General features: G+C 38.4%; 2 protein-coding genes across 4 annotated transcripts; one reads left to right on the top strand and one right to left on the bottom strand.

The window, feature by feature from the left end:
* Positions 1-70141: 70141 nt before the first annotated feature.
* On the top strand, positions 70142-261192 carry ralgapa2 (Ral GTPase activating protein catalytic subunit alpha 2). Of its 3 annotated transcripts, XM_084096035.1 has the most exons (41): positions 70142-70363; positions 103154-103264; positions 105257-105306; positions 131100-131157; positions 132277-132320; positions 132419-132599; positions 144199-144314; positions 144423-144561; positions 148777-148979; positions 150977-151207; positions 152598-152771; positions 152862-152996; positions 153992-154140; positions 154235-154346; positions 158335-158572; positions 160569-160742; positions 169569-169679; positions 171341-171429; positions 171511-171601; positions 173139-173327; positions 177783-177902; positions 181102-181295; positions 181372-181470; positions 183776-183931; positions 189890-190018; positions 190126-190254; positions 193828-193886; positions 194463-194571; positions 201741-201851; positions 201939-202007; positions 202217-202354; positions 206062-206245; positions 208989-209787; positions 211846-211917; positions 214448-214571; positions 214662-214817; positions 220820-220978; positions 222183-222310; positions 251987-252111; positions 258566-258602; positions 260861-261192. In XM_084096035.1, exons 1-40 carry the CDS (start codon positions 70258-70260, stop codon positions 258568-258570), a joined length of 5766 nt encoding a protein of 1921 aa, XP_083952161.1. In that variant the 5' UTR covers positions 70142-70257; the 3' UTR covers positions 258571-258602; positions 260861-261192. The 3 variants fall into 3 exon arrangements, with proteins under 3 accessions (XP_083952161.1, XP_083952159.1, XP_083952160.1); XM_084096033.1 differs by lacking the exon at positions 258566-258602 and having other exon boundaries at positions 260861-261157; XM_084096034.1 differs by lacking the exons at positions 177783-177902; positions 258566-258602 and having other exon boundaries at positions 260861-261157.
* Positions 261193-265254: 4062 nt separating this feature from the next.
* Positions 265255-268071, bottom strand: insm1b (insulinoma-associated 1b). Its single transcript, XM_084096920.1, has one exon. The coding sequence runs from the start codon at positions 267310-267312 to the stop codon at positions 265966-265968; it is 1347 nt and encodes a 448-aa protein (XP_083953046.1). The 5' UTR covers positions 267313-268071; the 3' UTR covers positions 265255-265965.
* Between the last annotated feature and the right edge of the window lie 20287 nt (positions 268072-288358).

Raw genomic sequence — 288358 nt, 5'->3', positions numbered from 1 at the left:
CAATACACAATGCAAATGAAAAGCAGCACAAGTAGCCACTCAGTATGCATATTTTCTGTCAAGTACACTCTCTGACCTGCTGCAGTGTGCTTGCCAGCAAACTCGGCACTCTGGAAAATAACAGCTGATATATTGTAACACCGCTCCGACTTGCTTCTTTTCCGCTATATCTATGGTACAATAAACCAGCTTCGAGCAATGAATGTATTGAACAGATGCTGGCACAGATTCATTCAGTGATTGTATGTAGAGATAATGTTTGCTTCCTTCCGCTGCAAACATAGCTGTAATGAACGGCTCCAAGCGTGAGGCACTTGTTTTGTGTCAGGGATGTACAAGGATACAACGGTGCAAAAGGAGGCAATTATGTCTGGGGCATGTGTTGGGTGAGCCCACGCCTCTCTCCTCTGCTTTGTGTCCATTGTGTGTGGAATTACCAGTGGACGTAAACACGAGGGGAAGAACACTCACAGTGGAGCACAAGATACAGAGTGACTATAGTGCAAACAGATAAGTGTTCAACGCATAAGTCTAACCAACAGGTCAGAGTCAATATTACCTGTCAGTTCTGAAGATTCTCAGTTTGCATCCAAAATAGATGGCACTTTATTAAGCATGTTTTCCATCGGCCTAAAGTGTTGTTGCCAAAATGAAGCCATCTCTCGACATTTCTTTATTTTTTTTACTCTGACAAAGAGCACACTTTTTTTTTTTTTTGCAATGAATTTTTAGAGAGTGTCAAGAATTTAAAAGTAGAACGATCTGTATAGCTTTACATTATTTCACATTTGTAAATAGGAAATTAACTTTAAATGGTAACAAAGAAAACAGACAGAAAATGTTCTCTGCTTTTTAATTTGTCTTTTTCTATAAAGATCAAATGTTCTACATTTTTCTATTTCTATTGTTGTAGGTGCTTGTTAGGTGTGTTAGTCTCGTCTATCATTTTTCTTTGTGGTTTTATTTTGTATCTTTTCTTTTCCTCCTGGTTCTTGTCACACATGCCAGCAGAGAAAGCATTTGAATGGATTTTCAGTGATGGTGTGAACTCATTATTGAAAAGGTCAGGTCTATACACAGATGTATAGCACTGTGTTTAGTATCCCAGGCTTCTACTGGAAGCCTCTGGGGAAACACAAAGCACAACTAAACATACAGCAGCCTTAAAGGAGCTGTCAATCATCCAAACTCTCCATCCCAAATCTCTTTTGTAATTGGAAGAAATAGTGTTGCAGAACTTGGCAAAAGAGGATCATTGAATGTGATTGTTTGCATAATGATAACCTTGGCATAAATGGGGCATTGGTCCTGATATTTGTGGAAACATTTTGGTAGTTTTTCTTAACACAAATATGAGAGCTATTCAAGGTTCAGTTTGTTGTTAATAAGCTAATGAAGGTGAAGTTTTGTGCTGGTAGGGTCATAGTGTAGTGGTTAGCTGACACTGATCTGTGGTGCTATTTCGGTGGCTGGAGTTCAGATCCCATTTCCCTATTTTTTTCTCCCAGAACATGTTCTGTTGATTTGCTATGTGTAAAAAAGGATAATAAAAAAGAGGCAAACACCCAAAAATCGAGTGAGTATCGAGTATCAAAAAATGAGTGTTATCCAGGTGTCTCCAAGATATGTTTGTCTTAATGTATAGGTGTTGTTGAGAAATCTGTAGAATGTATTGCTCAGCTGTCCTTGAATAGTCTACATGAGATCAATTAAACGGAGAACTATGAGCCTCACGCATGCAGTTCACCCTTGTAGAAGTATGTTAACCCAGCAGTCCCAGCATAGAGCTGCTTTTCTTCTGTCGTTGCATTGTCCATTCACACCCCCTTGGCTCTTAAAGAGTCATATCCTGCCCTGTTTGGCTAAAGAAGACTTTCTGTCTGTATGGACCCTGTAACCCCTCCTCCTTGTCCGTCACAATGGGAGACTTTAAGCTTCAACACTGGTGATGGGGCAACAAGACGGACCACCAGCACACTTGGCCGCAGCATGTCCCATAATCGGAGAGAAAAACAAAAGCACATTGAGGCCTCCCAGCCTCCCCGTTCTTTTGTGAGACGACCCTTAGGTACTAACGCTCACAAGGCACCACAGTACCACTTCCTGTGCCTCGACCGGCAAGAAATTTATCACCCGATCCATCAATAACACATCCGTTAAAGCTGGAGATGGATGTCCTAATGAGATGACTTTGTATTTGGTGGTCCTCTTTTTTTGTCTGTTTCTTATACAATGGATTCCTGTTATTTTTCTTTTGTCCTTGTGTCTGCCTCTCTAATATATGAGAATTTGTGGGGGAGCTTCACTGTCCCTTTGGCAGATATTAGAAGAGCTCTGTCTTCACCCTGCCTGCTGCAGCTTCACCCTTTGTTGGGTAGCTCTAATAGGATTAAAACGGGTTTCCAGGTCTATCAGGGAAAGCTCCACACCAGCCATAAATGGACGCATCTCTTGGGGGATGTGTCATTGTTGTGTTTCGTCCAGCCATAATGTTTGGGGTAAACTCTTGGTGTCCTGGTGTGGAGCGGCAGAGAGAAGGCATTGCCTGAGGTCAAGCCAAGGGAAAATCCCAGGATTATGGTAACACTCATTACAATGCACACAAAGGCAATGGGACCAGAGAAAGCACAAATAGGGCGCTTAAGTCAAACAGCATGGGCCAAAGGATTCTCTCCTCAACCCTGACATTGATTAGGTTTGGCTCAGCTAGAAACTCTCCGCAGTGTGTACTGTGCAAGATGCAAGTTTATCCTCAAATATGCAAATAGTTCTTTAGCTAAATAACTTACAGCTATATAATTTTAGAACTATAATGGCAAAATTGTGGACAATTGTATGAGTGTTCAATATGCATGTTGCAATATTGTGCTGTGACACTTTTAAGGACATGCATGTCTTCTCTTAGGCTGTCCAAATCAAAACAAAACAGTTCTGTTGAAGTACTGGTTGTGTTGATCTGTATTTTACTGGCCAAAAGTTACATTCACACCAACCTGCTATTGAGACAACAATGAGAACAATTTGCATACAGATGAGACTGTACAGAATCTGCATATTTCATTGCTCTTCCAACAGTAGCTGAATTTGGCAAATGCCCAATGTCAGAGAAACCTAGCAGGCCACTACATTCTGACCCACAGAGCTGTAAATGTACCGAGGCTGGCACAGAGTGATATTTGTGTTGGTTTCAATGGGCCTCTTGAGACTACCTCCTGTGGAAAATGTGACTTCACATGTCGCATATGAATATGACAACAGCGTATCAAAATATAGGATGTTTTTGTTCTTTAGAACTAGGGAAATTCATTTCATTAGGAATACCACTAAGCATTTTGTACATTATCCACATATTTGGTACAATATCGTGAGTATTATAGTCCACCTTATAAATGCATCAAGTCTGCCAGTCTGCAATTGAGCCATTTAAAAACTATGTTTAATGAAGCTCTTGTAGAGTGACAAAAATGAACTGTTCCCTCAAATAACCAGTCAAGTCAAGTCATTTATATAGTGCTTTTAACAATATGGATTGTTTCAAAGAAGCTTTACAGTGATAATAGGAAATTACCGTAACAGATTGTTTAGGCTTTACAACAGCTCTAGGATAAAGTTATTGTTCAGCTAAAGTTAGTTTTGATTGATTGATTCACTTCCGTCCTGACACAAGATCATTAGTTATTAACTTAGGGGCCACTAACACAACACCGTTCTAACAGGAAAACCCTCAACACGCTCCGGCCCGCTCATTCGCACAACAACAGTGCCTGGTGTCTCGAGACTAGTCATCCTTACCACTTACCAACACACTCATACAACACGTCTCATACGAACATGTTACTTTAGCTGGTGACCTTCTTCAGCTTGTTTGTTGAGAATTACATTACCTTATTCAAGGCTAAATTTAAATGTTAAAGTTTAAAATGAATGAAATTTTGTTGCCATGTACTTATTACTCACTAGATTTATTTTCCTCTCTTGAACGTCTGCATCTCCAAAATTGTCAAAAGCAACATAAAACTTGTATGTCTTAGTCTTATTAGAGAGCTATATCCAAGTCTTAAGTTGTGTGAGGAATAGACCAAAATTATCCACTGATAATCACTCCCTGCACCAAACTTAAATCTCACTTAAAAAACAAACAACATTTAACATTTTCTGCTTGTGACAGGTTTGCTTTTAGTGATGTGAAATGCCATTAGCTCTTAATAATTAAATTTAATCGATGATACAGTCTCATATCATCTGTTTTATTGTCTGTTATTTGTTTTATTTTATTATGTTTATGCTATACAGCACATTGGTCAACATTTGTTGTTTTAAATAGTGCTTTATAAATAAAGTAGCACTGATATTGACATTGTCTTCAGAGAACCTGAAGTGTAGTGCTTTTTTCATGTTACGAATAAATGATTGTCTACATTGATTTACTTTTAAATATATATTATTATATATTAATTAATTATTATGCATTTATTACTTTTTCTTTGCAAAATGTATACAATGTTATGCTTATATAATAAAATAATATAAATATAATAAAACATATTGCAGTTAAGATGGTCACAAGGTGAGAATGTCACATGAGTGATATTTTGGTGGTGAAGAGTGACCGTCTTCCCTAAACGGTCAATAAAAATGCATATGCATGTGATACTGTAGCTGTGGAGATGTAACCATAGCAATAATGGCAATGAAACAATGCATGTAGCTTTCTCTTGTTGCATATGTTTCTATGTTACCATATACCCATACAAATACTATACCCAGCATCCTTCCTAGTGCTGCGGAGGTTTGTTTATTTGTGTTAACCGGATTAGATCATAAAATTGTTAAATTATTCTCAAAATTGCTTTTTCGAGAATGGCAGGATACTGAAAATGTACATAAACGAGCACGAAGGAGAGAAAATCTTATTTTACCCTGGGTCTGATAGGCAGGCATGCCACATTTCCATAGCTTTAAATAATGTCAATCTGGGCAGTCCCCGGATTGAAGCCCAGGCGCCGCGAGGCACAATTTTGCCTTTGCCTACAGTCTGATAAATTTCAGAGCTATTGGCAACTTGGGAATTTCTGCCTGTCTTATCACTTGGGCTCAGCGAACTTCACTGCAGCTAATCGGAGCTGGGATCACTCACTCAAGGATTGCGCGATCATGTTTTTCCCCTTGCCTGTGACAGCTGTCCCCTACCCGCATTAGCAATGCAAATGAGCCTTCCTAATAGGTTAATGCGGAACACCCGAAAATGAGGTTTAATCCCCCAGTGAAATAATCGAACACTGGCAAATTCCTTGATGTGAAGAGATAGAGTCATCGGCTGTGACTCAATTAGGCCTCATGCGGTTCAGAGCAGAGGTACCTTGTACCCTATGTCCCTAAACGGTGAGGCAGGGGTTGAATGCGACTTTCCGAGCTGAAGCTGCAGGGACACCGAGGGCAGTCAAAATACCCACCTGACAAACCTCATCCCCTTATTTATTCCCCTTTAACTCAGCCCACCGCTGATGTCAACACACACACACACACACACACACACACACGCATGCGAAAGAAATGAATAAACACGTAGCCGTGGAACCTGCAGAGCAGCGATAAGTCAGACACTGTGCCACAGCAGTGCTGTTTTGAGCCTAATTGGAACTAAGTAGCAGACACATGTGGGAGCAAATATATGGCTATATTCATATGCACGTTCCCCTATTTGGACACGCCGTCTATTTAAATATAAATTGAACTGGGGCTGCTCAAACTCAATCCAACTGATCACGCTAATGTCAAACCCAGTCTTGCATTAGATATAGTGGTTATTATAGCCTCCTTTTTTATTTAACAAGTAACTACATGCTGTCCTCGCACTACCGTAGTCGAAATAAAGCAATCGCGTTACTCTGGTCAGTCAATTTAGTGGAGAGTGGAGAGTGTCCGAGATGCAGGCTGGGACTGCAGACGCCACACTCTGGCTCCCCGTGACCATGGCCTCTCTAAGACGAGACAAAACATTTCTGCAAGACTTCTTCCAAGGAGACTGTCAAGAGAGGTTGCGGCTCATTTCTCAAAGCAGGTAGTGAGTAATAAAAAGTCCTCTCTTAAGCCGTCGCACATTAGCAATCATACATTCACACATTCAAAAGTGAGAGCTTCAGAAATGAGCACTGTTGCGGGAGGGGAGGGGTCCGTCAGACATCACAATTACTGCCTGCACGTCTCGCAAAAAAAAGAAGCTGAAATCAATACAGAAACAAACTGCACAATCAGCCGGGGCTTGCTATCACGGCTGGAGTGGAATATGCAAAAACAGCAATTAAATGTGTTAGCATACACACTCTTTTCCATGATATCAGGGCATCTGTGGCATTAGTGAAGCGACTCCTTACGGATAATGGAGTCAGGAAATGAATGCGCAATCTACCTCTGTGTTTTCATCATTAGCGGGAGACAACTCCGCTAACATCGCCTAGCGATGCCGGGCGGGAAAAGAGGAGAGAAAGAATTTATGTGCCCTCGCATGCCAAATTAATTCTTGTCTTGACATCTTAATTCTCAGTTCTCGTGTGTGGTCAAATCAGCCCGCGATAGAAAAGCAATCAAGCAATTATTCCTAAATTATATTTGCCCAACACACACTGATTGGTTATTCTTTTCTTATTGGCTAAGCTCATTAATTCTGAGCAGCTTGCTTGTTATGCCTGTGCCGTTACTCCTTTCCCTCTACACCCTCCCCCCCTCTCTCGCGCTCGATCGCTCATTCACCCTCTTCCCATTCTGTCTTCTGCCGTTGCCTATCTTCTGTTGCCAGCCCTGCCAATGTTTCAAGATGACACACGTTTCAGAGAAGCCCCCCTCCTCCCCGATCTATGGCATTGTCTCCTCCACCAATTACCATGCCCATCTCTGATTAACTTTGATGTGGAACCTAATGAGATAAGGCCGAGCGTCGAGGCAGTGGCTGATAGCTGCCTCATTTATGCCTGTGTGAGGCAATGCTGAGCCACACTGACTAATGAGAGGAGAAGGGGAGTCTTCCTCACTTCATCAGCCTCACAGGAGTGTCGTGCTATCAGTACATTCGGAGACACTCCATATCCATGCACATATGGCCATAAAAAGAAAGCCAAATATACTTCAAGAGTTTGGGAAGCAGGAACAGACTCTCCACTGTCTCGCACACGTCATCTTTTCCTGGTTAATGGCTGCACTAGGGTTTAACGGCCATGCTAATTGCTGGAGTGTGTTGGTGTGTGTGTGTGTGTGTGTGTGTGCTTACAGAAGCCTCTACCCTTATCTACAGCTCCAGCATTAAAACCTTATTGTGGCACATCTGGGCGGACTGTAAATCCTGCCTGTTCGAGAGAGAAGGAAAGCAGAGCTGTTGTTGTTGTTGTAGGCATTGTTTGTAGTCTCCCATTAGCTCTGGGAAGGTCTTGGGAGCTGCACAAATATTCCACTGGCAGAGAATCGTTATACTTTCCTCATGCATTGACCTCAGTGACTTAAATCTTAATGATGGACTTCTCTAATGTTCACTTTGATTTGATTTGATTTATTTTTTTTACGTGCAGGGATAATGCATTAAATAGTAATTATTTGTCTATTTTTGTTATTATTAGGCTTTCTGCTGACATTAACCATTAACAATATTAGTACAAGAAATTGTGGAACAATTTTTTATTTAATTTTTATTTACTGTACGTGCAAGCATAATGCATTAAATAAAAATTGTCTTTTTTATTATTATGCTTTCTGCTGACATTAACCATTAACAATATTAGTACAAGAAATTGTGGAACTAATTATTATTATTTTTTATTTGCATGATATACTTTTTTTTTTTTTTTTTTTACGTGCAAGCATAATGCATTAAATAGTAAGTATTTGTATTTGTTTTTTATTATGCTTTCTGCTGACATTAACAATTAACATTATTAGTACAAGAAATTGTAAAAAAAAAAAAAAAAAATGTAATTAAAAAAATCCTGTGCACTATTACAGGCAATGTAATAGGATATGGAAATAAAACAAAAAATACATTGACAAAAAGTCACTTTTTGTTAGGTTTGTTCAATAATTTACTTCCACAATAGCATTTTATCCTAATTTGGGTTATTTTCTCAACAAATAAATTATATTTTTTTTATTAATCTTAATAATTAAGTATATCATGCAATTAATTTGTTGCATGTTTGGTAACACTTTACAATACGGTTTAATTTGTTAACATTAGTTAACTGCATTAGGGAAGATGTAGTAACAATGAGCAATACTTCTACAGCATTTATTAATCTTGATTAATATTAAATCTACATTTACTAATACATTTTTAAAATTAAATGTTTTATCTGTTACCATTAGTTAATACATTGTGAACTGACATGAGCAAACAATAAACAACTGTATTTTTAATTATTATTACCAAAGGTTAATATATACTGTAAAAAATATCTTGATCATAGTCAGTTCATATTAACTAATGTATTACCTAATGTAAGTCCTAATTCTATACAGTCAATATTGAATTGAATATTGTATAACGAGTTCTTTACCATTTACAGTCCAATGACGCCTTGTTGGATAAAGAGACAGAGCAAGGATTCCCTATTTTATATTGCATTTAGTAACATACATATAGTACTATATTAATGTTACATATTTTCGTATGATGATTATGTTGCAAAGCTGTACAAATAATAATTTATAAGTGTGTGTGTGTGTGTGTACTATTTTATATATATATATATATATATATATATATATATACACACACACACATATTTGTATAATACAGTTATGCTGAGCTTTGGCTTCAGTAACTTAATACTTAAAATGTATATTTAAAAATATTTAAAATCAAACAATAATTGCAAATCTCCTGCCGTACCGCCACAGATCCCCTGTTTTAGAGCATCCTAAAATTAAATGTCACAAATATTTAGTTTACTTTACCTAATTAATTGCAAATAACAAATTAGATAAATATTAATTTATATTACGACCATGACATAAAATTGGATCTTTCATCAACCTTTATGCAGTTGCTTTATTTTTATTATAATTAGCATTTTTATTATTATTATTATTATTATTATTATTTTCAGCATACTAATTTACAGATTTTCTCTAAAATGTAAAGAGAAATAAGTGCAATCCCTCGGTGTTGTGTGGCTTTTGTAAATGTAAATAAAATATCTCCATCTAGCACACACTCGAGGTAAATGGGCAGAGCATGAATGCAGCTCTGTGAGCTGTGGAGAGCCCTACAGACTTTAAAGCACAGGCCCAATTAAGCTGTGCCTCATCAGCTGGAAGAGAGACACGTACCCAGAGCTGAAGACTGAAGATAATACTGCCTTACAAAGCAGACGCAAAATTACAGCCAAACATCTTGATAACACCCAGAAAAAGAAGAAGCCTCCAAACAGAAAAGAGAAGTTACGCAAAACACTTAAATAAAGGCCTTCATAGTCGACACAATTAATTGTGCCTTTTTTGTGTTCTAATAATACATCATAAGTGTGTGTGTGTGTGTGTGTGTGTGTGTGTGTCTTTCTTAGGTGGTTGTTGGGGGGGGGGGGGTATTTTTTTTTCTTTATCTAAATTGTAACCAATTAAGGACAAAGCAGTGCCCTCTAGCTTTCCAGAAAAGGAGTTGCGAGCATAAAAGGAAATTGACAGTCGACATTCCAATTTCATTCAAGGAGGCAATTTCCTAATGCTAATCACCATCTGCAGATGTTGTCCGCTGATATATTTCTCTACATTCATTTTTTTTTTTTTTTCATCCCAGCTGCGACCATGTAAAAATTTGTGACAAAGGGAGAAAGCTTAGTGCTAAGATGCTTGCACCAGGTTTGTAGAGTTCAACAAGACAGGCAGCTTTCTGTCTCTCTCACTCTCTGATATATCATCAGAGCTTACTGTCTGAGCCGCTGAATGAAAGCACTCTTACTAGAGAGGTGTTCAGAAATAGCAGCTCTCTGGATGTCTTTGCACAGATATTTCAATGTGAAGAGTGGATTCAGATCTGATCTTATTTGAGCAAATCAGTTTTCATGTTGTTTAATTTGTCCCTTATTATTGCAGCAAAAAAAAAAAAAAAGGACATTTAAAAATCCTATTCTTTACATTTTTTTTTTCTATTTAGATCTTTTAAATATAATTGCAATACAATAATAAAGCAAATATGCTTCTGCTAGACATACTTTCAAGTGCTAATTCATTTTTATCTATTCATTTTATTAACATAAAATGCATAACAGTTACAAAAAAACAATAATTATATGTATGAAAATACTATAATTATTGTAATGTTATTGTGTAATATTGTTAATGTAATATTAATACTATTACTCTAATAATAGTAATATTCGGAAATCATGGGCTTGGTGTTATTTTTAAAGATTGAGGGTTAAGAGCTCTTGAACTACCCACTCATGAAATCACCATTTTAAATGAAGAAACGTTCCTGAAAAATCAGTTATTGACTGCCAACATTACAGTTACACAAGTAAATATTTAATTAAAAATTGTATATATAAGCTATTTATTTTTATTTTTGTGTAATTATTAATGTTGGCAGTCAATAACTGACTACCAACATTACAGATACGCTATATATATATATATATATATATATATATATAAATTCTTTTTGTTGTTGTGTATTTGTAGTATACATAGTTTAAAGTAAATGACCAATAGTGTCCTTGTACATTTGTCTTCATTTGGTAGAATTCTTTAACAAAATGTGTGTAGGTTTTTGGCTGCAGTATTGCAATAATCTCTTCTTTTCTCACTCTCCTTTCAGAAATGCATTTGTTCCTTTTACGCTTTCTGTTTGGATTTTGGAGATAGCAGCCACTACAGCAGTCCCAGCACTTACAATGCCAGACTCTGTTTTGAAACAATTGTGACTCGTGGCCTCTTCAAGCGTGCTAAGCGATCAAAAACAGGCCAAGACAAACAAGGCCTGCAGCTGTCCACAAAACAAAACCGCAGATAAATACTCAAACACGTCCGGGCCAGCGGAAACGGCTTGGCTCTCGCCTGGCCCTGAAAGGACCCATTGTGCTCCCCAAAACCGCACAGTGTCACGCAGCCCTCGTTTGAGAGAAATTTTTATTTACCACCTCTTTCATTCGCTCAGCACCATGGCAGTGGGAGAGAGAAAAAAGGAGGAAAATACCCACCCTGCTGGAACAGAGTGGAACGGCTCCAACCCAGTTTTACAACCAGATCTCTCTCATCTTTCAGCCAGGGATACTCGACGTGCCGAAACAGTTTAGACAGCGCCGCTGAAAAGCCCCGTTTTAATATGCAGCGCTGCAATTCATTATCATTCTGTTGGGTTCTGCAGTGATGACTGGAGAGTCTTTGACCCCCTCCTGATTGTCAGATCAAGGTCTTTTACTAAGAAAATAAAATCTGCATTCCTGTCTGACTTCTCCTACCTCAATCTACATCTTTCCGCTTATGAAAACTACTTCCTCCTCTCCCTCCGTTTGATGGGTGTATTCACTTTTTCAATGGGGCCACTTCTAACAAAATAGACTTGTTTTTAAGTGAAATAATAGTTTTGATCTTGGAATATGAAAGGCAATTTCATCTCAAGGGTGAGAGATGACTGCTGAAGGATGAATTTGTTGGATTGTGGGTTAGATATACACAAGCAGGCTCGCCATAGAAAAGGATAGTGCGAGCGAATACATGGGCTTGTAGTGTTGTAAATATGTCGGCTCATTCATGTGGGCAGTCCAGCGCCGGGAACACAAAGCCTAATTAAAAAGCACCCAGACACGGCGCAGCTTTAGTGGGTGTCAATGACGATCCATTAAGAAGTCTTTACAGTGACCTCTCCCAACCCACTGTCATGTATCTCTCTAACACACACACACACATGCATACAAATCTTCCTCATGCATACGCAGTTGCTGTTCCCTTCATGCGTACTCCCAGAGCCACCGCTCCAAGACAGCAATAGTAGCTTCTATTAGTGCCTGTGTGGCCTGCCTGCCCCTGGGGTCAGTGGTAATCCAGGGGGAGTTTTCACATTGTGTTTTGGGACATGGGGTCAAACTGTTTCAAATGAGGGGGTTTTGTTAAACATCCATTAGCCAGACCCAATGTATTGTCTTGATTTATTGGGAGATGGAGGCTCTCCGCCCCGCCACTGCGGCGAATGCTACAGACCGCAGTAAAACTTAGAACGGCGAGTTAGGAAGGCTTGGTAAACAAAATTATTTTTTACATTTTATTAAAACTGGGAGGGAAAAAAAAAGAATAAAATGACTGATTCAAGTTTCCTAAATGTGGGAGAATCTGAATCTTTTTTTTGTTTTGTTTTTTTGTGATGGGTTTCATTTTGGGTTCCTCAAAGAACCTTTAAAGGCACAATATGTAAGATTTTTGGATTAAAATATCCCAAAAACACTAGAACAATGTAATATATTTTGTTGAATTGTGTACTTACATTATCCCAAATGTTTCCAAGAATGTTTAAATCCAGAGAAATAAGCAGTTTTAACCAGGACACGGATTGTGTCCGTGCGTCGCCTCTCAGTGACATCATCCCCGCTTTACCCTCGATTTCCGGTTTTATTCTGTAGAAACCATATAAACACCAAAGATGCTTTAATATATTATGTGTTTTATTTGACAGCAACTGTTCGGATACACTCATCGACAGAAAACTAATCATTGTTATACAGCTCAACACAGTATTTTTGTTTAAATCTCGTTTTCTTGATTTACAGCGAGTATCATATTTACCATGCCTAATATAGATCTAGCTCACTGCAGTGTGTAGCAAGTGTCTCATAGTAGCGAACACAGAGAGTAGCATTATAACATAACATTTAACACACTCAAATGTATCTAAACTGTTACCCCACATATATGACCAGAAGAAGCGGAAGAGGTCGTCTGCGGCGTGATAAAAGCTCCAGTGCTCTCGAGCCGAAATCACAGCGTCATCAAGATACGCCTTTGTTTTGAATCAGCGACTTCTAGCGGCGAGAAATTACACAGTGTGCCTTTAACTGAACAGTTCTTTAAAATAACCATTTTTCTTAGTGTAAAGAACATTTAAAAAATATAATGAACCTTTTTCCGATATAAAGAACCTTTGGAGCAATGGAAAGGTTGCGTGGATGCTAAAGGTTCTTAATAGAACCACAGATGCAAATAAAGAACCTAAGAGTGTATTTTTCACACTAACAGGTGTGTGTTAAATTGTCAGTTCTGATTCTGCCATTGTTCTAGCCATGCTATATGTTGTGAGTAATTACACCAATTACCCTGCTTGAGCAGAAGATAATGCATGGCTCATTAAAGCAATCTATTGAAAGAATTTACCTTTTTTGACTAGATATCATCATACGTCCTTCATGATTTTGGTGGGATTTTGCTCTGGGCATCTTGCAGAACGATAGAGCTGTGATTTTTATATCATCTTCTGGAGACTGAAGGTAAACAGGCTCTAATTATAGAGGCACTACAGCAATTCCCCTGCACAGCCTAGGAAATGTCAGCCTATTACTTCACTGCGAGTTTCAAATGCTCAAGATAATGACCAGTTACTAATTGGTGCTTATACTTTAAATCGGTTAGCATGGAATATAATTGCAGCTATTATGGAGGTAAATAATCCCGGGAAATTAGCATCTTTTAGCCAAAACACATCCTAAACATTATTACAGGGGGAAAGGGTCTTGGTGTTGACAGTGAGATGTTGTGATTTTTCATTAGCATAAGGTTCCCAGGGGCCAGGGGGGCTGTGTGTAACATCACATGGTTGTTGAGACCTTGTATCGGGCGTAGATGGATGGATGGATGGATGGATGGATGGATGGATGGATGGATGGATGGACGCTGAAAGACCATGCTAATTTATATACACTCTGAAGACTGTGCTAGTTTATGTACACTCTAAAACATCTTAGGTTATTTTTTCTACCCAAATCCTGGGTTGAGCCTTTTGGATATACATTTTTTGAGTTATTTTTTCAGTGTTTGGGTGGTTTTTGTGTAACCCAGATCCTGGATCAGACATAACAGGGGTTGAGTTATTTATCGCGGGCTTTTTGCGACGTCTTCAGGAGAGAGCAGTGCAGCTCCGTCAACTTGGTGATTGTCTTCGGTAAAATAAAGATTTGTGTACATTTTATGTATCTATAAATTCGTTATTGTTCTGTATATCATTTAATTTTATGCAAAGTAGCATACAGGGGCCTAGACGAAGTTTAGGTTTAGGTTGAGTCACCTAAACAAGTGTCGCGTCTGTCTTTTCGTGTGATGGAAACGCCTGATGCCTTGCATACAATTTTATGATTTTATAAAATAAATAAAAAGATACAGAATATAAATACTTTTTTTTTTTTAGAGGATTTAAGTTATTCTGTAAACATTAATTCATGTATGAAGTAAAAAAAAGAAGAAGAAAAAAGCTAGTACTATAGTACAAATTAATCAACCCATTCTGATGGGTTATAACCCAATTTGCTGGGTAAAATTAACCCAACATGTGTTCTGTCCTATATGTACCCAGCCCTTGGGTTGTTTTTAACCCAGTGTTTTTTAGAGTGTACGTTTTCTTACATCTGCTGTCCATGTACCAAGTGTTCATGGTCTTTTTCATATGTGCCCGTGTTCTTGTTCCCCAGCCATTTTTTGTTGACTCAAGAAGAGCTGTAAAAAGGCTCCCCAAGGTGGGCGACTTTATGTTCCTCAGTCCTGCCAGGCTTGGAACCAGACCAGCACTATGAAGGCTGGCAGAAGAAGCACTGTGGTTTGACCGGAGCTGTGTGCGGTGTAACCCCCACCTTATACAGCACCAATGCCACTGCTGTCTGCCTGTTTGCACCCATGTCACGCTTGTGTGACACCCCACTTTGCTGTGCCTGTTTGAACTGTCCCACCCAATTAGCGCTAATAAGTGACTCGGTAAGGATGAGCAAACATGGTGTATCCAATCCTTCCTTGTGCCCTCCCTGACGCTTAGCAGCCCATGAAAATCCCCCAAAGAGCACAACCCCTGCTAATAGACAGAGAAAGCCAAACGCATCTCGTTTTCTGAGCAAACAAGTGCCAGTAAAGAGGCAAATTAATGACAAGTCATTTGAAGGGGGTTTGTCGGGGAAATGATTTTGCCCACGTCTCACCGCTGAAGAATTGATTAGGACCTGCTCGATCAAAGTACCTGAATCAATATAGTAGCACAGAGAGAAGAGAAAAGACATGCTCCAGCTTAATTTATCCCATGCACCATTTCTTGTGGAAAGAGAGAGATGAGAGGGGAGAAACCACACTAATCTGTCAGGTGGAAATGAGCAGACTTGTAAAGACAGAGGTGTTCACGGTGGGGTTTAGAGCCTGGAGTTTGCTTCTTTGCAAAACATCATAGGTCATGCTGTCACGGGGAAGCAGTAGTATAGTACTGGTTTACTTTAAAGTACATGCATATAAATTCGGTTCAAGTTGGTACATAAGTTAACATGAACTAATGTTATTTCATTCATGTTATTTAATGTTAGTTCATTTTAACATTATCTAATACATTCATAAAATCAAAAGTTGTATCTTTTAATATTATTTAATGGACCTGAACTAACAATAAACACTTTTTAACTAACATTAACAAAGATGTATAAATACTGTAACAAATGTCTTGCTCGTTAGTTAATTAGGGGGAGCTTATTGTAAAGTGTTACCAAAAATGATGCTTAAATAGTTCCATCTCTTCTTTTGACTACATGGAATATTATAACATTATTTAATAGTTTAATAAATCATTACATTTACAATGATCACAATGTAATTAATGCAGAATATATTATATTTGAGGAACAAATGTTTTTTTGTTAAATTGCATTTTTATTTAAGTCTCATTTGCTTTAACATTACACAAAACATTTTTAAATAATATGTGTAATACATTACATATTATATACATGATAATGTTACATTAATTATCTTAGTTAGAAATATTTCATAATTCATTTATTTGTATAGCCATGATTCCTATATTAAATGAAATAGATTACAGGAATGATTCCGGATTATACATTCAGCTTTATTGTAGTAATCTGCATAAATGAATCGAAACGTCTTAAATGCTGCTAGAGCGAACTGAAGTGAAACTTCCTTGTCTGTCTTCCATGTTTGTTTGTGTTTTTCCTCTAGTTGAATTGAGCCAGCAGTTGGAGGGTACTGCGGGCAGATTGGAGCATTATTTTAAACGTGGCTTTGCAGATTAACACACTTGCCAAGCCCTATGGAAGGCCCTTAATTGATTTCCCTTTTGACTGTTTACCTCAGCTGTAAGGGCTCCTGGAGCAGAGTGACAGCAGTGTCCTCCGTGTGCCAAGTGCCTCATTAGTATTCCACGCAGTGGCATTTGCCAGCCTGAGTGTTGCCTTGGCAACACTGCCCACACAAGTGATGATAAATGAGGCTTTCAGTCTCCTCTTTTTGCTCCTGGAAGCCCAGAAAGCAGTGCTGAGGCCCTGGCCCGTGCACAGCTCCTCCTGCTGCATGGACGGACTGAAAAACTGGGGGAATAAGGGTTTATACGAGGCGTGAGTGTGGAAATGAAGATGCTTGTTATAGACTAGAGCCCAGTGAAGGATCGATTGGAGGATAGTAGCATCTCTATTCAAGAGTAACTGTATTTTGACTATAAGTTCACAGTGAGGGAAAAAATAACTTTCATTTCAACTCATTTTTCTTAAGTACTTGCTACTAACTGCCTTTGCTATTACTATTACTGCTTTATTACAGTAATTATCCTGTTTACAATTTACTTTTGCAATTTATTGCTGTACTGATTGTGTTTATTTTATTGAAATATAAAGAAACTGGAACTAATGTATTTAAGAATATATAATTTACATGTATATAATAAACAGTTTTCATTTAAAAAAATAAAAAAAAACATTTTATTTAAAAAATAATAATAATAATTCAGAGCCATGTAATTAGATGCATTTTCATTAACACTAAAAGAAAACGATCTGTATGCAAAACTCATCTTCAGTAATATCATATTACACGCAGACGGACTGTAGCTGGACGTGTTTCAGGATCCTCTCCTCATCCTGTGGTTTTCATAATTAGTGTAGATCAATCTAAGGAACAAATAATATGAATTTGGGGAAGCAACATTAAAGAATGACAAATACTATTTTTTGGCGCACTGGGTAGTTTTGCGTCGTACTGTGTTAATCGTGTCATATTCAAAACAGAATCATTAGAAATGTAAACATTTCGAGTAAATTAATTCACATTCAGTTTAGAGGTATAACAACATTAAATGTTTTCTTGGTTAGTTTGCTTTAACATTGCAGCAGTGGAGTTGTGATCTGTGAAACCTGTTCTCCCATATGTTCACAGTATTAAACAAAACAGAAAACATGTTGGCATGTTCAAGCAGTTTTGTTTTTGACTGGCTGTTGTCACTAAGGCTATGGCTTACATGTAGATGAGAGGATGAAAGAGGAGATATATTCTTCCACTCACAAATCTTCCTGGTCCCGTTTAAACAAAGTAAGGCGAGTTATTGGTGTATTAGAGAGAGGGGCCTGAGAGGCTGGTTGAGATGAGATTCAAAGGCACTTTATTAAGAGTGAGGGGAAATGATCCGCTGAAGTAGCTCTCCTTTATTTGTGTTGCAAATACTTCATTTGGCTGCACAAATAGTCTCTCTCTTCCTCTCAGTGTACGAGGCTTCTTTCCATCTCCAGGAATTTTATGATGAAACTGAATACGCCGAAACAAACAAAAATGCATTTGTTTCATCCTTATTACAATATTCTTTCATCTCTTATATTGAAGCATTTTAGCTTGAAATATTGGTAACACTTTACAATAAGGTTCATTTGTTAACATTAGTTACTGTAATAATCGAACATGAACTTACAATGAGCAATTCATTTGTTACAGTATTTATTAATCTATGTTAATGTTAGTTAATAAAAAATCCAGTTGTTCATTGTTTGTTCATGTTAGTTCACAGTGCATTAATACAACCTTTGATTTTAATAATGTATTAGTAAATGTTGAAATTAATATTGACTAAATTAATTATTGCTGTAGAAGTATTGTTCATTCTTAGTTCATGTTAACTAAGGTAGTTAACTCATGTTTACTAATGAACTTTATTGTAATGTGTTACCGAAATATTTTCAACATGATAGTATTATTATGATAACACAGCATCTATTAGTATAAAGTTATCATTTTAGTAACAATATCATCAAAACTTATTTGTGAAACAAAAAGAACAGAGCAAAATCATATTTTTAATTTTAATTTAAAGGGGCCTAATATTTTTCAAGGCCACTTGCCTATATATTGTCATTTGACAGTACTTGCTATGACAAATGAGAAAACCATAACTGAAACTTTGACATTATTTTATTGTTCATTTAAATACAATGCTGATTGATCATTCAGGACAGAGCTTTTTTGTGAGCATTCCTGACAATATACCGCACTATAAAAATAAAATAAAAACATTGCATTGCAAATTATGGCAGCACAGAACAAACTTTTGAAGAAAAGAGAAAAAAAAAAACACAATAAAGAATGTTTGATCATTCCCACTTATTGGAGAAAAACAGAAAGAAATATATCGCTGGCAGATCAAATCAAGCCTGATTAAACTTCTCTAGGACACTAAGAAGCGACGGCTTCAAACAGACAGGAGACAATTGACGAGTGTGAACCTCACCCTCCAGTGTCAGCCTAACAGAGTGGGCCGTGGGGGGAGGCCATGGCTATTAAAAGATAAATGTATTTTTTTCAATCCATTATTCATGGCAGAGCTAAGCATGGAGTCAGGGGCTTAGCACTGCAGAGAAGCCCACCCGTACCGGCCCTCCCAGACCCCCACACTACGAGCCAGCGACAGCTGGGAGAAGCACACAGAAAGGGTGGGAAGAGGGAACTGAGAAAGGTCAAAAAAGAGAGGAAGAGACACAAAGAAGACACAAAAAGGTTTTTTTGGGATGGGAAAAAAGAGGGAATGAGGAGGAGCGAGATGACGCAAGAAAAAAGTGAAGCACTTAGACACTTTTGAACTCTCTCTTAGGTCTGCCGATAAAGAACACTGACACACTCATTCTCCTTACACACACTTGTTTGAATTTCACTTTAATGTATTTTCTGCATGAAAGGTTCAAGCAGATATTTCTAAAATACAAATGGACTCATTGCAGAAACTCCTCGTCTGCTGGGAAAACGGATTAGAACCGGACTAAATATCTTTTGTCAATCCTCTTTGAATAAGATGCAGCTCTAGCAGTATAAAGAATATTACGACTTTACACTTTAACGTCTTTACACTTTTGTAAAACTGTGGGAAGAGTTTTCTTCTTTTAACTTTTGTAATGGCAAGCTTAACCTGAGAACTGTCCTATTGAATCTAAACGTCGCTTGACTTTTAAATGCATGTAATTAAAACACTGGTGTATGATAAACTCTTCTTTAAATATCGACCAACAACATAAGAAATGTAACACTTTACAATAAGGTTTCATTAGTTACGATTAGTTAACTACTTTAGTTAACATGAACTATAAATGAACAATACTTCTACTGCATTTATTAATCTTAGTTAATGTTAATTTCAGCATTTACTAATCGTAAATAAACATAATTAAAATCAAAATGTTGTATTTGTTAACATTGGTTAATGCACTATGAACTAACATGAACAAACAATGAATGACATTAACTAACATTAACAAAGATTGATAAATGCTGTAACAAATGCATTGCTCAATGTTTGTCCATGTTAGTTAATACATTAACTAATGTAAACTAATGAACCTTATTGTAAAATGTTACCAAAAAAACAGTATAGAATTATGTATTTAAGATGTAGTATGCCCCTCATGCAATCGAGCTTACATGAACAAAATCTGCCAATCTGTGTTATCCCAGCATGATTTGAGAATGTTCCTTTAGTGTTTTAATGGAAGCAAGAAAATTCGACCTGGAAATATTAAAGGACTGTATGCATTGCATATATTATTTATTTTTCATTTTGCACTATAACATTTAAAGTGTTTTTAAATTCTTTAAAAATGTCAAGGTTTAAATGAAAAGCCAGAGACTCAATGTGGTATCAGACTTTAAAACATATTAAAATTTGTTCAAAACGAATTGCATTTTTTTCTCCCCACACACTAATTCCTAGATACAGACACAATTTTGCTTTGCATGTCATGCCTTCATTTCATTGTCTTTGAAAAAAGGAAATAGAAATGTTGATTTAAAAGTTAAGCTGTCCATAATATTGTAGTCTTACTACAATTCCCAGCTGTTGGCTTTGTTTGGGTAAAAATGGCAGCAGATGACAGATTAGTGGGAAATTGTTGGAGAAAAAATGACCTGTTCTTATTCTAAGCAGATACCTTCAGAATTGTCTCATGATTGGTGATAATTGAGCACATGCTGCACGATTTATGTGTTTCCTGCCAATGGCCGTTTAGCGGGCCTGTTTAATTGATGCTCTGATTATAAGCTTCTCTGTGAGACGAACGCTGCTCCACCACCCATCCTTGTGTCCCGCTCACAGAGGCCACATGTTCTCAGTATGAGCACAATCAGTGCCTTTACACAAAGAGACACATCCATCAGACCAATACAAACATTGCTCCTATAGGTGTATGTGCGTATGCATATGTTAAGCAGAGCTTAGATTTATGAACTTGTTTTCTTGCATAATTTTCATATTTATATCATTCATTTCGATATTTATTTAAGACCTTTCAATGTGAAAAAATGCCTCAAATAAGCAATCTACTAGGCTTTCTTCAATAAAAGTGCTTCTTTGGAGGTACAGGGAAACTTTAGCACAAAAAGCAGAGATATATTGGCATAAAGTGCACACCCACGGCCGAAAGAAAGGAAACGCTACATTACATTGAAGAGAGGGCGGACTGAACAAGTCGCCATGCTGAGCACATTTGTATATAGACAAGAGAGCACAAGGGTGGGAACAGAGAGCGCAGGGGCTGGAAGATATGTGGGGCGGCGGAGGGGGGTTGTTTGTGTGTGTTTGTGTATGTATGGGTCACCATGCCCATTGTTCCCACTTTAGTGTTGTGGGCGAAGCGAATTGCAAAAACAAAGCACGCTCATATTTGGGCTTTGACATGTCAAGGATTACTTGTTCCATTGAATGTGCTGCCTATTATCTGCTTATCACTCTCTGCTCTTTACTCTCTTTCTTGTCCCTGCTCAATGGCTTCCTCTCACTGTCCGTCCCACCCCTCACACACACACACACACACACATACACATGCAGGCAGCGCCTCGCTCCCTCCCTCCCTCCCTCCCTCCTCGTTCTCTATCTTTTAACACTTACAAAACTGAAAAGATTCAGTCTGGGCTGGGCTCGGGCCACCTGGAAGCTGCAAAGGAGTTTGGCATCTCGCCAGTGGCCAGCTGTAGCATTGTGCTGTCCGCTGCCGTCTCAGTTAATTCCAGGCATTGGCGATTGTTGCCGTCCCTGTTTACGGCCCACCCCCTCTGCGGCCTTCCCGGGCTCCCCTGGGCCGATTGTCCCAGGCCGTCTCTTGTTTAATGCTGTTTTGCAAGTTATTAAGCCCTGGAAGTCTATTAATCACAGTTCAGGGGCTGTGGAAGCCCACACAGCGTCGGCTGGGGGAGGGTTAGCGGACAGGCACGCTCGCTGGCCTGAAAAGGCTTAGACGGTGGTCCATTCAGATCCCTAACGAGATCATTACCACTAACTAAATACAAACCTGACCCCTTCGACCCGCTGGGAAATTACGTAGGAGGTCCCTCCCGGTTTAGGACATTAATATGCCATCCCGGTACCCCTCCCCGTTCCTTCTGCCCATCCCATCCGCACATCCCCCAGCCTTTACTCGTCCCCTCTTTCTCTACAATGGCCAGAAAACTAAACCTATCATCAAAAGAAGCCTAATCACTGCTGTGATTGTGGTAAACCAAGCCTGACAGACATTTCACTGAGACCTCAATAGAGCACATCAGTGCAACCTCCAAACCCTACCTCCACCCCCCACCCCCCACCCCCTCGTTGGCGCTCTTATTTTCTCGCTTTTTAAAGCGGGAGCCAATGAGCGGCGAGAGAAGCCGGGTCTTTTCAGATTACTCGACACACTGTGTCCACTTTTCTTGGGACCACCTGGCAAGCTCATTTTAATATAGCGCTGTCCCTCTTTCATTCGCTGCGCTTTTCTTTCTCCGTCTCCATCCGTCACTTCTTCCTCTAATTCTGCCTCTCAAGCCAAGCCATGTCCGTGAATTCCATCTAATCCATTGACCCTGCTAGAACATTCCTGGTTAGCACTCGTCGGAAGAGGCTGGATTTGGGGGGATTACATGGTTGCGGTACTGCTGGGTGGCACCTGTGACTGGGAGCGAAGCGAAACAATTATGGCTCGCCACAGAGAGGACGAGAGCCCCCCGCGTATCCCACCTTTCATTCTTTTATCCTCCTCTTTTTTAGGCGAAGGATCATGGACTATCACCCCTCTAATCTCTACCTGTGACTGTAGCGCTGTGCTCCCACGCAGGGTGGCCTATGACCCGGGAGAACAGTGGAACGGCCTTGGGGTGAGGCGTGAGAGAGGATGGGAGGGAGGCCGTTGTGATGGAGCCCTCCTAGCTTATGGGAAGTTTCTGTCACTCTTAGTGTTTCAAGTGTCTCCACTTCAGGGAGTGAGAGCTTAGCTGTACCACTGGAAACGAGTGGGTGTGTCTTTGAGAAACCAACACAACATTCCCTGACAGAGCCACCACATATTATCTCTTTCCCACTCTTCTTCCCCCGAACAGAACCCCCCCTTTTAAAGGGCTCAAATCGTGAGAAATTTTACTTTCAGGACTCCAGTCCAAATCTAGTCCAGCAGACGATTAAACTAAGTTAGAGAAATGACTGAACCTGAACTACTCATCTTTCTGACATCAGACATATGAATAAATCAACTCATGACTGCCCCAAGGATAAAAATGTGGCTGGTTAGCATGATCCAGTTAGCACCTGCTGTTTCATGCTACACCATATGGTTTTGTGAAGCATCTTTTTTTACATTCACAGACATTCGTTGTAGCTGTGTAATGTGGCCAAATATATTTTTGCAGGCATTATATCAAAGTAGATGTTTTATAATTATTTTTGTTTGTTTGTTTTTTGAGGGCTCTTAAAAGTGAGAAATTGACTTACGTTTTGTCTGCTGTCTTTCATGTCAAAGCTCGGGATAGTCATTAGCGAAGAGTTTGGGACTGTGCGTGTCTTGTAATTAACCACATGAGATTACGGCTCAGGTGATTGGCTCAAAGATGGTATATTTTCAAAAAGATGGCATATACTTTAAAAGAATGTTCTTCATTGCAAACTTAATCTAATGTTTTCAGACATTTAAGTGCATGTTAAATGCAATTAAATTAAAATGTCTTATACTTTATAGTTAATTAAAATTAAATTAAAGTTTATAGTTAATGTATATTAAATGCACTTAGCTGAACTTTATAATGCTTTTTATTGACCCAATTATGTAGACTTTAGTACAAATACATTGTGTAATAATTTCATAATCATGTCTATTGTATTTGAAATATGGTTAAAGTGTACTGCTGAATGTACCGACAAGCATTTAAGCTAAACTAGCAGTCAATTCTATTGAAACATGTATGTAATGTAGGCCTATTTAAATATATTTGTAATTCCACATTTGTAATGATGAAGTTTAGTACATCAAATAACACACTACAGTTAAAATTATAATCAAGGGCACTTTTGTTTCATTAATATTATATTATCTATTACAAGTGTACACTCAATACCATTGAAAGAGCACTTCTTTTTCATGAGGTTTTACTGTCCTACAAGGGTGAAATACCTTATAAGTACACATATTGTCAAAAATGAATTGTGAAAAAAAAAAAATTTCAAATCAATTAAAATTCATCTGAAACCTTTTTTGCTTTTGCCTAGTGATTCCATTTCTCTCAAGGTCTGGTCATTACGCTGTCCATGGTGCTTAGCTGAGGAGCCTCATCTGATGAAGACTGAAGGCTGCACATTTCTGACGTGGTTTGGTAACTTAAATCCCATTGAGCTTCTCTTGCTTCTCCCACATTAAGAAATTGCAGCTCCTAAGTTGTTCTTGTTTAGAGAGGCACTGTAGTAAGTTAATGATTTTGTGCACAGTTAAGATCCAGAGACACAAACAGTGTAAATACTGATATTTTTACGTATTTTTTGTTGTTCCACGCCTGAATATGACCATTAACTGGTGAACATGAACTATTGTTACTATGCTAGGCAAGGTAAAGTTTGACAAATTACTTTTGATAGTTGTGCTAATATTCTTGTGGCATAAATATAAATGCCTCAGAACCTCTATAATTGTCACGTTTTGATGTGTTGAGTTCTGTTTTGTGATCTTGTTTTCCCCTGTCTTTGTGATTTTGGTTTAATCCTGTTAGTTTTTCCCTGTCTGTTTAATTAGAAATTCCCATCACCTGTGTCTTGTTAATTATCCCGTTAGCCCCAGTACATTTAAACCCTGTGTTTTCCCTCAGTGTTGGTTGGTCGTCGTCCATGTATGGTTGTGTGTACTGAATTCCTGGAGTTTTTCCTTTGTTCCTGTATGTTTCTGGAAGCTAAGTTTGTAAATAAATCAACTACATTGAAGTTCCTGTGTCCTCGTCTTCAGCATCCTGCAACAACCCTGACAATAATGCACATCTTCGATAATATAATGCTGACTTTTCTACATTAGTCTACATAGCAAACACAACAAAATACCCTTGTCTCTTAAGGGTTCACTTTTTGAAAGGATGATCTTCCTTTGTCATTATGAAAAAGTTGCTTGTTATTTCCATTTAAAAATATGACGGAAATACGGTTAATAAATATAGCCTAGGCTACTTCAAGACCTTTTTAATAGTGTGTTAAAAGAATCAAGACTATTTATTCCCATTTAATTTGTTTTCATGTAAATGTGCATATTTGGTAATATAGCAAAGATAATTTGGAAACACTCATGTATATGAGGGGCACAAATTGTAGCCTTTTAAAGACTATTCGGGCAAATTAACACTTAAAATTAAAAAAAAATATGCTAAAATACAAATTAACACTAAAAATGAAAGTGTGTTAGGATCTTGAAGGCTTGAAAACTGTTACGTGTCCATGTCCATTTGAGACATGTCACATGGGAGCTCTATCGCCCTGTTAATCCATGATAAGATCACTCTCCTCAGACACTTCAAAAATGGAGATGTTAAACAAGCAACGATCCAAACGTCATCCTGCTTTACCTGGATCTTATCTAGCCGGGAACAGCCATTTCATTCTCCATTCCACTACATAAACATATTGATGTCACTTCTTTTATTGATTATGTTGATTACAATGGAACAACAGACCTGAAATGGTTCGGCTGACATTGAGATGTAATCTCATCAAGAAATATAATACGTCATCTTTGGTAACATACACAGAAAGAATTGCTTTATATTCTCTTCCCTGATGTTTTTGTCTGACATTCAGACATCTACATAAAGCTAAACTTTTGCGTGGAATTTTTCTCATTCACATACACGAACGCTCATATCCATCAGCATTCAAGCGGTCATACCAGAAATGAAGCGTTTTTTTCCGATGGCCATGTTGATTGTTCGTCGGCTCTGACCAATTGGAATCCTATCATGACGCTCTCCATCATAACAAGTAATTTTAACCTGCCTGCGATCCACCCCCTCACCACGCTGCTGCTTAGCCTCACCCTACAAACAAAAACACTCGCTCCACGCTCATGTTTAAGAGCACACTAATTAATTCCACTCAGAAGCACTTTTCCGCTTCTATTTGCTCGGATACAAAACGTCAAATCCCTCTTATGCGTGCAAATAAACACTCTGAACAACAAAGAGAACAAAAAAAACTAATAAAAACAATGGTGAAATTGACTGAAGGTATAACAAGATGAATGCTTTAGAAATATGCTCATGCCACCCTGCTAAATTACTCTCACCCCCAACAGATGACTTTTGCTGATTTGCGCTGGTTTTTGTTTGTGGAATGTCTCTTCACCGTAATGAGGCTACAGTGGAATATTTCTGAACTAGTCACGTGAGGGATGTCAAGCGTTGGTTTACACAATGTTTTGCTTTTCTGAGTACATGAAGTGTAAAAACAAATACATGAGGTCCCTCTGTCACACGCACACACACACACACACACACACACGTGTTTTCTCTCATCCACACTTCGCCTTCCCATCATGTCTCATGGCCACACATGATCTGCTCCATATTTCATGCTCCGCCGGTGTCGCAATCTTCCAATTCCACAGCGGCCGACCGGCTAGCATATGTTCTGGCTGAGTAATTAGATGAAGCCCAACAGGTGTAAGAGAACCAATGGGTCCCAAAGCGTGACACCACATCCCGTAGTCATTACTCAAACGCTCACCGCTGCAGCTATTGTATCAGCCCCTCATATAATATTCATAGCCTTTCCTCATGATCGTCTCGCTAATCTCACTCTCAAAAATAACAGTGCTTTATTGGCATCTATGGTTCCATAAAGAACCTTTAATATCCATGGAAACATTGCACACAATTTTATTTAATGTGAAAAAAAAAGGTTCTTTAGAGGATTAAAATAATCTTCGCACTAAGAAAAAACAGAAATTTTTCTTTCTTTTTTTTTTCTTTTGTGGGAACCAAAATAGTTCTTCTAAGGCATCGCTTCAAAACCCCTTTTGGAACCATTGTTTTTCAAGAGTGTAGCAACTTCCCTGTCAGGGTTCGCCTAGGCCAGAAGTGAGCTGCTACATCTCCAATCGCCACCCCTCCAGGTGAGCGTATCTCTGCATTTGAGGGCCAAATGAAGCGGAAATGGAGTGTTTGTTTTCCCACACTCGTTTTTCCTTGCACCCTCCACTCTTCCTTTTCGCCTCCTCCTCCTCCTGTAGTTAGGGCTCATCAGCGCTGAGGCGCAGTGCCGTGAAGTGAAGTGTTAATTTAGTGCTCCTGCTGGGCAAGAGGCTGCTGGGGAAGCAGAGGTGAGCTCTTGCAGAAAATGACCCTCATGCTGTGATTGTTCTTGGCTTTTTTTTTTTTCTTCTGCATGTTTGAAAGCTTCAGACCGCCACTCAGAGATGAAAACAAAGGAGGAGAGATGGCGAGAGCTAATGCATCAGCCAGAGAGGATTACCTAAACCACACTGCGACATATTCATGTACTCGCATGCAAACGTGTTTCAGTGAGCTTGTGTTATTGAAGTTGTACATGCATGTGGAACAAATTTAGATGTAACCTTACACAAGCAACATGTTATTTTCTATACATCCATATTTGCACATACACAAGCTCACATTCATTTCCCCCACCATCGCTGTTCACTTTAGCAGAATTAATTAATTGGGCAGGGCTGAGCTCGGTCCTCTGAGAAACTTAAACAAAAAGCCAGGCTCTATCCGAAGATTACAGCCACACATTACAGGCTGAATGAACCATGAAATTGCTTTTTTCCCCACCTGCAGTGCGCTCTCTCTGCAGCGTGGTCACTGCCGCTCTCAGGAGGGGAGCAATGGAGAAGTTTCCTCACTCTGAGATAACAAAACAATCCTTCAGACCTCCAGCTCATAGCACCAGCCACTGTCCATTTGCCTGCACGTGCACAGCGGACTGACTGATGTTTTATTATGTGTATTACTCTGTTAAACACTGCGCATGTTATGATATATGGGTTTAAAATGATACAGGGGGTGAAAATGACAAGAAAAGGTGCAAATGTCCTGACATACAATTTAAAATTCCAGATTATAAATGATTTACTTAGTCAACATTCTGTAAATTATACAGTACATGTCAAAAGTTTGGAAACATTACTATTTTTAATGTGTTTTTTTTCTTATGCTCACCAAGGCTGCATTAATTTAGTCAAAAATACAGTAAAAACAGTAATATTGTGAAATATTATTACAATTTAATATATTCTATTTTAATTAAATTAAAAATAGAATCTATTCCTGATGCAAAGCTGAATTCTCAGCATCATTACTCAATCCTTCAGTGTCACATGATCCTTTGAAATAATTTTAATATGATGATTTGCTGCTCAAGAAACATTTAGTAGTATTATTATCAATGATGTTGAAAACAGTTTTTGAAATAAAACATCTGAACAATGTCTGGTGTGGTAACCGTAGTATAAGTGGGGGGAAATCTTTAGAAAAAAATGAATAAACCGAAAAGATACTGGTCATTTTCTGCCAGGACAATATATGTTAATTTACGGACATTTACATACCCTAAAATATGACACAATGCAATACGGAATTCAAAATACAAGTGTAACACCTGTTAAAAATCAGTGCCAAAAATTATATAATCCTTCATATTTATTTTTTATAGACTTTTCTTTGAATGCAGGATCTGTGGAAGCCTACAAAAAAATCTGCGTTGAACTTCCCAGTGGCCTCCATAATTCTTACAAGACTCTTCAGAGATCTGGCCAAACTGAGCAAACTGAGAAGGGCCTTGGTAAAAGAGGTGACTTAGAACCTGATGGCCACTCTGGTTGAGCTACAGATATCATACGTGGAGATCGGAGAATTTTGCAGAAGGACAACCATCACTGCAACCATTCACCATTCTGAGCTTTATGGCAGAGTGACCAGAAGCCTTTTATTAGTGGATGACACATGAAAGCACCTAAAGGACTTGTCTGGAGGAAACCAGGCATGGCTCATCACCTGCACAATGCTATCCCAATGGTAAAGCATGCATTATGCTGTATTTTTCAGCAGCAAGGACTGTGGGAATGGTCAGTGTAGAAGGAAAGGTGAATGCAACAAAATACAGAGATATCCTTAATGAAAACCTGGTGCAGAGTGCTCAGGACATCAGACTGGGCAGAAGGTTCACCTTCAAACAGGACAATCACCCTAAGCACACAACCAAGACAATGCAAGAGTGGCTTAGGGACAACTCTGTGAATGTCCCAGCCAGAGTCCGGATTTAAACCCAATCAAACATGTCTGGAGAGACCTGAAAATGTCTGTCAACCGACAGTCCCCATCCAACCTGACAGAGCTTGAGAGGATCTGCAGAGAAGAATGACAGAAAATCCCCAAATCCAGGAGTGCAAAGCTTGTCGCATCATATCCAAAAAGACTTGAGTCTGCAATTGCTGCCAAAGATGCATAAACTAAGTACTGAGTTAAGGATCTGAATACTTATGCCATGTGATATGACAGTTCTATTAGACAGTTCTACAGTTTCAATTATTTAATAGACCTTTCTGAATCCACTGTGTGTGTATGTGTATATATATATATATATATATATATATATATATATATATATATATATATATATATATTGCCAACTCTATATGTAATGTAAGTGGCTGGAGAGAATGCGCATGACGAAGGAATGGAAATCAGAATAGTGTTTAATAACTCTAAACAGAACAGTCAGGAGACAAATTATAGAAACAGCCACTTCAAAACTTAAAAAGAAAAAAATACTGGACAAAGACACTGAGGAAACAAAGGGCTTAAATAGACAGGGGGTGATTAATGAAACTTAGGAACATGTGTGAACTCAATGAATAACCATGGAAACAAACTAGCAAAAGGAACACAGGCAAAACAGGAACAGAACACAGAGAACAAAACCAAAACAGAACTACACGTGATATTACACCCCCCTCCCGAAAGGTGTGTCCCTGGAGGAGGACGTGGAGCAGACGGAAGGACACCAGGTGCGATGACAGAGGGAGGACCGGGGAGGCGATGACGTGGGAGGAGCCAGACGGGGACCCAGAGAGAAGCCAGGACGATAGGCCACTATAGAGGGAGGAGCCATGGAGGAGATTCGCTGACGACGCCGGGGGACGGCTGACGCAGATGGAGCCCAACCAAGCGGCAACCTCCCCGTCTCTCTCTTGAAACCAACACGGAAGTGAGTTAAACTGCAATTCATTGACTGGCCGCTTGGGCTGGCTGCAGAAGTGAGTCAAATCTGTATCTCCCCCATGTTAAAATTACCAACTTTACAGCAGAAAAAAACATGTTTACAGCCTGGATCTCTATGTAGCTTTGGTCTATACAGCTAATTTTGCCCTTCATAACAACTGTGAGGGGGGTGAATTTTTTTATAACTCATCCGTTTAGTTGATTAATATTTAAATTTCTGCATTTAAGGGTGTGGCCACTTGAGTGACAGGTGGATTGCTGCTGATGTCAATGCTAGCCGTTTGTCTGCTGTTACTAGCCGTCACTTCACCTCAGCAAATGTTAGCTGCTGAACTTGCCATCTCTGCCGTGTTTGTGCTTTTTTTTCGGGATTATTTCATACAATTTAATACACCCATTACTTGGGTACAAAGCCCACGGCTTAGGATTCCGTCGTTGTCGTCGAGTATCGTTCGAGAGAACAACCAGCGCTGTATTTCAGTTGTTTTCCTCTGTGAACATGCACTAATGGATGTCTGACAATTTCATTGCTTTTTGGAGTTTTCAAATTTAAAAACGTCAATAAAGGCTCGTTCGTTCTGCTCTCACGGAACAGATGGATTATAATATGCTTATGTACCGTCAGATGAAATCATGCAGGCGTCGGCGCTTTCTCCGTTCATGCAATAAATGCACATCCTTGAATGAGCGTGGATTTTCTAGCAACTTCATAGGCAATATATCTATGGTTTAACCCATTTGAGAGGCGGCCAAAATCAGAATTTAAAATGGACTGAATAAGCTCTCTACGAACTTGAGCAATGCCGCGCTGACGGACCATAGACTATAAAAAAGAGTGACTGACATGTATGCACATAAATCACTGTCACACACACTCTCAGAGTAATATTAAGTTACTGCATAATACATTTTCAACTAGCAGAATAGTACAGAATCACGATACACAGTCTCACTTGTAGCCATGTCTTTTAACTATTATAATATTTCGAAGGGCAAAAACAGGAACTTTTAATTGGCTTTACATCATCAAGTGTCACTTTAGCGCGAGGCCCTGTGTGCAGTCGCAGACTTGGTACTGTCAGTAGCATAACGTTATCAAGCATTACCCCAGAGCCGTTAACAGCCTGAGCTAACTCGATCACGTCGAGCTATTTGGGCGTGATTTCTCAGCCTCTTTGCCCATTTTCTGTTATCCGGGAGTGACGCAAGGCCAAGATGGTGACGGCCGGCTCCGCCCACTTTAGGCTTCAAAAATGCTCTTCAGAAACCTATGGGTGACGTCACGGGCACTAAGTCCATTTTTTTTTACAGTCTATGAGCCCAACGTGCAGACAGAGTGCAGATGGGACTGGGTGAGATAGATGGTCCTTGAGGCCGAGGCAGAGCCGCAGCGACGCGCATTCGAGGTGTAGCCAGGGTGCCTGAGGACCAAGGCGTACCCGGTGGGACAGAGGACCAAGGTGGAGCCAGAGGGACGAGGGAGCATGGTGAAGCCGCAAGGACGATGGTATCGGGTGGAGCCAAGGGAGGCAGGAGCCAAGTCGGAGTCGACGGGTCGAGGTGGAGTGATGGGATCAGCGGCTGTAGGCAAAGCCGGGGGATCCTCATGCTTAGGCCGAGCTGGAGACTGTAAGACCCAAAGCAGATCCACACAATAAATTGGTGTTAGAGGAAAAGACGAGGGGCTGAAGGGAACCAGCGAAGATGGGGCTGACGGACTGGCTGACTTTTGAAGAGGAGGTGGGAGGGGGAGGCTGGGTGGAAACTCTGGAGACACAAGAGACTCCAGCGTAAACACTGGAGACTTCGAGCTGGACAGGATCAGCGGGGACGGGATATTAAGGTAAGCCTCCTCTTTTAAATTATAAAAGTAGTTTGCAGAAGCCAGCTGCAATAGCCCGCTGGTGCGTTAGTGAATAGTGACATGAGAATGAGAAAAGATCGACACAGGATCAATAACTTTACCTTCCAAAGGATCCTAATGCTAGGAAAGTGTTTGTTTTTTTCAACTATGTTAAAGTCTTAGCAGCACATTATTTGTTTGTATTCGGTACATTTCACTGTGGATTATTTGGTAATTCAGTCGCAATTTCGGCGCAGGCTTTGCAAACAGACTTTTACTACATGGATCCATCAGCAATGCCACAAACATGGTAGTAACCATGCTTATTCTAATGCCTGATCTGTGATTTTTTATGTGTAGTTATTCAAGTTCAGACAGATTTTCTTTGTCTCAAAATCTTGGCCGTCTGTCGGAAGCTATTGATTATAGTTTATGAAATTTTACACAAACTCCAATTACTCCTTACACAAACGCATGGTTTCACTTCAGAAGGCGTTTATTAACCTCCTGGAGCCATATGGATTACTTTTATAATGGATGCACTTTTTTGGGCTTCAAATTTTCTCCAGCCATTCACTCTCATTATAAAGCTTGGAGGAGACAGGACATTTTTTAATATAACTTTGATTGTATTCGTCTGAAAGAAGGTCATATACACCTAGGATGGCTTCAGGGTGAGTAAATCATTGGTTAATTTTTTTTTTTTTTTTTTAAACTGCAGTGAACCAAAGACAGTCTCAAAAACGAGGTTTAAAATCGATGGTGTTTCTGACATCACAAACTACCTTGTAACCAATCAGGTCAACGTGTGATCGTCAACGAGTGGATCTCTGAGCTGTGTGAGTAAGTGGAGGCAGGGCTAATTTACATATTCATATAACCATGTATACTAAATGAGGCAAGGGTGTAGAGTTACATTCAAGCTATTTTAAGGCATGATGAAATTTGTTTTCAAGGAAAAAATATGTAATTTTGGTGATCAAAGATGAGTTTTAAGGGATAAAATGATTGACTACAGGGGGACTTTAATATAATGTATGGTAGTTATCTATTCGCAGAGGCTTAGAAGGGAGTTCAGTTAGGCCTCTTGAAGTACTTTATAGTGCTTTTCTTCAATGTTACATTAACTATCTAGTTTTAAATATTTAGAAGAAAAAAACTCAGAAGGGGCAGTCACATTTGTTACATGAACATGCAAGTGTGTTTAGGCACCAGTAATGATTATTATGTGATGATAAAAATTTAAGTGAAGTACATAATGGTAATGAATTGATCAAAAAATATTATAATCAATCAAACTTCCCTTTTATTTTTTTTATTTTTTTGTTCCAAGTTATCAATCAACCCAGATCATACAAGTACACTTTTACATGGTGTTGATAGTTATATGTCAAGATGGGGTTCTGCAATTTTTTGGCTGGTTGCAACAAACCCTGCAATTTAAGAAAACGCTTATCCATAATACTTTACAATTATAACAGTGGGTCTTATTAACTTTATTTGTATAGCACTTTATTGTTTTAAATCAGATTTACAGAAAATTTAGGAAGCATTCCGTTATTAGCCAGAGTTGAGTGTGTCAAAGTAATGGCCTTATGACAGTAATATACAGCTGTAATATAATACATGTCATGTTGTTAGTTAACATCACCATGACACAAGATATTTTAAGCTTCTGAAGTCATCGCAAAGCCTGAGTCTAAACTGGAGCTGGCTCAGTCTGTAGATTGATGGGCATCCCAATGTAGAAACAGGGAAATAAAGGGATTGATGGCTTAATGTTTAAAAAAGTTAATGGGTTTGTTGAAACTTGACCCTCATCTCATATGAGTAAATATCATTTGATTGATATTTTTCAAAAGTGTTGTTTGTTCCTTTATATGTAAAACGTTTTAAATTATTTTATTTTTTTAAATAATTAATCAACAATTAATTATTGAGAGCAGTACATTATGTTTAACTTTTTAACCTGTTGCATAGAAGCAGTATAATTTGTGCACAACTGTGATGAAAGTTCCAGGTGTGACAATTGCCTTAAGCTTGTATAGAATCATTGCAATTAGGTTTGACTGATGACAGCATTGGTTGATGATGATTGGCGCTGCCCAGAAGGCACTTCATAATCAACACCTTATATTCAGGCATCTGCTTTTTAGCAGTGAAGGAGTGTGGTCAAGCTATGCTGTCTCGTCACCTTCTCAGGGAACAGGGTTATATACTGTGTGTTACTGAGGCGTGATCTTTCATATGTTCTAGCAAGGCATATTAATGAATAGCTTCCACCTTTATTAGCCTATGTAAGAAGCATCTAGATGATAGATGGTGGTCCACCAATATGATATGCACACATATATAAGTAACTCTGATCAAAGAGACAAAACCTGAGAAGCAGACATTAAGTTCATTCAGATTGTAAAACTTAACAAAAGCTCTCCATCATACAGACACTTACCAAAGGACTGTCAAATGCACATTTAGCCACAGTCCAGAAGGAAGCCATGCTCCTCATAAAATTGGTCCTAACGCCCATTTGTGATAATCTGTGGGCCTCACAAGAGCACAAAATTGCATTTACCAGCCAACTGTTCAGTAACATCTACAGATATGTTTCCCAAATCTTTTGGACCACTTGAGAATGCAACCTCCATTCCCCACGTCTCTACTCATCTCTTAAAAAGAGGTCTGCCCCCAAAATCATTGAAAATGACCAGACAAATGTGGCACACAGTGGCAGAATGACTGAACCTGGGATATGACAAAAGTGCCTGCATCAGCAGTTCAGCTCCATCCATAGAAACAGAGTCTCTTGTCTCAGCAACAAAACGCTTGAGGTTAAATCTCAGACCTGAATCCATTAGATGGCTGAGAACAATATATCTGTGTTGTTTAGTCAGCTGCTCTGAGTGTGTTATCACCAACCATGAGTCAAGATCATTCAAAACGCCCTGGAGCCTCAGAGGGGCCAGTACTGCATCCATTGATATTGGTGAAAGTGGTCAATTAAAGCCCAATTGAAATAACTCTGAAGTGATATGCCTTGCCCCCAAAAACAAACCTCCCAATTATTCTATGCTTTTTTACCATCCGAATATGAAAATATACATCCTTCAGATCTATCCACCAAACTGAATTGTTGTTTTAGCTTCAACATTTTGAAACAGAATTTCAAGTGAAATTCAAGCTTCTCAGATCCCAAATAGGGTGCAACCTGCCTCCTTTCTTGGGATTTTCTTTGCTAGAAAATAGCAGCCTTTGCTGTTTCTGAATCGAAGCAACTTCTTCTATTGCCTCTTTCAGCAGAAGATTGAATTTCATGTGGAGCTTTTTATTAGACAAACTCTGGAGCTCCTGGGAAGGGTTTTTGAAGTCATTATCTGTGCCTTTCCGAATAAGGTATTTGGGTTTGGGTACATCCCTATTGCAGTTTGTGCCTGCAGTATAATAATAATAATAATATAATGGCAGTCCTGCTTCAGAGAGACAGACACAAAGAAAGATTCAGGGGCTTCTTTAGAGAGAAGGCCAGCCTCAAGAAGAGTTGATTTCTATTTTACTTACCCTGCGCAGTCTTCGTGTGGCGAAAACTTAGAAAAGCTACATCTAGACACACACCAAAAAGCCATCCTGTTTCATTGCCTAAAGGTAGTGAAAACACTCTCTCTTCATCGTGGATTGCTTGCAAAACAGGCAATTTCAAATCAATCTGAAATCAACTTTTCCGGTTTATTTCTTCACTTTTGTCCATCATTTCGGATGTACACATACAAATGTTCACAAACAGTATTCCATTGCTCAGCTGTCTTAAACTTCTTTTTACCTGAGCGAAGAACAAAGAAGTTTGCCGTAAGTATACAATGAGCCTTTAGGTTCACACAGAGCTCAAGATAAAGCGCAATAATAAAAGAGGACATGGGAACCGAGACACAGGGGTGCCACTCCTTATACATATATCTCTCAGTCTGCGTAGTGCAACTACACTCCAGACGGGCACTTCTCCGCGGATCAAACATTTAAATCAGTCAGACTTCTATCGCTCTATCCTACTCTTTAATAAGATTGCTTCTTATTTTGAATAATGATTGAATTAGCAACATATTGATACTATTAAATATTTGATTATATTGAATATTTGATTTTGCATATTTGATAATATTGATCATATTTGGATTTGATTCTATTGAAAACCCCTTCCTTTTCCAAGTTGTCGAAGTATGTGAAAGCATGATGGGCTCTGTAGTTTTAGTGTAGTGTGTGTCCTTCTAAGCCAGTGTTTCCCAACTCTGTTCCCTGTCCACACAAATGCGTTTTCGTTTGATAACGCATCTTTTTCTCTCCGTTTTGTCCTTCCGTCCACACTGAGATGGCATTTTTATTAATGAAAACAAAGCTTTTTGAAAACGCTCTCCAAAGTGGATACATTTGAAAACGCTGTTTTCGCGTTGTAGTGTGGACTGTCAAAACAGAGGTATTTAAAAACGATGACGCAAGTTTAGTCATGTGACGCATATTGAAACCATTGATATTCATGTTTATACCGGTATTGTGCCTGTAATGTGCTATTCACTTTCACACAGTTGTTAAAATGTTACTTCGCACACTCTTCATATCACAGTCCTGCAAAGCTGGCAGAAAATTCACTCGTATTTGCTGTTCTGCGGCAAAACATGAGAGCGGTTGCGTTTTAGACCAAACATATAATGGTGAGTGAGTGCGACCTGGACGCATAAGTGAATGCTGAGATAATAAAATAAAACTAATTAAATATAACTAAATAAAATGATCCTGCCAGAATAACTGTGTGATAACTTGATTATGTCTTGTTCTGTCTGTATCTCAATGAGATTTTATGAGGGGTTTACGCATGCGAATTTGAAGGTGTATTTAGCAGTTTCCAACGTTTCACTGTGGATGACAAACTTTTTGAAAACGCAAGTGTGGACGGAGAGTGATTTTAAATGAAAACTCAGTTTTCAAATCTATCCAGATTAATGTAGACGTAGCGCTTGAGGCACACCAACAGCTCACGTTTTTGAGCTCTTCCTAGTCAAACACACCTCATTTAACTCATTAGCTGGTCAGTAGAAACTCCAAGACGTGAAATGGATTGGCAAAGTATTCCCTAACAATGATATAGAAGTGATTTGTGGAGAGAATTGCGAAATTGCATGCTGGTTCAACAGTTGATTCTATGTTTAATGTGCCTAAACAAAACAAAGACTTGGATTCAGTGAAGAGCTCCAAATGTCAGGAAAAGGCTTAAATTCTTCATTCCTTCAAAAAGAGAAAAGTTAAGTCTGAACATTTACGTCTCTTACTTGCATGAATTTAATCAGAGGTCATTATATGAAATGTATGCTGTGTATGCAGCAAGTGGGACTCATTTCAATAAAGCAGCTCTAACCCATGAACAAGATGAAAAAAAAAGATGAATTAGTCCATTTTAATGTGGCTGCTTTTCTCTCTATCAGGGTGTATCAAGGCTATGCTTTACATCGCATTCTAATTTATTTTCACATTATAAAATATTGGCATCAAAGGCTAGAAATAATGGAGAGGAGCAGGAAGCTCTTTTTTCCTTTCTGCCTCTATCTCTTCTCTCATCCATTCGCTCGCTTAGTGCTTAGATGGGAGACAGAGTTCACGGCCACAAGATGAGGACATTGAGCGGGGTGACAGAGAGATTCAGTGTGTGAGGAGAGCTCTGATCAAGCATTCAGATTAAAGTATTCTCTCCTGCCCGAGGACAGCTCTCCATGCACAACCCCTCATGAACAATCTGTGTGTGTGTGTGTGTGTGTCACTGTGGGAGTGGGGGAGAATTCCCTCCATCTTTGAGGTCCAGCTTTGGTATACATGGAACAGTTCAGTTTTCATTCAGCCATCGCATGGAAGAATACAGTAACGCATAGCCTATAGAGTGTAAAGATTCACTCATTTTCTCAATGCATCGATTATATGCATTGATCTTGAAACATGAATTTTGAACCATGGATGGTTTGTTTCAGCCAAGAATCTATTTAAAATGCTAAGTGAAGTATCATTCAGTATTTTAAAATACAGGAAAGTCACTGACTATCACACGAGCAGATGACAGCTCTATAACACACAATAGCACTATTGCACAATAGCAGTATAGTGAGTCAAACCTCACCACTATTAAGATAAAGAAAAAAAACGCCATTTTACTGGTATCAGTGTTTATTTAGGTAACTAGAAACCATTTAAGAGGTGTTAGGATAGTGGGCCCTATCTTGCACCCAGCGCAATTGACTTTGTACACCGACGCATGTTTCATTCCTATTTTGCACCCGCGCAAAGCGCGCTTTTCCCTCCACAAAAGCACGTCGCTAAACTAGGGAATGAACTTGCGCTCCCTGGGCGGTTCAGCGCAAAAAAGGAGGCGTGTCCCGGCGCAAACAATCCCTGGTGCTATTTTACTGTTCCATAAAACAATTGCGTCACTGGCCAGAAAAAACCTAGTCTAAAGTCAGTGGCGCGTCGCGCGTTGTTCATTATGCTATTTTAAGGGCGCATGCTTGACCATAATGTATAGCGTGCACAACGCGCATACACTTTGATTCTCTAATCTACACAGAAGCAGCAGTTTTCATTTTTGCAAATCATATTATTACAAACGATAGATAGATAGATAGATAGATAGATAGATAGATAGATAGATAGATAGATAGATAGATAGACAATTTATTATAAAAGCATACATCTAGCTTACACATTTACCCACATTATTATATGCCTGTTTAATTTGGGTGTGTTTCTCCATCCCCAATGTTACTTCTCTCTCTTTTACGGCCGTGACGAGAGCGTTGCTCTCCTCGGCTGTGAACCGCTCCTGGCGCGCGCCTGGCAAATCCGCCGTTATAATAGCAATACGCCAAGGAAAAAGCGCGTCTGCTCTTAAAGGGAATGTGAGATGACGCTCTGATTGGTTTATTTCACGTTACGCCCAAACCACACCTATGAATAATGAAGCTACTTCAGACCAACCCCTTTTAGATTTGCGCCGGGCGCAAGAGCCATTTATCCTGCTGGGAAAATAGCAACAGCGCCGAGACCCGCCCACAAAGTTACTTGCGCTTTGCGCTTTGACACTTGCGTTTCAGATCGTTAAAATAGGGCCCATAGTGTTTTTTTTTTTGTTTTTTTTTGCTGCATATTAGACCTTGAAACTAAATTAAAGGGGAACTATGCAGTTTTTTTTTTTAGCTTAATTTACCTTAACTGAACAGCTTCGGAGTCATTGGAATGGTTATATGACTTTTTTTGGGTTGAATGGTGGCCGTCTCGCTTCCCTCTAGCGCCTGAGAGCAGAAAAACCACCCTAGCAACTTTGGGACGGCTTTTTATGACAGTGTTGTCAAATATCTATTCTGAAGCTGTAGGGGAAGCTCTATAGAGAAATCCGCGAGCAAAAAGCAAGAAAACAGCAAAGAAATTGCCAAAACTGCATAGCGCCACTTTAATCAGATTATATTGTAATAATTGGATTAGTTTCCTGACTCAGGATTCCCACAGTCATGAAAACCCTGGAAATAATAGTGAATTTCAAAATGGTTATTTCCAGACCGAGAAAACTCATGGAAATAAATAGAATCTTTAAAAAAAAAAAAAAATGTAATATGGAATACTTTCATAGTTGTGCTCCGCTCTAAAATATTTTATCGCCACATTGCACTCTTTGTTATAGTTCAAGTAGCTTGTATGTACACTGCAGTTCAAAAGTTTGGGATCATATGGTTGTTTTTTTTTAGAAGTCTCTTATACTCACCAAGGCTGTATTAATTTGATAAAAGAAAAAAAGCAGTAATATTGCAAAATATTATTACTATTTTAAATAACTGTTTTCTATTTTAATATATTATAAAATGTAATTTATTCCAGTGATTTCAGCATCATTACTCAAGTCTTCAGTGTCACATGATCTTCAAAAAAATCATTCAATGCTGATTTGATTCTCAACAAACATTTATTATTATTATCAATGTTGTAAACAGTTACAGTGAGGAAAATAAGTATTTGAACACCCTGCTATTTTGCAAGTTCTCCCACTTGGAAATCATGGAGGGGTCTGAAATTGTCATCGTAGGTGCATGTCCACTGTGAGAGACATAATCAAAAAAAAAAAATCCAGAAATCACAATATATGATTTTTTTAACTATTTATTTGTATGATACAGCTGCAAATAAGTATTTGAACACCTGTCTATCAGCTAGAATTCTGACCCTCAAAGACCTGTTAGTGTGCCTTTAAAATGTCCACCTCCACTCCATTTATTATCCTAAATTAGATGCACCTGTTTGAGGTCGTTAGCTGCATAAAGACACCTGTCCACCCCATACAATCAGTAAGAATCCAACTACTAACATGGCCAAGACCAAAGAGCTGTCCAAAGACACTAGAGACAAAATTGTACACCTCCACAAGGCTGGAAAGGGCTACGGGGAAATTGCCAAGCAGCTTGGTGAAAAAAGGTCCACTGTTGGAGCAATCATTAGAAAATGGAAGAAGCTAAACATGACTGTCAATCTCCCTCGGACTGGGGCTCCATGCAAGATCTCACCTCGTGGGGTCTCAATGATCCTAAGAAAGGTGAGAAATCAGCCCAGAACTACACGGGAGGAGCTGGTCAATGACCTGAAAAGAGCTGGGACCACCGTTTCCAAGGTTACTGTTGGTAATACACTAAGACGTCATGGTTTGAAATCATGCATGGCACGGAAGGTTCCCCTGCTTAAACCAGCACATGTCAAGGCCCGTCTTAAGTTTGCCAATGACCATTTGGATGATCCAGAGGAGTCATGGGAGAAAGTCATGTGGTCAGATGAGACCAAAATAGAACTTTTTGGTCATAATTCCACTAAACGTGTTTGGAGGAAGAAGAATGATGAGTACCATCCCAAGAACCCCATCCCTACTGTGAAGCAGTAGCATCATGCTTTGGGGGTGTTTTTCTGCACATGGGACAGGGCGACTGCACTGTATTAAGGAGAGGATGTAGGGCCATGTATTGCGAGATTTTGGAGAACAACCTCCTTCCCTCAGTTAGAGCATTGAAGATGGGTCGAGGCTGGGTCTTCCAACATGACAATGACCCGAAGCACACAGCCAGGATAACCAAGGAGTGGCTCTGTAAGAAGCATATCAAGGTTCTGGCGTGGCCTAGCCAGTCTCCAGACCTAAACCCAATAGAGAATCTTTGGAGGGAGCTCAAACTCCGTGTTTCTCAGCGACAGCCCAGAAACCTGACTGATCTAGAGAAGATCTGTGTGGAGGAGTGGGCCAAAATCCCTCCTGCAGTGTGTGCAAACCTGGTGAAAAACTACAGGAAACGTTTGACCTCTGTAATTGCAAACAAAGGCTACTGTACCAAATATTAACATTGATTTTCTCAGGTGTTCAAATACTTATTTGCAGCTGTATCATACAAATAAATAGTTAAAAAATCATACATTGTGATTTCTGGATTTTTTTTTTTTTTTAGATTATGTCTCTCACAGTGGACATGCACCTACGATGACAATTTCAGACCCCTCCATGATTTCTAAGTGGGAGAACTTGCAAAATAGCAGGGTGTTCAAATACTTATTTTCCTCACTGTATGTAAATTTTGTCCTATTTTTTTAGGATTCTTAGATGAATAGAAAGTAAAAAAAAAAAAACTTTCCCTCCTCCTCAAGCATCCCTCCTCCTCCTCCTCCTCCTCCTCCTCCTCCTCCTCTTCCTCCTCCTCCTCCTCTCTACCTTAGGCCTATGCTTTTATCCTATAATTTTTTGCCATATGATTATATAATTAAAAGGGTGGTATAATGCAATTTTGATAAGATGAAAAATAAGTCTCTGATGTCCTCAGAGTGTGTATGTGAAGTTTTAGCTCAAAATACCCCACAGATATTTTTATATTGCACGTTAAAGTTGTCACTTTTTGAGGGTGAGCAAAAACGCACCGTTTTGTGTCTGTTCCTTTAAATGCAAATGAGCTGCTGCTCCCGGCAGAGAGGGCGGAGCTTCAACAGCTTGAGTCCTTTTACCTCACACAGACATGCACTGAAAATTTCAAAAACTTTTAGCCTTTTATGTTCAAACCGGAGTCAGAAAGATGGAGAGACTCAAAAAGAAGTGACAACATGTAGAGCAACAGGACATTTCTGAATGGTTAGTTGATGAATTTATGTAGCTTATGTGTAGTTATCTTCTAGTCATTGATTAGCAAATTCTATCTTGATAATCTATAAATAGCGTTCGGGCGGGGTTTATGTAAATTATAGGGTTGGGATGTCACTAACCCGGGAGGAATCTCATTGTAGTCCCTACCAGCCGTTTGCTGTAGTCCTTAAAAAACGATTTCTTTAATAGAAAATATCTCCCTTTGCTTTGAACTTTGAGCGTTGTAACTTTTCAGATGTTGTTTATGCTCAAACAGCAACATTACACACTAACTAAAGTTAGAAAAGTGAAATCATAATCAACCACCCATTTAATAAGTAATTATTACAAAGGTGTTCTGGGTGGTTGCTTTACGTCACAAGATCCCACCAACAATTCTCTATGATATTCCAGTGCACAAATATCCTTCCTTTTATCACCCACAAGGGGAAAATCTCAGAATTTCTGAATCTGATCACTTTGAAAAGCCACACATGCTGAGGAATAATTCTGTCTGCTGTTCAAGACAAATTAAGTACCGAAAATTAATTTATAGGGTTAGCGGTTTAATCATATCACTATATAGGCAATGCCCTAACTATAAACAAACAAGCAAACAGTTAACCAACACCATTGATTTAACTCAGTCCCCTAACTTATGTGATTGACAGCAGAAGTGCAGTTTATAGCCTGAAGGCATCCATGAAGGGACACTGGACCATCTTACCCCGAGCAGTGATCTCTGTGTGAGAGCCAGAGCCCAGCAGGAAGCTAATGGACTGTTCCAGTGGGGCCCCTGAGGCATTATATCAAGCCCTTGACTACTTCACACTCATTAACAATCATGTGCCACGATTTCACACTACAGTAGGGGAACAAAGAGGTGAGTGGAGTTCACTTTTACAGGGTAAATGTCATTGTCATCAATCAATGTCAGTCTGACTGGTTTAAAGGCAGCATGAAATGAAACAGAAATGAGTTCTGTTTCTTCTGGTGACGTATGTCGGAATAAAACTGGACGTTGGCCAAATCACGATTTGCTTCTTGCTTTTGCTAGTCAGAGGCATGTGATATTTATAATTTAACATTGTATTGGGCAACAGATAATTATATAAAATAATCCTGTGAAGGATCAGAAATCAATGTTTCCATGAAGGGGCAATAATTTCAAGCTGGAACTGATTTCCAGGGGTTTTTCTTTACTTTTTTCCCCCTTTTTTTTTTTCTTATTTAGGGCCATTTTTATAATTACCTTATTAAATGTATCTGTGTTGTCTTTGGGCAAATAATTAAATTTAAATCAGAATACTATAGACTTTTACCAATACAATTCTATCAACATCAACAGAAGCCATCTTTACACTGCAAAGCTGGAACAGAAGCTGCATGGCATTTATGTTTATTTACACATTTTTAATGTTGCTCAATGATGGCATATATGTATTTACACAACAATTACACTATGTAAACAGCTTACATAAAGTATATAAATTCTAAAACAAAGTAGGGCCACAGTATTATGACATAACATCATAATTGTTGATTATTTATATTGTAATAATAATTATTAATGTTGATTCTGAACAAAACTGTGTTTTCAGTGGTGACTAATCTAAATGCTTCTGATTGGCTATTGTATTCATAAGCTCAACAGAAACGTCAAACGTGTGATTAAAATGCTTAACGCTGCAAAAAAAAAAAAAAAAAGAGTAAAAAGAAATCTGATGCAAATGTAATGCTGCAATCAACATTTCTCGTTCATTTTCACATTTCACTTTAGTCGCAAAAGTCATTATAGAATTTGATTAATTGTCTAGGGGCATTTTTAATTTTTTTGCTCCCTTATCATGAATTTGGGGGGCATTTTTGTCTGTATGTGATGAATCATGAACGTGTGTGTCTGTTATCCTGGGAAAACATGGGAAGATGAACATGTATATCCTCTAACCTTCAGTTGTACACTAGCAGATAGATGACTCCACATGGAGCTTGCTGTCGCTCTTGCTGCTACATCCAAAGCAACAAACACATGAATAAAATAATGAGCATCTTCTCATCCTGACTTGCTACCTAGTTACCGTGGTAAACGGCAGCTGTTACTCATGATGGTGCATAAGGGGGTGGAAGCGAACTTGGGTTCGGACCACCATACAGTTTAACCAAACGTGAAAACAGAAACAACAGATCCATTTTCGATATCATGTTGTTTTTGTGTTTTAATGTGTTTTAAATAGCACGATAAATCATTTTTTTGTGTCTCTATATATTCACATTGTAATTATTTATACATTCATTTATTCAAGCAGCTTGTTTGTTTTGTTGAGAGACAAAACGGCTATTGAGGGTCCAGTTCTACCAAAGAACATTTTTCAATGCCCCACTTCAGAAGCTGGAGACATTTCTACTGTCATTTTCCTCTAGTGCTTCAGGGTAATTCTTCTCTCCCCTGTATTTCTGCAGTGCAGTGTGTGGCCGTCTGAATTGTGTGTTATTACCCAGCTGGAGACAATATCATTACTACATATTTGCTGTCAAGGGTCTGCAAAGAATGGTACCACCGTGGGCCTTGGTGATCTAACAAGCTCACACGGTGCCGCTGAATTACCCACTCCTACCGGCAGGAAGTCAAACACTAGCCGTTTGAGAGATGACTGAACAAATGAGCCTCTCTGTCTCACACACACCTCCCTCTTTTCCCTCCATCACGACTGAGGTGAGAACACACCTCTCTGACATTACTAGCACTGACTTGTTTTCCTCTCTCTACAGTGTGTAACTCCTTCGTCTTTTTATGTGTGTCCGCGCTTACTATTTCTTGTGTTAGAATTAGCGCTGTGCAACGATTAATCGCATCCAAAATAAAAGTTTGTTTACATAATACAGTATATGTGTGTGTACTGTGTATAATTATTTTGTATATATTAATACACGCACATGCATGTGTATATTTAAGAAATATTTGCATGTACATACTGTATATATATTTATTTATTTTAGATTTAAATAACACATTTTTTTCTTAAATATATACATGCATGTGTGTGTATTTATATGTACAAAATAATGGTAACACTTTACAATAAGGTTCATTAGTTAACATTAGTTAATGTATAAGTTGTATGAGTTGTTATAAGTTGTATAACTAATGTATACATTAGGAACTAAAAATGAGTAATACATTTGTTACAGTAGTTTTTAATCTTTGTTAAAGTTAGTTTATAAAAATCCGATCTGTTCATTGTTTGTTCATGTTAGTTCACAGTTCATTAACTAATGTTAACAAATACAACCTTTGATTTTAATAATGTATTAGTAAATGTTGAAATTAATATGAACTAATATTAAAAAATGCTGTAGAAGTATTGTTCATTCTTAGTTCATGTTAACTAAGGTAGTTAACTAATGTTAACTAATGAACCTTATTGTAAAGTGTTACCGAAATAATTATACACAGTAGGCTACCAACACATATATTATGTAAACACAAACTTTTATTTTGGATGCCATTAATTGTGATTAATCGTTGCACAGCCCTAGTTATAATGTTTTAAGCTTATTCAATGCAATCTCGCAGCAATTCGTACGTATTTTACGAGGTTGCTAATTCGTACGAATTCGTATGACCTCACTTGTACGATTTGTCGAGACCCCAGTGATGGGTTGGTTTAGGGGCGGGTTAAGGGTAGTCCTTCTGGATGACGCTTTTTGAAAAATCTTAAGAGTGAGGTCTTACGAATGCGTACGAATTAGCCACCTCGTAAAATTCGTATTTTCGTAAATATTCGTATCGTAAAAACTTTGTATTATCCTTGACTTTGTAAACAAATAATTCTAGAAACTTAACATTCACCTATTTTTATGCACATTTTGGGTTATCGCATTAAAAAACGCTGGATGGAAACGCCAAGATGTGCATAAATTCAAAAAATGCACATAAAAAAATGTATGTGCTCAATTGAGTCTTATAAACTTTTTATCCAATAAGAAAATATGCGCATAAGCTAGATGGAAACACTTTACCAAATAAATTCCAAGTCATGTGACATAACTGGACTAACCAGCAGACCGATCTGGTCACACAGCATCTGAAATGCTGTTTCAGTTGTTCTGAAATGAAATAAATAACTTTTTGTAAATTTATAACTGTTAACTGTTAAAATTGATAACTTTATAACTGTTCTGAAATGAAATAAATAACGTTATTGTGTTTTTTCTGTGCACTCTGAGGCACAAGTAATTTATTATATATGAAATTATTATATACAGTGGCTTCTCCTACTGCAGCAACTTCCATTTTTCTTAGTAATATTTAGTGCCAGTTTATCGGGAAGTGACAATTTAGTTTTCTTCGACTCACTGGATGGAAACAGTGCTTTATTCGCAAAATGTATGCGATATTCCAATTTTGTGTATACGTTAAATTTGCAACTTTGGATGAAAACATAGCTAATGACAGTTTTCTGATTTTTCAATATGATGAACATCCTAAGACAATCCTAATTTTTTTTCATCCTACATTTTCATCAACAATACAGTGGCAGGAATTGCCAAGCAAAATAAATTTTTCAGTATCAAAAATATGCAATGCCGTTTTTCTGAGAAGAGTCTGTATCTGAAGCATTATTAAAATGTAATGTTCATGTTGTCATTATCTTGAAATGGAGAAATGGAAGAAAAATAGTTTGGATGCCTTATAAAGCATATTCCACACATACAACTTGTGGTCTGTTGCCACAAATCAAAATAATAGTTTATGTAATTAATATGATTCTAGCACGTATAGCATATGTCAAATTCAGGTAAATTTGGTCAAATGACTGTCAAATTGTGTGCAATTTATCGAAAATCAGTCTGCATTCAACATTTTGTCAGCAATGCTTGGAATATCACTGCTTTTTGATCTGCTTAAGCTTTATTACATTGTACTTCTTGGTCTTTCTGTGATGTTTTTTTCAGTTATAAATCAAATCAACTTACAAGTATAAAGTTTGTCACAGAGCAGTGTTATTTTAGTATAATAATACTTAGTAATATTATGAATTATATATATATATATATATATACTGAATAGCTTTTATGTTTATATTTTCATTTTTAGTTAAATTGTAGTTTAAGATTTAGTAATTTAATGTGCTTTGTCATTTATATTGTTAATTTTGCTAATATTCTATTTATCTTTCCTTTATTTGGTAACACTTTACAATAAGGTTCAATAGTTAACATTAGTTAACTACATTAGTTAGCATGAACTAAGAATGAACAATATTCTTCAGGAATTCTTTATTAATTTTTGTTCATATTAATTTCAACATTTAATACGTTATTAAAATCAAACGTTGTATTTGTTAACATTAGTTAATGCACTATGAACTAACATGAACAAACAATGAACAGTAGTTTTATTAGCTAAAGATTAAAGATTAATAAATACAGTAAGAAATGTATTGCTCATTGTTAGTTCATGTTAGGTAATACACATAACATACATACCTAATGTTAACTAATGAACCTTATTGTAAAGTGTTACCATTTATTTTTATTTTAGTTTTAGTGAAATTAAACCTAGTTTATTTTATTACAGTTAGTTTTTAATTTCTTATTTTCATTGTTGTTAACAAAAACACTGTCACAGAGTCAGTTTTCATATTGTGAAAGGGTCCAGCATATGAGGCATTGTTTTGTTTTTACATATAAATTTGAAGTTTCTAGATGCTTTTCCAGGGCCATTTTAAAAGTAATAGCATTTTAAGAGAATACATGTATGACTAGATGCACAATACATGTGACTTTGAAACATATCCATGAATGCACAATGATTTGTTTATTTTCCCATCTCAAAAAATACAGAAACTAAAACTAAGCAGATACAAAAACTAAGCAATAGCCTTAGACTATTAAACTGCAAATAAAGAGAGAGAATGGCTTGTAATACCTTTAAGATTTGCCACAATTTGCACAAGGAAGAGAAAATCCTTGATCTGCGCTTTGAGGCGGTTTCAAAGGCAGATCGCTACACTGAAAATCTGACAAAACCAAAATAAAATCGATGTGAGGTCATTCTCATGCACATCTCTAGTGAAGTGAAAAACTTGGTGTAAAGGGAAAGAAAATGAGAGCGAGAGGAGACTGAGAGGGAATGCTCTGAATGAAAACAGAAAGCCATCATGAGGCTTTAGCAACACTACAGCAACACAGCCAATCATAATGGTGAGAGTCCTTGATTTCCTGGAACAATAAAGGACAGACCTGGAGAATGCAGAATTTATGCCTCTCAATTTACCTGTGTTCTATGAGAATTGTGAGCTTCATTTCAGCATCCTCACAACGGAAGTCCTCAGTCATTGTTAAGGGCCATGCATAAAGTGTATGGCTTTATACTTTTAATCATAAAACCTCTCGACTTTAATGTATATAAGAAAAGATGTTGTGTTTGATATCAAATATCCTGTGACGCACTCAAAGGGCTCGGTTTCGCTGACCGTAATTCAGCAAGAAGGTGGATGGCTTGTTCTTAATACTGTTGGACATTTCAAATCTGTGTATATTCTTTCTTGAGCTTAATCTGTTTTTCTTTTCTTTTCTTTTTTTTGCAAAAGTTGGCATATCATGCTCAATGATTGCTTCCTGATATGGCTTGTGATCATTTTAAAAATTAACATTCAAAAACAGAAGAGTCGGCAAGAATAAAGCTAGATGGTGCAAGAATTTTTGGCAAGTTTTAAGTAGTAAAGTCAAGTCACCTTTATAGCACTTTTTACAATACAGATTGTTTCAAAGCAGCTTTACAGTGATAACAGGAAAATAATGCAACAAAGTTTGTTTCTGCTGTACAGCAGCTCTAGAAGAAAGTCATTGTCCAGCTTAAGTAAGTTTTTTAATGATTCATTACTGTTGTAAAAATCATTAGTTATTAACTTAGGGGCCGCTTACACAACACCGCTTTCAACTGAAAACAGAAAACTTTTAATGCAAAGATCACTGTGTTAAATGATACTTTATCCAGTCCCACTTTTTCTTAGCTTGACGTTGTTGTAAATAGCATGTGCTAATGTTGTATAATATTACATTATTTTTTCATAAAACCAAATCATATGTTTATTTCAATCGATGTCTCACACTAGTAATCAGACATTTGCTGTTCATGTTCATTCTAGTTTTTGTTTTTACCTTTCAACTTCTGAAATTCATGCAGGACATCCCAGAAAATTGATAAAGTATCAGAAATAATTCTATAAAACGTCTCAGGTTATGACTGTAACCCTAGTTCCCTGAGAAGGGAACAAGACGCCGCATCGAAAACGTTTTCAGAACACCCCTGCATGATTGCATCTGAAGCACGTATGTCAACTAGTCCAATGGTGAGAGTGAACGTCATGGGCGGATGACGTCATGACCAGGAAGGATAAAAGCACATCCAGTCTGACCAGCGTTAGCTTCGATATAGCCGAAGCAAGTCGATCACAGGGATGCAGGAAGTATGGCAGGGCGACGCAGCGCCTCGTTCCCTTCTCAGGGAATTAGGGTTAAAGTCATAACCTGAGACGTTCCCTTTCGCTTTGGGAACGACAATACCCAAACGCCAGACTTACAAATACCTGTATGGGAAACTGTGGCACTAAGTCATAAGCACCTGAGACCCTGGAGCCAGGTCCAGGCTATAAAACCTCACAAATGTGATTGGGGAAGACCAGCCCGCTGCATCACACACCTCCATCACACACCTCCTGTAGGGAAACCCCTGAGAGTAAGGCTTTGGAGGCCGCCATACTCCTCGTAGAATGAGCCCTGACCACCAAGGGTGACGGTTGGCCAAATGACTCATAAGCAAGAGAAATAGCCTCAACTATCCACTTGCTGATTGTCTGCTTAGATGCTGGAAGACCTTTCTTAGGTGATCCAAAGCAGACAAACAGCTGATCTGATTTTCTCCATGGGGCAGCTCTGTGGATATATGTGTCAAGTGCTCGCACTGGACATAGAAGATTCAGCTTTTCATTTAGATTCAAGATTCAAGATTCATTTAGAAAGCTTGCAACACGATAGGCTTGGTAAATTGGGCGGCACTTTAGGGACGTAGCCCTGCTTAAGGTTAAGAATTGCCTTGACCATCCTAGGTGCGAATTCAAGGCAGGTGGGAGAAACCAAAAGGGCCTGAAGGTCTCCGACTCTCTTTAGGGATGAAATAGCCAGAAGAAAAATGGTCTTAAAAGTCAGAAACTTTTCTGAAACTGATTCCAGGGGCTCGAAGGGAGCCACAGATAGGCCTTCTAGGACTATCACGGTAGCCATCAGCACTGATCCTCAACAAACTCGTCTCCATACGCGCGTGATGACTCTGATTTTCAACCAGATGGAACTGGATAATATTCTGAATGTTCCAATCCAATCTGACTTCTGACCTGTAATGTTGCCTGAATCATAATCGTACACTTTTCGTTTGTTCGATGGCCAGAGGATTTTTTATTTATTTTTTTTACAACAAAATGAATCATCACTGAACTTACTTAAGCTGGACTGAGACGCTATCTTCTTCTGAAAGAACTTTGTTGCATTATTTTCCTGTTATCTCTGTAAAGCTGCTTTGAAACAATCTGTATTGTAAAAAGCGCTATATAAATAAAGGTGACTTGACTTGACTATAGCAAGGTCCCAAGCCGGAACCTGGGTACAAGGTGCAGGCCTCAGCCTTAAAGTTCCACAGAGGAAAGGAATAATCAGAGGGTCTCTCCCCAGAGATGCATTACCCACAGGGACGTGGTAAGCAGCAATGGCCGCCATGTAAACTTTAAGGGTGGAAGGAGATAACCCTGCTGAAAAGGGATCTTGCAAGAACTCGAGCACTGTACCAATTGGGCAGTCAACTGGATCCCACTGACGCTGATTGCACAAAGAAACGAAAACCTTCCACTTCAGAGCATATCATTTCCTTGTGGCTGGAGCTCTAGAGTGAAGCATGGTCTCCACAACCTCGATTGAGAGACCAGCATCTATGAGTTGGGCCCCCTCAGAGGCCAAACCCACAGGTTCCATATTTCTGGACGGGGGTGAAGGATTGTGCCCTCCGCCTGAGATAGAAGGTCTCTCCTGATCGGAATCTCCAAGGGAGAGCCATCAAGGAGAGAGATCAGGTCCGTGAACCAGAATCAGCTTGGCCAGCGTGGTGCTACCAGTAGTGGGCTTAATCCACCCCGGCTGACTCTTTCCAGAACTCCAGGGAGCAGAGCAACTAGGTGAAATGCGTACAGACGCAGCTTCAGCCATGTCTGTACGAGTGGACAGTGCGTTGTGTTCTGAGACGCAAACAGATCCACTTCCGCTCGGCCATAAACTTACCATATATACTCCACCACCTTGGGGTGGAGTCTCCAATCCCCTGGCCTCAGCCCCTGTCTCGACAGGATGTCTGCTCCTATATTTTGGTACCCCGGAATATACACTGCCCTCAGGGAGAGTATCTTCCCTAGGGACCACAGGAGGATCTGGTGCGCCAGTTTGCATAGTGGACGTGAGCGCAGACCCCCCTGGTGATTTATGTAAGTCAAGTCAAGTAAGTCAAGTATATTTGTATAGCGCTTTTCACAATACAGATTGTATCAAAGCAGCTTCACAGTATTAAATTAAAATAATATAACAAGGTTTGTTTCTAGTGGAATTTATTGATTGATAAAATTAAATTAAATATCCCCAAAATATCCCCAACTGAGCAAGCCAAAGGCTACAGTGGCAAGGAACTGAAAAACTCCATCAAGTGACCTAATGGTGACCTGAAACTCCATCAGGTGACCTAATGGAGAAAAAAAAAAAACCTTGGGAGAACCCAGGCTCAGACGGGGGCCAGTTCTCCTCTGGCGTTTATGAACTAGAGGCCGGATTGTAGCTTGAACTGTAAGATTAAAAATATTATATGAATGCCTGGCTGAAGAGATGCGTCTTTAATCTAGTTTTAAACTGGGAGAGTGAGTCTGAGCAACGAACAGTATCAGGAAGGCTATTCCAGAGTTTTGGAGCTAAATGTGAAAATGCTCTCCCTCCTTTGGTGGATCTGGATATCCTAGGTATGACCAAAAGCCTCGAATTTAGTGATCTTAAAGAGCGCAATGGATTATAGGGCGATAGAAGATCCGTTAAATAGACTGGAGCTAAGCCGTTTAGGGCTTTATAAGTCAGTAGCAATACCTTGTAATTAATACGGAACTTTATAGGTAACCAATGTAGTGATGATAAAATCAGTGTTATATGATCATATTTTCTTGATCTAGTAAGAACTCTAGCGGCTGCATTTTGAACTAACTGTAGCTTGTTTATTGAGGATGCAGGACAACCAGCTAATAAAGCATTACAGTAATCTAGTCTCGAGGTCATGAATGCATGAACTAACTGATGATGGCCCCTCAGATCTGGGAGGAAGTAAAATGTAAATGTAAATGTAAATGTACTTTATTTATATAGCACCTTACATCAGCCGATAGGTGAACCAAGGTGCTTTACAACAGATTAAACAACAATTTAAAACAACACACCAAAAAAACCAGTACAATAATAAATGAAGAAATAAAAAATAAAGAAAAAATAGAATAAAGATAAATATAAAAAAAAAAAAAAAAAAAAAAAAGTGTCTCAACGCATTGAAGACCGCCATCATCTCCAGGCAGTTGATGTGCCAAGAGAGATAATGACTCCTCCACAGACCTTCCATTACCGCTCCCCAGCCAGTGAGGGAAGCATCTGTCGAGAGCACAACTCGATGGCAAAGAGCTCCCAACACTGGACCCTGGGATAGGAACCAAGGTCTCCTCCATATAATCAAGGCGAGGAGACACCGCCGCTTGATTGTGATCATACAAAGTGGTCCTGAGCCACTACTGCAAAGGTCTCATGTACAGCAGGCCAAAGGGTATCACATTGGACGCCGCTGCCATGAGGCCTAACAGTTTCTCAAACTGTTTCACAGTGCGTGACTGGCCTAGCTTTAACTCTTTCGTGGCTGTGAGGATAGCAGCTACACGAGCAGGCGATAGGATGGCCCGCATCGTGACCGAATCCCAGACCACACCAAGTGGTTCTCTGTACTGAAGAAAGCACACTCTTCTTGGCATTGAGTCTCAACCCCAATTTTTGCATGTGTGCGAGGACGACATCTCGATGCCGAACCACCACTTGCTCCGACTCTGCTAATATGTGCCAGTCGTCGATATATAGTTCAGAATGCGTATGCCCTGCAGCCTGAGCCGGGCCAGAGCTGCATCTATGCACTTAATAAACGTGTGGGGTGATAGAGCTAGACCGAATGGAAGCACCCGATATTGGTATTCTTTGCCCCCGAAAGAAAACCTCAGGAACTTGCTGTGCTGAGGGAGGATGGAGACGGTCAGACCGGATGTGCTTTTATCCTTTCCTGGCCGGGACGTTCACTCTCGCCATTAGACTAGTTGACATACATGCTTCAGATGCAATCATGCAGGGGTGTTCCCAAAGCGTCGTCGACGCAGCGCGAGTTCCCTCAAAAGGGAACTGCACATATAACTGAATAATGCCTTTAGTAGCTGAAGTGTTTAATGACGTGCTTCGTGGATGATGCATATTTGTCTTGAAATTACTGTTTACATATTATGGGCCCTATTTTAATGATCTAAGCTCATGGTCTAAAGCACAGGGCGCAGGTGCACTTAGGGCATGTTCGAATCCACTTTTGCTAGTTTAACGACGGGAAAAATGGTCGGCGCGTCCAGCGCATGGTCTAAAAGGGTTGTCCCTATTCTCTTAATGAGTAACGGGTGGGTTTTGGGCATAACGTGCAATAAACCAATCAGAGTCTCATCTCCCATTCCCTTTAAAAGCCAGTTGCGCTCGTGCCATGGCGGATTCTCTATTTACATGGAGGAATTTGCAAGCAGAAAGACTGAACGCTTCTCTAGTGAGGAAACGGATCTGCTCGTGCGCAAGGTTAAAGCGCGCAAGCAGACCATCTACGGGACAAGCCGGATTCCACCATATCTTTGGTGCACAACATTAATCTTTTACTTTGTAATCCTTTTATTTTTAATATTTGGCATGTTTGTGTGCTGCTGCGTGTCCATGTGTGTGTAATAAGCAGAGTGTATGTGCGTTATGGACCCGCCTATAGGTGAATGTTACTTATGCGCGCTTTAAATAATAAAAAATAATAATATTGCACCATTGACTTTAGACCAGGTTTTTGTTGGTCAATGGCGCAGTCTATTTCAGTTGCCTCAAAATAGCAATGCTATTAGTACACAATAATAGAATAGAACACACTAATTGTGTTCTAATAGAACACGATAATAGAACATACCTCGTTTTCAGACCAGCACGCCCATGGGCGCACAAATGGGCGCAAATGCATTTGCTATTTAAACAACGTGGCGCAGGACGTGAAAATGATAACTGCGTCGGGCTGAAACTAGCAAAAAACACTTGCGTCGTGCCTGGCGCTGCATTGCCTGTGTATGAAAGGGCCCTATATGATATTGTTGATCCATATTCTCTATATTCCATTAACAAACAGAACATGCTCTGTGGCTTTCAATTTTCTCCAGAGTACTCTGACCTGATATTATCAACAAAATCAGATTAACATTCTGCAACCCTAAATAAATGAACTGCGAAGAAACACGTCCACAGGATATCAATAAAGAAGTGATCTGACAATGTTGAAATTTGCTGCTACCACATTAACCCAGTTTTAATGGGATTTCAGACAGATAATGGCACAAATTAATGTTTCCTTTCAAGTGAATGTGCTAACTATGACAAATTGATTCCCTGTTCTCTCCTGAGCTTTTTCTTTTTTGGCTCTATTTTAATATTAGATGAAGCAATAAGAGATTAATGGTTGCTATCTCATCTTTTCACATCTAATGAAATTACAGAAGAGGATATGATTAGTTGAACAATGGCATAAGAACCCACTTTATGCAAGCAATCTCGCGTTAAAAGGAGCTGAAAATTGACACAGGCTGAAGAGGAGGGAATTTGGCAGTATATGCCCACGTCTGTGTCTATGGATTATGGATTTCCACCCAGGGATTTTAATGGAGCTATACACAAAAGTCATCTGCAGCCAACCAGTGCTACTCAAAACCTTGGAACGGTAACTTTGTTATTGTTTAATGGTCATTCATGGCTGAAGGATGCGGATCACAGGCCAGTAATGTGGGGCTGCTGTTTGTTTGGGACTAACAAAATGCACCACTAGGTCTTTTAGACGGGGCCTAAAAACAAACATGCCTCTCTAGTTCTCTGAACAGAAACAATGCCTGGTCAAGGCTTGTTGCTTCTCCTTGCGCCGAATCTCTAGAAGGAATAAAACCACCGGTTTGGTACATTGTTCAGATTGATCAAGCTTCTGCTGAAGCCTAAATCTTGCTTTTTTGGTCTTTATCTAATTAGCTAATCCATAAGGCGGCGAAACGTGCTCTGTATTATAAATGTCTTATGAATGCCATAGGCAAACACAGGGCTGCACTCTGCCAACACTACCCTGCAGTACATGACTATTAAATATTGAGTTTAAACTTGTTTTTTTGTATGAATCATCAGAAATATGATATTTCTGTTAAAAATACAATTTCCAAATCAGAGAGGAAACTTCAGGCTCTTCTTCAAAAAGATCAGTAACCTCTCTTTTAGACCCAAGAGGCTTTCAAGCAATGTTAAGAATTGAAATGCAGAGCTTGAGAGATAAGGTCAATAAGGTTACAAAGATAAGGTCAAAACTAAAACTACAGAGGCAGGGCATGGTTTAAAGAAGAGAACTGCTCTGAAACGCTGTCTGCTAGCAGTCATCAGTCTCATTAAGTGTGATTCAGGCTCAGCATGCTTTGCATGCAAATCTTGTTTCGGATATTTCTACCAAAAGACTTGGAACGAGTATGATTTTAGCATATTCTTGAGAGATCAAATAATGTCCTTTGGCAGCAGATTCTAGCTTGAATGCAATGACGCAATGCGCTATAGATAGACGCTAGCATCCGTTCCTTGCGAAACTACCGTTTCCACATCCTCCGCATTGCTGGTGTGAGGAGTCATACACCTTTAGCGCAAAGTCTCTACAACTATCAAAACAGGGGGCCGTTATGTTTGGAGGATATGCAGGAGCCCTCATCGGTGCATTTTGAATTAAATTTAGCGATAGAAGATTGACTGAGGGTTTCTCCCCCCTCTTCTTTTAAAAAGGGCTTCTTTTTTCCAAAGCTCGTTTCTTTTGAATAACGTGGCACAGCATTTATCCCTGTCCTTCACATATCCTCGGCTCTGTAGTCTGCTGCTGCCTTTGACGTTGCTTATGTGTCCTTAGGAATAAAAAGAAGGTGGGGGTGGGGGTGGGGGGATAGAAAATAAAATGAGCTATTGTTTTCCTTCGATTCCGGGCAACAGTTCAGATATGGCAAGGGCATTGAGCCAAGCGCTCCGCATCAGACGTCGCTAGCGACGCAAGACAAAAACCCACAGCAAAATACACATTTGTAGGCATCTTACACCAGGTTGTGGCTATACGAGACTCCTCTTTTTGCAGGGTTCAGGGGTGTTCTTGGGGGTTGAGAAGGAAGGTGGGGGAACGGAGGTGCTGCTGCGGACCTCAGCGAGGACAACCAATCTCCTCATTCAAGCCTGCCTCCACACAGCTCATATTGTCAGTTTGCCAGTTTAAAGGAACCTTGAGCAGCATCAAAGATCTTTTCAAAGCCTTAATCCTAATAGGTCGTGGTTTGTTCTGTCACATCAAAGACGCGAGCGAGGGAGGTACAGAGGGGAAGAATGCGTCGGGTGGGGGAGCTGGCAAACGATTCTTATGGGGAAGATTGGCAGAGGATTTGCGGCACGGCGTGCACTAAAATCTGAAATATCGGCCATGGAAAGCCTGCTGTAATAGATATGAAATGGGCCTTCTCAACACCATGAAAGGCTGACATTTGCTGAAAGATTGTCACGAGAAGCCCTTTTATTCCCTGCCATCTATCAAGCGTTTGTACTGCCACCTTGTCCGTACTGGAAATTCGCAAGTGTCACTCTCTGCAGCATGTACCGGATTGGTCATTTCCAATGCCCCCCCCCCCCCCCCCCCACACACACACACACACACACACACACACACACACACCGTTGACTGCCGAATCTTCAGCTCGAGAACTCTCCGGTCGAAACCCGAGGAAATAAATATGTTATCTTGTACACGAGTGCACGTGCGCACGTGTGTGTTTACTTCTCACCTCTTGACACTTTAATCTGTAGTTCAGTGTCTCATGCATTCACACCGATACAATCGTCTTACATAAAACCTCTTCCTGTGAACCAACATGACATAAGTGCTTCGTCAATTAGCCGTCTGTGGGAAAGCAGGGTATCGATTTTCTGTCAGCACATAAGAAAAGAGGCCCTTTGTTTTCACGATAGCGGTGATAAACCGTGCCTTTCACCGACAAGAAGATTCTAATAAAACAAACCTAAAAAAGGAGGTATATCACCAAACTCAGTCAGAGATGTGGAGGAAAGGAACGATAATGATGATGCTGAGATCTCTAGCATTTTGAGTCAACATAAAGAAATAATTCACTGAAGTGACTTTTTTTTTTTTTTTTTTAACTGAGAGAAGCTAAACTCTGAAGTTTCAGAGCACTGGCTGGTTGTGTGTGTTGTTTTGTGATGATGGTCTGTCTGAAATCCCACTGGTGCTTGTTATTTCACACCCCTGTGGTTACAAGTTTGACAACAATCCCTTAAAAACTAGCAATAAAACTTACTGGGGTAACAAGGTTAATCTGAGTCTGAAAAGACTGTTGTTCTTAGCCATCCAAATAGGTCCCTAAAGAGCCACTTAAATCTTTAGGTTTTTGTTGACTTGGACCAAGAAAATATGGGAAGCCCAATTGGATAATGGTGTTGCACAATGATACAAAAATAATCTGATGAAAATAATAAATGCCATAAATTAGTGACCATTTTTGCATCCACATCATTTCCCAATTAAGCTCTAGATTCCTTGAGGCTTTATTCTGAAAAAAGATTCACATGCTTCGCACCTAATATTCTTGTGTGATGAGCATATTCTGAATAATCAAAGAATTGCAAGTTTTTCCTCCGCTATTTTCACGCTTTTGGTGTTTATTAATTATTTTAATAATTCTGCACAGTGCTGTGATTAGCTCAATAATTTTAATTTATGTCCTTGACAATGAGGAAAATGTAGGCCATGGGACTATAACGGTGCTTTCAGTCATCTTTGCCAAATTGTGTTCATTTCTTTAATAAACAATCTCACTAACAATCCTCAGTTGCTCGCTTTCATTTGGACGTGCATGTTTAAATGAATATACCGATGCAGTGGATATTCCGAAACCCAAAATTAATCCAATTAATACAAGCACATGCCAGCTGTCTTGTACAATAGGTGTTCTAGAAGTCAGAGTATTGGATTGATCTGGTTAATGTGATTACATAATCCATATTCTAATATTAGTCGTAAATAGTGTAGAAAAAGATTTCCCTCTGAAGTTGCTAGTAAATTGCACAAACAATTACAAAGAAATGGAAGTGAAAGAAGTATTTTCCTGTAAAACATACTCCACTAATCTGTTTTATGTGCTTGTTAAACTTTATTTACAGTGAATGCAAGTAAGAGAGGAAACAAAATTCATTAATGGATTGCAAATACTGATGGTGTAAATACTACTCTGTTCTCAGCCGTTGAAGCCATCAGGATCGCATACGTGCACGGGTCAGATGGACACAGCAGGCATTAGTATTCAAACTGCCAGTGCACCAATCAGTGGTGGAGGAACGGTGTGGAGGATCGGGGGGTGAAGAGGTAGCGGGAAGTGATTGTGTTACAAATTCAAGATGGCACCAGAGCAGTGATGATGAAACCGGGTGGAATCACTCAGAGGCCTTCATGGATAGATTTCTTATAGCAAATCAGAGCTGCTGATTTCTGTTTGTGTGTGTAAGTTTATTAACAAAATGCATGTGCGCACATTATGATGGTTGTTTTGTGTGTCTGTCTGACTGAATCAATCCCACCACATGTTGAGTTGTTAAAAAGCACACAATAAAGAAGATGAAAACTTGACTGATAACTGCCTCATTTTGAAGGACATTGAATTTCAAGCAGTCTCATTGAAAACTACAATCTGTTTGTCAGATGAACACTGCTATTTGAAATGCGAGGCTGCTAGTCTGTTATTTTCTGAGATGAATAAATGAAGAGAGAAATTACTTCCCAGTTTAACTGATGTACGGCTCAAACCTTTAAAAGCTAAGCTATGGTCACAGGGCAGGTAATGTTACGTTTAACCAAACTCAATTATGACAGAGATGTTTTGGATCACACATCTACTATCTTGTTTCCAAAGTGTCTGATGACAAATTTAATTGGAATCAGATTATAGAGTAAGAAAACTGAAAATCTATTTGCTGTAGAGTTTTTATTACACATTCAACACAGAGACCCCTGCCATGCATATGACCAAAAACGCCTTCTCTCCATTATAAGAATTCCCCTCTCTAATGCTTATTAATTTCACAGTAGATTATCTGCTCAGATACATCTTGTGTTTTGGGACAGAGCTTAATTAATTGTGTGCTTGGCTTTATAAGTAGGCACATAGAATTAGGTTGAACTGAAGTATTAATGAATGAATTTTAATTACAGTTTTAGGTAATTTTTAATGTAGCCTTCCTACGTGTTTATCTGTGCCATCAAATCCATAATAATGACCAGAAGTGTATCCTTTCAAATTTTACAATACACATATATAACAAATAAATAAACTTCAAATTTATTGTTGTATTGGGATATAGCTTAGACTAAAGATGTTCAACGTGTTAGGATGAGATGATCAGCAAACTGAAACAGAACTTAAATGTCGCCGTATTGCAGCTGTTTTTTTAATAAATGAAACGTATTGAAAATGCCCTCTGAGTCTGGAGGACAAACGAATGTCTGAAAAAATATGAAGGAATAATATTAGGCTACATGAGGGTGAAAAGTTATTGTATTATAGCCTATACATTTAAGTATATATTTGTTTGAGGTCTATTTATTCGATTGCACATTATTTAGGCCTATTATTATTATTATTTAATTTACTTATTTATTTAATTTATTTTTGCTCTGATTTGACTGGTTTAGCTACACTGCGTTGGTAATGGACCTAACTCATTCAAAATGAAGCAAAAACAGTAGTGAATATATTTTATAGGAATGCATGTAGCCTATAGCCTAGGCCTAATTCTCTGCGAGTTCAAGTAAAAGCTGTCGCTGCTGTTCTCTTTCATCATCTCGTGTTCGAGATCCACCTATTGGAAGGGAATCCGTACCTGACCTCTGCAGAAGCATCCAGTCTGCACCAAGTCTGGCTAGACAGACAGAAGTGCGCAGCTAATGCCAGGTAAGGCCTTGCCTCAGTCTGTCCTCCTGGAAGTGTGTGAGCGAGCGGCTGCTCGCCTCAACATTGAGTGGCCGGCTCCACAGAGCGCCACCGACCAGGAAAAGGACATTTACAATGGAAAAGTGCTGGGACCCCCTCCCGGTCCGAGGAAACAACTCTTTCCCGTCCTTCCAGCGTGCGCGAAGCACATGAGGCACAACTGGAGCGACCCGCTCGATCTCAAGCACGGTCTCACAGGCCTTGAGGTGAAGGATATGGCGTAGGGTTGGGTATCGTTTCATTTTTAGCGATTCCGATTCCAATTCTGCTTATCGAATCCGATTCTTATCGATTCTTGTTTCCGATTCCAATATTTTTTGGAGGGAGAAAAAAGGGCAAATACTTGAAGAATAAATATTTCTACCTTTTATTCTTGCCAATTTTAAGCAATAACCAATAAAATGGCTAAAGTGAAAGGAGTCTCTTCATATAAAGGTGTTGATTACATTATTACTCCAGTAGGTGGCAAAAATCTACTGTTTTTTTCATTGAATTATTTATTCAAGAAGACTCGAGAGATTCGTTAAAAAACGGATCATTCATTAATTAAACAAGTAGCCTATTTATGAGACACAAGTATTAATTATTCAAACTAGTTTTTAAAAAATAGACTATTAGACTAAACCGTTCACATATCGCGTCTAAAAATGCATGGAAAAGCACGGCCGCGCCGCATTCTCCTTCTTTCCACAAGCGCTTGCGCTCCCATGACGTCTGTCATTGCTATGCAACTGTAGCAGGGTGACTGAATCCACTTATGAGGATCTCATTCACCTGTGCTTAGTTTAAGCTCCCGCCCCTTTCTTGTTTGATATAAGGGATGTGTGGTTGCCACATGGCATGCGTTTTGTTATCGCCCTTGTGACGTCATCCGTGGTTGCTGCAGGCTTGGACTGTAAGCTGGCTTCCTCGTCTGCTATGTGCTGGCTGCCCACGCCTCACAGTTATGAGTAGCCGTTTTTATATAACAAAAAGAAATTGACCACGGCTGGTTACTCACGATTTACGTTTTGTTTTCGGTGGCATTGATAGCATGTCATTGATAGCATGTGTTCCTGACTGAGCCGCTGTACTGCAATATGGTGCGCGACTGCGAAGCGGTTTGTGTGCCGGGATCATCCCACGGTACGTAGGATTATAGTTGTGTATTGGTAATTCGTTTTCTCTTTTTAATATTATCTTTATGCTCGGCATGTCCCCCTGCATAACTGAGGGTCTCTTGGGCTATTCATGAGTATCGCGTATAATTGCGACTGCGTCGCTGTTTTGCCTCGACATCCATCAGGATAGTAACTTTTAAGTTATTTTCCAATTTGGCAGCTGTCCCTTACCTCCAGATACCTCTGCTCTTGAGTGATGAGTTTCTTTAAATTGAGTGTTATTTGTTGTGTGTGTGTGTGTGTGTGTGTGTGTGTGTATCTGAGTAGATTCTGATTGATGGTGTTCACCTGCAAAAACGAGCGCCACGCACCGCATGCTCGTTGTGCCCACGTCGCTTCTATTATGAACGTGCTTGCCGTGAATAACGAATTTGCAACTGTCCCAAAGTCAGGAATCGATAAGAGGAATCGTAATGCGTGCGTCTTATCGAATACCCGGTTTTTGGAAATTTGTTACCGGTTCTAAAATGGAACCGGTTCTCGATACCCAACCCTAATATGGCGGCTCTTGGCATGGGTGACCCCCCCGCTATCGAGCCGTCCATCGCCAGGCACTTTAACCCCGCACAGGGGCTGCTCGCTCCCCCAAAGCCAGTCTTGCCCAACAAGATGGACCGTTTTTGTGCCTCAGTTCACCAGGCCGCTTACAAGTCCTCGGCCTTGGCTGTCAGGGCCCTGGACGTCTCTTCCCTCCTCTCCACTTACCAGGTGGAGATCTTGGACGAATTAGGGCAACAGCTGGAAAAGGGAACCCCTTCTCTACCATTGTGGAAGGGAATCCGTTGAAGTCTGCGGGCACTCTATGGAGCTTTCTGTGGTGGGAGAGCGTGCGCTCTGGCTTAACCTGTCGGGCCTTCCTGACAGTGAGAAGAGGCGCATACTCCAGTAGCGCCCGGCCGGGCTCTCTTTGGCCCCGCCGTCGCATTGATGCAGCAACGATGTGACGACAAAAAGGAGGATGAGGCCTTCAAGTTATGCCTTCCTAGGAAGGCGCCCCCTGTGCGTTTGCCTAACCACCCTGTCACTGGACGAAATTTCCATCAGGGCAAGGAAAGCCTCCTCTTGCTAAACACTTGTGGAAATCGACTCCCGCCGCGATATTCCCCGCCGATATTCTGCCGATGTGGCCATCGAGTCCGCACACAAGCCCCTCGGATTCTCTTCCTGTCCAAAAGACGGAGGGTCTCCCGTGGATGAGTCGGTTCTCCCCCTCCCGAGGCTGCCCAGCCCATGTGTTCAGTGGACGTTGTGTGTTCTCCCCCCACGTTCAGGAGGTCTGTTGTGAGGAAAAGTGCAAAAGTAGTTTCACCACACCGCACATACTCTGTTCCCCTCACCCAAATAATAAAGGCTTCGGCCCCAGTGTTCCCCCAACACAAAACACACACAAAACACAAAAACACATTAAAACAAATGAATCAAATCATCTCCCTGCAGAGAGAGAAAATCTCTTTGAATCCCTGCATGTCTCCTGAGAATGAGAGCGTTCATGAAATGGGTTTTGTCACTACATTTCAGCCTGATATGCGATCTTTGCCGCTCTGTAATAATGATGCGCGCCTGCTCGGCAGCCTTGCACCACTGGAAGAGCACAGGCTTTTACGCACAGGGAACCTCTCTGGGGACGGTTATGATTCGGAAAGTTGTGACGACAGATGCATCCTTAACAGGCTGGGGTGCCACCCAGGAGGGCAGAACGGTGAACGGTTTGTGGCCGAGCAGACTACGTTCAGCGCACATAAATTATTTAGAGCTTATGACCATATGTAAAGCTCTGAATCATTTTCTGCCTCGCCTGCAGGGACATCATGTGCTCGTACGCTGCGACAATACCACGGCAGTGGCTTACATCAACCGTCAGGGCGGCGTGCGCTCATCGAAACTCCACGCTCTAGCTTACAAGCTTTTGGTGTGGAGCAGATGGGTTTTCCTGTCATTACACACAATGCATGTTCCAGGCATTCCGAGGGGAAACCCAATCTACGGAGATTGGCGCCTTCACCCTCAGATAGTGGATATGTTATGGTTGAGATTCAGACAGGCAACCGTAGATCTATTCGCCTCGCGCGAAAACTACCATTGTCCTATGTTCTTCTCACTAAAGGACGTGGACGCGCCCCTCGGGGTAGATGCACTGGCCCACCCATGGCCCAAAGTGCTGCTGTATGCTTTTCCTCCCCTGTGCCTGATAATTCCCACACTGGCCAGGGTAAGAGAGCAGGGCCTGTCTCCCATTCTGATAGCACCCAGGCGGCCCAAAGCACCATGGCTGGTGGAGATAATCCCTCTGTTATATGCCGAGCCGTGGCACCTCCCCCTCCGTACAGACCTATTGTCCCAAGCGAGATACAGGGAGATGTATCACCCACACCCGGACAGGGTGGCTGTCTGGGCCTGGCCCGTGAGAGGACGAACCTAAGCACACTGGGGCTTTCGTCACGTGTCATTGCTACTATACAGAATGCCAGGGCCGTTTCTACACGGTCCTTATATGGTTGTAAGTGGCAAGTGTTTGAAAAGTGGTGTGATGGGCGTGGTCTCACATCATATCAGTGTTCAGTTCCTGATATTTTGTGTTTCCTTCAAGACCTCATGGAAAAAGGGAGGGTTTTGTTCACAATAAGGTCTTCCTGGCTGTGATTTCTGCCTGTCATGTGGGTTTTGAGGGCTCAACAGTCGGGCAGCATCCTTAATCCGCAGATTTATGAAGGGTGCCCGTCGCTCTTTGCCAGTCGTCAGGAGAACTGTTCCTGGGTGGGACCTCTCCATGGTGCTGGAGGCTCTGTCTCAATATCCTTTTGAGCCTCTGGGAAGTATTTCCCTAACGCTGCTGTCTTTCAAGATGGCGTTGCTCTTGGCCTTGGCGTCAGCTAAACGTGTCAGTGAGTTACATGCACTCTCGGCTCATTCCTCGTACACTAAATTCTCTCTTAGTGGAGATAAGGTTTCCCTTAAGCCTAATCCGGCCTTCATGCTGAAATGCTTCCCTGCATTCACATCGGAGGTGTTAGAGTTGTACGCTTTTCACCCTCCAACTTTTTCCTCATCGGAGGATCAGAGGCTGAATGCTCTGCATCCTGTCCGTGCCTTACAGACATATATGACTAGGACCAGTGTTTTCCGGAAGAGCGACCAGCTCTTTGTTTCATGGGCACCCCTCACAGAGGGAGTCCCATATCTAAGCAACGCCTCTCACATTGGCTTGTGGATGCTATAGCTTTGGCATATGAATCTAAGGGAGTGCAGCCCACAGGGGACATCCGAGCTCATTCCACGAGGGGTTTAGCCGCCTCTTGGGCTTTGTTTAGGGGAGTGTCACTGCAGGACATCTGCTCCGCTGCCAGTTGGGCTTCTCCTCATACCTTTGTGCGTTATTACCGGCTGGATGTCACCAGAATCTCTGTAGCACATTCTGTTTTAGGGGTGGGGTCTTCTTAGCTCCTCCCTGCAACCCCATTGGAGGGAATAGGGGGTGAATGGGCCAGCAGGCCATGCACATTCCTGTCACCAAGCATGCATTTACATTCTTTCCTGGGTGTATATATACATAGACATATATGTGTTGCTGGGGTTGTTATTGTGTGTGTGCCACATACATGTTTCATGTCCTGCATGTGCACAGCAGGTATGTGTGTGCGTTAGGATTGCAGGTTCATGATTATGGGACGTGTCAGGCACTGCCTCCCTGGGGTGACCGTCCTTCTCTGGCTTACAGAACCTTACTGTGAGTGTATTGGGCAATCGGGGAGCTGTCCATGTCTCTCCCATAGGTAGATCTCGAACATGAGATGATGAAAGAGAACAATAGGTTGCTATCGTAACCCCGGATCTCTGAAACATCGAGTGGAGAGATCCACCAGCTTTGCCCTGCTTTCCGCACGAGAAGCGAATATACTTACTGGAGAATAGCAGCGCTTGCAGGCGTTATATGCCCCTAGGTAAGGGGGCGGGGCCTTACCTGGTATTGGCTGCGTGCTTCTGTCTGTCTAGCCAGACTTGGTGCAATTGGATGCTTCTGCAGAGGTCAGGTACGGATGCCCTTCCCATAGGTGGATCTCTCCACACGATGTTTCAGAGATGTTCCACTCGATGTTTCACTGCAGTTTATTCCACACCCAGGCCTAATAAATGTGTGAGACTAAAGTCAGTCAGCATCAACGCACACATTTACTTTAAGTCCAGGAATATTTCTCTGTCTGAAGAATCGTTTACAAGCAGGTAGTCCTACATTTAGGAATAATATATCCCCGCGCTGTCCTTTAATCTTAATCGGATATGTTTACTTTTAACAACACTTTGATTCACATCAAGGAGAAAACATAACCACACAAAGACAAAAGTCAAGTATTTGCAATACTTGTGTCTAGCCAGACTTGGTGCAATTGGATGCTTCTGCAGAGGTCAGGTACGGATGCCCTTCCCATAGGTGGATCTCTCCACTCAATGTTTCAGAGAACCGGGGTTACGATAGTAACCTATTGTTACACCGGTTTATTCCACACCCAGGCCTAATAAATGTGTGAGACTAAAGTCAGTCAGCATCAACGCACGCATTTACTTTAAGTCCAGGAATATTTCTCTGTCTGAAGAATCGTTCACAAGCAGGTAGTCCTACATTTAGGAATAATATATCCCCGCGCTGTCCTTTAATCTTAATCGGATACGTTTACTTTTAACGACACTTTGATTCACATCAAGGAGAAAACATAACCACACAAAGACAAAAGTCAAGTATTTGCAAGCTCTTCATGTGAATTTAGTAGAGACAAGTGCTTTCAAGCCTTCCATTAATGTGTTTTGTAAAGCTGAAGCAGTGTTTTTTTCATGGAGTCATCTCGCCACCCTGTGGCCTCATTTCCCAGACATCCTGCAAGTATAGGAGCCTAGAGTGACAGATATAAAGGTATATAAAGGTAACAGACTTAGATCTACCACTCTATACTTACATGATGTCTGGGAAATGTTGTGCCTCACGTATTAGGCTACTAACAAATTTACACTTGCTCATTTTGTAACGCATTCTACAACTCTACAGCGATCTGTTGCTCATTCAAATATAGCTAACCTCTTCTTTAGCTTGCCTACTAATCTAGTTGTCTCTTTGACAAACTGCTTTTGCTCCTCTTTTGTAGTCGCCTTGTAAAAGCATTTGCTAAATGCATAACTGTAAAATGCATAAAAAAAAAAAAAACTTAATTTAATTTGGTTAACAGGTTAAATAGCCTAGAGGTTAGACAGACAGTTGTGATTGAACATTATGAACACTAAACAATTCCAATAATTGTTCCAAAACAATTTTGAACGTTTACTTTTTAATAGTTTTATTCTAACAGTTTGAAGATGCGTTATTTCAGGTGTCTCAAAGACGCCATCTGCTGTCTGTCTTTATCAGTGCACGTGACAGAAGTAGCCAAAACTTTAATTAATTGTTAACTTATATTGTAATCAGTTGTAATGTGGACTCAAGATTTTTCTGTAAAGCTGCTTTGAAACGATAATAAATTTAACAAATAAATGTGAACTGAATTTAATTGAATTGAATTGAACTTCTGTAAGTAATTCTTAAAAATGGTGTTGTCTGGTTTAATTCAGACAAATAAAACTGCATGCATATTCTCATCACCCATTCTCTACTGAATTAGAAGGTCACATCAGTGAAGGGGACATTTAAAGGGATAGTTTGCCCAAAAATAAAAATTCTGTCATTAGTTACTCACTCTCAAGTTATTCTAAACCTGTGTGAGTTTTCTTCTTCTGCTGAACACAAAAGAAGATATTGGTAACCAGAGAGTTTCTGGTCCTCATTGACTTCCATAGCAGGCTATTTTTTTTCTTTCATACAATGGAAGTCAATGTGGGCCAGCAATTGTTTGGTTACCAACATTCTTCAAAATATCTTCTTTCGCCTCTATTGTAATTGTGAACAATGGTCAATATAATTTATGCTCTTTATACACACAAAAACAAACATATTTCATACACTTCTACTATAAGCTGACAAGACAACATGCACCTTCTCATTTACACTTTTATTTATAGCAATATTCAGGCAAGATAAGATTGCAAATGTTCTTAAAGGTAGTTCACCCAAAAAATGAAATTTCTGTCATCATTTACGCACCCTCATGTTGTCCCAAACCTGTAAGAAATCTGAGAGCTTTCTGTCCCTCCATTGACAGCCTGTGCAACTACTTTGACATTACAAAAAGTTCATAAAGAGATTGTAAAACTGATCCATATGAATTGAGTGGTTTAGTCAAAATTTTCTGAAGAGACTCAATCGCTTTATATGATGAACAGACTGAATTTAGGCTTTTATTCACATATGAACATTCATCAACTCACACATCAGTTGTGGTAAACGGAAGCTCACTTTCTCGCGTGTCAAGCTGGTTTGGTTGATTTATGTTCGCTGATAAATGTTCATATGTGAATAAAAGCCCATTCAGTCTGTTCATCATATTGCTTGAGTCTCTGCAGAAAATGTGGACTAAACCGCTTAATTCATATGGATTAGTTTTACGTTCTCTTTATGAACTTTTTGAAGTGTCAAAGTTGCATAGGCTGTCAATGGAGAGACAGAAGGCTCTCAGATTTCATCAAAAAGATCTTCATTTGTGTTCTGAAGATGAATGAAAGCCTTATGGGTTTGCAACGACATGAGAGCGAGTAAATGATGACAGATTTTTCATTTTTGGGTGAACAAACCCTTTAAAGCTTTAGTACAGAATTCAAATCAAGCATATTGTAAGATGGCATTTTATCTTTAATTAAATTACCAGCTTTGCAGGCACATTCTTGTATTGCAGTTTGCAAATACATTTGCTCTCTGGTAAACCTCAAAATGTTAATTTGCAACTATTGATTGAAATAATATGACACATGCAGACGCCGGCCAGCAACAAACACATGGACACAGCCATACCACCCTGGTTGCCCACTGAAGCTCAGGTTGAGTCTGGTCAGTAATACCTGTGTGAGACCTCCTGGGACAAAACCAGGTGTCTGCTGGCGGAGGTGTTCTTGAGGCCAGCGGGGGGCGCTCACCCTGTGCTCTGTGTGGGTCCTAATGACGGGACACTAGACTGAAACAAGCACCATCCTCTGCATGAGACGTTAAACCAAGCAAAAATCCCATTGCACTCCTCGTAAAGAGTGAACTAAGAAATGGTTCTATAGAACCTTAAAGCGTTCTGTCAGATGCTGAGAGCCTTTTAGTAGGGGTTCCATCATGTCATCAATTTATGGATTTAGTTTTAATTAATTAATTCTGTTATAATAAATTTGTATTTAGAATCAAATGTTATGAATTAAACAGCTCGTAAACATACTTTTTTTTTTTTTAAATGTAAATAAACATGAAAGTATTATGCAAAGACATTTCTCCTTATACAGAACCTTTTTGGCATAAAGGGTTCTTTAAAACTGAGTCAAATATTTTTGTATTATAGTATTGACTATTGTTCCAGGCAGGTTATGTGCAAGTAAATTACTAGAATTCGGAAATTTACACATTATTTTACACACTCTTTGAATAAAAGAAAACCCCATGGTCCCCATGATCTGATTTAGAGGTCCCCATGGTCATTTTATGGATTTGGTGTTAATTAATTTTGTTTTAATTTATTTATCTTTTTAATACATTTTGTGAATTATGTACAAGCTTTAATAAACATTTTTACTAAACATTTTCGAAAACACATTCCTTATCAAAAGTATAATTTTATAAATGTATGGTCTAATATAATATATATATAAAAAATGCTATTAAATCTATGTTACATTTAAATCTACATCTAAATTGATCAGAAGTCTAAATACAGCATGTTTGTGATTGGTGGTGCACATGCGCAGTAATAGCAGCAGGTGGATGCAATATCAAGATCAATCACCAGATGGCGCGCGAGTATAATCTACCACTTCAGGTACACCTGCTACATCTAAACCCGCGGGCTACGTCATGACGAACGGGATGCAATCATATCTTTTATCTTTTCAAATATCTTTGAAATTGAAATGTTTAATAATAATGACACATAATATTAGGACATATAAATTATCTGGATAATTTTATGAACATAGTTAAATATGGCAAATGTTTAAAACAATTTTTTGAAAGCGTGATTTTTTTTTTTTTTTTTTTGCTATGTAAAGAGTAGTCGTAGTATTAGTAATAATAATAATTATAACAACAACAACATGAGGTAGTGTATCTCTCAGTATACTTCCGTATTTACACACCCACAACGGCGATATGTGTTGCCATATTTTCAAAAACACTCTATATAGTTTTGTATATAATATACAGTATATTGTCAATACACCTCAGTGCACGCCTAGGGATATTGTAATGCTACTGCTACTGCTACTGCTATGTAACTACTGAATGTAGATAAAATATGTCATATTTTTCGTAGACTAAACCTTTGTTTTGTCAAGAAATGGGCATCCGTGCCAGCAGAAAGCCTGAAAATATTGATCTAGATGTGTTTGTTTGTTTCTCTCAGTGATCGAGGGGAGTTTTTTCAGCGGATCTGGCGCCCTGCCGTCGGTCGTTCGGTCAGTCAGTCAGGCAGCTGCTGTTCTTCACACACACACACAGGTCTGAATGGTGAAAGGAAGGTAAAAACCGGCTACAAAATCGCCTTTTACACCGGAATGTTCACTCGAAGGGGTTATGGAGACGTCAAGAAATCTACACAGAAAGTTCTGGACCCAAAGAAGGATGTTTTCACGCGTTTGAAGCATCTACGCGCGCTGTTAGGTGAGTGAGACTCTGACAGGACTGGGACATTGAGAGGCATATATTCCCTACACCACGGATTTATCCTCAGCAAATCTACGGGTTTCAGGGTTTAAATGCCACAGAGATGTTCAAATGAGTGTTTGAATGTGAAACAGGGGCTTTAATGTGCGTGTTACTCCATTTGTGATCGATAATGTATGGATTGAATGATTAGCGTTAGCTAGCTTATCGTGCTACATCATCAACAACAGACCTGACAGCCTGTTTTGTGTGAATATACCAAATATATAAACAACAGACATGACACACATACATGTGTGAATATATACAGAAAATATAAATAACACACATGACACACACACACACATTTGAACAACAAACATAATACAAGGATGTTTATATATATATATATATATATATATATATATGAACAACAAATATAATAAAAGTACATGTGTATGAATATATACAGAATATGTGAAAAACTGACCTGACAGTATGTCATGTGCATGAATATATACCAAATATATAGAGATTTTGTAAGCATATTGCGTAGTTGTGCTTGCAGTCAATTGTTTTATACATTATTTGTGATAACACTATGAAAAATGCTAAATTGTGCGAACATACTTTCTGGCCTGGCTGTCATACAAAGAAATTATGAACACATGCCAAAAACAGGAGAGAACCAACAAAATAGAAGTAACTGATTATGTTGTAGTCAATTTATGCTTTTTGCTGTGAGGTCCTTGTTTTTTTTTTTTGCCTTTTCTTTCCCAAATAATCGAACTTGTAGAGTCATTTAAAACAAATATCCCCTCTAGACATCACTTTTGGCCACCATTGTGTACTATATCATATGGTAGAAAATCTGTAGAAAATGCTGATATAGAGCCATATCACACAACATTTATACAACATTTCGAACTTCGACAGCACAAGTATGTAAATAAGAAACAACAACAGAGTGTCTTTAAAACCCCCTTAAAACTACTTCCTTCTGCCACGGATTCAGATCTCAAGTTGACAGTTTAAAAGTTGAGCCAACATGGTTTATTATAGGCTATTTATCATATAGGCCAACTGGTAAAACAAAAAAACTACTATCAAAAATTAAAACCACAATCGCAAATATAGTCGAGATCCATGTTTGGATTTATTACAGTTCATTACTGAGAAGGACTGATCGCAGATTTAGTCGCAGCAAAGAGCGCAAGTGGCTCGTAGATACTTTCTTTTAAGCAGAAAATCTCAAATGGAGATCGCTGAACTGCAGCTTACTTTTCTGTCTGTGTTTTCAGATCATTCGCGCTTCTTCTGGAGTGTAGAGAAAGCACGTTCGCATTATTGCCTGATTGCAAATATTAAGTAAAACACTGAAGAAAACATGTTGTTTTAACAGAAAAGCTCTGATTGGGGGATTTACATTCTTGAAATCTGGCAACCGTAATCATGGAAGATTGTAGCTGCTTGTTAAAAAACAGTCTGTAATGTTTTGTCCTCATTCATTCGACAAAAACTAATTGATTTTGGTCAAGTTTTTATTTTTTGAACTCGTCTTTTTTCATCAGTGATATTGCATTTTGATATAGTCACAGTTATCATTTAATGACGTTGGAGTCATCTCGTTATCGTCTCATTTTACGTCTAAAAGGTCGTCAATGAACATTTTATGTCATGGATTTCATTAACACAACTAACACTAATAGCGAGCTAGCTTTGAAAGCATGAGATCCTTCCCTCCATTCAGAGCGTCTCCAAAGCCACGCCTCCTCCAAAACACATGAACACGTACAGCAGGACGCAAACAAAAGTGTCACGAGAGATGGTGTTAAACTACCTCATGTCTCAAGGCAGGGCTGCACGATATTGAAGAAAAATGCAATATGCGATACGATAATGCTTAAAGTGTGTAAAATAAACTTAAATTATCTTTAAAATATATTTAAAATTAAATAATCTATATAGTTTCACATTCTTTTTGTGACAAAAACATCCCTAAAACTTCTGAAAGTGAACCGCAGTGTTTTACCGTAACATAAGAAGTGTTATTTTAACATCAGTGTAAACCAGGGGGTTCAGGTTATCCTACATTAGGGTTATTTAACAACAGAAACTGAATAATCAAATGTAAAAATAAAACACTGCTTAGTTTTCACTGTATGAATTAAATACTGATTCTTATTAAAGCTACTAAAGTTATTCAGCCAAGAGCAGTGAGTGATTTTCTCTTCATCTTTTGTTCGTGACCCCAGTTATTGCAAGCCATTTGCGATATTTCGATCATTTCAATATATTGTGCAGCCCTATGTCAAAGCACATAACATTACAATAATAATGAACATAATGAAGTAAAACACTAAAACTGAGTTAATAGTGTTGCCATTGAGACGCATAAATTGGATTCATGAACTGCTCCGAGTACATCTCTTCCAGATGACAGTAGTTCTGGCGTGAACGTGGCATGAGCTCGTTGTTTTGGTTCAGGAGGAACTGTTTTGGATGCGGTGCTCGGTGACTGACGTCTGTCTAACTCGGTATAGCTTAATCAAAATGCGCTGATGACGTGTGATGTCTGCGCGAGCAAGTGCGCGTATGGAAATTTTATTTCCGAACATTTTATGGTCCTACTCCTTCCACCAGCATAACAGAAAATGCTTCTGGAACAAATGACCTCCCTGCCTTTAAACGTCACTTTACAACAAGCAACGAAGGAACGCCGAGTCGCTTCATTGAAGCTAGATCTTTTCTTCCAGGCGTTTCAATCTAATTTTAGTATTTAGTATTGTTTGTCTTCTATTTTGTTTTATTCTATTTTTCTATTTTCTTTACTCTGTTCAGCACTTTGGTCCGCTTTGCTGTGTGTAAATGTGCTATATATATAAGATTTACCTAATTTACTTAAGCTTATTGTATTATGTATAGTATTATGAGAGAGAGACCGACTATGCGAGTGCATTACCTGCAGATATTCTTCAGGTCTATCATATAGCTTATTCATAATCACAAAATCAGTTTGAATGCCCTCTGAGGAAAGCGATGTCTTTGTCTTTGTCCAAGACAGCGCTAGTCAAAGCAATTGTAAATTGCGTCTTATAAGACTTTGTTTAAAGAAAATAAATGTCCTTGTTTACATCCTTGTTTCAGTCCCTTTCAATATAAAAGTCTTTGCTACTGACTCATAAAGACAATAATGTAACTTTCACAATTCGAGATCACAATTACTAATGGATAGGGCTGTAATGATTCACTCGTTCTCTCGATGCATCGATTACAACTGACGATGCATTGACCATGAAACATGTATTTTGGAATCGTGAATTGTAAATTTCTATCAATAATCGATTTAAAATGCCAAGAATCGAATTAATTGCTATTTGATTGCAATTTAGTGCTTTAAAATATATAAACAGTGAATCGCCCCTCACAGCTCTCCTTCACAGATACGGGCTGCGCTCCATCACTCTTTTCATTGGACTGCGCTCTCTTTGATGTCCAGAAATGCAGCTCACTGGGTTTTGAGAAACATGAAATCTCTGTACTTGGTCTTTGTTTCACCTTTTAATTATTATTATTTGATTTATTTTTTACACTGCAAGCTGTCTTTATATGAATAGTTTATCAGTGCTTTTCCTGCTGACTCATTTCTGGTTCAGTGTCAAGATAAGTAAGCAGAGGTCAGAGGTCAGAGGATGCTGTCTGTGACTTCCTAGTGTGTTTTTGTGGTCGGTGTATTCGGAGCTAGATGAAACCGGTGTGTTTTGCACATCAGCTGTTATTAGGATCTCCAAACTATCACCCAGCTGCAGTGTGACATTGTCCAGTGTTTTCATAAAAGGAAGAGTTTCCTCTCACAGGCTCTGCTTCCTGTGTGGACAGGAAGTGAGGATGAGTGATGGCGCTATAGAGAAGGGCCATTAGTGGCCAGAATTTATTTATTTATTTATTTAATCCCCCCTAATTTTTAATTCTCTGTACTGTTATTTATTTGTTTGGTTGCTTGTATGATTGAGTATGATTTGGTCATGTGTTCAGGACATTTCAGGCCTAGTTAATGAATTACACACAGACAAATCTGCCCAAGCAAAACCTTCACCAGTGTCCTTTTGCCCACTAAAGGAGCTGACGTTTTAATGCCGCTGGCCAAATCGTTGATGCCTATAAAAACAAAACCATTCACATTTTAACCGGCACCAGTACCTGTACATGAAATTCGGTGCCGGTACCCAACGTTACCTTTTTTCTGTACTTTAGGCATGTTTACCGCAATAACTATAAAGAAACTCATTTATAGAAGTCATTTATACATTATGCCAGAGCTGCCTCTGCCATTGTCTGTGATGTTTGTATACTGTAATAGTTACCCGTAAATAATAGGCTACTAGCTTTCTTAATTAATTGAATTCATAAAAACAGCCATTTTTATAAAAAAAAATAAAAATAATAATTCTATGAAATGTTTGTTTTCCCCCCACAAATTCTGTGTTATGTATTTTCTGGTAATCAAATGAAGACATAAACCATTGATTTAATTAATCTTTTAATCGTATGAAATTAAACTTTTTTTGTCAAACAACATGCTGCACAACTGAGCTTTATACTGTTAAAATTAGGCCTAACACATGGAAGAATTGTTATTATTCCTTAAAAAATAAAGTTTTGATAACAATTTCTTATTATTAATGTTCGTATTATTATTACATTGAGACATATCTAAATTCTACTGTACAACAGTAATATATTTGTCAAGTTAAACCGAACTTTTATTTTGACAGGTTGCCGTGACTTGTTTGCATTATTTAGGCGTTATTTTATTTCTTTGTAAGGCAGTAATTATTTTTGATAAGGAAATGTGGCCATAGGAGTGTAAAATTATTTAAAAAACTGTATTACACTGGTCCACTTCTGGCTACTGTACTGTACAGTGTTTGATTTCTGTTGAAGTGTTTGGCACATAGCTTTTAATGGTGAGTCTTTTGTTTTTTAAAATATACATTTGGATTTAGATTTGTTTGGACAATATAGATTGATTATCCACTTTCAAATATGGCAACATTTTCACATCGGTGCATCCCTAATAATCATATCTTTTATCTTTCCCACACAGTTAAATAAAAAGTTAAATAGTTCCAATAGTTGTCAAGTTTGTACCAAAAACACATGTTTTGATCAGTATTAATGTTGTGTCTGTGGGTTAGAGTCAGAGAGCTGCTGTGTGTGCGTTCACTGGTCATGCGTGGTTGAGCATGGTTGGGTTTTGTAATTACAGCAGCACCTGATCACACACAGCAGCACCCCCCCCCCCCCCCCCCCCCCCCCCCCCCCCCCCATGGCCACTATCAGTGTGACAGGACAACGGTCAACACCACAGTCTGGGTCGCAGGGATGACCCACTCCACTGGCTCGTCTCTAATCAGCTGTAGAAGGGCAAAATCATTCTGCTTCTAGTGCATGTGTGGATATTATGCATGCTTTACGCAGTTTTGCCAGATAGGTTTTTGTTTTTATTATTCATATATGTGACCCTGGACCACAAAACCAAATTTCAAAACCCTTGAAATTGAGATTTATACATCATCTGAAAACTGAATAAATAAGCTTTCCATTGATGTGTGGTTTGTTATGATAGGACGATATTTGAAAATCTGGAATCTGAGGGTGCATAAAAATCTAAACATTGAGAAAATCACCTTTAAAGTTGTCCATTTATGTTCGTGATTGTGCTGCATTCACTCACAAAAATAAATGTTGTATATATTTACGGTAGGAAATTTACAAAATATCTTTATGGAACATGATCTTTACATAAAATCCTAATGATTTTTGACATAAAAGAAAAATTGATCATTTTGACCCATACAATGTATTGTTGGCTTTTGCCACAAATATACCCGTGCGACTCGTGACTGGTTTTGTGATCCAGGGTCACATATAACAACCCTAGAAGTATTATTCCACATTTAGGTCTGCAAACTAAACCTTTGCCATTTTCTTTGCACATAATAACAGGTAATGAAATGCCCTCAAAATGGCTGGATGCACGTTACTGATTAATCTTAAATGTGGCACTGAAGCTAATCACAGCTGTAGAGTTATGCTTGTGGTTTAAATGATTCATTTGTTTGAGCTTAATGCTGCATTATGGGCTGTTCACACAGGAGGACGTGATTAGGGATGTGTGAGACTAGCCGGCTAGTCGATTAAATGAAAGGCTACTGCTACTGCTAGTCGACTTGGAAATACACAAGATAATTATCGTTTACAATTATTTTATTTTTTTTGCACATTTAATGTTTTGCTTTATATTTTTACAAAGGCTAAGGAAAAGTGTATATCTGCAGCAAAACAAAATCATTTAATTTTACATCAGGTTTTGCATGGTCTTGACTCGCAGCGGGTTCAGAGAAACGTCCACTCGCAAGATGAGCTTTTCCTTTTTCTTCTATGGCATGTCAAACTAGTATAACAATTAAGCTTGCTTCCCAGTGGGCATTTTATGTCAATTTAACATCAATGTGACATTAAACATTGATGTCAAAATTACGTCACGAAATAGGTCAAAAATGAAAGTCATATTGACGTCAAAGTGTCGATGTCAATTTGATGTCAAGATTTTGACCTCTGCTGATGTCATTTTGATGTTATTTTGATGTCATGCTTTGTTTGTTGGTATTCAATGTCAATTCTGCAGTACATGCTGGGTTCCACCAATCAAAACTCACCCATATCTCCCAGCATGCATTGCGGCTTTAATAAATTATGCAGCTGGAGTTGATCTGATTATCTGGATATTTTGTTTTATTGTCACCATTGTTGAGATTCATATGCTGTTTCTTGATGTCTGTGTGTGTCTAAGTAATGCCATAGATGAAAGGTTTTTGTGCACTAAATAGTTTTTAAAAATCAAGTATATTTTTTGATAAACCGTCTTCATCATCAATAAACAGCCAACATCACCTGATCTCATTTTCTCATGGCTTTTTTAGCTACAACAATTGTGCTTTATAAACACACATTTATAGCAGCCAGAGAAAAGTTTAATTTAAAGAGTCAAGGGTCAAGAGCACAACTAAAGCAAACGCTAACCACCATCATGGTGATTTTAAAATACGAAATATTATTTCTTTAAACTGGAAATTAAATAAAGTAAATCTGGTTAGTTTTAAGTGAAGCTGGTAATAAGTGTACGGCCATGCATTTCACCTTTTTGTTTGGTTTATTCCAACCAAAATTCAACGACTGCCCAACGTGGAGCCTGACGTCAAACAAACATTGGATTTAGACGTCAACCCGACTTTCATTTTCAACCAAAATCCAACGTCTGACCGATGTTATAGTCTATATCCTGTGCCTACTGGTTATCTATTTGACATGTATGACATGCATGAATATGCATATTTTCATTATATTTTGTAATTATTTCCTTGTGGTTGTAAAGATGCCTAACAAAGGTATCAATCTGACATGTTTTTTTCTGGTCCCTACATCTCAGGTCAATATCATTGACATTAAATCGATGTTGATTTGAATAGATATTCGTAACGGAGATTCAATCACAAATTTATTAACAGTCTGACAGTCATAAACAGGACTCAAGCCATAGCCTGTCTGAAAAAAATATTTTTGACTTAATGTTTGAAACAGCAGGTTATCAACTTAATCTATATGAAGTGCCACTAGCACTATGCATAGCCAATCACAAAATTAGGCTAACGTTACATGGAAAAAAAGGTGCCGACCGGTTGTGCAGGAAAGCTGTGTCTCCGCTGCCTCATTTGGATGGTATCTTGACAGATGAGCGCGAAGATTGGATGTCGAGGATGCATAAGCAGGGCTCTACAGTGCGAGTAATTCACTCGCATTTGCGCCTAAAAATAGTTATGTGCGAACTTGAAAAATAATTTACGAGCACAGTGCGCGAGTTACGGGCTGTTCTCAATACACTGAAGACAACAGCGCGATGAAGCGAAGCATAGCATTGATTTCACATGGAAAGCAAGCAAGAGGACGGGGTCGCAACTGCGTGATGTGAACATTTGATGACGTGCTTAACTTTATTCAAATGGGAGCGACGATTCGCAACCATTGAGCCAATCACTGAAATAGTGTGGGAATGTGCGGGAACTGCTGGATTTTAAGTGAGAGAGTCCTCCCAACAGTGCTAAAAATAAACGTGTGAGAGCGTGTTATTGGCTATATGTCATGTTATAGCCAGATATGATGACGCTACTGCAACACGCATCACGACAGATGAGCGATCCATTCATCAAGCTAACGCGCAAACTGCCGCGAATTAAAGTGAAAGTAAGTCGTAGACGCTCATCATATTCATTAATAGTAAAGAAACGAAATGATATTAGGCTAACGGTTACCAGTGCTGCTGTCGCTCTCTCCTATCGCTGATTTTGAAATGAGCTTATGATGATCATTTTATTGATCTGGTCATTTTGGTGACGTGAACTAGGCCTACATTAAATCTGCATATAACGCGGGAATAGAAGATCCGATTTAGTTTTGCGAAAACACACAATGTGACTAGGTGTAAATGGAATCGTTTTGCTCAGTAAAAACGTATGCAGTGACCAGGTGTAAACAGGCGCTACACCATAAAAAAAGTAAAGTAAACACTTAGTGAGCTAGATACGCAACACAGTATGAAACCTATAGTCATTATCTCAAAAGACCAAGTGCAAAAAAAAAAAAATGAACTCCCGCACACTATCAATAGGCCTACTTGCAAATGAGTATCAAAATTTTATTAGCAACCCACCAAATTTTATTTTAATTATGTCCCACCAAAAGACCAAGTGCATAAACTGAAGTTACAACCAAAATAGTCCACACTGAGGACCGGAAGACGACAAAAACTCATTTTTGATGTAACTTAATATAGGCTACTGCAAGTACTGCAAAGGAAAAAAGCAAGCAGGCATTTGTTTTGTTTTTAGCACTTTATACTTTATTGAGGTGTTCATTCTTGTTATATATTTTGAAGTAGGTTAAAATAATAATTGCATAATTATTAAACAGGTAACGTTAGTTCACCCAAAATAGAAAATTCTGTCATTTATTACTCTCTATCATGTCATTCCAAACCCGTAAGACTTTCACTCATCTTCGGAACACAAATGAAGAACTTTTTGATGAAATTGAGAGATTTCTTTCCCTCCATTGACAGCCTACACAACTACCACTTTGATGCTTCGAAAAACGTTCATAAAAAGATCATAAAACTAATCCATATGAATTGAGCAGTTTAATCAACTTTTTTCACTGTGCTCCTATATTTCTTTGTGTGCTCCTAAATTCTTTCATTTAGGAGCACATGTACTCCTTGGGAAAAAAGTTAGCGTAGAGCCCTGATAAGTAAACGTTTTTTTACAAATTCGGCAAACTACCTTATCTTTAACGGTTACTTTACCATCTACGGTGTAGAACCCAAAATATTTCCAGACACTACTTTTTAGATGAGTTGGGGTCGTAATTGTCTGCTCAGGCTGGCCGTTCTGTGCGTTATCTTCCATTTTCAAAACAGGGTGGCTATTATTCGCTTGATTTGGTCATGGGCATACGCTACAATACGTTTAGAGTGCCCGCTACTGGATGAGATGACAAACAATAAAATAAAAAACAAACGGTCTAATCATAGACTGTAAAAAAATGCGCTACACATGGCACTTTAAAAACCGAATAGTTTATTTATAGTTCGATTACGGATATTTCACGTCATGTTCGAATGCATATTCGAATATCGAATAAAAAGTGACAGCCCTAATAGAGAGAAATGCACCATTCATTTGGATTACAATGTATTACAATTTGTTTCGAATTGGTTCTTTTAAAAGTAGACATTTCAAGCTTTCTATGTGCCTATTTCTCATGTCTGTGAGGCAAGTATCCTATACGCTGAGTGTCGGTTTATTTGTGATGCGCTCCAGTTCTTGCTCTCGAAGACTGATCAACTTTCTGCTCTTAAGTTTATTCCGTGCACTGTCAAGTGCTTCATCAGATTTGTTGTGTTGCCAGTCTTTGCAGCAATCATCTTGTCGCAAATATTGCATCGCTTGCTGTTGGCATCGAGTCTGGGAAATTTGAGTCAAGAGAAATTTGGTACCGAAAAACAAGACAATGTTTCGATACTCGATAGAAAAGTATCGAACTCGATACCCAGCCCTATATGTGCATAGATTTTATTGTAGATTTCTGTTACTTTTCTTATTTGACTGCTGTAGACAGTTTAATAGGTCTAGAAGGGAAAAAATCCTACTGAATTAAATGTGAACCTTGACATTTATTTAGTTTTTCTTCCCATTTTAGTCAACCCAATATTATAAAACAAATGCCTTTTAAGCTGACTACAATCATTACACACAGTCTTCTGTAATAAAGCAAGACAGGAAATTTTATTTTAAGAAATACTACCGAAATATTTATAATATTATAATTTATAATATACTATAAATAATATAGCATTTGAAAAGAAACATGGTAATAACGCAATATACTTGCACTTTAGCTGCTGTTGTACCGCGATATGTTTAGGGTAATGTGACAACCCTTCTGCACAATAATGAAATGCCCTACATTATCTTCATCTTTTGTCTTGGGCTTTTGTCAAATATAATTAAAAAATGTGATCAATTGTGATGGAAAATAAGATGGATATGGTTATATAGGAATAGTTGAGCACTTGTTTCCCAGTACAAGGTTACCAGGAAGCTGATTGTAATCTATTTACATGAGTTCTGCATTTACATGTGTGTTTGAATGATGCAAATCATCGTCTGGCCTCCGTCCCATTAGGAGTCCCTGCAAACCTTGGATGATTTGGTTAAGGACACACACATCCATCCATCAGTCTCAAGGCCCCAAATGTCACTACAAAGCATGTTATGATTATTATTTTTTAATTGTAATTTCGTCTTTTATTGCAGCGCTCCACTGATATTCTGACAGCTGTGCTTTATATGAAAAGTGAATTAGTAATGCTATCACCTGGTGAACTGTTTTTTTTTTTTTTTTTAAGTCTTCTTTAAGTCTTTAATAGCCAGACTTAGACTACTGACATAAAGTCCAAATGGGAAGAGTACATCTGACTGACATGTAAAGTGACTAACTACAGTTAGTTTAGTAGTTGTTATTCACCTAATATTCAACGATATTATTGATCTGCCTGCATTGACACCATTATATGAGAACTGAACTGAGCTGGATGATGATGACATCACTGTTTTCTCCAGAGCAGCTGTATAGATAAATGAAATAAATTCTTTTTTTTTTTTTTACAACAGAAATGAACCATCACTGAACTTAAGCTGGATTGTGACGCTATTTTCTTCTAGATCTGCTGTACAGCAGAAACGAACTTTGTTGCTTTATTATCCTATTATCACTGTAAAGCTGCTTTGAAACAATCTGTATTGTAAAATGCGCTATTTAAATGAAGATGACTTGACTACTTAAAGGGTCATGACACCCCCCTCTTTCTGTTGAAGTCGTCTTTGGCTGTAAGTCACCCTTGCAACACTTGTTTACTATCTTACAAAATGTAAATTGTCAGAAACTTCAGAGTGTTGTATATTTTGATGTAGCATATATCAAGAGAAATAAATCAATTATATAATATTTCGCACATGTTTGAGTGAGACCGAGATCGTGCACACACACTTAAACTCATTTTCAGTATGTTTGTCCTCTCTGTTTCTAACTGTGAGTCAGAAGCATTACTGTAATGACTTTAAGAAAACCGGCATCCTACAATTCACACACGTTTGTATTTTTAAAACAATCTGGCGAACATCTGATTTACAGTCTCATATGAATCAGTGAAGTTTTGAATGCTTATAGTTGCCAGTAATTCACCCTTTCGTGGCCGTTATGTCCTGCTATCTTCATACATTTATGCCACTAGCCTTGCAACTTTGGGACATCTCGTGGCTTTGTAAATGCGCCTTTGTTTTCTGGCTGACCAGTAACATTTCTGCGACCAAGCTCCCGGAAACTGCATCTTAACCAGCCGTTCAGAACAGTGCTTGCCATGTCTGTGTATGCACCAAGTGGTTGACTGGTTAACGGACAGTGAGTCTGTGAGTCCAAGACCATGTCCATTAAAGGAGAAGTTCACTTTTAAAATGAAAATTCTGTCATCATATAATCACCCTCATGTTGTTTCAAACCTGTATGAATTTCTTTCTTCTGCTGAACAGAAAGGAAGATATTTAGAAGAATATCAGTAACCAGACAGTTTTTGGGTCCCATTGACTTCCATAGTATATTTTTTTCCTACTATGGAAGTCAATGGGACCCAAAAACTGCCTGGTTACTGATATTCTTCTAAATATCTTCCTTTCTGTTCAGCAGAAGAAAGAAATTCATACAGGTTTGAAACAACATGAGGGTGATTATATGATGACAGAATTTTCATTTTAAAAGTGAACTTCTCCTTTAATCCTCCTCACATCAAATCTTCTGCTGTTATATTTGAAAGTATTTGCTGTGATATTGAAGTTGACAAAACTAATTTCACAGTACATTGGCTTTCTATTGTGAAAGGGCAGGCTGTACAGGTTTGGTGACTTCAGAAGACATTAGGAGTGCCGTGCACCTGCTGTTCCCACTCTAAAGGCAACTGTAATCATGATGAGTTGATTTTAGGGAATAGGAATGCTATAGGAATAGATAGAGGGAGTGGTACTGAGCGCTCCTCCTGTTCCTGCTCAACAGGCTGTGGTGCCACTCCTGTCCAATTTTACACACATACCCAGTGCTCAGCTGACTTTACCAGTATAATAGAGCGCATTAGTGCCCACCCACTTTTCCAAGTATTTTTTTAAGTCTTTGTTAAAGCTTATAAGCCATGAGCCAGACCAACCAGTTATGAGGTGAATCACATTTGAAGCAAAAAAGAATTAGAAAATTGTACAAAAACAAAACAACAAAATGTCTAATGGTATTAGGGCCGGATTTACTACAGGGTTCGTACGGGTGCTTGAAATCCTTGAAAGTGCTTGAATTTTGATGTTGTGTTTTCAAGGTTTGAAAAGTGCTTGAATTTTGGATACAATGCTTGAAAATGCTTGAATTTGTAACTGTATTTCTTTCACAAGAAATATCTTTCTGACGAAATAGTTCTTTATTAGATGGAGAAAAAAAATGTAGCCCTTCAGAATCAGATACAGCGTGATTTGCGTTATGCTGGCCAGAGCAAAAGTAGGCGGAGTTTTCATTTTGATTTCCGCGGTTGTTTGGATGCACCGTTTTTATTGGCCACGCAGCGGCAACAGTTGAACTATTTTAAACTTTGACCGCGGCGTGCGCGCGAGCTCGCTGAGCTCCGCTTTGGTCCGAGTCGCGCGGCGCAAGCCATTGAAATATATCGGTTTCATTTCATAGCGCAGCGCGATCCGCGTCCTATCTAAAAGGGCCATTAGTGACTGAGAGTACTTGGTGTGATAATGCAATGTAAGTATTGCATGTCCGTTATGTCACGTTCATTTGTGGAATATGCAGTGAACATTGCCAAAATTACAGAACTGTAACGTGCAAATTAACCTGCAAACGTTAGCCCAGTGCATAACAACAGTCGCTGATTGCTGAACTGAAATCAGTCAGTGTCAGTTAGTATACTCAGTTAGTATACTGTTACTGTAAGGTTTAGGATGGCCCTGTGCAATATTTACACTGCTCTATTCCAGTAAATGTATTAGCTATCGTTATGTCTTGGCCCAAGACATCTTGGCAATGAAATACATTTATCAGGCAGGTAAATCAGGCAGGTGCCTGTGCACTCAGATATTGTTCAAACCTCGTCTATATCAAGAATGTGTCCCAAAACGGGAAGGCCTGTCAAATATTTCTGTTCAAATCTTCAAGTCTTCATATTTGAAATTAATTCAGTTTTACAGCCTATAAATCACATTATCTGGTAAACACTATTTGGACATTAATATAATGAAAAGTATATTATTCATATGGCTATATACTTAGTGATACATTTTGAAGAATGATTGGCTTAAATATTAGGGCTGCACAATATATCGAAATATTGCAAATGTATATATTACAATATGCATAATTGCATATCGCAACGGCTTGCAATAACTGGGGTCATGAACAAAAGACAAAGAAAATCACTCACTGCTTTTGGCTGAATAACTTTTGTAGCTTTAATAAGAATCAGTATATTTAATTCATGCAGTGAAAACTAAGCAGTGTTTATTTTTACATTTGATTAATCAGTTTCTGTTGTTAAATAAACCTAATGTAGGATAACCTGAACCCCTAAACCCCAGTGATGTTAAAATAACACTTCTTATGCTACAGTAAAACACTGATGTTCACTGTCTTGAAGTTGTAGGGATATTTTCTTATCACAAAAAGAATGTGAAACACGTATGTGTAGGTTATATAATTTTAAAGACATTTTATAGATAATTTAAGTTAATATAACACACTTTAAGCATTATCGTATCGCATATCGAATATCGCATTATTTAATGAGTTATCGCATATCTCATTTTTCTTCTATATCGTGCAGCCCTCTGCTATTATGAAACATTTGGCTGTTTATCTCTTTTGATGTGATAAAAACACTAAATAATAATTTTAACTATGTATTGGTATGTAATTTACGGTAGTGTAAGGTGCTGGAAAAAGCTTTAAAATGGACCTGGAAAAGTGCTTGAATTTGACCTTGGAAAAAGTGTACGAACCCTTTTACTAACAGCTTGCGTCAACGCAAACCCTCTTTGGCATTGAATAAATGACTGTCATGATTTGCTAAAAACATAGAGTGAAAAATTGCGACGTTCGTCTGTTATAGGACAACTTAGTTTGAATAAAATTTATATTTGTTTAGTGTTCAATGTTGTTATCAATAGAGATACGCGGATGGGGTATTAGTTCATCCGCAACCGCATCACAAAACTCATCATCCGCACCAACGTTTTTTGACCAGATTTCAAAGCCTGATTGTTTTGCGGTCTATGGACGATGCAATGCTCTGCTGACGCGAGCCGCAAGTCTCATGCTAAGTTGTCCTGTTTAGTAAATCTGGCCCTTAAATGGCTTAAGTGAGGAAAATAACTCCAATCCAACAAATTAAAAATGGTGGTGAAATACAAAACTATTCATTTAACGTTGTTGATTGTAACTCTAGAAACAATATAAGTTTATTGATAAATATGCATACAATGAATTTTTCTCCATGAATTTCACTGTTAATCACGATTGTTTTAAAAATAAGTCTTCAACAAAAGCATATAGGATAACATCAATTAACAGCCTCAGAGCTCACAACAGGTCTGTCTTTAAAGGTTTATCATTTATCATTCAAAAATAAATTTCTCTTTAAGTTTTTCCTTCTGCAACCCAACTGTTGCGCTCTGTAGGGACTGTGTTGTCGTCTATGAGGCTTTAACGCAAGCAAGCCTAAATGTCAACCAGCATTAAGATTCCCTCTGTGAGGAACAGTGACTTTCATTAGCCTGCAAACTGAGTCCTTTGGTCAAACAGAGATGCCTGACCTTTTGAAATGCAGCTTTTTCTTGGTGGCTTCTTGTTTCTTCTTCTTCTCTTTGCTCTGGGTATGACTATATCATTACTTTGGTACTACGTTGATATTACGGCTGCACGATATTGACGAAAAACGTCATAACTTGTTAAATAATGTGATATTCGAAATCCGATACGATATTGCTTTAAGTGTGTAAAATCAATTAAAATTATATTCAAAATATTAAAACTGAAAATTATATAGACTAACCAATATTCGCGTTCTTTCTGGGAAAAGAAAGCATCACTACAACTTCTGAAAGTGAACAGCAGTGTTTTAGCATTACATAAAACATAATGTCACAAAAAAAAAAAAATCTGAAAATGATTGAAAGGGTTGAATTTGGCAAGAGAATATAAAATAATTGATTTCTTTGCTATTACAGATATTGCCTGTAGTGAATCTGCAATGACTTTGAAACTATAAACAAAAGAGGCACAGCTTTACTGATGGGTTCAGTCAATTGCTTCAATTTATTCCTCAAATTACTTTTGCCTGCTCTTGGTCATCTTGTTGGTCAACACTGCAAATGTTCTACAAAATATGAACAACAGCCTTGTTCATCATATAAAGCCTGTGAGTGTTGGGAATGGAAGTTAAATGTCTGATGACTACACAAACGCTGCCAGTTAAAAACACATGCGAGGCAGCATGTGACCGACACTTCTGTTGTTTGACTTTACTACAAGGTCAGCGGGACCTTGAAACGAGACGTTTTCCTCAGCAGGGAGATTCGCCTCTTTATCAGGCTGTAGTACTCATGAACAGCAAACAAACTGATATTAATATATTCAACTGTTATTTCCTTTAAGACTGTGTGTGTTAACAGGGCTCTTTTCTTCACCTCCGCTGTCTGACAAGTGAAGCTTTATGAAGGCCACACTCGTCGTCGCTCACAGCTTAACACGCTGCAGATGCAGGAGTTTGAAGAGTGGCCTCTAGTTGGCTTTGTGATGAAAGCTGTCTGTCCCACTGTGAGGATGAAGAATTGATTATTCACATCGTGAATTTGATGCCGTTCCAAGAATCTATCAGCACTCACTTTCACTGTATTAGAGTGCTGTAAAAGCCCCAGAGTTCGCCATATCTTTATTGCCCTCTGCGTTCATATTTGTTTAGCTCCAGCTGACAGGCATGGATTTGTTATTAACCCCTGTCACAGTGTGGTTAACAAGAGGCTGCCTCTGTCAGTTTCTCAATACTTAATAGTCTGTTGTAGAAAGACACCAGCTCCTGACTCCCAGTCAGTGCACATTTGTGCTTTACTGTTGTCTTTTTCTGCTGGTCTATTGTATTAACTTTTTTTTTGTCGTTGCTGTTGTTGTGGACAACTATTATTAAATGGTAAGCTGAGAAATACTGTAGCTTTGAATGTATAAATATGGTTTTCCTTTAGTGGTGGGTAATATGAACATGTTGTCAAGGAATGACCGCACATCAGCTGAGTGGGGATGACATCCATGAGTGAGCGTTGCATTCGCGTTTACAGCTAAAAATAGATGTGTGTGTGTGTGAACTGTGAAATGGATTTAGGAGAACGTGTGGGAATAAAATAAAATTTAGGGTTACAAAAAGTCTTAAACGGTATAACAGATGTCTTAATTATCGTTTGAAGACTGAAGAGGTCTTAAATTTTAGGATGGAATAAACATCCTAATTCAGTAATTACATTTCAAAAGCCTATGAATGAAATAAATGTGAGCACTGCATTTTTCAAAGTAAAAACACTGGTGCTGAGTTAAAGTTGGCATGAAATGGACATTTCTTTTTTCTTTTATCTGTTTTCCAAATGCATTTTATTGATCTTATGGTGAATGATTCATTCTGCATGTTTCATTTTTTTTTTTAAGCTTGTAGCTTTTAATCTCCACCATCCGGTGAAACATCAGACTTCTTCAGCCGTTTTTTTCCACCCCTTTCTTACAATCGACTGCAAGCTCACATTCAGACGCCTCCATCCAATCAACAACCGATGAATCGTCGTCCCTGCCCTACATTATTTTTATTTTTCCGATAGTCATTTGTTTCACTCGGATGTATCTTACAATGTGGGAGAAAAGATCTGTCACTACTTGTGTTACATCACAACTTTAAGAGTTAGTTTGATCCCTAATTTTAATAATTCTAATTGCAGTAATTAGCAATCACCACTGAGAACAAGTTCCACATCATCTTGTTTGGGACCCATTCTGTTTCTTTCCCACATTTCTCTATGGTTCTGTGTTGCTATTGCATGTCGGCTAAAATTCTCACTAATAGCTACGTTGGTCCGCCCACTGCAAAATATACCTTTAAAATCAAACAAACAAAGATACAGTCTAGCAAAATCTCTCTCGGTTGACACATTTGTGCCGTTGCATGATACATCACACTATTCTACTTCCCATGTGCCTCTGTGTTCGCTTGCTTGCATTTAGTCCAAAGTGTGTGTGCTCTAAAGTTTAATCAGTGGCTCAGGTCTTACTTCTTTTTTTATATGAGAGTAAATGCTTTGAAACTGTCTGCTTAAAGCACCAATATATCTGCGTTTCACAGACCAGTCTAGCTATAGTCTCTGATTTCTAGCCTGATATTTGTATTTTGCTTTCAATATGTTTGATCACACAGCGAATCCACTTGCTTTGAAAAGCTGTTATTTTCACCCTGAATGCCCCAGTCTGAATTTTTTATATGCCCATCAGGTCTTGCTGTAGGTTTTATTTTTCCCACTTAGCGTTCCCACTTGATAACTTAACAGACGCTGCTGTGCCCGTGGCCGTGCCTGCAGGAAACAGCCGTCCTGAAACAGCCAGCCCATTAGGAAACAGCTCATAACTCATTCTGCAAACTTGAGCACTCTGTGCAAAACATGCCATCAGGTCTGTGTTTTGTAAAATGAGATTTATTTTTTTCATTATTTTTTTGTGAGGTGTCAAACAATGGAATTGTTAAATGAGAAGTAGAAGGAATTTTTGGCTTGGGGGTGTAGAAAGCAATATCCCTGTTAAGGGCTTGAAAACAAATCATGAGCTCTGCTGTTATGCATATCTCATAACCAAGCTGCATAGTAAACATTTTGTACAGTGGTTGACTTGTTTTCCTTTTGTACCTTGCTTGTGAATTTGCTTGAATAAATGTAAATTTTTTAAGGCTATTTAAATAGTTTTTAAGCAAAATGTCTTGTTGGCTGGTGCAGTTTACGTCTTTAGCCGTCAGCTCTCAGTTCCCTGTAGTGTTGTATGTAGGGATGGGTATCGTAATTTTTTTTTTTTTTTAAATTCGATATCGATACTGATACCTTGACTTCGATAGCGGTTCCAGAACGATACTTATTTCGATATCAATTTTATGAAATCCGTTTTTATCAAGATTGCATTACATATTATCTAAAACAAACTTTGGGTTTATTTTTTCAGTTTGTTGACTTATTTAGACTCATAAAGGCCACTGGGGGCAGAATATATGCCTCGTGCTCAAGCACACGCATAAAGCTTGCCGCAAAGCACTGCCAAAAGTAGCCTAATGAAATACTACAAAGATGAAGAAGATGATGCTGACTCGTCATTCCTGCAGTGCAGTGAACGCACGCCTATAGAGAGAAATGCACCTTTCATTTGGATTACATAATCAGAGAGTATTCGATTCGAATTGGTTCGTTTAAAGGGGTGGTTGATTATGATTTCACTTTTCTGTATTTAGTTAGTGTGTAATGTTGCTGTTTGAGCATAAACAACATCTGCAGAGTTACAACGCTCAAAGTTCAAAGCAAAGGAAGATATTTACTTTTAAAGAAATCGTTTTTTAAGGACTCCAACAAACGGCTGGTAGAGACTACACAACATTCCTCCTGGGTTAGTGACATCACCAACCCTAGAATTTACATAAACCCCGCCCCAGGGAACACGCAATCCAATGAGAAGAGGAAGAGTTGTTGTAGTAGAGCACATTTGTGAGGTTGCTCAAGCTGTTTCATCTGTCTTTTCACATGCAATACAGTACGTAACACAAAAGCAATAGCGTGTCACTATAGGAATCTTACAACAGTTCCCACACAACCGATTTATAGATTATCCTGACAGAATATGCTGATCAAAGACTTGAAGGTAGTTAACTCCACATCAGCAACATAAATTCATCAACTAACCATTCAGAAATGTCCTGTTGCTTTCTACATGTTGTCACTTCTTGGCCATGTTTTGCTATCGGCCCTCAGCAAATATATTTTTGATCAGCTTTCTTTAGTTCAAAATCAGTATCATTGGTTGGTGCTTACTGCTTATTGTTTAGCACGAAGTAAAGCGTAGTGTTTTGAGAGTAGGATCAAGTTTGGAGAGAGATATATCCCTGGTGAATTATTCTAATATAAATAAGTTCATATCGCCAAAATGTCAAAAAGACAGTCAAGCATATTTTTCATTTTCCATATCCATGAGTAAAGCTGGTAGTGTTTCTGATCAAAAGAGATCCCGAAGATGGAACTGCTAATAATAATCAGGATAGCAGGAGACACGAGTAACGGGAATTAGATGAGTCAGAATCAGAAATCGCTGTAATGGAAAAGGCAACGACGTTGTCCGTGAGAGAATATCACTGATCAACTGAATGATTTTTGGCCTCAACGTAGCTATACATACAGAATAACACACTAGTCTGTGGTTGAAGCTGTGCAGAAACTTGTGAATGATGCCCGTGCTGTCACTCTTTATGACGTCATTTTATGTTCCGGAATAAACTTTTAAAAAAGTTGTATGGTCAGAGTCGGTCACAGTGCCTTTTAATTGCTGTTTTTGATCCGCCAATTATTTATTTACAAATTAAGCACTGGTTTGTGCCAACCTTGGGTGAAAGGCACCATGAAAGTTTTCCATTATTGCTAGATTGAGAAGATTAAGTAAAACACTGGGCAGAAAATTTATCCTTTTAAAGGAAAAGCCCAGTTTGGGAGATTTATTCTCTTGATCTGGCAACCCCAAGCAGGAAAGATAGTGGAGACTAGTTACCAATACATGATAATGGAAATGTCTAAATAAAATAAAAAACATTTTCAGGACAAATAATCAGCTGGGAAAATATCGCAACGATTATTTTTAATTAATCGAGAGAAGCAAAAAAATGTTATCACCATTAAAATATGATTAATTGCGCAGCCAGCAGTTTTGCATACAGCTGCATCATAACAAAATGTGAAAAAAATGAAGAGGTCTGAATACTGTGAGTGGAGGATGATGTAGATGTGCATGAAAGGGACATGCCAGGCTCCGATGGTTTTTTGACATTCATCCTACTGGAGCAGTTTCACACACACACATTTTATATACTTTATTTGATTCCACATTACAAGTCAAATTTCATTAGGAATAATTTTTTTAAAATAATCCAACAGATTAAAACAAATCAGCACATTGTTATGGATTAAACCATAACACACACACACACACACACACACACACACACACACACACACACACACACACACACACACACACACACACAGAGAGAGACTCTCTCAGCTACAGGCCTTACTGCTCACTTTCACTTATGTCCTTTTTTACTTTCTTATCTGTTTATTTGGATATTTGTGTTATGGCTGCATGATTATTCGAAACAAAAACAAAATTATCTTTCATCAATGTGAGCATATGACGGTCCTGAAATGCTTCAGCACTCGTGGATCGTGCATAGCCTATTCCGCCGCTGGCCAGGCTGCTTCTGCTTTACACACCATGGCCGTTCTTTTCTCGAGTTCCCTTATCTCTCAGGGAACCGAGGTCAAGTAAGTAACCGAGTACGTTCTGCCTTCCCTTCCACGCGAGTCGGGTAACAAAACTGACAAAAAATGTTTTTATTTCACCCAAATGATAGTAATATTTAATATATTTCTCTCATTTTGATGAGAATTTTTTACAATTTTTTATGTTTGTATTCAACATAATACCTTATTATCTCAATTAAATGTACTGAAATGAATGTATATGTGACAAAAAAAGGCTGTTTATTATTTTGGCCGGTAAAAAATATGCTTGGCTGGTGGATTTTTTCATCTACCAGTCCCCGTGGCAGGTGAGCCAAAAAGTTAATTTCGGACCCTGGATATGCATATCGCGATATATAAATTTGCGATATTTCGATATATTGTGCAGCCCTAATTCTGTGTTATGTATTTTTTTGACATAAAACATTGATTTAATTAAACTTTTAATCATATGCAAGTAAACTTTTTTTCCACTTGTACAGTTTAGCATAACCTAACATATAACAAAATATTTACACACTCAAAAATTTACAGCAGCATAAGAAAGTTAGTTTAATGTCCTTTAATAAAGTGATTTAATAAGAAAACATCTTGACAGATGACTAGCTGTCAACATGTTATAACAATGGTAAGGAGGTACAGTGGGATTGCATGTTAATGTACGTGTATGTGTACGTGTATGTGTGGGATGGGGGAGGGACAGTTTGTTTACCCTCCTGATTGCTTGTGGAAAAAGCTATTCAGCATCATGCTGGATCTGCAGCAGACGCTCCTGTACCTTTTTCCCAGATGGCAGTCTCACATGAAGGATTCATATTTAAATAGTCTTGCATTTAAATGCATATTTAAATGCGTTTTTAGTTAAAAAATTTGGCACCGATTGATTTAATGTGAATCAGTACTCAGAGTTCGGTACCCAACCCTAATGAAGACTGAGATAGATCATTGACTAATTCTGTGGTCTTATTTAAGCTCACTGCATTTATAAACAACTTTTGGGAAGGAAAATATATATATATATATTTATTATTATTATTATTATTATTATTATTATTATTTTTATTATTTTTTTTTTTTTTGCTGATTCTGTTTCTGCAAAAAATGGTTTATGTTTGTCATCTCATGTCATCTGCTAAAAGCCCTACATGCTAACAGAGCACAATTTCTTCAATCTAACAGAAACAGTAAATGCAGAGTATATAGTTTTTGTGGTTTATATAGTCATATAGGTCATCCTCAACCACCACCAATGGTTTTAAGACGAGTAATTTCACCCGGCGGCCATCTTTGAAATGGCTCTCGGGCAGCTGTTTTATTTCAGTCATGCAAGTGCATTTAAAATTAAATTTCTTATTTGAAATCGCCAATGAAATCTGACAACAAGTGTCTCATGAATGTGGTTTCTTATGTTAAAATAGCATTAAAAAAAGCAAAATTCACTGTTTCTATAGCAACCGGAGCTTCTAATGGCAGCTGCAGTGACACGATGACTTTATCCATCATTGATTGGTTCTTTTTAGAGATGCACCGATGTATTGACTAGGGCTGTCACTTTTGTGAAAAAATCCTGTTCGATTTTTGAGCCATAACTGTTCATTGAATCGATTATAAAATCGATTTTCCATGTCTAAAGACGTTTCCATTTTAAACGTCAAATATATGCAAATATAACTAACAGGCATTAGGACGAACGTAAAGAGGGCGCGCCGCGCTTGAGACGCGCCCAAGTCAGCAATATTTCTGATGATTTATTGGCGTGAAGTTTCGTGCACAATGACAAACAGGAGTGCAACATTCTCGAAAAACAATAAGCAGAGTGGACTGCCATAACATCAATGAAAAACATTACTGCGGGCTTCAACATGGCTGTGTTTACGATTAGAAATGTCAAAAAAATGTCTCCTTCACCTATGTACAGTAGGAGATTGTAGACCGTAGCCCGAATCTTTATCTGTATGCATGAGACTTTCTGAATATCGGCAGAATTCACATTTGTGTAGTAAAAAGAGACACATTATGCAGAAGGATAATTTGCTGTTATGTGTGTTTGTCAGAGCCGGCAGTTGCTGTGTGACGCGCGTTTGCTGCGGGCATATCGTGACGAGCTGGACGCGCTCCGAGAGAAGACTCCCTCGATTCCCTATTTCCGTTTTCGAAAATTGAAAATTGTGATCGAAAATTGTGCAATCGAATTTCTAACGTAAAGTGACAGCCCTAGTATTGACCAATAATCGGTATCGTCCGATAAACGCTATTATTTTCACTAAAAACAGCCAATTATCAGGGCCGACTATATCTTGTCAGTGTCTGACTGCAACTCATACTGTGTGTGAAGAAAATCTCTCGTGTTGAATTTAGGGCAAGTTAATGCGTCAATAACGCATTAACAGTTTAAAAACAGTTGCTCTCATTCAATAATCGCAAATTGCTCTGTGCTTTGTTACTTCTATAAAGAAACAAAGTGTCATCTTTCACATTCTGTCCATTTTATCACGGAATTCAAACAATAAATGGCGTTAAATGTGTTAACTCTTAGATGTGACGTGACAGATCGTTGTGCGCGAGTCTTTTCTTTCACTTTAATACAAATTATATCTAGAAAAACATGCATGAACATCAGAAGGTATGTTGAAAGATACAGTACAACTAACCGAAATCCGTATTAGTGGTCGACCGATATTGTTTTTTTGATGGCCGATGCCGATGCCGATATCTTAGAGAGCAGGGTGGCCGATGGCCGATATAAAGCCGATATTTTTATATATATTTATTTTAATCAATATTTAATAAATTATAAATAAATTATAAAACAATTTTTTAAAATAAACATGCTTTTATACTTTAGATGGCAACTTCTTAAATTTGCAATCCTATTACAGTATTTTTCACAAAGTAATTGTTTAGAAATATATGAATATGTGAATACAAAGAATGTAAATACTGTAACAGGGCACTCAGTAATCTGGTAATTTCGTGCTGGTAATTATATTTTTTCAAATAAAGACAAGGTAACGCTAATTTTACATACAGCACAGTGAAAACTATATGAATATGACACAGTTGGCAGCTGGATATATCACAGATATGAATATGACACAGTTGGCAACTGGTTATATATCAGCATATTTTAAAATGAAGGATTTAAAGTTTTTTGATCGCGTCTCTTGTGAAGCTGATCTTCTGTTTGCATTCACTCACTTCACACGGACCGACCGTCACTCGCAGACAGTAATGCACACTTCACAAGATATCACAGCTGGATTCAATTAAATCTGCAAGGTTTGTGAAATTAAATGTTTATTAGATATTCAGAGATTTGTTTAAATGACGTAGATGCGCATTTGCTGAATGTTAACGGCAAATGAGAAAGTATTTTAGCCTGATTGTTTGCCTTTTCTGTTACAAATAATATAAAAGCAAACACTTTACTTTACTTACTTTGCATAAGTTACCATTTACTTTCTTTGTTTACCAGTTCTGTCTAACAAAGTATTAGATATGACTGACAGAGATCGTAAATTAATGAAGACGGAGAATGTGAGTGAGTGAGCGCTGTTTGATCTGAGGAGCTGCCTTTGCCGTTCTCTTCTGGTGCTGGTGTTCTCAGCGCCGCCCGTCAAAATAAAAGTCCCGCTTCCAACACATCGGCCAATCAGAAAAACTTATCGGCCGATGCCGATATTTAAAAAATGCCAAATATCGGCCGATATATCGGCCTTGGCGATATATCGGTCGACCACTAATCCGTATCATGTCTCATGTAATCACTCAATCTGTGCTTCAACCACGGAAATATGTCAGTTAAACAGCTTGTGAACAACATCACTTAATGTTGCATTTACCTCAGGAAAGTCATCCATTTGATAATCAGCTATAAAAAAAAAAACATTAAAGAGAAGCTTATTTACTGTTAATTATATATGTATGTTTGAACAAATTTGCCATGAAGACAAGTGCTTATGAAAACTATTTGGGTGTAATTGTTATATCTGAAAGAAAAAAGTAGTTTAATATACCTCTGTTGTTAATTGCAACCAATATTATAGTGTCCCAAATGAGAAATGTAATACCGGTGCATCTCTAGTTCTTTTATTTAGAATGCGAGACGTATTGCGTGTTCTCTCGTTCATAGTAATATGAGTGCGCCGTCTTTCTAAAGTCTTTGTTATTGGCGATCTCTCTCCATCACACGCTCAGCCAAACCCCAGGTTTTGTCAGTAAGTCAGTGTGTTTTCTTGGGCAGCAGGAAGAGGCCTGGCTGAAAAGCAGAGCATGTGAGCGGCTGTGATAAGAGACACGCCTGTGCTGTTATTGCTGCTCTTCTGCCCTGATCTCTGTGTCAACTCTTTCATGAGCGCACTACTGTAATACACATCTGAACACACACCAGATATGAGCATCAGATATAGGGGTTTAATGGCCGTTAATGAGAGTAAGTCCAAAGATGTATAATCGTTCTAAATTTCTAAAGGTGCAGCTTGCGATTTCTGAGAAACACTGTTGATATCTCAAATCAACCCAAATGAACACACACTCCCTTTATTGCTCCGCCTCCAGAATGCACAAACATCCAGTGCAAGAGTTGATAATGTCTCTTTATCATAGCAGAAGTTAAGCAAAAGTATGCTTCACAAAAAAATAAAGCCACCATCATGATGCCACGCCCCCCACCCTGTCAGACCAGCCCAGTCTCACGGCAGTTCGTGTGTACACCAGTGGTTGGGAACCTGGCTCTTAGGCAAAAATCATGTGGCTCGCAAGGTCTCTCACCCTTTACCAACGGACGCTAAAAAAAATTAAGACGTGCGTGTTCAGTGCTGTTCGCGAGTGTCACCACAGCAATCAACTAACCGCTTACGTTTCTGTGGTAACCTAACAGTTACAGCTCCTGCACTGGGATTCAAGCAGCTGCTGCTTGTTTAAGGTGATGGCGAAAATAATTTTAGAACAGCAGTGAAAATGTAAAAGTAGGCTATATAAACTTTAATATATCCTTATTGAAACGGGTGCTTTGCTGTTCAAAGAGACATTTCGAAACATTTCACCCGCTGGCCGCTGGTACTTTCACTTTTGCCGCAGAGACCCTTTATGTCCTATAAATGTGTCGTATTGTTGATAATCCGCGCAGATTTCAGTTGACGATTCTGTTTAAAGTTATTAATAATAAAGCATGAATGAATGAGAAAGAAAAGAGCAGGATGTGCTTTATATTGAAAAGAAATATTAAAAGCGCGATAAGTCGCGAAAGAGAACTGAATTCTACTGACAGGATGCTGTGCGCGCGCTCCGAGCGCAACACGGACAAGCATAGTAGCTTTGTCTTCGGTTGCGAGCCTAAACGGCCAAATAAACATATAAATATTTCAAAATGCCAAGCCGAGTATTCCCGTGGCGTAAACACAGTAGAAGTAGCTACACTCAGAAGTAGCTACTCTCTCTCTCTCTCTCTCTCTCTCTCTCTCTCTCTCTCTCTCTCTCTCTCTCTCCGATATCATCGTCCATCACGATGTTTTACTGTAAACATCGTCAACTGCCAATTTAGGGGACATCGCCCAACCCTACGATGAACATGCATACCGAGAGTGCACAAGCTGGTTGTTGGTTGCCAGCAGCACACCAGCTCCAGACACACAATGACACTCAAAATTGTTCTTTTACTATAGCTAACATTATAACAACTGCATATATTGGTTCTGTGAAACATAGCAAAACCAATGTCACTCACGTATGGGGCAGAAACAATGCAACCTTTGCTTCCAGTTTCAGGCCTTCTCGCTCACTGACAGATTATTTCTATATGGGTTCGCAGTGTCTGATGCATGAGTAGAAGAAATCAAACACATTTACTGAACTTGCAATTCACAGCGGTTGAGATACACTGTAAAAAATAGTTTTCGAAGTTGTAAATAAAACAGATTAGAAAATACTATTTTAGTCTTTTCTACTTAAATATGTCATGCTTAATTCAGTGTGTTACTTGCTGTTTCTTTTTAATTATTGGTAAAATTTCTCGAAATTTCTGAGTGAAAATTGTTTCAAGGTAAATCCTACAGATTATTTTCAGGATATAATTAGTTTCAGAATGTCAATAAACAACAATAACAATAATAATAATAATAACAATATTTTTTCCTGGGTCAAGAATGGTCTTCGGTGGTGGCAGACCAACACGTCATCCACACACACAGTACAAAGTACCTTACCCAGCCAGTCAATAAATCTAAAATAAATGCAAATAATCGCATAAAAGTTTGTATTATTAGCTTATCCCATTTATTCATGAAATAATAAAAGAATCACTATCAGGACAGATCAAAAAACAAAGTGTTTAGAACTATTTTGTATTTGAAAATCTGTAAATTTAAATGTAAAAAGTGACTGATTTGAAAAGTGAACAACAATGTAGCATTACACATTACATAGAAAAAGTGTCAGGTCTATTATTTTGCATTTACACTCCAAGACTCAACTCAGATCATTTGACATACAGTATCAGATTGTTTTGTTCCATCCATTGCTATCCATTATCAATGTCTATCGGATTCAATCGCACATTTAAATATGGTTGTCAATCCAGAAATTTTGCAACGTGTTGTTAGCAGCAAGCAAAATATATATTATATACTGAACGCATATATATACTGTTATATATAAATTACAACGTGATGTACACAAAGCTGTGCTCTTGCAAAAACTTCCGTTATGATCAATGAAGCTGTGCAATGAATCTCTTATTGCCGTTGTGTTTACAACTGACGAGAGTGCAGAACTGGCGCTGCTGTTTCGAGCAGTATTGAGTGGATCTGATGGCCATTGTGAGCTAAATCTATGTGAATTTATTAGAAATATTCAATATATTTCCCCATCATGCAGACTAAAGCGAGGCCCATACGACTGAATTTAAAGTCAGTATTTGCCATGAGTCCTGAGAGCATGGGCGTCGGAACCATTGTATATGGGTGGGACAAGACCCACCCACTTTTTAAGTCCAATGATATTGGACCCACTTACTTTTACCGTCTCTGATTCAGCGCATTTGTCTTTTCATAGTGCTGTCAGTCAAATCCAATTATTAGTGAATTCCCTAATAAATTAAACTCCGCTGAATCGCTACATTATATTTCTCAACGAGCCGCAACTGACGAAAGTAACCGCCCGTTGTACCTTTCCAGTCAAATATTGCGTTGCAAACATCAATAACAGCTTTAAATTGTCATTGCTGGCAGATGACCATGGTATTAGCGGGATAATCCACAGATAGCTGTGCATTTAATGCAGGACTTGGAGGCAAAGAACCGCCCGACGTGAAGTGGAGTTTAGTTTACTTCCCAGGTGAAAAAGACGTACTGTTAAATGTATTAAAAATGCATTAAAGTATATTTGTATTGTACTAAAAACATACTCAAGTACATTTTTTATATATTTAATAGTACGTCTTTTTCACCTGGGTTGTTTTAATTAAAAGGCACCAGAATAGCCTACATGAAATGGTATTTACTCTAGTAACATTTTTCTGGGGGAGGACCCACCCACTTTTTGTTTTTTCTTCCGACGCCCATGCCTGAGAGTATAATGCTCTCTCTCTCTCTCTCTCTCTCTCTCTCTCTCTCTCTCTCTCTCTCTCTCTCTCTCTCTCTCTCTCTCTCTCTCTCTAAAAAAGTTTAAATCCATCTTCCAGTGCCACATTATAATGTGCAAGTAATTACTCTTTGGCCTGTAGATCCAGTCTAATGACAGATTTAAAGTAGTCCATCCTGATTTTACATCTTGTCATTATTTAGGATGTCTCCTTGCCTTAATCAGATGTGGATTTTCCCTGGGCTAGCCCACCCATCACAATGTCTTTCAGCTTTTATAGCTTTTTATGGTAATATCAGTGCCAGAGATGTCATTTACATTTAGATTTTCATACACTTTTTCTCAGGAATTGTTAATATTTGGTGGGCAGTTGCCTAAGATACAGTGTGTAAGCACCACTGGCCCTGTGTAACGACTACATCCACATTTGTGTTCCCGCAGCTCTGTCAGTCTGGCTTCAGGCAAAATATTATTTCAGCCATCAAATCCATTCCTTGTCATCATCTATCATCTGTCCCTACTGCTATTAAAAATCAGGCCAGTGCCACTACTACAAATTGGTTGCAAATGCCAGTTTCCCTTGGAGCAGCTTTGGGCTGCTTTAATGGTTTTGTTTAGGAAAGAGGAAAGAGCAGTGCCAAATTTCAGATACCAGTAAAATGTCACAATTCTCAATTCCAATGTCGATCGAGACCACAGCAAAAAATACTAGGGCAACTAATATGAATTTCAAACATTATTAAAGACAAGTAAAGTCAGTAATAAAATAAGACCAAATAATCAAATTGCAAGTAATAACATAAATAAATACTATAGAACAAAGATATAAATATGCAAAAACTCAACTCGTGAGTCATAGTAAATACAGCGTATTGCGCAGAATCTGTGCATATCTGGCTTACTTGAACACTCACATCACTACGCAACAAATAATGGCGCGCTTGTTCATTTGCTTTGAAGCAATAGCGAAGATTAAAAAGCATCTGGTTAACATAGTGGTTCTCAACGGGGGCGTTCAGAGAACACCGGGGGGCGTTGGAAGCAAGATTTTTGAAAGGGGGGCGTTCAGGTGTTCACGAGTTTAAATGTATAACGCAAATTTTTGTTCATTTACTTTTATTCATTTTAAGCATTTAGTAATTTATTTGTAATAAACACTTTAAGTGGGCTATTTAAAAAGTGTTAGGACTATGTATATGTTAAATTATGTTGTAAAACATGCACAGAGTGTTATGTCATTTTGTGTGTGCATGCGCGTCTATGGTGCACATAAAAGAATACGCACAGAATACCGTCAGTGTTGTAGGTAGGCACTAGCCAGGTTTTTTTGTGTTAATTTCTATTGCATTACGATTGAAAGCAGTATAAAAAATGTCAAAAATATGATGTGCAGTCAAGATCGGGTGTGTGTATGCTGTTTAAATGAGTGTTTTCACCGATACACTTGTTGTGATTCGCGGAGTTCTGACAAGTTGTATTTTGACGACTTGATATTATTTCTTATTCAAAAGTTTAGAATGCCTAACATTCTAAAATCTTTCAGTTTATTGCGACATGTAGCTTAAGCTATGTATTGTTACATTTGCAACGGCTCTATTATTTTTCCAGTAGACCATTGCTCAAGCAATCCAGCTGACTAGAATCACGCAGCGGAGGAATGGAAAGTTGACAAGCCATTAAAAAGTATTGTAAACATTTATATTTTTTCAAATATTTTAAATAAATCATGTTCCAATTCACTCCGGCGACGAATTTTAAAATTAATTAAACTAAATTCTTTTTATAAGGTTTTACATTTTTAGGCATTAACTAATTCCAATCCCTAATGCCAAAATGTTTATAATTACTGGTCAGGCATTATTGTTAAACTCGCAAGACAGTAAAGAGAAAATTACAATTTAATGGATAATTTAAATATATTCTGCAATCACATTTTGGTAATGCATTCATTCTGCCGTCACATCTGAGCACGAAACGCTGCTTGGGTAGTTTCAAGATATAAAAATAATACATTAACACAATAATAATTTAAATTGTTTATTCTTGTTAGAAGATTTTTTTTTTACTGATTATGAACACAAATTAATCATGACAAACCAAATTAATACTATTAATTAATTAATACCATACCATTGATGAAAACAAGCTGATACCAAGGTATTTTAGGCCTACAATTCTAACATAATTTTTCATGAAAAATCATGATTGTATTTATTTTTCGAAAGTAAGGTTAATGTAAGCAGCTTCTTGCAATACTCTCCTAAATGCGTAATAAAACCTAAGTGCAAACATTACCACTTAAATGACCGTCCTTTATTTTTCAGTGCATTTGTTTTACAATATATGGCTATTACTGTTATGGAATTAATATTATAACTATTATTATGTAGTAGTGTAATGCAGACAGACACAACTAAAAGAGGTTTGAATTTGTATTTGTTTAATTTGCACACTGAATATGGGTTGGAGCTTTTCATTTTGAATTCTCAAAGTGCACCAGATTGATGAATTAAAATTTGTGCATTAAAATGCACAAAATTTTCTTACGGGGGGGCATGCCCCCGAACCACCCTAGAAGGCCAGAGGTCCACTCACCACTGATTTAACAAAAATCCTGTGAGAAACACTTGTATTGCTATGCCAATGCAGTATTAATCACTGTGGAGATTAGTTCAATTGTATTAATAAATGGCAATTTTGCACTTAATTCATCTGTTAACTCTCACTCGTTCCTGCTCGCTCGTTAGTTTGGGGGTGGGGGGCGTTCAGGGACCTGGATATTGGATAGGGGGCGCTGGCCCAATAAAGGTTGAGAACCACTGGGTTAACAGAAAAGACATTGTTATTTCCCAACATCCTCATTTTTTTTTTTTAATGTTCTTTGTACTGAATTGATCTGTCTACCTAAAATACATTTTCGGTGATGAGGATGAAAGAGGAAGGGAGGAGATGGTTAGATGACAGGATTTTGTTTGAATAAGAAATGAATGTATGAAATCCAAATGTTAATATATATATATATATATATATATATATATATATATATTGCCGGTGAGTTAAAAAGTTAATTTTAAACCCTGGTGGTAACGATATCGTCACACTGCCCAGCTCTTACTCCAGCATACATGTTTGTCAGTGTTTTCAGATCATCCGAACTTCTTTTTTTTTGCAGTGCTAAAATCATAATCTACGATTCATCATGCAGCCCTATTGCATTATACCGTATATCTGTTTAATGCTATGACTGTTTTACTCCATTAAAGGTGAGCACAATTTATGTTCAGATTGCTTGCATGTTGCATTGACTTTATTAAACAAGTTAGTAAAAGTGATAAACTAGTCACAAATGTTTGCCGTCACACATTTGCAGATGACTAGGTACTCTACCAAAAATACAGTCTATGTTTTTGAAGCGCAGCCATTGTGATGGACTGGCTGTGGCAGATACTGTTGCTCACCAAGACAAGGGATCCTTGAAACAGCCTTTAATTACAAACTTACAGGGATACACAGGAGAAAGAAACAACCAACCTAACAATGCAAGACAGGGGACTAACTGAAACAGAGGGCTTATAGACACAGAAAACAAAGGGAGAAACTAACTAGACACACCTGAACTAAGGGCTCTAATCAAATCTGTAGCTATAGAAACTAACAGGTGGGCGAACGGAGGGAACAGAACTAATGATCAAACCAGAAGCAATTACAAACATGACAAAACAAACTCAAACCGTGACGGCCATAGTCTGAACCAGTTGATTTTACGATCTCATGAAAGCTTTTGTGTTGGGATGAAATCTACTAACAGTCAACATCTATATGCATGTCTCTAAATGTTTTGGTCAGCATTTAATCATATCATATATAACTGCAGTGCCATCTGGACTTATTGTGTATTATTTTGTGATTTTGTCTAATTCTTTATTTTTGATTATTTTCTCCACAGATATTATTGACAGGAATGAACTGAGGACGTTTTTTGAAACCAACTGCTCACAGATTTATTTTATCTTCTATGAAAATTTCATTACACTGGAAAGCAACTTAAAGCAAAAAGGTAAGACATGTTTGTCTGCTTTCTGGAGCTTAAAATGCAATGGCTGAGTCATCAGCCAAGTTTCCATCCATTTTTGTGTATAAAAAAAAGATTGCGAAATTTGCTGTCTCCGGCCTGTTTCCATCCAATTGGCCTTTTACCGGTAAAATGGTGTGCGTAATGACGACATCCCTAAAAAAACGCATTGTTGCATAAGTTTTGTTATATCGCTAAGAAAATCTGCCCTCAAGTCGATTCCATAAATAATCAAGCACTTGTGTGCAAATGAATCAAGTGCATGTGTTTCTATGTGCATGTAAATAAAATTCATTTAAAAAAAAAACCCAAAAAGAGTTTGCTCTTATAAAGGTTATATATTTTCCATAAAACTGCTGCTATCCCTTCAGTTTTAATGACTGCGAAAGTGATCAAAATCAAAATATAGTTGGAGTCTACAGTTAAATATCCAATATCTGCTGATAAATATGCAATATCATTACCCTAACCCTATTGTGCTTCTATTATAGGGCGTTCCCAATCAGTCTCATACTGTTATAGCTTAAAGGCTCTATTTCAGTTTTATGCTACATTAGTAGGTAGCTTGGATAAAAAGGCAGCTCACAAAAGTTGAAAAAGAGCTTTTGAATAATGCATGATTCTTCCAGAAAAAAAAAAAAAAGATTCAGTTCAACACTTCCTCAGCTTGACGTAACAGCCCTGCTTCACTGTTGCCTGTATGCCCCCTCGTGTGAAGTTAATGAGGCTTTTGTTTCTGTTGAATCCCATCTCTGACCAAAGTGTTTTTTTTATGCAATGTATTCAGTGAAGGTCACCTGTCTTTCATGCTGAAACACAGTTCTGCAGCAGAAGTACTCCAGAGACACCAGCAGCTTCAAATACCTGTTTGCTGCCCAACAGTTGCTTCTTTATAACTGCTTTTTTGTTGCTTTTTTTTGTAATACTTTTTTTTTTTTTACAGAAACTTTCCTTAATAAGCCTTTATCTGACCAAATTCTCTTGTGCTGTAAATTACTCATTACAAATTGTGTGATAGTTCGATAATCTCCATTCAGTTTTCACACAATATTAGTTGTTTTCATTCCTTTTGCATAACATTGCACCATTTCATATGTTTGATTATACCATCTGGATGCCCAAAATTGATCGGATGAATGCACTTTTAAACAGCTTATTACCCTGCAAGTTACTCGCCATTCTAAACTAATTGGTGCTGTATGAATCCTGCTCCTGCCGATCGACTGTCCTGCACAGTTAATCTCCAACCCTAATCAAACACACCTGCCTTTAATTTTCAAGTGATCCTGTAGACCTTAATTGGTTGCTTCAGGTGTGTTTGATTAGGGTTGGAGATGAACTGTGCAGGACAGTCGATCGGCAGGAGCAGGATTGGGCACCCTTGGCATACACACACAGTAGCTTGCACATCATGCGCAGATCGCGCGCACACAGAATCATTTAGTAGCTCAGAAATGTATTGTCAACACTGTTCTGAAATAGCTTAGAAACTGATAAGTTTTAACATATATTTCTTAGTAACTAAAACCCACACCTTCACTATTAGTAGAGAGATGCTGCTAGGTAGAACGAATTCACACGCAATCACTCTCTCACTATTGCAGTCATATAAATGTAATCTTTACTGTGCTACTTTATCTGTATCTGATTTAGAACAAGCAGAATTCTGTGAGAAATATAATGACCCAAAGACAAAAGAACTGCTAAAAATAAGCTGTTATGTAGGAGCAATAGTCTTGTAGGCAGTGCTGTGCACAAGGCAACCCGCGTTCAATCCCTAATGTATGATCATCACACGATCATCAATTTCATGACTGATCATCTGTGTCACTGTCACTTTAGAGCACTCGGGTACTCATGCTGATCCCTAATTCATTGTAGGTCAACATGTTGTGAACAACAAGAATGAATCTGAAATTACACTAATTTAATTAGTATACACTAATTACGAAACTAATTTCTTTGCTTTTCTTTCAGGGAACAAATCTCAACGGGAGGAGCTGGACTCCATCCTCTTTATTTTTGAAGTAAGTCTTTTCAGCATGCACCTTTAGCATGCACTTCATTAGTGTTTAGTGTTGTTTGTTGCTGTTGAGTATCTTTTGGTATCTCTGGATCTGTTGATGTTTGCTTCACCTGCAGCTCTAAGGAGGTTTTGCATAGCTGCTGGTTTTCTGCACAGAGCAGGTTTTTCCACTCTCTCATCTGCTTTTCCTGGAGGTGCCGTCCTCCCTGTGTTTTTCCTGCGTGGCTGAAAAGTACTCTAGTTTGCAATACAAATAGGCAGGCAGGGCATTCTCTGGTTTCATTGCTCAGGGAGGTGAACAGTCTTTCTTTTTTTAGGAAAAATAGAGTCTCGATGTGAGAAGAGAGTTTGCGTTGCATAAACAGACGTTGACTTGAAAGGTCACCCTGGGGAAATGTCTTTAGAATATGTTTAATCAGAATAATTCACATTTTCACATTTATTTGTATTTGAATGTTTCTAGATTACAATTTAGAATAATATGTTACAATAGGTGACTGTGTCAAATTAATGTCCATATGTAAAAAATGTACAGTTCTAATACAAATCATGAAGTTAGCTAATATCATGTATTCATTTTGGCAGAAACAATGATCTCATTAAAGAAATTATTACCAATTCATAATGATTACAAATATAGAAAATGGTGGTGCATATATAAAAAAGGCAGTGGTGCATGTTGATTCAAAGTTGGCATCATCTGAAGTCCTCACAGGGGGGTTAGCGTCACCTCTTCTCAGGTGTTGGGCATCTGAAGTCTTCATAAGAGGCTGGATCCAAACTGGAGCTGACATACTCTCTAGTTACCTTGGGATGGGACAGATGGAAAATAATTAGCATAGCTGCTGTTCATAACATTTCAAGCAAAAGATAATCATGTGCATTTGATCTGATATAACTGGAGTACAAGGCTATGAGGTGCATGTGAAGGCTGAGTATGGTAACCCATACTCGCAATTTGTCCTCTGCATTTAACCCATTCACACACCCGGAGCACTGGGCAGCCATTATGCGATTAGGGGTTAGTCATTTCCTCAGTCATTTCCTGCCAGTACTGGAATCGATCCAGCAACCTTTGGGTTACTACTCGGACTCGCTAACCATTAGGCCACAACTGCCCTAATGTGAATGCTTGGTTAAAGAGATGTGTCTTAAACTGGGAGAGTGTGTCTAAGCCTCCAACATTATCAGGAAGCTGTTCCTGAGTTTAGGAGCCAAATGTGAAAACGCTCTCCCTCCTTTTGTGGACTTTCTAGGTACTAGGTACTACCAAAAGCCAAAAGTTTTGTGACATTAAAGAGCATGATGGATTGTAGGGCGATAGAAGATCAGTTAGGCTAAATACACAGGAGCTGAATCGTTTAGGGCCTTATAGGCCAGTAGCAATAGTTTGTAATCGATACGGAACTTAATAGGTAACCAGTGTAAAGATGATAAAATTGGTGTTATGTGATCATATTTTCTTGAACTGGTAAGAACTCTAGCTGCTTCATTTTGGACAGTAGTTTGCTTCTTGAGGATGCAGGACAAACCCCTACTAGTTCATTACAGTAATCCAGTCTAAAGGTCATGAATGCTTTTCTGCATCAGAAACTGATTGCATGTTCTGTAGCTTAGTGATATTTCTGAGGTGGAAGAAGGCTGTTTTTGTAACATTTGAAATATAATTATTGAAACTGTCTAATAACACCCAGGTCTTAAACTTTAGAGGATGAAATAACAATACATCCTTCTACCAAATTGTATTCCTGAAGATTCTGTGTACAGGGTTTTGGTCCAATAAGTAATATCTCAATCTGAATTTAATAAAAAAATGTATTATCAAAATTTTAACACGCTTTGTCAACTTGGATAATTTAGAGATTTGATCTGGTCGTGATGAAATATACAGTATAACTGAGTATCATTGGCATAACTAGGCCTGTCGCGATAGTCAATAAATCAATAAATCGCACGATAAAAAAAAATTAGCTCGATAATTTTTCCGGCCGCGATAATTCCATTTGCATGCTTGTTTGTTTTCCTCGTCTCTCTCTCTCTCTACCAAATAGACTGGATGACCACTCTCGGTTCCTTAGCGTATAGGAGGAGTGAACTCTCTTGTCAGTTGCATGGTCTTTCTGTGGGGAGGCGGCGCCGCGGCGCTTGTCAGTCACATGGTCTTTGTATGGGAAAGTGCCGGCGGGACTGCTTGCGGCGACTGCCGGGAGAGAGAAAGATGCTAGTTGTGAGTTGGAGGGGAAAAAAAAGAAAAAGATGGAATTGGTTTCAAAGCCAAACGCGACAGCGAGCTCGATCTCATGAAAATGCGTATCTATATCATGAATGTTATTTCTCGTGCCATTTATACGCCAAAAAATAGTTTTTGCGTGCATATGATACGCACTTTATGGCGTGTAATACGCACGCACTCCTCACCCCTAATCCTAACCAAGTATTTTCAGTGCGTAGCATACACGCAATAAAGCGCGTCTCCGTCTTCCCGACAGTAAATTACACAATCACTCGAGCGTTTGTTTAGTCAAAGTCCTTTTAGTCTCTGGTTTAGTCGACAAAATAACAGGAGGACAGTGCAAAATGCTGTGGTATCCTGTTGAGGCTTTTTTTATTTGTTTACAAAGGTCCTAACCGGCAGTTTTGCCTGTTATGGAATGTATCACTATTTATGTATGAGCCTAATGTTTAATATTTTTTGAAGTGCGATTTTGTTTACATCCATTTTATTTATTGTTTTTGGTATTTATTCAAGTGCATTTTTTTGTTAACAGACACTGAGTCCATTGCTTTTATTGTTTTTGGTTGTTTTGTTCATTTTTTGTGGATATTTAAAATGTTTTTCCGTTTTCAATGTTTAATATTCTTAAGAAATAAAAGTTTATAGATCTTTGAAAAGGTGTACCTGCATTATTATGCCATTATCATTATATTAGATGAAAATGGTCTCGAACGACAATATTATTGTTTATCGCAATAATTTCTTGGACAATTTATCGTCCAGCAAAATTTGTTATCGTGACAGGCCTAGGCATAACTAATTCTGTTTTCTATATAACAAAGGGCATGCATATTGAAAATAGCAGGGGGCCTAAAACAGACCCTTGTGGCACTCCATAATTTCCTGACGTTAACTTAGATAATTATATATTAGGGCTGTTTTCGACCAAGGATTTTCATAGTCGAATCTGATTTGTTAGATTTTGCCGTAGTCGACTGATAGTCGAACCTTTTTTATATAACGATATATCCAACGATATATATTGCGAGCCATCAATCCAGGCTAACGTCAATTATTACCATTCCATGATATTAATAATTTCACTAATAAGCAAGCTTCATTACAAGTAGTGGTCGACCGATATTGTTTTTTTGATGGCCGATGCCGATATCTTGGAGAGCAGGGTGGCCGATATAAAGCCGATATTTTTATGTATATTTATTTTAATCAATATTTAATAAATTATAAATAAATTATAAAACAAATTTTTTAAATAAACATGCTTTTATACTTTAGATGGCAACTTCTTAAATTTGCAATCCTATTACAGTATTTTTCACAAAGTAATTGTTTAGAAATATATGAATATGTGAATAAAAAGTATGTAAACACTGTAACAGGGCACTCAGTAATCTGGTAATTTCGTGCTGGTAATCATATTTTTTCAAATAAAGACAAGGTAACGCTAATTTTACATACAGCACAGTGAAAACGATATGAATATGACACAGTTGGCAACTGGTTATATATCAGCATATTTTAAAATGAAGGATTTAAAGTTTTTCGATCGCGTCTCCCGTGAAGCTGATCTTCTGTTCGCATTCACTCACTTCGCACAGACCGACCATCACTCGCAGACAGTAATGCACACTTCACAAGATATCACAGCTGGATTCGATTAAATCTGCAAGGTTTGTGAATTTAAATGTTTATTAGATATTCGGAGATTTGTTTAAATGACGTAGATGCGCATTTGCTGAATGTTGAGGGCAAATGAGAAAGTATTTTAGCCTGATTGTTTGCCTTTTCTGTTACAAATAATATAAAAGCAAACGCTTTACTTTACTTACTTCGCATAAGTTACCATTTACTTACTTTGTTTACCAGTTCTGTCTAACAAAGTATTAGATATGACTGACAGAGATCGTAAATTAATGAAGATGGAGAATGTGAGTGAGCACTGTTTGATCTGAGGAGCTGCCGTTGCCGTTCTCTTCTGGCTCTGGTGTTCTCTCAGCGCCGCCCGTCAAAATAAAAGTCCGGAGCGCCGTCAAAATAAAAGTCCCGCTTTCAACACATCGGCCAATCAGAAAAACTTATCGGCCGATGCCGATATTTCAAAAATGCCAAATATCGGCCGATATATCGGCCTTGGCGATATATCGGTCGACCACTAATTACAAGTGACAAAAAGGTCACTTAATATTTTATTCCAAAATTTATTCCAAAATTAGAACATATTTCTGTAAGAATTCGGTGAACGTTCTACGCAATCCAACGTGGCGGCGCTCTTAACAGATGTTTGTTTATTAGGCTACAATTCCTCAAAATAAGTAAAAAAAAAAATGTATTCTCTCTCTCTCTCTCTCTCATATGCAGTGGACGCGTTCATGTAAACGGCACCTAAAAGCTGTCACTAAGAACCAGAACCAGCAAAAGTAATGATTATGAATATGTAAAATATTTCAATGAAACATTTTAATTGTTTATTAATAAACAAGTGTTTTCTGTTTCGGCTGCAAAGATGAAGTTGACGATAGGCTAGCCTACTAACTCGCGATCTTCGCAGTGAACGCGCCGGAGAAAAATGCACATTTCGGATTACATAGTTTTATTTTGTTTTGAATGGTTCTGTTTAAAAGTAGAGATTTCTGTAGATAATATATATATATTTCTATTTTTTTTTTTAGGTGTGTGAGGCGAGTAGGCTACCTTATACGCTGAGTTTCGGTTCATGGATGATAGCTTAAACTCCAGGCAGGCGCTTGCGCCTCTATATAGCATATCTCTGTTATATTTACTTTTTATTTATTAAATCCAGGAAATTGGATAATGAAACACTGATTAAAATTAAGATACAATTAATACAAAACGAAATTCGTTTTAAAGAAAGGCTTTGTGCTTTCTGTTTGAGGTCTCTGTGAAAGTTTTAAAGCAGTCTTTTAGTGCCGCTTTCAGTGCGGTCGCGTCCGTAATGGAGAACTGTCACGTAACATTGTTTTTTCCTCATAAATGCGAACACGAAAAATAAAAGACAAAAGACTTTTTAAAAAAGACAACCATCCACAACTTTATAACACTCCAGGAAAAGTAGGCTACCTCTTTTTGGTCAACATCCTCCTTTTTGTAGCCGAAATAGTCCCAAATAGCCGACTATATAGCCAAGATATTTTGACTTTCTTTTTGGTACGAAATCATCATTCGTCACCCCAGCAACAAGCCATACAACAAACTCGTGTTTACTGTGTGTGCTACCGTTCTCTTAATACACCATGGGTGCTACTACCCTTCACATCGCATGTTCCGGCGATGTGACTATCGCTCATGCGCACATCGCGATGTCGATGTTAAAACAGAATATCGTTCAGCCCTAATAATAATATAGGGTTTATGTCTGTATTGACAAAAGAGTGGTAGAACTGTTTGTTTGTTTTTTGTTTGTAAAGTTAACAAGCCTTACCCGTTTCAAATGATACGCCATGTTGGTTGTCGTCGTGTGATATGAAAGAAGCTGCTGACACAACTTGCACTTAACTTTCTTTGGGTCATCTTTAACCTTCTCGAAATACTCCCACACTTTTGATGATTTTTTAGAAGCCATTGTGAGCCAATAAATCCGTAAATGCTAACAAATGCGGTCCGGACGTTACAGGCCTGTAGTGTGCTGCTGCTCATTGGTTACATAACACTTCCCTACTATTCGACTATGAGGTTCATAGTCGAATCAGACCTCTCCGAATCGAATCGTCGAATCCTCGACTATTAGAAGTCAGCCCTATTATATATTATATAGATTTATATTAAATCTATATATTATTAACAATAATATTGTTTATTAACAATAACAATTGTATCCACATTTATAACAATACTGAATAACCATTACCTTAATATATCAGTCTTTCTACTCTTTAAGGCAAGTTGGTTACACCCCAGAGCTGCTATTGTATGTAGGCAAAATGAATAGATCATATGTACAATACTTGAATAGGGAAACTATCAGAACCTGTCTAACATGTTTCAGGTCAGTAATAAAATATGACAGCAATAGTATCATAAACTTTTTCCAGTCTTTGTCCAGTGTCTGTGCTATTTCTCTCTTGGAGTTATGACTGCTAAAATGGCTTTGTACTCTTTTAAACTAGAGTTGTGGTTTTCTCCTAACCTCCTTGCACAAGTAGTCATCAACATGGACGTTATTGCTGTGGTCTCTAGTAGTAGTTGTTCCATCTTCTTTGTTTCTTCTTTGATTGTCAAACAACAGTCAGGGCCTGTGTTGCCAAATTGTAGACTAGGGGTCTAATGGTTCAAATTGCTCACGGTTCAGTTTGTATCATGGTTTTAGGGTCACGGTTTCGGTACGGTTCGGTATGTGTTATGTTCATGGAAAAAAGGACTTCTGTCACTTAAAAAAAGAAAGAAAATAAGAACAAATAATCTAACTACAAGCAACAGCACAAATGAATACAAAAGAGCAAAGATACTAATCAAATAAACAGTGCTTTTCAGGTTTTTCAGGTAGGGCTGACATTAGTTTTCAGGTACAGAACTTTAATAAAGTAATCTAGGATACTTATCAAGACAGGCATGTTGGCATTAGGGATGGGCACGAGTACGTACAGTACGTGACAGCAACGATCGATCATGAAAACGATGATCGCCCCCAAAAAAAGCACAAATATTGATCTCTTTTTCTGATTGTTATTGCGGCATTTGGGACGGTTCCTGAGGTCTGATTTGTTAGCGTTAGACAGCACACCTTCCAGACCGGCGAAATAATGTGAAAAATGGATTTGAAAACGCGCACTGCAGTGAATCACTTTGATCATGAAATGCAGTTTAGTGCAAGATGTACAGCGCCAGTCTATCATAGCCTAACATTATAATGAGAGAACTATTGTAATAGAATTTTATAAATTCTTTGTGCTTTAGTTTTTCAGCGCACCGAGAGCGCATCCACAACATCAGAGTAGCACGGTTACGTGCGCATTCGCTTCTTTTTGTGCAGATGTAAGTTGTAAGATTACTTTTATCTTGTCTATCTGATTAATCTCAAATAAGAAGTGTTTGGCTGAGTTTAATAACCAGCTAGCAAAATGCAGCAGTTTACCAACCGTTAATTCACTCTTCAGTTTCAGCTCAAATGGAATGTCCGACATTATTGACTATGATTGGGTTATTTGAGACGGTCATATTCCTTTTAGATCGGCTTGATAGGCAAACATCATTGATGATATTAATAATGCAGCAGTGTTATTTTTTTCACATTTTGTATTTAAAGTTGTTTCTTGTTATGGCTTTGAAAATGCGCATTGATGACTGTAATCACTTTCTATCATGAAAAATAAAAATGATGTGCAGCGTCAGTATAGCATTATAATGAGAACAGGATCGTGATAGAACCATAGACTAAAAAAAACTAGTTCACATGCGCATTCACGTCCTTTTGTGTAGATGCAAGTTGTAATATTACTTTTATGTTATGTATCTAGGATATCTGATTATTAATCTAGGACAGGGATGGGCAACTTCGGTCCTGGAGGGCCACTGTCCTACAGAGTTTAGCTTCAACCCTAATCAAACACACCTGAACAAGCTAATCAAGGTCCTCATGATTACTAGAAAATTACAGGCAGGTGATTTTTTCAGGGTTGGAGCTAAACTCTGTAGGACAGTGGCCCTCCAGGACTGAAGTTGCCCATCCCTGATCTAGGATGTGTCATAGAACAGGCTTCAGTACTATTCAGCTTTACCTCAAGCAGCTGTTCCTTTTAGATGTTTCTTTTTCGATAACATTGATGTTCATAATCTAGCAGTTATTTTTTCCTATTCATATGTTCATGTTTTCAAAGACATGTTTTCATGTCATATTTTTATTTGTCAACATGAATTTTCATAACAGTTTTAAAATATTTAAATTTTAATGACGGATACGCCACGCCCACGCCCTCGAATGTTTAAATTGGCAAGGCTTAAATAAGTTAAGTTTGTGCTGTTCAGGTCTCACCTGCGCTCGTGTGTTATCAAAACCTGGGTGATGATGGCGTAAATGACTGGTCATGTTCGAGCATACAGCAGCACTCGCATTAAACAAAGTTTACAAAGAGTGACCGTTTTGTCCACGTTTTTTGTGAGTATTATCGCTACTGTAATGTATTGTAACCCACTCGAAATAGTCTTGCGACCCACCAGTTGAAAAACAGTTTAGTGCTTTTAATAACTTCTTGACATCAAGCACGTCCCATTTTACGAAAATCACGTTACATGAATTTATTTATTTGCATGTTAAGTTTGGGCTTTTAAGGAGGAGCAAAAGTGTGTTAGAATACTTATTTGTAAGCTGCCAGTCAGTAACTTGTGTGCACGTGATGCACATACTAGTGGTTTGTCAGAGCTGCGCACTTTTATTGACTTGCACAGTTTAATTCTCACACTTTAATGGTATGTATAACTCCTACCTTAATATAACAGGCTGTGTTACTATGAGGAATGATTACATTAAAATGTAGATCTGTATGCAGGGACGAGGTACTTTATCTGAATTAAATACATATACATCTCTCTCACTTTTGCTCAAGTGTTGGCACGAGTGCCATAGGTTGCCGACCATATACTCGATTACTAAAATAATCGATAGCTACAGCCCTAGAAAGATAGCTTGAATGCAGGGTGTCTATAGGTGAGTCAGTGGTGTAAAAAGCTCTTTAGCTGAGCAAATTGTGTATATATTCAACATATATCCTCCTACGTTAGGGTGTTTTTAAAATACCAGCTCCAGTAGCTTTTTCTGCCCTTAAATTCAAAGGTCATGCTTATTTTAGATGGAAATATTCTGATGATTCCTGAGCTAATGCTCAGCAAACACAATTATATAAAAACTTGACCTGAAACGCGAAGTAAAATACAAAATTATTTATAGAATAGTACGTATTTAGATAAAAATGAATTACATGAAAGAACCACAATAACTATATTGTTGTGGAGTATAATGCTCTTACAAGATCATACAAATGAGCTTTGAAATATCAATAACATGGCTGCCGTATGAAGAGACACTGTTTTTTGTTTTTTTGACAGCAAATGAGAAAGAATGGACTTTGTGCTCAAACTGAACATCTCATTAGCTTGAACATTTCTTCCAAGCTTTTCCCGTTTGCATCAGCATGCTGTGTAGTGGAGCGCCTGCGTACAGCGCCAGCAGGAGACCAGCCATTAGTAGATTCACGCTGTTAATGCAGCATGAAAGCTTCACAACCTCCATCTTACACAGGCCCATCTCCACCAGCACACACTCATTTCTCACTCATCCCGTGTCACACCCGTCCCGGCATGGCTGCTGTTCTGTGTGGTGCCGCGCTGGAAGGGATTACGGCGAACACCTCCATGTGGATGTCTGACCCCCTTTTTATGGGTCGGCAGAGGAGAGATGATCGCTCTGTGTGGGGGGCTGGTATTGTTCTCCTCCTCCTCCTCCTCCTCCTCCTCTCCTCTCTCTTTGTGTCTGGCACCATCGAGGCATCCAGCGCACTCGTGGATCATGGCTGTGTTCTCCTGAGTGTGGATATGTGGTGAACACACTTTCAAAAGCATGCACACATGTAAATGTCTTGTTAATGTGTAAGCTGAAGATCGTGCTTGATGACACAGCACCAGGGTTATTATCATTAACCAAAACCATAAAAGCATCTTTGCAACTTGAAACAAACAGTGGCTGAAATAAAATATGTATGTATTATTTTAGTGCTGGGCAATGATTAATCGCATCCAAAATAAAAGTTTGTTACATAATATAATATGTGTGTGAACTGTGTATAATTATTTTGTGTATATCAATACACACATATGCATGTATATATAAATAAATATATATATATATATATATATATATATATATATATATATATTTTATATATAACAATTTTTTTTAAATAGATACATGCTGATGTGTGTATTGATATATACGAAATAATTATACACAGTTCACACACATATTATATTATGTAAACAAACTTTTATTTTGGATGCAATTAATCGCGATCTGCTAGTTGCCAAGGCAACATTTCTTATTTAACTAAATTAACTAAAACTAAAAATTAATAAAAACTATGTATATTATAATATATATATATATATATATATATATATATATATATATATATAAAAACTAATATAAATGACAATAACACAGAGACAAATAAAACTTTAAAATTAAAGTGGAAACAGAAAATATAAAAATAAAATGTAATTCAAAATATTAACAAAAAGCTATAATGTAATAATACTAAAGTAACCCTGCACAGCTCAACATCCTGTTTTTGCACAAATATGAATGCACATAATGAGTGTAGCCAGCCCATAGCAGTCTTGCCCAGGCATATTCACTATGACAACATTTTTCAACATGGTTTGAAGTGGTGGCGAGTCTGAGAAACATGGCCACGAAAACGATTGACAGAGTTTAGCAGCTTTATGCAAATGCACAGCGTTACGACAACTCAATGCAGGCAGTGAAGGTCACGTGATCTGGCGCTTGGTATCATTGGGTACCGCAGTTGAGAGCACTACAGAAACTTGGCGACCTCCAGAAATTTGATTATCTTCTGCGCCAACACACCTTTAACCAAGAGTTTCTGTGCAAGCCAAGATATTTTGATGGTAACTTGGTTTTTATTTCTGGTGCTTTTTACTTTTGGTCACATACCTTCAATGAAATCTCATTGGTCAAAATCACATAGATCTATTTTGAAAATGAAGTATCTTTTGAATCTGATTCACACAGCATTTCAGTGATTAGTGTGGACAGGCATATAATGGATGCTGGAAACGTATCACCTTTCACCTGTTTAGGACACGCTGTTACAGTTATTCCATGTGCAGTGAAATCAGCCTTTGTAGAATAAACAGATCAACTTTCTCGCCTTTCTTCGAGACTCTATACAGCCACTACGGTCTGAATTTAACTCGAGCGTTCTGTTGTCTCAAACACGCACTCATGCTGGCTGCTCATGAAACTACTTGGATGATGAATGAGAGCACTGTTATCACCCTTGATAGTCATTAGCTTAAGGCAGTTCCTTTGGCATCTAGATGGGCACATAATGGGGCTCGCTGTGAGCTGCCCACAGACCCGTCACAGGTGCCACACACACACACACACACACACACACACACACACACACACACACACACACACACACACACACACACACACAAAGAGCCTCTTATGGAAGAAGGGAGATGGACATTTGCATGGCTTCCCATCTCCTCTTAAATGGTCCCAAACGTCTCTCTTAAGATCCGCATGAAATCTGAGATCTTCCCTTTATGACTGGCTTCAGATCAACACAAAGTAACTATTTCCATAATCTGATGTATTTCTGACTGAAACAGTAAGGGATGCTCTGATCAGGATTTTTGCAGCCGATACAGATTACCTTTTTATTTTTTTTATCATGATCGGGTTATACCGATAACGATCCCAATCATTCAAGCTTTATATAAGTAATAATTAAGCTCTCTGTTGAATTAATTTCTCTGTGTCAGGCCTTATTAAAACTGGGCTTATGCAAAACACAATCCATATTAGGATACTCTGGCTTATTAAAGAGCCTACAAGACTTGATGTCAAACTGAACTTTAATTACAACCCATAAGGTGTAATTAAACGTTGTCCAATATGTGACTGAGGACAAAAACAAATAGAAACACTGCAACTCCTAAATGAACAAAATGAGTAGTCTGTTACAAAAATGATCAGGAATATTATTCAGCAAGTGCTGAGTGTTTGTGTTCCTCCTTCCTAATTCCTACTTAAGAAGGTAAGGCAGGATTCTTGGCAGGATGAGCGTGAGCGGTTCATGAGTAGAGCGTGAGCGTGTGCCGTGAGCGACTGAGTGGATCGTATGTGAGCAGAGCTAAGCGCTCAAATGCTGTTCACTTTCACTATCAACATAGATGAAATAAAACAAAAAATATACATAAATATGAAACTAGATATGTTTTCTTCAATGGCTATAACACTTATAGTACAGTACAGAGAAATTTTATGTCGTAGTGGGATTTGAGCGAACGTTGTTTTACCGGTGAGCGTGAGCGGTTCATGAGTGGAGCGTTCGCTTGTGCCGTGAGCGACTGAGTGGATCGTGCTGGCATAGAGTGAAATATATTGAGCCGCTCCGCTTCACACGCATGCTCTGGTTAGGAGTTTGATTAACATGAAAGGCAAGGACAGCATCAGCTTTATTAGCCAGCTTTCTCTAACACCAGATGCACTGTTTACCTTCAGGTAAGACAAACGACTGTGTTTACGAAGATACTCGCGTACATTTTGACACATAAGTGTGTGTATTTGACCGTTCAAGCCCAGTAAGATAAGTACTTGTGCGCTGTATGAGCAGCAGCTTTATGTGTGTGTGTGCGTCAGGTGTGTGTGCTGACTGTGCTCAGAACCCGTCTCTCACACAGCGCGCGCACATATCGCGTGAAACAGCGCCATTTCTCTGCTTACTGCACGTGAGCGGTTTCAAATAACTTGTTCTTATATCGCAAGGCTTTAAAGGGGACATATCATGCTAAATCCACTTTTTTAGCCCTTAAATGCATTTTGTTGTATATTTGGAGTGTTTAGAAGTACAGAAAAGTTTAAATTATTCTCTTCAGGTGCTTCGTTGATATCTTTATATTCTGTTTTGGTCATATTTTTCAACCTGTTCCGATTTTTCTGTTCTCTATGACGTTTTTTGAACTATTACGTCACAGTATTTGCAGCGGAACTGCCAAATAAGGACATTGACTTCCGGCCCAACACTTCGAGCAATCCGCCATTTTTATTTCTCGCTGCAATTTTGTAGTCCAAGCTAAAGGATGCAGAAGTTACGAGAGGGTAAGTTAAAATGTTCGGTTGTTCGATGTAGTAACCCACACGCTTCAATACACCGTCTAATGTAGATGAACTGCCGCGCTTGTGACCGGGCACATGTTTAACTGAAAGAACGAGCAGAGAGAGAGAGAGAGAGACCCGGTCGCGCGCGCGCTCACTCTCTCTCTTCAGAGCCAGGCGAAAGTGTAAACAAGACTTCACCGTCTCCAAACTAGACGCTGTCTTGCTCTCTCTCCCTCGCACATATTGATCAAAATAAATCGACACGGTGGTAAAAGGTCGGAAGACCAAAGTTTCATGTGTAAATACAGTAACACACCATTGCGATACATCCATATGAACGTTGTTCTGCAGGTTCGTCGTCTTCATTTTCATCTCGCTCCGGCTCCGACTCTGGCTCGAACATGTAAGGCTGGCTGGACAAGTCTTCCGTTGTTGACATTTTGTTAATAACGTGTGGATAAAACGTTTCTGTGCCGCTAGATAATCGTATCTCTGCTATCAAACTACAAAAATGGCCAAACGGGGTGGAGTTGAACCGCTACAACCTGGAGAGGGGGCGGGGTATGAAGTGTCGCATTTGTATTTAAAGAGACCGCACCAAAACGAGTTGCTCTCAGACGCACATCAGGAAAGGGGTAGAAAAGGGGCCTGTGGAGCTATAATAATGAGGAATTCAGACCCAAGCATTACAGTTCCGCTTTATATAGACTACAAATGTATGATTTATATGTAAAAAGGAACGATTTAAAAGCATGATATGTCTCCTTTAAAACACATTGTTTCTTGAGACTGCGTAATAACTTCACACTGGTGATGACATGACTGACATGATTACATGAAGTCTGACGTCATCAATTTGCGATCAGTTGGTGAGATCCGATTGAGTGATCAGTCATAGAGTGTGATTATCGGTCGATACTGATCTGCAGCCGATACCGATCTCCCTAGAATGTATGCTGAGGATGAGCAGAAAGACTTCATGGAACATATGAGGCGATATTTAGCATAATGTTCATGCCACTCACTTCTATACAATAATAGTAGGCAAATGGGGACAGTTGAAGCACCATTAAAGTATCATTACACTTGTCAACACGGCTTGTGCACTCTCAGGCCTCAATGTTAAGGCTTTCTTCTAATGGCTCATTTGGGACAGTGATTCACATTTGTATTTGCCCTGCCAAAAGTTTCACTGGCTCCACCACAAAAAAAGTAATAAATAAATAAAATAAAACAGCTATTGTTTTCGATGTTTTTGACCAATTTAATATTTTACTGTAATAAGAATGTTATGGCACTAAACTAGATTTACTAGATTTGCAGATTAATCCTTGCAATTAAAGTTACAAAAGTTATTCACTCAATAGGAGTGAGCAATTTTCTTTTTGTCTTTTGTTGCTTGATTGCACAGACGGCAGCAGGAACATTAGGTTGCTGTCACTTTAAGACTAATGCACTGATCCAATATACTGATACTGATACACATGCATTTTCTTTCTCTACTCTTTATGTTCCATTAAGACAAAACTGACTGTTCAATAGGATACTCACCACGACGGGGATTTTGACATAATTTTGTGTGAATTTGTCCGTTCAAATGCAAAAAGGAAGCAAAGGTGAAGTCCCATATTTTTTGCCAAATACCGTTGTGTTCATGCATCATTTTGTTTTTATTAGTGTGACAGCGGCATTCTGTAGCAGAACTAGCAAATGTTCAGAACTCCACACACAACCACATTCTCTGTAAACCTGCTCTGTTTGAATAAAACGTTGTACGATTAATTGCAGAAGTTATGATTATCCACTTAAGTTGTAATGTAAGGAATAGCATTTCCGGGTCCAAGCCTCCACTCATTTTGCATGAGAATACTGTCTTTGAGCATTATTTACTCATATTACACATACAAGGTAAGCTTTTTAGACTCACAGTGCATATACAACAGTCTCCGGGCTCACTGCATCCCGGACACAAATATTTTAACGATACATAAAAGATGAAGCACTGTCTGGCCATCTGGAATTTCCGTATAGAGATTAAGGTCAGGATTGTGATTTTTAAGTAGTTTTACCGCACACCGTGAGAGTATTTTAGTACCGTTTGTTGTTTTGCTTTTGACATTTTATTATTTATTGGCAAGTTAACCAAAGGATTAATCGACTAATCAGAAAATAATCAATGGGTATAACACAAAACACACTAATATGCATTACTTACAAAAATAAGAAGAAACAAAATTATATATATATATATATATATATATATATATATATATATATAAAAATCCGGGAATGTTGTTTTACTGTTTTTATATAATAATTCATAGTTTTTACTTGCAAAAACAGTGAATTAACACTGAAATTATATGTAATGCAATGTTATACCAACTACTGTTTTGCACCATTACTGTATATGGTAAGGTAACTTTCAGCTAACCAATCAACAAGCTTTTACTATAGCATTTTTATTTTTTTTTACAGTGCATGAAATTTCCTCAAAATATGGTTAATGTGACTGCATCAGCATCTGTGAGAAACTTGCGGGAATCCCTGACCCGGTTTCACTGGTCCAGTCCTGAGCGCTGTGGTCTCAGGCCCTTCTGTCTCCATAACATCACCAGACCTCTGATCCCTGAATCTCTAATCTCATGTCCTGTGCCTCCTTCCTGAATCCCATCTGACCGGTGTGACCCTGGGTCAGGGCTGTCCCGCAGTTTGACTTTTTGCCTTTTTTTTGCTGACAGCTTCGTCTCTAGTGAACACGGGGCACTTTGCTGATGGACATGTTCCTCTGCTTTTATCCAATGTGGAGCCTCATAGAAGCGCCTCTGACCGCACCACAGCATATGTTGTGCGTTTGAGTGTTACATATGGTTATGTTCATGTCATGTGCAGTTAGGTTATGAAAGAGAGTGACCGCCACACTCTAAAAATATTTTTTTTTGGTCTTCTATGAAATAATTTGCACAACTAACCAGGTATGCACGTTTGGAAAGTGAATAGGGTCAATATAGATTGAAGAAAAACTACACGTTTTATCATTTTCTCCACCTCATGTGGCTTTCAGGACTCTTAAACAGTTTTAAGAGTATGTTGATATACAACAACTAGTTTTCCTCACAAATGCACACATAAATTAAAATGCATAGAAACAAAGATCTAAAGAATTGGTGCAGTATAGGAGAAAAATACTCGCACTATATAACTAAATGATTGTTTCAGCACAGTCCTAATAAGATGAGAGCGAGTTAATATGATAACTTCTGTACCAAATGTTATCAGAGTCTAAACAATCCATTTGTAATTGTGCCCATTTCTACGAACAGGCGATTGGCCATCAGTGACGTCCATTTAGGCACATTAGGACGCATTAGTATGCAAATGGACCTAAAAGGTCATAAATAAGAGAACAAGGATTTGTAACTCAGTCTCATACTCACTCTCTCTCTCTCTCTCTCTCTCTCTCTCTCTCTCTCTCTCTCTCTCTCTCTCTCTCTCTCTCTCTCTCTCTCTCTCTCTCTCTCTCTCTCTCTCTCTCTCTCTCCCCCTCCCTCCCTCTCTCTCTCTCTCTCTCTCTCTCAATTCAATTCAATTCAACTTCAATTCAAATGAGCTTTATTGGCATGACTGTTTAAATAGCACAATATTGCCAAAGCAATAGACATATACAAACATATACGCACAGGTAGATAAAAAAAGTGAACAATCTCCTCATCCCTCACTTCCGCTCATCAGTATAAATGATCCACCTGTCTGACTGGGATTTTTTTTTTTTGTGTGTGTGCTTCCTTTGTTGGATTTTGATATTTTCGGTTTGTGGCTGAGTTTTACAGTCTCTTATTAATTTTAAATTAAAAAATGTTACTAGGTTATACAAATATTAAGGACTTGCATTTTAATAGCTTTAACACAGTTGTGGTGGTCGTGATGTCAGCCAACTTATGGATCTTTATTAGGTTATGCACAATTCATTTAATGTGGTCTTTTCACTGCTTGGATAAACTGTCTATGTGATCTGCTGATCTGGAGACTGTCTGTAGAAGAATATTTGCCATGGCTGTTATGATTGTAAGTGAATACATTCATGGAGCAGCATTCAAAGGCCAAGTAGGCTATGACTTCATGGATACCAGGGTCAGAAATTAACTTTTCATTTAAGGGACAATATTTGCCCCCTGGTATTGATTTCCGGTCTTTATTTATTTATTTGTTTATTTATTTATTTATTTTGCCATTGTATGGTACATTTTATTATATAAGGGTATATTTTATTATTTGTTTTTTTTTTTATGTCGAATACTTTGAAAATTTAAACTGTTAATTCCGTCAATCAAAATACTATAGGCTGCTACCAAAACATTTCATCAACACCACAAAAGCCATATTTATGCTGTAAAGGTGGCACAAAAGCTGCATCTGACATGGCATTTATGTTTATTTACTCACTGGTGTATTTTAGTTCTGCTAAAACATGTAATTTGCTATGGATGTGCAAGATTATTTGACAAGTCGATTAAATAATACTGTTGCTGCTAGTCGAGCTAGATGCATTTTTAAGCACTGTGGTTTAAAAAAACAGATTTTAAACCATTGAAGCGTAATTAGCAGCGAAATAAAACTCATTTCAGTATACTCCGCATATGCGTGCGCTGTCAGAGAGACTGTTTGTCAACGCTGTCAGAGAGACACGCACATGAAGTGCGTGAGAACCGAACTGAACTGTGCTTTTTGCTGCCCGATTGGGCTTGAACGGTTAAATACACATACCTATGAATGAGTCAAAGTGACATGCAAGTAAGCACAGTCATTTATATCTCAAGTCAGTGGTTCTCAACCTTTTTTTCCACTTGGCCTCACTATGATCCAAGTGCAAGTCTCACGGGCCACATATCTTTTTCATATTATGTCACCAATGCAAACCAATCAGATTTAATGTTATGGTATTAGCAGATATTATTATTATTATTATTATACCTACACTTTGCAAAACCAACAAATACAACAATACATTTATTTTTGTTTCACAGTGCATTGAAATGACTTCTTCATATCAAAGTATCATATTCGTATCATTTCATATTTGCCGGTTCCCGCCGCCTCCTTCCCATAACAACATACCTCGTTACACTGGTGCCGAAATCCGGAGGAAGGAGGAGGTGGGAACCGGCGAACATTTAAATACTTTAATAATAATAAAATAAACACAAAGCGAACATAAAAGCAGCAACAAAACATAACATGAAGTCCAGGCCTGGTCCTCTCTCATCCTTCACTGTCGTCGCTCCCCCTTTTATGCTTCCGAAAAATAAGAAAAATACAGATAACAAACAGGCACTGACAAATATTATAAAAACAGGGAGAATTGGAGAAGGAATGTGGGCGGCTTCCAAATCAAAGAAATAAACAAAAACAAAACTAAGCTAACTTGTGGCCCAATCTCTAACCTAACTGTCAAAAGAAATGAATGAAATGAAAAGTCTTTGCGTCCTCCGACGCACTACCTTACCTAGTCTAACTACCCAAATGCAAAATATAACAGGTGGAACTCGCCCCTAAACTAGTGCATCTAATTTAAAGGGAAATTCCTAAGAGTGCACAATGTATGTCGCGCGACCTCCTTACCTGTCCCTTTCTCCAACCTCAGATGTGTCTAGCGCTCAATAACAGAGCTAGAACAAATGGAGATGAAACAGAACACAAGCCGGTTACATACAATTAATAAACACACGGCACGGGATACACAAATTCACTATACACAGAATATATAAGGTTGTCACAGAACATAGTTTGAAAGTGTCAAGGCCTTGGGAGTGGCGTCTCCTCTCCAGTTTTATGCCACGGTGCACTGATCTGATTGGAGAGCTGGTCAGTGATGTCACAGGAACATTGTGACCAGGTCAGTGGCGTGGGCCAATAGGACGTAACTAAGAAAGAAAAAGTAAAAGAGAAAGACTCGGTGAAAGAAAAAAAATCTTAACATCGCAAGGACGTAACCGTAATACTAAGCGTCAATCGTTTTCTTTATAAGGGTTTTGAAGGGGAGGAAAATGCTTTACGTGTAATTAAACACGTTGCGTTCATATTCTGGGCTCATCTGCTTTTCTGTACATAGTATTCTTTATTTGTATAATGTTTACCGAGTTTGGTCTGTTAGGCCGTGTGTCCACCAAAGCGTTTTTAGCCAGCTGAAAACACTAGGCGCTCTGCTGAAAACGCCTATCTGTGGGCGCTTGAGAGCGTTTTGGCAGCGTTGCGGTTTTTTTCAGTTGAGACACTTTGCATGTTATGATACGGAATATCCGTGAAAGTCTTACTAGTATCTCATTTCACACATATTTTGTTTCTGTGTTGATTCTATATTAAAATGTCGATACAGTGTGACGTATTTTCTCTGGCTCTTGTTTTAAATTATTTTGTTGCATTATTATGCTTGTTGTCGTCATCTGTTGACGTTGGACAAGCAGAGTGTGGCGGTTGGTCGGTGTGGTATTAGTCCCGCCCCTCCTCCACTGTGATTGGACGGTTGGGTAATAAGTGACAATGATGAGCGCTGCGTTTTATCCAAAGTTGAACATTCTTCAACTCCCGGCGACCTGTAAAAAACGCTGAGCTGAACGCTTCAGCGTGAAGAAAGCGCTCAGCGCATCGTTACGCTCATGGCGTTTTAAAAACGCGGCGCTCCCATTGAAAACAATTGAAAAAATAGTGGACACACGGCCTTAATATCACTGTCTTAGTACATTAAGCCACGTGAAGCGTTTTTCACGTTAAAAGTTTCAGAATGTCCCTTTTTTTTTGTTCATTTTGGTGACATTTTTGCCCCAAACACCCGATGATTTCAACACTGATGGATAGTGAAGGTTTTGCTTTCCCAGGTTAAAATCTGCCCTAATGTAACTTTTTTAAATTGAAATCAACCAGAATTGCATCTTTATGTCAGTATCAAGTGTGGGGGTACATTTGTATGCGTTTTCTGCCACTGATGATGTCCGATCCATATCAAGTGATCTTAAAACGCAACTACTCAACATCAAAAATAATACAGCCAAATCTCCTCTCATTATAACACACACTATTGCAAATTAATTGAAAATGCTTCCTCTGTATTAAATGCATCCCTGACACAAACAGTGTCATAGTGTTTCAAATGGTGGGGAAAAAGTTGACCATGGTAAAATGCAGCTTTATATTATGAAGACATTTGCTTTGGAATAACTAATAACCAATGTGAAATAACTTTCTTCAATAAGAGCAGGAAAGAGCAAGCAAATAAATAGGGCCATTTCTGATTTCATGGTGACAAAACACATGATTATGTGTGGCCTTAATATAAAGTCAGTATGCTATTTTCAGTTAATGATGGAGAAATACTGCCATGCCCTGTTCCTCTATTCCTCTGTTTCTCTTTCTGACGTCCCTGTTTTGGAGTAGAGCAAATATCGAAACGTTTGTTGTATTAGAGTGATTTGTATAGAGTTGCTTCCCTCTTCTGGATTGTTTGGGTAATGCAGTGATGTTTCCTAAAATCTAACCTGCAGAGAAGCATGTGGTTCACTTTAAACAAGATGCTGCTTGATCACTGGTTGATCTAGACGTCCTTCAAAATGCTGTTTATTCGTAGGTTGTCCTTGGCACATTATCCAAAATAACTTAATCAGTAAAGTGATTCAGATCATTCAGTTACCTGTACTATTGTAGCAGGACAAATGGCAATTACTTGAACTTTTTTTAGTGTTGATTTGATTTCGCACTTTCTTTCCTAAATTGAGACCACAGTATTTTCACCAAAATGCTATCAATTAAATTTTGTACATTCTATTTTATATCACTGTAAAATAACTAATACAGGACCATGCGTTTTTTTAATAAACATTTTACATATCAGTGTATTGCACTATTATATATTTTGTTTATCGTTAACTAATTTTCACATTAAGGATCAGTCAGAGAGTCAGATATATTAATTCAGTAAACAAAGTTGTTAGATTCTCTTCTTTCATTTGTTTGACTTTAATTTGGTAAAGTGTTGTACATTTATTACAGTATGTTAGTGTTCTTGTCTGTACTTTTTTTTCTTCATTTTTCCCCAAAATGTTTTATGTAAATTAGCATGAATTAAAGAAATCCTAAACATGACGCACTTATACTTTAGTGTTAAAAACAGAAAAAAATACGAACAACTTCAAAGTCAGACATCCAGATGTATTACAATAATACAAATGATATTTTCTTTTGTTTTGTAACTAAAACTTCTCACAAATGCATGCAACACATTGGACAAATACGTTATGCAATGTTTTGTAAGATATTAATATCTAAAAACTTCCACCTCTCCATAAATCTCTCACCTAATACATGCTTTTTGCACGCAAACATGTCAGAGGTGTCTGTCATTGATTGAAAGCCTGTTGCTCTGTCAAGCATCAAGGCCATGCAAACGAGCACGTGTGACCCACGTTTCAGCATGGCACCATGTGACATTGACTCAATGCTGATCTCAAACCTGGAAAACAAAAAACTAAATTAATATTTTTTTTCTCTTTAAAAGTATCAATAATTAAAAAAAGATTAATAATAACTAACTAAATAGTTCTTATTGTAATTCATTATCACTAACACATCTTTAACATCTCAAAAACATTGTTGAGGCTTTTCCTAATTACAGCAGTGAAGGCTACATGTTTGCAGTCGGCAGTTTTCAGTGTTTCTTATGCTGTGCCTTGAGGGATAAATTGTTATAAAATGATGAGATTGATCATCCTGTACAAACCATGTGCTTACAGACTATGATCTCTGACCTTCCTGTGGTTATGTTTTTGACTGCTCGCTGGTCCTTGTGTCTCATGACTGCCATTTCTGCATCATCAACTTTCTTGTCCTTATATGGGTGGACTTTGACTTGCTTGAAATTACAACCCATCTTTGATTTCTACTGTGCCTTTTGGGATATATAAAACTAAACATTATCAAAATCATCTAGTCTGTGGGACGTCTGAACAGCTAGTTGGTCTTAAATGGATAGTTGTTCATCCAAAAATGAAAATTGTCATCATTTAGGCTACTCAACCTCATGTTGTTATATATATTTTGGTTACTGTGGCCCATACCAACTTTATTGTATTAGCACAAACTAGTTTAGGACTGATATTTAAAAGTCTTACCTTTATTCACCAGTGTTCGTGATATTCTTACAATTTATGTAAATGTTATGTAAAGTGTGTGTGTGTGTGTGCGCGTGTGTGTGCGCGTTTGTGTGTGTGTGTGTGTGTGTGTGTGTGTCAAACATTTTTCATAAATAATTAGCTTGTTTCAAATTCCTAAAAATTTGGGTCGTGGCTTAATGACCATGGAAAAATGTGTCAAACCAGTTGAGAACCAGTGGTCTAAAGGCTAATTTACAACCAATGCCAACATCTATAGGCTAATTCTCACTGCACCAACAGGCACGGCCAACAGCAACAAAAACATTTGTCGGGTTTCGTCAGATCAGTGGCTTTGGTCAGCACGTTTTCACCGATTGAACATTGGTGTTTGTCGGATCCTGTAATATCTGAGAAGTGAGGCACAGAAGTCTGGTGAATGTGGACGTTGGTTGGCTCCTGTCTGTGTGGTGTGAATTAGCCTTAACAACAAAGATTTTCGCAAAATGTATATTTTAGTCAGACTTATTGAGCCTATTCAATTTAATTCAAGTGCACTCCATCTGTTTGACGAGCATGGCAGCTCTCCTTCAGTGACCCGTTTGCTGTCAGGACAAGTCTTTTTGCTAAATGGAAATACCAGAGAATATACAAATGAATGTAAGTTATGCTTGCATAACACATCTCTCTGTATGCTTGCATAACATCTGTCAGAGCACCTGAAAGGGCAAGCCGCGTTTCACTATATGCTTGTGAGTTGGTCGGAACGACACAACCCGACACAACATCAAACGTGTAGCCAATCAGCATTTGTGGGCGTATGACAGTGGAGGAGAGAGAACGCGCAAGAGGGAGATTTGAAGAAAGACTGTAGAAAGAGAGATGGCTGAGAGACATTACAAAAGAGAAAAGCTCAGATGAATATCACTGGAAAATGAAGGTTTATGTTCAGGAAAGAACTTTAGGACCCGCTTTAATATTAGAAAAGCTTTCCAGCGCTGGAGAGAGCGAAGCGGGAAGGCCTGAAAACAGATGCGCTCCACACTGAGTAACACTGGGTTTGAGTGTCATTGTGTGTCTGGAGCTGCTGTGCAGTTGGAAACTAACAACAAACTCTTGTTTGTACATACTCTTGTGTATGTATGTTCGTTTTTTGTGCTTCCTTGTCATTCGTCTTGAACTATTTGGATCTTGCACTTTCCCTCAGCAGCTCACTCTGTGTCCTTGCTATTTTTCACATGCATCCATATCAAACTACTGTATATTGATATATAAACGGTATTGCATTGGTGGCTCAGTGGTATAATTCTCACTTGCCACGCGGGAGACCCGGGTCTGATTCCCGGCCAATGCAGAAAGTGTCCTCTGGTGTGCCAGAAGTCTGGCTCTTTGGGGGCAGTTGTGGCCTAATGGTTAGAGAGTCTGACTTGTAACCCGAAGGTTGCAGGTTCGAGTCTCATTTCCGTAGAGTTTGGCCATTGATCATCACCTCTGATTGGCCATTGGCCACTTTTGACAACTCTCTACATTACGGCAGTAAATGTAGGTGGGGGAGTGAATGAACGGCGTTCTCTTCCACTCTCTTTCACCACCATACTTGGCTACACGTCACGTCATATTGTTTTTAAAATGAATTGATATATATCAGAGTGGATATACCGCCTGGCTCCAGTGTATTCTCAGTCATGCTCACCATGTGATAAGCACACTGAGTGTGGATAACGCAGATGCAGGAAAACCTGCGGTAATGCTTCATCCTTATGCTTGGAGAGACACTGCAGATTAGCACAGACTCTGGCAACCGGCAGCAACTCACAAGCTCCACGCCATCCATCTCAAATCCACCATCCCAGACGCCATAGCGGCACAGCAGGGGAGCGCTTTCCCTTCCCGCTGCCGAAACCTGAGTTCCTCTGCGGACTCCGAGAGCGCAGGCTTAAACAGATCCCACCACTGGATACCAGCTCTAGGTATTTGTCTGCTTCCTCATGACAATGACAGGCTGTAATCCAGAGCTGTCCTGATAGACGCTGAAGATCAATACTGAGGTGCTCGAATGCTCTCATACTCATGTGTCATCACGTTCCACATCAACACCGCAAGTAAATGAGATTGACACGATGAGACGGGTCTGTTTGCACCGTGAGTGACGGCTGTCACGTAACGCGTGAGATTATGGTGACTTTATGGTGTCCTCTTCTCGTGGAGTGTCACGGCTGCCACTGTTTGAGTGAGTTTAATCAGCTGTGGACGGGAGTGCGTGGGGACAGACTTGACCCCATGTTGCTGTTTTTTGCTTGAGTGTCTTATAATGTCATTACCCATGATGCACTGCCACTGATGATTACCATTGTCCATTAGTCTGAATCTTAACCCACTTGTCTCAGTATGTATCGCCCAACAGGGACACATGTAACTGTCTGTGAATAGACACTGATGACAAGGTGTCAAAGGGGTCTTAGTGAACCAAGAGCTCTTTAGACATTTGTAGACAAATACCCAATTACAAATTAGATGAATTAGGACTAAAAGCAAAAGAATAATTTGTTGATAACGATAATTCAACTATATTTTGAGTGTTTTTGTGTTGGTTTCATTTTCTTCATATTCTGTGGGTGATTATTTCATTTCTAGGGGCATTTTTATCTAACATTATTAGATTATGTATAATCTTTTATGTCAAAATCATACATTTTAATAAATAAATTCAGTTAATATAATGAGACACTTCAGGCTGTTTCCAATCAAATGAAATCAGTATCAACAAAAGCTGCCATCTAAAGGAGCATTTAGATTTGCAGTATTTACACTACAATTACAATTGCATAAGTAATGCTGAGATTTTTCAAAATATTTGGAATATTTAAATATTTGTATTTTTTTAATGAAACTATATTTTCCAGTAGATGGGTCCTTGAGCCATTTATTCAACTGATTATTTCATAAATGCTGATTTATTTAGGATCAAAACACCACTGTTTGTTGTTCCGAGATGCAGATCCATTATGACTTTGTTTGGAATTATTATCATTGGCGAAATAGAATAAAAACAATAAAATATTGTATTTAAAATGACTATAATACATTTTATAACTCAAAATACATCATCACATTTGCAGATTTCTGCGAAAAACTGAAAAAGACAAAAAAAACTCATACAGGGCCATTTTTGTCACAATATCTTCAATGTTGTGGTCATTTTAACTGTGTTCTACTAGAATACATTACACAATGAAAGCGTGCAATCTTTAGACATGTTTTTGTTTGTTTTTTTGCAGAGTGACATTTTTGATAATGTCAGCATCAACATCGTCAAAACAACAATGACGATATTATCGTAAACGTTACATATTCCTCAACCATAGTTGGTTTGGTTTGGCCTGGTGGACAATAAACCATAAACTTACATTAAAGACGTAACAGAATGGCATAGAAATGTGACATGGGCTTTTTTGATTTTCACCAGTTCATTATTATTGGGTGTAGAAAATCACTTACATTGAGCTCTTGCGCTTTCAGCTATAAGTTTAATATGTGTTTTTGTTTTGTTTTTTCGTCAGAAAATTCTTCAACTTCTACCTGAGAAAATCAACAGTCGATGGCAGTTTCACAGTATAGGTAAGTGCTGTTCAGAGAGACCATGTTACACTGACGTGGTTCATGCCAAAGGTTTAGCTGTTGAAATTGAAAAATTGCTTACAGTATCACTATTTCTTTGTGCATAATTATTTATGAGTCTGTGTGTAAGAGTTCTGCTGTTAAAGCAGGTTCAGGAGAGAGTCAGTGTAACCTGGTTTAATACTTTCTCAGAGAAAATAATTAGCTTCATAGAGAGTGAGAGCAGGAGGTTAATAAATGAGAAATGCAAATGAGAGGCTTCATTTGAAATGCAAATTACTGAATTAGATTATGCGTCTCGTGGTTTCAGTCTTCCGTACAGGAAGACCCTCAAAGGAGTCAATAACCTCAATTAGAGCCCTCCACATAGAGACAGACAGACCGACAGACCGTCTTTATTGATCCCCGAGGGAAATTCAAGCAAAAATTTAAGCAACAGTTTCTAGGTTTATCATTTTTGATTTCATTTACGTATGTGTTGTTATTTTCTTACACTCGTAATCCTCTGTGTGTCATGAAGTATCAAAACATGAGCTAGTTGATTATAAGGGAAGTTGTTGCGCACCACATCTGATCCACCACTGTGTAGCTGAGGATTCCCAACATTACAAACGTTGATTTATAGCAAAAACGTATGTGAAAATCAGACAAAAAGACAAAAGGTACAAGACTGTGTACCTAACAGCTTTAATGAGGGAAAGAACAACAATCCCATGACGCCTTCCATACTACATAATCAAATTTAAAATGATGGAGAATTATAAATTAATGATTTAAAGATGATGATTGTATATATAGGAACATAGAAATGTATACGATATATTGTGCATCCCTATCTGAAACAGTCTGTACTCTGATGCCAGTTCAATTGTTATAATTAATATCATTTTTAAAGTAAAGCCTCTAGAGTATTGAGTTGTGTAATATTTAAAACATTTAGTGTTGAATTTCCAGCAAATGTAACTATACCATGATCTAAATCACTCATACCATGATATAGGCCTAAGGATCATAGTCAAAAGGAACCTTTTTAATGCTTTTAAGTTTGTGCATCATAATTTCTGCATTCTGCAAGTCCGTTACTGATTGTGTCTGTGTTTAAACACTTTTCTTTTATAGGTTCTATACTCAAAAAACTTTTGCACACTGGAAACTCTTTTAAGGTAGGTCAATTTATGAATCAGAAGACCTCCAAAATGATGAGATGAATCTCGGTTGCCGAAGTGTAACCAGAGGAAACTGTGTTTGTTTGTGTGTGCAGATCCGCTGTGATGGCATGCGTCTGTTCCTGCTCTGGCTAGAGGCTCTGCAGAGTAACTGTGCAGAAGAGCAGCTCCTCATTTTCGCCTGCCTGATCCCAGGATTCCCTGCTGTTGCCTCATCCAGAGGACCCTGCACACTGGACACCATCATTTACAACCCATTTTCCAACCCGCCTGACGGTAACAAACATATACACACATTGACTATGTCGGTACAAAATTAATTTCACTAATTTCAGCTATAATTACACTGTTGAACATTGACTTACACTTTAACCAACCCTTAAACCCATACCACCAAACCTGTGCCTACCCTTACCCGTATCCCACCTCAATACCAGCAAAGGTGTTTTGGTTTACACTTTATTTGTCAATTTTACATCGTAATTGCACAAACAACATGACTTCATGTCATGATTATAATGTCTGCTATATTGCTTTTTATGTATTAAATCCAGGCAATTGGTTGATGAAAAATGTATTAAAATTAAGATATAATTTATACTAAACGAAATTCACTTTAAAGAAAAGCTTTCTTCAAAACAAAACTTAAACTTGAAACTATGTGCTTATTTAATGGCTAAAACACGTAGGCTACTACAGACTCTTTTTGTACAAATTGCAGCACATTCATTTAATTCTGAATTTTGCACATGTAAGTTGAAAGGCATTTGTTTGTGCAAAACATATCTGTAACATTTATCAAGTTCATAATTGTGCGTGCATTCATTAATTATTATCTTAATGAATAGACCTAATGCGACAAGGAAGAAGCATGCAAACTGCGTTGTTTGTTTATTCAGAAATGGATCTGAAAAGTAACAAAAGCGGATATTGAGGCCTGAGGCTGACTACTATAATAATTTCTGTCATGGCAAGACTGCTTGTCTGTTCATCGTCGAAGTCCCCGTTTTTTTGCTGTCATAGGCGAGCAGCGTGCGCATTTAATGCACGAGACAAAGCCAACACATTATGTTGTCACCCCCCACGACTAGTTTAAAATGTGTCCATACCTCCGATTTTCCTCCAAACTTGCTCAAAGTTAATTCTCCTGTTTTAATTTTTTTCTTTGCTTCTTCAAGATCCATGTTGCACTTAGAATAGCAACAGAATAGCCTACAGCACGCACAGCAGGTGTGATGCGTCACGCGTGCGAGACTGCGAGTGCGAGATGCTGCGCATGACACGTGACGTGCTTTATCAAGGGCCCGACCCGACCCGGCCCGAGGACAGTGGCGGGAAATATCGGCCCGACCCGGCCCGCGGGCTCGGGCTCGGGCAGAGAATTAAAGCTCTAATCCGGGTGAACAGGAACGGGAACACGAACAGGAACGCCGACAGGAACAGGATCACACACGGGAGACATCAAACAATGATCTGACAATGAGAGGAGAGTGCGGTGAGGTTTTAAAGGTGCGTGAATGAGCTGCAGCTGGAGTGATGAACGAGATCAGCTGGACCGCTGATCAGTCAGGATGAGCGGTGACGCCCACTCACACACACCCACACACACATAACAACAGTAACACGAGCCGAGAAGGAAACAATGAATTTACGAACCGTGACAGTACCCCCCCCTCCTAGGAACGCCTCCTGGCGTCCCCAGACTCCCTTACCTGTCGATTGTAATCATCAATAAGGGAGTGATCCAGGATGTCTCTGGCAGGTACCCAACTTCTCTCCTCCGGGCCGTAACCTTCCCAGTCCACCAAGTACTGGATTCCGCGTCCCCTCTGCCTTGAGTCCAGAAAACGATTGACCGAATATGTGGTTTCCCCTTCTACGAGTCGCGGCGGTGGGGGAACCGGGACTGGCGGATTAATACGAGAATAAAACACGGGCTTGACTTTAGATACATGGAACACGGGATTAATCCTCCTGTACACTGGAGGGAGTTTGAGGCGGACTGTCACCAGACTAATGATCTTGGTGAAAGGGCCAATAAATTTAGGAGCAAGTTTATTAGAAACGGAGCGGAGAGGAATGTTTTTGGTAGAAAGCCACACTTTGGAACCGACAACGTATACGGGAGGCCTTGACCGGTGGCGATCGGCTTTGGCCTTGGTGCGCGCTCCCACCTGGAGTAGAGTCTTACGGGCTCTAGTCCAAGTGCGACGACACCTCTGGACGAAGGCGTGAGCGGAGGAGACCGCGACTTCGGATTCCAGACTAGGAAAAATTGGTGGCTGGTAACCTACACTACACTCAAACGGAGATAGGCCCGTAGATGACACTGGCAACGTATTGTGTGCATACTCCACCATAGACAATTGCTGACTCCATGAGGAAGGATTCTTGGAGACCAGACATCGCAACGTTCTCTCCAAATCTTGGTTGGCTCTCTTCGTTTGACCATTGCTCTGGGGATGAAACCCTGAGGACAGACTGACAGTCGCCCCCAATAATTTACAAAACTCTTGCCAAAATTTGGACACAAATTGGGGTCCTCTGTCGGAAACCACGTCTGTCGGGAGGCCATGTAAGCGAAAAACGTGATTAACGACGGTCAACGGGAGGGAGGGTGGGAGGGCGGTGACAAAATCTAGCGAAATGTGGGACCAGGGTCTCGAAGGGACAGGCAGCGGTTGAAGTAGCCCATCTGGGGGTCGATTGGAAGTCTTACCAATGGCGCAAACAGAGCAAGCCAAAACAAAACTGTGACCGTCACGAGCCATGAGTGGCCACCAGAATCGTTGCTTGACCAAAAACTTGGTACGACTAACTCCTGGATGACAAGCCACGTTGGAACAATGCCCCCACTGAATAACGTCGGACTGTAATCCCTCCGGTACAAATAAGCGATTCGGTGGGCAACCGGCCGGGGGCGTTACCCCTTCTAATGCTCTCTTGACCTTCGATTCGACCTCCCATACGAGTGTGGAGACAAATAGATTCTCGGGTAAAATGCACTCGGGAGTAGACGGGCGTTCGGAACGGTCAAAAATGCGCGATAAAGAATCGGGTTTGATGTTCTTGGAACCCGGGCGGTACGAGAGTGTAAAATCAAAACGTCCGAAAAAAAGTGCCCACCGAGCCTGCCTGGAGTTCAATCTTTTTGCGGTTTTAATGTATTCCAGATTCTTGTGGTCGGTCCAGACGATAAAAGGTACCCCCGACCCTTCTAACCAGTGACGCCATTCCTCCAACGCTAACTTGACTGCCAACAACTCTCTGTTACCAATGTCATAATTGCGTTCGGCAGGGGACAAACGATGGGACAAAAACGCGCATGGGTGCATTCTGTCGTCTGTGGGAGAACGCTGGGATATCACTGCACCTACCCCCACCTCTGACGCATCGACCTCCACCACGAACTGACGTGATGGATCAGGGATGGGAGCCGAAACAAAGCGGCTCTTGAGTTTGGCAAATGCAGCCTCAGCTGCGTCTGACCACCTGAACGTAGTCCTGGGGGAGATCAAGGCGGTCAGAGGTGAGGCTAGTTGGCTGAAATTACGAATAAACCGTCTGTAGAAATTGGCGAACCCCAGAAACCGCTGTAGGGCACGTGTTCCTGGAGAGATGATGAAAAAATCAATATGTCATCCAGGTAGACATATATGAACTGGTCGACCATATCTCGCAGCACGTCGTTGACGAGTGCTTGGAAGACTGCTGGGGAGTTGGACAAACCGAAAGGCATGACCAAGTATTCAAAGTGCCCCCTGGGGGTGTTAAAAGCAGTCTTCCACTCATCCCCCTTCCTGATGCGGACCAAATGATAAGCATTACGTAAGTCCAATTTAGTGAAGATAGACGCTCCCTGCAACCTCTCGAAGGCTGAAGACATCAACGGCAAAGGATAAGTATTCTTTACCGTGATGCTGTTCAACCCTCGGTAATCAATACAAGGTCGCAGAGATCCGTCCTTCTTCCCCACGAAAAAGAACCCCGCCCCCGCTGGAGAAGAGGAAGGGCAGATGAACCCCGTTGCTAGAGAATCAGAAATATATTTCTCCATGGCCCCCCTCTCTGGAACAGAAAGCGAATATAACTTGCCTTTAGGCGGAGTAGTACCTGGCAGTAAATCTATTGCACAGTCATAGGGACGGTGCGGAGGAAGAGACGCAGCCCGAGACTTACTGAACACTTCCTTCAGGTCCTGGTACTCCGCGGGCACGTTAGATAAATCCACTGCCTCCTCCTGAAACACAGAGACAGAAACAGACGAACAAGCAGACACAAGACAGGACTCATGACATTTAGTGCTCCATTCCAGTACTGCTCACTGCTGCCAGTCTATCTTGGGGTTGTGGTTGAGGAGCCAGGGATGTCCTAGAACAATGGGTGCGAGGGGTGAGTCCAGTATGTAAAATGAAAGATTTTCAGTGTGATTGCCTGACGTGACGAGCGTGATGGGTCCGGTGGTGAATGTGATGTTGGGTAGGTCTTGACCATTGAGTGCGTGGACTTCAATCTTGTGTGTGAGTGGTAGGAGGGGAACTTGAAACTTGGAACGCAAAAACAGTCCATGAAGTTACCTTTGGCCCCTGAATCCACCAGTGCTTGACAGTCGTGCTCGTGGGCTGACCATCTTAGTCTTACTGGGAGGAGCGTAGATGTAGATGAGGTCTTCTCGGCGGAGATCCCACCCGACAGTAGCCTCATTTTTACTGTCGGGCTTGGCCTTTTACTGGGCAGTTGAAAGCGAAATGTCCTGATGCCCCGCAGTACAGGCAGAGAGCCCTTGGGATCTCTGCCTCTCCTTCTCCTCCCGAGTAAGCCGAGCTCGCCCGACCTGCATGGGCTCGTGATCGTAGACGGGGCTGACCGCATCCCCGCCGCTGGACCGTTGATGTTCGGCTTCTCCCGTCAGTCGGCTGGGTAGCCTCCGCCGCTCGACCCGAGATAAACGTGCGTCTACTCGAAGAGCCAGTTCGATTAAGCCATTGAGGGACGTGGGCAGGTCCAGGGCGTAGATCTCCCTCTGGATGCGGTCAGCCAGCCCATGCAGGAACATGTCCCACTGCGCCTCCTCGTTCCATTGACACTCTACCGCCAGAATCTTAAATTCAATAGAATAGTCAGAGACTGACCTCTCTCCTTGTTTGAGCTCAGCTAGTACGCGGGCCGCCTCTCTCCCGGTGCTGGCGCGGTCAAAGACTCGTTTCATCTCGGCGGAGAGTGTCTGGAATGAGGTGCAGCATGGGTCTTGATTCTCCCACACCACCGTTCCCCAAAGTGCTGCCTTCCCAGTCAAGAGCCTGAGCACGAACGCCACTTTGGCCGATTCGCTGGAGAAAGTCCTAGGTTGCAGGGAGAAATGCATCTAACAGCGGGTTAAAAACGCTCTGCAAAAACTGGGCTCACCTGCGTAGGACTCAGGTACAGGAAGGCGGGGCTCTGACTGGGAGGCATTGTCCGATGGTGTGGGGGGAACGGCCGGTGTGGGTGGTGCAGCGGGACTTCGCATAAGTTGGAGTTGCTGGGTGAGCTCGGACACCTGTGTCACCAGCGCTTGAACTGCTCTCGCTGTGTCGTTGAGATTCTTCTCCTGTTGATCCATTCGCTGTATGCTGGTGTTGACAAATGACTCGAGTGATGATGATTCGCTTGCTGCTTCCATGGAACGGTCAGATCATTCTGTCATGGTTACAAACAGAAGGAAGCAAGTGTGCAAGTAAAACTCTGTTTATTGAATGAAGATGAAAAAAGTCCGGTGATGAAGTGGGCAGACTGGTGACAGAGGGACTAGATGGTCAGCGATGGTGTCCGTGAAGTGAAGTGATGCAGACGTGACGATCCAAGTGAAGACGTAATCCGGGTGAACAGGAAACAGGAACGGGAACACGAACAGGAAAGCAGACAGGAACAGGATCACACACGGGAGACATCAAACAACGATCTGACAATGAGAGGAGAGTGCGGTGAGGTTTTAAAGGTGCGTGAATGAGCTGCAGCTGGAGTGATGAACGAGATCAGCTGGACCGCTGATCAGTCAGGATGAGCGGTGACGCCCACTCACACACACCCACACACACATAACAACAGTAACACGAGACGAGAAGGAAACGAACCGTGACAATAACACACTGTTGTGTCACAGCAGATAAATCATTCAGATAATAGACCAGTAATCTCTGATTTAAAGAAAGTATAGACAACATTAGTAAGAGCTAGGGCTGTGTGATTAATCGAAATTGATTTTCCAAATCAGAATGTTAAGTAGTTAAACTATGGGATCTACTTGATATTAAACAGTGTTATTAAAAACACACTAAGCCGCGAAAGAGACACTGTTCCCCAGGCGGCTTTCTGTGTGCACGCTCCAAGATGCAAAGTATACTATGGGCTATACGCGCATAAATGGTCAAATAGCCTACACACAAAAATGAGTATCCTCGTAAACACAGTCGGTTATGTCTTAAGTGAATGTAAAGAGTTGAGAAAGAAAACGTGTGTAACAGTATATTGGATCCAGTGACTGCAGCCCAATGTTACTGCTTCAGTCTGTCATCACTGTTAATCAAACAACAAAAGACAAAGAAAAAATCACTCACTGCTCTTGAATGAATAACTTTGTAGCTTTAATAAGAGAATTTCTGTTGTAGACTATTAGTTACTTATCTGAATACCACTGTTTGTACATCTTCCTGAAAAACCTAAAACACTGTTTATTTCATTTGTAATTTTGTTGTATTTATTTGTTGGTTTTGTTTGTAATTATTTTTTTTGTTCTTATTGTATTGCTGACTATTTATTTATTGTATGTAACTGTTTTGAGGATCTTGTACTTATATATATATATATATATATATATATATATATATATATATATATATATATATATAAGTACAAGATCATTATATAAGTACAAGATATATACAAGATATTTACAAGATAAGTACTATATATATATATTAGTCAACCTAGTAGTATTCTTTGCTGAAGTATCGATAATTGCGAATATTCACTAATATCTAAATTTTTGTTTGTACTGATAAGAGTAAGACATCATTTGAAACTGTAAAGGTTCTACTTTTAATTCACAATAACAAAATGTTGTGCATTTGAAAAATCAAAAATCAAACAGGATTCACTTTCTGCCGTCTCGGTCTCCTTGAACGGGAAGTACATCACAAAAATGAACTAAAATTCAGCATATACTATCCACACAGACATGAGAAACATGTCTATCCACCTTATTCCTGACGAGCCTACTGTGTTTTGAATTATGGGTGGCACTTCCGGTTTGGGGAACTTCCATTCAAAAAGGCTGAAACGAATCATTTCAAATCATAAGGTTGCCCTACAAATAAAGCTGATCCATCAGTTTGACTCAATGCGCTGTCAATTTTCCTTCATGATTTATTTTCAGACATCATGAGAATAACGTAACACTTGGTATTTTAACGTGATGTTATAACAAGAATATCTATGGCAAGAGCTTTTTTCAGTCACTGCATTCTTTTCGTCATAATTATTTTCTTTTTCCCCTTTGCAATCCGCTGTAAAAGTATGAAAAAGGACAACATATCCTGCACATGTGTGTACAGTTCTCCCGATTTAATTTACAATATATCCCCCATTAATAATTCACTGGAATGCACAAAGAATGATATTTAACCCGTCCGTTATTGCTGTGGAAAGACTTGCGCTTTTGGGGTTATTCATGGTCTGTTGAAATACCTTGCTGATGCTTTTACACTTTTAAGTGTCCTTTTAATGTTCGATGGTTGAAGGGTGAGTAGAATAATGTCATCATTGTACCCAGTTTAAGAAAAAAATAAAATACGTACTGTATTATTGCGTTTATAGTGCGAGCCTTTCCCTGATTGTTTACAGCTTAACGGAAGTTACACCCATAATTCACGCAAAGCGTCATGGGGTGTAGGAATAAGGAGGATAGAAATCTTGAAATGTCCTGACAGCCTCTTTAGTCCCATTTAGACACTTCTTAGAAGTTAGCAAAGCTTTTAAAAAATCACAAAGTGGTATTACTGATGTATTTTATGTCATACAATAAAACATGAAAATACATTGAGCTTGTGTTCACTACAGACCTTTTTTCAGGCATTTAACCAAAAACCCATTCAAAATGTCCAAAAATATGTCATTCCTGCAGCACTCTATGTGACGTATGGTCCATGAACTTGTTGACTGTTAATCTTCAGCATTGGTAATGATAATAATAATAATAATAATAATAATAATACGTTTATTTTAAATAGCGCCTTTCAGAAAACTCAAGGTCGCTATACAATAAAGTACAAATAAACATGTCATAGAAACATGACAATACAAATAAATTGAGATGGATAACATAATAAAATGTTTTTAACATTGTTAACAAATGTTGTTGGTAAGGTAGTGACTGCTGGGAATGACAACGTAAGGTTGGAGTTTGGCAGGACTTTTAGTGCTCATTTCCAGATGCTTGTACTCTTTTAAAAAGAAGATCCTAGACAAATCAACTGAACTCAAAACGAATGCTGTACATGCACTTGAAGTACCCAATAACCCTGATAATTTTCTGTGCTCACAACTTTGTCCTTCATTCATTTCATCCCTCACCATTTACAGCACATCTACTGTATGTTCCTGTCTGAGAATGTAATTTTTAATGGCAGCCATTAATGCTCTTTGTGGCACAAAGGCACTTTAAATCTAGTATTATTAGAGTGTAATAATCAAATGGCGACACAACATACTCAGAAAAGGAGGTCAGAGTCTGTTAAATGCTTAAAGGAATGATTTCCCTTGATGTTTTCTCTCGGAAAAGATTTTATTGATGCCCTTGAACTGCTAATGACCCATTAATTTCAAAGCACTGTGCATGTGTTCATATGTATTTGAAATCAGTGAATCCTTTCTGTCTGTGCTGACGTGCTTCATGTCTGAATAGATTTCATTAGTGAAACCCAAGCTATTCACGGCGCTGAAGGTTGTTCAGCCCTCTGAAACGACAAAGGCAGTAGTGACAAAACCTAAAAAGCAATCTATTTGCTAAAAATAAGCCGGATGCAGATCTTGCAAAAAGTCATGAAAGAGTTATGAATCAAAAAATTCAAATTGAAATAATTATCTCATTTGTTTTTACTTGAAAGGTGAGGAGTGCTATTTTTTGGATGTTAACCCTTTAAACCAAAAGTGTACCCCCGAAATAGGTATAGTTTTAAAGATTAGAAACTCAGCTTTTTAATGCATATAACCATTTTGTTCAGCTCTTAACGAGTGCCAAGTATTCCCTCTTAAACGGAGTGAACCACCTGTGGGCGCCACCTAGCTACTAAACAATGTATAATCATATTTTTCAAAACTACTCCCTTGATCAACACAAAATAGTTGTCATCTGAAAGTCATCTGTCATCTTTACAATGAATGTAGCCACTTTAATTAACTCCTAAGTAGTTTTGAGTTATTTGCAGATAAATAAAAAAAAAATTTCATAATTGATTTAATATTTTTTGTACTTTAATGTGTCAAAAACATCATACAGCTCAGATATTTACGTGTCATATGTCATTTGAAAGGTCTCACAGAGTAGAATACAACACGCATAATTATTTTGGGCTTTGACTAAACTTGAGCGAGATTTGGTACTTTGAAGCCCCGCAAGACCCATATGTAAAATAATATACAGATGCAACATTTATGTCATGTTTTCGCTCGTTACTTCATGAAACATGCTCCGATTGTGGAAAATGGCACTTCAATATTTACAGCAGATTCTCACTATTGAAATTAAACACAATCCATTGTGTTGATCATGAGATATTCCTCATGGAGTTACCACACATTACTCCACAGGTGCACATATATCTAAGTAAAATCAAATGTAGCTTTCACGAGGCATTTTTCTTTGTAACTTCGTGAGAAATGCATGGATCGTAGAAAATGGCACATCATTACTTTAAGTGGATGCTCCCGATTGAAATGAGTCCAAAATCAACATAATCCATTGCGTTGATCATGAGATTTTCCTCATGGAGGAACAATTTAAAAACTGCCCATTTGGGGGTCAAGAGCTAAACAAAAAGGCTACATTGATTCCAAATGCTGTAACTTTTGATAACTTTATGCTATCACCACAAATTTTGATCCAGAAGCAGTTCACATGTAGGGGAACTTCACCAAAAACAAACAAACATTTTTTTCCTCCTACTGTACCTGAGTTATTTCATATCAAATAAGAAAGATGTTAAATTAGAATTTAAAAAAGTAGATACATATGTTTAAAAGTTTTCTATCAAACAATACCTACCTTTTGACTCCTTCATATAGTTTTGGAGTTGTGGGTCTTAACTTTTATGTGTCACTCAAAAAAAAAAAAAAAATGCCTTCATGGCTTAAAGGGTTCAAATGCTTTCTGTACCCAAGTTTATTGGGCATAGACAACTATAAAGTCTCAAACATAATAGTTAAGCATTACGGTGTGTAACAGACTGTGTGGAGCTGACAAAGCACACTCTGAACTTCTGGCTCAACCAGTGATGTGAATAATTTGTGCAGGATTACCTGTTGTTGAAGGGGTAGGACTATCATTGTGTGCTGAGGCATTACTTTTTCTACTATGCATTTTTCTTTTTTCTTTTTTACTTTCTCAGCTTTCTTTAGTGTGTTATGTTGCTGTTTGAGCATGAAAAACGTCTGCGAAGTCCCTCCAAAGGGAGTTATTCTCTATATCAGTGTGCACTCTTTCTGAAATGTATCCATTGTAGTCTTGCAGTCCATTGTAGAGTTTTCTTCCGGGAACAAACACGTCACAATATTCCTAATTTAAATAATTCCCACCAAAGGCATACGCGGAATAAAGGGCAGAGGCCTGGTTAGTTAGTAGTGTGTTGAAATAGTGTAGTGAAGTAGTGGCGTGATATATCCCAAACATGCTCGAATCGCTTGACCAATCACACTGGTCCAGCTGACCAATCAGAGCACAGTGTGCTTTTCAGAAGGAGGAGCTTCATAGAGACAGGAACTAAACTGAGCGTTACTGACAGACTGGGAAGAGAGGAGCTGCAACAACGTCAAAGATTGGCAAAATGTGTTTTATTGAACATCATGAAAACCTATTCTAGTAGAGCCCAAAAACGAAATCAAGACTTTGTGAAAGGGCATAATATGGCCTCTTTAAGATCAGGATTTGAACATTCATCCAAGTATTGTTATATTGTGCAGCTTGTTGAGGGGTGGAGTGTGATTGAACATGATGTGAAAAAAATCCCACAGACTTGCATTGAAATATCTAGAGCAGTGGTTCTCAAGCAGGGCGCCTCAGCAAACTTCCACAGGGGCCTCAAGTTGGCTTAAAAGGATTTAAAATAAGATAAAACAGGTTTTAAAATAAGATAAATTGCTAAAAAATAAAGTTGTAAACTGATGTCATATTTGTTATTTTAATTTTTTCCCTCAACAACTGTCATTTTTATTTAAAACCAGGGTTCTCACGCTCTTGGAAAACCTGGATATATAAGTGAATTTTAAAAGTGTAATTTCCAGACCTGGAAAACTGGAAATTTATTTAATGAATATGATTTTTTTTTCTACTTATGTCAAGCTGTGTAATATTTTGTTTGGTAGAAATTGTTTTGAAATTAAATAATATTTGTAAAAATAAAATAAAAACTAGAACATTCATGTAAATTATTTGGTCATAAAACCGGTAAATGCTAAAGAAAATAAATAAATAAACTGTATAATACAATGCAAACAAATAAAATGTTAACAAAAAGGGTGAAATTAACACCTTAATCTTTTTTAGCTATTTTGCAAATCTTTCTGGCAAATAAATGACATAGATGTCTTTAAATGATCATACTCTGTGTTTGTGGTTTTGTAGCCAAGATTGTGCCGGAGGAGATCACCCCACTGGTGCCTGCGGTTCCCGGAGAGAAGGTGGCAGACGACCACACCTGTTCTGTCCTCCAGATCGTGCTCAAGGTCATGGTCCTCCAGGTGAGAGAGAGCTGCTCACATCTGTGTTCTGTCGGAAATCGGCATGTTTCTCATAACTGGATTGCCGTGATGTACTCTGAACCCCTGATATTTGTTTTCACCCCTCAGGCATCCAGCTTGGACTGGAAAAACAAAGAGAACCAGGACACAGGCTTCAGATTTCTCTTTTCCCTGTTCAAGAAGTACTACCTGCCTCATCTCTTCCCTTCTTTCACAAAACACACTAACCTCTACAAGCCACAATTAGGTGGGTTTGAGACAAGAGACGTTTCACTTTAAACCTGATTTTAGCAGCTCACAATTTCAAGAACTAGCCAAGAGATTCAAGTATTAATGAATAATAATTTAGTATCACATATTATCTCATAATAATGATAGTTTTCAGACAATCTCTCAGCACAAACTTAAAGGGGCTCTATGTATAATTCAGAAACCCTTGTTGTTAGCGACACCGGTGGCCATCGAGTGAACTGCAGCCAGCAACTTTTTGCCCATGTTCGCACTCGCACATGAGTAACGTACAAGAGACTGAGCGTAATTCAATGCCTTGATATACTCATGACAAAGTTCTTCTTCGTTCTTTGCTTAGGGGTAAAAAGGAGTGGAAATACCTTTGCAGCGATATGCTAAACATCTTGGCGCCGTCCACACTGCTGAGAGCACTGTTTAGATAGATATGTAAATATGTGCTGCATGCTTTTCTCTCAATAACAAAATAAACACAACAACACAAATGACAGCAGTGGGAAAGCTGCAGTTAGAGGTAGGGAAGGCAATTGCAGAGAGGTAAGCTATTTAGCTTTGAAAGCATGAGATCCCACCCTCCCTTCAGTGCAGAGCCCCGTCTCCTCCGAAACACATGAACGCACACAGCAGATTCTGCAAAGCATCACGAGAGCCAGCGTTGAATGACCTCATGTCTCAAAGCTAGTACTGTCAATCGATTAAAAAAATTAACTCGACTAATCACTAATTTTTCTGTGATTAATCGCAATTAAAAACACTTATGTTTTTATAGGTTTATACAAACTTGTTTTGGTCCTCCTGAGACACAGAAGGTATATGTACATGTTTTAATATTTAGACCACTTCTGTTATTGATTGCTATCAGGATGTGGAAAGAGTTCAGCCAGACTATAACAAAAAGTGTTTATAAAACTTGCTCTACCTTTAAGAAAGCATCTGATCATAGTGATGTGGATATATTTGCGCCAGCTCTGATTCACAGCATCATGTCGACAGATGAGGTAATTACAATTACACTGTTATGATAGTTTCATTATAAAGGATATTTGAGACTATAGACTATACAGATCTGACTGTAGTTTGAATGAGTCCCTTTTCTTTGCATGACACAATGACATTAAAGTACAGCTCTTTCGGCATTATCCTGAACATTGTATAAGCATTTGTTTCATGTGTCAGAGAACAAAAAAAGAAGCTCTTGTGAGCGCGCGAAAACGTCAGATCCTTTGGATTCCTATACATAAAAATCAGTCTACAGGCTTTTAAAGACAACCTAGGAAGTCGGGAATGTCTTGCTTTTTGATTTTCGTTTCAAGCTGTTCACACGTTAGCAATACAAAAAGCAATTAATACATGAGAATTCTTACATACTGCCCCTGTAAAATATAACTGAGTTCAATTTATCAGTACATGGGTCATTTCTAGGGGTTTGACATGATCTCGTGCCACGAGATCTCGCGAGATTAAAATGTGACGAGATTTCTCATCGAGGTGAAAAGCTGTCTTGTGATATTGTCATCACGGAGGGTGAGGGTGAAGTTAGTATAGAATATGCCATCTCTACATTTACATTACGCCTCCACTTTCGTTTTGTTTTATATAGAAATAAAACCATTCAATTCAGTTGGATAACAGTCGCTTCAATTCCATCCAGCTCATCCAACACGAGCTGCAGTCGTACGTAGTGCAGCAGGAATCGAGTTCACTGATCACGTGATGAGATGACTGACAAGACCATGGCGGAGGATTCGATGCACAACAGAGCCTACGCGTCTGACAAATGTCTTATCTTGTAGAATGTGCGCGATTTCAATATCTCGCATTTTGAAAGCGGCTCCCTGATGCATGCAAATATCTCCCAATATGAAAGCTATCTTAGGCTGGGCTGTGTAGTTGTAACCATCTCTTAGCTCTGTGTCATGCTTGAAGAAAAAGTTGGTCTCTATTTGCTCTTTGAATATTGAGAGAGTTATTTGATTATGGTTGCACTTATTGTTTGCACTTTTATTAATTTGTATGTATACTGTTTTTATTCCTATGATCAATTTGTGGAAAGAAGTTCAATTAGGAGGTCAAAAGTTGTAGAAGCTCATAAATCACGTACAGCTCTAAGGTCTGAAGAGATTCATGAAATCATACAGGAGAGAAGTGAATCAGCTGAGTTTGTGGCAAAACCTTTCACAGTGCTTGAGTATTGTTGATAATTCATACCCAGAATGTAGAACTGAAATGACATTCAATACAAGATGATTAGTTTCAAATGCACCCACAGAATATTTTTCTAGTCATGTATTTCGTCATTGAGGATTTCTTAAAAATACTGTGTAAAAATCTCGTCTCGTCTCCTTCTCGTGAACTCAATCTCGTGTCTCGTCTTGTCACACCCCTAGTCATTTCTGTACTGTCTAACTTATGCTTTTAAGGCAACATTTCTATCAAAGCGGATACCAGACTTCCAGATATATGTCTTGTTAAACTCCGGCTCAAAGTTGGAACACTGACAAGAAAATGAACAGGAACTTTAACACGATACGAAAAGTAGGAATGCCAGTATGAGGGGTGTTTCATCAGGATGGGATGTTTTAGATTGATGGATTCTACAAACACACACGTGAATAGTGAAAATACTGTGTAAAAATCTCGTCTCGTTCTCGTGAACTCAATCTTGTGTCTCGTCTCGTACATTGTCTTGTCACACCCCTGGTCATTTCTGTACTGTCTAACTTATGCTTTTAAGGCAACATTTCTATCAAAGCGGATACAAGACTTCCAGATATATGTCTTGTTAAACTCCGGCTCTGAAAGTTGGAACACTGACAAGAAAATTAACAGGAACTTTAACACGATGCAAAAAGTAGGAATGCCATATGAGGGGTGTTTGGGAGGTTTTAGATTGATGGATTCTACACAAACACACACGTGCCATCTGTAGCTGAAAACACTTGTATTGTGTGATGCTGCATCCACACAGATGGGTGTTAATGTAAAGTCCCAAGGCTGCTGTCATATTGGCCAGCAAAATAATCAAAGATAATACATAATGCACTATAAGTAATGAATTATTCTCTGGTTATGTTGGCTGTCAATGGTTTGTTCCCGTGTTTGTCATATATTGTTCAGTGTTTCCCACAGGATTTTGTTAGACCATAATACAATTTTCTGCAGTTTAAATTTTAATGCCTCAGTCTGATGCACTTTGAGAGCAAATAAAGAGCTCAAACCTTTACAGTGGCCAAATTGAATGGAATAAAAACAAGTAATAAAAACTCAGTGAGTGTTTTAGCGCAATTTTCTGACGTCATGGGATCACAACACTAAGAGATAGTAAATCTTTTTCGTTTTTTTTTTTTTTTTGCGTTCCCGAGATTAGACCTTCCTTAACATAATGCCGAAAACCCGAAGTCTCTAGGTGGTCTGGTTGAGGAGGAGATAGAAGTGCAAGATTGGTGCGCACAGACAGAACAGAAATCATGAGTTAACAATCGCAATTTTGTCCGTTGGAAAATTGCGCTAAAAATGTCTTTGCATTGACTTGATGCTTGACTTTAAAGTGGACTCAAACCTCTTTTTAGTTGTGATAGTGTCTCAGTCCACATGACATCAACACTGGTGTTATTAGAAAGCCAAGCAATTTTTATAATAATAATAATTATAATAATGATAGCAATAATTTATATAATTGATCATTTAGATGCATATATTGAATATTTCATGAGTATATTCATTAATTTTCAGTAGTAAAATGATATTACTCTGTACTCTTGAGCTTTAACTTTGATTGAAAATTGCAGGGAGATCTTTGCTTCTTTTCAACAGAACAGACTTCTTATTACTGAAAGTCTAGTGAAATGCTGCAATCCCAATCCATCCACAACAATGCTGGAAATTATACCGATGTGAATTTAAAACATACCTGGCCCTCTGAAGTGTGTGTTAAACTCTCAGCACACGCAGAGATGGGGTTTGTGGCATTCACTGTGAACTGAGCCGCTCTGAGATCATATGCTCAGTTGATTAAACCACAACCTTAAGTGCATTAAGCCATGTCACAATTTCTATTTTAGTTGGATTGATAGATGCTGTGTCAAAGCAATGGTGAAATACTTATGAGAAGTGTAAAAATATTTTCGGTTCATTATGAAACTGTCTAGGCAATTAACTGGAAACACTTGTTATTCCTTATTTTTAGTTATAATTTTCCCTCTCTGTCTCTCAGATCTTCCCATTCACAGACCCAAGCCCCTCTACATCCAAGTGACACGCAACAGCGAGAGTACATACTGCACTAGGGATCAGTATCTGGCTCCCCGCGTGGCCTTCATCACGTGGCTTGTTAACTTCTTCCTGGAGAAGAAGTATGTGAACTCGGCCACGAGCAGCTCTAAGAATGGAGGAGAGGTCCTTCCTAAGATAATCCAGGTGGGAGGAAGCTTGATAACAAAAAAACATATGGATTTCCCTCATTTAAGCTGTCTACTGTCTAATGTCTGCTAGCTAACGTGGACAGATATCTTCTGAGCCAGCATTCTCACTCAAATGACACCTTCATTATAGACATAATTCAGCCAAAATTCTGTCATCATTTACTCACATTTTTGTTTTAAAAACACAAAAGCAGATTTTTTAAGCTGTTCTTTTCCATACCACTTGCTGTCAAGCTCCAAAAATTACAAAAAATCACCCAAAACAAATGCCATTAATATTGTATATGTTTTGAGTGATGACAAACTTGATGCTTAAGAATACAAAACAATTAGCAAAATGTATTATATGACATGTTGTGTTACACATTCGTTTGAATGTTAGCGATTCCAAATCAGCTGTAGCAAATTAGCTAAAGGGAAACATGGACAATTAATTAAAACTCATTATAATTAATTATAAATATTTGTATCAGTTGATAGAATTAACTTGATGTAGCAGAATTAATACCACTGTCAACTAAGTGAACGCTCAATATTCATTATTTATTAATTCTGAGAAATGTTCATTTCCGGGGCAAGGGAAATAACTACCGCACAGAACTACTCAGCGCATGTAGCCAAAATCTGCATGATTAGGGACTCCAGGATATGAGCATGAACCACAAACAACTTTACATGTCACACAAACATGATTTTATTAACAAGACTGAACACTTAGTCTAATCTAACACACACACACACACACACACACACACACACACACACACACACATATATATACACACACACACACACATTCACATTCTTGTACATCTATCTTTATGACGACATTCATTTACACAATGCAATCTCTAGCCGCTTACCCTAACCTTACCCATCACAACTAAGTGCCTAACCCGACCCCTGACCCTAAACCTACCCTTAACCTCATTATAACCTTATCCCTAAAACCAAGTCTTGACCCTCAAACAGGCCTTTAAACCGGCCAAAATGTCCTCACTTTACTCTCTTTGTCCTCACTCCAATGGTCTAAAACTCAAACTGGTCCTCACAAAGATAGTTGTACAAGTACACACACACACACACACACACACACACACACACACACACACACAGTTGAGTTTAGCAATGGAAAGAGAGCTGAAGCAGAATGCAGGAAAGCAAGAAGTTATAGCATTGTTTCAGCAGATCAACACACCCTCTTTAAAATGGGTTGGGATACTTAATGTAATGTAAGTTTGATACTTGCATGTCTCGCCCATATGCATTAAACTGTCCTGATGCAATTTGTTGAGGCTCCATTTGATCCTTGCTGATGTTTTCTTGATGAGAGAGAACCTGTTTGAGACAGAGGATCTTTAGTGAATGGAAAGACAAGGCCGCAGCCTGGCACAATCTTAGGGCTCCTTAGAAGACCTCTAGCTCAGCATCATCTTCACATCAGAATTTCCCAGAATCCCCGTGATCTTGTGACCAGTGATCGTTAAAGTGTGAAGATGTCACACCCTCTGGAAGTGTGTGAGCCAATAAGAAGTTGTTCCTTTGGAGGGAAACTTTGACTTCCATAGTATTTCCTTCTCTTCAATACCATGGAAGTCAATGGGGTCCATTAACTGTTTGGTTACCCATATTCTTCAATATATATTTTTTTGTGTTCAACAGAAGAAAGAAACTCATGAGTAAATGATGCCAGAAATTGTATTTTTGGTTGAACTATCCAAGTATCTGATTCTAGAATTCCCTACTCATAACCTTCAGTAACCAAGAGGGTGAAATGTTGGCCAATTCCTAGTAAATGGTGACAGATGAAATATTTTATGTAATTTATTTACATTTACATTTATTTTCCCAAATGAGTTTAAACACTTATCCACATGTTTTATACTGATTATGGGGGATCTCTTAGTAACTCTTTCATAAGTCTTAATACTATAGTCTGTGGAAATAGTTGAATGTGAGCCAGATCTCTGCTGTGTGTGTGTTGGTGTTCAGACTGTGACTGCGGGCGGCATCAGTCAGGAGAAGAGCGCAGACTCCGAGTCCAACGGTCCTGTGGAGCAGGAGAAGAATCACTCAAACAGCAGCACACTGTCTGACCGCAGAGGCAGCAACTCCAGTGTGTGTAGCATCGAGGAGGAGCATCGAGGCGTCTACGACATGGTGCAGTCCATCCTGCTCTCCACACGAGACAATGTCAATTTCGTCAACGAGGTCTTCCATCAGGTCAGAGACAGTGTGATCAGATCTGCAGCCTCATGTTGGCACGTTTTTAGACAAACTCTCCACTTGGTTAGAGATGCAGTGACCCCAAAAAAGTATTTAGACACTTGTCTAGGGCTGGATATCATCCACTGCCGCACAATACATGTGTATCATATTGTGGCATATCACAAAGCATCATACTATCATATTCACATCATATTAGATTTAAATGTTAATATTTAAATTTTATTTAATACAATTATATTTGACATTTCTTGAGGAAAAACATAGGCTAGTAACTTTAAAATATATCTCAGTAACCACAGGTGTAGTTCATCACATTAGCTATGAAAATGTTCCCTTAGAACTAATCACTAAGTCACTTTGTCTTCATTTTATCACTTAAATTTGATGCAATTGTGAAAAACTTTATTTTAATGTGTCTTTGTTACAGTGTAATTATACATGCAAGTACATGTACTTACTATGGGGGGTTAGGGTTTGGTTTAGGGTTTGTTGTATGTAATTATGCATAATTTACTGTTATTACTACAGTAACCACATGTAACATATGTACTTGTAACATGTAACACTGTAAAGTAGTGTTACCTATTTTTGTTAGTTTAACAACTTTTATGCTTTTTATCATTAAAAAGAAGTGTCCATAATTTCGAGGTACTGTATAAAATATACATCATTAACTGTTTATTTGTATCACAAAATGTAATGTAGGCTGTTCAGATGCTCTGTCTTTTGCTGCCACCTTGTGGCCAGAATCTGGTCATCATGTTAAATACTTGTTTCAGCAGATTTAGTCGTTTTATTAGTTTAGTACATTTTCGTGTGAATCACAATAAAGAATCATTATTCTACTAGAGTCACATTGCAATTTAAAGTTTTTAAGAATTTTAACCAGAAAGCACATATGTGTTACAGACCTGGGGTTTTCAATGTCAACTTTTCTGACTTTACTGTTTCATTCTCCTTTCTAGTTTGGTCATGAGATTAATTGAGGGCTTTTGTTTTTAACAATAAGAAATGTGTATATATAATAATAATAATAATAATAATAAATAAAAAAAAGTAATATAGACTAATAAACATAATAAAGACTAATAAAAAAGTCTGCTTGAAGTTTTGTGAATTTTTTTTTGAAAAAATGTAAAAACTTTAAGAATTATATTTGATTTTCTGTTTTCTGTTATATTTGATTTTCTGTTGTTAAGTAAAAAAAATAAAATGAAAAAATCATAAAAGCGCATTATTTCATTTTGGAAACATGTATAAATGTTGTTTAATATTTTACAACATGTCGTGGAGTTCTTGCTATCAAAAAGTTTGAAAGCCCCACAAAGCCTGTGACAATTGTGTGAGTGAGCATCATTGTGTGTGTGTGTGTGTCACTGCATAGGCTTTCCTGCTGCCGTCCTGTGAAGCTTCAGCCACTCGCAAGGTGATCAAAGTCTACAGGAAGTGGATACTTCAGGATAAACCCACATTTATGGCTGAGCCTGAGACAACAAGCCAGGAGGAAGATGGAGAGGAAGAGCAGCTGGTCTCAGAGACGGACAATGTGCATGTGGAGGCACGGTTACACACACACACACGCACAAAATATGGTTCATGCTGATGGATAAAGTTGGTCCCTCTTACCTGTCCTGTATCGAACCTTCAGGTCTTGGAGACTCATGGGCACAAACGATCGTCCAGCTGGGGGCGCACATACTCCTTCAGCAGCGCCATCAGCAGAGGCTGTCTGACTGAAGAACAGAACCAGGACGTGAAGGCTGGTGTCCAGTCCACTCTGCAGGTGCTCACACACACTCTCAGCTCTCACACTGCTTCAGGCAGATGTTAGAGGCGTTGAAAATGCTGTTTCATGTTGTCTTCAGATATAGTGTACACTACTGGTCAAAAGAGCAGAAAATGCTTTGTTTTAAAAGAAGTCTCTTATGCTCACAAAGGCTGCATTTATTTGATCAAAAATACAGTAAAAACAGGAATACTGTGAAATATTATTACAATATCAATTTTTTCTACTTGAAAATATTTTGAAATATAATTTATTCCTGTGATCAAAGCTGAATTTTCAGCATCATTACTCCAGTCTTCAGTGTCACATGATCCTTCAGAAATCACTCTAATATGATGATTTGATGATCAAGAAACATTTATTATTATTATCAGTAGAAAACAGTTGTGCTGCTTCATATTTTTGTTGAAGCTGTGATACACTACCATTCAAAAGTTTGGGGTGAGTAAGATTTAGAAAAGAAATTATACTTTTATTCAGCAAGGGCACATTCATTTGATCAAGGGTGGAAGTAAATACATTTATAATGTTACAAATGATTTCTATTCATCATAAATGCTATGCTATAATATGCTAATAAATTCTATTTACAGTAAATATTTGTCTTTATTCATTATAGAATCACCCAAAAAATCTTGTTTCCACAAAAACTATTGATTTATATTTGAGAACAAATTATAATTTATTATAACTGATCACCAAATCAGCATATTAGAATTATTTCTGAAGGATCATGTGACACTGAAGACTGGAGTAATGACGCTGAAAACTCACAGGAATAAATTACATTTTACAATATTTTCAAATAGAAAACAATTATTTAAAATTGTAATAATATTTCAAAATATTACCGTTTTACTGCATTTTTAATCAAATAAATGCAGCCTTGGTGAGCAGGAGATTTCTTTTCAAAAACATAAAGAATCTGAATTATTCCAAACTTCTGACCCGTAGTGTTGTTTGAGAGAGTGAATTGTTTGTTGTGTATTTAGGTGTTCCTGACAAACTCTGCCAACGTGTTCCTGTTGGAGCCATGTCAGGATGTGCCCAAACTGCTGGAGAACCAGTTGGAGGCGTGCCGAGCTGTGCTCAGCGTCTACCGGCACATCATCATGGAGCAGAACATGAACCGCCAGACCTGGTCAGTCTGTGTGGAGCGCAGCTCTGCTTTACTATGAATCCAGAAACATTCAGCATATTGTGTGCAGAAGCGCTTGACTGAGGCTGTGTTTTAGGGAGCAGTTGCTGCAGGTGTTGCTGAGGATCACCGAGGCAGTGATGAAGAGACCCCAGGAGAACCAAAGAAAAGACACGTTCGCTCACAGCCTGGCCAGCATCCTCTTCAAAGTGAGTTTGAGGTTAAAGAAGAACTTAAGATGATTTTCAACCCGCTTTATATTGTTACAGTGTCTGTAGTATATGTAAATGAACAATGTTTACTCGTTCTCTGTGTTACCTGGACAGAGAAATTCAAGGTTTTTTGTCAGCAAACATTTTGTATAATACGGCAGACACATAAAGTACCGGTACTTTGGTATCAAATCGGTACTGAAATTTGAAATATGTGGTGATACCAGCATTTCTTCAGGACCGCTAGTACAGAGTACCAGGTATATTCAGTGCCCGCTGATATGTGTAAGTGCTCTGTGAAGAGCTTCTGAGGTTTCTATTTACAACGTGTTGATCATTGTAGCCAATCACAGACATATCTGTTGAGCGCATGAACGCAATGACCAATCAGAGGCTTTTAAGTTAGTCAGAATCAGCTCAACATTGCTCTAAAACTGCGCGCTTTAGAGTTCTGCATGCTTGGAAATCCTTTCATTATTACCAACAAAGTCACCATGTAAATAAGAGATTGATTGTGTGGTGTAGACAGCTCTGTTGATTCCAGCTGGAGTTTTCACAAGAGTGTAGCTCTCAGTGAGCAGGCGTGATTGACAACTAAGGTGATTATAAAGGGAGCATTCTTTGCTCGCTTTCTGTTTTCAACCCATGTACAATTTGAATAAAAGTTGTGTTTTTCATACTGCTAAGAACACTGCAAAGTTTCTGGATTTACAGTTGTATTTAAATGTGCGATTGAATCCAAAACTGCAATGATTGACAGTGGTATAACCATAGCATACAGTCTGATACTGTATGTCAAAATAGATCTGTGCAGTAAGTAAATGCAAACTAATATATCTGTCACTTGTTCTCTGTAATATGTAATATGTTTCTTTGTAAATACTAAACTCATTAAATATTATATTTTTTGTTAAATAAAATTATAAAATAGTTCCAACAGTTTTTTCTGTTGTACAGAAATTGATACATAAAACCATGACTGTTACTGGTATTGGTACCGACTACTGGAATTTTGGTACTGTGAAATCTACAGATTATACATTTTGTATCCCCGCCCACAGACATTTGGATCGAATGAGAGTTATTAACAGAACAGTTATTATAAGGGTAGGTTTATGACTGATATTTGTATCGTACTTTGTCTTCTCTTTAAACAGCATTATGGTAAAAATTAAACACTATGGCATTTCGTTCATCAAAGAGTCCTGAAAAAAATGTGCCGATATAATTTCATTTCATTATAAAAAATATTTATGAAAAGATATGAAGCACCACAACTGTTTTCAACATTGATAATGATACGAAATGTTTCTTGATCATCAAATCATCATATTAGAATGATCTCTGAAGGATCATGTGACACTGAAGACTGGAGTAATGATGCTGAAAATTCAGCTTTGATCACAGGAATAAAATAGGCTACTTTTATTTTAAAATATATTCAAATTGGGCAGTAAAAAAAAAAAAAAGCAGTCTTGGTGAGCATAAGGCTGTGTGTCCACTAAAGCATTTTTTCACACAGCTGGCGTATTTTTTCAATTGTTTTCAATGGGAGCGCCGCGTTTTTAAAACGTCATGAGCGTAACGATGCGCTGAGCGTCTTTTTCACGCTGAAGCGCTGAGCGTTATTTACAGGTCGCCGGGAGTTGAAGAATGTTCAAGTTTGGGTAAAACATCATTGTCACTTATTACCCAACCGTCCAATCACAGTGGAGGAGGGGCGGGACTAACACCACACCGACCAACCGCCACACTCTGCTTGTACAACGTCAACAGATGACGACAAGAAGCATAATAACTGAACAAACTCATTTAAAACAAGAGCCAGAGAAAATGCGTTACATTGTATCGACATTTTAATATAGAATCAACACAGAAACAAAATACAGTGAGGAAAATAAGTATTTGAACACCCTGCTATTTTGCAAGTTCTCCCACTTGGAAATCATGGAGGGGTCTGAAATTGTCATCGTAGGTGCATGTCCACTGTGAGAGACATAATCGGGAAAAAAAAATCCAGAAATCACAATATATGATTTTTTAACTATTTATTTGTATGATACAGCTGCAAATAAGTATTTGAACACCTGTCTATCAGCTAGAATTCTGACCCTCAAAGACCTGTTAGTCTGCCTTTAAAATGTCCACCTCCACTCCATTTATTATCCTAAATTAGATGCACCTGTTTGAGGTCGTTAGCTGCATAAAGACACCTGTCCACCCCATACAATCAGTAAGAATCCAACTACTAACATGGCCAAGACCAAAGAGCTGTCCAAAGACACTAGAGACAAAATTGTACACCTCCACAAGGCTGGAAAGGGCTACGGGGAAATTGCCAAGCAGCTTGGTGAAAAAAGGTCCACTGTTGGAGCAATCATTAGAAAATGGAAGAAGCTAAACATGACTGTCAATCTCCCTCGGACTGGGGCTCCATGCAAGATCTCACCTCGTGGGGTCTCAATGATCCTAAGAAAGGTGAGAAATCAGCCCAGAACTACACGGGAGGAGCTGGTCAATGACCTGAAAAGAGCTGGGACCACCGTTTCCAAGGTTACTGTTGGTAATACACTAAGACGTCATGGTTTGAAATCATGCATGGCACGGAAGGTTCCCCTGCTTAAACCAGCACATGTCAAGGCCCGTCTTAAGTTTGCCAATGACCATTTGAATGATCCAGAGGAGTCATGGGAGAAAGTCATGTGGTCAGATGAGACCAAAATAGAACTTTTTGGTCATAATTCCACTAAACGTGTTTGGAGGAAGAAGAATGATGACTGTGAAGCATGGGGGTGGTAGCATCATGCTTTGGGGGTGTTTTTCTGCACATGGGACAGGGCGACTGCACTGTATTAAGGAGAGGATGACCGGGGCCATGTATTGCGAGATTTTGGGGAACAACCTCCTTCCCTCAGTTAGAGCATTGAAGATGGGTCGAGGCTGGGTCTTCCAACATGACAATGACCCGAAGCACACAGCCAGGATAACCAAGGAGTGGCTCTGTAAGGAGCATATCAAGGTTCTGGCATGGCCTAGCCAGTCTCCAGACCTAAACCCAATAGAGAATCTTTGGAGGGAGCTCAAACTCCGTGTTTCTCAGCGACAGCCCAGAAACCTGACTGATCTAGAGAAGATCTGTGTGGAGGAGTGGGCCAAAATCCCTCCTGCAGTGTGTGCAAACCTGGTGAAAAACTACAGGAAACGTTTGACCTCTGTAATTGCAAACAAAGGCTACTGTACCAAATATTAACATCGATTTTCTCAGGTGTTCAAATACTTATTTGCAGCTGTATCATACAAATAAATAGTTAAAAAATCATACATTGTGATTTCTGGATTTTTTTTTTTTAGATTATGTCTCTCACAGTGGACATGCACCTACGATGACAATTTCAGACCCCTCCATGATTTCTAAGTGGGAGAACTTGCAAAATAGCAGGGTGTTCAAATACTTATTTTCCTCACTGTATGGGTGAAATGATATACTAGTAACACTTTCACGGATATCCCGAATCATAACAAGCAAAGTGTCCCAACTGAAAAAAACACAACGTTGCCAAAACGCTCTCAAGCGCCCACAGCTAGGTGTTTTCAGCAGAGCGCCTAGTGGTTTCAGCTGGCTAAACATGGCCTAAGAGAATGCTATCAAAAACGTTAGAAAATCTGAATAGAAAATAGAAAACTAAGCCCAAACTTTTGAATGGTAGTTTACACTGTTAATGATCATATATCCTGTGTCGTAAGAATCGATTTGATCAATGAATTTCAACATTAAGCTAATGTTCTTTAATTCTAAAATTCCTTAAAGATGTCTTCCTATAGGGTTTACCAAATCTGTACATAGAACTGTAAAATCTTTGAAAAGCGCAAGACTGTTTTACCCTTCATCATACGTGTAAGATTGTGATTGTGATGATATAGTTGAAATGGCTTGATATCCATGATATCATCTGATGTTTGATTTGTGTGCTGCTGTCATTTGCAGACGATCTTCGTGGCGTGGGTGCGGGCCAACCTGACGGTGTTTATATCCCGTGAGCTGTGGGACGACCTGCTGGCTGTGCTGTCGTCTCTCAGCCACTGGGAGGAGCTGGTGTTCGAGTGGGCCAGCATCATGGACTCTCTCACTGCAGTACTGGCCCGTTACGTCTACGGTCTCGACCTCCACAACCTGCCGCTGGACAAACTCTCAGAGCAGAAGAAAAAGAAGCAGCGTGGCAGAGGTGTGTGTGTGTGTGTGTGTGTGTAAACTACATGGAGTGTATTTGGGCAGGCTGATGGAGCTAAAATGTAGCTTGAGTTTTGCACTCAGCACTTAAAATTAGTGTTTTATTCACAAATATTAAACTAACATAATGCATTAATTAGGGCAGTGCATAATAAAACGGTCTATAAAAGATATCATATTTTTATATTCTTATTCAAAATAAGCAAAACTGCATCTTAGCTTGAGGCTGACTATAGAAAATTGTGTCGATTGACACAAAAATGTTAAGCAGAACAACTATGATCAATTATTAGAAATGTTTGTTCATCTTCATATTCGAATGATTTCTGGAGGATCATGTGACACTGAAGACTGGAGTAATGATGTGAACATTCAGCTTTGGTCACAGGAATAAATTACATTGTAAAATACATTCACATAGAAAACATTTATTTTAAATTGTAATAATATTTCACAATATTACTGACATTTTTGATCAAAAACATTTAAACATTTTAATTATTCCAAACTTTTGACTGGTAGTGTATGACATGCGGTGTCATGTAGTTTTTATGATTGCATTAAGATGATTTATGGTATGATTTATGATTTACTTAAGATATAATTTAGTTTAAACGTGTTTTTGTGGTTTTTGCAACTCCTGGTACAATAGTGTTTTTGTTTTGTTTTGATTTTTGTTTTTTAACACAATGCTGAAAGTCATACAGCATCTGTGTGAGACACATCAGACTTCACTTACACACTTTTATGGTGAAATTGCTTCTTTTTCTAAGTTGATCCATAATTATTTTGACCATATGCACTGTGTTATGGATTTTTTTAATTAATCAAGTTTAATTAATCAACTAACATTTGTTTTTCTTGCAGGAACGACATTCATATGCTTTTAAATGTTTCCAAACTCTTTGGGGAAAACTTGTGACTTTGATTGTGTGTGTGTGTGTATAAATAACAATTAGGGGAAGTGAAACAGATGACTAGTTCTCAAACCTTGTGATAAGTAATCACAAAAACAGAGTTTGCTTGTGCCAGTGACAGAGGGAAAAGGTTGGGGCTTTTGAACCAATTGAACCAATCATATTGAAGGTGACATGTTAGTCTTATTTGTTTTCTCGATTCTATAAAAACTGTTGTATCCGTGTTTTCTGGTGGGATTCTCAATGGAATTTGTCTGAGATCCTCCGGCCTTGCTTCTTGGGAGAGATTCCCTGAGAACTGCTCGGGAAGATCTCCTGGCCGTGATTAAAGCATTTGAAGGACATTTGCTTAAGTCTGTTTGTCGATTATTCCTGCGCAGGAAGTAAGCTAGTTTAGGGGAACAACTTAGTTAGGTGACTATTATTGAACGGGGACGTCGATTTGTAGACGAGACCCAGATAGTTTTAGTTAGGTTTAGGGAAGAATCTACCACAACTGTCATGCAGCAAGAATAGACACGAAAACAGCGCGATGCCGCAGCGCGTCAGCATACAGTGTAAATGCTTTGACCTATTACTGAAAAATATTTGTTTCTTATGCTCTACTTATGTCTAGTGTGAAACAGACCTCACTTGTGCACATCACTGGTTTTGACTATATTTGACACTATTTATTTTATTAAATATATTGATATTAATGCATTTCCTCTAAAATGGCACAGGCTTTCCTTTTGATCAATTAACTCTTAATTTTCAACTCCTTAATTTTAAATGGAATGTCTTTTACTCAGAAATGTCATAAAAAAAAATTGTAAACACCATTTTAAGGTAACTTTGTGATTAAACAAATATAGTGGAATCAGTGTGTGTGTGTGTGTGTGTGTGTCTAGGTAAACCCTACATTATGAGGACAAAATGTCCTCACAAAGATGGCAATATCCAAAATCCTTGTCCTTGTGGACATTTTTTGATGTTTAGGGGATATAATATAGAGTTTATACAGTATAAAAATCATTGTTTATGGAATGTCCCTATAAAACATGAAAACCCAACGTGTGTGTGTGTGTGTTTCAGGAGTGATGCAGGACTCACAGAAGTCTGCAGATAGCGTGCGGACCTTCTCTTTGAGCTGGAGGAACTCTGAAGAGCAGAGCGGCACTCAGGAGCCCATGAGGTTTCGCAGCGCCACCACCACTGGAGCTCCTGCCGTGGAGAAAGCTCGCAACAACGTCAGGCAGAAAGCTTCAGGTCAGAACCCGCTTCAGGACTCATGAGCTCAGACCGTCTCGGGTGTCTGCGTGGTGGTTTGATAACATCATTCCATGTAGGGCTCTATGAAATCGGTTTTATTGATTGATTTATTTTATCCCAAATTCTGTTTTTGTTAAAAAAAAATTTAATAAAAAAAATAATCATTTCAATATTTATTTTTTCCATTTGAATGGTTAAAGAAAAACGTTTGTAATCAAAAAGCATGTCTAATAGATCATGAAAATACAATTTAACAGAATTTTATTAAACATTTTTAGGGCCTTATGACATCTGTTTACCGGTATGTTGTTTTATGTCCAAAAATCTGTTTTAATTCTTATAGATTTTGTTTTAATGGTTTAATTAAATTTCTAATGATCAGAAAGCATGTCAAATCAACATTATAATAGTTTGTTAAAGTTTTTTTTTTTTTTTTTTTATAATAATAGGGCACTACGAAATTTTGTGTTGACTTTAATTTTTTTCTGGATTTGTGATTTAATACAAATTTATTATCAAAAACTAGGGTAATTAAATGAAGGTATAAAACATTACATTTTAATTTTCAATAAAAAATTTTAATTAATTAACCCTTTAAAATGCAATTAAATTATTATTATAATTATTAAGTTTTACTAAAAATTATATTATTATTACTTTGAGAAGTACATTCTACTGGACAATAGTAATATATTTAATTCCGTCACAATTTGTCCAAGCTTGATTATTTGTAGATAACAAACCTGTGCCGCTCATTCACACAAAATCTCCAAGAATATGCAGACTTCATATTTAAACAAATAGTGTTTTTGCAGTTTAATATTCACAGACACATCACAATTTGATTAAGTGCACAGCTGTGCTATTAATACTAGGGATGTCCCGATCAGGTTTTTTTGCCCTCGAGTCCGAGTCCGAGTCATTTGATTTTAAGTATCTGCCGATACCGAGTCCCGATCCGATACTTCTATAATGCAAAAAAAAAAAAGAATAAAGAAGAGTGAAAAAAACAGATCCAGGATGTTCCTTATTTTTTATTTAATTCACCTTATTTTAACATTCAACAACTCTTTTAACAAACAGAGCACTTCTGTGAGGTAGCTTGAACAATCAAGTAATAAATTCTTCACTTTTGGACTTTAGTGCAACAGTAAATATTAAAAAAAAGTCTAATATATAAACAAATAGCACCTCAACTTAAAATATCCGGTAGGCATGTAAACAAATAAAAAATAAAAGTGCCACAGTGTTTGCAAAGCCAGTAATGTGCTTTTAGGAACTGCCCTCCTAACTCTTACGCCGGTTTCACACTGCACTGTTAGCAGAGCGTGCAGCGCGTATTTTTTTCGCCGCCCATGTTAACAGATTAAACCAGGCTTTAGAGCATTCACACCGCACGCAGAGGTGGCGCGGCAGTGCGTAGCAGGAGCAGAGCAGAGCAGGAGTGCCGTGATCGTTTCGGCGCCGAGTCTATTTTTGCTGTGCCGCTTACGCTGAATTAAAGTGACAATGCATTGATCATGGCCAAAATACACCGCAGTTTTATCCAAAAAGTGCATTGATGATATCTATTGTGTTTTAAACAGTCAATCAAATGACCAACAGCAATTTAAAAAGAAAACAAATGTCCAAAAACAAACTTGTTGCCATAACAATAAAAACAAAGATGAACCAAAAGTTATATAAATGAAATTATTAATAAAATAAGCTTCTTGACAAGTCTTTTCTCTTAAATGTATTTGAAAACGAAAAAAAGCAATGCCAACTTATCCATTATAGACTCTGTCTGTACACAACCCGCGGTTCAGCCGCGCGTGACAAACGCTGCCAGTATGAAAGCAAAACGCGCGTGTCCTGCTCCTGCTCACCATATGCACTGCTCCTGCGCTGCTTACACTCTAATAACGCGTGCAGTGTGAAACCGCCGTAACTCTGTGTCACCGCATAATAGAGGTGTTAAAAAATAATGAGAATATAAATACATATATATCCGAGTCCTGATCGGGAGGTAACGTCCGATTCCGATCGAGTCTGAAAACACGCGATCGGGCCCGATTTCCGATCACGTGATCGGATCGGGACATCCCTAATTAATACATTTATGCAACATTTAATTCTGCGTTATACTGTAAATTACATTTGAATGACTGGATTCTGCGATTCTGTCCGCATTTTCAGCATTGCGTAAATCATATGTCCCTAAAGATGACATTGGGCGAGGAGCTTCACTGGGACAGAGGAATATTCCTCTTGCTGTTACCATCTATACAAGAAGTTCAGCTGAACACATGTGATCCAAGTCTAGTTACACACACACACACATCAACTAGTCACTTCAACCCCTGATTAAAGTTCAACTCTCTCTCAAGCTTGAATTTTCTGTTTCTTTGTCTCCTTGCATGGACATGCGCAGAAACACTTTCCATTGACTGTCTCCTGGTTTGGAGATGATTGTATCTCTTTATAGTGGAGAGCTTGTTGAGTTTGGAGCAGATGTGTTTGAGACTGAAGGATGCCTCTCACACACACCGCCCCCAGAAACATCCTCGATTGTGTGTGTGTGTGTGTTTGCGCGCACATGAAACGGCGTGGCTTTAACCCTCTGAGGTCTGAGCTGTTTTCTGGGCCCTGGAGGTGTTCTGACATGCTCTGACATTTCTGGTTATTTCTGTTACTTGTGACATTTTCATGGCTAAAGTCTAATTACACTGTATTCAGCACAAACTCTGCTACAATAATATATCAGCAGCATGTATGTAAAAGTTTGTAGTTTTGAGATAATGACATTTATGCGTGGTTTTTGAAAATACAAAAAAAAATTCTCACTGAAATAAGGCCATGAAACCCATACTGATTATTTCTTCACAAGACTTTTGAAAATTGTATGACGTAGCCTAGAATATTTGCTGCAAAACTATGTGAAAATCACCCTGACTGCTCGTTCAGATAAGACAATATATTGATTTAAAAATTTTACGACGTGTTTTGTGTGAAAAAGCCTTATGCGAGAGCTCATTAATATGTAAGCTTTTCTCACCTGAGAAAGACAAAGAACCTCCCCTAACGGCCCTATTAGGAGCTATCAGGCCCCTATCATTCTGAGCAACCTTGCACAATACTGTAAATGAGGAGATTTAAAAAATAATGGCTTTTAAATTGTTTGGATTTATTTACAACACAACATAATCCAAAGATACACAACAAATGCCAAAAAAGCACTTCAAAGACAGAGACCTTTGTGCCATTCCTAAAAACATTGTACATACCTTTCATTTCCAAGATTTTCACTTTACCATGTTCACGTACTGAGACTCATGTGAATGTTGAAGTCCTCAGTGGCATCTGGGACCTGAAAAAAAAAAAAGTGAACATACTGATATCAAGAGAAAGGCCTGCACGATTTTGGAAATAAATATTAGATTTTTCTGGTTAAAATTGCTTTTTAAAATTCCTTTTTAAAATTCACAGAATACACACACACACACACGTTTCCAACGATATATAATATAATGAACACCAGGTTTGTTGTGCCTTGTAGGCATAAGGTATATGCGCAGTGCGGATAAAATAATAATAACAATAAATAACCTATAGCAGCCTATAAATCTTCCAAAAGAAGCTAGAGAAAAATATATTGATTATCATGTTACTTCAAATGTTTCCATCCGTTATGATGATATGAAATGAGATAATAATAAAAACATGAAGCCGTTTGGTGCGTTTTGCTTTCATCCAAAATATGATACATTCAAACGCGATCGCTTGCAAAATATGATACATTCAAACGCGATCGCTTGCAAAATATGATACATTCAAACGCGATCACTCTCAAATATAAAACATTATGGTTACCATAAACATATCTATGTTTGAGCAGATATCCACAAACACAGTAAACACGGGTCTAAATATTATAATATTCCCCATATATCTAGCAACAGTTCAGCTGCAACGTGACATTTATGCAACAATAACAAACTAGGCTATGTAAGAATTTCTTACCTTATCTTTCTTGTCTTCAAATCGCGTTCTTCTTCTTCTGAGGTAGCCTAAATCCAATGTAAGCTCAGGCACGTCTTTCAAACTCGACGAAAAGTGAAGTGAAGTGTTTTGTTGTTGAGGTAACGAGCGCGTTCGCGTTCCATGTGGAGATTTGCATGTGAATATCTTTTGCGCGAGTAGGCGTGGCCAAATTAACTGTAATGAGCAAGCGTTTGAGAAGCTGGACATCTTGTTGGTTTTATACAAATTACTTAAACAGAGAATATTTGTTTTCGTTTTGAATCCGATCATTTAAAAGTACACACTTAAATGTTTATAAAGGTATATGGCTCATAAATGTGTGACAAGTATTCGCTTAGTTTTGTTTCAGTTTATAGACGTGCTCAAGAAAAAAAAGTTCACCGCGACGGAGAGGCAGAAAGCACACCCTGTTTATTTTCTTTATTTTACAAAAGCACAATGTTTTGATTTGATTGTAAGTGGACACATACAAAAGGAGAAATATCACAGATTCTTTTTTTATATTTCTTTTTTCTGTATGACCATAAATGATGGAGTAATTTAAGTTTATAGTGCTACAATGTGGAGAAAATCCGGCAAAACGCGTCGGCGCGTTTGTCGACCTCAGAGGGTTAAATTCCCTCCTTTTCTTTTGCCTAATTGGATTTCTCCTACATTGTTCTTCAAACGGCCCAGCGTCCTCTCCTGCTCGTTAGGAGAGCCGTCTCATCAGACTGCCTGCCTGTTTTTGATAGTTTCATTAAGAGCGTAATTAATGCTCATTAATATGCATAAATAGGTAACTCAGCGAAAGCGATGTAATCTAGAAAGAAAAGGCAGTAATTAAAGCGCACTGTAGAAGGAATAATAGAGCCCTCCGCTTTCTCGGCTCTTCTCCAGACGTGACATGGAGTGGCCAAAAAACACAATGCTAATATTTTGTCTTATCTGAGCTGGCAGAGAAAACTTGAAATAATGTGCTTCATATTTCCTGCTCGGGGATTGAGTATCAAAGGACGGCACGAGCCGAACGAGAGCACGGTTAGAAATCCTCAAAGTGTGTCCTCTGTTAGACTTCAGCTTAAAAATACCAATACGGTTTGCTGAAAATGCTCTTTACAGAACAGAACGCTTACAGCTTTCATTCAGGTTGTGCTTTGATGTGATGCTTTCATGAGGTCGTGGAACAGAATCTATATTTTAGTCTGTGTTTTTATTAGCGTTCACTGTTACTGATTCTCATACTTCGGTTTAGAAGGACCTCTTGTCCCTGCATAGTTCATAGACGTGACTGATACATTAGTTCCTGAGGCTCTAGGAGAGGAAAGGTGTAATATTACTTTAACCAATAAGACTTACTGATCACTCATGAAGAAAATTCATTGTGCTTTTGTTCTATTTTCCACTGAGGTAAAAGTTGTTCAACTATTTTCTTTAATGGACAGTTTGTATAGTTGTAGACTGTTGAATGTCTTGCATCAGACTGACATTCTTATCCACCTTTTCCACTATCTCCAATGAATAACAGACTGAAGTCATTCATTTCCAATGGAGAATAGTATGCAAATAAATGCAAATGTAGAATTTTCAGATCTAATTTGAGCTTCGGCTGTGTTGAAATATTATGCGACCGCACGACCAGAATCACCAGATGTGATGCATTCTAATCAAAACTAAGAGCACGAGGTGGGAATGAACAGTGTTTTTGCACTTAATTGTTAATCTTTTAACATGTTTTGTTCATCATGATAGTCTTCACGCATGAACACAACTTTAATACATTTTGAAGCCAAAATCCAATCGCTAAAACTAAAAATCTAGACATAAGATCAAGGTCACATGACTTCAGCGTCACCAGCATTAAGCTTCAACAACTCTTTCCCTGAATGTTCGAGTTAGAGTAGCTTGCAAGAGCGCGATTATAAACGCGATGAGGCTGTGAAAGCGACTAGTGAGTGGATGAGTTTACCAGGGGTGCGTTTCCCCAAAGCATTCAACTATGGCGTAATTTCCATCGTTAATATCAGCATAGTTCATCGAGTCAGTGTTTCCCGAAACCGTAGTACCAATGAACATTCGCAAACAACATCGAAAAGTTCTCTCCACCTGTGGTTAGAAGCAGTTTCTTGTTTGCATGACTTAATTTTGTTTATTGACTTAATAAATCCTTATCTTGAGCAGAATGAACAAGCTGAAGTTTTTTCATTTCAATTATATATGAATTTCATTTACATGTTTGAGTTTGTCAAGAGATTTAAAGAGCCGTTTTTGAAGAGTGTGCGTATGTGATCTAGTACATAAGAACAAGTCTATGAATGAATCTGGAAATAAAGAAAAATTAGAATTAGTCCTCAGATGCCATATCTGTAATTTATAGCAAAAAAAACTAAATCATCAATTCGATCTCAAACGGATTAATTAAAAGAAAATATTACTTCACCACATGTGTGACATTAACCAACGTGGTTGAACAACATATTTGCAGCAATATGGTTTTGGTTTCGGGTCATGACTAGCTAGTTAATTTAATATTTTTAGAAATTACTGATATATTTACTGATGTAATTACTGATGTATTTTATTTCGTAGATTAAAACTTGAGAAAATCTTGATGTTTTTTATTTTTTATTTTACCTTATTCTATATATATATATATATAAAAAAAAAAATATAAAAAAATTTGACTTTAAGACGATGGAATTAAAAGTGCTAAAATGCTACAGAACGACATCAACCCTTCATCGATCTAAATACCTTATGTAACCCTTCCGTTTTCCAGCGCTACGCTTGTTTTCAGTCTTCCGGTTTGTTTTCCCACAGCATAAAGCTAATATCTTGCAGATTTACGAATGAACCGATCGTTTTACAATCTTCCCGGTCTACTGACATCTATTAAGACATCTGCTTCAAACATTACAACGCTCATGATCACTTTCGTTAACTCTACAATAAGTAAATCCACTTCACCAGCTAATTACTCTTCGACAGCGATGCCATGGAAACGCCGCAAAAACGGACGTTAAAAAAGAAATTCAAAAGATGGCTGTGCGCTTGTTTCTCTGATGCGTAAGCTCTATTGGTGTGAGTTTAGTTGTTCAATGGTCTCTTTGTTGGCACATACATGACACACTTCAATTTTAATAAATTGTCTGGCTTTTACCACAGCTGTAGAATGCAATTGATTTGTTTCCCTGTCTCTCTGTCTGTCTGTCTCTTTCTCTCCCCTGCGCGCTCTTTCCCTGCTTCTGTGGGCAGCTAAGCGAAGTCAGTCTATCAGCAACTGTGTGCATCTTTGCGAGGCTTTGCCGGCCACTAAGAGTGTGCCCATGCTCCTCCACACTGTCAGCTCTTTCTTACCTGGTATCTCTCACAACTCTCACTGCTCTCACAGACTCTCAGGTAACTTCCTTTTTCCTCTCTCACAGAGCTTTCTTTTCCCGTTTTCCATCTTGCTGTCGTTCGCTTTCATTTAAGATTTAGCATTGTCAGGAAAAAGGCAGATAATTCATTGTGTGCATGTTTTTATAAGGACATGGTTTATTTTCATTCCAGACCGTGCTGAGAGCACTGATGGAAACACTCGCTCACTTCATTCATGCTTTATTCACAGATTCAATTAAAGTGTCCTTAAAGCTGCAGTCCGTAACTTTTTTGGGTTAATAAATTATTGTATAGCAAATACATAACCAGCCAGTGTTTAAAACTCTCTGCTTGCCTTAGCTCGATTCAAAACGGTGAGCTTGTAATAATGTTTTTAATTCCAGTGGTACTGGTGGATTTCCATGGGAAATTCGAGCATGTCTTTGCGTCATTACGTCACATCTGTCCACATAAAGAAGAGTCTCGGCTAGTAGGCTATGAGTGTGAGGATGTTGGAGGTGGAGATTTATAGCCTTTTCTCACAGCACTTTATATAATTAAACTTAGAAAGGTTCAAACGACAATCACCAGTGACAACCGCGTTGTAAAATGCAAAAGACTTCAGACTTTGGAGTGGCTACAGAAAAAAAGAGACAGCAACCGGCCCATGTGAAAACAAGGATAAATATCGGAAGGGCATTAAATGTAGTCACGCATTGCTGATGTTGTTAACATTAACAATTTGAGAACAAAGTATAATTTGCACGGTTTGACGTGATATGATAAGCGATCGTTAGATTTAATCAGCGCGATTTACTGCAATGCTTTTTTCCCCTTAGTTGGTCAGAACAAAAGTGGATGTTACTTACTTGTTCTGATGACATTTCCGGTGAAAATTCTTATGTTGGTCATACTTCCAAAAAGTAGAATCTGTGATTGCGAACGCCAGTATCCACACCGACTGACAGCCGCACATTCCCCTCAAAACACTGGATTCATCAGCTCTGTGCCGTGCCGAGGCACAACCCACGTAAACTTGATAATTCTGCGAATGACTGCAATTGCTGTTTTCGAACAGAGATGGCGACAAAGAGGAAAAACTACGGACTGCAGCTTTAAGCATGTGGAGCATCTAGTAACTTTAGTGTGTTTGCAGAAGCATACAAACTGTGTAGACAGCCAGTGAGAGCACCTTGCAGAGCACACGGAAATCTGCACATAAAATGATGCAACTCTTTAACTTTATTTCCATCAATGTGCAAATACGAAGAAAAAAACAATGTTTTCCATTAGTGCCCTCAGAACTGCCTGTAGCAAACTTCAGTTATTACATTTTTTCCCTATTAGTATGAAAATAAATAGAATGGACAATGTATATAATTTTCTTCTTGCGAGCTCTAATCAGCACGGTGATCGTATGAGGGGCAGTATTGCTGACAGTGTGTCTGTTTTGTCCGCTAGACGTGGAGGAGTGTCAGCTGTCCGAGTGTGAGATGGGGGATGCAGACAGTCCTCTGCCCCGCAGCAGCAGCACCTCTGACATCACACAGCAGATCAACGACACCTTCCCAGGTACCAGCACAATCACACACACTACACACATTAATATACTGACAGCTGAAGGCATTTACAGAAAGTAAAACACCTTTGCATTGGCTTTGCATATCTCTAAGGCAATGATATACTACTATTATAATACATATATTACTATTGTAATACAACTGCACTATAAAATAATTGCAAATGAAAAAATAATTTTATAATATTAAGTATAATAATTATTATTTTTTTGTAGTAAAATACATTACTTATGTCTTAATTTCTTCACTTTTCAAAAGTTAAACCCTCTTTTATTTTGTATACAACTGCATTTTCAGTAGAAACAGGTTTATAAATCACATGAACACAGTGCCGTGTTTCGCTTTGACAGCGCAATAGACTATTTACTTATTTCATTAAATCACAGCCTTTTGTGATTTGATGATCTATAGCTGAGGCTATATTATGTTTTTTAACGCCTTTTATGTTATTATGAGGAGTTAAAAAATTTGGTTGACTATGAAACTGTGGTGGGCCTCATCAGTATCATCACTCTTAGCTGAGTCCTGCACGCGGGCGGGCACCTGACGGGGGAACTGCTAATATTTAATGTAACGGGTGGAATAATATTTACCTGCTCATTTGCGGTGCGGGTCGGGAATCAATAGGCTGGGGCGGACTGTGGGTCCAATAGCCAAGACTATTTTGACTCAATTCGGTACACACTGATAGGATGTGTTCAGACCATCAAAGGTTTCTATTTACAGCGCGATTTGCAGTGTTGAGCATTGTAGCCAATCGCACTGCAACTGAACTGATTGACAGCTTCAGTCATTATAAAGGAGTGCTCTTTACTCGCTTTCTGTATATAATCTATTCACAATTTAAAAAATTAAAAAATGTCAAGCTTCTAAGAGAACCAACGGCCACATATACACTGCAGAGTTTCAGGAGAGACAACTGCATTTAAATGTAGAGTGAACCCGCTAAAATATCCCCAATATTATATGACAGTAAAGGCTCATATTTGGCAATATGTTCTATTAATTTATGGCGACATCTAAGCGTCTGTGTAGCCTATGGTGTGATTTAAGCACATTTGTTCAAAATAAAGTTTTGTATTGTTTACACGACGGATACACGTTCTCATCTTTTTTTCCTGTTAATTATTACCATCGTTCTTTCATTTAGGGGTAAAACAAAGTTCGAAATATGTGAGCAAACAAAGTTTGTTTTGACCTGATTTTGTTTGAAATTACATCACATCAGTTCGTTCTTCGATTTCGCTTGAAGCCTTAAGAGCGCAATTCTGTAAAAGCGTTGGATGGAAGTGGAAAGTTCTGCTAGGAACTAATGCGGGTGCAATTCGGGTCTTTATGTCTAACAGGCCGGGTCGGGTACGTAATTAAATGAGTGTTGCTGTCGGGTGTTCTGTTAAGTACTGCGGCTGTGGGGCGGGTGCGGATTTACTGAACAGGACCCGTGCAGGACTCTGATTCTGAGTACTTAGTAAAAGATGCCATTAAAAAAAATAACATTAATCTAAACACGACGTTGCATTGATCACACAGTCGTCAAATTGGCCAATGCAACATAAACTAAGAATTAGTCTCTTTTAGACTGCTTGAAGAAATGTGCTTGAAAATCGAAGGTAGTGCGATTTCTAATATGTGGGACACCTGAATGAAATGCAGGTCAGAAGAGAGATGAGTCTGCAGATACGAGCAGAACGTGTGTGTCAGAGAGCAGCTCGACTGGGAAAAGAGAGAGTGACGCTCCCACGGTCAGTAGCATCTCATTGGCATTGATTCATTAAATGATTCTTCACATGCAAGTTTCATAGAGGTTTTGTGGATATTGTCAGATTCTGATCCGGCGGAGCAGCAGTCCAGCAGATCTGGATTATCCAGGAGATGGAGCGCCAACATTCCTGAAAAATAAACTGCGTGAGAAAAGTGAGCGTTGTCCCACAATCACTCCTGGCATCTTTCTATTGCTCTTCTTTAAAGAAGATATATCTATATTATCTTTCTGTCTTTCTTTCTTTCCTGCTTGCTTGCTTGTACCTGTATACCTCAATACATGAAAACGAGGGATATATCTACACATATAAAATGTAGCTTTTGAGAGAAAAGATGCGTACAAAAAATTGTCACATTTTATTATTACATTAATGTAAAATACTGGTTAATAAAGCAAAATGTTTACAAACATTAAAAACGCTATAAACATAGCTATAGGCTATTTTAGTTCCCCTCACTCCTCGATAAATCCTTTCAATTTAACGGTATTCAGAACAGAACAAGAATGAAAAACAAAAGTAGCTAGATAAACGTCAAGCCAAAACAAACTAATTTAAAGCCAAACTGAAACCAAAACCGGCGTTGGGCTCGTGTAGTTTTTTAAAATATTTTTTTATTAACTTGTGCTCTCAATTGAGGTGGATACATTTTTTATCCGATAAGAAGACGTGCATCAATTACAATGGTGCAATGGTGCATACGTGCATCATATTTACCGAATAAATCCCTCAATGTGCAACAAAACATTTTCATTAATGCACAGTATCTCAAATATTTGTTTTATAATTCTGAAATGCCTGAGGCCCTGAGCCAAAGTCTGTCATCAAAATGATTAGGTTTAATTCCCTCCCAGAAGCGTCTCACATGATTGCATCCCCAAACAACACGAGAGAACTTGACAGCGTTTATTGGGTATCGTCTGCATGCTCTGAGGTCATTTATGATGTAGGAAAAGGAGCCACAGTTTCTTCCCCTATTGCAGCAAGTTTATTACTGATATTTTGCACCAATTTCCCAGGAAGTGACGATTTTGTTCTCTTGAACACATGGGATGGAAACGTTGCTTTATTCGCTAATGTTTTATGCGATATTCCAATTTTGTATTATATTCGCAACTTTGGGTGGAAACTTATGCTACTTATGTCTAAAGTAACGATCAAATCACCTTTTGAAAGTAACTTGGCGCTTCAGATACAAATTTTATCAATTACATGCTTACACCAGTAGGTGCCGACAAGTGACTGTTAAAAAAAATTATGTCATTGAATCATTCATTCAAGAGATTCGATCAAAAACGCTGATTCATCCTGTAATGAAACAAGGTGGATTCAATGTCTTTATGAATTCAATGTTTTTATGAGTTATTGAATCATTCAGTTAAACCATTTTTTAAAATAATTCATTCAATTTAATATTTTAAAATAGACTGCACTGCAGCAATTAACATTTTGTCCGAACCTGTAAAAATATAAGTAAATTATCAAAAACTTTGCGATTCTTAATTTATCCAGATTCGTGCAGCTCTGATACAATTGAAAAAACAAACAAAACCAAAAAAACAGGGTCAAGCTTTAGTATACAGTACAGTAAAAATATCAAAAGGAGTGACTTTCTATTATAAATAATTGTCAATATTAACTCAACAATAAGTGAATGCATGTTAATGTCAGTGTAACCTCTCTCTTGTCAGGTGAGAGTGTGAGCAGCGAGACGTCTAATGGTTATCTGAACGATGCTGAGGTGGGTCTGCTGGCGTGGCATGCGGTCGAGGAGGAGCCGGACTCTCCCTCTACTCATGACATGAGCGTGAGCATGAGTGTGACAGCGGACACAGTGAGCCAGAGGAGTCTCCTGCTCAGCCACACTGAAGCACTGGCAGGTACCAGAACCCCTCTGTGTTCCTACACTACCACCGTAATGACCTCCTGTCAGTCTGTCAGCCTCTGCGCTTGTGTTGCTCTTAATGTGTTTGTTATTGTTACCCGTTACTGTGGTGTCAGTGTCTGTCATGTGAGCAGGTGACAGCAGCACGGCATATGATATAAAGAATAGTCTGGGATAAATACACCAGCGTCTGTGTTATTCTGTCATTGAGGGTCATTTTATTGACAATAATTTCAACACTCAACACTGGAAGTCTATGAGGTGATTGTACACCTCCGGAATAAAAGCAAGAACACATTTAGATTTAAACAAAAGATGCTTGTTTCAGATTAATGCTGTTATCTATGTATTCATCAAAGAATCCTGAAAAAACATTACAGTTTCCACAAAAATATTAAGCAGCACAATTATTTTAAACATTGATAATACTGTAATAAGAATTAACGTTTCTTGATCCCCAAACCATGTCTTCGATCAAGTAATTACGGTAAATCACATAGGCAGGCACAGTAAGAAAAGTAATTGAAATGTTTCTGTTTTGAAGCACACACAGTACTGTGTAAAAGTCTTAAGCACGTTAGTATTTTCACCCCCGAAAAATGGTTTTAAGCCAGTTGTTTATATCTTTTGCTGTAGTGTTTCGGTAGGAAACATTACATTGCCAACCATTCCTTTGCCAATAATTGTAATAAACCAGTGAGATTTCTGTATGCACAAGGAGTCTGACAACAGCTGGTATGATCTGATCTCACCATCGTCAAGTCCATCTGGGATTACATGAAGAAACTGAGACAGACTAAATCCAGAAGAACTGCAGCAACGTCTCCAAGACGCTTGAAGAAACCTGCATACTTAATCGTTTTTTCATAAAGATTTTTGGTAGATTTTTAGAATTGTTTCAACAGAACTGTTAATTGGTCATGTGGGCATCTCCATTAACCGTTGTTGATTTCAAAATACCCAGATATCGACCGATTGTTTACCTTGCCCCATATATATATATATATATATATATATATATATATATATATATATATATATATATATATATATATATATGTGTATGTGTGTGTGTGTGTGTGTATATATATATATATATATATATATATATATATATATATATATATATATATACAGGGTGCGATTTGTGAAAAAAACAGAGGGGGGGATGTTTTGAAACATTTTTATTCATAAAAATAAATCATGAGAACATGAGCTTCATTCACTGCATTTGCTGCTCTGGACCCTTTTGTTCCCAGCTAGCTAGAGTTTTCGCGCTGAAAAATTACATAAATATTTGTACTTGGTGACATTCTGAAAAGCAGTACATGGATCAAAGCTAATTAGACAGGATCAGATAAATCAGAGCTTAGATTCTCCGGGCCCTTGATCCAGCACTTGTGTTACAAAATGCAACACGTCACGTGTCATGCTCAGCGTCTCCTCCACTCGCACGCATCACACCGGCCCGGGATAATAAACTTTACAAATATTTATTTTGCTTAAAAAATATTCTATATTCTAAAACCTTGTTGAATTAAATTAGAGTTGTAGCCTACTAGGCCTACTCCTCCTAGGCCATCCAAAGTTCATTCTTGTTCATTTCATTCTGAATAAACAAACAAGGCAGTTTACATGATTTGTCCTTGTTGCATTATTCATTAAGATAATAATTAATAAATGCACGCACAATTATCTGTGAACTTGATAAATGTTGCAGATATGTTTTACTATGCACAAACAAATGCCTTTCAACTTATGTGTGCAAAATTCAGAAGCAGTAAATGAATGTGCAGCAATTTGTACATAGATTCTGTAGGCCTACTATATGTGTTGTAGCCATTAAATAAGCTCATTTAGTTTCATATTTGTTAAAATATTATAATGTTATTTTTTTCCATCTATGTTGATTTATGAAAAGTGAACAGCACGAGTAAGATAGGATGTGCAGTAGCCTATATCGGGAGACTTGGAGTGGGTCAGACATGATTTTGACCACTTCATTAAGTTTTGTTTTGTAGAAAACCTTTCTTTAAAGTGAATTTCGTTTTGTATAAATTGTATCTTAATTTTAATACATTTTTCATCAACGAATTGCATGTATTTAATAAATAAGAAGCAAATATAGCAGACATAGGCTATAATCATAGAGGCGCGCCGCGGTCACTTGCAGTGCACGTTAACTGGAGCTCATCTCATCATAAATTAACCGAAACTAAGTGTATGCCTCAAAGAGAATATTAAGAAATATATCTAAAGAAAGCTTGAAATGTCTTTAAACGAAACAATTCAAAACGAAAAGAAATAGGCAACACTCTGATGTAATCCATGCATTTATCCATATATGCGCATTCACTACGGAGATGGCGATCGTCAACTTCATCTTTGCTTCATCTCAACTTCCCTGGCGCCACCCCTGGGTTTAAATCGGGCTCGGGCTCATAATTACACTTAATGTGTCGGGCCGGGCCGACAAAGTCAATTCGCCTCATTCGGGCTTCGCGTCTACCGCGCCGCGCGAAACGCCTTCGCGCCCAGGACCTCTAGACGCGCGTAAACGCGTCTTTACATTGAGTGAGTAATCAAAAAACCTTTGCGTTTAGCCTCAATTGAGTAAAACACTGTATGTGTAACTTCGGCCATTCTTAGTGGTGTGACTGGGCTGCTTGTCATCATAGAAACAGATAATCAGACTGTGATGTTTATTCCCGCTTCAGTAATATGCTGAATATGCGGCGAAAAAAAAGACCTGCAACCGTCTCGCAAGTGTTGATAGGCTATTACTCGTGAGGTGTAACCAATCATATAGCGCCGTGGGCGGGACATTGAGCGAGTCTGCAGAGTGGTGATTACAGAGAGGCTGCGGAGCCAGTCAAAGTAGCGCATTTTAAAATAAAATGGACTTTAATCAAACCACGGATCCGTGATAAGTTTTGTGATCCTCCTCGCCACTAGTGAAGTAGCACTGATCACTTTGAGGGGGGGATAAATTTATCCCCACCGGGGATAAAAATAATTAAGCAGAGGCAGGGATACATTGACCAGAAAGGGGGAAATCCCACGCATCCCCCCCGGCAAATCGCACCCTGTATATATATATATATATATATATATATATTATGTATGTCTATAATGAAACTTAAAACCTAGAAAAATTATAGAAAATACCTTTTTTTCTACCTAGTTTTAACACAATTTTCAGCTCAAATAATAATTATGGGTTACACTTTATTTTAAGGTGTCTTAGTTACATTGTACTAATTCAGATAAGTATTGAGTGATATTAATTTACTAAATGTACTTACTATAGAGTTACGGTTAGGGTTTGGTTCAGGGTTAGTTACTTGTACAGTAATTATGCATAATGTACTGTTATTACTATAGTAAGTACATGCAGTAACATGTAACTACGTCACCTTAAAATAAAGTGTTACTTAATTATGTTTGCTGAATAATATCGAAGCCGAATAAAGTTGCAAATTTACTTTACTCTTCATAGACTTCCATTGTAAGTGCGTTATTGTAAATTAATTTACTTTATTTAAATTGGAATAATTGGAATGGTGTCTGTGGTAGTGGACAGCTTACCACAGACTCTGTGAATAGAGAGATGAATTTAACCCAGAACATTCCTTTAAATCAGTGGTTCTCAACCTGGGGCCCGGGGCTCCACTAGGGGGCCTCAGCAGACTTTCAAAGGGCCTAAAGATGACTGTTCTTCACTTGAGACCTCTGAGCTCAAAATAGACAGTGTGCAATTGCTCTTTTCATTTCATTCATTTACTATGGTGTCATTTTTGATCACAAGTGTGACTTGTAAGACCATTTTCTAATTATATCAACAAATTATTTTTGTGTTCATATAGTAAGTGCTAAAAAGATTTGTACCATTCCGATGTTGTGAAACATTTTAAAAATTCAAGTTTTGGTCTAAAATAACTGAAGATTACCAGAGGGTTAAAATTATGTAAAATAAGAAGTATTAAAATAAGCTAAAACAACAAAAAATCTCGATTTTTCTTATTTTAATTCACATAAAAGTCATGTAAATTTGTGAAATCCTAAAACGCAATGCATATTTTTATTATGGATATACATTTTTCTAGTTTATTGGGTCAAAATTGTAAAGAGTAAAAATCCTTTTTTTTAATTCTTATCCAGTAAATCGACTGTAAAATATCCAGCTTTTAAAACTAAATCTTGAAGTTGAATATACAGAGAAGTGCCTTTGAATATTGTGTTGGAGAAGATGGAGAACCACTGCTTTAAATCATCCTGACGTCTGCTACTGATTATTAGAAAATAATTTCATTATCAGCTGTCGTGTCTGTGTCTTTAAGTGTTTTGATTTCCCTGTTTGTGTGTAATGTGATTCCACCACCACCACCCTGCCATCCATCGTTGTGTTGTGTGTGTGTGTGTGTGTGTGTGTGTGTGTGTGTGTGTGTAGGGTCTGATTGTGCAGCCCTCCCTCACTGTCCCCCAGTGTCTCCGGCTCTCCTCCTGCCTCATGGCTGCTGTGAGGGCCCTCAGCTCCTGGAGGATGCCATGAATATGCCTCACCATCTGGGTATTGCACTCATCCTCTCAACCTCCTTCAGACCAAACTCATCCTCTGTACTTCACTCTACCTCCATCCCTCAAAGACAACATTTTTCCAAACCCTCGCATAGGTGACTTTTTCCTAAGAAAACATCTTCGCCAAAATGGAATCTCATAAAATGGCTGATTTGAAATGATATTCGTGGCAACGGTCATGGCGTTATAGCACAACCAAGAAACTGCAGGAAATGCTAAAATCACATGCAGTTATTGGGTGACATGTTCCATTTGTTATTAGAAAGAAATATTTTGGGAATCTGTTCAGTATTGCATGAGGTGCACTGAAAAACATTGGTGTAGGATTTACATTGATCCAATTTTCACTTTTTTTTTTTTTTTTTGTAACTTTAAAAAAAACAACAACAAAAAAACACATTGAATTGAATGTAAAATTTGAAAGTAGAAAGACTTTTTTTTTTTTTTTGTAAAACATTATCCAATATTTTTTTGTTTCTTTATAAATTCAAGAAATCGTTTTTTTTACGGTGTATTTTTATAAATGGCATTTCCAATTTCCCTGACCTTATCCATGAAGGATACGTGCATTTCTGCCTGACAATTTGTCTAAAACAAGGTATGTTCGAATGCAGCATTATTTTGCTGCTTACCTTTTGGATCAGTCACTAGGGTCTAAAACGGATCTGAACAGTCAGTCAGTTTGTGTATCAGCATTTCTCTCCTGCATATTAAACCGGGAGGGTTTAGACCGAGCCACTGAATCTACAGCAGTGTTGTTGGCAGTTTAAGTCCGTTTTTCTTGTTTCCCTTGTCCATTTTCTTATTCTTGTTTTCCCTCCATATAGCAATTAACTTTTTAGTGTCCTGAAGATGTAGTAGAAAAACTAATATTTCTAACAGAATTAAACTGAGGTCTTTCCTCATTTAATAATAAAGTAGTACTTTTGAGACATCTGTTGACGTACACCTCTTAAAGGGATAGTTCACCCAAACATGAAAATTCAGTCGTCATTCACTCAAACTATAAGACTTTCGTTCATCTTCGGAACATCAATATTGAAAAGATATTTTTAATGAAACCTGAGAGATTTCATTCCACCACAACTTTGACACTTCAAAAAGTTCATTATGACATCGTAAAAGTAATACAAATAAATGTAACGGTTTAATCCAAGAGACATGATTGTGTTACATGATGAACCAATTAAAAGGAAGAGTGCACAAAAAAAAAATGAAAATCTTGCAAACCATGTATTTACTTGTTATCTGTGTTCACTGGTGCCTCGGTCCACATGCATTCACACAGAGCTGAAGCAATCTTCTATTGAAAGTTATGTTTTGGAACCAGTAGAGGCCCAAAAGTTATATGTGTAGATTTAATTTAGGCTTTTATTTTCATATAAACATTAATCAACACATACATCAGATGCAGTTAACAGAAGCTCAAACATGCTTGTTTGATATACACACCAATTAAGGTTCTCTTGCTTCGAGCAAGTACCATTGCGATTCTTTTGACCATATTTATTTTGTATAATGTGTGTGTGTGTGTGTGTGTGTGTGTGTGTGTGTGTGTAGTGAAATTGTTTATGCATTAACTTCAAAGCCCTCGATATTTACATTAATGTTCTTGTTCACTCGTTCATTTTTGTTCATCTTTCTCCTGAATGACATTCACTATATGGGGAAAAATAAGTGGACGGGGGAAGTTTGAACAGTTCAAGAGTTTCTTAGAGCAAACAAGTCTCATGACTCTTTTTGGACTTTTGCATAGATACATTTAAAGCCTTTTCGAGTTAGTGGACAGGCCTCTAGTTAACCCTGTAAAGCATGACTTTCTTTTTTTTTTGATGGAACAGTTTATTAAACCTTAAGACAAAATATTTGTTTTTTAATCTAAAAGAACAGTTTGCATATGTGTTTAAAAAAAAATATATATATAAAGTATCATATTTATCTTTAATGGCTCTTATACCATGGTCTCTGTCTGAATACTCAATTCTGATTGGCTGGAAGGAGTGCATTAAAACCGTTTAATGCACAGGTAGTTCCAAGTCAGTTTAATCACATTCTATATGAATGTGCTGTTTTCATTTAAGCACACACACACACACACACACACACGTCACTCACACACAGAGAAACATTTAGGAGCACAGAAACTTCTCAGCACTGCCCCACGACATTTATTAATAAAATAGCTCCGCTACTGAATCGCTACATTATATTACTCAGCGTGATAAAGGATGAAATTCTGATGCTTGTAATGTAAATCAATGAGATCTTTATAACTGTATAACAGACTACTTACATAAAATGCATATAAATATCAGTTGTCACTCTACATCTGCCAATAATATGTCTAGGTAAGAATAGAATAGAAAATAATACTTTTAAAATATTGCACAACAGTGCAATGAAATGTTGCGCTTCCCAGTGGTACAGATATTTAAGTGCTTAGATTTATGATCAAAGCTCTGTAGCTTTAAAACATATAATGCAATGCAATTGGCTTTAAGCCGAACATCAACAAGTCGCATCTGTTTTTCGGAGAAAGTGTTAACAGCAGTAAAAACTGACTGCAATATCTATGGGCTTTTAAGGTAATCAGCTACCCTAGCTGCTTCTTTTTATTGCCATTTTATTCAATTTAAATATCAAAATGTTAGTGAGAAGAAGAACAATAAAAAACTTGTAGATATCCATCTCCAAATGTGATGGACATCGGTTATGCTCATCTTTGGTTGCTACATTGAAGGCATCTTGAGTAAAACGACTTTATATAAAATAAAAAAAAAGCACATACAAAAGACCTGAACCAGAATAGATGCAACCTGTTTTACAGAAGATAACCTCCATACAGTGATGATTAAGAGATGAGCAAATAAACCTTCATCAAAAGCCTGATAGATCATATTTGATACTTACATTTTAACATGATTTTTCTAAAAAATTATGTTTAGATAATCAAGTAAACCGAAGTTGCTTCAGTCCAGTAAGTGTTCATCAAATATTCATCAAATATATTACTAACAATATAGAAGTTTTTCTAAAGTTAACTGTATAAAAATCAGTGCAGATTTCACAGCAAAAAGAAGCGGGAACATGACCTGAAGGGGACATTTTTAAAATGATACTAAAAGGCTTTTATAAGTATAAATGCTACTCCCTGTAATGGTCTCTGTGTGTGTGCCTGCTCTTCCTCACAGACAGCAGTGAGTTTCTGGCTGATGATGTCAGCATCATCGCCGGTGGCAGTTTGACCGGTTGGCACGCAGACTCAGCCTTCGTTCTCTGGAGAAGGATCCTGGGGATTCTCGGTGATGTGAACAGCATCCGCTGTGCCCGTATCCACGCCAAGGTCTTCAGTTACCTCTATGAGCTCTGGCACAAGCTGGCCAAGGTGCGTTCCCTTCATTCCCTGCAGAGCCTTCTGTACTGTTGCCTGAGAAGATCTTGATGTCCAACTCTCGTTTCAGATCAGAGATAATCTTGGGATCAGAGTGGATACAGACACAGCCATGGCCAGACCCTTGTTCTTCCCTCCTCTGCGCATGCTGGCTTCCTGGCTCTTCAAGGTAACACACACATTCAGAACAGCCCATCAGGAACATTCTCTGAAATTTAGACTACGACAGTTTTGGCCTGTTTCACAAGTGATCAGCTAAGAAAAATTACTGTTCACATTAGGGATGGAAACGGTTAATCGATTATCGATTAATTGTCGACAAGAATTTACTTGATTAAATTAAATTAATTGTCGGCTAATTGAATTTTGCGAACATGACAAGAGATTCTTTCAAATTTGAGGCGAAGGAGGACGAAAAGTGCCACCATTGCGCATATGCTTCAGTTATTGTGTGTGAGAGAGATCTCAGGACTGGTGGGAGCATACTGGCTTTAAATATTGGCTTTAACGAGGAGCAGTGGGTCTGAAATTTTGTTGTGTACAACAATATGTTGTGTCAACGTTTGTCCACATTCCTCTCCTACGACGACACAACGTTTCGTCGGGTCATCCGTCCCTTTGCAGAAGCGCGTGGGTTTCTCTCGTCATTAAACCGCGGAGACGTTGCCTAATGCCTAAGAAAATCCGACCTGCCTGTTTACATGACAGTCGCATTGGCACATTTATTTCCGATTTATTTCCACAAATGAATGAGGCCTGAAACCGATCTCGATATATCCGAATGCATGCGTTTTTTTCCTGTTTACACTGTCATAGAACACATCGGATCTGTGTCACATGTGAGCAAAAAATCGGAATTTGGTCACATTTCACTGACAGTGTAAACGAGGGACGCCCTCTAATTTTACTGTCACCTTCCTCAGGGATGATTTAAGTTGTGTTCAGTTCTGTATTTGAAGTTTCCAGGTCTAGTAATCTTACTGTTACCTTTCTCAGACCAAGGGGGATTATAAGTGCTGCTGCTGCTGCTAATGTTTCAAGTTTTTCATTCAAGTAGTTTACCATATAGATTATTATATGTAGGCTTAATATTGTAGGCTAAGCCTACCCATGTAGATTTTTATTTAAAATTTGTTTTATGTTGCTTAATGTTTCACATGCAACAGGTGAGCCAGTGCACAATTATTTTTTATGTATTTTAATTTTCTGTAGATAATTTATTTTGTTAAACTACATAAATGCCATTATCTGTACCGTATCCCAACTGTTACAATAAAACATCAATTGAGCAATATAACATGCATTTTTATTCAGTAGCCTATTAAGCAATATTTAGCTTTTTATGTTAAAGACACTATTGATATGGTGAGAAATTTACATTCTCAGGAAAATAGCCGCTTATCAGTTAATCGTTAATCGATCGATAAGGTCAATCAATTAATGATTAATGAATTAATCGATAATTTGCATCCCTAGTTCACATCTAATCTGATAATAACGTGTCTCAGATGTGTTTACTTCTGATTGGATTTAGTTTGAGGTCAGCCAGTCTTTCTTTTTATTTTTTGAGAGAGAGAGAGAGAGATTGAAGATTTATATTTCAAATGAATGCTGTTCTATTCATTCAAGAATCCTGAGAAATGCATCATGGCTTCCACAAAAATCATTAAAGGCTTAGTTCACCAAAAAATGAAAAATCTGTCATTAATTACTCACCCTCATGTCGTGCCAAACCTGTAAGACTTTCATTCATCTTAAAAACACAAATGAAGATATTTTTGATGAAATCTGAGAGCTTTCAGTCCCTCCATTGACAGATGAATGAAAGCCTTACAGGTTTGTAACGACATGAGGGCGAGTAATTAATGACAGAATTTGCGCCAGAGAAACGAGGGCGCAGACATCTTTAGAATATTGTCTTTGAACTTCCATTTTTGCGGTCGCTCTGTATATTTCTATGGCATTGCTGTCCAGGAGTAATTTGCTTCTGAAGTGGATTTACTTAATGTAAAGTTAACTAAAGTTATCATGAGGATTGTAATGTTTAAAGCAGATGTCTTAACAAATGTCAGTAGACCGGGAAGATTTTAAAACGAGCTGTTCATTCATAAATACGCGAGATCGCTGTGAAAATACAGACCGGAAGACAAGAGACAACGAGCGCAGCGCTGAAAAGGGGCGGGGCTACATAAGGTCTATAGGCTACACATAAAACAAATATCAAAACACATACACATCCTTGGACATTACACACATGACATCAGAAATGTAAAAATATGTAATTAAAAACAGCTTTATTGGGAATTTGAAAATGAGCACAGAGAGTAGGAGAGAAGCAAACAGATGTGAAGAGTTGACACTAGGTGGAACGCAAATACTGTATGATGCATGTTTCGCCGTATGTACTTGCGACTTGTTGTTTTGAATAGGAAGGGCATATTGAATACCGAACGACCTGTAATGTGTGTGTTCAGGCTACCATGCTGCCGTCAGAGTTCAAAGCTGGGAAACTACAGGCGTATAAGCTGATCTGTGAGATGATGACGAAACACCAAGACGTCCTGCCCAACAGTGACTTCCTGGTGCACCTCTACCACGTCATGCACAAAGGCTTCACCAGCGACGATCAGGTACACTTCATTCTGCATGCATGCATTTATTAAACTTTATTAAAATTCTTGGTTTTAAACTTCCTGTGTTGACATTTTGTATTTCTGTTTGGCGAATTATGGATTATAACTTCACATAATGATGGGTTGTTAATTATTTCAGTGAGCAACAATAATGTTGTGTTAAAGATAAGAGAAGGGACATGACAGAGAAGCTGAGTTACTCCACAGGAATTACATAAATCATAATTATAACCAATACTTCATCCAATTAGAAAAGTACTTCCACTAATAAAAATGTTTTTGACTAATTTACTTGTCAGTAACAAGCAACGCTTGTTAGACTTTCAGTTAAAAAATACATTGTTTTCCATTCTGTGAGGGACAGGTTTGTTTTATTGGATTATTTTTTTTAATGATTTTTTTTTTGGCAGCATGCCACCAATTCCTCCATAAGTATTTAACCTAAAATATTCCTTTAAAAATAATATAAACCTTCATGCATTTGACCACTAGATGGTGTAACAGTCTTGTTTGTGATGCAGTAAAGGCTCTCTGAAGCTGTAGGTCATAAAATCCCTGAATCCTAAACATTCGCAAAGAATCATTATTGAATCACCAAAACAGAAATTGTGACTAATACACACTCAACATTTTTTTCATACTATAGGCATTTTTTCTATAGCCATTTTTTTTCATACTGTAGGCACTATAGACATTTAAAAAAAATATATATATTATTATATTTTTTGTTTATGGTTTTGATCATGATGTCATGTAGTGAAATATGCTCAGATGTCCAGTGGTGTGTGTGTGCTGGCACAGCGACACTTTATTTGTGTTTGTTTTATGTGGTCTAGACAAAAAAAAAGGAGCTCCCTGAATGTGGAGATGCAATGAAAAAGCAATGGAGATTGTGAAGGTGCATTTGGCCACTATTCTGTAGATAATAGATTCCATGTGTGTCACTGTTGGCTGGGAGTCTCACTCCACTTCCACATGGGGACAGATTTGAAGCCCAGATACAGCTCAGAGACAATGGGAATGGTAGCTTAGAAGTGCGTCTCTTTCTGCGGTTGTTTTACCGCTCACTCGATGGGGCTGTTAGAGTTCAGCTTAACGTTCACATCTTATACACCTCTGAAACACAGCAATACAGTTTCTCTGCCACCTGCAAAAACGACTTGAATTGCATTAGATATGAGCTGCAATTCTATGCTAGTCAGTTCTTTTTTCAGGAGCATTGGAAATTGAATAGCTGTTAAAATCAATAATAATGTATAATAGCTTGAACTATAGAGTTTCAGTGTGGAAGTGCGAACAAGTGTACAGTGTGAACTTTGGCAAGTTTTTGTGATTTTCATCACCAGTTAAAAATGTGGAAACACGGGGCTCAAATGAGTCAGTGATATACATTCTTCACAAGCTGGGTGTGAGACCATACACAACACATTTAAGAACGTTTTTTAACCCCCTCCAAAACAGTCGCAAATATTCTTTACAAAACATAGTGTGACAGATTTAAATCTAAACACAAATGTCACATGTGCAGTCCAGTCCTGTACAAAACATGATGTTCTCCTGTTTTACAATGCTACTTTAACACAACAAAAATCATTCATCTAGTCTCAAATTGGTTGAAACCAATAACTTGAGTTAGTTTGAACAAGCAGTCTTCAGTGTTTATGTTGTTGCGCTAGTGCTACACTGTGTACAATGTGCATTTTCTGCGACTGTTCCACACACTGATCTTCTAGCAATAGCAAATTGTAAATTTACAGAGTGAGTTTCATGTATATCCCATTAATCCTTACTCACTGCAGTATATTATGAGCATGGACAATGGATTCTGTAATTTGGCAACCAAAAAAGTAATTTGGTCCTTTATTTATTTTTATTTTTTAGGAGTCAGTCATTCCCTAGTTCAATAGTCCACTTTAGATGTTCTACTAACTATAAGTAACTTTGTAACTACATGTCAACTAGCAGTCATTAGAGCATTAGTAGACTGTTTAATATCTGCTAACACTTTATTATATATTACCAACAGACATTCTACTGACTATAAGTTACTTTTCATGTACATGTCAACTTATTATACTAACCTCTAGTGAAAGTTAGTTGACATGTAGTTGAAAAGTTACTTATAGTCCATCGAGTGTAACCAATTTGAAAAGAAATGTGGCATTTCGTTTTCAAAATACTCTTGTTACATTCAAAATGTTTCAGGGTTAAAGATCATTCAGTACAAAAATCAATAATAACGGTCTGAACCAGCAAATATCAAAGCACTGTACCACATTACATACAGATAGCATTGTGCTTTTTCTAATTACACACTGGTTTATATGTAAATCTGATGAAATATGAAACCCACTGTTTAAAGCATGTGGTCAAAAATAAAGTTCAGAATTGGAATTGTTAAAGTCGTCAGTAAACGTTCTTCTCTGTTGTGACATATATCTGAGAGAAACAGCTTATCGTTCTAAGATAAAAACTGCTGGGCGGGACTTGATTTGACTGATGGTATAAAGTGGCTGTTACAAACTGCGTATGAGTGACAGGTTATTGGAGGGCAAGGACTGAAACTCATCTGGCTATTGGACAGTTATTTCCCAGCCCTCGAGCCGCTGAACATGTCATCAGAGGGAGGTGGGCCGTTTTTATTTTTATTGAAGATTACAGCAGCACTTTTTCTTTTCTTTTCGTTTTTTCTTTTTTAAATAATGACCTGCACATAACAAGCAACATTTCATTAAAAAAAGAGGTTTTGATTTCACAGTGGCTTTAATTATATCCAGTAGTAAGTCACTGGTTCACATATAGAATTACAAGCATATAATAAACCGTTGAGTGATTCATGACAAATACATTAATATTTATAGATTTTTGTTATATTTATATTTTATTCTTCAAAATGAATTATCACAAGCATTTATTTAACTATTATTACATATTACATATTATTTTGCTACAAAATGTATCTATATACAAGACCCCTAATCACACAGAACCTGTAGTTAATGATTAAACCTTTCGTTGTGTGCCGCTATAGGGACAGGAAAGTCAACAAATAAGAGCAGTGCTAACAGGTGTTGGACTGCGGGCTGGATTCAGTACACACACATTGATTTTTACCTCCACCGTTTGGAGTCATATAAAGGTCAGAGTTTGAAGTATGTGTCGAAGCTGTGGCACATCTAGAGTCTCCAGATGCAAAGGCGCTTTCACTCGTGTGTTCTGTACATTGTACATTTCCTTGCACTGCTCTTACAATTTAAACCATTGGGCCATGTTGAGCTGCCAAACACACACACACACACACACACACACACACACTGTAGATTCAGATTGCGCTTTCTGTATTTACCGCTGCATAATAGTCCCGCTTTGCAGAATTGCCGCTTCCTCCAAAATGCTCATTTTGGGTAATCACGCAGCAGTTTGGTGCCGGTTAATTACTACTGGTTGCTAAGCATTGCAAAGGTCAGTTATTGCAGAATGAGGGTAAAATGTCCCTGCAGATGCACCGCTTCCACCAATTTCACATCTCCCTCTCAGCAGGACTCTTTATGCAGCGAGGTGGCCCATATTGGTGTTTTTTTCTTCCTCGTCTGACAGTGTTTACAAAGGATTCAATTAAGGAAGATGACTGTAGCGGTTACGGAGCAGCCGTGCTTATGCGTTTGTTTGTTTGTTTGTTTGTTTGTTTGTTTGTTTGTTTGTGTGCATGGCACACTTGGTTTAAAGGAACTGATGTGAGAGAAACACAAATTGTGATTTATAATGCGTTTAATGTGTACACTCTGAGTTACGTAATGTTTCACACTTTCAGAGTAGCGGATAGATCCTCGAAACGTTGCTTGCAAGGAACCTTAGGTTTGAATCCGAGTACGAGTTATTTCCAGAACCTCTTCTCTGTAATTTTACTTTACTAAAGTACTTTTTTTTTTTTAAATAAAAATATCTACACTTATATATTTACACAAACATATAATTTGTTACTTTGAATTGAAGGAATGGACACCCGCTCTGAGACGCGATAGCAACGTCTAATTTGTTAGCAAGCTGATTCTTTTTTAATGAACCTGTTGAATCAGTTCACAAATCACACTGAATGATTCATTCTCAAATTGGACCGATCCAAAAAAAAATAAAATAAGAAAATGAAAACAGTGATTGAGTCAGAGCGACATTGAGTCATTTCTTTCTGACTCAAATGTGCCATGAGATCCTTGAAACTTGAGTCAGCGGTGACTGATGGTGTGATTAATTTTATTAATGGGGCATTTTAGTATTTATAATAAAACATACAGAATTATACATATACTGTATTTATGTGTTGAGTTATTTGTGAACTAAACAAGTTGTTTAAGCCCATTGCATTGAAATGCTTGAATGTGGACAGATTTCATTATTTTCACTTGTTTGCAACCTCGAATGATCAGTAACTTAAATTGATATTTAGTTTAATGTTTTAGTAATATGATTGTAGACATTTATATTAGTGATGCACCGAAATGAAAATTCTGGGCCGAAACCGAAAATTTAGGATGCTCTTGGCCGAAAACCGAAACTGAAACCGAAAATGGCTTCTTTTAAAAATGTATATATACTGCTTGAATTTAATGGATCTGAAATGAAAAATCACAATATAATAATCAAATTTTATTAACAGTTACATAACAAAACATAAAATATTTTTAACAATAAATATAAATAATAATACCAAATAATATTATCCTTCAAGTTTTATGTTCCATCAAATAAAATAGTTTTTTAAAAGTTGTGCAAAAAAAATCCACAATTTTGGAGATTTTTGCAGAACAAATGTTACATATTGCAACTTTGGTGTCCTCTCGTATAGGGCTGTCACTTTTGTGAAAAATAAATCCTGTTCGATTTTTGAGACATAGGCTAAGTGTTCATTGAATCGTTAGTAAATTGCCTATATTTGGCGTTGATCCGTTTTCAACGCCAAATATAGGCAAATCCACGGACAACTAAACAGGCATTAGGACGACCGTAAAGAGGGCGCACAAGTCAGCAATGTGGACTGCCATAACATCAATGAAAAGCATTACTGAAGGCTACATATTATGCACTATGTTATGCAAAAATAGGCTATGTGTGTGTGTGTGTGTGTCAGAACCTGCAGTTGCTGTGTGACGCGCGTTCGCTGCGAGCTATACTGTAGTGACGAGCTGGACGCGCTCCGAGAGAAGGCCGTTAAAATCGATTCCCTATTTTCGTTTTCGAAAATGGTTGGTCCGATCGATTGTGCAATAAGTGACAGCCCTTTGACATGCTTAATCTTTGATAGGCAGACGCGTGATAACAGCTCGACCGTGAGTGAAACCTAAGCGCTTGCGCACGAATGGGAGGGGCGGGTGACATTCATTTTCGGTTAAACGTTTTCGGCTGTTTTTTTTTATTTCGGCCCGAAACCGATAATGCCATTTCGGCCGAAAATTTTCGGCGGCCGAAATTTCGGTGCACCCCTAATTTATATGACATAAGACATTTGCTAATTTGCAGATCAATACGTAGGGGTGAATTCAGAGTGATTGGGACACCTTTTTGCTGGAAAAGTGTCCCAGTTCACCCATATTTAATGTTGCTAACAGTCATTAGAGGATCAGTAGACTGTTTGTTTAATATCTGCTAACAATTTATTTTTGATGAGAAACTTTGCAACTATTTTACTAACAAAAACCCTAACCTAAAAGTCTACTAATTCTGAGATGATGAGATACTGAGATAATAATAATGAGAGTTGGTTTGCATGTAGTTGCAAAGTTACTTATAGTTAGTAGAATGTCTAAAGTGGACTATCGAAAGAGTGTCACCACATTTTATTAGGTTATCTGTTCCTACTACTGTTTTTTACTGTCCTCTAAATTAAAGTGGCACACAGAATATCCTAAAACGTTACCTTGTCTTTTTTGTCCCTGCTCTCTCATATTCTGGTTTGCTCAGGATGTGATGAACACGATGATTAAGTGGTGTTCACCGCGATTCTTCTTCCTTGGCCTGCCGGGCTTCACCATGCTGGTGGGAGACTTCATCACCGCAGCTGCTCGCGTCCTGAACACAGACTCCTTTGAGGTACATGCTGCTGCTGCCCAATCTTTAAATGAACATATCCACACTCACACTACCTACAGAAGCACACGGCTTCATGCTGGCATCTTCTCCATTCTTGTTCTTGTCAGGCTCCACGGATCGAGGCTCAGACGGTTCTGGGTTCGCTGGTGTGCTTCCCTAACCTGTATCAACAGATCCCATCTTTGCAGTCTGTCCCTGGATCTGAGGATATTGTAGTTGGCAAAGAGGACATGAAGGTATGCTGTTATCCAGGTGAACCAAATCCTGTAAATCTGAACCACCTAGGTTTTGGTACTAGGAATGTGCACCACTGCTAATGTCATTAATGTTTAAGCTTTAAAATTAAAGTTTTGTAACTGACTAGTCGACTAGTCAAACTCTCAGAAGAAAACTGTCTGTATATGAATATGTATTCGAAATAGCCTATTTAATCTTTGAATAAAAGAGTCAATTTGGTAGAATATTGATGTAGGATATGTTTTTGTCAAGTAAGTTTTATTCATAATGTTACCCTTTAAAACAGTAAAAACTGGTATTGTCCCTCATAATCGGGAGTATAACAAGCCTATAAGCAAGCTAAATTGTTATATGCAACAAAACCTTTCCATTTTCAAGTCAAAATACTCCCTCACAGGGCCTAAAACTTACATTTAGCCAAACCTGCCAATAGCCGGTGACTTAAGAAAATGTACTGGTCATAAACATATTTTACTGGCCATGAATCTGTTTACAAAAACAGGCAGTAATGGCACCAAAATTTTAGATAACAGTGGAAATTCACAATTTTCTATTCCAATTTTGATACCACAGCTAAAACTAAAAAATTAAAACATTATTAAAGGGTTCATCGGATGTCCATTTTCCACAAGTTGGTATGATTCTTTGGGGTCTTCATGTAAAGTTTGTAGCATACTTTGGTTAAAATTCCTCAATGGTTGTGTAAGACAACACCCTTTTTACCTCCTCAAAAACAGCTCTGTTCACAGCGACCCGTTTTGGTGCATGTCTCTTTAAATGATCTCTTCCATGGGGGTGTGTAGACACAAGACACGTAAAGTGCTGCCTTGGCGGACAGTATACAAATGGCTGAGGGTGGAAACATGCCAATACGGGAAAGTCCGTCTGTGGTCGTGGGCGGAGCATAGCAATATGACATCATATTGCTCAGAAAATCCAAATGGCTTGATTATTGAGAGTGTTTAGGCTTTTTGAGGATTAAAAAAAAGGAGTGAATGGATTTTTTTCATTGTATGGTGATTTATATCACAAAGACACATTTATATGCAAACGCCATATAAAATTTAATTTTGCATCAGATGACCCCTTTAAAGACAAGTAAACAGTCAGTAATAAAATAAGAACAAATAATCAAATTACAAGCAATAGCACACATAAATACAGTAGAACAAAGATACAAAATAAATAAACAGTGCTTTTCAGGTTTTTCATGCAGGTTTAACGGTAGTTTTCAGGTACATAAATTGAATAAAGTATTCAAATATAAAATAGCATTGCATTTAGTCTTCATTAAATGTACATTAAATATACAGTAGTCAACATTTGAAGTGGATCAAAAAAGTTAATCAAAGTTGTCCTAACACAAGAACGGGTTTTGTTTTCAATTTGTGTATAACTTTGATGAAAGGTTTTAATCCACTTCAAATGTTGTGTAGATTAAGTAAGGAATAATTGACGACAGGCAGTTGAATTATTAAAAAGATAATGCATACACCCAAGGTTATGTTTATGCAGCCACAACTCGAAGTCAACCTTGGGTGTGCATTATTTTTCAATAATTATACAGCCCGGAGCCAATTATTCCGCTTATACTCAATTTAAAATGTATTAGTAAATGTTGTATTAACAAACTAACAATGAATAATACTTCTACAACATTTATTAACCTTAGTTAATGCTAAACATAGAATCCTATTGTAAAGTGTTACCATTTCATATAAATCCAAAGAGTCATGCTTAAAGATGGCTTTAAGCATCTTTTTAAAGAAAAGTAATTTTGTGGCAAAAAACATGGAAATAATTTGTCAGTTTTTATCTGATTGTTTACTATATTTAGTTGCTTGGTCAGTTTTGTGGGTCTTGGTTCTGTTTTCCTGTTGTAGTCTGAAATTACTGAAATCATTTGGTGAAGTGATGTGGGACTGTAATTGCGGTCAAGACCTGCTGGAACTACTTTATCCGTGCGTTTCCCTGAAAAGAGAGCTCATTCTAGTATTTGCGCGCTGTCTGAGACGCAGCTTTCTGTGCGCGAGATTCGGATGTGTGTACACAGATATCGAGTCGAATTGAGTTCCCTTTCCAGTCTTCTTGCGCTTTAATATTTATATTGGCAAGGCTCAAACTTTCCTGACAATACAGAACTGCCCCATCTCCTGTGCTGAGCGTCATTCACTTTTGTTCACGTTCATGTTCTCACAACATTGCATTGTTAGGAATAGGTTTCATAAAAATGTTACTGGCCAACTGACGATTGACACCGTTTCATATACTCAACAACACCGATTTTACTTGCATTTGGCGCTTGGCAAATGTAAATTGTAGGCCCTGCTCCCTCACATTGCTCGTCTTCTGAGTGGACACTTGTCTTTATTCTGCCGTGAATGAACGCATGCAAGGTCTGAGGTAAACTGAAATTATTTTGTTTTCTGTTCCAGACTTTTAATGATTTAGACATCTAATGATGCTTTTGTAGTTGATATTAGCTTTCCAATCAGCGTTTTGGTTTCAAACTGTCAAAAATCCTCAGATAAAGAAGTCCCCGGTGTTATTTAAAGGATTAGTTCCCCCATTAATTACAATTCTGAAATTTTAAAGCCTTATGATTTAATTTCCTCATGTCAATGCCATTTTAGGGTAGTATTGATTGAAATGTCTTCTCGCATATGGAGCACTACTTGTATATTTTCCCTGCCACAGTAGCCTTTGGATTAACTTTCAATTGACTTCTCAATGAAACTACTTAGGGGTGGGCGATACAACCAAAATCTTAAACCAATTACATAATTTAATCATGGCAGTGATACACATCACCTAATGGTAATTCTGGCCGAAATAAGCCTATAATTACCCAGTTGTATAAGTGTGCACGGCCTTTTTAATGGTGTATGTTACTCTTTTTGGAATAAACCAAACACATTCAAATTATTACTAAAAAGTAAGAATAATCCTCCAGTCATTATTTAAGTGATCAACTCTGAATAGAAATCAACTGTTTCCGTAAGATGTTCTTAATGTCTTCCCGGTCGAATCTTAGGCAGGCAAAGAGCTTTCAAAAGGATCTCGTGAAGAGGTGCCAATCAGGAGAAGGGTACAAAAGACTTTTTGTAGCCATTGTTTGATCACCCAACTTCTACCCGCATACATAAAACAATATACTATACAGCAAAGCTTAACTGGTTTGATTTATATTTTCACCAAAATCATATCATCCAGCCCTAAACTGCTAAATGTGGACTAAGGCATTAAGGTGTAATAAACATGAACAGTATGAATTTCTTTACTTTCAAACATTGTGTATGTGTGAAAAGCACTTTACAAATTCAAATTGACTTTCATAAAATAAAAAAAAATAAAAAAGGAGTAAAAAAACAGGATTAGTAAACTATGACAGACATTTCATTTTTCGGTGAACTCAAAATACAAATAAAAATATATAATCCCATTCCTACCAACATTATCTAGGCCATTACCAAAACCGTGACCACAAAACTGAACCTTGGACCTTCTATTAGATGTATTATGCTGCCAGATGTACTAGCATTAACTGTCTTTGTAATGCTTTCTGTCTGTAGGACTACCTTGTAAACATTCTTCTGAAGACTGCACGTAATGAGACATGTGAAGGAGCCAGGTACAGCAACATACTTTCTTACCAATCTCTATTATTATAATGATCCAATCCAGGAAACTGAGCCTTATGTGTTCAGTGATCTTGTACTAATTTTTTACATTTTATTTTGATCATATTCAAATCCCATGCATATGGAAGCTTGTTTCCGCCACAGAATAAAGAATGAAAAAAGGTAATTGTGACTTTTTTTCTCACAATTGCGAGTTTACATCTTGGAGATGCATGATATAAAGCCACAATTGCGAGTTATAAATTCATAATTGAGAGATATAAACTTGCAATTGCAAGAAAATAAGTCAGAATTGCAACTTAATATCACACAATTCTGACTTTATATCTCGCAATTCTGACTTTATATCTCAAAATTCTGAGAAATAAAGTCAGAACTGCAAGATTAAAATTGTGCAATTGTGAGATAAAAAGTCGCAATTATATTTTATGTTTTATTCTTTAATGGAAACAAGCTTCCATAGATGCATGATGACAACCATGCTGATCTGTTTTACCTTGTGAATGATATGAATGGCTGCTCTGTTGGTCTGGCAGTAATCTGAGTGTGTTTTAACCATGTTTTAGGTGTGTAGCGATCTGCAGTCTGGGGCTATGGGTGTGTGAGGAGCTGAGACACACAGAAACACACCATCAGGTGAAAGATGCGATCAACGTCCTGGGTGTCACGCTGAAGGTGATTATGTTTGATGTGTTCTTCACTCTGAAGTTGTTTTAGTTTGTCCTCCTAATCCGTATTAGTTGTATTACTACTGTATGAAGTTTGTATTCATCCACAAAAGTAAAGCTACTTTTTTTTTCTTATCAGTACTAATATCTCAACTTGTGGCCACTTTATTAGGTACACCTGTTCAACTGCTTGTTAATGCAAATATAATATCAGCCAATCACATGGCAGCAACTCAATGCATTAAGGGGCCGTTTACACAACACCGTTTTCAACTAAAAGCATTTTGGCCTTTCATTTACACAACAACAGCGTTCTGGTGGCCTGAAAACACAAACTTTTGAAAATGGGTTTCAAAGTGCAAGTTTTTGAAAACAACACACTTATCGTATCCGTGTAAACTACCAAAAACACAAATCTGTGAAAACGTTGATGTCATGCACATGTGTAGGCTATTATGTGTTTAGTCTAGGCTTTTTTTTCTTTTCTTTTTTTGCCAATGAAAGGATACAGATATTAACAGTAAGAAATAAGGGTCATCACGAGTGGTTATAAGAATTACAAATCATTATGTCATCATGAAAAAATTTAAGGTTTCTTAGAACAGACTCAAGGATAATACATGTTTTTGAACCCTTTGTGTTTCTTAAAGGAAGTAAAAAGGGACTTTATATCAAGAGGAGAACATTCTAAAATTGGGATTACAGTGAATGTTTCTGGCTTTGTGAAGATGAAATGTACCCAGAAGACAAAGTAATAATACAGTATTATCAAGGTTAACATCCTTAGAATGAAAATCGGACAAAAAAATTATAGATTATGTAATTTGTGTATATGGGCATGTGGGTTTGGCTCGAGTGCACTGTAGTAAAAGAATGCCTATGTGTGCAGCCGTGTAGTATTTCTTTACAAAGTGACATCGCCAACTACTTCACTGGCATGCATAATATAGCGTTATTAGTTGGTTTTGCGGATCCGTGTGAACAGGGATCGTTTTGATAACATTGTCATCTGTACAAATAAAAACTTCAGTTTTTAGCACATCGTTGTCGTGTAAACATACCCTTAGACATGATGAGCATCAGAATGGGGAAGAAAGGTGATTTAACCCTCTGGGGTCTGAGGGGTTTTCTGGGCCCTGGAGGTGTTCTGACATGCTCTGACATTTGTGCTTTTTTCAGTTATTTATAAACATGTTAATGGCAAAGGTGTAAATTCACTCTATATAGCACAAACAGGGCTACCATAATATGTGATCAACATGCATGTATATGTTTGAATTTTTAAGAGAATAATGTTTATGCGTGGTTATTGAACAAAAATTAAAATTAAAGTTGCTGAAATAAGACCACAAAACTCATACTACAGGGTTTCCGCGGGGCATTAAAAAGCATTAAAAGTCCTTAAATGGATTTTGCGATATTTAAGGCCTTAAATGGCATTAAAAAGCATTAAATTATAATCCTATAGGCATTAAATTTTGTTATGGTTTTGAAGAAAATGTTATATTATCAATTTATTTGAATATAGTCTTCATAATTAATAATTTGTATTTGCTGTCGCAAAATATGTTAGTGTGATTAAAAACACGTGGAAACAGTTTGGTGATTGCCTCCGGCCGGAGCAAAGTTGCGGAGGTGGAGCGAGTAATTTTGGACAGCAGGAACAACAGGAATAAAACTAGACCAGAAAACTGGGAAAGTGCATGGAAGACAAACAATTTAGAACATGGTTGGTGGTCAAATTAAAGAATGATTTTGCAGCGTTTGTAAAAAGGTATTAAATTGGGTAATGGGAATCAACGCCGTAAAATCTCATGCAGTCTGACAGCCACAGATCTCGACGGTAAAAGGCAGACAGCAGTTATCTATGTGTAGTAACTTTCTCTCATCAGCTTGACATCCGCTGTTGAAGCTCACTTTGCGTTTTTTTAACGCGTTAACGCATGAGATTATTTTTGTCCAGTTTAACGCTGTTTTTAAACGCGCTGCCTGTGAATGTCCTGTCTATGTGACACACACACACACACACACACACAGAGAAAGACGCGCGCCAGATCGTGCGCACAGACTGCGCACCAGAAAACGGTCCTCTTTCACGTTTGAACGAACAATAAAACACAATTTTGCCAAAATGTCTGTTTTGTGAGTATCCTCATAAAATAAGAGCAGTCTTAAATTAGTGAAATTAAGTCTTTAATGAACGCAAAGAGTTCATTAAAGAGAGAATGAGGCTCGTGTTAGATCCGTGTTTCTGTCAGCAGCTGCTCTTAAAGGGACAGCAGCCAATAAAGCTTACTGTCAGTAAAGTTAATCACAGAACAAAGGCACCAGAGAAAATTACTCACTGCTATTGACTAAAGAACTCTTGTAGCTTTAATAAGCATTAGTCTATATTTAATCTATAATTTATGCTGTGCAGACTGTTTGATAACTTCATTCAATCAATTTTTGTATGTTAGACAGGAAGGCCAAAGGTAAATATATTACATTTTTTATAGGTTTATGTGAGGATTGTTTGTTAAGTTCACTTAAATTAAAAGTTGTCTTTTTTTTTTAAGCCTAATGTTAAAAAATTGATATAGCTTTCAATTACACTGTAATGTTGGATGGCTATAATTAATGTTTAAAATTAGGGGGGAGAAATCTTTTTTATCCAATTAATTAGTTAATTATCATACTGTATTTTCAGTTTTGGAATATTTATCCTCTCCCCAAATTTGTCACTAATAAAACACAATAAAAATTATTTAAAGAAAAGGCTTATATTTACATTTTAATAGTTTGTTTACATCTACCTTGTAAATATATATTTTATTAAAAAGGTTACAATTACAACAACAATTCAAGTGTAATCTTTCTTTGTAAAAACTAAAGTATACATTTTATCATACATATTTCAAAGTTAAGGATTCATTAGGCTACTTGAATATAGCCTAGGCTACATTGGAAAAAACACTAATAACATTATTTGATTACTTTATTTTTGACAAAACATACTATATTTAACATATGAGCAAAAATTGGCAAACAAAAGCTTATTTGAGGTGGCAGATATTTTACAGTAAAAATGTATAATCTATCCAAAACTAGTCAATGAAATGTTGTCTTTCATATGTCTGTAACATAGGTCTTTCGTTTTTATTATAAGAAATATAAATGTTAATTTGCAGTTTAATACGTTGCTTATACAAATACATTTTATTTCAACATATTTCAGTCGATTTTTACTCAGTATAGCAATACAGTTTGCTAAAAGCAAAACATTCATTCACACACAGAAACGTGATTCAAATTTAAACCGTCTTTTTGCGAGTTGTGGTAAACAGCGCATCTCTGCCGTTCATTCATTCACACAGAAACGCGATTCACTTGTGAATGAAAAAAAAACTTACTACAGTATTCCATAGCTCAGGATCCGTTGCTCCTCGAAATACCAGCACTTCTGAGGTACATTTTCCATTATTATTATTCCTCACAGCGCCGCGAGACGGTGTAAACAAGTACAATGATCTGAATAAGCTTGATGTGTTTTCTCGAGCTGATATGGGGGCGTTCACAGGTTTGCGTGGATTGCCTCAGTCATTTGCGTTTGAATAGCGCGCGCTCTCTGTGGGCGGGGTCACATTAAAAATAATTAGCTGAGATGAGAACGACTGACATCTCGCTCTTTTCATACAGATTGCATAAACTGAGAATATTTGTTTTTTATAAAAAATACTTCATTTAAAAGAAGAGAATTCAAGCTTCTGTGTGTCTGTATGACTGTTTGACTGAGTATTCGCTGAGTTATGGCTCATTTTCGGACGCGTTTCAGAATGGACTTAACTGACAGAGAGAAGGCAGAACTCACATCATGTTTATTTTTCTTTATTTGCCAAAAAGCACAACACTTTGTTTTTATTGTGAGTATACACAAAAATAATACACACTTAACAGGATCTGGTTTGAAACTGGTTTGTAACATCAAAGTCAACAGAGTATTTGGACTCTCGTTTGAACTGATAAGAAAAAAACCGAGCAAATCACGCCGGCGTGATTGCCGACCTCAGAGGGTTAAGTGACTTTGAACGTGGCATGGCTGTTGGTGCCAGATGGGCTGGTCTAAATATAGTTAAGAAACTGCTGATCTAGTGGGATTTTCATGCACAACCATCTCTAGGGTTTACAGAGAATGGTCCTAAAAGAGAAAATATCCAGTGAGCGTCAGGTCTGTGGGAGAAAATGCCTTGTTGATGCCAGAGGAGAGGAGAATGGGCAGACTGGTCAGAGCTGATAGAAAGGCAACAGTAACTCAAACAACCACTCGTTACAACCGAGGTCTGCAGAAGAGCATCTCTGAACACACAACACGTCAAGCCTTGAAGCAGAAGAAATATAACAGAAGACGACACAACGGTGACACTCCTGTCATCTGAGAACTGAAAACTGAGGCTACAGTTCGCACGGGCTCACCAAAACTGGACAATAGACGATAGGAAAAACGTAGCCTGGTCTGATGAGTCTTGATTTCTGCTGCGACATTCAGATGGTAGGGTCAGAATGACCATGTCCATCCCTTTATGAACACAGTGTACCCATCTTCTAATGGCTACTTTCAGCAGGATAACAAAGCTCATATCACCTCAAACTGGTTTCTTGAACATGACAATGAGTTCACTAAACTCAAACGGCCTTGACAGTCACCAGATCTCAATCCAATAGAGCAGCTTTGGGATGTGCTGGAACAAGAGATTCACATCATGGATGTGCAGCCGACAAATATGCAGCATCTGCGTGATATTGTCATGCCAATGATTTTGGACCAAAATCTCTAAGGAATGTTTCCAGCACCTTGTTGAATCTATGCCATAAAGAAACAAGGCAGTTTTGAAGGCAAAGGGGGTCCAAACCAGTACTAGCAAGGTGTACCTCATAAAGTGGCCTGTGTGTGTGTGTGTGTGTGTGTGTGTGTGTGTGTGTGTGTGTGTGTGTGTACAGTGTGTATATATATGTATATATAGTGTGTATGATATGTGTAGACACATTTCATTATTTATATATATATATATATATATATATATATATATATATATATATATATAATGAAATGTGTCTTTGCACAAATACATAATGTATAAATGTGTCGAGAGCGCACATACACCGTTTGTTTATGCATCAATATAATAGACTCGTGTGTGCCTACTGTATGACTCCACATTCGTCATGCAATCCTCATCCTCAAGCGAGACGCTTGTTTGCTTTATACAGCCAAGAAACGTAGTTTGCGTATCATCTGCCCATACAGCGCTGGATGCCTGAGGACTCGCGGTCTTCAGAAACATCACAGAATATGACAGCTCGTGTTTTGAAGCTAAACACACTGGAATGGATAATTCACTGAAAATGCAATAACTGCCATCTCTGATGTAATCAGCCTGCTTTTCTTTACATTAGCGCTGTTTTTGACTGATTGAATTTGCTTACTGGATCATTGGACTAAAACGATCCCGATCTGATCGCAAACAGAGAAGCGAAATAAGGTTAAATAGTTTGAATGGAAATTTCCACCTACCAGACCCCAAGATCATCTAACTGTCTGACGTTACGTTAATGACACACTTTCATGTTTCAGTAATTATTTGCATATAAATTATTTAAGTATTTTGTATTAATTGTATGGTTTTTATATATTGAAAACTTCATGTTCTTCTTCCTTTGTAGAAAAGCTGTTGTGACAAGAGACAGAAACAAGGAAGAAAACAAAAAGGATAATATAATGTAATTGAATTTAATTTTTTAAAAGGCAAAGGATTTAGTCAAAGGTAATTTTTGTAGAAAATTACTTCAATATAACATAACGTAAAGTTATCATAAATCTATGGATTATATACAAATCCAAATATTATCAAATACTGCATTATTAAATTGAAGCATAGTTGGAAAGACTTTTTGAATCATAGTTATTGTAATTTGAAACCACGTTTAAAACGATACCTTCCAAATTGAGTGCACACGTTCCCTTCCTCATGCCGCTGTAATTACGTCCAGTTCATGTTGACACGCAGCAGGTCAGGCCAGAAGAAAGCTTTGGGAAAGGAACAGGGTTTCCATCTCTAAAAGCATGTGCCGAGCTGTTGGGAGTTTATGTGTGGCTTCTTCTCTTCTATTACTCTGAGCAAACACTCACTCTCTCACCTCAGATTCCACATGACTGAAGCCCAGAGCAAGAGAGAATTGTGGGTAGAGCAACAGACAGAATCCATTAACCTGGAATCCTCCCAGAGATGTGTTTCTCTAGAATAATATGGTGCTAAATAGCAAAAACAAACATAGAAATAGAAATGACACAAATTATGGCATGTGTTTTAATGTATATATATATGTATATACATGTGTTGATGTATTATGCCATATATTAATTTTCAGCGTCATCTTTTACCATCTGATTTATCACATATAATATTGTTAATACCTAATTGTGTTAGGCTTTCTTAAGTTGCATATATATATATATATATATATATATATATATATATATATATATATATATATAAGTTATGATCTGAGAACAGGTGGTTTTAGTGAGCCATAACTTGAAAGAATCAGTCAAATGAAATGTTTCAAATGAAGAACATTCCAGTTCTTTTCTCTGATCATTTTCAAAGTGTAAAATGTATTGCTTTCTTTCTTTCTTTCTTTCTTTCTTGAAAGATGTCTCTTATGCTCACCAAGGCTACATTTATTTGATCAAAACTACAGTTACAGCAGTAATATTGTGGAATATTGTTGCAACTGTTTTCTATTTTAATATATTTTAAAATGTTATTTATTCTTTTGTAGGCAAATCTGAATTTTCAGCTGAATTTACTCCAGTCTAGCTGCTCAAGAAATATTATTATTATGAAATATTTCATCATTATTAATTTGTGCTGCTTCATATGTATTAACCATGTATTAAGTTTTTTTTTCTTTTTCGGGATTCTTTGATTAAATAGAAGGTTTATAAAGCACAAGCGGTAAAGCCTCATCTACTTAGCTTTATATCAAATTCTGCATTTAAATAATAATTAATAAATATATTTCTTCCTGATCATGTTCATTTGGTGAAAAACAGTAATTTCTATTATCAATTTTTTATTTATTTTTTCATTCTCATCTAGATCGTAACGTGAGCATGAATGTGATTTTGTCTTTTAGTTTGGAAATAAGGTGGTGGCAAATGTGGCCTGTGACATCTTTCAGCTACTGATTTCTCACTGGCAGCACTTACAGAGACTGGAGCCGTCCCTTCCCAAAAGAATTATAGAGGTACGAAGCATCTTCATCAGCATGATGCATCTGTTGTGGTATTGTGCATGTGACGCCTGATTAATCTCTGCTTTTCCTCTGTTGTAGATTTTTGTAGCAACCATAGCATTTCTTCTGCCCAGTGCTGAACACTCAACAGTTGAGGCAGATAAAAAGGTAATCAAAGCAGAACTGAGCGTCTTTATTCAGATCTCTATGTGTGCAAGCAGTGTTGGACATGGGAATTCAGGATGAACAGCTCCCGGTTATTCTGTGTCTGTGCTTGTTGTTCCATCCTTCCTAACAGCTTGTCTTTGGCAGGTTTATTGATTATTTTGTAGTGGTGTCATGAGTGTGCTAAATGAATGCGTTCTCGTGTGCTCTAGTTAATGGTGTCTCTACTGCTGTGCCTGCTGGACTGGTGCATGGCCGTACCACTCTCCATCCTCCTGGAGCCCATCACTATGCCTGTGCTGGATGACCCCACCTCACAGAAAGCCCCTCTACTCGACTACATTTACAGGGTGGGTACAGGCCTCAGGGACTTTTATTAAGCTGCACAATTTAGGGAAAAAATCTTATTAAGATTTTTGTTGTTGTTGATAAAAATCATGATTTAAAAAAAAATCTAGGCTTGCTGATGATAATGGCTCGTGCATTTAAAATGGCAGACGACATTGTGGAGAAGTTAATCGCCGAGGTCCAGAAAAATCCACCAGTTTGAAAAGTCAAGCCCCTTATAAAGAAAATGGATATGGAAAACAAACGTTCATACCCTCTGAATAAACGGTTAGAAGTATTACCTCAGGTAACCAGCGCTCGTTTTGACAACATTGCTTCCTTTGAAGTTGCAGTGAAAAAGACTAGGTGGTGTTTTTATTCCACTTTATTCCACTTCAATGACGTTGTACACACTTTGAAACCGTAGCGCGCGAGCCTAGAATAAACAGACCAGTTCATTGGTGTGGACTCAAATATATTTATCGTTATAGTTGACTTTATAGTTAACATTCTTTGTGTGAACGGCCCTTCACGGTGTGTTCACATTTGGCAGGTTTGGTTCAATTAAAACAAACTATGGTGTGATTGCTCTGATTCATTTGCATAAGTGTGAACGCTGCCAATCTGAACCCTGTTGGGCCTTTGTCTACTTCCAAAGGAACTCAGCAACACTGACCAAAGACATCTAAACGAACCAAAAGCAGGACCCTGATGTCACAATATGTGACCCTACAAAAGACAGAAAGCATTCTCATCATAGGAGCAATGTTGCCCATTACTGTTTGGAACAAGCATCAGAAAGGCCTTATAAACAAACTACTATATATAAAGTTGAATATAATGTATAATAATGCAATGGGGGAATATTTGTGGGTCCTGATAATGCCAAATGTCTTATGTTACCAGTAAAAAGTGGCCTACGTTATTTTAAATACTGTATATCTAGTCAGTGACAGAGATCAAGCATATTCATCTAAAATAATTCTGTATTTTCAGCTTCAGAATCATGGATATTTGTATTCTGGTGTCTCTATTGTCCTGTACATTGGGTTTCCAGTACCAAGTCCAAGCCTATTCATTTACACCCACTATGTAAAACCAAATTTAGCATTTTAATCAATAGTAAATTTCTTGTTAACCTTTTATCATATATCTTTGAGTATTGTAATAATATTGTATCATGAGTTCAGTATCGTGAGATGTATTGAATCTTGACATGAGGGCATTGTTACACCCCTAATAAATAAACATCATAAAAACCTTTTTTTTTTAAGAACCTTTAGGTTCTTAGGTTCAGTGTGAACGCCAAGAAAACCAGGACTAAATGTATAAATAAATTTTTTGGTCCGGACTAAAATAACCAAACAAAGTGTGAACACACCCTAAATTTCTTCATTTTCAGACACAAAACCGCATGAGCGCTTAACGCTTGTCTTTTGTTGATGAACGCTTCCCATTATGTATGGGAAGATGGTTGGCACACGTTGTGTTCACAAATGCACGTTATGTTGACCCGAACCCAGAGCAGATGCAGAGATGGAGTTCAGGTGGAGCAGCACTTACTCTGAACATCACACTGACAGATCATGAGCTGCTCATGTGTAAAAACACAGTGCCATGCTTGTGCTGAAACACACAGCACATATATTATTTAATTAAATCACAGCCTTTGCGATTTGATAATCGCACTAAGCCATATTGCAATTTCGTTTTATTTCGATTAATCGTACAGCCGCAGAGTGACCGTTACTCTAGTTTGTTACTTGAAATTAAAGCAGAAATCTTCCAGTGTGTGTGCGCGCATTATGTTCTATTATAAATGCATTCGTCCCCTCGCAGCTCATATTTAGTCATCAGACGCTAATGAGAGGGCATTGAGGGGCACAGAATAAATGAGATATTAGTCCCGGGCTGTTGTGCAGATGCAGACAGACACGGACCTTTGTGCAGATGTCATGCTCCCAGAAAAAAATGGCCGAATTATTTAAATGCCCCATTGTTGGATTGATAAGCTCACCAATGAATGCCAAACTCAAGAATTCAGTTCATCATCATATGAGAGAAAATGCACCTGCTGCAAAGGGGAAAGGGGAAGAATAAATGTCCTTTGTTTTCCTCTGCACTCGTTTGACTGTTAATCATTTTCTGCTAGTTATTATATGCTCGGTGGGATTACTTTAATCTCCCATTTGTCAGAGCTGAATAGCATCTAACACGAGCACATGTACATAACCCTCGCCAGGACAACACATCAGTACTCTTGTTTTTGAGTGCCTTGTCTCAATTAAGAGCGAGAAATAATGATTAGCATCTCATGCTTATAGTACTACTCAAATAATAATTGATGAAGGTCATGGAGTCTTGGTTCATTTATGCTGCACAGTTTGAGAAGTGCCACTTAGAAAATGTATAAACTGATGAAAATCACACTGAATCCTCAGAACCAGCGAATGCCATTTAATACTTTGGGTGCTAAATGTTCCTCAATTTATCTTCTTCCTCTCTCCTCTTATCACTAGGTGACGGCTTTATACTTCGTCAGTTTGATTTTCTACTTTATCTAACAGGAAAAGCAATCAGTTTATGGCCGAGGTATCGCAGCTCGCAGCAATCAGTATGTGAGAGATATAAGTGCAGTGGGTTTTACAGTACCTTAGTCAACTCAAGCCACCTTTATTTATAGAGTTTACAGTACAGCTTGTTTTAAAGAAACTTTATAGTAATAAACAGGAATCAACCGGAATAAATCACCTCTACAGAAAACACTGGTGTCGTCATCAAGCTCAATTCAATTTAGTTTTTTTTTCTCATCCAATAGTTATTACTGATTTACTCTTGATTTTCACTTTTACTGATATACATTGAGAGATCATCCATCACACCTTTGGATGACCTGTATCTCTGATATATCAGCAGTTTCCAGTTGAACCAGATGGCACTAATAGCTCTATGGTGGTGATTATGTGGCAAATCAAAGTTCTGTGGTTTTATTTTTAGGTATTTTTACGACATGAATTTATATCAGATCATGTTTAAGTAGCTTACACTGTCATTGTTCGCTGCGTCAGTGTGTGGTGTTTGAGAATGAGCCAAGGGATAAAGCCTTAATTAAATCAAACAGAGCAAACCTGTTCAGGCACTAAGATAAACTGTGCTGGACCGTGTCTTATCTTCTCCAGCCAATAGAGCCATGACCATCTGTTTCTGCACATCGATACACTCCCATATCACAAGAGAAATAGATTATTAGCCCATAAAGCCCCTCTCATTGGGTTTCCTGGCTTAGCATTGTAAATATCGTCCCATCTCCATATGGTGGCCCTGCAGCACTCAACCACACCGTCTGGGTGTAACAACAATGTTTCAATCTATTAAAGATTTCTTTTTAATGCATCTCAGTGGTGTGCCAAGAAGATCATCTTCATGGCTGAGTTGTTGATCATAACAGAGTTCTCTATGTGATACATCTCATTAGATTTTAAAAATGAACTAAATCTAAACAATTTCAGTAGTACCTTATGCATTGCATTGTGCTTTTGTAACAACAGAACAAGCGAGAAAGCTGCTATTTAATAAAAAATCCTTGTAATCTCACTTTTTTTCTGAAGGTGTTCCCCAGGGTTCTGTATTAGGCCCACAAAACTTTTCTTATTTACTTTATTTATTTTGTTTAGTCATTCTTTTTGTAGTGTATCACCGGTATACTTAATTCACTGTTCTTCTGTCTTAGGTGCTGCACACTTGTGTATCAGGGTCTAACCTACACACTCAACAAAGTCACTACCTCCTCAGCCTTGCTGATCTGTCGACAGACTACGAACCCTTCCTTACTCTAGGCAATGTCAAGAGCTTTGAACCACCCCCCATACACAATGTCATGGGAGACTTTGGAAATCTCCTCACTGTGGCTGAAGGTAAGGATTTCCTGTTGTGCTTCCAATTAATGGTATTTATATTGTGTTTTGTTATCTACAACACGTTATCGACAACGTGCTTAGGGAAATCTCATGAAAACTCTGCTGGGTCATTGCTCACCCCAAAATCAAAAGAAAAAAGAAGTATCAGTATTTTTTTTTTTTTTTTTTTTTTTGCCTTTTCCTAATTAAGTGCATTTGTAAAATATTATGTATCTATACACCATAGTAGTATTTGTTATACTTAATTTATTACTAATGGTCGCCAAAAATATATATTTTTGTGAGATTAACCATATTTTCTTTATTTTTTATTTTGTTACATCATATTTAACAATTTTTGCTACAAATTAACACAAATCAATTTGTAATGTCTGTAATGTAAAGGCGAATTTACAAAATTTTTGATGTCAACTTTTCCTGCATAAATTGTGAAACCGCTGCATCTCCCTTGAAAAAGCAAAGAAAGTACAAAAAGGGATGTTTTTAATTTGTCTTTTGAGTTTATACTGAGCTCTCGTGAATCATATTAGAGCAAATGTAGCACAATGTAAAATGAAATAGAATTTTAAAGAGGTGTGCATTAGTTCCCTCATCCACTCAAAGCAAGCCCATTTATGCCAATTATTAAAGAAATCTTTTCTTTTTTTTTCTCCTCCGACCTTGCTTTATCCATTAGGCAATATTTCTTGTGTGTTCTCTACCTTGGCATGTCATCAAATGTCATCTGTTTTTGGTTTGGTGGGGGGGGGGATCTTTCCTCTTCCAACAGGGATGCCTTTTGTCACAGTACATTTATATCAACAGAGTAGAGGAAGAAAAAGACTGCTGGCTTCTGCAACACTAACATCTCCATCCATTGACATGCCTTTTATATCTCTGCGTACGAAAAAACAAACAACCTCAGCCAAAGAGCAACTCATAAGCAATATCCCAGTACCTAGCTCATATTGATTAGTTCACTTCAAAGCTCTGTGCATCCCTAATGCAACTTGCTCGTCCTTGCAAAGAGCTTTTTCCACTTTGATATGGGGATGATGGTATTGATAGCACTGTCACAATGTGAGCACTTCGTTTTTTTCCCCCTCCTCCCTCTCTCATCCTAATCTTAATATCCACTAATGACAACACTAGATTTCTCACTTTGAGAGGTGTTCAGCATTCAGAGGACTTTAATTCATAGTGCTTGCAGAGCCCTATTCACTCATCACGAAAAGGTGTGATGCTCATTAGTGCAGCCCTTTGAGTCTGTTTTAGGAGAATGAATAGATATTTTAAAGGTGTCTATGTGGACACCCGTATAGATGGTGTGAACGTGGGAAAACTGCCTCCATTGGTCATGACAGCTAAAAGCCAGTATACCAACTAGCTTTTGAGAAAGATAAGTAAGGGAAAAAACAGTCAGCCAATCATTATTGCAAAATAAATTCTGACAGGGTGACCAGGACCCTAAAAAAGTTAGTCATACAGTCAATACATCAAATCAGAATCAGGTATTACAAAGAGATTTGTGATAATTTGTGGCGATGACTGTACATTATCAGGGCTGTGCTACGAAAAAGTCTGTGCGATGAATAAATAAAAAAATGGTTAAAATGGCCAAATTACAGCAAACCTCAAAATGGCCAAATAATGGCCACCTAGTTGGCCTGGATGGTCAGTTTACCAACAGAATACCGCAATATAAGAGAGTGATGGGCAGATTTCTATATAACAGTGATGGGGATTACCTTTTTTTTCATTCAAAGCATTAGTTCACCCCAAAAAAATGAAAATTATGTTATTAATTACCTACCCTCATGTTGTTACAAACCCTTAAGACTTTAGTTTTTCTTGGAATCTCAAATGAAGATACTTTTAATGAGACTTGACTTTTCCAAAAGACATCATAAAAGTAATTATGAATCAAGCATTTTAATCCAAGTCTTCTGAAAACACGTTCACTTTATATGATGAACACATATATAGATCATATGGATGCATCAAATATGATCAACAGAAGCACAAGAACCAATGAATTTTGGTCTCGAATATCGAGCAATTAGGGTTGAGCTTCATGTTATAGCAAATTTGATGTGCTTTATATGTATGTGCGTTGATCAATGTTTAAATGTGAATAAAATCTTAAATTAAATCTGTTCTTCATGTAAAGCAGTCGTGTCTCTTCAGAAGACTTGAATTTTGACCTGAATGATATGTTTACGATACCTTTATGGACTTCAAGCATCAAAGGTTTTGTTACATGCCCTTAATCGAAAGACAGATATCTCTCAGTTTTCATTAAATCATCTTCATTGAGGTTTCGAAGAGGAGCAAAAGTCTGATGTGTTTGTAATGATATGAGGGTAATTATGCATATACATCCTATTATTCATTTAAATATAATTTAAGGAATTGGCTTTTTGATGATCAACAATGCCAACACTGTTGTTGTATTTTACATCCATAAAGAGACTATATTAATATTATACTTTATTATCTTAGTGTATTATATGTGGCTAATTTTTTATTGTACCCCTTTTTTCTTTTCTGGCAAAAATGGCTGCTGATGAGAATTAGCCTTTTGACTAACTTGGGTACATAAACATTTATTTGAAAATGTATTTATGTTCAGTGTCCCTTTTTAAATAAATGAAATAAACTGATGACACCATTTACATTGTTGGGTGAACTAACCCTTAGAGTATACCTGTAAGTCGTATTTTTTTCTAATTTACTAAACTAAAGTTGTTTGACATCCCAGAAAAGAAAAGGAGAAGCATGGAGCTGATTCCTCTGACTGCTCGGATGGTAATGTCACACCTGGTCAATCATTTGGGACACCATCCTCTCAGCGGCGGCCCTGCTCTTTTGAACAGCCTGGTCAGTGAGAACCACGACAACCCCTACATAGAGTCTTCCGAACTCTCCTCTGAAGTCTTCAAAAGCCCCAATCTACAGCTCTTCGTCTTCAATGACAGCACACTAGTCTCGTACCTTCAGATCCCCTCTGATAATTCCAGCACTGTAAGTGCCAACCCAAGGGATCATTCCTCTGAGGTCCGCGTCATTGTCAGGGACATCTCGGGAAAGTACTCGTGGGACGGCGGCGTTCTCTTCTGCACTTTGGACGGATCTGGCTTGAGCTCCAGTGGCAGTAGAGATCAGCTGTCTCATGACACCGGTCTCTCTGAAAAGCAGAGCTCCGTCCGCTCCAGTAAATGCTCCTCTGTGTCGGAAATGGAGGATGGCGTGGATGTGTTGGACCAGCTACTGGAAGATCTCGGCCACAGCAGCCCCGAGTGCCTCCCGCAGCCCCAGCTGAGGCTCACACAACCACCGGCTCCACCCATGGGCATGAACCCTGAGATGGAAGAGCTCATCATGGATGCCATCCACAGACAGGCGACGCAAGAGGATGAGGAGCTGATGCGGAGACAGAGCGAAGACCCCAGCATCCGAGCAGAGACACAGAGAGAGCCCACACACCAGGAGCCCAAATCACCCTTTTACCTCTGCAGACTTCTCCTCAACGACCTCGGCATGAACTCATGGGATCGCAGGTACAATATTTCATGAAAGTTGCTTGAAAAGTAATTAACTTTCACAGTAAACATTTTTAAATAAATCATCCATCTCGAGATTGTTCAGTCATTTATTCACCCACTTGTAATGCTACTCTTTCCCACATCATTGGACATTGATTCTTAAGGGCTAATATACTCAAGTGAAGTTCTTTTTCGTTCTTCGCTTAGGGGTCAGACAGGGTTCCTGTTGCTCCTTAAAAAAAGTCTTACATTTACTTTTATCAAATTCAAGGGCATAAAAAGTCTTAAATATGTTAAATGGCATAAGAGTTCTCTTAATTTTAATTGCAAGAGCCCTTAAATTTGGGTACAGATAAACAGGAATCACTATGTGACTTACCACTGGTTTCACCGACAGGGCTTAAGCCTAGACCTAGACTACAAGTCATGTTTTAGCTGTTTTATCTGAACGCAACTTTGCACTGTTATATCTAAAAAAAAATGTCAGTGGCATTTTTTTTGTCCAGTAATGTTTTTTGGGTTTTTTTCTAAGGCACATTTTCTAAGCCCTGTCTGTGAAACCAGGCCTTAATGTGTTGATTAAAACCTTAAAAGACGATGATTTAATGAAATAAATGTGAGAGCTGCACGTTTCAAAGTAAAAATGGGGCGCTATTGCACGTTCTACAGGTTCACGGTTTCAGAGTAGTTCACAATCATTGAATTCCGCACATTTATGCCAAATGATTGCTTATGATCTATTGTTAATTAATTATGACAATGTTTATTTTATGGTGTTTATCATAGACTGTTAAAAACAGATGGAGTCCGCGTCTCCATTTCCTTCCACCAGTATAACCCAGAAATGGTAATTGCCGATTACATCATTCAGAGCCCAAGTCTATGATGTAGTGATCCTGAGGTGGAGCCCCGGGATCAAATTCCCGCCCACAATCGCAAGCACAGCTGTCAATCATAACGTTACATATTGCATATATGTTACATATACGTTGTAATATACTATACATTACATATAGTTTTTATACAGTAGCATCAAATAACTAACTACCGGTAAACCCAAACTTATTGGAAAAATGAAAAACACTTAAACATAAGAACTGCCTAAAATGACTGAAATCATCTTTGGAAAAAAGTTATTTGAAGTATGATTGGATTTTTGTAGTTTGGCTTGCGTCCCATTCGATTACATGGAGAGGGCGGGGTTTATGACCTATACTGCAGCCAACCACCGGGGGGCGATCGAAATGCTTTGGCTTCACTTTACAGGACTTGTGTGGCACAATCGGTGTTTATTCATACCTGCGAATTAGTTGCCTTTCACAATTCTGACATTGAAATGGGTCATTCACATGATTTGTGCAATTCAGATGAGTTTTATGTGTCAATGGCTGTTTTTGTACAAATGTATGTCTGAAGGGAACTGACTGCCTTTAGAACAGTTTCCTTCACTTTTTTCTCTTACATCCGTATAATGCCTAAAGTAGCCTTTAAGGAGTGCAGCTTTCTATACAGAGGTTCTGGGGTACCGCTTTATTTCTGCCATTCCATAAGCGCTTCACACTGGCAGAGATCGAATTTGCATTTTCAATCGGCCCGTCTGCTTTTTTTTTCAGAGTTTTCTTTTTTTTTTCACATTATTCACATTAAAATGTGTTAATTTATGATTGATCATATACTTAATATAATATTCGAACTACGGTTAAAAATCTACTTTTATGGTGCCATTTCGTTCTTTTTGAATGGAAAAGAGCTGCTTAGATATTCCTCTATACTTCTTAATATGGATGTGGAATTAGAAGTAAATGACCAAAGAATTTTCATTTTTGAGTATCTTTTTTTATTACCTTTTTGCATCACAAACTATATGAGCATGTCACAAAATAATGTGTGAATATGATTACATGGCGTCTAAATATTTTAAATGCATGCAGTACTTCTAGTTGGCCTGGATATTGGTTGCAGTGGGATAGGAGGAAACATTTTAACATTAAAAATAATAATTTGATTTTCTTTTGTCTCACCATTTATCTTTTGAAAAGTTTTATGATGTTCCATTTTATTTTCTCTATATAGAAAGAGCTTTCATCTTCTAAAGAAGAACTCCAAGCTCTTGAGAGAGCTGAAGAATTTGGACTCGAGGCAGTGGTAAGGGTTTCTGCTTCTGCTAGGACAACATCTGACTTTCGTGCCTTAACTCTTTCCCCGCCAGCGTTTAAAAAAAAAAGTAAAGCCAGCCACTGACAGAATTTTGATAATTTTCACAAAATTTTCATGGCCCCAGAATATTTTGTTGTATGAATATCTGAGCATGCAATATATCAAAAGAAAAGAACAGAGCCTCTGCTTTTGAACTACAACAACAAAAAAATCTATTTTTTATCAACAGTTGAATGTGGGTAAGTTTAATAAAAAAACAACATTTTGAGCAAAAAGCAGAATTTTTATCAAAGATTACATTCAGATCGGATTCAGAACGATGATTAAAACATAGATGGAGTAGATCAAGTCCATCAACACCTTCCAAGCTTCACAGTCCTATAGCTCGTCCTGGGTCGACATTTCATTCGGTAACATTAGGAAGTTTAATGTTATGTGCCGTTTATTGTTGATGATCGTGTTATTTTACATATGCATTTGCTTACAAATGGCATTGCTTGTTTCTGTTTCTTTTTCCCCTGTGTTTTGATCAGGAGATTCAGTACTCTTTCAGAAGATGCGTAATAGCGCCCCCCTACCGTGTAACAGTGAAAACATGGAAAGCTGGAAAATTCCGTCAATGGCGGGGAAGCGTTGTCTCATAAATGACGGAAATTTACGTCAATGGCGGGGAAAGAGTTAAAGTTTCATTCATAATTATACACCAAGTAAAATAGTGACATGAAAACTGAATTATATCTTCTTTCTGACTCATCTGCACTTAATGCTAAAAATCAGCAGCAAACAACAGCATGCATTTGGAGAGCTCTATCATGCAGCCTAATGCCAGTCTACAGAGAGTGGCTAAATCCTTTAAAAGCACTATTAAGGAGACATGTCTTAAGAACACTCTCAGATACTCCGCTCCTCACAGCCTAATCCTGCCCACGTCTGGCTGATCACAGATCCACACTTCTCAGCCAACAGCGATCAATAGGCACTCAGAGTGGCTAATTACAGAGGCTTATTAAAGAATACCCCCAGGATCGGGCCAGCGTTCCCCTCTGCAGGCATAGCCGGCCCACTCATGGCAACCGCTGACTGAGCATGCCAAACATCACACTGCAAGGGCACGAGGCTTCATTAGCAACACTGCTCGAAGAGACACACACTGCTCACACATACACAGCGCATACCAGTATTGTATTTATTAGCCAGTAGCTGTGAACTTACAACATCATTTTTTTTTTTACAAAGGTTTTTGTTTTAAGGTTTTTGAATTTAATGAGCATAACAAAGGTTGTTCCATGTAAAGGTTATCATAATATCCTATTACTTGACTACAATTTTTAAGCCACAGCTGTTCTTTAGGGAGAGCCTTGTTAACTACCACTTTTAATGCTTCAAAAAGTCCATAAAGAGATCGTAAAACTAATCCATTTGAAATGAGTGGTTTAGTCAATTTTTTTTAAATAAAATCTCGATTTATATGATGAAAAGATTTAATTTAGTATTTTATTCACATTTATTACATGGCTTGGTTGAATTCTAATGTAGAATGCGGTCTGTTATTTCTTGATAACAGACCGTTGCTAAGGATAACACACCGTTGCCATGAAAAACAGAGCGTTGCTATGGACGCAGGATTCTAACCGTAGAGACGGAACGGACTATTTTCTTTAGCGGAAGCAATACAATCGTTTTTAAATCAATATTTTGTGTCAAATTATTGATTTATTTGGTAGGTAGCCATGTAATAAGCGGGATAATGTAGACAGAGCGAGGCGGTTGTTATAGCGAATACAACCCCTTCAGGCTGATTCAGACATAATGATTCAAGATTCCTGATCAGCCTGTCGGGGTTGTATTCGCTATAACAACCGCCTCGCTCTACATTATACCTTACATAATCATTGATCAGCGAACATAAACAGAAGCTCAACCGAACCTGCTTGACACACGAGAACAAACCTCTTGCAGAAGCTCAAACGAGCTGCGTAACACGAGAATGAACCTCATTGGTTCTTGAAGAAGCTCAAACGTGCTGCGTAACACGAGACTGAACCTCATTGGTTCTTGCTGAAGCTCAAACGTGCTGCGTAACACGAGACTGAACCTCATTGGTTCTTGCTGAAGCTCAAACGAGCTGCGTAACACGAGACTGAACCTCATTGGTTCGCGCACATCAAGTGAACATGCTTGAGTTTCGTTTAAGTGATGTGTGAGTTGATGAATGTTTATATGTGAATAAACAAATAACATAAATAACACTAATCTATACTTCACACCCCATAATGACAAAGTAAAACCAGATTTGTGTTAACTTTGATTTAAATGTATTAAAAAGAAAAAAAATCGCATTGCGTAAGTATTCACACCCTTAGCTACAACACTTGAAATGTTGCTCAGGTGCTTCCCATTTCTCTGGATCGCCTTTGATTAAATACACTGAACACATCAAATATCGAGACACCTCAAATGTCATGATGTTACAACTGTTTGCATGATGTCTGTTGGTCTTGTGTTTTTCTGTCTCCAGTCGAGAGACGCACAAGATCGCTGTGTTCTACATTGGAGAAGGCCAAGAGGACAAATGCTCCATTCTGTCCAACACAGAGGGCAGTCAGGCGTATGAGGACTTCGTCTCTGGGCTGGGATGGGAGGTGAAAGAACACATAAAATCCACTTAATGCGTCTGTAGTGAGCAGAGGTCATGTACTGTGACTACATCAGAAAGCTTCTCTCTCTTTCAGGTGAATCTGGCGTCTCACTGTGGGTTTATGGGTGGTTTGCAGAGGAATGGCAGCACAGGAACCACAGCGCCGTACTACGCTACCTCCAACGTGGAGGTCATCTTCCACGTGTCCACTCGCATGCCTTCTGACTCAGATGACTCCATCACCAAAAAGGTAGTGCCTCATTTCCTACTTGACACTTTTAAAAGAAATATTGCGGTTTTAGATGTGATTTGCAAAATAAACTGGTAGAAATCATAAATTGCATCACAGCTTGGTCAGGAGTGCAGGCATTCCAGTCACATTCAGAGAGGAAATGAGGAAGAAAAAAGTGCATGATCTGTGGTTTTGCCGTTAAACTGCGCCCCCTTTGTTACTGTTGCTATCACTATCAAGCTTTTCTATTGCCATTTTTTCTACCACTGTCAAGCAGTGAGAGAGAAGCAATCAAATCGAGTGAAAACTGAGAGCATTTGTAATCTAGCAATCATATCTAGTCACCAAGATAGTCTCAAGTAAGCCATGGAAGTCTACAAACTGGACAAAGAAATGCATGTTGAAGCTTTAAAATGAAAGCATCCGTCGTAGTCAATTGAAAATGCTTGACAGGTAAAATATCTATGTGTGTGTGTATGTGCTTTGGACGTTGTTTTAAATTAAAAGCAACACAAAACAAAGAAGGAATATGCCCGCTCACTAAAACACACATTTGTAAAGTCAATAAAAAAAAAAAAATATATATATATATATATATATATAACCTCTGACACGTAGAGTGATTGGTTAGTCACTTAGTTGTGTTTTCACCCTTTTTCACTCTTCCTCTTCATTTCCATGTGAAATCACACTCCTGTCTTGTTAAAATGCAGATATCCTGCAGCTCAGTTTTAGATGAGTTTTGGATGTGCACACCTCTTCTTTCCTCCTTAACATTATGTATTTGTTTGTGACACCTTTATATATATATATATATATATATATATACACATATATACTAATGACAAATGTTTGCTTACCCCTAAAGAAAAACTCGTATTGACATTTCATTCTGTTTAAAATGTTGATTTAATGAGGGGTGACATGCGTGTAAAGCGTGACTTCTGGCGCGTGCTGCTGATCGCTGGTCTCTGTCAGACCTCTGCGAGCTGCGAGAGCATGTCGTGAGCGAGGGAGCCGAGCATGTGCAGGTTTAGTAACTCTGGACTCCTGTGCGCGCTGTGACCGGGGCCCCGATCAGCACATTAACTCACGCCGCAAGGGCCAAAGGCCTGCCGGATACCAGCAGGGCCCTGCTATCGAATTCCCCCTGTGTCTGCGGGACGGCGATCGACATGCGTTAGCAGGTTAACTCTGGCAAAATGAGCCGGTGGGATCCTGCTTAGTTCTGAGCGCTCAATCCCGATCATGCGCAGGCCTGCAGAGAGAGAAATTCATCAGACTCCCGGACATCGAAGCCTCACACCGTCAGAGCTCATATTAGCCCATCTCAGCCACGCTCCGCGCCTCTGTGAGCCAGTGGGAGGGAGTGTGTGTGCCGCGAGCCATGCTCGATTCATTTTGGACATCAGGCCCCGTAATTGTCGTGCTCCCGCTCTGGCACGTGTGTGAGGAGGGGTGAAAGGGCTGTTTTATCAGCCACAGGCAGACAGGAAGTAACTCCTCTAATTTGCAAATGCAACTTTCAGAGGTAGTGAGAGAAAGGAGGGGTGAAGAGACAACAGCGAGGAACACAGAGAGGGGAAAAGAGAAGAATTCCTGAATCAAATTGAGTGCTGGGGGCAGATCGAGCAGAGCAGCTGGCCAGGCTAGTAATGCAGTTACTGGGAGGGTGTTTCCATGCGAGGCCCAGTGTCAGGAGGCACCTCACACACACACACACACACACACACACTCTCTTTTGTTTCAGAGGGAGGGACGCTGCTTCTTTACAAGGCAGCGTTTAAGCTTTAGGGCATCTCTTGCTCTGCTCAGCATCTGTGTGTTTACAATCTGCATGTACACTGTAAAAAAATTTTTTTTAAAGCTGTAAATAAAGATTATTGGAGTACGTTTTACAAGAAAATACTATTTCAGTCTTTCTACTTCAAAATTTCACGTTTAATTCAATGTTTCTTGCTGATTCTTCGTACATTTTTTAGACTTACTAGCAATTTCTGAGTGAATTGTTTTCAGTGTAATGTTTTACTCTATGAAACATATGGCTGCTAATATGCTCATATTTTCATGTTTGCTGATCCAAATGCCACTATTACTATTGCTCATACTTAAAGTCCCCTTGTAGTCAATAATTTATCCCTTAAAACAAATTTTTTATCACCAAAATTACATATTTAAATGTTTTTTCCTTTTAAAAAAAATCTTCTTGTCTTTAAATAGCTTGAATGTAACTTGACACCCTTCCCTCATTTAGTATATGTGGTTCTATGAATATGCAAATGAGCCCCGCCTTCACTCACTCACACAGCTCAGAGATCCACTCGTTGATCTGATTGGTTACAAGGTAGTTTGTGACGTCATAAACACCAGCGATTTCAAAGTGTGTTTTTGAGACTGTCTTTGGTTCACTGCAGTTTTAAGGAGAAAATACTCAGCAATGCTGTCGACTTATGAATTTACACATGGTTTGTCTTAAAGCATATTAAAAACACCACATAGACATATAAACAACATTAAAAGCTGGATTTTCAATAAATTTAAGGTATTGCCGTTTGAACAGTACTTGGCATTAAACAATTAGATCTAAGCCTTACGTTTCAAATTCAGTTTAAATCAAATTTAAGGTCATGAAAATTATCACAAAAAAAAGTCGTGCATTATACATCCATTGTTTTGTTTTTGTTTGTTTTTTTCTTATTAGACAGTAAACTGTATCTGGCATCTTAACAAACTCTTATGGCTTCTCTCTGGGCCTAAACTAAAAAACATTATTTAATACATTCAGTATATAGACTTTACTAGTATCGGCACAATAATATTTTTTTTACCTTTTTTTTAAACACATTATCGTATCCGCAAAATCCAATATCAGTCGACCTATAATTCATATGTATTAATATATTGGTACACAAAACCAATTTCAGTATATTTTAAATAAAACATGTCTTGAGTATTTTTAAAATGTTTACCCTATTTTGAATATATGCCCCAGCCTGTTTAATTAAGTAAAATAATCTTACTGTAGATACACGATTTATTTAGAGAATTCTTTTTTATTTTTTTTATTAATTTTATTTGTAAAACGTCTTTGAATTTAAAAATCTGCAGATACCCTGATTAAACTTTGGCAAATAGTCCTGTCCAACACAGACATAATGATACCGCAAGTCATGTGTTTTAAGAAAAGCTGTGCCATCACTGTGATTTCCGTCTGGTGAGTGATAAAATGGGGTGAAAAAAATCCCAAAGCCTTTGATTGGTGGATTGACCCGAGTTATATCTAGAGACCAGGACATCAAAGGGTCTTAGGGACTCTTTTAGCTTGGGCCGGGAAGAAACCACCAACCACCCAGATACCCTAGCAACCGCATAGAACATCTTAGCAATGCATAGCAACCGCATAGCAACCGCATGGCAACCACCCACAGCTCTTTCAGCAGCACCTTCTACTTCACCCTATTCTAAAGTTTGCATTTCTTAGAAGTCTGCAGTCTTTAACATCTGATCCCTTTTATTGAGAATGGCATCTGGTATATGTGGACAATGTGTGTTGCATTTCCTCTCTTCCCCCAACCTGTTTACATGCCGCCAATTCTTCTGCTGACTCTCCAAATGGATCGGTATGCGCCGACCCAATCATCTTGTTGTGGATTTGTTTAATTTTAGCCCATTAGCATAATTAAGGGCTTATGGGGAAATGTGGTAATTGCATTTTTGGTGAAGAGGACATGTTTTGGTAATGGCTCATTAGGCTTGGATGCATCGGCAGATGTTTAACGACCCATTGACAAGAGCTCGCTTAAGGCCACACTGTTGCAGCGAAAGGCTTCCAAGACTCCTTTTCCTTGATTACAGAGGTCACTTTAATTTCTCACTATTTTGCTAATACTCCACTTAATTGTTGTTAATTATTTGGAATTAAGTCTTAATGGTCTGTCTGCCCTGCTTTTGTTTTGTTTAGTTACAGTGAATGCTGGGAACAGTGAATGATGCCCTGGATGAAAAAGTAATTTTCATCACTTCATGTGTGCATTACTATTGGATTGGGCGATATGTCTAGCACATTATTCTCTTAATTTGGTTGATAACAATACTGCAGTATCTGTATCACACAATAAGCAACTTACAATAAGCTTCGTTAGTTAACATTAGTTAACTACATTAGTTAGCATGAACTAATAATGAACTGCACTTATACAGCATTTATTAATCTTTGTTAATGTTAATTTCAACATTTACTAATACTTTATTAAAATCGTGTTAACAGTAGTTAATGCACTGTGAACTAACATGAACAAACAATGAACAGCTGTATTTTTATTAACTAACATTAACAAGGATTAATAAATACAGTAACAAATGTATTGCTCATGGTTAGTTCATGTTAGTTTATACATTAACTAATGTTAACCAATGAACCTTATTGTAAAGTGTTACCAAACTACTTTTTTTTATCCATTTCATTTTCTTTTTGGCAGTTCATTTTTAAAAGTAGTTTTCATAAGCGCAGCACTGCTTTGTGTGAACGCGTGCATTTCTACTTTTCCATAAGCGCCATCTACTGGTGTTAAACTTTGAAAAAAATCTAAACATTGTATACTACTAGTGTAGATAAAGCAATATTCAGAAACAGATGCACCGAATAAAACAGAAAAAAAAACACAAGCATGGAACTTGTAAATTAAAATAATGTTATGTAGCCTACTGGAAGCGCTGTGTGTTTTGCTGTACTATACAAAAAATATAAAAAGTACAAATAACATCTTAAGATACTTCCGTTTCTGAACAAATAAAGCAGTAATTAATGTCATAGATACACGCGCCTGGTTTTTGTTTTAATTGTCAGAATATATCGTACTAAAATAATTCGTAATAAAAAAAATATTGGCTTACCTAATAATTTATAATTTAATTAATAAATAATTCAATAATAAAATAATTGTAAATAAACAGTTTATTAATGTAATGCAATTTTATTTCAAATAATTAAGGAAAATAAAGTGGTTTGACTCCAAAGAGCTCTAAAAGCATATTAGAATGGTTATCTGAAGCTAAAGGCGACCGCAGCTGAAGCTCGCCTCACTCCTGAGGTGACGGCTCTGTTGCAGTACACCATTACAACATTTAAATAACTAGACAAATTATATGTTTAGGTTACAGCTGCATCTGTCTCTGAAAAAATCAGCAGTGAATCTACCAAATAATCTACCAACAGCTGTGTCAATGGATAGAGACACATTTATTTAGTGAGGTTTGAATAACTATTGAATTAATTTATATTTACCAGTATGTTACCAGTTCTCTAGACATCTGTATCAGCATTGACCCTTACCGGTCGAGTTCTAGAAACAATTTATACTATTTTTTTTTTCCCCCGAACTGAAAGGCATTTACAGCTTTGACAGCTGATAGTCTCACATCTCTGAACCCATTGCTCTGATTCACAGATTTCCACATGTACAACATTAAAAAAATCATTGCAATATGTTACTGGTGCTTCAACATTAGAACTACATATTATTCAGACTCTGCACCCATGTGTTTCATGTTCCTTGCCAAAAATGAGCTTCTGAAAAATGCATTTCCTACAAATGTATGTATATTTTTATGTAAAATGAAAATCTGTCCAATTTTCTGGCAAAAGCCAATTTGTTTAAATGATTGAGACATAATGAACCCAATTTCTCCAGCTCATTTGTCTTCAGATTGAAATTCCCAAAATAATTCCAGGAGTTGTTATGTACTAAAATAAATGTAGTATTTTCTTTCTGGAATTATTGTTGATCACTAAGAAAACACACATGTTTGTGAGGTTGAGTTGTGAGGTTGAGTTATCCTTTTTTAATGTTTTTCTAAGAATCTGTTTGTCTGTTTGCTCAATATGTTTGACCTGTACAAATGATTATCTGTGTTTGTTTGTTTTTTTTCTCCGACATGAAGCCCTTGTGAGTTATATGACTAATGTTTACAATTTTTTTGTGTCAGATTTATTGATGCGTTTTGCCTCTGGTTGGTCATAGCTTCGTCACTTGGGAAACGATGAAGTGCACATTGTGTGGTCGGAGCACACGCGGGATTACAGACGAGGAATCATTCCCACCGACTTCGGAGATGTCCTCATCATCATCTACCCGATGAAAAACCACATGTTCTTTGTTCAGATCCTGAAAAAAACCCAGGTACGTCCCCCATCGTGAAGATAATGACATTACGTTACATTAAAAACCACAACCGTCCACCATAACTTGCCAGATTTTCATATATTACGTGAAATGCCTCTCCAGAGGCGTCTTAAGATCTTCGCCAGGATGTGCGATGTTTGGATGATTGTCAGGATATGTGGATTGTGGCTGAATGGTTTCTCTTCCTGTCTGTTCCCTGAAAGCACTAATGCTCAGAGTCCATTACTGCACTGTCGGCACGCCACTCTCATCGCGGTCAAGCTGCCTTTCATCTTCCTCCTCCCACGTCTGCCACTAGATCCCCAGAGAAACCAAGCGTGCATCATTTGTAATTTCTCGTAAACACGTCACCTCTACGAGTCTTGACTGCTGTGTGTTGAGTGGCCTGGATGCTGTCAGATATATATGGTTCCTGCATCATGTCACCGGCTGCAATTAGTGAAATTCCCTCAGCTGTGTCACTGTTATCTGCCGTTCCACTCAACTAACTCTCGTGTCATCCGCTCGATAAATGCAAGCCTTGGCGAATGGAAGAACTGCGTTATCCATCGACTAGATTCAGCTGTCCTGCTCATAGTCTGTTTGTGGCGTACACATCACATGCAACATCGGGCGGAGACTTCATGCATAGTGATTTAATGTTTAAAGGGGTGGTTGATAATGAATTCACCTTTTTAACCTTATTTAGTGTGTAATGTTGCTGTTTGAGCATTAACAACATCTGCAAAGTTACGATGCTCAAAGTTCAAATCAAAGGGAGATATTTTCTATTAAAGAAATCGTTTTTTAAGGACTACAACAAACGTCTGGTAGGGACTACACAAGCTTCCTCCCGTGTTAGTGACATCACTAACCCTAAAACTTACATAAACCCCGCCCCCGGAATGTGTTTTATAGATTATCAATGACAGAATATGCTAATCAATGACTAGAAGATATAACTCCAAATTGGCTACATAAATTCATCAACTAACCGTTCAGAAATGTCCTGTTGCTTCTACATGTTGTCACTTCTTCTTGAGTCTCTCCATCATTGTCCGACTCCAGTTTGAACATAAAAGGCAGAACAGTTTCTGACATTTTAGTGCGTGTCTGGACACGAGCTGTTGTAACTCCGCTACACATCACATGCAACATTGGGCTGAGACTTCATGTATAGTGATTTAATGTTTAAAACATTTTTTTACCCTCTCTTGACCAGGTTCCTTTCTTCGGGCCTCTGTTCGACGGGGCGATAGTGACTGGAACGCTGTTGCCCAGTCTGGTGCGGGCCACGTGCATCAATGCTAGCAGGGCCGTGAAGTCTCGACTGCCGCTCTACCAGAGTTTGTATCCTTTCACCTTTATGGTTTGTGATGCAGTAGACTGTCAGATCACTGCATTCGAGTATCTGTATGTGATTTTGGTGCTAACTGTACCTGTCGAGAAAACACACTCTGAGTGTGTAGTTCCCTGATCATTGTATCGTGAACATGACTTCCACTAAATGTCGGGACACTGATGCCTCAATAATCTGCAGCGCCATTATGAGGTTAATCATTATCAATATTGCTGTATTATACGGCGTGAGCAAATTTTTTTTTTTTTTTTTTTTGCATAATTTGTTGTTCTTTGTTATAGCTGTTAAAAGTACAGCTTGTCCTCCATTTCTGGCGAAGACAATGCACCATTTTCCGGTAAGTCAAAATATTCTGTAGCCGATTCTTGCTTGTGTTTATGGTGTATTCTGGGAATTTTCAGAGAGCAAATGTTTTATTGAATGATTTTGACAATGATAAATTCCTGGGTAGTGCATATTTTCTATGGAACTAATGAGCAGATTGAAACAGACCCGCTATGTAATCATAACAAATCAATGGCCAACATGAAATGTGGCTTTAATCATCAATAATTCAGTGGTCAGGAATCAACTGTTATGCGTATACTATTACTAAATGTATATTTGTTTGTCTCATAACTTTTTCATCTGCATGTAGAACTTCTCTCTAAAAACAGCGTAAGCTGACATTACTAATTTGAAAGTGTTTGGCAAGAAGTGAAGTAATGTAATACGTCAAGTTGTGTAGCTGTAAATAATAAATCAACACTCTTGGAAAGTGTGCCAACCAGTTTTACATGCCGTGCCATATGGGAAAATATTTGCATTTGCCAATTATCACAAAATGAACCTTAAAGGAACACTGACATAAAACAGTGGTCATTACTTTTTGATAATGACCAGTTGACTGCAAATTATCCCATTTAATACAAGACTTCTTATCAAATAAATAAAATATGGTCACAAAAATATTGATTTGAGGGGATATCATTTTGATTTGTGACTACAAATCAAAAGTTTGGGGTTGGTAAGATTTGTTTTAATGTTTCTGAATCAAGTCTCTTGTGCTCGTCAAGGCTGCGTTTACTTAAAAATGCAGTAAGTTCAGTAAAAAGCATTTATTTAAAATGGAAATAAGATGATGAAACAAGATTCCCATCCCTGTGTAATAAGCTTGTATTACACCTGTAGCGCTTATACTGTAGATCAAACTGTAAGCAGATATTGCTGCATCATGCCTGATTTTTTTTATTCTGCTCTTTGCTTTCTGGAATGATATTACATCAGTATGATCATTATTGTGTGTGTGTGTGTGTGTGTGTGTGTGAGTGACTGTTAATTGTCTCTTGTGAATAGGGTGTGAAAGGCCATTAAGGATATTCTGCTTTCACAGCTTCCTGCAATGACTTGATCTGTCTCTATGAATAATTGATCTGCTTTTGGGTGCTGCTTCTACACCACTGTCTCTTATCTGTCCGTCACAAGAACATCTGCTCAACATACACACACAAGTGCATCCTCTCGTTCTCTGTGTGTCTTTCTGTCTCTGTTTGTCTTTCCATTGCTCATCTCATCTCTTTGTCCAAGTTCACAACACAAGCCCAATTCCAGTTTTCTGATCAAATCAGATTTTGTTGTTGTTGTTGTTGTTGGTTTTAAGGTTGTGACTTTTTAAAAGTGTCTCATGTCAGACGTTGGCTTGAACAGACGGTGCTCCTGCACTGACCCGCATACATAAAACAACAGTAATTAATTATGAGAGTAAAGAGGCGGGGGCAAAATCCTCTGGTTGTCATTAAAAGAAAATTCACATTACCTATTTTCTATATGAATTGATCTTAACGTTATTGATATTTTGTGCTTTTGTCATTTTTATTCAGTTTGTTATATATATATTTCTTAATAGTTTTAATTTATTTTTAGCTTCAGTTTTAGTTTTCTTTCGGTTTGTAATTTTAGTACTTCAACTTTTCTCTCAGGTAGTTGCCAAGGCAACATTTAAAAAAAAAAATCTACTTTTTAGTTTTCATCTAAAATTTCTATTTTATTTCAGATTTTTTTCAAGTAACAATTTGTTTTAACCATTTTAATTTTAGTTAACGATAACAACACTGGGACAGACGTGTCTATGGTGACACATGCCAGACTTCTCCAATCACTTTGTTTGCTTAAACCCGCCCCTTTTTTTACAATCGACTGCAAGCTCTCATTCAGATCTGCCTCCAACATCTCAAAATCCAATCAATAACCGATGGATAGAACCAAGCCATGCCTTACGTTACATGCAGTACATTTTACATTACATAGTCACATTACAATGCGGTAAAAAAAGATCTGTCGTGATTTCAGCCTGGAATAGTGGGACCTCAACATCGATGCTTTCACTGACACTATTGTCTTTTGAGAACTTCAAGATTCACACTGAAGTCACATTATGTAAAATCTGGTACATTTATGATTTAATTCCAATGTATGAAAAAGGCCCAGACCAGAACTGTTAGATTGAGTGTTAATTTTACCGTTTACACTGTCATCCAGAGACAGATCTACATTACATATGAGGGGGGAACAAATCTGATTTGATCCACATTCAACTGTAGCCTGGTAATACCAAACTCTGCTACTTCGCTTTGCTTCGTAGACAGAGTCTGGCATGGCATAATTGAAAAGCGTTTTCTTTCTCGCGGGGGGGCGCTTGTCTGAAGTTTAAAATCATTGGTTACCCGTAAGCCAATCACATAACGTTTGGTTATGGCGTGTGTTATGCGCATGTTCAGCCGCATTTAACTTCCACTGTAAACACATGTATGATGCGAAAACAAAACCATCGAGCGAAATACCGGAGTGAACATGGCTGTGAACGACTTTTGCAGATTATGTGAAGTAAATCTACGCATCCACGGTACAATCAGCGTCTACGTCAAGGCTCTCAGCCCGCCCTCTGTTCGTCGATTGGCCGGCTGTTTTCAGGCCGGAGGAAAACGGAAAGCTATTAAGCTGTCTCAGACTGAGTACAGAAGCGAAATTAAATTGAGCGGAAGTACGAAGTCTGACGTAGTCAGGCTAATTCAACTGCAGTGTGAACATGGTCTTGGTTCCCCCTCTCTCTCTCTCTCACAGTCTCCCGGTCAGAACCATGACCTTGCCTCGCAGTCTAAAAAAAGACGTCTGTTTTTGTGTGGAGATGAAATCTTCTCTGGAGTTTTCTGCTTCACAATGGGTCGGGATCCCTGCAATTTTCCTGCTTGTTGTGCTTGGTGCTCCAACGTAATTAGTTGAATATTTCTTGAAAGCGAGTCCTCGTACTCCCTGCACAGGCTGATAAAAGCAGGTGTCTCTCTCTGGCCTCCAGCGGGGTACACCATCACTCAGCTCTAATTGGATGGGTTTTGGTGAAATGACCACCAGCGCTTGGCACGGGGCACTGCAGTCCACCCCTGTGCCCTGCGCTGTCCCACACCCCTGCGCTCCATTGTCCGTGTTCGTATGCGTGTATGCAGGTGAGTGTGCGGAGCTAATCTATGGATCTCTGTCCCGCCCGACTCTGGGATTATGCTTTTCCAAAGGGCTTAGCTTGAATGGAGAGTCCTCACTCCTGCTGACACCTTTCACGTCGCGCATAATGCGTCGTGATTATTGATTCATCAGCTGCTGCGAGTTTGAAGTGGGCCATGATGAAGCCTTGTGCAGCGAAACTTAGGATATATTACAAGATCAATAAATCTTCAGCTGATACGAGAGCCTTTTGTTCCTTCATATTCTCCTTCTTTGTATTGCTGAGGAGTATAATGGGTCCTTTTAAAGGGATTGTTCATCCAAAAATTAAACTTCGATCATGATTTACTCACCCTGGTGTTGTCATAATGCCATATGACCTTTCTTGGCCTAAGGTCAGTGTGTCATACACTGTCTTTTCACTTTCTTTCTGTCATTCTCTGCATGAAGCTGAGATGCTTTAATCCATATGGGCTTGCGATGGCAGTCCAGTGGCCTTTAAGAGGTGAGGCAGAGATTCACTGACCTTCAGTCTCTTTGCTGCCTCCCTGCTGAACAAGAATCGATGGAGTTAGCCTGCTTACTCCCTCTCTCCTGGCTCAGATCCATCTCTAGGCACCAATCAATAGCCATAATCTGTTCCTACCCACCGTCAGTCATGCGAGATTCAGCTTTTAGCACCCATGATGGTCGAGGGTAAAGGTCCTTGCACACTGAGTCCGAAATTTTTGTATGCGTTTTTTTTCGTATTTGTGATTCGGTGGCTCTGAATTGTCCAAACACCATTCAAAATGCTTGCTACAGATGCGAAAAACGCAGATAATCGAACCCGATCAGATTGACATAACGTGAGGTCTTATTTATTTTTTAATGTGAGAAAATTTCGGACGCGAATTTCGGACTCAGTGTGCAAGGGCCTTAAAGTTGGGGATGTGGTCTCATATAAACCATAATACAAGTACCAGCAATTTAGGGTGAGGATTATGAATGTGATCATTTGGATGTCATTGTGGCCATCCCACCATATTAGAACTTACTGTGTTCATAGTAGCTTCTTACTGAAGCACAGTATCCATACATTATGTTGAAGTCACTTGTCAGGGTTGAGTCAAATGTGGTGAAATGGCTTACATGCTTTCTTGTGTTGAGGCCGAGTCTGACATTCGACTGCCGATAATTTGCAGATTATTCTGGCTAAGAACCACCTAGGTTTAAATTAGTGTAAACCAAAAGTAAAAAGTATCAGTATAATTGATATATTTTAGTATAATTGAGATACTATTATAGTTTTTATTCATATTTTGAATTCATTTTTATTATATATATTTTTATATTGAAGTTCCAGTAATTTCATTGTTTTTGTCATTTTTGTTGGTTGGTTGGTTGGTTGGTTTGGTTGGTTGGATGGATGGATGGATTAAAAATCAATAACTAGCAAAAATGACAAAAACAATAAAACTACTGAAACATTTGAAAAAATAAAATAATATTTATTTTAATAAAAAATAAATAAATGTTTATTTTATTTAAAGTAATATTTTTTATTAAGTTTTAGTTCAATAACCCTGCTTAGCTGACAGTATTAGAAACCCCCACTGAGGTTTGTTACCACCACAGAAACGCAAGAGCGCACATTCAATATGTTCATCGGGACTGTGCACTTCTAATGCATTGGCCAACATTCATGCCTACATTTTGCATCCTTACATAAACAATGTTTCTGGCCTTTCTGGGAAGATTCCTTTTTGATATGAGCATCTTTGAGTGGAGATCTGGGAGACGATGTCTCAGTGGAGAGCAGTTCAGCGTCTCTAAGCACGTTTTCACTTTCCTTTCTCCACCCCCATGTTTGTCCCCCTCCCTAGTCTGCTTTCCTGGGTCTCCCAACTTGCCAGCTGTTACTGGAGGTCCTGACAAAGTCCAGTGTGTTCAGATCAGTGAGTTACACCAACTCAACCACCCACCCATCTCTTTCTCTCCTTTTCTTCTCGTTCATGCCTGCACACATTCATAGACAGTCTATGGGCTATGCTGAGAATATCAAACTACCATACTACCCTTGCTATTGCTTCAGTGCATTTAAAATGCAATGTATAGAACGCTCTACGTCACAAGTTAATGCACTCAACTTTCCGTTTCCAAAATAAAGAATGATTTATTGACTCAATATTTGCGACTGCTAAATGTTAAAGTCACTAATTGCAGCCTTTTTTTTTCCAACGTTACAGCACTTTCTTCTATTTCAGATTTTCATTCATTTGTTTGTTTTGTTAAGAGCTCATCATTTACATTTGTTGATTGTCACCATTTTTTAGGTTTATGTCATATGTTGAGGTCTATGTACAACCTTCTAAAACTATATTCAGAGATTTTTGCATAGGGTTGTTCACTTCACACATTAAATGTTCTATAAAACTATATATTCATATAAAGTAAGAGAACCTAAAAATCTGAATGGCTCAAGTGTTTTAAATGGATGAAATATTCTCAACTATTCTTCTATTTACAGTGTGTGAAATAATACCTACTGTTTCACTTTATATGTTTCAAGCCCAGTACAGTAAGTAAATATTTTATTTTATTTGGTAAGTTAATATTTTATTCTGAACATGGCCTCTGTAACACACTCACACACGCACACGCACGCACACACACACACACACACACACACACACACACACACACACACACACACACACACACACACACACAATGAAGGGGGGCTCCCATCCACAGGCCTGTCAAGCCCAGCCTTGAGTGGAAAGTCAGTTTTGCCCATATGGCATATGGCGTCTCACTGCTGCCTCTTTATATGAAATACTCAAGTATTCTCCCACCCACCCTCTCTCTCTAACGCTGAATGACTCATAGCATTACTCTTCTCTAGCTCTCTCTACCCCTCCTGCTGCTCGTGATGCCTGGAACAAAGAATAGTGACACACACATGCGCGCGCACACACAAATGCCCGTGGGGGATTTTCTCTTATGGTAAACCCAGGACTTAAACACAGGTCCGTAAACAACTCAGGGAATGGATAAAAGAAGAAAAAACAGGTGGCAAATGTAATTTGTACTCATGTACTTCATGTTTATCCATGCAGCCGTGGCTTTCTTTTCTGCACATCATCATCATGCTCGGAATCCTCAATAGCTTTTTTAATCAAATTTCCGCAGGGAGCAGGAAGACTCCCGGGTCATCGAGTCGTGTCTAATTCGATATGAGTACTGCATGCTACTGGGTCAAACTCTTCCATACTTTATCAACGTGATATGAAATACGCACTTGATGATATTCTCGTTTATCTCTTGTTTTGCCGCTCTCCAACCAGAATTTTAATGCATTAAATGTTCATTTTTCTTGACAAGAGGATGAAGGCATGGGGAAGTAACATTGTAAACTAGATTATTAACATTTCTGAATACAATGTAAGAGTGCTTGCTCATGCAGAACTCATTTTGACTTGTTGTCAGGGTGTTCTGGTGGTTGCTTGCTCTTTTAAAAATAGTTTCTAAAAGGGTGTTTTCACAGCGATGCCATAGTGGCCGAACATAGACAGATGTCAAGCATGAATGCCTAATGGAGTGCTGGGGGGGGGGGTTTTAGGTTTTTTTTGGGGGGGAGGAGACCAGGAGATTCAGGTTTAAACGTAGATTGTCAAATTTAATCACATTGTGCAGACGTTCTGTGATGCAAAAATAGAAACTGACAATGAACATTTCTTAGAAGAACCAATTTTTTCTTAGCATGAAGAACATTTTAGTAATCCTAATAACCTTTTTCTACTGTAAATAAAAAATTTTAGAATGGAAAGGGTCCAGTGGTTCTTCATGGAACCATCGATGCCAATAAAGAACCTCTGTTTAAAAGTGCACTGGGTTAGTTGAGTAAGTTTCCACAAAATGTTGCCTTCTTTTAGCAGCTAACACCCAGTTTTTTGCTCTTGATATTTTTTTCTGTCACAGAACGTCTGCACCAATGTGATTGAATTTGACAATCTACGTTTAAACTTGAACCTCCGTCTCCTCCCACACAAAATGAAGAAAAAAAATCACTAGCACTCCATTAGGCATTCATGCTTGACATCTGTCCATGTTCTGCCACTATTGTGAATGGAGGAGCCATTGCCAGATCAGGGTTGGATCCCCCAGCGCATATGTGTGTGTGTGTGTGTCTGTGCGTGTGTGTGTACGTGTGAGAGAGAGAGGTAGAGTTACACAGAGCTTGCTCCTTTATTAATGCTCCCTCAGGAGTGACGTTACTAAACCGCGTGAGAAAAGCGTGAGAGCGGCTCCTGTTGGCTCCTGCCAGCTTGTGTTTTTGCACTCTGGCATAGAGTATTCTCCTGTTTTGTTGTTGTTTATTTTGTGTGGATAAGAGACAACTGTATTAAATGCGAAACAATGGATAAACGGTTGTCTCCAAGCAAGGGTTTAACATTATATTTGTACAAATAGATCATGTTTTCAAGTTTCAGGCTAATTCTCCGGCTGATCAGTTGTTCTTGTTTAGACAGAATGTTTCTTTGTTTACATCTTTGTCCCCTACTCGCGTACAGTGACCACACAGTAGACTGGTCTTTGATGGTTTTAATAAAAAATAACTCTTATTTATTTCATAGTGCAAAAGTACCATTCAAAGATTTGGGCTCCATAAGATACATGTAAGATACAAAATGACAGTAAAGACTTTTACTTGGTTACAAATCATTTTTATTTTAATGAAATACTTTTCTTGTAAACTTTCTCTTCATAAAAGTATCCTGAAATAAAAAATGTATTACGGTTTTCCACAAAAATATAAAGCCGCACAACTGGCTGCTGGAAATTCAGCTTTGCCATCACAAGAATGAATTACATTTTAGAATATATACAAATAGAAAACATTTTAAATTGTTATAATATTATTATAATATAATAATTTCACAGTCCTGTTTCGCATGTACATACTATACCCTTTAATATACTTATTAAAGTAATTACAATAACTGGGTAGCTAACCCTGAACCTACCCCTAAACTTAACCTTAAAGAGCATATTGCAGGTTAAAAAAAAAATCAACATGAAAATACCATATGAAAAGATAATGCAGGATTTAAAATGGTTTAAAACGACATAAGGACACCAATTTAGTAGATAAAGTGAGCGTTTCTTTGACTGCTCGTAAAAAAAAAATTTCTCCAACATCACGTCATTTTACGTCACAAGAGGGAGATGTGTGCTGTGCTCTGCAGTAGCTCAGTGCAGAGTAGGTTGGTATTCAGTAAGAGCGGTCGTGAGTCCGTGGCCTTTCAGTAGTTTTTGTACTTCAATTTATCATCGTCATGGTAAATTATTGTGTTTGTGGAGCTTGCAAAAACTCCAGCCTGTCAGGACATCGAGTCCACCGGTTTCCTAACAAGAAAAAGGACGTATCTTTCGTGCCTGGGTGCAGTTTGTGCAGGTGAAGAGACGGGATTTCTCTTCCGCGTCGGCTTCGGAAAACGAAAACTGAGCTACTCGTTATTGTGTTTGTGTGGACCGTTTATCAGTTTGGACCTGTGCAGCGTGAGCCTGATCAAGCGACACTGTTACTGCGAGATCCAGTAAATAAAGCATTTGGAAATTGTTGTGCAATGAATGAACTATCCAGTGTCCACAGATCAGCAACATTCACCATGAGTTTACTGTAGTAACACTAACTGCAACTAAGTTTGGCATGAATAGTAGGCTATAATGCTTTCAATTTACATTACGTCGGTTTTATTTTGACATTATGAATACAATTGCTGCCCTCAAATGTTAATCTGAACTAAAATAAACCTTTGTTTATAACTACTACAATATTACATTTCATTTTGTCCAAGGAGCTGTTTTCTTTTATTTGCTTCTAAGAAGAGTCAAGTATAGCTCCATCATTGCTCAAAGTAAAAAAATATCATATTTATGATGTTAGTAATAAAAAAAATTAATTCAAGGAAATTTCAAAGAAACGTGTATTCATAGCTAACACTGGTCTCTCACCAAAACACCTGCCCTGTTCTCCACTGGTTCTCCTCACACCACAACTCAATTTGTCTCCTCTGACCGTTGTTCTGTCTAACATTAATCCTGGCCTGTCCCTGCTCTCTTGGCTGCCTAGCAGGCTCATAATTGTATAGCTGTGCTCCGTCATATGAGTAAGTTGGTATGAACAATTTCCTCAGCGTCTGAAACGTCATTGCGATCCATTATTTCCCTGTTGTTTGAATCAACCGCTCTCCCTCGTGCTACGTCACGCCCATTTTCAGATGCGGAAGTAAAATTTTCTCACAAAAACGACTCCAGAAGCCACTGTAGCGTATGTATACGTTTTTTTTAAAGAAAATCTAGTTCCTACATTATTTTTCTATACATTGACTCGTTGGGTCTTCTAACCTGCAAGATGCCCTTTAATCTACGTAGTTACCTTTTATTTCTAAGTACTTTTTTAGGTAAGTACACTGTAAGTACACACACTGTAGAAGAAAGTGCAACCATAATATTTCACAATATTACTGTTTATACTGTTTTTTCTTTTTCTTTTTTATTAAATAAATCCAGCCTTGGTGAGCATAAGCGACGATCAAAAACATAAATATAAATGCTAGACACCGAGAGCTTATTTTCTTGAGCACAATTAAGAGCCAGAGCCACAGCCAGTGTGGATAGTTGTGTTCCTCTGCTGTATTTGAACAGTTTTACCCGAGTAAGGCTGGTTCAGCTGATATGTTCTCCGAACAGTGAGGATGCAAAGAGGATAAATGTCTCTCAGCGGCCTCAGGCGCACCTTAGAAGGGACTGTGCACAAGTTCGCAAGCATTCTTGAGTTGAGTTTTTGCTCATTTAATTTGCAATAAATCATTCTTGGTCTCGTAACTGGTGCACGATCCTCTGGTCCATTCCCAAGTCTACACCTGTGCATCTGCGAAAAGTGTTCTAAGCAGACATGAAGTGGCCCGGTCGGTCACAGTTCCTGCCTCTGTCTCCCACTCTTCCTGTTGGTGATCCGATGAGCGGGATGGACATTTCGGAGCCGTGCTAATTGTGATTGATGGCGGAGGAGGGGAGGACGAGTGTTAAACCTGCTCGTCTCAGAGTAATTAGCATCCAGCTAGCGGTTCCATCTGTCTGCCCAAGCCCTGTTTAATTAATGAACTTTCTTCTCCTCCCTCCTCAGGCTGCCAACTCTGGGAGAAAGCTGTTAGCCCTCTCAGGTTATCCAAATGGATGTCGCTCCGCTTTTTGTTTGTCGCCCTTGTACACAATGAACGCGTTCGCATTGATGAGCTGTGTGTGGGTTTTGTCTCTGGCGCGCTTTGTCTATAGTCTTGTAAAGGGAGTGATAATGAGCAATTCTGGCAAGCTTTGGCACTTAAGTGTGGGAGTATTTGAATGTACGAGAGTGTGTGTGTGCAAGATCGGACTGCGTTTTTTCCAGAGCACTGTTGCTTTGTTTTGTTTGTGTTTTGTTTCTCGCTCATTAGAATGAGATTGCCTGCGGCGGCGGAGGTATTCTTCTCAAAAGAGTTGTGGTGTCTCAAGGCTCGTGTTCGTTTGTGTGCGATTGCATGCCAGGATATGGATTGTGGACACGTTTGCAGGAGAGGGGCTTCGTGCCTTTGTGTTTGCGTCTTCATGCATGCCTGAATCTTCTCTGGCTAATCGTCATGGTTGTTTAGCACTGGCCCTCGTTAAAGCTCATATCTCATTCGGGGGGTTTCTTTGTCTGAGGCCGTTGCTGATAAGAATACTGCCTCTAGGGCTCTTGTGATATTGAAATCCTCCAATGGTGAGCAAGAGTCTTCAATCGGTGAATATCAGCAGTGTCCTGATTACCATTCAATCTCCCAGAGCTCGGTCACTCATCTCTGGCTCTCTCGGCCTGAATGAAGACTGCTTATCCTCTCTTATGCAACACATATCCAATTCTTCCCTAAATGTCACTCAAATGTCAACCACCGTATAACCCGCCAACTGTATTGTACGTCCCGTGATACGTTCATTTTGTGCTTCTGTGTCGTGTTGTTTCTGTCAAGCGGCTGTGGCACTAATTTAACAATTATAAAACACCACACCAAAAAAAAGTTAGGTGTATAAAGAGCAATTTAATTAAACACATGTATGTACCAAACACATTTTAGTTGGTCCAGATTTATATAATACTTGGCCATCATAAATGAGGAATATCCTTAGGTATTTTCAATCTGTTGACTGTGTGTTGAGCACAAGTACAGGAAAGGTGTTTAACCATAAAGCCTACTGTATCATATTTTATAGACAGAACGTGTAAGGCCTCTAAACGATCAACATGATCAAATCTTTGCTGAAAAACCATACACAATCTACTCCAGTCCCTCTGTCGTCTGATTGATAGTTTAGACTTTTTTAGCAAGTAAAATGTCTTTTAGTATAATTGTACAAACGAACATCACTACTTACAGTAGGATTTTCTCAGTCATAAAATCTTTCCACCTTCAACTTTTTTTGTCATTCTTTTAGTCTTCTGGCTTCAGACCTTTTCAGCTTCTTCGGTCGTACAGGTACTGATTCACGATAATAACTTTCGTTGTCTACTTTGCTCTGTTTGCATAATCCAACAACATTAGCAACTTGGCAGCCAATGATTCTCTCCGAGATTTAGTGGGTCACGTCATCACAACTGTACATTGTCATTTCACTATACACAATCAAACGCGTTTTATAGAAAGCTCTTATGAGTGCAGTCTTCATCTCAAGTGAGTGTAGACCATTCAGGTGACTCTTCTCAAAAACACTATTTATTTCTTAATGTACATTAGCACCAAACTTCTGAATGCACAGATTATGCTGAATGTACCCTGGAATTTGCCTGTAATATTTAAATTATTCTTTTATAAAGACAAATGAAGAAACCTGGTTGAACGTGAACCGTTTTCAATGAAATGCCTGGGGGGAAGGTCTTTGATTAAAGCATCTGCTGTTTAATAAAGTTTTGCAAGCAACAAATCATTGCATAGCATAAAAAATAAATGAATAAAACATTGCGCACTGAGGCTGCTTTAAAGACTGCAGCGCTCCCAGTTTCCAGCGCTCCACTGGCGGATATCTTTAAAGAGGAATTAGTTGATTATTTATAAGTTGGCCATTAATACCACTTTAAACAGTTCAAAGGCAGAGACGGCTCCTCCACGCGCTGCCTGTGATTGTTCTGAGCTAAAGGATGTCCTTGTGTTTCTCCATTTGCATGTTCACACAAAACGGAGTCTCTGCGAAGAGGATAGGGGGAATAAACAAAACAACAGCTAAAACCGCAAAGCAACATAAAAGTGTGCATCATGCTTTTTTCCATCCGGGCTTTGATGTGGAAATGGAGCTTCTTTACATTGTGAAGCAGAGGAGTGCAGTTTGCTCGGTGAAGGGCTAAGCTCTGCTAATGTCCCTTAGCTTTCCTGGCATGAGAACGTTACACGGGATGTCTAGAATAATGCCGTCATTTCCCTGTGATTCTTATTCATTTGTTTGTTTATGAAATGCTCATTATAAAGTAGTGCCTCAACCAGAGGCCATTTCATCTTTGAACGTCTGTTTGGAACCTTATTACGGGTCTGCGATTAGTTTTTATTTTTGCTGCTCCTTTTGATTGCCAGACAATCCAGCATGTTGCTGAAATGAAAGCTCTTAGCATCTCATTGTGATTTGCAGGTCTTGGTTTCAAACAGTTCATACAGCCTTTTAATTACTGTGGCAGAGCCACTACAAATCTATAGCTGTTGTCATGTATATGAGTCTCATTGAGGGTTAATGCACAAAGCTGTGAGGTGAGGATGCACAGGCTTTATGAGGAGGTGTCTATAGTTGCTTCCCCACACCAGCCCAGGGTTTTGTCTTGATCTCCCACAAGTATGATGCAATTGATATCACAACGTTTTATTGATTTTTAATCTCTATTTTATAAAGTGAATTATCCATTTAGTATCGACAAATAAGTGCACACTACCGGTCAAATGTTTGGACTAATAACCATGTTTTTTAATGTTTTTGAAAAAAAGATCTTATGCTAACCTTATTATATGGCTGCATTTATTTGATCAAAAAATATATTGTGTAATAATGTGAAATATATATATTGCATGGCTTGGTTGAATTCTAATGTAGAATGCGGTCTGTTATTTCTTGATAACAGGCCGCTGCTAAGGATAACACACCGTTGCCATGAAAAACAGAGCGTTGCTATGGACGCAGGATTCTAACCGTGGAGACGGAACGGACTATTTTCTTTAGCGGGAGCAATACAATCGTTTTTAAATCAACAAACTCCTTTTTAAATCAATATTTTGTGTCAAATTATTGATTTATTTGGTAGGTAGCCATATAATAAGTGGGATAATGCAGAGCGAGGCGGTTGTTATAGCGAATACAACCCCGACAGGCTCCACTTCGCATCGGTGTCCTGATCAGCCTGTCGGGGTTGTATTCGCTATAACAACCGCCTCGCTCATTAAATTCATCAAAAGTGACGGTAAAGACATTTATAATGTTACAAACATTTCTATTTCAAATAAATGCTGTTCTTTCAAACTTTCTATCTATCAAAAAATCCTGAAAAAAAGTGTGTGTGTGTGTGTGTGTATGTAACAAAACCAGTTTTTAACATTGATGCTATTATTAATAATTAAGCACAAATAATAATTAATAATAATTGAGCAGCATATTAGAATGATTTCTGAAGGATCATGTGACACTGAAGACTGGAGTAATGCTGCTGAAAAATCAGCTTTGCATCATAGGAACAAATTAAATCAAATATAAAACTTAAATTGTCGTAACATTTCAAAATATCACTGTTTTCACTGTATTTTTGCTGCCTTGGTGAACAATCTTTTTTTATTCAATTTTATTTTTATATTATAAAATATAAAATATTTTATTAAACTTTTGACTGGTGGTGTATGGCTCTAAATAAATCACAATTTAAAATGTTGGATCATGATTTTAATCCCTTTGTCCTTAGATAAATGACAAATGATTGGTTAAACGTATTATGTAAACAAAAAAACAATCTAAGGATCACCGTAATATTGTGAGAAATATAGATATGTTTGTATTGTCACGGCAGTGTGATTGTGCAGAAATTATTAGGAAGACCAATATTACCAATATTAGGAAGCATTACAGCTGCTCCAGCAGCATATCCATAAGATGTATTTACATTTTAAAGACAGCCTGTATGCTTTCTGATGACAAGTAACATCCTCAACGTGTGTTTCGAGCTGTCTTTATGTGTGTGTTGTGAGAGCACATTGTTTGGTCAGCCCATTTAAAGAGCCAGTGTCTGTGGCTAAGTGAATGGGATTTGTGCTAGCACACTGGGCCAATGCGGGCCCTTTATTAACCCTGGAGTCACTAGCTAATGTCATTGAAGGAGGACCACCTGGTGTGGAGGACACTGTACAGTCAGCTGCTGCTGAAAGCCACTGAATGCCTTGGACCAGGTGCCGGCTTCCACATCCCGCTTAATTGTTGCCTCGTAATAGTGCGCTTGACTGCACAGAGCGCCTGCAGGCAGTAGTCACCCCCCCCCCAAAAAAAGACAAGATGGAGAGAGAGAGTTGCTACTCCAGAAGTCTGTTTATCATCCCCACCTACACATATTCTTATTTTCTCTCATTTCTGATTGTTCAGATTGATGTGATATCAACGTTTCGCCAGGTAAAACCAGTGAAAATTGATACCTCAGAAAAAAGCCAAATTGCTACTAAACATGTTTAAAGTTATATCAAACCCTATAAATATAAACCCTTTAAAGCCTACTGTATCATATCTGATACTCAAAACTCTAAAGGATCTAAATTATCAACACGATCTTTGCTGAAAACCTGTCACACACGATCTACTACATGCCTTCTTTCGTCTGATTGATAGTTTATGCTTTTTTAACAAGTAAAAGGCCTTTTAGTATAGTTGTAAAAACTTCCCCCTTTAGCTTGTTGTTCACGTGTCTTTTTGCTTTGAAATCTTTACTGATTTTTTAGAAAGTAAACGTAAAAATAACTTTTATATTTTTAGTAATATTTAGTAAAATAGTTGAACACTTACTGGACTGAAGCAAATTAGGTTTACTAGAATATTCATATTGTTATAAAGATCTCATTGATTTAGATTACAAGCTATTAGAATTGCATCTTAATTTTTAGCCTGTATTTTTGCTCAGTTTGGGCCTGGTGAAAAAAAAAGTGTTTTTTGTTTTGGTTTGTTTTTTATGATCTCCATAGTCTCACTATATCAGACTATATCATCCATAAAGTCTGGTGTATCAAATATGATACTTAACAAAATAACACATGCATATATATTATATAAATCTCACTAATTGACAAATCATTATTATTGACTGTATTTAATTCTCTTTTTTTTTTCTAGAGTTACTCTAGTACTCTAGTAACTCTAGAAACTAGAGTTAGATTTTTTGTCTTTGTCTGATTTTGGATCATTGTTTAACACCATTATTAATTTTCCATGCATTCGTCTGATACCTTAGAAGAGGATCACAGGATCTCTCTTATAATCCATGTCCATTCAGAACCGCATGTTTAGCTGATTATTCAGCGCCCAATGCATATTCGCATGTGAATTAATCTCATTGTCTCAGTGAGGAGGGCTTTATAAATGCTGGAGCTTTTTATCACAAAGAGGCCTGTGTCTGATACAAAAGAGCTCTTCAAAGAACCTGCGCTGCCCACCTCTGACTTGAGACGCGTCTGCCTTGATGGCTTCATCTTATTAAAACTTCTTTTAAAAGCGGCACTGTTCCCAATTGCCTTTTATAGTAGTGGTCTGTTGGCTTGATTACTTCCCTCATCGCATCTCATATTAAAGCCCTTATCAGTCTGAATTTGTTAAAACATTTATCTGGAAAGATTACAAAATCCTCCAAGATAGAGAAAAAAAAAATTTGTTCATTTGAATAAAAATGGACTATTCTAGTAATGTATAATGACCATAACTGAAAAGTTTTTTTTTTTTTGTTTGTTTTAAGTGTTTTGTTTGTTTGATTCTATGTCATTAGTCTAATAAGCAAATGTGTGACATCATGCTGGATAATATGATCAACAGGTTTCGTCTGTGCCATGCTATGTAGACAGCAGAAAGCAAGACTGCTCACTAGAATTTGGAGTTAAGCAATGTGTGGCTATGCAATCTTCTCAAAGTCTTAAGATGCCTACACACTAGAGTTGAATGCAGCAAAGCCATTGATTTCAGTGCCGATGGTTTGCCGCAAGGAGGTAGAGGAGAAGTACAAAGGTTCACAAAAGCAACGCTTCATCATGTGACCAGAAGTTGAAAACATTTCGCTGCAGTGCTGGCATTGGTTGACCAGTGAAAATTTCAGAGAGACACGTCCATTTGTGTCTTCGAAAATCCTGTGTTCCCACTTTCCACAGCCTCAAAAGTTACTTCCCCATTCCTATCAGAGCTTTCTCTAGTGAGAAAGCGAGACGGACTGGCGTTCAGGATACGCGTCTTCTCTATGTGGAAAACTGCCGAGTCACATACACCTCACCTTAATCAACAGTTCCCCTGAGATCCATAATACGAGTGCCACCTGTATCTTTCAGTGCGGTGTAACCTGTTAACCTCTCTACATTCTCACTCTATGCCAACAAGCCCTTTTCTTTGACCCATAGATCGGATCAATACTTCGAGCGCCGTAGGCAGAGGAGCCTTTATGTTCACGCTCAGGTAGTGCAGAGACGTTTGATTTAAACCCGTCGTAAATCTGCGCTCAGACTCGGCCGGCCTGGCAGCTCTATACGGGAATCTGCATGGGAAGTGATGTCACGCTCGTAACTCTACGTCGCTGTGTCTCCTTCTGAGATGGATGCTGGAGAGGTGAGATGTGCAGGGTGTGAACGTCCCCCTTGAGGTTCAATTAACCTGTCTCAACTCCCCTTCATGTCCCCTCAGCTCTGGGCTTTGGGCTTAATTAGTCTCGTGTTAAAGTGGAAGAGAGACACAGACACACACATGCACATCCTTCAGAAGCTGACATTACTGACTGAAAGACGAGAGGGATGTTTTCTGACGCGTCCCCACCCTTGTTTGTTGTAGTTTCCTGCACACGTTCTCTCTGGCACTCTTGATCAGTAATCATCGTCTCTTTCTGAGAACAAGCTGAGTAATGAGACGCCAGGGCCTTGAGCTAATGACGAGCACATCAGCAGCATTGTTTCACTCGTCCCTCCAGAGTTCTCCCTCTCTTCCCCTCCCCCATCCATCCCATAATCACCTCACACCTCCTCCTGGCTTTTCCACCGAGACATGCTTCGCGCCTCCGTCCAGTGCCGTGACAACAGGTACCCTTACAGCGGTGCCATAGAAATCCACCAATCAACACCTGCCATCCCACGGGCACTGGAGCTGACGGGAACTGGCATCAAGTCCATTGTGCTCTCTCTTTATCTGTACATCTCTTGCTGCTTGCTCTTCTCAGATTTGAGAACTTTTTCCCATCCCATAAAAGCCCTCATAAAAGCCCTAAATGGTTAATTGGTAATAGAAGCGATACGTCATCCTTTCGTTGGCGGAGCGTTTTGAGTTAACATTTAAGGCTGAGTGTACTTCTGTAAATGCTGCATGTTCAGAAACCATGTAATCAAGCCGCCTTTCCACTATCCCACATGAACAAGAGACCGGAAATCATTTGTGTCCAGTGGAGAGTAATACAGGAGTTCCGACCATATGCAAATGTTTAATTTTTGGATCTGATTTGAGCTTCAGTTGCGTTTAAATATTTTAAAGCTGCCGTCGGCAACATTTTTTTGATCATATTCAGTGAAATTGACACTATAATCCGACAGAACAACATAAATAATGTGGTTTTAGAAAAAAACCCGAGCTTCTAACTCCACCTGGAGCGTGTTATTTGTTTTGCAAAAATCCACCGCTTTTGCAAAAATCCAAGCTTCCAATTCCTCGGTTATTGCTATCTATGGATAGATTAGCCAGGGCAGCCTACCTCCGAGTCCATGGTGTTGATCGATGCTGAAGAGACGGACGCGTTCACAGAAAATCAGGTACACACGCACAGTGACGCACTGACGAGCACGACCTCGATGGGAGGGTGCTCGCTGGTAGTGGGGGAGGGGCATGAGAGTTGTAAACATTCAAAATCAGACTTGCCGACTGCAGCTTTAACATTTGCGGCTAGAATGCACGTAAGTCAAATTTGTACGCAAGACGGCAAGAACAAAAGACGCCCGTGTTGATGAGCGCTTGTTTGAGGGGGCTAAGAGGTACACGCAACTCTAGTTTAAACGTGCACAAAGACATTTTATCGGTCATAACTTCTGGAGGGAAATAGTGCAGACACTGGACAAGGATGAAGCTAGGCCTGCACGATTCAGCAAAATGAAACCGCACATGATTTGGCAAAGGCTGTGATTATTTTATTCGCAGATTGTCAGTGAAGTACGGCTCTGTGATCGGTAGTAAATGCTGCTCCATCTGAACACCAGAGGCGCACTTGTGCAAAAACTCCAAATATCCCACGAAGTAGTACGATAACAGGCATCATTCTAGGAAATCCCTTTGGGCATCGTTTTTATTGATTTATTAATATTGTCTTTTGTTGGACAAGCGGTTCATAAATGCTTCTCATGTTTGGAAAGATGTTTGACATGTTTTGCTTTTTCAAATAGATGAAACTTTCAAGTGGGCGTGTGTCGAGCGCCTGTGTTTGCACATGCTGTAAAATACTTCAAAAGGCTCTGTGTTCGACCGCATGCATATGCTAAGTATTTGCGCCAAAACTGAAGTAAACTTTGGGCTTAAGAGTATGATCAAGCCCTGAATCTGCAGTGTCAAATATTATTAAAAAATGTAAGCATTTTGTGTAGTTGTGCTTGGAGTCAATTGTTTATTTGTGATAACGCAATGAAACATGCCAAATTGTGCTGCCGCAATTTTTGGCCAAGACATTTAAAAACGAGAGAGAACCAACAAAAATATTAATAACTGATTATGTTGTAGTTAATGAATATTTTTTTCCTGTGAGCTTTTTGTTTTTCTATGCATTTTTTGTGCATAGGAAAAATAAAACCTGGAACTGTGGTTTGCCTTTTTTGCCATATGATTTTTGTCAGATAAACACCTTAACCAAGTTTGTGTTTTGTTCTTTCCCATATCTCAGCATAACAAATGGTCAATCACACAGCATGACACGATATAAGTCTGTGGTGGTGATACTATATAATTGTAGCGTAGCTGAGACTGTGGAAGTGTGTTTGATCTGACTGCTGGTGTCAGCGCCTAATTAGAGCACAAGTGCAGCAGAAATGGAAAGGCATCTGTATGCAGAACATTCCATTCACAGATAGAGAATGTCAGCAGTGCGTTCGCTCGGACAATATCCCAAAAGCAGCGGGGCCTTTTTTTCTAAACCAGCCAATTATCCTCTTCCCCGACTAGACGGCAAGGTCAATGTGATTGGTGGAGGTTAATGGCTGGTGCTTGGCTGGAGTGGAGGTTGAGCATGCATGGTCACTCTCCAGTTCTTCAACTTCTCCTTCCTCTCACAAGAGCCCATTTAGAGGCCAAATAAGAGAGGGGTGAGCAGAAGCATATTGTTAACCTTTGCCGTGCCTTGATAGTTACAGCAATGAAATGATGGAAATTTGCATTTGCTCTTTAAACTTTAAATGTCTGTCCATAAACGTTCCTGTCCATCATTTCTGTCTATAATAGAGGTTAATTAAAATAACATTTTAATTGTAGTGTAATGAGGAAGACCTTTGATGAACATTGAGCAGTCATTTTTTTTAGTAAAATGATACAGCTTTTGTAGTAAAAGCGAATAAATGTCTTGATTACATTAGTGCAGTTGCGGTAACCGTTTGTGGGAATTCCTGAGGGTTAAAAAGCAGGAAAAAATATTTTTAGGGATAGTTACTTGACTGGTAGCCTTGTGCATATTTGTGAAATATATGTGAAAGTAGCCAGATTTTGACATTCTTATGACAGGAGTTGGATGTACACTTCCGTCTCTTCTGCTCACCAAGGCTGCATTTATCCCATCAAAAATGGAGGAAAAACTCTTATAATGTGAAATAATTTAATACATAATTGTTTTCTTTTTTAGTAGATCGTAAAATGTTATTTATTCCTGTGATCAAATCTGAATTTTCAGCATCATTTATCCAGTCTTCAGTGTCTTTTCAGATTATTTGATGAATGGAAAGAAGAGAATGTATTTGAAGTCTATTGTAACAGTATAAATGTCTTTACTGTCACTTTTGATCAATTTAATGTGTCCTTGCTGAATAAAAGTATTAATAAAGTAAAAAAAATCATACTCATCCCAAACCTTTTAACAGTATTGTAACTTTGCTCAAACAATTGATTAGTGATTTTTATCACACTAGTCTCATGTCAACAGGTGTGTCTTGTAGCTACACATTTAAAACACTGTGTTTTAGTGTACTTCTCCATAGACTTCCATTTTAAGTGCATTGTTCAATTTGCACTTTTTTTGTTCAAGCTTCACTGTCACAGGCTCGGCAGTTAAATGCAGAAGCGCAGCGAAGTGGCCTGTCCTCAGGCTAGAATTCCAGAGGCTCCTTATGTTTCAATTACAGCCTCCATCTCTGATCAGACCTGGCCTTTCTTCAGCTTAACCAGACACAGCAGTGCAAGGCCTCAAGCCTCTGTCTGATAATTGACCCCTGCAATGCTAATAGAGCTCTAAACCCAACTGAAACAGCTCTAGCATTACACCTCTTCCTCTTCCTCTTCCTCAGGCCCCTCTGGGTCACTGTGTCCATCTGCTCTTTGCACTTTGTCACAAACCTGTTCCATTTTATCAAAGTATTATTTATAGGGTTAAATACAAAATTAGTTTAAATTGACAGAATAAATGCTTACAGACATTGGTCAGGGTAGACACTATTTTCACTATTTTATTGATTATCAACAAAACATTGAAAATATGCCTCGCCTCAACATTTACTGTGAACTAAAAACTCCAGAAAACACGGTTGTGAAAATAAGACCTGTGGCCAGATTTACAAAGCATTCTTAAGAATAAAATTCTTCTTAACTGCTATTTTCTTGTTATTTGTGAACTCAAGAATACAGTTGGGAATATTTTGTATTCCCAAAAACATTTCTTAAGATTGTTTTAAACAAATTTATTGAAAAGAACATTCTTAAAATTGTAAATAGCATAACATTTATAAGTTAATTATGGATAATAATGGATAATCTCCAACTTAGTTCTTAAGTCTTAAATCCTCAAGATGTTTAATGAAGTTATTAATTCAACAGACCTATCCATATTTAGAGCTCTTTGAAAAAAGCATTAAAAATATGCGTTAAACTCGACTCTGAATCCAGTCAAGCCAGTTACAACGGAAATAACGTGAATGTTTATTTCGATTATTACCATCATACAATCAGAGAACACCAAAACCTGGCATTTTCTTTTTAAGAAAACAAAAATAAGAATATATTTGAGAACTTAAGAATTGCACCTAGGAACATTCTTACAAATTTATTAGAAGAAATTGCTTAACATCTTTCTTTTAAGATGATTTTCATGAATCCGGCCCCTGATATCCACATCCCTCACAGTCTTGTTTTCAGTTCACATCACACTACAAATGGTGTCTACTCTGACTAAGGTCCATTAACAGGACCATTTTCTGATATTTCATGATGTAATCTTAACCACGGCTGTCCTTTCCATTTACCCTGCTACTTCCTTATCTCCACCAACATGTAAATGATGGATTTATGCGCATTGTCAAACTGGCGTTGTGACCCTGAGTCAGCAGTGTTGAGGTGTCCTGTGGGGTGAGATCTTTTGTTGTGTGTGTGGACTGAGAGGAGGGGTTTCAGGGTGGGATGGGTTCAGAAGGCGGTCCCTGGGGTCTGGGCCCTGAGCTGACTGCTAATGAGAAGCCATCTGAGGCCCTCAAAGTCTCTTTGCACCTTGAACATGGCCACTACTGCCACCTGACCTTGGCTTTGATCTGCCAAAGTGCTTGACCTCTCAATTCCCCACTGGCCACCCCTTACCATCTGGACAACTACACACACTCTCTTCATCTCGCTCTGTCACCCTGACACACACGTCAGAAAAAATTATCATTTCACGATGGCTAATTTAGTAGGGTAGGGTGATCAAAACGAATGGACTTACTCGGACGGTAAAAATCTTGACTTATAATAACCACTAAATATGTGTAGGAGTGTGCAATATTTACAAAAATTGTATCTTAATGTGTTTCTGGGATTTTGTTGATATCAGTAATTACATGATATTTTGCTGAGTGTGTTTTTGTGCTGGTACCTTGACTAGTTTTATGCCTGTCGTGGACAGCTGACTCCCGAAGATTTTCAAATTCTTCATATTCTGGGCAATTCACAGCAGTTTTATTTCCTTTTTTTATTGATTTCCAGGGCGATTTTACCTTCTATAATGGCTTTTTTCTCACCTAATTAGATGTATGCATCATATGCTTTCATTTTTATCAATAAACATTGTTTTTTTTATTGTTTTTTTTATTAAATGATACTTTAAAGATGACACTAAAACTGCCAATAGGTTTGTGTAATGAGTGAGTCATTGAGTCATTCATTCAAATTCCTGATTTCTTTCAGGAATGAAGAGTGACTGTCTTTATAAATGGGTCATTGAATCATTGACTCAACCGATTAGTTCAAAAGCGCGTATTCATTCAGTAATGAAATGTGTTTCCTGAATACTAAGTTTAAAATGCAACACAATATCAACCTCTTGTTTATTGAACTGTTGTTGTGTAATCAATCACATTTATATTTGTGCTGATATTCTGAGAAAATATATTTAAAAAAAATGGGGTAATTCTAACCGCATTCTACTAGACTACATCACACACTAAAAGTGCAATCTCAAGGCATCTTATTGTTTGGTTTTGGCAAAGTGAATGTCAGCTTGTACATCGTTAAAAGACCAATTATGATATTATAATAGAAGATACACCCCTATACAAGTGATGATTCAGATTCATACTTGAATCTAAATCCAAATGTTTCCCTGCGATTTATAAACAATCGCTTGTTGATTTCATTGTAGTAGCACTGAAGATAGCAATGTGCTGAAACGTTTGCTTGCTGGTGTCTATCTGTTCTTAACTCACATGCACTTTGCACTTTTTGCACGATGCAATTTATAAAATAAAAAAAATGTTTTTGTAGACTTTTCCAGTCTTGAGTGGATCAGTGTGTGGTCAGCCACACTTTTTGTTCATTGTAGTAGCACGTACAGACCAGTTGAAGCTTCTTCGACTGTATTCTGCTTCAGAGTGTTCTGGTTGAAGACCCAGTTGAATAGATTGTTTTGGACTGTTCCTGAATACTCAATGAGTCTGTGCGGTCCCCTGGGCTTCTGCTCTCGACAGCCTTTAATGCCTCGCCTTTGTCACCTGGTGCACCGTGGGGTGGCAAAGTGGCCTCCAAAATAGTGGTAAAAGAGCATTATCTGTTAAAACCCCTCCGCACTATGCTTAGAGGACATTTTTTCTCCAAAGTGGATTTGCTTCGTCTGTTTTTCCCTCTCTGTTGTAACAGCGCTATTGTACTTTTGTGTTTACACACTTTTTTTTATTTTTATCCCCTTTATCCCTTTCTCCCATATACGCACAATCTGACCTGTGCTTGAATGAGGTCATCACATTATTTTACAATTCGGGGGGATTTTAAATTGGCCCTTTTGACACCACATCCCATTCCAGCTCTTTCTAAAATATTTTGTGTAGAGTGTTCTGGGCGCGTGAAACTTTGGGAGTCGTGTTCTTACACGGGTTTGGAAATTCCCACTACGTTTCCTTTCCATCAGACTGGAGAGTTTTTCCATCACAGGTGCTGAAATGGTGACTTAAATTACAATCACGTTGGGAAATCCCTAAACTTTGGATAACTTTATTATCATTGACTACTTTATATAGGTTCCCGCTCGCCTGCGGAAAATACAGAACGGTCCCGTGTTTGTTTTTCTCTCAACATTAGCGTTTTGGAACAGTGTCATCTAAAAGACCTCAGTCTGTGCAAACATTCAGCATGTTTCCTGTATGTTCAGATCTCCCTGCTTCCGACAGAGACGAGCGCTTGGACGGCGTCACTGCTCTCTGCTTTATTGAATTAGTCCATGTCACCGTCATCCAGCCCTCAGGAACCCACCTTGTGCACTCAAAGGAACAACCTGTGCCACAACAATTAGAGAAACCCGAGGCAGAGATGAGATGTTGGGCAGTGATGGTGGACAAATCATAAATCAAGTGTGTCAGTAAAAGCAGCTTGATGGTTTTGACTTCTACACTGTAAAAAATATCTTTCGAGTTAAGTTTTACAAGAAAATTTCAGGTTTAATTCAATGTGTTACTTGCCATATCTTTGTAATTTGTGAAATTTACTAGCAATTTCTGAGTGAAAATAGCTTCTACACCACTTTTTTTTGTAGTTAGTTGTCAACACCTTTTTTATACTATAATATCAAGCATACAAGGAACAATAAAGCACAAATCCTATTTCTAAAGACCAGCGTGCATTTATGTAAACAGCTGCCGGAGCAGTATCACGTAAATCTGAGGTGTGCCAGAACTGAGGCGAAGCCGCAAACATCGCTTAGGCGCAGATGAATGTATGATGTATGATATGTAATGTGCTGTGACTGCAGCATAAATGTGTTCAATAGATGGGAGGTTAGGATATTTTTTTTTTCATCCTCAGGAAGTGGGAGTGCAGGTTGGCTGATGGCAGCAGTGACTCTGGCTGAGGTCAATATTTGTTTTAGGAATCTCAATAGCTGAGCCACGCTTAAGTCATCTGCATCTCTGATAATGGCACGCCATATGGCTCTGTTGACCTAGTGGGATCAGGCTTATTATCCCTTTTTCTCATTCCTCTCTTCCCCTCCCTCCCTCTGTCCTCTATTTCACGCACATACACTTTTCTTTCGCACCCATTACTTAATGTGCTTTACATCTCAGTTGTGTTTTCAGTACTCACTGTCATTCATCTTTAGTTTTCTTTCCTGATGAACCATAAAGGCACTTTACCGTGTTTCCATAGTAGCAATTTTTAGATTTTATGTTTATGTATGCATGCTGTATTTATCAGTTTTATTTCGAGGCTAAGCTATATTGTGCATAAGGTGTTTCTTCCTGATACAAAGGCCCTTTCCTATAATGTTGCCCATGTTTCCATACCAGCAAAACCTTTCATTTTTAGATAATACCCCTGTAATACTCAGATTTGTACGTACACATTGATAACACCGCGTGCCGTCTGTTGCTGATCAGTCGGTTTTATTTCGAGGCTAAGCTATAAGTTTTTCACCCAGATCCGCGCGCCCCCTCCCTTCCCGCTGTGTGTTTTGAGCAGAAAGCATGCAGAAGTGAAGCCGATCGCTCCCTCCTTGTGTGCAGCCCTCAGGCTCAGGTGCTTGTCAGCATTGGGTTCAGTCGGACCTTTTCAACAATTTGTCACGGTTGCCTCAGCTCCTGCTGCGCCGGCACGTGGCACACACACACACTGGTGTGGCGAAGCCAGCGTGGTCATGATGGAGTGCAAAGGCCTTGGCAACAGCCTAGCGCCTGGCGGAATAAGCAGCCTCCCTAATGAGATGGGAATGGCATCAGTCGGGCCCTCCAGAATTTCAGCAGGCAAGCATGTGCCTCCACTCCTCAACCTATTCATTACACATCAGAGCACACACACACACACACACATATACATATAAATACAGCAATGCACACTGATTGTATACGTGTATTAGCTCTTGAGTGATTGCCAGGCTTGTGTTGGTGTGTATGTGGATGTCAGGGCAGAAACACCTGCTCATGCGTTTGTTTGGACGGTTAACGGACTGTGGCTGTAACTGAACAGGCCACGCTCACCATGTGTGTAATGACTGCGGTGCAAATGGCTTCAGGAAGATTTGATTTGTTTCGTCTGCCGTAGTACCAGTGCCCAACCTATTACATGAAGTTTCCATTTGCTCTGAAATGCCAAGTGGAATGTGCCGGATCCTGAAGCTAAATTGTGATTAAAGCAAACTGTAATTTTAACTGTCCTTTTTCTAAAAGTCTTCCGCTACATCTCCTTTTTAATTTACTTCCCTTGATTATTTTAGCTGCCTGTGCAGAAAAAAAATAATAATGAAAACTCGTTTACTGAGCGCTGTGTTACTTAACCTGTGTGACTTTCTTCTGTGAAACACAAAAGGAGAAGTTTAGAAGAATGTTCACACTGCTGTCGCCCATGCAAGAAAATAATGCACTTTCACCAAGATATGTACATTATAAAACTCTCTATGAACCATTAAAGAATGTGAGGTCTTTTTTGAGGAGATTTTTTGTAAACAATCTTTTTCAAACAAATGCTGTTCTTTCAAACTTTCTATTCATCAAAGTCTCTTAAAAAAAATGTATCATGGTTTCCACAAATATATTCCCATTGGAATGACTGGATTTCGCCTGTGAAATTTTGCAGTAAATGTGACCGTACCTTTAGAAAACTGAAACTGAAAACTGGACTAAATATAGCTGCAAGCAGCAATACGGGGCCAAGCCGCTGTAGCACAGTAGGGCTGTTGCGCAATGCGGAGCCAGAAGAGCAAAAACAGCAGAAATAGAATGTACATGAAGAACTGATGGGTTCAGAAGTACAGATGAAATCAAAATGAACAGAAGTTCTGATGAGAACGAACACAGAATGTAGAAAAAAAACACTTATTTCTAATCCCAGTGTAGGAAATATTAGTACAGCTCTTATCCAGATAATAAAGGAATTCAAATGACAATTTTATACACAATTTCAAAGTTGCCCCAGATAGGACTCGAACCCACGACCAGATTGGTTCGGGATTCATGACACATGGTTGAACAGATTGCGCCACACAGAGGACGTGTTTTACAAAGCTGCAGAGGAGAGGATTCAGTGTAAGAATAAGCACACAAAATCATGTTAATGAGATTAGCATGCTAAGCTAGATTAATGCTAATGTATCTTATGGTTATCCTGATAGCTGAAGAGCCACATTAGAAAGAATGGCATCTGGTTAGCATGCTAACCAATTATTTTGCTAAGCTAACTAGCATAAGGCAAAAAATGCAGGCTAGGTCAACTTTGAAGATGAATATCTCGGGAACGGTAGCGAAAATCAAAAATCTGTTCACTCACTTCTGTGCGGCTTGGTCCAAAGAACATCTGATCAAAATTTGGGCAAAATTGAGCAAGAAAGAGGAGTAGCGAAAAAAACTGTTTTTCATTTGTTCCAATATGGCGGACAGTCACATTGTTGGAAAATGACAAATGAGATGTCGGTGGAATTGGCATAAGCCAAAGAACGTAGTGACATAAAGAAATCAAAATTTGAACAATGTTTTCAAGAGTTATAAGCGTTTTTGCAAAAGACCTTATATCTCTGGAACACTAGGTGGCGCTGTGCTCAATCTTCTCATGGACCTTCAGGACATTGTGTCGATGATCCATACTAAATTTTGTGAAGATATTAAAAGTTAAAAGTTATTGCAAATTATGACAAAATTCAAAATGGCGGACACGTGGTTCATCCGATCTTGGATAATTCGGTATCCACGGATTCGGCATGATGCAAGGAATCCATACCACATACCACATTTATGATTTTCTGACAAACTATTCAAAAGTTATTGGCCAAAATATCAATTTTCCAGATCTCATGACCCGTAGGTGGCGCTGTTCCCAACTTTGGCATGGAACCTCAGATCATGCTTCTGATGAAGTGTACCAATTTTCGTTTCGATTGATCAAAGTTTGGCCGAGATACAGCCTCTTAGACGATTTTGGGTGGACCTTGTTAAGTTTGCGACATCATAACTTTTGAACAGATGAATAAAAAAAATCTGTTCACTCACTTCTGTGCGGCTCACTGTACTTTTCAAAATGGCCACTACTGTAATGGGCGGAGTCTTAATGTAAGGTATTGGTTGTGATCACGATGATGAGAGGAATCAGATGTACTAAGTTTCATGTCTCTAGATCGAAGGGTTCAGAAGTTATAACCATTTAAATGTTGAAATTTTGAACTGGTGGTGGCGCTATAGAGTTGGTCCTAGAGGCTCAAAAATTGGTCCAATTACTATTCATTACCATCACTAGAAGTGTACCAAATTTCATCATTTTCCTATGTACGGTTCATAGGGCTGCCATAGACTTCCATTGGCGGAAGAAGAAGAAGAAGAAGAAAACTAACGGATACAATAGGGGCTATCCCCTTCGGGGCTTGGCCCCTAATTACCATCACAGGAATAAATCACATTGGTAACACTTTATAAAAAGTATACAGTAATAAAGTACTTACAAATCATTTGCAAACTATTAGTTTATAGTTAATTAATAGTTTATATATTGTAGCCTCTATATTCTATATATATATATTAAAAGGCTATTTACAAATAGTGAGTTCTTCATGCAGTTAACAAATTGTTTAATTAGCTCATATGTAAAGAGTTAAATAATGCTTTAACAACAACATATTAACCGTAAATAGTACTCACTTTACATTAGGTCACAGAAAATCAACCTTTTGTTGGACATTTAAGTGCATTAGTATTAAGTGTTCCTTTTTATTTTTTAAAATACATTAAGCACAAACACACACACATACACATACATTTTTTTTAATACTGTGCAGACTGTATATTCTATCCACTAACCATAACTGATGCATTTTAACGTGATCTTTTGAGTATTTATATGTATGCATACAGTACTAACATATTGACAGCATTGTTTCTTATGGGGTTTTTTTGGTTTGTTTTTAAGACATCTTTTAAAAACGTATATATATGTGTTAGATCTACTGTTAGATCTCAAAAAGCTTCCTTGCACTTTTGCATATTCAGACTTGGTTGGCAACAAAACTCATGAGAACCAGTTGCATTTGGGATCATTGGCATAAAAATGGTGCAAACATCTTGATTCACCGGTTTTGAATATGCATGCATACATTTTAGTGTGTTCCTCACACAACATTTCTACTTTGTGATGATTTCATGAATCACTTTTTAGATGCTGACAGCATTATAACTGTTTTTCTGTGCTGTTTTCACTGTCCAGTCGTTGTTTCTGGGTATTTGTGAACCCTGTGATGATCTTCTGTCATGTGAATGTCATTTTCCTTGATGGGCCGTCAGTTATGAGGAGAGAGCTCTCTACCTGGAGGCCATCATTCAGAACCACAAGGAGAACATGACCTTCGAGGACTTTGCTGCCCAGGTCTTCTCTCCTTCCCCCAGCTACTGGCCAACGGGAGGAGCAGGTGAGACACCGCCTCTAGCCTTTTTCTAATGATTGGTACTGTACTAACCCAGAACCTAAACCTAACAACTTAAGCCATGTTAAATCAATGTAAGGAATAGTTTCGCTTAAAAAATGAAAATTGTGTCATCAATTACTCACTCTCAAGTTGTTCCAAACCTGTATGAATTTCTTTCTTCTGTTGAACACAAAGGAAGATATTTTGAAGAATATGAGTAACAACAGTCGATGCACCCCATTGACTTCCATAGTAACTGGGGTCCATAAATGATGGCAGAATTTTCATTTTCAAGTGAACTATTCCTTTAACTTATTTTAGTCAGTACTTTCTTGCATAGTGCACATACTGCAAAATAAAGTGCAGTTTTCATTTTGCTGTCCAGTAATTCCTCTTCCACCCCCCTTTACAAAATTGGGAAATCACTAAAATGGATAGGTTGTCTGGTACGGTTGCTTATTGCATTTCACATGTGTTGTAAGACTATGGATGTGGGCAATGCACAGGTCTAGATGAAACCATGAGGTCCCTGCACTGACCGTACAGGCTCGACATTTTATGACTGCAAAAATAAAATCAATACAGCCTACGATTGTGAAAGCAGTATGTCAAAGCACAATCGCACGGCTGTACAGCTTAATGAACTACACACCTGAAAAGGAGAAATTGATGTGGGCATAACTCTATTTAAAGAGCCAGGGTGTCATGAGAATGAATCTAATCTTAACAATCACGGACATATCTGTAGTGAATATGTCTATTTAGTTTTTGAAATGTAAAATGTATTTAGTTGTAGCTTTTTTTAGTACTTCAGCTTAAACTAAACGAAAATGAGATGTTGCAACTAACTGAAATGAAATAAGTTAATCAAAATTTGATTTTGTTTTATTGCAGTTAATGTTCATGTTTTTTCACGTAATGAAAATGTTTTTTTATGGTTTTAGTTTTAGTTCATGATAGTAACCCTGTCTCATATACTACAGTCACAACTTTCCCTTTTTCTTTAAAAAAACGAACAAACATTGAATCTTCATTTTCGTCAGGTTTAATTTAGATTTTTTTTTTTTATTTTTTTTTTTTTACATTTACAGAATGACAAAAGCGGTTGTGTTTGTTTGGCTGGACATGTAGTGCATTTTGCCGAGTTTATTTACTTTTCTTTGTTATTTAAATAGTTGTTTAATATGTGCAGTCTGTTCTTCAAGTGGATGGTAATTCCGCCGTCCCTGAATGCAGCAGGTCTGGTGTGGAGTGCACTGTACAGGCTCTCTCTTTTCCATCATTTTGCAGAATAATCCTCTGAACGTTTTGATTTCTATAGCGACGCCCATTTATTTCCTAGAAAGGCGTTGAAAATCGCTATGGTGACCTCTATTGACTCGTGACAAAAGCTGCATACAGAGCGGCTCACAGACACACCCACTGAACCCAGAGAGAGAGAGGGAGGGAGACCGACCCTATTAGACACTTCAAACTCCATCTCTCTGAATTTCTCTTGTTTTGCATCTCAGGGTTTCTTGTTGTACCTCCATCAAACACATCAGAAACTGCTTTCCCAGATTGTCGTTCTCTCATTTTTCTTCTTTCGCCTTTCCCTTTTGTTCTAATTACTGTCTCATGTTCATTCCTTTCTGTGTATAATCTGAGTTGTCATGCCGGTTTCTTTTCCTTTCGTGTTTCTTCTGTTTGTGTCGCCAAAACCAAATTACAAATTCAGTATTTATTTACTAATTAACACTTAAATTAATAATTTACCCATAAAATGTTGCCTTAAGATGGAAAGAGGTGATTCTGTGTATCTATACAAGACATGCAAGCTCTGTTCCAAATCCTAGAGATCCATCCAGTTTAAGAGTGTTTTAGAGACATCAGAGGTTCATAGCAAAGGCTGGTACACCATCGTTTTGATTGTACCATGAGTCTGTTGAATTCTTGATTCTGTAAAACTAATGTTGTAGTAATTATATACTCTAATTATTTACACAATAAAGTTGAGACACAACACTACCATTCAAAAGTTTGGGGTTAGTAAGATTTTTTATGTTTTTGAAAGAAGTCTCTTCTGCTGATCAAGGCTGCATTTATTTGATCAAAAATGCAGTAAAAACTGTAATATTGTGAAATACTATTACAGTTCAAAACAACTGTTTTCTATGTGGATATATATATATATTTTTTTTTTAAATGTATTCCTGTGATCAAAGCTGAATTTCAGCATCATTACTCCAGTCTTCAGTGTCACATGATCCTTCAGAAATCACTCTAATATGATGATTTGATGCTCAAGAAACATTTCTGATTATTATCAGTGCTGAAAACAGTTGTACTGCTTTGTTTTTTTGTGAAAAACATGATACGTTTTTTCATTATTCTTTGTTTAATAGAAAGTTCGAAAGAAAAGCATTTATTTGAAACCGAAATCTTGACTGTCACTTTTGATCAAAATAATTAAATTGAATGCATCCTTGCTGAAGAAAAATATAAAGTTTTGCATTTTTAACATTAATAATAATAAATATTTCTCTGAAGGATCATGTGACACTGAAGACTGGAGTAATGATGTGAACTTTCAGATTTGATCACAGGAATAAATTAGATTGTAAAATATATTCACAAATATATTCACATAGAAAACGGTTATTTTAAATCGTAGTAATATTTCACAATATTGCTGTTTTTACTGCATTTTTGATCCAATAAATGCATCCTTGCTGAGCATATGAGCATTAAAAAATCTTACAGACCCAAACTTTAGAACGGTAGAGTAGTAATTTACCCACTTTCTTTGTTTTATATCCTGACGTGACATCTACATCAAGCCATAGCAGCTTGACACTTTTATGAGAAAACTGCCTATGTAGACAGCGACAACTAGACAGCTCACTGCATTCTGGAGCAGAGCCACAGATTCACTCGCACTACATGTTCAGACTCACAGATGCTTAAACTACCGTTCAGTGCAGTTCATTTCAAACACCTCCTCACCCAGTAGGACTTTAGCTGTTGTGTGGCTGACGGTCTCTTGACGTGCTCCATGTTTCACCACCATCTCACCCATCACAGCAGGCAGGCGTTGGCCAGGGATGGTTTGGGACGTGGATTACCTCTGGGCCAAGCTGGACTGTAAGCCTTTCTGCCTGCTTCCTCCATTAGGCATGTGGCCCCACACGTCTGTTACACAAACCTGTCTTTTTCACTCTTCTTCTCTCCGTTTTCAATATACCCTGCATGTTCCCTTTTTATGACAGTCAATCGAGCACATTGAATTTCCTCCTTGTTTTTCCGGAACGGTTTCTTTTAAAGTGCCCCTATTATGCTTTAGTTTTTTTATATATTACCCTTTGTGCCGTGTGTAATATAGCTGTTTGTGAGTGTGAAATGTCTGCAAAGTTTTAAAGACCTAAGTGCACGTCAAATAAAGTTAAAGTCTCCTAAAAGAAAGAATCGATTCTGAACTGTCAAAACTGTCAGCAATTCCAGTCTCACTTCCTGCACAAACCTGTAGGTTTATAACTCATTTGCATAATGCCCGCCTATAGTTTTCATTGGCTGTCCGCGAACAAAGTCTACTTTGACCCGCCCTCAAACACTGTAGTTGTAGCTGAGACTGGAAGAGTTTTATTTGTGTTGCCGACATGTCGATGAGACAAAGACTCAAGCTCAAGTCGATATGGAAAAACCGACACCATCATTACTGTTCATATCACTGTGTATCAAGTCCTGAGGAAGAGCTGAAATTCAGAGATGCTAATGACCATTTCGTTTCCATCATGCACAATGCCACAGGAAGTGTTCGACCAATCGCGTCAGAGCAGAGCAGGCTCTCAGACAGGAAGGGTTTAGAGAGACCAAATCCTTGATCGAACCGTCTCAGACACTTAGGGCCTGTTTACACCTGATTTATCAAAACAATCCCATTTACACCTGGTCACATAAATGTGTTTTTCGTAAAACGGATATAAATCTGATCTTCAGGTCCCACGCTATATGCAGATTTAATGGAGTTCACGTCACCGAAAGCAACAGATATGAGCTGCATTTTATTGATCATCAGCTAATTTCAAAATCAAAGACCGCAATAGGAGAATAGGAGACCGCTTAATTTACTTATAATGAAGATGATTGTGTGTTAAGCGTCTGTGACGTTGATTTGTGAGAGTTTGTGCGTTGGCTTGATGAAGAGATGCTCAGCTGCTCATCTGTGGCGATGCGTGTTACAGTAGCGTCGTCATGTCTGACTATAACATGACATATAGCCCATAACACGCTCCCACACGTTTATTTTTTAGCATTGATGGGAGGAGTCAAATTTACATTTGTGGTTTCAACAACCAGATGCATTTACACTTGTCCAGTTTGGTCTGGTATACGGCCCAGACCTCCTCCTGAAGTGGTTTGAGCGATCGGATTTTAATCCGTCTCGAATGTGTTTCGGAGGGCATTTACGGATAGCTATCCGATCACAGAAAACACATGAAGTGGCCAGGTGTAAACAGCCCTTAAGAGAAAAGACATGATGCTGCAATATACATTGAGAAAAAGAAAGTGTATTTTAACCCTGAATGCATGTAAACCTGTTGTAGGAAACCTGCAAAACTGAATTAGGGACCTTTAATATAGCATAATAGAGGCACTTTAAAAAACAAAAATGTGAGTTGTACTTGTGGAAAGCGCAGTGGATCATGTGAGCTCATGGATCGGCACATATTTCATTATTTAAAAAAACGTTACCTCTGTTCCAAAACCTAGTTCACCACCAGATAAGCAGCTAAAGCTTCAAGGGCAGCATTCTAGGAGACTGGAATGAACCTTACTTTGTGTATTCAGACTGAGCTGTTTTTGATTGATGATATAAATGATATATCTCTCAACACTGTCTGCCAATTAATTTTTTCGAAGCTCATTGCTGTGTATTCTGGGATTGCCTCATCTGTGAAGGATACATCATGTAATGCCAAAGCGAAGTAAACTACCGTTCTAAGATTTGGGGTCAGTGAGATTTTTATTTTTATTCAACAAGGATGCTTTCATTTGAGAAAAGTGACGGTAAATACTTTTACATTGTTAAAAAAAAATTCTGTTAAAGTGCTGAAAAAAATGTAATAATCTGATAATAATCAGAGATGTTTCTTGATCCTCGAATCAGCAATGTCCAGGTTGGACGCTCACTGGGTTTTGGAACAGGGCAAACTAAACGTGAGAGCATAGAAGTCTCTGGTTGTGTCCATGCAGGGTTTGGTTTGGGCCGTTCGGTTATTCGATTGACTTGAGTATTGACAGGAATTGAGGATTGAGTTAAATTGTTGTTTATTTGTTTAATATGATAGTTGGTGGACAAGAGCTCTGAGATATATCAGATATATCGTTACGTCATTATTCCAACACACACACCGAACGATCATCTTTGCACATGTTTTGATGATTTTCCGTTTTAGAATGAAAAATAGATGCAAGTAAAGCATCTGTTTCCACTTCGATGTCTGGCATCCCACAGCTTTTCCCATGTTAAACATTCTTTCATTCTCAGAAAACACACGGTGTGAATAGAAATGTTCCACCTTCTGCTTGTGTGTCATGAGCACTGTATGTTATGTGTCAGTGATGCGCTGAAGTTTCAGCAACCGCAAATATTGGGTGGAAAATTACCTTAAGGTTCTGTAACGGCGAAACATGTCAATAACTCCGCTTGTAGACAATGTCACGCAATCTTACGTTTACATCAGAAAAGCCAATGTTGATAAGCTTGTTAGTTCAAAAAATCTATATGCATTATGTATTATATAGTTACTTAACCTTAACTTCATTATTTAATAAATGTTTGAATAAATATTTCATGAGAATAAGTTTTTGAATTTAAATGTTTTATATTTCATATTTCAACAAACTGGAGTAGAAACATAATATTATTAAGAAGTCGATATAAAAATGTGGTAACACTTTACAATAAGGTTCATTAGTTTACATTAGTTAATGTATTAACTAACATGAACTAACCATGAGCAATTCATTTGTTACAGTATTTATTAATCTTTGTTAATGTTAGTTCACAGTGCATTAACTAATGTTAACAAATACAACCTTTGATTTTAATAGCGTATTAGTAAATGTTGAAATTAATATTGACTAAGACTAAGTATTGTTCATTCTTGGTTTGTGTTCATTAAGTAAAACTAATATTAATTAATGAACCTTATTGTAAAGTGTTACCAAACATGTTTAAATGCAAATGATGAAATAAACGTTGTTTTCGGCTAAAGAAAACCTCTTATTTCAGTTTGAAACACTCCTTTCAGTTCATCACTGTTGTGTTTGTGTTTGAACATTTTGTGTTGTCCTTCCTTCACCCCTCAGGAGTAACTTCTAACACACTTTTTTCACAGCGTTCTCACACACACACACACACACTCGTGACGGTGCACAGCTTACGTGTTGCTCTATTGTCTTCTCTCCTCTTCAGATTAAGTGTGTTACAGGTGTGAGTTCAGTAACTGAAGGTAAGAGTCTCGGTCTGAGCGGAAGCCTGGTGTCTGTCCCAGAGATCCCTCTCTTTTCCTCTCATCTACTCATCTTCCCCTCTTTATTCCCTCTGGAGCAACAGCGAGGCCGTTCTGATTATGGACTCAAGCGCAGTAATCGTAACACAGTAGCAGCATGAATGCTCTCCATCTCTCCTCCTCTCCTGCATGTCTCCGCTTTATTCCCTCTTTTCTCCTCGTCTTTGTCCTTTGGCGTGTGTGTGTTTGCCTGAGGCCACATCTGACACTAACACCTGCCCTACTGGAACATGTCTTTGTCACTTACGCTTTTGTTTGGACTGCTGGGGGAGCAACTGGGAATGAGGGACACTTACTTTATATAGAAATATGCTGGGATATATATTTCTCTCTATATATATATATATTATAGAGGCCAAACAGGAAATAATTGTATACATTTCATTTTGCAGGATGTGGATATTTACACGTTACACTGAATTTTACAGTTTCTCTTCACAACAGTATTTTCACAAATATATTCTTTCTTCCTTCCTTTCTTACTTTTTTTTCTTCTTTCTTTCCTACCTTCCTTTCTTTCCTTCTTCCTTCCTACCTTTCTTTCTTTCCTTCTTCCTTTCTTCCTTCCTACCTTTCTTCTTTCTTTCTTTCCTTCCTTTCTTTCCTTCTTTCTTTCTTTCTTTCTTCCTTCTTTCTTTCTTCATTTATTTCCTTTTTCCTTCCTTTCTTTCCTTTCTTTCCTTCCTTCTTTCTTTCTTTCTTTCTTTCTTTCTTTCTTTCTTTCTTTCTTTCTTTCTTTCTTTCTTTCTTCATTTCTTCATTTCTTTCTTTCTTTCTTTCTTTCTTTCTTTCTTTCTTTCTTTCTTTCTTTCCTTCTTCCTTTCTTCCTTCCTACCTTTCTTCTTTCTTTTGTTTCCTTTCTTTCTTTCCTTCTTTCTTTCTTTCTTCCTTCTTTCTTTCTTCATTTATTTCCTTTTTCCTTTCTTTCTTTCTTTCTTTCTTTCTTTCTTTCTTTCTTTCTTTCTTTCTTTCTTTCTTTCTTTCTTTCTTTCTTTCTTCCTTCCTTCCTTCCTTCCTTCCTTCCTTCCTTCCTTCCTTCCTTCCTTCCTTCCTTCCTACCTACCAATATGAGAACTTTTTTAAATGATTATTATTATTATTATGTGTCTAAACTTTTGATTGTAATGAACAGAATTAAGAAAAAATCTGTGCTGTTGAACATTTTGGCATTTATAACTTTATTTTCAGAATGCGTGTATTTTTGATAATTAATATATAATGAATTAAAATGTATTATAAAATATATATATATTAGAATATAATGAAATGAATTATATATTTCTATATAGTTATTTTGTGTTTGGCCCCATGTAATATTTATATGCTGTTCTCACTCAGGCTTTTCTTTTCACAAGCAACACAGTGCACTCTTATTTTTAATTTTGAGTGCACTTCATGACAAACGCACACATGAAGACAGAAACTCTCAGGGTTTGCATGACTGACTTGATTCACACACCTCACCTAGTTCATTCTGAAGACGATCGGATCAATCACTGTGATGAAGAGCACTGTTGGGTCGGTACGCTCTCAGCTCAGCTCCAGTGTGGAAACAGTCATCTCTTAGATCAATAAATGATGAAATCCCTCGTTCGCTCAGCATTGGAGAGGAGGGACCTGTGGATAAGTGTGTGTCCTCTCTGCTGGCATCCTGAGGTGGTGTGTGTGGACGAGTGGAACGGACACCGCCCGCGCTCGTTCACTCCTCCCCGACTCCTTTCACATGCTGAGGCTGTTGTTCTCCGCTCTCCTCCCCCTCTCTCAGAGAAGCCCTGGAGTGGAGGTCCATGTTCCCCACACCATCTGCTCTCAGAAACTTGAGATGCCCGTAAAAAAAAAAAAGGAAAACGGTCGAAAAGAAAGAAAATAGCCAAGCAGATGCCATCTTGACAAAGCAGGAAGCTTGTTTAATTTAGATGCTTTCTTGAGTACCAGTGTCTCCGATCTCCAGCAGAATCCATATTTTTGCATTTCTGTTTCTTTCCTGCAGCAGAGAGGAACTGCTTTTCACATCTAAACACCTGAGTTTGTAGAACGACCGTAATTGGTGGTAACAGTAAAATGGCTGATTTACTCGAGCACCATTCACATCCGTCTCCATCAGAGGGGTTTCTGCTTCAGGAATGGCATGCTATCAGCTTATTAATGTCATGTTTGCGGATGCTTGACTCTGCGTGTAAAATGTCCTCATTTCCCAGGTTCCCTCAGTGGCAGCACGAGCGCAGACCTCAGTGTTACTGTGATGACCATCGACACCGGTGACCAGGTCTCTCCCACGATACCACGGGCATCCAAACACCGGGTGTCCGGGAAACTCCGCCGCTCAGCCAGCGCCATCAGCAAATCCTCAAACTGAGCTCTTCCTCCGGCCCGAACACTGCAGCGTCCTTAAACCTGTGCTTGAATGTATTATTTGACTGGAATGTCTTTCACCTGTAACTTTTGTTTGTGTGTGTGTGTGTGTGTGTGTGTGTGTGTGTTGAAGCCTCGTAGCATTGAAAGATGCAACTGTCGTCACTATATGTCGTGCAGAAAGAAAAATCAAGAGAATAATGTATGCTGAAGAAAAGGACTTTCATAGAAATGCCGCATTCAGAACTCGAATAATGCTATGAAACGCCCGAGGCTTTAGCTAGTTCAGAACACTCACTTGTCTTCATGTCAAACACTGAAACCCAAGCATTGATGAATGTGGGAGAGACTTTCGTGTCGTCCCGGCACTGCGACGCTTTTGGCCAGTCTGAGAGAACACTGACACTCTTGAATCGTGGAAAGCGAGAGCGTCAGCTTTTACTACTTTAATAACGTGTAACCAGTGACGTCTTTCAAAGCAATGAAGTCATGTTTTCTTTTTTCTCGTTATGATTACTTTTAAGCAACTGGTTTGATTGTTTTATGGAACTGATTAATGCAAGGTGCCGAACTGAAAAGGCACCTGTCGTTTGTGATTCTGTCGAGGTGTAGCATGAATGTGCTTCTTAATTTGGGATTTGGTCCCGTTCCTGTCATGTGAATCTACTCTAACATTCCAATGTTTTTGCACTCTCTCAGTGGTGAAGATGCCGTGGTTTCTTCTTTTCTTCCCTCTGTGTTTGAATGTACTGTACATTGCTTTCATTTTGATTTGATTCGATTTGATTTGATTTGATTGGATGATATATATTTGTGTCATGTTGTAAATACGGAGCAGGATCTGGCGTGTTGTAGCAGACTGGCCCGAGGAAGCGCCTCAGGTAAACCCGAACTCTGGCTGTGAATGAAGCGATCCTCACAGTGCCTGTCCGCTGCTTCTCTTTGGCCAACTGGAACCAGTCTGGGGGGGTTTTCTTTGTGTTTCCCCTCCACAACTTTAATTGATCCCACACTTCCTGGATGGAGAGCAGACGAGAGAAAGATCCGCACGAGTCTTGCGTTTCACTGGAGTAAATTGAATGAGATTGTCTGTGTTTTGTGAGAGCTGCTTCTGTGAGATTAGATGCTGGATGGGGATCTTTTCCACCTGCTTCCCTGATTCCCACGTGCCTCTCCGAGTGCCCTTTACCATACCAGCAGCATCTCTCTCGCGCTCTCGCTCTCTCTCGCTCTCTCTCTCTCTCTCTCTCTCTCTCTCTCTCTCTCTCTATATATATATATATATATATATATATATATATATATATATATATATATATATATATATATATATATATCACTCTCTCTACATCTCTCTCTATCTCTCTCACTCTCTCCCTTTCTCTCTCTCTCTCTCTCCCTCTCTCTCTCTCGCTCGCCAACGCCCTGCCGCCCCTCTCTGTCACCGTAGAGACCGGTCTGGTTGCCATGGAGACCAGGTGTTACACACTGCAAGCTCCGCCCACGCTGCAACAGGACACATGTTGCACTACTTTGCCTTACCTGAACACTTGTCTTTGTAGTCTTGCTTCGCCTGACACTTTCCCCCTCTCTTCCAAACGCTAAGTAACATAGGAGGCATTCTCTGAGTGCACTGAATGAAAAAGCTGACGAATGTATGCAAACCGACGGCCCGAATCCCAGCTTAATCCCAGACTGATACGGATTTTGAAATACTGCAACTAGCCTGATTTCTGTTTTGAGGACGATATGTTTATTGTAGACTTTGTTGTTAGCCCTGTATATTGTGTCTCTTTTTTGTTTTTGTTTTTTGAATGTTCTAAATTCTGAAGGATATAAATATAATAATGCCTGTAATATAATCTTTGTAAAAGACATTGATAAGGAAGCTTGAAGATTTCATCATGACTTGTTAACATATCAGACTGTTTTTAATAGAAAAAGTAATCGCTTTATCTTTACTAGAAATGTGAAGAAGTCGAAACATTTCATTAAATCGATTTGAAGTTCATGTTTAGATGCATTTGTTTGCTCTGTTTTATTCATTGTCTCTTGCTCTCATTGGGTTGTTGCCATGACGTCAGCAGTGTCCTGCACGTTTATGTTTTATTTAAGCAATGTTTCTGATTATTTTAACCACTGATAGAGAAAGAGACTGATGGAACAACCCAAAAATGTCACTGCAGCACTACACTGGAAAAAGAAAAAAATGCTGTAGGATTTACTTGGAGTTTTCACTGAAAAAGTTTTTTCCTGTAAAACACACTCCAATATTATTTGTTTTAATAGCCGCTTTGAAAAGGTCATTTTTTACAGTGTATTTAAAGGGATGGTTCACCCAAAAAAGGAAAATTCTGTCATCATTTACTCACCCTAATGTCGTTCCAAACCTGTATGAGTTTCTTCTGCTGAACACAAAAGAAGATATGTTAAAGAATGTTGGTAATAGATCAAACAGTTGACGGTAGAAAAAACTACTGTAGGTCAATGGCTACCGTCAACTTTTTGCTTTCAAACATTCTTCAAAATATCTTCCTTTGTGTTCTGCAGAAGAAAGGAGTTCATAAACGTTTGGAACAACTGGAGGGTGAGTCAATGATGACAGAATTTGCATTTTTGGGTGAACAAACCCTTTAAGTAAAATGCAAAACGAGTAATTAAAAATGGGAAGTAAAAGCTGCCCGGTTACACCAAATAAAATGTTAACCTAAATGTTTATTGTTGACTAAAAAAAGTTATTGGACACATTATTTGTCAACTACCCACAATTTGAATTGACTATACCCTCTAAAGGGTTAGTTCACCCAAAAATGAGAATTGTCATCATTTACTCACCCTCAAGTTGTTCCAAACCCGTAATACACACACAAACACACACAATGTAAATGTCATTTGGAGTCCAAATCCATTTGTGTTCCACAGAAGAAAGTAAGTATTTTGTCATTATTGAAACCCTGTTTCATGCATACAATAAGACGTTGACTTTGGGCTGCTTCTGAACTGAAGAACTGTTTTATATCTGTCTGAAACCATCCATGACTTTGTGCTCTTGTGAGAGAATGCGTGGACATATTGTGTGTTGGAGCGAGTGTGTGTAAGTGATGCTCGGGGTTAGAGGTTGTTGTGTTGCTGGAGCTGAGGGAATAAGAGTGTAACCTGACCCTCATCCCATCTGTCTCTCCTGCTGCTCCATGAGTCTCTGAGTACAGGTGCACACACTCCAACACCTACAGCTCCTGCAGGTGGCCTCCCGTCACACACACACGTTTAATTACTGACTCTGTGTGTGTGTGTGCACTAAATCTGACCAAAACTCTTTTTAGGATTTCTTTTTTTTTACATTTATTGCCAATTGCAGAACACAGTGAGAGCTTTAAACATAAATATAACGTGCACTAATTAGTTTCCTGAAACAATCCGATGCTCAATTTGCAAACTTGTTCCCTTCCTCTTTAGTGATTTGTATTTAATGGCTGATAATGCATTTATTTTTCATCTGTATCAGCTTGTTATCTGAATCTCTCAGCAACCTATTATGTAAATGGAGCACAAGTTGCTCTTGTACAGCACTTTTTCTAGAGGTGTTTGTTACTATTGTTAAAAAAATATGGCACCAATAGAAAAATGGAGAATCAATAACGGCAGTGGTGAAATGCATTACTGGGTTAATGTCCTTGTACATTTCTGAGTTCATAATCACAAAGGCTGTTGTCACCCTTTAAATGATTTCAGCTGGATTTACAGTGGGCCAAATCCATTATTTCACTGATCAAGCAGAGCTTACATGGTGACTTCAGAACGACCTGACAAATATTAAATCAATACTGCTGCACTTTACAGAACGAACAAGGGTTTAGGACAGAAACTAGAAGTGAACTGCCAGAGGTTGTCTGACCGCTCTATATCATCTGACACCTGTAGAAAAACACCTTTTATAGTTGCTCAGCCGCACATTAACTTGGCAGTAGTAAAGGCTGCACACACACACACACAAACTATGTCTTTCTTACCTTTGTACAAGTCTGTAGATAAATATAGTGAAGAACATTAATGTGTGTATGGAGGATAGTTCTCAGTTATGTTGTGTTTAAAGGTTCAAATGAAAGGGATGAGTTGCCATCTACAGTTCACATACAGTGACTGAGACTGAGCGAAAGTAACTTCCTATTTCATTCATATAAACTACTGTACAAGTTATTGTGGCAAATATGCACGAACAAAAAGCTTCTTTTTTTTTCATTTTGAAAATATTTTATTTGAGTAGACAACACGGACGCACATATAAAGCGATAGGTAGCAAACATTTAGGAAAATAAGCTGTATACGTAGAAAAAGATTGCATCTATAAGAGCTTCACGTTTCAAGAGAGCGCACAAAACCCAAGACAAGATGATCTCGACACAACGATTAGACTGCAACATGTGACACAGGAAAAAAAAAATCACACAATAAATTATACAAAGCCATTGAAAATAAATAAATACATAAATAAATAAAATATTACGAATAAACATATTACAATAATTTTACATCATGATAGTAAGTTGTAATTGTGTGCCGACATTCAAAAACAATCATTACACTGAAGAGTTCTTAAGGCAGTAGTTTGATGTATTTCTCTAAAGGCATTTCTGGCTACTAAAGGGAAACTTTTCAAGATTTGTTGTAGTTGTTTTGAGTACGAAGAAAGAGAGAGAGAACATTTTCAGTCCTGTAATTCACACACTAGATTAAAGCTACAGACGCGAAACGCACAGCATGTGAATTCAAGGCAGAGGTACATGAACATATCTTAGGTCTAGGAGCTATTACATTACCATGTGTGCAAGGTTCTAGAAAAATACCTTTGTAAGGACCAAACTAATACTTTTCTCCAGACTTTTCTAGTTGAGGGATTGGATGAAGAAAATAGAGCGTTCTAAAAGGCCAGATTGGAGTGTGTTCTTCTTCTTCAGCAGGCGTTACGCACGGGCACCTGGAGGAGGATGACTTGCCTGTTTTCGGTGGGGTGGCATTTGTTGATGTGCCTGGTGAGACCCGGCGAGCTGTAGAAAGTGGCCGGGCAGAACTTGCAGGGAAACGCCTGGGCATCGTCGTGCAGGAGACGCAGGTGCCGCTCCAGACTCGCCCGGTTGGGAAGCTTCTCTCCGCAGGCCGGACACGTGAGACAGTCCGCGGGGCTTAGATTGAGCGGACCCGGGCTCTGGCTGTCCTCCCTCGGCACCATGTCTGGGCTCTCTGCGTTGCGAAAAGCCTCTCCGATGATTTGATTTTGGAGCGCTTGGTGTCCCAGGATGTGCTTCCTCAAGTACGCCTGGCGCTTGAATCTCTTCCCGCAGTGCTGGCAATCATAGAGCCCGTCTTCCGAGCCGGATTCTGACAGACCCGGGCTCGGGGAGTCTCTGTCGCTGGGGAACTCTGCTCTCAGGTCTTCGGGGAAAGGTTTGGCGGGTTGGAGGGGTTGTTTGGGCGCGCTCGGGACGCGCGGTTTGTGCCAGCGCCGGTGGGAGGCCAGGTTTGCCGGACAGCTGAACACCTTCTCGCACTCGGGACACCTGTACTCCACCCGCACTATCCGGGAGCACTTGTGCTGTGCCAAAGAGAACGGGTCCGAGTATTCTTCTTTGCAAAGCTGGCAGATGAACTCTCCCAGGGGCTTGTTGGAGCTGCCCGAGGCCGCTCGGGGCTTCGGGTCCACGGGCCCCTCTTTGATTTTCAGGCCCAGCACCGGGGAAGTCGTTACCTCATCCTCGAAGTTGAGTTTGCGTATGGCTTTGGGTTTCTTGGCGCTTTTGCCGCTTTTACGCTCGGCTGCGTCAGAGGAAGGTCTTTTAACGCCGGGTCGGATGGCGGAGGAGTGCGCGCCGCTCCGGTTACTGTTGCTGGTGCCGATTTTCAAGTCGACCGGCGCGAACAGAAGATGATGGTCTAGGCTGGTGAGTGAGGCGGCAGTTGGGAAGGATTCGGCAGAGACGGGCGAGCCGAGATTGAGACTTCTCTCGAAATATTTCCTGTCGTGCTCCTTGCTGATGGGCCGGGTGGGGCTGTACAGCGCTTGGTACACCGCCTCCGGGTTGCCGAACTGCACCGGCTTGTGGACCGGCACCGGCGCCTCTGCCCCGTCCGACGGGAGCGCAGAGATGATGCTGTCCGGCTTGGATGCGCTGGGCGCGGGCGAGTACGAGGCGATCTGCGCGATCTGACATTCTGGAGCGAATCCTCCATCCTCGTCCGAGCGTATCCGGTACGAAACGAGCGATGCTTTCTTGTTTCGTTTCACTAGGAATCCTTTTGGCATGTCGGCGGATGGATGAGGCGAGGATGACAAGGCACAACAAGACGAGATCCAGAGCCACAAACACGCCGTCCGCCTCCCTCCCTCTGAGAGATGCTTTTGCTTCTCAACGCATAGCTGCACTCTTTTTAAGCTGGAATGATGTTATTGTTCTCGCCCCTCGCCTCTCCATCCTCATCCAATCAGGGACGAGCGCGGATCTCTGTGGAATTGCCCGTGGGAGGGCTGAGAGACTCGGACCGGGCGCTACAGAGCAGATGTACCTGGCCTTTATTGTAGTAATGCGCGCTGCGCTCCGTTCACGGTCTGATGGAGATGTATGGAGGAGCGCGTGCCGCGGCTATAGGGAAACACAAGGAAATGTCACTCACCGCCATCATCGTCATCATCAGAATTCCGAATGACCGACAACAAAGAAAGTTCTTTCTGAATGCTTTAGACCCGTGAATGTCTTAACTTAAATATTGATGCATTTCTGCATCTTTCTTTTAAATGTATGTTTAAAATTGTATCCACAAATGATTGCGGGACAAAAACTGTTGCAGACTGCAGATTTAACTGTGTAGACTATGAACTACATTTAGATATCATAATTTTCTCTTTTTTAATTCAATAATTTGTAGTAATTGCAGTACACGATGCAAGATATTTACACAAGCGCGAACCGAAGTGAATGTAGACAAGAAGAAAAAGAGTTTTATTAACGTTGTCATTTTTGTAAAAGATGGAATATTATGTAGGATAAAAACAAAGGTAATAAACAATTTGGATGCTGTTTTGTGTGTTGTTTCACGCGTAGACTATAAGTGGGATTAGAACATGCTACTAAAAACAAACTGAGTATTTTCAAGAAGCTCCACTAAGTAATTACACAAAGCATGTTATTAATTAGTAGCTACTTATGAAATCCGAACATGTCTGTCGAAAGCTTCCTCCTGCGTTGCCCAAGCTTGCAGATCTGGACATTATAGGGGAGATTTGTAAGGCCACGCGTCTGTCTGAGCGCAGTATAAATCAGCTGGCTAACGCATGCATAAGTCATCAGAAGAGGCTCATCTCTGAACACAATGGCGCGTCTGGACAGCCGTCACAGGCTTTTCTGCCTTTGAAAAGCAAATTGACCTCTACAGGGATACACGAGCAATCTGGCCAAAAGAGAGACGCGTGCTGGACGCCATCAAAGATGAGCGCTGACCTCGAGGTCAAGCCAAGGGTCAGCCAGCACTGCATTTCTTCAAACCACCGTGACCACTGACAACCTCAGACATTCGAGCTTTTGTATTGAGCAATGCTTTCCATTGCCGTACAACTACACACATTTGAGCTGCAATCGTAAAGAAAAACACGTACAAAGTGCAGTTAGTAGTTATTGCACAGTGTTAAACCTTCACTTCTACATAATGTGTTCGTTTACTTTTAAATAAAATCATCAGCGTTATATTTTGAGCCATAAGCACAGATGAAATACTGCATTCAAAATGATTAAACTGCGCTTGATTTCAGAACGCTTATGATCATCTTCAATAATAGTTTACGGTCAGCAAACGCACAGTAATGAAAGCTGCATCGCAGGTTTAGATCGCAGCACTAAAGATCTCATTTTTGCTCTGTGAAACAGTTGCTTTAGATTCTCTTTTGCGCGCATAATTGGACAGACGTGTTGCACGGGTTTGCATTCATCCATTGTTCCCCTCATTAGCATAAAGCTGCTGTATGACCGAGTCAAATAATTGCTCAAGCATTAAGATATGCGACTGCCACCATTCTTCACTGCAGCTTCAGGAATATTGCAAGACCAGCGGACTTTAACTGAAATGTTCTTTAATTAATGTTATTAATACACAGTCGCTTGTTCCCAAAATCGTCTAAAGTTTTGCTTAAATCATGCATGTGCGCAGAACCGGATTTGCGCACGTCTAATATTTAACTTCATCTTAAATTCTGATTCTTCACTCGTTTTCCTTTCATCATCAGAACATGTTTTCCTCTGTGTTAACATTCTCTGAAGTTTGTTTATCTAGGTCTTACCCAGTACAATGCACTTCGATGGCATTTTAATGAGATTGTGTGCGCGCGCCCCGGCCGCTTGTGCGCGTGTTTGCTGTGTGGCGCGTGCTTGTCGCGTCTCATTTGCATACAGCTGCTCGGCCGGCGCGCGCCCCTCCCCTGCTGGCCACGAGCCCCCTCTCAATACGAGGATCACAGTAAAGACTTATCAACATATTACTCCAAAACCCATAACATGACAAATGTGGCCATTTAACGAATACGTCATTGTTTACGAGCTCCGGGGTTCAAAGGCAAAAGAAGACTATAAGAGGGCTTTATTACATCTGTGTGAGCATTGTGTTTTACTATATTGTTTGTGTTGTAGAGTTTCAAAGGAGCATAAAGTTGTTATTCATACATTAAACAGACATGCACACCCTAAACAGGTCAAATAAACGAACACATCTAAATGTTTACTGGTTTAGTATTAGGGTTTATTTAGTGAAGTGTGATAGGGTCATTGGCATTGCTCCACCTACAGACTGGCACATGCTATTGCACCAGCCAATCAAAACGCTACTTGAGCATTTTGTTTTCTATAAATCTTTAATCATCTTTAAATCAGAAAAGCAAAATGATCCGTTTCTGGCTTATGTGAAGGACGTATCAGATATTCAGTCACAAGGATAAGCAAAGCATGTTATATGCTATGATAAATTGTGCACACAGTGCATACATTTGTGTCGGTGTAAGAACATGATATACGCCATATTACCAATGAAACATTTTGTGAAGCAAAGCTAAATCCACTGGAGTGCTGCACAGTTTTCAACAGGAGACTCACTGGCTGCTGTCCATGGTTCTGAACACAGCCTTTGCTTCTCAGAGTGTATTTACACTATTCTCTCACATTTCCTGACTGCATTGACTCTAAATAAAGAAGATGTGAGAAGAACAGCAAGCACTCGTTGGCATGCATACACAACTACAGATGTTCACCGTCACCATGATTTTGCCAAGTAAGACATGTTCACGGTTCAACATTCCTTTATTCTTAACCCTGTCCGTAACTTATCCCTGAAATCAGAGGGAAATGAGAGGTGAATAACACTGATGTAAAAGCACCTAAACTTGGCAGAAACTTTATACTCGTCCCTCATATCTGGTTGATTGAAATGTTGTTCAAGGATCAACAAAGATGCTGATCCAGGAACACGTTGCAATTGGTGAAAATAAACGAGTCCGTGTTAAGAATGCTGAATGTCGCGTTTCCCAAACAAAGCATTTCCAACATTGACACACACAGCTCGTTAGCTGCCATCATTTGCATTCCCGTATAATTGTGAATCATCCTTGATTTGTATATGATCTTCCTTATTAGCCCATATAATTGGGTTAATAAGAGGCAGCTCATTGCACTTATCGTTTCTCTGCCGAGAGGAGGCCAGAACAGAGGCAGGACTTAATTAATTGTATCAGTCTTTTCATCTGCAGGAGTAGTGCTCCCACACGAACATTAATATGATTCTGCAAATGGAGGGAAGTGGTACAGCCTGGGCCAGAGACACAAAAGATTGGACTCAAATTAATTTAGGCCTAATTAGCCAGTGGGCGTCAGGGAGTGGTTTGCATAATAAGACCCTGTAAATGAGATCAGACGCTGAGCTGAAGGCAATGCCTTTACATGTCGCTTAAACTGGACCGACACAGAGATTGACCCTCGCTTAGCACAGGTCTCCTGACACCGCAGGCCGTGGTGTGTATGACGTGTGTGTGTGTGTTGGATTGTGATGCAACATTTGCAGGATATCCGCTGAGCAGTTGTGTTCAATTTCCATCTCAATAAAACAAATGAGTCAAGCTGGAATCAGGACTATTCAGTATAAACTCAGGGCACTTATTTACACATAATCTCACCTGAATTAAAAAAAAAATTAAATATACTTATATATATGATTTATTTGGAATATATCAAAAGAAAGAGCAGAGCCTCTGCTTTTAAACAAACAACAACAAAAAAACATTTTATTCTCGCTTCATGCATGCTTTTTTATCAACATGTTTCAAAGAAAAAGCAGAGAACGATGATCTAAACGTAGATCAGGAAGATCCGCTCCTGTGTCTGAAATCACTGTTCCCTAGGGCTCTGTTTGAGGGAACAGCCATTTGTAATGCTGTCTGAAACCATAGTGGATGTTATCAAGTGCACTCATTCAATCCCACAATGCACCGCAATAACAAATGTCTATGCTGTACAATTTCAGAAGGTCTGTGAGAGCGTATAACGTGTAACATAACCGTATAACAGTGAAAACATGTATAGCTGGAAAAACTCGTCAATGGCAGGAAAATCTGTCTATCTATCTGTCTATCTATCTATCTATCTATCTATCTATCTATCTATCTATCTATCTATCTGCCTCTGTCTATCTGTCTGTCGAGTTTAGATAATTTTTATGTTTTTACACGACTGAATTCTCTATGATCAGCGTACTGTGACCCTTGAGAGCTGAACAAGCTGTGATCTGAGACAATCTGTGATATGCTAATTGTGCAGAAATCAATTCTCCAACACATGATGGGCACATTAATCACCAGTGTTCTCTATTCGCTGCTTTAGATTCTCAATCACAATCACATGATCATCCGTGATGAGCGTGTGGAAGGGTCTGAGAGGACTGATGGAGATTACAAGGAATGTGATTAGATAATCAAATCCAAAGCCCACTGTCATTCGGCTGATGTTGTTTGTTGCGGTTCATAATCTTTTTTTGAATTATGTTATATTGTATCTTATTGTAAGTTTCAAAATCACTGCTTTATGATGAAGAATTGTAAATAATGAACAAGGACACAAGAAACCAGAAATGTAATTTTGCTTTCTGCAAAACTTAAATGACAGAATAAGGTAGATTTTTAATATTATATGTGTGTGGTAATTTGCCCATGCATAAGTCAGGTGCTCTGAGTGGTTGCTAGAGTGTTGCTAGATGATTGCTAGAGTGTTGTAGTTGGTTAGCATGATAGTGGCTTACCGGTCAAAAGGTTAAAAGGTCAGCGGAGCAGCCCACCCCCAATCTCTGCCTCAATGGGTCTATGGTGTGCCAACGAACACTGCCTAAAACAAACCACTGCCTAAAACCATATCTTCAGAGGCCTTATAAACTTAAAAATTGCAAAACAAATTGTAAAGTGTACATTTTATTAAATACCACTTTTAGCATCTGCTTCACACACACACAAAAAAACTGCATCAGTGGGCAGTTGCTTCTTTCCAAAAGAGTTACTAAAGACAAAAGCTTTCAACAATGTAACAAAAAAAACGGGGGGATGGTCTGTAAAAATTTATGATAAAAACAACAACAACAACAACAACAAAAACAGCTGTTGTTGCCAGAGCTTTATAACTTTTTTGGTTAATTTTACAATTTAAAAACTTATATTACATGTTAATGTACAGATGAAAACATTATCAAAGTGTTTCCCGTTCACACGGGTCCGCGGAAACGACTAAAAACACTGCATGCCAGACCGCATGTCACTTTGTAAAGAAAGACTACGCTCCCATGCACATGTGCATTTAAACACACATGCTGATAGACTAAACGCGTAATACACATGTGCATGCCATCACCATTTTCACAGATTCACGTTTTTGAAGTTTACACAGGTGTAACGGTTTATAACGTATAACGTTTATAACTAGTACAGAAAGCCACATGATCTGATATTCATCACAAGTAACTGTAAAAAATTCTTCTTTAAATTAACAGTAAATTACTGGCAACTTGGTTCTGGTTGCCAGTAGTTTACTGTAAAATTAAGAAATACAGCAATGTGCTGTAAAACCTAACAGCCAAATTTACTAAACTAAACAAGTTAATTTCTCTCAAATATTAGTTACATTTCATTGTACTTAATAGAAAAAAAAATATGTGAACTAAATCACTGATAATGAGAGTAAATGTTGAACTGAAGTGCTATTTTATTTTATCAAATGAAATAAGTTCACAGTACTAATATACTCACATTACTAACACAGTATAAATAGTTTTAAGGCCGTTTAATTCAAGGAGTTAAATGAGTTAACTCAGGTTTTAATTCAGTGCATGGTAATATTATAGAAACATGCTGTAAACTGTACAATTAACAGTAATTATTGTTAATTTACTGGACCTTTTTTATATATAAAGGTGCACACAGTGACTCAAAAATACATAACATCATCATGGTAACAAACATGACACTAAAATAATGCAATAAACATTAATTTAACGACATAAAATGGAATATGAAACCCACATTTACATAAATGATAAGCAAAAAAACTAAGAAGAAACAGTTCATTTCAATGAAAATCCATCAAATGGAAAGTGTCGCACAGGAATTCTGGGTGTCAATTTATGTTTTTTCACAGTAAATTTTAAGATGACTTTTTCACTTCCAAAAACGGTACATTTAACAGTATTTTACTGTAAAATGACATGAAATGTCCCGTTAGTTTATTTAAAAATTTCACCGTACGTATACGTATACTGTATATACACCGTACGTATACTGTTAACAGGTTTTAACAGTTTTTTTTTTATCATAGAACTTTTAATGTGAAAATTATGATAATTTTTACGGTCATGAAATGAACAAAATGGAAACTGAAGCCCAAGCGCCAGTTGCATATTAAAGGTTACCCAGTTAATGTGATCAACACAATGGCCAATTCATTTCTCCTGTAAATGTTCTTTTGCACATAATGGGGCAATGCAGAAGGAAGGTGTATTTCACGGTCTCCCTCAGTGAGATGGAGTGGATCTCAAATGTCATGTTGAAATGTCAATGGGCTCTGGTATTTCACATGACAGGTGTCTCGAATCTGAGGCCGCATTCCTTCAGCATCGCCAGCGGAGGTGAAAGATGCTCTGTGACCTGACAAAAAGAATGAATGAGAAACACTCTTACAAAAAAGATGATTTTTTTTGGAATAAATGGTTCCATGAAGAACCTTTAACATCCATGGAACCTTTCCATTGCACAAAAGGTTCTTTATAGTGGGAAAAAAACAAACATTCTTTAGATTATTAAAAGTGATTCTGTTCAATGAAATCTTCTTTGGGGAAACAAAAATGGTTCTTCTATGCACTGAAAATAATAATTAGAAACATTGAATTAAACATGACATTTTTGAAGTATAAAGACAAGTATTTCCTGTAAAACGTACTCCAGTATTCTTTGTTTTATGTACGACTTTGAAAAATCATTATTCAGAGCTGTGTCTCATTCAGTGCTCACAAAGGAGAACTAACTTTAATAAGAAAGCTGATATTCCGAAATGGTGGTGCTACAGGCTATTGTGTTCAGAAAAAAAAAAGTCCAGATATGAGAAAAATCATTTAAATGTCACAGTTGGTCCTTCTAGATAGCCACGAATTTAAATGAAGAGCAAGTGCAAGTTTCAATATGATTTGACACAATGCAAATTTTTCTATGTAAAAAGTCTAATTTGCACCTCCTTTATTTTCCTGAACTTTGTTCGAAACATCTGAGATCACATGGATGATAAATGTGCAAAGAGCAACCTCTGAGCAATACAATGTTCTTGTGTGTGAATATTTGTTTCTATTGTGCGATGGCGAGAAGGCGTTACATGTTTTGATGGTCATTGTGTCTGTTCTTATTGACCCTTGAGCTTGTGTTGTAAATCTTTTTGTCTGTACTCACCCTTTCACCCATTGTCTTTTCACAAACTATAGCCATCACACGTATATAGTGTCCATCCGATCTCTGCATCCCATTAGAGCTTCGCCATTCGAGATATTGGCTCCTGATGTGGAATATGATTGATTTGATTGCTGGATGACAGTCTCCAAACTTGACCCGAGCCCTGCTCCACTGACTCTCCTCATTATTAGCTGGTGACGGACGCCCATGCTGACAGCCACTGAAGGGACACGGCTCCTGCTCATCATCCGTCTCTGTCCGAGTGGTTTTGGGGAGGATTCTTTGGCTGTCCCTGTGAGTAATGTGAGGAGACCCTTCTGTCTTGCAGCACATGGCCAGTATAAAAGGCCATCGGTCAAAGGGCAGCTGGTAAGGCCAGAGGAGAAGGTGGTGGCTCTCTGTGTGTTAGGATGAGCATCCTGATTAATTCTCAAAATGATCTAATACTGAACTTGCATGAGAAATAAGGAAATCTTGTGGTTTGATCCCATGTTCTGTAGACAGCTTTGATCTCCAGGGAACACACATCCTGAGAGAATATTTACCTGTGAATGGATCATCAGCCTCCAAGACACTTGTTGTGACCAAAATTGAGTTTTTCATTTCTTGCCACAGTTGCCTCAGGCTTTCTCAGTAGGGAACTAAAGCATTATATGTTGACTTTCTAGCGGTTTCTAGAGGTTGGCAATATGACCAAAATATTTTCAACTGAAGATTTTTACCAAAAATTAAACCTCTTAATAGAACAATACTGACCAATATTTAAATCTCATAATTGCCTGATTTATGTGCTAGATAACACTATAAGATCTAAATCCAGACGATCGCTTATCTTTGTTTTATATTGTCGTATTGCCAAAGACTTACCAAGATAAACCAATATGGTGCACTCGTACAGTATAACTACGAATGGGAGAAAGTGTGGAAGTGGCAGAATAAGTAAAAGCGCCAATCCCCAATTGACCTTATTCACAGCAGCGCCATCTTTGATTTTTAATGGGAATGAAAGTGAGGCTGTGAGGGATAGACATGCATCTCTTCAGTGGGCTGTTCTGTAATTGAATGTGTTTTGGGATTGTTCTGCTGATGAAACACTGCAAAAATATCTTTCCAAGGAATTTCAGTAGACGAAAAAACCCAAACAACATGAGCTGTGGAAAATATAGGAGCTTTAGAGCTTGCAGCGGATGCCGTTGAAAAAACGGGAAGTCTATCCCTCACAGCTCGCTGTCATACCTGTCGTGGCGCTGCTGTGAATAAGGTTTACTGGTAAAGTCTTGCATCAGTGCAGCTGCCGTGAGAAGCTCCGGTTAGCAGAGAAACAGTCAGCGGCTTCCTCCGAAATCGCATAGTTTTTTTGAGTTAGGGGCTTATTTTAAATAAGTAATGACTTCATGGCCACTAAAAAAGTACAGTAGTATGAATGTGTGTATATGAATGTGTAATCCAGACGTACTACATTCACCATGTTTTCATTATCATGTGATCTACCAGCATTAGTTTCATAAATCTTTCTCCGATTGGGATAGTAAAGTGTCCATCGTATGCACACTTCAGAATCTGGCCGGAAGTAGTAGGTCATCTGGGTATTTTTCACCTACTCTTTTGAGTACTGTAAATTCGGACATACTTCTTTTGTCACATACTGTTTTTCACCTATATTTAGTAGGGAAGTATGTGATTTCAGATGCAGCCAATGTTTTGTGACTCAAGCTTAGCACATATGCATTGGCTGGTCCAGTCTGAAATATAAGCTTTTTTAACACTATTTGAGGAATAAATTCAGCTGCCCAGAGGAACTGCAACTATGGCCACTATGAACAGACTTTGCTTGAAAGGGACGTTGATATAAGCCAGCCCTAAAACGTACTCTATGTTGACGCACTATGGCATTATTGACATTACCAGTATGTAATGTTCTGTAAAGCTGCTTTGTGGAAAGCGCAAAACAAATACATTTGACTTGACTTGAATGCACTACAAGACATTTTGGATGAAAAATGTCTGTCAGATGCATACATGTAAAACTATGTAAAGCTCTCAACCGTGGCCAACAGCTGTACAAAACAGATGAATTTTTGAAAGAAATAAGTTCGTAGATTTCTCTATTTTGGTTATTCATCTGGAGAACCTGACTCTTGGGTCTGGATCGGGGCTTTGAGGGGTCTGGTCTTGGTCTGAGTCTTAATGGGTTTGTTAGCATGTGCATTATTGCCTAGATGTTTATAGCACAGCTTCATCATTAAAGGGATAGTTAATTCTGTCATCATTTACTCACCTTCATGGCATTCCAAACCTGTATGATGTTTTCTTTCTTCTGAGGAACACAAAAGAAGACATTTTGAAGAATGTTGGGATCCAAACAGTTTTGGTTACCATTGACTTTCATTGTATGGACAAACTCTCAAAAGATCCACAGAAGAAGGCAGTTAATCAAAGGCCCGGTGTGGTCAGTATTGGCCTTCAGTTTTAATCACAGGAAACCGAGCAGCCTTTGTCGTTGTGAGCAGCGTAATGTACACAGTGACCTGATCCTGTGTTGACAGAGAGCCAGGTGCTCAAACACACACAATCCACGACACACGTCCTATATAACACAGGACAGTAATTGGGGCATTCCACCCATTTTTCAGAGCCGCCCTGATTATATGAAATGTCACAGTAATATGAAATGCATTCTTCACAGAGAAAGATAATAGTGTTATTTATGAGCATTTTCAAAAAATGTGATGTGTCTGTTCCGGGAATATGCATCGCTGTTAAATTAACACTGCGGATCACAAACATCACACAAAAAATGTGTGCATTTTATGATGCTATTTTAACAGTTCATTATTTTCTACATTGGGTGTAATAGAACAGGTTAACATGCATTAATGCTCAAGAAACAGATTATTTTTCACATACTGTACATTATTGCAGCTCCTCTATTCCCAGATTGGCCAAACACCTCAAGCATGTGCTGGAAATGTAACGCCCCTTGTTAAATTCGTGAGCTTCAGCTACAGTTAATAATGTCGTCAGTATTAAAGGAACACTCCACCGTTTTTTGAAATAGGGCTTATTCACATTCTTTCATACATTTAGACTGGTGGGTAAATGCATTTTTGTCTCAGTGCATGCATTGTTTTAGTTTGACAGGGTCGGCGCTAGCTTAGCTTAGCACAATGAATGGAATCCTTTGTTGCCAGCTAGCATGTCCTGAGTAAAAGTGATTAAAAAAAAAGAAGAAACCCACGTAATTACTTCTTGCGGCCTGCGTATTCACAACGAGTACAAATAGTGATGCAGATTAACACTAGGTGATTTCTTAGGCAGATATTGACTTGGGACTATATTAGGGGGAAGCACAGGCGAAGCACAGCTACTTAGGCGAAGCACTGCTACTTGGGCGCAGAGATATCACGCAACACATGAAATCCCACGACTTCCGTCAACATACCGGCGTGCAACGAGTCAAAACACAGAAGAAGACGAACAACAAGCGTGACCTGCACCTAGTGTCTTCGCTTTTGGATTGTTTATTTTGAGAAGTTACAGCTACAGTTACAGCAAACATGGTAATTACCTGCGTAGCAAAAGGTTGTGAGAACAAGCAAAGGACATACACGAATGTAATGTTTCACAGAATTCCATCGAATGTGGAACTGAGAAATAAATGGCTAAGTTAGCTGCTCTGGAGATCTGTACTTCAACGCCTCTCTACAAAATCAAACAGTATCGTGTTCGCGAAGAGCATTTTGCACCGGAGGACTAAGTTACTTTGATAAAATGGAATATGGGTCTAGAAAGACGGTACTACGTCTGAAACATACGGCTGTCCCATCCCATCTATTTTCAAAGCACAGGCAGAACAAAGTGCACATGTAAGTTGTCTTTTATTACTCTTCCTTATGTTAATCTGTGTCTTATTCGGTTGTAAGATAGATGCTGAGAAGCTGTATATAGACTACGGTTCAAATAACGTTAGCCTCCTCTAGTATAACCTCTTGTTGAATTCAACCTGTTTAGCATGAACAACCAAACTAAAATAAAAATCGCTATTATCGTTACCTGTAAAATGAAATGACTGAGGGCTAAGTTAGCTATATTTCTCTCACCGAGTTAGCCTGGTTCTTTTGACTCAGGAGTTTTAGTATAACTACTAGAGAGGAGAAGGCTACAAGCAGTTTACTATACATGTGTCATGTTTAAAATAATCACTTACTCTGTGGACAGCTGTCCATTTGGTCCATTCGGCGTGGGGCGTTTCTTCCAGTTCACTTTATCACACCGGAAAAAAAAATCGAGTACTGCCGGATGGATCAGCGCCATGAAATCCTCGGTAGCTGTGACACAACTGCGGGCACGCTCATCTTGATCTGACACGTTGAGCCTGGTCATCGATGGCAGCAACTTGTCCCACTCGCCACAGCACCGACACTCTATTTCAGTCAGCATATTCCCCCAATAGCCAAAATAGCCAGGCAGCTACTATTCACGCCGGTATGTTGACGGAAGTCGTGGGATTTCATGTGTTGCGTGATATCTCTGCGCCCAAGTAGCAGTGCTTCGCCTAAGTAACTGTGCTTCACCTGTGCTTCCCCATAATATAGTCCCAAGTCAATATCTGCCTAGGAAATCACCTAGTGTTAATCTACATCGCTATTTGTAGGCCTACTCGTTGTTAATACGCAGGCCGCAAGAAGTAATTACGTGTTTTTTTGGGGTTTTTTTATCACTTTTACTCAGGACATGCTAGCTGGCAACAAAGGATTCCATTCATTGTGCTAAGCTAAGCTAGCGCCGACCCTGTCAAACTAAAACAATGCATGCACTGAGACAAAAATGCATTTACCCACCTATCTAAATGTAGGAAAAGAATGTGAATAAGCCCTATTTCAAAAAACGGTGGAGTGTTCCTTTAAAGTATCAGTTCGAGCCCGAGTTAAGCAGAACGTTTCGCATTTCACAGCGACAACATAATGGGACAACATAAAATTCCTTTCTGAAGGGACAACATAAAATAGTTAACTATATACTGAAGTGTATATTTCTCATTTATTTAGGTATAGCCGGGAATGTACTCTCCCAGGTTCAGGAAGCTGTCCTCTGTAAAATGCCCTGTGCACAAGCAAACTTTTGGCTTATACAGCTCTGGAACAGTGTTATATATAAATTTTAACCACTGAATCCTAACAAAGGGATTTTGCTTTCGCATCCAAACACACAGTGTTTCCGCAACATGACGACAACACTACAGTTCACTGAAGCCTCGCTCTCTTTCTTTGCGTAAGGCTTTGGGCGGCATTATGCTAATATTTCACATTGTGACATTTGAGGAAGTAATATGGACTTTGATTGAGGTGTTTTAGGCAGGTCTGCAGCTGTTCTCTGTTAGATAGAATAAATCTCTTTGTGGGAACTATGAGCTTTGTCACTTTGCAGATCTTATATACATGCACAACAGATACATTGATTGCACACTAAATGAAAACATTAAAAAGCATCTTATGACCCCTTTAAGAGCAGACGTGGCCATTAGTAACTTGAATGTGTGAGGCTTCTGGTGTCAGATGCTTATTATTTTGGATGTACAAAAACAGTCTGTTATGCTGCTTGATATTGCAAACTGGTATTTGTTATCAAATAGTTGTAGTGTTTACTGCACTTTTCTTCTTCTAGTTATTTACCTATAGCGGCTAATGAATCAGACGTCTTGCACAATAATAGAAAATTGCTTACTTCCACGTTGCAAAATAAGATGGATAAAACCTTCGCCTTCAGACATGTATGCTAATTTGGCACTATGTCATAATACAGGCTCTTATTTATTTAATACAGTAATCATGCATCCCGCCTAGTTCAGGAACAACTTCACCTGCCTTTAAATGTGTTTTCAAATCGCTGCACATATCTGCTCTCATATCCTCCCTTCTGTATGATAATATCCTCTCCACAATTGCACATGCCTAATAAAGCTTTACAAGCAAAAGTGTCACGTCTGTCTCACAGCCATTGGTGCGGGGTATTCAATATTTTCACCTGCTCTGCACACACCGCTGACCGGTAAACATGCCTCTATCCACACTTGTTTGAGGGCCCATCTGGTGCCCTGCATTAAAAGCTCCTATTTAAACAATAGGTCCCAGGAACGGAAAAGGCCAGATTGCGGCAGAACCTCCAATAAAAACAAGCAGTGCATGACATTTACCTCCTCGCACTGGCTTAAATCGGCCTTTTCACCGGTTGCCCACTGTCCCTGCTTACTGCCTATAAAAAAAGCAATCTCATAAGATACACCTCAGATACACCCTTTCTTATTAACATTACATTATTTAACAGTGGGAGGATACATAACACTTGCACAAAATAGTTATTTACATATGGATTTACAATAAAATCAGCATGAACGGTACAACAAATGCCAACCTGCTTTCAGATTCATGGAAAAATGTAGCCTGGTTAATTGTGAAAAGCCTTGGGTCTGAGATTTAGACTGAAGAGATGGTGTTGGAAAAGAAAGTGCAGGCAGAGTGACATCAGTCTTTTGGGAATGGTGCCACCTAGTGGTGAAAAACGTGCTGGGTGAGGATCCAATACCAATGAGGTGTATAATCAGGGTGCGATTTGCCGGGGGGGATGCGTGGGATTTCCCCCTTTCTGGTCAATGTATCCCTGCCTCTGCTTAATTATTTTTATCCCCGGTGGGGATAAATTTATCCCCCCCTCAAAGTGATCAGTGCTACTTCACTAGTGGCGAGGAGGATCACAAAACTTATCACGGATCCGTGGTTTGATTAAAGACTATGGCGTTATTTTCCTGTCAAATGTCGAGAGCGCATTATTGTAGCGCGAAAGTACATTAATATAATGCGCGAGCGCGAATCTCTCTGCTCGCGCGCGGAATATAAATGCGCGAGCGCGAATCTCTCTGCTCGCGCACGGAATATAATGTACCGAGTGCGAATCTCTCTGCTCGCGCGCGAGAACTGGGCACGCGCTCTCAGATACACGTTGCTCTTGTAAGAATTTTCCCTGGGCTCGCTCAGAGAATATGCCTGCACTTAAAACGTGTCTTCGCTTAAAGTAAGCATGTATGTGCTTAGACTGTGTCCCGTGCTTTCGCGCATGCCTAAGTACTCTTCTCTTCAATTTCTTTTTTTTTTTTTTTTTTTTATAAATGCCAAGGTATCAAAAATATAACTTACATAGCAAAAATGTACAAATTACATACAACTGAATAAAGAAAGCAAAGCAGCATATATATATATATATATATATATATATATATATATATATATATATATATATATATATATATATAGGCCTACATACATACATATAGCCTGTATATGCTCATAAAAAATAAAAAAAACAGAACAGAAAGCTGTAATGAAATAAATAAAAAAGTTTGAAACAAGTTTATTGTCTTAAGAGCTTTAAGATTCTTAGATAACGAAATGCTTTGGATGTATTGTTGGGCCTCTCTTCTAAAAACAATGAATAAGGGATTCTGCTGAGTGAATTTACTACGGTGAATGTGAAATTTTGCAAGGAACAATAATAGATTAATAATAAAATACTCATTAAATTTAGCTTTTTGTATATTAAAGAAACCAAACAGTACATCCTTAAAAAGCATTAAAGCAAAGAGAAATCTGGAAGCAGAAAATTCAACCCAAAATAACTGTGTGTGAGGACAATCCCAGAAGATATGAAGAGCAGTTTCATCAGGGGCCCCACAAAAAGAACAACTTGTGTTTATGATTTAAACCTTTTCAAAAGCTACATTTAATGAGTATTTTATTATTAATCTATTATAGTTCCTTGCAAAATTTCACATTCACCGTAGTAAATTCACTCAGCAGAATCCCTTATTCATTGTTTTTAGAAGAGAGGTCCAACAATACATCCAAAGCATTTTGTTATCTAAGAATCTTAAAGCTCTTAAGACAATAAACTTGTTTCAACTTTTTAATTTATTTCATTAAAGCTTTCTGGTCTGTTCTGTGTTTTTTTTTATTTTTATTTTTTTATGGGCATATGTACAGGCTATATGAATGTATGTGTATATATATATATATATATATATATATATATATATATATATATATATATATATATATATATATATATTTGCTGCTTTGCTTTCTTTATTCCGTTGTATGTAATTTGTAACTTAGGCATGCGCGAACGCACGGGACACAGTCTAAGCACATACATGCTTACTTTAAGCAAAGAGTAGAGATTCGCGATTGCACTGAACACGTTTTAAGTGCAGGCATATTCTCTGAGCGAGCCCAGAGAAAATTCTTACAAGAGCAATGTGTATCTGAGAGCGCGTGCCCAGTTCTCGCGCGCAAGCAGAGAGATTCGCACTCGGCACATTATATTCCGTGCGCGAGCAGAGAGATTCGCGCTCGCGCATTTATATTCCGCGCGCGAGCAGAGAGATTCGCGCTCGCGCATTATATTAATGTACTTTCGCGCTACAATAATGCGCTCTCGACATTTGACTGGATAATAACGCCATAATAGTCCATTTTATTTTAAAATGCGCTACTTTGACTGGCTCCGCAGCCTCTCTGTAATCACCACTCTGCAGACTCGCTCAATGTCCCGCCCACGGCGCTATATGATTGGTTACACCTCACGAGTAATAGCCTATCAACACTTGCGAGACGGTTGCAGGTCTTTTTTTTCGCCGCATATTCAGCATATTACTGAAGCGGGAATAAACATCACAGTCTGATTATCTGTTTCTATGATGACAAGCAGCCCAGTCACACCACTAAGAATGGCCGAAGTTACACATACAGTGTTTTACTCAATTGAGGCTAAACGCAAAGGTTTTTTGATTACTCACTCAATGTAAAGACGCGTTTACGCGCGTCTAGAGGTCCTGGGCGCGAAGGCGTTTCGCGCGGCGCGGTAGACGCGAAGCCCGAATGAGGCGAATTGACTTTGTCGGCCCGGCCCGACACATTAAGTGTAATTATGAGCCCGAGCCCGATTTAAACCCAGGGGTGGCGCCAGGGAAGTTGAGATGAAGCAAAGATGAAGTTGACGATCGCCATCTCCGTAGTGAATGCGCATATATGGATAAATGCATGGATTACATCAGAGTGTTGCCTATTTCTTTTCGTTTTGAATTGTTTCGTGTAAAGACATTTCAAGCTTTCTTTAGATATATTTCTTAATATTCTCTTTGAGGCATACACTTAGTTTCGGTTAATTTATGATGAGATGCGCTCCAGTTAACGTGCACTGCAAGTGACCGCGGCGCGCCTCTATGATTATAGCCTATGTCTGCTATATTTGCTTCTTATTTATTAAATACATGCTATTCGTTGATGAAAAATGTATTAAAATTAAGATACAATTTATACAAAACGAAATTCACTTTAAAGAAAGGTTTTCTACAAAACAAAACTTAATGAAGTGGTCAAAATCATGTCTGACCCACTCCAAGTCTCCCGATATAGGCTACTGCACATCCTATCTTACTTGTGCTGTTCACTTTTCATAAATCAACATAGATGGAAAAAAATAACATTATAATATTTTAACAAATATGAAACTAAATGAGCTTATTTAATGGCTACAACACATATAGTAGGCCTACAGAATCTCTGTACAAATTGCTGCACATTCATTTACTGCTTCTGAATTTTGCACACATAAGTTGAAAGGCATTTGTTTGTGCATAGTAAAACATATCTGCAACATTTATCAAGTTCACAGATAATTGTGCGTGCATTTATTAATTATTATCTTAATGAATAATGCAACAAGGACAAATCATGTAAACTGCCTTGTTTGTTTATTCAGAATGAAATGGATCGCAAATGTATCCGAATGAAGAAAGGCAAAAAAAAAAAAACGTGAACAATGATGAACACAGAAAATGAACAAGAATGAACTTTGGATGAACTTTGGATGGCCTAGGAGTAGTAGGCCTAGTAGGCTACAACTCTAATTTAATTCAACAAGGTTTTAGAATATAGAATATTTTTTAAACAAAATAAATATTTGTAAAGTTTATTATCCCGGGCCGGTGTGATGCGTGCGAGTGGAGGAGACGCTGAGCATGACACGTGACGTGTTGCATTTTGTAACACAAGTGCTGGATCAAGGGCCCGGAGAATCTAAGCTCTGATTTATCTGATCCTGTCTAATTAGCTTTGATCCATGTACTGCTTTTCAGAATGTCACCAAGTACAAATATTTATGTAATTTTTCAGCGCGAAAACTCTAGCTAGCTGGGAACAAAAGGGTCCAGAGCAGCAAATGCAGTGAATGAAGCTCATGTTCTCATGATTTATTTTTATGAATAAAAATGTTTCAAAACATCCCCCCCTCTGTTTTTTTCACAAATCGCACCCTGTGTATAATTATACCTGGGCTGCGTTCGAAACCGCATATTCAATGAGTAGGTCCTTAATTTTAATAAGTACTTACTTAATGAGCGCTAAAAGAGTAGGTACTTTATAGCCTTATCACGTTAAGTATGAATCATAGGTATGAATGCGAACCGGACATCTGCCATGTTGACGTTATCATGTGACCTATGACGTTATCACAAGCGCAACAACTTAGCCTAAAAGATATGAACGACACGTTTAATTCATCTATCTGTAAATATCTTGATATTGATTAAACTTGCTAATTTTGTGGTCTTGTTAAAGAAACTGCTGCACATTTATTTTGTGAATACATTTAGGGTTGATTTAAGTTCTTATATTTTTAACCCTACTAATGTGACCCACAGTTGTATCCTTACACTATTATTTTTTTATTACGAAATCCCCAAATCGTCATCTCTTGAATATGTTGTTAATTTCTTTATTTTAAATCCAAAATGTTTCACCCACAAGCAAAAGTGGCTTAAATCTTCTTTATGTTTTCGTCACTTTCTTGTTGAATTTAACTCTCGTTTCATCCCTCAGGCTTATAAATAACAAAAAATGCATTCAAAAAAAAAGTATTATAATGAATTATTAAAAGATATTTAACCTTGTCAGTTATTTTTCCCTGTGTATAAAATCTCATATTATGATATACACATACCCATGATATTTATGGGTTTTTTTGTCATTATGATTGTTTATTGTTAAAGATACAACCATGGTATCTTTCCCTGATCTTGTATAAGTTCTGCAATAAAAAAAAAAAAAAAAAAAAAAACGATGTGAGCGACAGGTGCACTGACACCTCATAACAGCAGTAACTCAACAGCCCTACCTAGAATGGTTTTCCACAGCGTTTGTAATGTTTGTATTGTCTGCACAAAGGAGACAGGCTCGAAGATCTCACCTTTGGAGAAAACTGTTGATTTTATACTCGAAAACTTTAAGTATCATTAATATTACCCCAGAATGAATTGCATTGCTAGTGTACCCGAAAACATACAATAATAATGATAAATGCTGACCAATACTTCATTATATTACTTTTTACTGAAAATGATATAATTCAATAAAGCAAACAAAATGTAATTGATGTCATATGACAGGCATGAATACACGCAAGATAAGTACTGTGAACATATCTCAATTTTCAGTCAAGCAATGAATTAATGCATAGGCCTACATTAATTAAATAATTCTATTTTATATACTGACAACAATAAGAAATATGAATAAATTAGTAAAAGAATGAATAAAAGTAACCATCACAAACAAATGCATAATACAAGTCAACAGCACATGAAACAAAGCTTTATTCAAACTTATTGTTCTAACAATCATCCTACTTCCATCTCAACACAGCGGTTCTCATTCTGTGGCTTTATTCTGATGAATCAGCTGACCGCCAGAGGTGAGCCGTTCCCTCGTGCCGGAGGTTGTTGCGTGCTGCGCTGTGCTTCACAATCTGAGGCAATAAGGGCCGGTGGAGGGATGGCACTATACCGTTTCCAGGATTCAGCTGTGGCTCTCCATCCTCAGTGCTCACACCAGTCTGCAGACATTTCAGATCATACAAAAATACACAAACATAATGCAAAATCAGTCATTTTAACAGCACAATGTTTGAAATTACAATAATTAAAATAAACAATTCATTTCTGTAGTATACTCACTCGAAGCCTTTGATGGCAGCATTCCTTCATCAGCCACTCTCCAACGGATAAACACACGTGTTCATCTGTCCCTGTAACATCCAGACAAGCTTCACGTTACCTCTGTGATTTATGATATCAATACTATATTTACTTGTTGAAGTTGTTGCTGATGTATTAACTCAGTTTTTATCCAACATAAATGTTCCTCAATTTATCAACAGCACTAATGGCAAATTAATTAGATAACTTATTATATTAAGTTTCCTTATAGATTTGTTTATTTACTTATATCATATTCATCTAATGTAAGCAGTGAAGTGAATTATATTACATAATAGCACACATGACGTATGTCTATTTCTCAGATGTCTATTTCATGTTGTGATGTGCTCATCTGCAATACTTTCCTGTCAAGATGTAAATAGACATTTGAAATAAGTGTCTTTAAGATGTATATGGTTTGTGTAAAACCACTTTAGAGACGTTCATGTCCTTACTGGAGTTCCCCTGATAGCTATGCATAATAAAATGTGTTTTTACAGCAAAATCACAACTATACTATACTGTCTAACGTCTTTACACCTTCAACAATTCAACAGTTTACTCTACAGTAGTTCAACACAAACATGCAATTTTAACACAAGGAACTGTGTTTACTCACATCTGAAAACACGCTGATCTCCGCGATGTTCGATTATGACGTATCCTCTCCCGTAGCCTCCAGGGATAGAAAAGTATCCATCGGATGAGCACTCGAGAATCTGGGTGGAAGCAGTAGGCCATCCGGGAACTTCTCGCTTGCTCTTTTTTGAATACTGATGTTTTGAACGTACTACTTCTTTCACATATTGTTTTCTCCTACTATATAGTAGGTAAGTAGGCATATTCGAACGCACTATTAGTGTACGTACGTCTGAATCTCGCCAGAATTAATACGTCACCCAGGTAATTCACGCCTACTCTTTTATGAATACTAAGGATTCGTACATACTTTTTCGCTCGCCTACTGCTTTTTCCCTACTATATAATAGGGAAGTATGTGGTTTCGAACGCAGACCTGGTTTAAGTTTATTCCCAGTTTTTGTAAATAAGTCATCTGAGCCATAGATGGCATCTGACTAATCACGCTGGAGCTGCAGGAAGTCCTGACAACACTGTTTAGCTGATGGCAACACAAGAACATGCACAAGTCCTCTAAAACCTTCACTGGTGACGATCTTGCGCTTTCATGAGCTGTGGCTGGACAAGTCAAGTCAAGTCATCTTCATTTATATAGCGCTTTTAACAATGTAGATTGTT

Source organism: Abramis brama (genome assembly GCF_963993115.1).
Source record: "Abramis brama genome assembly, chromosome: 21".
Classification (NCBI taxonomy): domain Eukaryota; kingdom Metazoa; phylum Chordata; class Actinopteri; order Cypriniformes; family Leuciscidae; genus Abramis; species Abramis brama.
The sequence above is the reverse complement of the archived record's forward strand: the minus strand, read 5'-3'. Positions and strand labels throughout refer to the sequence as shown.

Excerpts from the sequence above, each read along its gene's own strand:
- ralgapa2 (XM_084096033.1), top strand. The coding sequence starts at position 70,258 with ATGTTCACTCGAAGGGGTTATGGAGACGTCAAGAAATCTACACAGAAA. Across the intron at positions 158,573-160,568 it reads AAAGAAGCAGCGTGGCAGAG|GAGTGATGCAGGACTCACAG; the intron begins GTGTGTGTGTGT and ends TGTGTGTTTCAG. Across the intron at positions 181,296-181,371 it reads TCTGGCACAAGCTGGCCAAG|ATCAGAGATAATCTTGGGAT; the intron begins GTGCGTTCCCTT and ends CTCTCGTTTCAG.
- insm1b (XM_084096920.1), bottom strand. The coding sequence starts at position 267,312 with ATGCCAAAAGGATTCCTAGTGAAACGAAACAAGAAAGCATCGCTCGTT.